General features: G+C 48.6%; 3 protein-coding genes and 2 long non-coding RNA genes across 17 annotated transcripts; 4 read left to right on the forward strand and 1 right to left on the reverse strand.

Moving 5' to 3' along the window:
- Positions 1-33,113: 33,113 nt before the first annotated feature.
- Ntsr2 (neurotensin receptor 2) lies at positions 33,114-41,274 on the forward strand. 2 transcript variants are annotated; one of them, XM_078029651.1, is made up of 4 exons: positions 33,114-33,807; positions 37,982-38,197; positions 39,875-39,965; positions 40,907-41,056. In XM_078029651.1, exons 1-4 carry the CDS (start codon positions 33,184-33,186, stop codon positions 40,942-40,944), a joined length of 969 nt encoding a protein of 322 aa, XP_077885777.1. In that variant the 5' UTR covers positions 33,114-33,183; the 3' UTR covers positions 40,945-41,056. The 2 variants fall into 2 exon arrangements, with proteins under 2 accessions (XP_077885777.1, XP_005327446.3); XM_005327389.4 differs by having other exon boundaries at positions 33,120-33,807; positions 37,982-38,255; positions 40,907-41,274.
- Positions 41,275-51,313: 10,039 nt separating this feature from the next.
- Greb1 (growth regulating estrogen receptor binding 1) lies at positions 51,314-173,258 on the reverse strand. Of its 12 annotated transcripts, none has more exons than XM_021727783.3 (33): positions 172,834-173,258; positions 114,688-114,847; positions 110,137-110,256; positions 108,044-108,220; positions 100,776-100,958; positions 99,352-99,495; positions 97,457-97,585; positions 94,162-94,275; positions 93,629-93,772; positions 91,357-91,542; positions 90,034-90,384; positions 88,824-88,952; positions 88,036-88,164; positions 87,003-87,200; positions 86,243-86,423; positions 84,704-84,899; positions 83,234-83,370; positions 75,842-76,181; positions 74,962-75,077; positions 73,761-73,960; positions 72,537-72,641; positions 70,673-71,298; positions 68,291-68,393; positions 66,408-66,566; positions 65,316-65,458; positions 61,985-62,146; positions 60,207-60,411; positions 59,658-59,832; positions 58,724-58,942; positions 57,801-57,936; positions 55,860-56,060; positions 55,012-55,150; positions 51,314-53,042 (listed from the first exon to the last, which is right to left on the reverse strand). In XM_021727783.3, exons 2-33 carry the CDS (start codon positions 114,842-114,844, stop codon positions 52,879-52,881), a joined length of 5,868 nt encoding a protein of 1,955 aa, XP_021583458.2. In that variant the 5' UTR covers positions 114,845-114,847; positions 172,834-173,258; the 3' UTR covers positions 51,314-52,878. The 12 variants fall into 12 exon arrangements, with proteins under 12 accessions (XP_021583458.2, XP_077885779.1, XP_077885780.1 ...); XM_078029653.1 differs by lacking the exon at positions 172,834-173,258 and adding an exon at positions 117,902-118,151 and having other exon boundaries at positions 114,688-114,844; XM_078029654.1 differs by lacking the exon at positions 172,834-173,258 and adding an exon at positions 117,902-118,151 and having other exon boundaries at positions 84,704-84,896.
- On the forward strand, positions 117,877-121,765 carry LOC120884993 (uncharacterized). Its single transcript, XR_005727471.2, has 2 exons — positions 117,877-118,872; positions 121,453-121,765. It is a non-coding gene; the product is annotated as an uncharacterized LOC120884993 (long non-coding RNA).
- Positions 132,275-133,570, forward strand: LOC144369623 (uncharacterized). Its single transcript, XR_013429414.1, has 2 exons — positions 132,275-132,484; positions 133,030-133,570. It is a non-coding gene; the product is annotated as an uncharacterized LOC144369623 (long non-coding RNA).
- A 17,696-nt stretch (positions 173,259-190,954) lies between the features above and the next one.
- On the forward strand, positions 190,955-209,168 carry E2f6 (E2F transcription factor 6). Its single transcript, XM_005327368.5, has 7 exons — positions 190,955-191,352; positions 196,827-196,881; positions 200,894-201,110; positions 202,199-202,354; positions 203,847-203,961; positions 206,445-206,592; positions 207,057-209,168. Exons 1-7 carry the CDS (start codon positions 190,957-190,959, stop codon positions 207,101-207,103), a joined length of 1,134 nt encoding a protein of 377 aa, XP_005327425.4. The 5' UTR covers positions 190,955-190,956; the 3' UTR covers positions 207,104-209,168.
- Positions 209,169-257,980: the final 48,812 nt, after the last annotated feature.

Genomic DNA, 257,980 nt, shown 5'->3' on the forward strand with positions numbered 1-257,980 from the left:
GCCTCTCCGTGCTCCACTACCTTACTGCGTACTGCCAACCTCAAGAGGGAGGACAGGCAGCCTCTCCCAACCACCATCCTGAACCCCTTCCTCACTAAGCAAATGGTGGCATCTGTGCCACTCAGTTAACTCACAGTGGGGCAGAAGGAACGGCGTCATAGCCAAACCTGGGGGTCAGCCGCCCTCACTGCCCCCGGGAGAGCAGACGTTTCAAGGGATTGGAGACTTCAAGGAAGGACCTCGTGACGGTTAGGAGGGGAAAGCTCAGAAAACATGGATACAAACAAAAGCAGATCTTGGAGCCACTGCGAGAAGTGACCGAGAGAGTCAGAGTCCGGGAAACTGAGACCAAGAGATGCAGAGAGCAATAGAGACAGAGAGACAGAGAGAGGGAGAAGCAGGCAGGGACGGGAGGACCGAGGCCAGGGGGGCCCTAACCTGCCACAGACTTCTCGTGCAGTCCCATTGCACCAAGTCCCGGGCACCTTCTCGGCTGGGCCCTGCCAACTAAGTCAGCGTTTGTTTGAGTGCCTTGCCAGCTTTACCACGGCCTCTCACTCTCTGCATTTTGATGTGCTGATACCCGGGCCCTGAACCTGGAAACACTGCTCCCAGGGCTGGTCCTTGTCCTCAAGCAAAACTGCCATGTGCAAACCAACCCACCCAGAGCCAGCCCCAAACATCTCCTCTCTGGGGACTCACACTGGTGGCATCCATGGGCCCTACTCAGCCCAGGCCAGGTATCTCACAGCCAGGGACAGCCCCTGTGCCCCAGCCTGCTGGCCTTACTCAGCCAAGCCTGTGGCCCCTGTCTTGGCCACGTTTCCCCCCACAAGCCACAGTAATGGCTGCTGTCCACCCATTTCCCTCCCTCTCTCTGCCTCCTGGCCAACCTCAGTGCTTCCCTGTGGGCCCTGCATGGCGTACCATGGCCCCTATTTCTAGGGCTTCACAGACTTTCTGCCTCATTATGGCCATTTCTACATCTGTGAATCTTACCACACCCCATGAAAGAAAATCCCTAGGACCTTAGGACCCTTGGCATCCTGAGGCCACAAGACCAGAAGCCAGAGCTCAGCACAGACAACCAAGATAGCATGACATGTTAAAAACCAGGGGATTGAACAAAACCGTTCCGGAAGTCTTGGCAGGGACAGTGGCCAAGCCAAACTCACACGCACCATGTGGAAAGAACTCTGCCCCAGATACGCCAGCAAGCAGTACCAGACTCTGGCATTAGAACAGGGGACACTCTCTGGTCTCTCCACAACACTGTGTGGAGTGCCAAACATTCAAAGGACAAAATGGCCTGACTGTGTGTGGTCAGCAGTTTCTCAGTGTCAACGTGAGGTGGACTCCACCTGAGGAGCTGCGTTCTCACAGAAGTCAAAGCCCCGCGCAGGGACAGCAGCTCTCCTGACTTGAGCAACGACGGTCAGGGTTGGGGAGCTCTGGCCTGTCTCTTCCCGACTCTGCTGTCTTTCCTCCCCTCAGGGACTCCATACCCCTCACAACCTGGCTGGCCCTTTTTGAGGTGTGGCCGGACCTGCAGGGCTTTCTAGAGGGCCAGACACCACGGGACCCTTAATTTGCACCTTATAGAGCTAAGGTGAGCAAGAAAGGGTCCCCTGGAAAGGTCTTCACGTGGATTGACTTTAACAAACACACCATTTTGCAGGTAAATGAGGGTTCAAAAGCACCTGAGGATCTGTTCTGAATTTACAATTGCTACACCTTTTCCCCAAGGCCCAGAGATGTTTAAAAGAGGTGGGAGGAAAAAAGGAAAAGAACTCTCCCTAACTCACCTCCCGAACTAAGGAGACCAACTAGGGAGGTGAGACGACTAACAGCCACTGGCACAGGGCTGGCCACTCAGAGTAGCAGCTGACACACTCACTGGCCCTCTTATGCTCCACGACAAACCTGTGCACAGCCTGACCTGCCCTAAATCCCCCAGATTCCAGCCGTGGGGCCAGGGACCCAGGTTCACTCTGTCTGGGACCCATGTCCCAAGAACGCGGGGCACTTCCCGGCACCGGAGGGAGGAAGGGGCTGAGTGGTCTCAGCGTGGCGCTCAGCAGCAGCCAGGGAAAAGCCCAGCGTTAACGACCTGACCCTCATCCATCCGCTCAAAAGCAGCGAGTTTCTCTCTGTGGAAACAGCAACCAGAACATGAAGAAATTGCTCTTTCGGGCAGCGCTAGGCCGCGTGATGCTGTTCTGACTGCTGCTCTGACATTTCTCAGAAGAGGCGGGTGCAGGGGAGCCAGTCACAGTGGCGGACCCTGGCAGGCAGCAGGAGTGGGGTGGGGAGGAGGTAAATAATGAACTTGGAGAAAGCCCCTTGACCTCAGTACATCCAGTCCCTTCTACAAAAGCAACCGGCTTCCTGAGATGGCAGCAGCGACGCTGTCAGGCCTGAGGCCGCCGGCAGCCAGCTGGTCCCCAGCCAGGGCAAGGCTGACTGACAGCAGGCAAAAGGCCACAGCCTGGCCAGGACCTGCCAGCTCAGGACCTGGGGACGGGCCACAGAGCCAGGCTGCCTGAGGCTTCAGATGTCACGACCCAGCAGGCAGGACCCGAGGGGAGGTGAGGCTCTGTGACCACCACGGTCTCCACCATCCTGTGGGCAAAGCCAGGTACCTGCTGGGGGCAGATGACACAGGGGCCTGTCCTCTCCTGTCCTCTCTGCAAAGCCACTTGTGAGCACATTTGTTTGATTGTGCTATGGCTGTTTCCCTGGCCTGGTGACATGGGGAGGGAGGGAGCTGTCACAGGAGGAAGGGACACCAGGAAGGGGTGTCCGAGAGTCTCCCTAGGCTGCTGCCCACACTAGAGAGGCCAACAGGCCAATTCAGTGCACTTCAGGTTTTCAGGGCTGCAAAACCAGCCGCCCAAGCACTTCTCCACTCAATCCTGCCTGTGAAGAGTGTCCTTTCCCTGTCCCAGACCAGGTCACTACCGACGGCAGCAAGCAAAGGACTGGCAGGTCAGCACAGGTCAGCAGACACGGAGCGCCCAGTGCTGGGAGCAGGGGCGACTTCCTAATGATGAGCAGGCCAAGTGCACTCCCTGACGTCAGTGCACCCACAGGGGAGGCCGGAGCCATGCCCACTCCTGGTTAAGCCCATGATGGGGGCCTGAGGGCTCTTTCCCACTCCCCGTGTCTTGGGCCACAGGCCACCAGGAGCTGCTGCTCCACCTTAGAGGCAGAAAGGCAAAGGATGCCCCCAACACAGGAGCTGGCAAGGCCTGGAGGGGTCTGGAATGTGAAGTTCTTTCCAGAAGCAGCCAGGAAGCTGGCTGTGGACACACGTGGACTCCAGTTTCAGGCTGCCTGCAGGAATGACAGCACCTCTGGAAACCAATGCAGAGAAGCCTGGAGCCCACAGGAAGCAGAGCCTCCTTCCCAAGCTGAGCTGCTGCGTGGCCACTGCCTCTTCTCACTAGATGCTGCTCCATGCATGGGCACTAATTCTTCTCTGAGCCAGAGGATGGGGACTCAGGGACAGAGCAGAGGTCCTTGAGAGAGCAGCAGAGTGCAGAGTACTGGAAAGGAAGAGGGCAGGCCAAAGGAATCTTCAAGGCCGAAAGGGGGAAGAGGTCTACATGGTGGGAAGGGGTCCCCTGCGTGGGCTCTCTCTCATCCAGCAAGGAGGTCCTTGGAACAGGGTAGAGGAGAGTGTAGCTGTGGAGTTTCTAATCAGGACCTCCAGAGACAAGCAGGAAGCAGGTCTGATTTTACTGTGCAGTTACCATGTATATATACTCAGGCAGTAGCTAAGCATTACAGGCAGCCACTAATGCAATTGCTGGCCAAATGTCCCTGCTGCGACCAATCCAGGAGTGGGCCATGGAGCAAGCGCAGGGACTGCAACACGTGGCCTCACGCCCAGGGTTGTGCCTTCGGGGTAAGAAGTTTGCCGCTCACATGCCTAGCACGGGGGAGTGGTTTGCCACTCAAGACACCCTTAACGTATGCCATGTATGTAGTACTCCATGCACTGTCCCCACAGTCCCCAAAGGTGTCAAAGCTCAGAGCAGCTGGGGCCCCATGCAGGGGAGCAGGAGGGAGCCCCATAGGCCACGGCTGGGCCAAAAGGTACTGTGATGGAAGTGTGGAGCTGGGCTTTGGCTCCTGCTCTGATGACAGCTGCAGGCCAGCCTGTGGATTCAGGAAGCCGCCTGCATCCCCGGCCCTGGGCAGGGCAGAAGCTCAGTGTCTGCTGAACATAATAGACCTGCAAGCTCCTTGCCAGCCAGTGGACCCCACCAGCTCTGCTGGAGACCCCATCCTGGCCCATCGTAGGCCCCAGAACAATCTTGCTCTAATTTAGGTCCAAATCCAGCAGTTTTTAAAAATATACCATAGGTCACATATACCTATAGCTTAGAGGAGAAGATACGTACACAGCCGTTCTCTTCTTAAAAATGTTCCTGTGGATGATAGACCACATTTACGATGGTGGTCCACGAAGATTCCACTGCCCATTGACATCACAGCCATCTTAGTTTGCACAAGTATGCTCTATGGTGTTCACAAACAACAGAATTGCTTAACAACACATTTCTCAGAACATACCCACACCAAAAAGCACCCCAGGGCTGTATATGTACATTGAACAGGAATTTCACATTACCCAGTATTTCACGAGCACCCAGGTCCCCAGCCTGCGCAGGAAACTGGGGATTCAGATATGAACTACATCCCATTCTTCCCTGCAGAGCTCATCTGGGAACCAGCAACCATCAGAGCCACGGGATGGCTGGGGCCACTGTAGACCTCAGAGCAAGGGGGAGGGGCTTAAGGCCAATAGACCAACTCACTCTTCACTCTCCTAGTGATTATTTCTCAGTTTGGACTCTCTTCTGAAAATGCCCCCACCTTCCTCCCATCTCCACTCTCTACCTCTACAGTGAGAAAAGTGAATCGAGCAGAAGAAAACGTCCGTGGATCTCCCTGACCTATCTGCGGGCCTCTCTGGGCCGCCTTGCCCTCTGTCCCTGCAGACAGTGCTTCTCTCGGAAGCCAGCCCCTCCCTTGGTGGGCTCCATGGCTGCACTCCAGCAACTCTCCTCTCTCAACCTTTTGCCAGCTTCTCGTCTCTCCTGGATCAAGCCCATCTATAGCAAAACACAGCCTAACCCTGTTCACTGCATGTTTCAAAACCTCCTGTCCCCAGCTCCCCTGTCACCTCTACCCCAATTCTGTTTCCCTTTCCAGCAAGTTCCATAGGGAGTTGTCCACACTTGTTTCCTCCAACTCATTCTTCTTGTTTCCAGTTCAGTCAGGCCTCTGCTCTCCCCAGCTCCCTGCTCCTCCATGTCCATGTGGCTCACTCCTCATTTCTCTTTTGGTCCATCAACAACATTCAGCACTACTCACCACTTGCTCTTGTTTGAAATGCTTTCTTCACCCGGTTTCCAGGTCCCCAAATTCTCTTGATCTTTCCTTTGACTCAGACGGTGGCTCTCGTTCTTAGCGCACCTCTGGGCTTCAGGGATCAGTCCCGTTTCCCCTTCTTGACCCACATGAACTCCCCGAGTGACCTCAGGCAGTCTCACAGCTCTGAATGCCGTCCTCGTGCTCCTGACTCCCGAGTGTGTCGAGTGTGTTTTGAGCCCAGGGTTTCTCCACACTCCAGGTTCGCCTGCCCAGCCGCTTACTCAACGCCTTCATTTCTGAGATCTAGTGGATATCTCAAACTTAGCAAGTCCAAACCTTCAATGACCCTGTGGCTCAGGAGTCTGCACACAAACCCCACCTCCTCATCTTGAGTGATGAGACTCTCCCTTCCAGGAGCTCAGACAAAAATCTTAAAGCATCCGTGAGTTTATCTCCTTCTCTTGCACCCAACATGCAATTCACGAGGAAACCCGGATCAATGGCGCTGTCTTGGGGACATAACCCGAGTCTCACTGCTCACTCCTCCACTGCTCTCAGCCTAGTCCTAGCTGCATTTCCAGCCCTTGTCTTGCCCCTGAAGCTACTTTGCACACCAAAGCCAGAGAGGTCAGAAAATATCATCACTCGGCTGCAACTCTGCAATGGCTCAAGGTAACATCTGGAGCCCTCACAATGGCCTGAAAGCCCTTGGTGCCCTGTTGGCAGGCCCTCACCCTGTGCCTCCAACTCCCCGTGCCTCATCTTGCTCTCTGCCCCAGCCACACTGGTCTCCTGGCTGCTCCTCTCATGCTCTACCTTGGGGACTTTGCACTAGTTATTCTTCCACCTGGAACAACTTTCCCTCAATGTCTCCACCCCCTCAAGATGTCATTGCTCAGAGGTCATTGTCTCAGTAAAGCCACCCCTGACCACTGTGGTCCTTGTAACCTGTTTCATTTTTTCCCATTGCCTTTTAAATTCTGGCATGTTACACAATTTACATATGTATCATATTTGTTGCAATTCATGAGGAGATCCCAGGTGGTCCTCTGAACTCAGCAGGACGTTATTTTTTATTTTGCTTTGTCATGGTCAGAGATCCATTCACAGTGTATCCCAAGTTCCCAGCTGAGGAAATGGCATTCATGGACTCTCAAACATTCCCGAGTAACTGAACTGTATGAATTGTAGCCTCATGTTTGCCTTGGACCTTGGATTCAAGGCGCTTATTTTATGGGCAGGAACATCAAATGAATAAACCCCAAGTTGTCCCTGATGACAGACTATCACTGAAACCCACAGGTGAGGAGGATTGGGCAGTGGCACCCGAAGCACTTCCAATAATATCTTTATTTCTTGGGAACTCAGGTGTTCATCTGATTATTCTCCATACCTTGATGGGTGTGAAAATTTTCATATATATTTTTAAAATTGTAGATATTCAAAAAGTTATCCATGCCTATTATGTGTTCAGTCCTGTGCTGGGTGTTGGAAAACAGTCAGGGAACACAGAAAAACCACGGCCCTGTCTTCTGAGGGTCTGGTAGTGCTCTGTAAGACCACACGGCAAGCTCCAAAAGACTGGAGATGGAGGGAAGATGGGCAGGGCTCACAGGCAAAGAGTGACAGTGCTCTGGTGCCTCAAGAAACTGCAGCAGCTCAGCGGGCCCAGAGATGGCCGTGAATAGAGGGATTGACAGCTTCACAAAGGTCGTGGAGCTGAGCTCAGCTCACGGGGAGCACTCTCTGAGAGGTATGCATAAATAACCAGCAGTTTGGGTCAAAGCATGGCCCAGTTACAGGAACTCTCAGGGAAGGTCATGTGACAGTAACCAAGTGTCTTGACCTCATTGCTTAACCTCACCTTGTTCTACACAACCTACAAACTCTTTTCTGTTTCAGGGTTCTATAAGTCTATGCCCAAATGGCTAATTCACCATGCTACGCAGTGGGTATGAAGAAATTGTAAAAACAAAGGACTTTGCCTCCAAGAACTCACAATCTAATATGGAAATCACACACTAGTTCCCCTAATAGACTTCCGAAGGAGGGATGGATAGAGTTGTAATCCCCTTGAAAGATGAGGAAACTGAGCCCCGGGGAAGTACCAAGAAGGAAACCATCCCTAGCCCAGGGAGCTCCCATCCTCGGATGGTTCAGATGTAGAAAGGCACTGTGCCAGGCGGCCTCTCCTCCCTCAATTTACCTGGGAGTCACTGGGGTCTTGTTAGGGTGCAGATTCTGATTCAGCAGATTTGGGGCAGGGTCCAGAGCCTGCACTGCTGGCTCCTATGGGGGGTCTGTGTGGATATACTGGCCTGAGGACCACACATGGAATAGAGCAGGGTTCTAGATTCTGGCCAGTGAGGTTGGTGACTGGACCATTGACAAGAGTGCTGTGATCACATGGATCATTCTAGAATCTCCACACTGGTGCTTCCCAAGCCTGGCTACATGTTCATTCCATAGGAATTGGATCTGGGACTCAAAGACCTGAACATAGAACAGAAAGCCAAGTTTTCCAGGTGATTCCAATGCCCAGATCTTCTGTAAAAGAACTGTTAATGGAGTCCTAGGGCAGAGACCCGACTCTGGGGGTCCCAAGGAATCAAGTCTATCCACTCATCCCCAAACCCAAATTGACAAAGTAAAGGTAAAAAGCAGGAAAGGAACTTTTTTTTTTTTTTTTTTTTTTTGGTACCAGGGATTTAACTCAGGGGACTCGGCCTCTGAGCCAATCCCCAGCCCTATGTGTATTTTATTTAGAGACAGAATCTCACTGAGTTGCTTAGCACCTCGCTTTTGCTGAGGCTGGCTTTGAACTCATATTCTTCCTGCCTCAGCCTCCCAAGCCACTGGGATTACATAGGCGTGTGCCACTATTCCCATCTAGGAAGGAACTTTGATCAACTTTGGTCATATTGGGAAGGCAAAGTGAGATCAAGAGTCTCAGCCCTGTCTTTCGGCACTGACATGAGGTTCAGCTTTAAATGGCAGAAGAACTGGGGCAAGGGGCGAGAGTCATGCATAAATAATTACCAGCCTTGGTCGAAGTGTGGCCCAGTTGGCCATCATCTCAGTTCTGGCTGTGCGGGGTGACTCAGGGAAGTCCTTATCACTTGAGGGGCCATCTCCACTTGCTGCTCAGGATGTTTATCTATCACACCTGTGTTCCTGGGAGGGGACAGTTAGGTCCCCATAAGACCAATCCTATTTAGGCGGGGAACAGTCTCATCCTGGGGCCATCTGCCTGCAAGACTCCGTGGCTTCTAGAAGGTGGGGGACAATGACTGGAGACTTCTAGGCTCCACTCTGGGGGTTGGGAACAGGTTGTTATAAAAGCTGACAGCTGAATTTTCTTGTAATTCTTGAAAATTCTGGGCAACAGCAAGGATACACGAAGAGTCCATGCTTTTAGCGAAAGCAGCTTCTACTTCTCCATTGTGGCCACCTCTGCTGACCTCGGAGGCCCTGAGGACCCAGCTCTCTGCCTTTCCTCTTATTTCTCTTACTCTCTAGCGCCACCTACTGTATCAAATAGGTCACCATGACCTAGAAGCTTCCTCCAATCCACAGGAACAAAAGTCAGAGAAAGCCTCCAGGGTATGATTTGAGGCTTACAGGCAAGATGGGGCCCTGTCCAGAGACTTTATCCCTAACTTCAGCTGGAGGGCGACAATATATTCCCAGTACCCCAGGTGCAATGCCAGAACCCTATTTATATCTGTATCATGGGATTCAGTCAAGGGTGGGATTTGAGTAAAGACTCTGAGGCAATCATCGCCCTTTTATCTGACTACTTTAATCAAAGGAAAACATCCACCTTAGAGCAACTTAAATGAGTTTTGTTCTACAGTTTCCTCTGTAACCCAAGCTGGGCAGCCACCCTCCTCACCTGCAGCCCTGTGTGGCTGGGAGGGCGGGCAGCAGAGGTGACACAGGAGCAGGGCACTTTCTAAGCTCCATGATTAGTTTGCTGAGCACTTGACAAACAGGACACCACCACGTCTAAACCCGGCCACTTACCAAAATCTGCTGAAGGATTCAGTAGCATTAGGTGTCATTCCTAGGCCCCACTCAAATCTGATGAGTACAATTCTCTACACAGGGAACCCAGAACCTTTGCAAAGCTCCCAGGTGACTAGTATTTGGGGACCACTCAGCTACCTTTTTTCCCCTCATAGAAGCTCATTTCAGACTCCACCCTGAAGGGTGGAGTGGCTCTCCAAAGCCACAAGGCCAGGAAGCACCAGAGCCAAAATAAGGAAATGGGACCAGACTTGGTAATGGTACTTCACAGCAAGTAAACAAATCAGAATCCCGGGTGCGGGGAGTAATCCAGGAGGCCTTTTGCTTTGACCGTGCCAGCGTTTCCTTGAGATAACCAGTATCAGGGTGTGGGCTTGATTCTGAGAGCCCCCCCCCCCCGTCAGTCATTGTTAATGTTGGAAAGCAAGGCACATTCGCTGTGTATAAGAAAGGGGCAACCACCAGCATTCGCAGGGAACAAGTCTGCTAAAGAGGGCGCTCTCCTTTTTCAAAGAATAGTCGAGAAGTGTCACATGCATACACACAATATGCTGTGGTTCCCGCCAGGCATTTGATGAAATCTTTCACGAGGCCGTAAAGAATAGTTTAGACAACCTAAGCTGGGTAATATGATGACAAGTGCAGCGAGTTAAACTGCCTTTCTTGAGGAAGTGGAAATCGGATTACATATAGACCTCCAGTGTCACACTGCTGGCTCTATTCTTGCTTCTTCTTAAGGATGTTATCAATGCTGGGTCATGGAAAGCAGGTTTGTGGCTTGCAGTCAAGATGGCGCTGTGAATTCACACTTCTATCACCCCAAACTCATAGTATACAGACAACACAGAAATGACCTAGTGAGGTTCAAACACATTATGTGGTTTTTGTGAACCAAAGACAGAGTAAACATGTGAAGAGTTGAATGGACAGGTGCCCCGGGCCAGTCGGCTCTGGTCCTGGGCAGGTGGTAGCCAGAGGTTAGTCCTTGCAGAACACCTGAGATGGGGCACAGGTGAAGCAATTCTGGCAAGGCTGGCAAAAAGAGACATAAACACTTCTGTCGTGGGAGGCCACTGCAGCCTTTCAAGTCAGAACCACGGCAAGGGCTGCCTTGCTCAGAGCCTGCATCGAAAATGTCCTCAGTATCACTATGAAACAGACACCCAGATCTGGACTGTGCCCTGGGAGCCTGGGAAGGGTGTGTCCCTCAATCACCCAGCCCTGATACGACAAAACAGAGGACAGGGGAGATGCTAAGGCTATTTATCACCATGCTCTAGCCATTTTGAATAACCAGTAGAGTATTGCTAACCCCAGTCATATTACTGTGCAATGGAACACCAGAATTTCTTTCTCCAAACTGTACCCATTGACTAACCTTCCTCTCTACCTATCCAGTCTCCAGTAATGCTATAAATATGTACAATTATTGTATGTCAATTAAAATTTTTTTAAATAGGGAGGGAAAAAACATCAAATTTAAAATTTCACTCAAAAGGAGCCCTGAAGCAAAACTCCTTGTACTTGGGAAGTCATCTAATTCTCAAAAGGACAGCAGACAAGATAAGTATGTGGAATATGGATTCACACTAGTCTTCTCAATGAACAACTTGACAATGACTTTTAAATAAGAATAGTTAGGATGCATATAGCTTAAAATAACTTCCATTGTGAAGAAAAATTATAAAACAGAAAGATAACCAAAATTAAACAAAAGCCAGTCACTAGGGAAAAGAACCAATTGGAAATCTTGGAAACGAAAAATATACTCCTTGAAATTAAAAGATAAATCAATATAGCACATAAAACCTATCAAGAAACAGTGAAATAGGGAATTAAATGAATTGAAACACAGCAAAGAAGAATTCAACCAGAATAGTATGTCAAAGAGATAAAGGAAGAAATTAAATAAAAAAAACAACTAGAAGACATGAAAGATCCAGAGAGCATTCAAAATTTGTGCCCAAGCCTTCCAGAGAAAGAATTATGTAAGCCAAAGAGCTTTAAAGAGATGCTCAGGAATCCTCCAGAATGGATAAAAGACATGAATGGTTCATACAAGTAAATTCAAAGCACTGGATAAATAAAAATAAATCCACATCTACTTACATTATAGTAAAATAGCAGAGCATACAAGGCAAAGGATAAAATTTTAATGTCTTCCAGAAAACTAATTATGTGTGTGTGTGTGTAAATAAATAAAACTGGCAACCTAAAATTTTATACTCAGCTGAACTACAATTCAAGAAAAAGAAAGTGCAAAAGACATTTTCTAATATACAAAGATAGTGCCCTATATCTCCTCCCTAAAGGAAGCTTCAAATGATGTTCCCAGCAAAAAGAACCATCAGCCAGTTGGAAGGTGTGGGGTGCAAGGAACAGCAGTGAATCACAGGCAATGTACACAAGGCATTGGGCATTTGAGTAAAATAGGCTTCTATTGAAAAATATCAACAAAGGTCTTTAGATTTCCTTTTAAACAAAAACTAAAACTCTGGACAGTAGTAACAAGATGGGAGCATATCCAAAGCTGCTGAATAGCTAAGGCCTAAGTCCTGTTCAGCAGAATAGAGATCATAAATAATTTTTACTGCATTAGACAATGTTTTAGGGGCATGTTTTTGAAGTTGAAGAGAACCACTGAAAGGAAAGAAATTCAATCTATCATCAGGGAAGCCACTGAGGAAAAAGAGAAGAGGGAAGGGAAATACACCTGATTCAACTCAACAGAAGGCAGGAAAGAAAAGCAAGCTGGTCGTATATTTAGAAACTGAGATGCAGAATGACAGGATCAAGATCAAAGGATTTTGACAGATCGAAAGCCAACAAGATGATATTTAAGACATGAAGCAAGGCTCAAAAAGTCGATTGTATAACTTCTAAGTGGGACAGCCTTCGCTTGCAGCAGTTATGTGAAGACACTAGAAAGCTTTCGTCTTAGGAAGTAGTAAGAGACGTCTGAGATCCACCTCGAGGACACTAGTGGCCACTGTCCTCTGCACAGGTCACACTAAACTTTTAACACTGGAAGAGTACAAGGGGGGTGGTACGAGAACCAGAAACCATGCCTCTGTGACAAAGAGCCGGTAGAAGGGGCTGGGCATGGTAAACCTGGAGAAGAAAAAATCACGAACGTTTTCTGCTTATCCGAGGAGAGCAGTCACACACGTACACACACGATATGTGCACACACACACACACACAAGACTGATTCTGGGAAGCACCAGGGAATCTAAATAGGATCAAGGCTGGATTGCAAAAACGACACATTCTGTTCCTAATGAGGCTAGGCCAGCTCTGGACAAGCTGCTCAACGTGCCGCTTGCATTTACTGCTCCTCTGTCTCTAACCAGATGCCGTTTGGGGCTGGGAAACCAAGACACACAGGCCCGGCTTTCGCCCTCAATCCAGTAGGGAAACCAAACACTGCACAGTCTCCCACACGATAGTGAAGGGCTAGGACAGATGGACGCAATTATAATAGGCAAGACAAAGGTGAATCCATGTGGTCTCCAAGGGTGAAAGAGAAGGTTCCCAAAGAAAAGTGGCATGGCACTGAAGGACACGTCAGAACTCACTGGACTCAGGTGGCAGGGACTCCTGGGAAAGAGGCGCCGGCATGAGGGATCTTTGGGTGAAAACTTGCGTGTGATGAGAATCATCTTTTCAGCCCTGACCCAATGGAGTTCGTAAGAAAACAGAGATGCCTCGGGCCCAACCCCAAACATTCTGCTCCTGTATTATTCGGAAGCTCTGTAAGCGATTCTGGTGTTCAGGACCAAGAGTGCTGGAAGATTGCCTCATGTCTGGAGAAGACAGACAGACCTTGGAGACCTTTGACAAGACGGCTTCTTCCAGGGTCAACACACTGGAAGCTCCCATATGCCATCAGGTCTTCTTTCACACAGAACGTTTCCAAAGGCGGGGTCCCTGGAGGAAAGCACCTCTCGTGCTACTTCTCTGACCCTCCCTACACCCATCACCCCCAAGAAGAGGCACTGAAGGCTGGGATGGGGGGGGGCTGGGGATGTGGCTCAAGCGGTAGCGCGCTCTCCTGCCATGCGTGCGGCCCGGGTTCAATCCTCAGCACCACATACCAACAAAGATGTTGTGTCCGCCGAAAACTAAAAAAAAAATATTTTAAAAAAAATTCTTTCTCTCTCTCTCTCTAAAAAAAAAAAAAAAAAGGCTGGGGTCGGCCAGAAAATGGCAATTACTTCAGTGAGATGGTACCCGCTGGAGAACCAGATCTTTAATCAATGCTGGGAGAACCACCTTCTGTGAAGGTTCAAGTTCAATCCTACAGAAGCTGTCCAAAGAGAAATAGGGACTCGGCATTTCCAGTGGAGAGAACAGGGAATTAGGGCTTCTCTGCTAGATGTGAGAGCTCAGCCCAGTTCATAACCCTCCCTAGGCTCCTCTGTGGGTAAACTGGGCAAATAATCCATCTGTGTGGTTCTTATGGGGACTCATAGGGCAAAATGTAGAAAATGGCAGGTAGAGCTATGTAGGCGCCTGGCACCTAGAGGGTATTTGGTAGACAAAAAGAATAAGCCTGGCCATTTATCATTTTGAAAGTACTTAGAACTATCAAAAAGTTGGGAATAACTCATGTGGAAAAGTACTGCTTCACAAGATGGCTGTTCAGACTCAACGTTCAGTGTAGGAGACTTACTGTTCCTTCTCTTTTTATCTGGTGACCTCTCTCACCCGCTGGACATTTCCAATTGGATAAAAACGAGAAACTTGATCCCATCTTGCTTCGCCATTAACTGCAAAGTGTCTATCAGAGGGCTATTAATAACTCAGATTCTGCCAGGTCAAATCAGGTGAAGACGCCAACTAGCCAAGTTTCTCTCTCCTTTTTTTTTTTTTAATTACTTTGATATTCAAATCACCTTACTTGTAGATAAAAAAGATTCTTAGATTCCCCCCCACTCCCGCCCGGACCCCAAAAAAATCACTTAAGAATTTTTGTTGCCTGGAAATGTTTTGTGTATTAAGTCGTTTTTTCATTTGTCCACACTCCCACCCCTTGCCTGGGGAGAGAGGACCGTGCCCTGCCTGGGCGCTGGTGTGACAGTGCCCTCTAGAAGGTATTTCTGGGGCAGGAGCTGGGGCTCCTAAGTTGTGTCCAAGAGCTGTGCTTCTTGGGGTTAAATGAGGACAGGCAGGGCCTGCAGAATCTGAACGGGAATGGAAACAGGGTCCTCCGGCAGGGCCAGCAGGAAGCCTTGGTCCTGCAACCTAAAGTCTGGAGACGGTCACTCCATGTTGCTCCCAAAAGAAGTCTGGCCTCTGACTACAGAATGTAGTGGGGGAGCCTCAGAGATTGCCTCCTCCAGGGCTTCCAGAGTGAGCAGATGGAGCCCGGGTGACTGGACAGAGGAGGGCGGGTGTTGGCATGGGGACAGCAGGGTTGATGTGGGGAATGAAAAGGGAGCTTTGTCAGGGGGCCCAGCTCACCACCCCTGAATCTGCAGGAGTCACCCCAACTTTCCTCTATGTACAGAGAGAGGATTGTGGATATTTCCCTTTATAAGGAGGCTCCATGTTGGGGGATGCAGGTGTTGAAGTCATGGTTGGACTTAGCTTCCTGGGCCACTGCTGGCCGACTGACCCCATTAAAAATAAAAAAGACATCTCCAGGTGCACAGATTTCAACAAGGTGCCCTTTCTTCTGGTGTGCAGCAGCCAGCCTCAGTCTCGGGGCCTAGCAGGCCTGGTGACTCAAGCACAATGGTCCCCTTGGCTGGCTCTCTCTGCCATCCACAAACAGCAGTCCTGCTGTGACCTCTTTCTATAAAGATGCCCATCAGAAGCCACTTACATGAAAAGGCCAGCCTCAACTGATGCCTCCCATGAATGACAGCAGCGTGGAGACCCTGAGTGGGCACCCCCGAGGCCGGAATTGCAGAGACTCGTGGAACCCGCGGTCGCCCTGTTGGGAAAGTGTCATTACCTAGATTCACAGCAGCCACACTAGAGCCACACCAGTGATGGCTCCAGCCCAGACCTCCAGCCGCCCCCCATTCTCTACCTTCCCTCCTACTATAGGATTCTGCCCGCTAAAGAGTCTGTCTCTCCCAATCTCCATGGCAAAGCCCCCTGGCTCTCTCTGCCATAGGAGGTATCATGTCTTTCTGCCCCTCCCTGCACCCCAGCGGCAGACCCCCGACCAGAATCCCAGTGCTCACATTCCCACAGTGCCCAACAGTGCCCTGCTTTCTTGTCATTCCCAACTTAAAAAGGTATTAGGTATTTATTCCACACTTTTGCATACTATTTGCTTATAGATTTTATCAAATCCAGAAAGAATTACAAGCAGCTTAAAAGAAAAAAAAAGCAATAGACTTGTTCAAAAATAGATTAAAAGACAAAAAAATGGAACTGGATTTTTGATGATGGGAGGGTATGGAGAGAACTATTCCTGGATAATTCTGCAACCGGGCACCAATTCAAACTCTGCCTCGGGCAGCTGCTGAAGAGGAAAGTCAAGAATGGGTTCTCTTACCTAATGAAGGACCCATGTCCACCCATGAGCTAGGTCCTTGGTCCAGCCACCAACACCATGAGGAATGTCTTCATGGATCCTCTCCCAGGGGTGACAGAAGAACAGCGTCTGACCCCTGGATATGAGTGTGGGGTGGGTGGTCTTCCTGGTGGGCAAGCCCTGCCCATAGTGTCTGGATCTTGGCCATCTACCCTTCCTGTGCCTTTAAACCAGGACAACAACCACAGAGCATCTGTCCCGTGGCCAACACACACTGGCCTCAGGTATTGCAGAACACCTCACCTGGGCCAAGTCCTCTGGTACCTTGTAGGCCTTCACCTTCCCAGCGTCTGTCTGTCCCAACCCTCCAGTCTTCTCCCATTTCACCCAGGGGCCTAACTGCAGAGTGACCTCTAGACTTCTCCTGGCCACCCACGCTCTGGCTCTTCCTCTCCAGGAGCATCCCACCACAGGGCAGGGCTTCCCAAAGTGACAGCCCAGCAGCTGTGGATGATTACAGGACAAGTGCCCAAAGCAGGGACCTCAGCACGTGCAGGCAGACCTGGGCGCTCACCTGCGGCTCCTTCCTTCGCCTGCTCCTGCACAGATGCCCTGCTCTGCTGAGACCCGCCACCAGTCCTGAACCCAGGAGAGGGCACAGGTTCCACAGGGGACTTGTTGGAGGCTGGAGGCTCCACCCCCAGCTGGGCTTCAGGGCCGCTGCCCAGCTGCTCTAATGATTGAGGCAAACCATGAGAGGAGAAAAGGGTTGGATAAGCAGAGGCCTGCGGAGGAAGCTGAGGAGCGAGATTAGGGAAACGTTTGGAAACACCAGACCACGAGTGTCCCAAATCTAAATGCAAAGTGGTATCTGAACGGGTGCCCTCCTCCCGGGGAAGGTAAGGAAGCTGAACTTCCAATCTTTGCTGCTATAGATGTGCCTAGAAAATGCAGCCCTGGGGGATTGAGACTCCCCCTCTGTAAAATGAGGGGCGGCACCAGATCCAGTGTTCTCAAACTCTGTATTTAGGGACCGTGGTTGTATTTCCAGCCAACATATATGAATTAATCAATACAAAGACAATCATCTAGTCATCTTGGGAGAGTGGGTGGTAACTGACATGAAACTGTCAACTTTAATCTTAAAAAGGAAGAAAGCAAGGAAAGAGACATCTACTGTGATAATCATTTTATAAAAGAAAGACACTTTAACCTCCCTGCAAATGGAACCAACGAACGTGCTCCTCCCAGGCACCCCCCAGGAGGTCTGAGGGGGCAGGGCCACATCAACACGTCTACCATCCGCATTGTCTTGTTTTGTCTCACTGTGGATCAGCAGAAACTTTGGCCGGCCCATCTCCCACCCCACAACCATCCAGCTCTGTGTCACTCTGGTTATTCCTGGGGAAGGGGAGAGGCAAAGAGATATTAGCCCCACTGGTCCTGTGCCCAGCATCTGCCTATGTCAGGATCATTCTTGGCAGTGACACAGTGGGGCTCCAGCTGCAGCAACCGCTGGGATCCAGGGCTCCACTCAGATCAGCATAAGCCGATGTGACGCCAGCCCAGAGCTCACAAACCACCATTCACGTGGAATTTCCAATTAATATATGCTTTTCCCACAGCTGCTTCTAACATATTTTTTAATGAGAAAATTTTCCTCAAATCTTAGAAAGCATTTTCCTAAGAGAATAATAATAATAATACTCAATCAAGCTCCCTTCATTTATCCTCAGCATAAGCTGGTCTAGCAGATCTCTTCAGTCCAATTTTAAAGATTTAGAATCCAGAGCTCAGAAAGGCAAAAGGCATCTTAGAAAAGGGTGGTAGCTTAGTTTATAGGTAGCAGAGTTGGGATCTGATCCAGAGACCCTGAGCTCCAAAGCCTGGGTTTTACCAGACCCACATCCCTCCCTGGGTACAATGGACTGAGGTTAGACACCAGCCCTACTGCAGGGGAGGAGAGGGGAGGTATGGCTTGGGGCAAATCTGGTCACCTTGACTGCATATCAGGAGTTCAGAAGGAGTCAAGGACAAAGCAGTGGAGACCTGTCACTTTGCAGATCAAAGCCATCTCAGCCTCTTCCCTCAGCACCCCCTCTTAGCCCCTCATTCCCCCGCTGGGGTTCGGCCCCAGGCCTACTGCTGCATAAGGCCAGCTTGCCAAGCCTCCTTTTGATGTCTCCATCTCTCAATGCCTGATCCTTTCACTTTAAGTAGGCCTGACCTGGATGTCATCTCAAGCTTTCCATCATACATTTTAAAATATCAGAACACAGAAGTCAACGTGATGTAATTTGTATGGTCTACATTATTTCATGTAGCGCTGAGTTTCCTGGAAGTGACTTCAATTCCAGACCAGGTGTTCTTTCTCGGACCCCGACAGGGCCTGGAGAGAGGCAGAGCCGATACCGACCAGTCTCAGTACCTTAGTGGGGAGCACCACAATGTATACAGTGCGTTGACTCCGTGAGCCATTTGAGACTCACAATCACAGGGAGGGAAATCGAGTCTCTCGGAGAGGACTTTAAACACGACCACTTTAGTGTGGCCAGAGAGGCAGGGGAAACCAGAAGGACCCCCAAGTAGCTGGGGAGGGGGACCCATTCCAGGCCTTCCAGAGCCGAAGGGGATGCTGTAAATAACCAACCAGGAAAACACACGTAAACCCCACCAACAGGCAAGACAGGACGTACATGCCAGCAACAAGGGTCTGCTGTGGGCCAGGCAGTCCGGTGGCTGCATGTTAGTGCTCCAGGGACATCACTGTGGGGATACCCTCTCTGCCCTCAGAGCTCACAGTTTAGGTTGGGGGCAGGTGGGGGGTGGGAGATAAAGAAGTTCTAGAGCATCCCAGGCCAAAATGGAGGAGCAGCAGCTGGGTCACCTAAAAGCAGCATCCAGGGGCTTGTCCCCTGCACTATGACTCTGTAAGGAAAACAAAATCTATGTACATCAGAAACATGTCAAACATGAAGGAAATTCAGGCAGGAATACAGGATCCTCAAGCCTCAGGCATTTGAACTGGGCCTGGAAGGAGGGAGAGGGTTGTGGGGAATTGAAGAGAGTAGATCCAAGACCTGGGTCCACGCAGCATGCAGAAGGTGACCTGTCAGTCACCAAGAAGGCCTGGCCTGGCTGCTCACCCACAGGGACCAACTGTGCTCCTACATGGCCAAGTTACGATGTTCATCTTAACTTCTTGTTACTAGTTTTACTAGTGATGTGACTTTTTATAAAACAGATGGTTTTCATGTGTGTAGTAGCGGAGTTCTACCTGGAGAGGGCGCTCAAGGCCACCACCTCACCTGGATGCTGTTCAAAGTGGGCCCTGGATGCTGGGAGGGGGAGCAGATAGGTCAAGAAGCTTAGCTGTTCCCACGAACCACCCCCCACCCCAGCCATTTCCCCACACGGTTCTTCTCTCTGGCCCTCCACTCTCCTCATACCTGCTCAGGTGTGGATGCTCTTAGGCAGCCCTGAGGCCGTGGCCTGAAGGGCCTTGGTGGGCAATCAACATGGGCACTTCAGGCCCTTCAGGCTTTGGACAGAGGAGGATCATTTCCCTGAGTATGTCTCCATGCCTGGCCACCATCAGAGACCATCAGATGTCCCTGGAGAAAGAAGCCCGAGAAAGCATCACCCAGCCTCTGTCTAGACTCTGCTCAGTGGAGCCAAAGAAGTCCAAACGGCAAACGTGCTCTGGTCGGTCTGGGCCCAGGAAGCCCACGGGGACTGGAGGTAGATCTGGGGTGCTGGACAGTCACCTCCCCAGGACTCAACTAAGGCAACAGGCTCAGCACCTCTGAGGAAGGCACAGCTCTGGGCCAGTATGTGGCCAGTTTTCGAGAGGCCTTGAGTGCCACACTAAATGTCTAGACAAAGACTAACTCAGTCCTCCTTCATCCTGGGTGACAGTGTCCAAGTGTGAATGGATGTGACGGTCCATCACCATGATATCTACAGCCCCACCTGTAACCACAGACCACCTTTGCTTAGGTTTAGCACTAGTTTTAATGGAGTACCTGTGAGGATCACACCGCCAACATGTAACCCTCCTTTTCCAGATGAAAACTGACACTCCATCATTCCAAAGCCTGCAAGCAGCTCAGCTGGGGGCCAGCCCAGGCCTCTGGCTCTGGCGTCTTGGCCTTCACTTGGTCTGTGACTGCTTGCTATCTTTCATAGGCTGGGCCCCTGGACAAGATAAGTGTCACTACACAAGTGCCAACTAAGGAAAAATAAAATCTTCAGCGGCTTGAGAACACACTTAACTTTAGCAGAACGCCCTGTACTCTTGTATCCAGCCTCTGCGCAAGTTCGTCCCACAGCCTAGAGGGCTCCATTCCCTTTTGCCCAGTTATTGAAATCCGATCCCTCCTCCATGGTCTGGCCCACATGCCAGCTTCTCAGAGGGGCCTCCTCTGGCCCTTCCGGGTGGATGGTTCCTGACCTGTGCTCTGGCTGGTCAGAGGCATCTCACCTACCCACCTCCTGCCTGATCTCCTCTTGGGGGACCAGGCTTACACACCTCCCCACCTCACTGGACTTGAAAAACATTCAGGGCCCAGAAATGCCTATGGCCCAGAGACCAAGCCCAGAGACCAAGCCCAGAGTCTCTGCAAATGGCTCCAGCCAAAGCTGCAGGTGGGTGGTGCCAACGTAGCAGGTGCCTCTGAGGGCTCACGTTGCTGCCAGCTGCCCTTTCCAGTCCCTCAGGGGCTGAGTCACTTTTATCCGGCCCAGAAGCCGGCCAGACACACCTGGGCTCCTGGCCAAAGCAGCTGCAGGTCCTGCCGTCCCACCCTGCTCGCCAGACCTCCTGCAGCCTCCCCAAAGCTCCCTGCTCGGCCATCACTCCATTTGGGCGTCTGCCTTAGTGTCCTGATTTGTGTCCCAGTTCCTCTGCTTTGCTGCCTGACCCTGGGCCTGGCCCTCTCTTGTCCTGCAAGGACTAGTCCCAAACCGAGAACCCTGCAGTGCAGGAAGGCCACTGATCTCACTGGAGCTGCCCATGAGCTCCCAGTCACCTTGCTTCAGCCCATCGCAGCATGTCAGATTCTTCCAGATGCTGATACACCCCACAAGCACACCCCACACCAGGGCTGCCACCCTCTCGGGAGCCTGTGCTCAGTAGAAGCAGGGCAAATCCTATGACCCCACCACCCACCAGGCCATGGAGGTGCAGACCCCTCCTGCACAGAAGTGGTCAGCAGAAGTATCCAGACCACAGTGGAGCAGCCAACGGCCCTGCTGAGATTCTACCTGGGGTCTTAGAGTTTCCTAAGTCAGTGAGCCTTATCTAGCACACAGGTGGGAGCAGATATGGAATAAAAGGGGACAAGAGGTGGGTTTCAAATCTTTTCTGTGGCTTAATTATAAACAGCCTTTAAGGAATGAAGCATGACCTCTGCTTACGAAGCTCCCAGGCTCCCTGTGCAGTGGAGAGACTCACACTTCTTCATCTTATTTACACCTCCCCTTATGTGCTAGATGTTCTATATGAATCAGGCTTTTATTATCATGAAAAATAACTAATAATCAAAAAGAAGGGAACTGATATTAAATCAGAGCTTCCTCAGGTTACAGAGCCTGTGGGGATGCCCAGGAGGAAAGACTGTGGCTGTGCAGCCGGCCTGGGTCCCCACCACATCTTCCACAATCTCCCCACCCACCTACTTGGCAGAGTGTGAGTCTAAGTGACACCAGGCAAGAACAACCGCTAAGAGACCTTCCGGGATGGGAACACGACAAGGCCACTCTATTCCTGACCAATGACAGAAAGTCTATTTAATGAGAGTGCGGAGGTCACTCATCAGCACAGCACTCCCAAAGGAGGTCCCACGCCTGTCTTCAGTGTGCAGAGGGAGGCCAGCCATGAGCCCGAGGTGACACTTCTGCAAACATCTGGTCCATGCAGGAGCAGAATCCAGGACCCTCACCTCCTCCAGCTCCCTCTCTGCATTTCAGCCTGAGCCTCCCCCCGAGTGACCCCCAGCAAGGCTTCCTGCCCCTGTGGGAAAGATGCTGCCCCGGGGGACAGAGCTGAGCAAAGTGTCAGGCAACAAATACTCCAGAGTGGCTGCAGCCAGGTTTTACTTCTGTAGGATGCAGAGCCCGGTGCTCACCGCTCCCCAACACACGGGGCCCTCCCTCCATGCTGGCCCAGCCTTTTGCAGCTGAGACCACAGCAGGGTGACATGGAGGCGTCCAGAATGCGGACCCAGGCCAGGGAGTTCCACACGTCCTCGCTGCGGCCAAACCCTCTGGCCTTTGGAGAACCAGCCAGGCCCTGAATTCCAGCCCAGGTTGTGCCCTCCGTCCTCATGCCACCCGGGGTTATCTGAACACCCTCGGGAGCCTGCTTCAGGGCTCTCTGTGAAAATAACTACCTTTGCACAAACTTCTCCCTTTCCTGGCATCTAGGACAAGGTCCAAACCAGGCTGTGCGAAACAGCGAGCCCGGGCACACACAGCACGCGTGCTATTGGCAAGGATAAGAGGGTGGAGTCGCCCCCAGGCCCACGCCTCCCCTCTCGGATGAGGTGGAAGCCCTCAGGACACCCAGGATCAGAGCAGCCACTGTGCATCTCCCACCCGAGAGAAGAGCACAGCCTTGAATTCTTGAATATGTGCTAACCCCAACCCATAACGCAGCCTCTGAACAGGAGCCCCACGGAGCAAGCCAGCATTCACGACATTTATCTAGAGAACAGGAGTGCAGGGCGTCCTGAACGAGACCCCTCTGGGAGCATGACCCCAGGGCCCCATCGGTACCCAGGAGCTGAGGGGGGACACGGGGCAGGAGAGCAGAGGCCTTATTGGCAGAAGGTTGCAGGGCCAGCCCTTACCCATGACCACGCTGAGTCCAGGGAGCTCTTGCCCTGTGGGGCCTCCCAGCTGGAGCTGCAGAGGGGCTCCTGGTCTGCCATGGCTGGGCCCCGAGTCAGGAGAGGAATGCCCTCAGCCACAGCAGCTCAGGAGCAGGGAGGCTGCCCGGGCGACACTGGAGCCACACTGGAGCCGCGGCAGACGGTGCTTCCCTTTACACCAGGTCGGAGCCCTGGCCAAGTCACAAGGCTCAGCGAAAGAGCAGAGTGTTAAATTGCAAATCCTCTCCCACCTGGGGACTGGCTGACAAACAACCCGGATGTACAGACTGCCGAGACACCCGCCTTTGTCCCCTCGGTGAGGGGAAACCAGAGGAGGGCCTCAGTCCCATCCAGCACAGGGCACCCGGGATTTGCCACGTCCCACCCAGGCGCTCTGGGGCCCATCCTCTCAGGAGCAAGACTCAGAAACTGAGGGACCTCCCAAGGTCACAGCTCTAAGACAGGATCAGGCTCAAATCCACATATTTTTCCCAGGGGGAAGGTGATGGGGAGGGGTGTGGGTGGCCCTCCACCCCACAGGCTGAGTGCGGGCAGCTGTGCTCTGCCCAGCTTTGCCACCAGAGCCTCACGGAGCCCTTCCTCTGTCCCTTGTCCTGCCTCAGCCTGTCTGGAGTCAGGAGAGCTGGGTTTGGCCACCGCCTCAAGCCCCACAGGGCCCTGGCGGAGCTCCCTTCCCCAGTGACCGCACGGCCTCCAGGGAGATCAGCCCTGCGTCACCCCTCGCTCTCCAGCTGCGACAGCCTCGACACGTGGGGAGCTGGCCTGGCCCTGGCGCTGCCTGACCAGGGGTGGCAGCACCCCTCTAAGGAGAAAACACAAGTGGAAAGGGCTGGTCTTGGGTCACAAAGCCAGAAAGTTGCAAAGCAGGCCAGGGGACTGCAGAGACAGGCGCCCCAAGCTCATCCCAGCCCGGATGCAGGCAGCCTGCGGGGCGTGGTGTAGTGGTAACTGACGCGACCTGGACGCCAAGTAAACTAGGCCACCGTCTTGAGAATTAGTGCTGGGGAAAGGGGGGGTTCCCTCCCCTTTCTAGAGAGCTCCTCTGGAAACTGGATTAGCACCGCCTGTTCCTCCTTTTCCATCCCTCCCTTCAGGATCTAACTACTTCCCTTTGAAGTGTGAACACCCCTCTGGAGGCTCCAGGCCCAAAGCTAGAGATTTATGGAAGGCCTTGTAATAGGAACCAGTTCTTCCCCTTATCACACTCCACTTCCCTCTTGAAACCTGTGCACAACTACGTATCGTTTAGACTAGCAAATTCATGACACTAGATAGCCTACAGTCGTGGTGGAAAACAGGGAAGGGCGCTCTGATCTCCTCCGGCCGCTGCTGTCGATAAAGCTTGGGGCGCTCCTCCTCTGCGCTGCCGCCTGCGGCTTCTCCACCAGCCTGTTCCCAACAGTGGGAGGGAGGCGCAGAGCAAGGATGGTTTCTGAGCGAGGCAGGGGGCAGAGGCCTCCACCAGGAAATGGCCAAGGGGAGAGGGCCTGCAGGCCACCGAGGGGAGGCACTTCAGAGTAGTGCCTCTGAGCTCACTGGCCTGAGACACGAGGCCCTGGGAGGAGCCAGGGCGGAGAGGGGAGCCTAGGTGTGGAGGGTGCGCCCAGGGCCGAGCTGGGCTCCCAACTTCCCGGACTTGTCCCCAGGTCTCTGCAGCCCTGAGGCCTCCTGGGGTCCCAGCAGCACCAGCCCAAGACCGCCCCCTTCCCAGAGGCCTTCTCTGCCTTCCTGGGCTCCTCCTCCTCGTTTCCTCCCCTGGAGGCCCTGACAAGACCAGGGGGACGTTGTGAGCAGGCAAGGGAAGATCAAGGGCCAGGGTCACCCTCCCTTCACCAGCCCGGGTCAGTGGCTCCCCCAGGTGCCATGTCTGGTAAGGGTGACGAGTACTCCACCGCAGGCCGCTGCCCTCTGAGTCACTGACCAGGACCCTGGCCACTGAATACTGATGCCCTGAGCCCCTCTGATCCCAGGAAGGACCCCAGAGTCGGCATCTCCCACCCCACGACCAGGACAAGCACCCACGGTCACTGTGTAAGGGAGAAGACACCCGCACTTTGGGACGTTTCTGCTGACCTGGGTCGCCACCACTCTTACTATTTTTAATTCTTCCTCTCAAGATATTTTAAGAACCTCCTGACCCACGAGCGATAAGATTGGGAGGAATTATACCTGGTGCGGCTCAGCGTTTGGCCCGAGTCCGACAGAAGCACAGGACGCGCACGGGCAGCAGTTGCTCTGAACAGCAGGCTGGAGCCACTGTACCCATCGGAAGCCACAGTCCCTGGGGAGCAGGAGAGGGTGACGGCGGGCTGCCACGGTCCTCAGAGCCCTTAGCCCAGGGCAGGGCCATTTCCCACTCCATTGGCAGCTGAAAGACAGGACATGGGGGTGACACAGGTCCCACAGATCTGCCGCCACAGGGCCCACACTGTCTTGGAGGGTGCACCAAGCAATGGGGAAGTGACCACTATGGGTTCCCATGGATGCTGGGGATCACCAGAAGCTCGGTGGGAGGTTACATCACACTGTCATCATGGGACCTGCTGGCCTCTCCTGCCACCCTCCTCAGAGGCCATTATGACTTAGGGCAACCTCTGTTCCTTAGCTGAGAGAACAGGGTAAAAATAGAATCCCTCCTTCATAAGGTTGAGGGGATACCGGAGGCCACAGGAGGACAGTCCTCCACACCGTGCCTGGCACTTACTAACCCCGAATCCTCACAGTCGCTTTGGGGTAGGCACTGATGGCACCATTTTGCAAGTACAGAAATGGAGCCTCTGTCCACACTGGCCCACACCCAAGGCCCAGGCCCCTAAGCCTTCCCTGACTCTCCACCCCATGAGGACTTCTTTCTTTGATCTTTGAGGGAAAGGGACAGAGGTCAGGGGCTGACCCCTCTGAGCTCCTCCTAGGTGCCTTACTTACCTGTCATCTCTAATTCTCACAACCTTCCTCCGGGATCGATGATACCATTTTCCAGATAAGGAAACTGAAGTTCAGGGAGGAAAGGGCAGAATTTAGGGGCATTGTCCTCGCCATCCGCTCCCTTTATTTGAGACGTAGAACATGCCAGGGAGGGTTCACTACCTGTCCACCAGAGGGAGCCCTCGGGACAGGTTCCCGGCCCTAATCATCTTTAGCAACGTTAAAAGGTAAAGCATAGCACAATAAATGTTTTGGATTGATTGAGCAGACAGCCATCCATGAAAGGAGCACAAGGGGACGACTTGTATAAGGTGGGTGCAGAAACGTCTCATGGGTTGCAGTTCTGTAGCTGCCCTTGTTGGCCTAGGTCACTAGAGGTCCCTAGGTGCATAGTCTAGTTAGCAGCTTCTGACTGGTGAAGTTGAAGTTTGGTTTTCTGTAATAGAAGCGATGACAAGGAACAGTCCAGGTTAGGATGTGCTCACATTTGTCACCAAGCAGGGTCGAGACACTGGTTTTGTCTGCTCAGAGAGCCATTGGACCGGGTCTCCGTTTCAATCCACTTTAACAGCACCAGTAATTCCCTGCACTACGAGTGTTACACACCATGAGGAAAAGTCACTTTTGGTTGTTGTGTTTTGTCTTGTTTTTAATTAAAAACTCTATTTTTCAGAGCAGTTTTAGATTCACAGGAAAATCGAGCAGAAATGGGTATGCCCTCAGGCCCTCCTGCTGGCCCCCTGCTCGACACCCCTACCACAGGGCGCCTTTGTCACCATCAGTGACCCTACATTACTGCGTCATCACCACCCGAGGTCCTCGGTTACTCCAGGGCTCGGGCTTGGTGTGGCACATTCTAAGATCTGACAAAGGCACAGTGGTGTGCACCCAGTGTCACAGAATCCCAAGGACCAGTTTTGCTGCCCAAAAGATCCTCTGTGCTTGCTTAGCCCTCTCTCCCTCCTAGTCCTTGGCCAGTCCTTTCATTGTCCCAGAGTTTCGTCTTTCCCGGAATGTCAGGGGTTGGTATCATGTGGGCTTTTCAGATTGGCTCCTTCCACTTAGTAAAAAGCGCTCAAGCTTCCTCCGTGTCCTCCCGTGGCTTGATGGCACATCACTTTCAGCATTGGACAATATCTCACTCTCCGGAGACACCACAGTGTGTCTGTCCATTCGCCTGCTGAAGGACATCTCGATTGCCTCTCAGCTCCTGCAGTATAAATAAAATTCCTATCATCAACCGTGTCCGTGTGTCCGTGTGGAGGTAAGTCTTCAGGTCATGTGGGTCAGTACCAAGGAGCCTAACTGCTGGATCCTATGGGGAAAGGATATGTCTAGTTTTGTGAGAAACTGCCAAATTGTCTTCCAAAGTAGTTGGACCACTTTTTTATTTTTTTCTATATTTTTTAATTTTCTATATATTTTTAAAATTTTCTATATATTTATATACTAGGTGCTGGAGGTCAGATCCAGGGCCCCATACGTGCTCTGCAAGCACTCTACCACGCAACTATGTCCTTACCCCCATTTTTGGTTTTTAACATCAGCGAATGAGACTTCCTCTTGCTCCACATCTTTAGCAGCATGTGGTGGAGTCAGTGTTAGCATATTAGCCATCCCGGTGCGCAGGCAGCGGAATCTCACTGCTACTTTAATTTGCATTTCCCTGATGACATCTGGTGTGGAACATCTTGTCATGTACTTACAGGCCACCTGTATATCTTTGGTGATGTGTCTGTTAAGGTTTGGGGCCTATTTTTTTTTTTATTGGTTGTTCAAAACATTACAACGCTCATGACATCTCATCTTTCATACATTTGATTCAAGTGAGTTCTAAACTCCCATTTTTACCCAAAATACAAATTGCAGAATCACATCAGTTACACATCCACGTTTTTACATAATGCCATATTAGAGACTGTTGTATTCTGCTGCCTTTCCTATCCCCTACTATCCCCCCTCCCCTCCCAACTTCCCTCTCTACCTCATCTGCTGTTGTTCAGTTCTCTCCCTTGTTTCCGCCCCACTTCCCCTCAAAACCTCTTATATGTGATTTTGTATAACATTGAGGGTTTCCTTCCATTTCCATGCAATTTCCCTTCTCTCTCCCTTTCCCTCCCACCACTCGTCTCTGTTTAATGTTAATCTTTTCCTCATGCTCTTCCTCCCTGCTCAGTTCTTAGTTGCTCTCCTTAAATCAAAGAAGACATTTGGCATTTGTTTTTTAAGGATTGGCTAGCTTTACTTAGCATAATCTGCTCTAGTGCCATCCATTTCCCTGCAAATTCCATGATTTTGTCATTTTTTAGTGCTGCGTAATACTCCATTGTGTATACGGGGCCTATTTTTAATATGTTGTTTGTCTTCAGACCATTGAGTTTTGTTTTGATTTTTTTTTTTTTTGGCACTGGGGATTGAACTCAGGGGCACTCAACAACTGAGCCACATCCCCAGCCCTATTTTGAATTTTATTTAGAGACAGGGTCTCACTGAGTTGCTTAGTACCTAACTGTTGCTGAGGCTGGCTTTGAACTCTCAATCCTCCTGCCTTGGCCTCCTGAGCCACTGGGATTACAGATGTGCACCACCACACCCAGCTCATACTACTTAGATTTGAGTGCGTTTATATACGTTGGGTGAGAGTCCTTTGTCATATATATCTTTTACAAATATTTTCATAACACACAACATGAAAATTGGGTCTTGGTTATCGATCCACTTTGATGATCTCTCAGTTTTAATTGTGAAATTAGACCACTTATGTTTAAAGTGATGATTGACATAATTGAATTAATAGCTACTATATTTGTTATTTTCTGATTTTGTGGTTCTAATTGGGAATTTTATAAGACTTGATTTTTCTCCTTAACATATCTTTCCTCCTCCTATTTCTTCTTGTTTTCTTTTTCTCCTTTCTTTCTTTCATTCTGTGTGTGTGTGTGTGTGTATGTGTGTGTGTGTGTGTGTGTGTGTGTGATTGCCTTCAAGTTTGCAAGATAAATTTATAACTAATCCAAGATCACTTTCTTTTTCTTTCTTTTTGACTGGGGATTGAACCCAGGGGCTCTTTACCACTGATCTCCTTCCCCAGCCCTTTTCATGTTTTATTTTGAGGCAGGGTCTCACTAAGTTGCTTTGGGCCTCCCTAAATTGCTGAGGCTGGCTCAAGCTTGCAATTCCCCTGCCTCAGCCTCCCGAATTGCTGGGATTGCAGTCATGCATCACTGCACCAGCTTTCCAAGACCACTTTCAAGGAACATCATGCCGCTTCTTGAGTAGCACAAGTACTTTATAATGACAAAATACTCCTCATTCTTCCTGCTATTCCTGCTACAATTGCTGCCATTCATTTATTTTACTTACAATGGTTTGACTTGTAAGTTTTTAATCATATGATGATTCAAAAACGATGTAAATTCAATAAGAAACATACTTCAAATTTTGAATTTCCACCCTTTCCCAGGCAGTGATATGTGGTATCACACCCTCATGATATGGCAGCAACAGGCCAGGGCTCCCAGTTAGCCCTGAATTTGTGGGAATGACCCACATGCTCTACAGTGGATGGTGTGGCTGAGCTATGATGTTTAGTAGGTTAGGTGGAGGAAAACTCGCAGTATTTTCAACTTACAACGGGTTCCTTGGGATGTAACCAACCACAGGGTGAGCAACATTTGTAGACATAAGTAATACAGTTAAATACATCTTTGCTATTATTATTTCCAACAAAACACTATTTGTTTGATCAAGTATAGTGAAGTTTTTCTTTTATTTCCACTTATTCATCCTCAGACTCTTCTTCCTGTAGTCCAGTTTCCGACTTACGTCATTTTCCTTATCACTAAAGAACTTCCTTAAACATTTCTTTCCAGGCAGGTCTGTGGACAAATTCCCTCAATTTTTATTTCCTTGAGAAAGTCTTTATTTCTACTCAACTTTTGAAGGATAATTTTTCAGAATCTAGTATTCTAGGTTGGTGTTTTCTTTTTCCTTTCAAAATACTAAATATTTCCCTCTATTCTCCCCTTGCTTGCATGGTTTCTGAAAAGAAGTCAAATATCTTTGCTCTCTGCAGATGAAGCGTTTTATTCCCCTCTGACTTCTTTCAATATTTTTCTTTACCTTCAATTTTCTGCAGTTTGGATATGATATGTGCAAGAGTTGCTTTTTGACATGTGTCTTATATTTTCTGAGCTTCCTGCATCTGCAGCTTGGTGTGTGTCATTAATGTGGGAAAATACCCAGTCAAACATTCCTCTCTCTCTTCTCCCTCTGGAATTCCCATGATGCAGTGTTATACATTTTGTGGTGGTCCCACATTTCTCAGATATCCTATTCTGAGTTTTCACCACCCCCCCCCCTGCCCGTTTTTTTTTTTCTCTTTGCTTTTCAGTTTGGGAAATTTCTGTTTTCATATTTTCAAGCTCAGAGATTCTTTCCTCAGCTGTGTTGAGTCTACTGATGAGCCCATGAAAGGCACTCTGCATTTCTGTTACAATGTGTTTGATCTCTGGCACTTTTTGGTTCTTAGAATTTCCTTCTCTCTGCTTTAATTGCCTCTCTGTTTTTTCTTGCTGACTACTTTTTCCAATAAAGCCCTTAGCATATTAATCATAGTTTTGTTTTTCTCATAAATTTCTGGTCTATAAATTCTAACATCTCTGCAATCTCTTATTCTAATACTTTTTTATTCTTTGCAAACTGTGGTTTTTGCCTTTTAATGTGACTTGTGATTTTTTGTTGAAAAGTGGACACAATGCACTAGGTAAAAGGAAGCAGGTTAGAGAGGACTTTGGCGATGTAGTGGGTGGCAGTCTGTGTCTCATGACAAGGTCTTGGCCTCTAGTGATGATGTGCCCCTTGACCATGAATTTAACACACATGAAATCTTTAAACATGATGAAAGTATAAATTTAATCCCAAAGTTCTCAAACTTTTAAATATGAGTTCTCAGTTTTAATTTTTAATACAATATTATAAGTATTGATAGGTGTAATCCACATAAATAAAAGTTCTTAGATTTCTCAATAATTTCTAAGAGTGTGAAGGGGTCCTAAAACCAAAAGTTTACGCCATTGGAAATTCAAACAGAAATTTTAAAAATATTTGTCAGTTAATTTAATTTTTTATTGGTTATTCAAAACATTATAAAACTCTTGACATATCATTTTTCATACATTCGATTCAAGAGGGTTATGAACTCCCATTTTTACCCCAAATACAGATTGCAGAATCACATCAATTACTCATCCACATTTTTACATAATGCCATATTAGTAGCTGTTGTATTCTGCTACCTTTCCTATCCTCTACTATCCCCCCTCCCCTCCCCTCCCCTCTTCTCTTTCTACCCCATCTGTTGTAATTTAATTCTTTCTCTTGTTTTTTTCCCTTCCCCCTCAAATTCTCTTATATGTAATTTTGTATATCAATGAGGGTCTCCTTCCATTTCCATGCAATTTCCCTTTTCTCTCCCTTTCCCTCCCACCTCATGTCCCTGTTTAAAGTTGATCTTTTCCTCCTGCTCTTCCTCCCTGCTCTGTTCTTAGTTGTTCTCATTATATCAAAGAAGACATTTGGGATTTGTTTTTTAGGGATTGGCTAGCTTCACTTAGCATAATCTGCTCTAATGCCATCCATTTCCCTGCAAATTCCATGATTTTGTCATTTTGTCAGTTAATTTATATTACTTGTCAATATAAAATTGCCATATTTACAAATAAAAATAGCAAGGAGGAATAATCCATTGCTTCACAATTTTGCAAATGTCTTTAATGTCTAGTCCAGTTTAAGATCCAGGTCCTCATTTCTGCTTCTGTATTCAATTTATGATGATATGCTGCTTTGGCTGATGTATATGAAGAAAATTCATCCTCACACAGACATGTAGTTGGAAAAGAGGAGAGTATTTTAATAACCTCCCAAAGAGTTGTGGGTATTTAATATTATACCACTTTGAATAGCAGCATTTTCCTAAACATTGTTACAATAGGGAAACTGAAAATATATCAGTGAATTTTCCATAACTGGTTATATTCAAACCCATTGATCAACTTTCCATTTTCAATGCATCTTTTATCCATGCATGATTTTGTAACATCTGCAGAATGCTGGTTCACGTAGGTATGAAGATCTCCCAAATGTTGATATATTCCTTTACATATTTTTTGAAAATCACATTGTTTTAATATTACCATGGTTATGAGAAGAGATGTTGAATACTGGAAAACATAAAACTCGTGGTGACACATACAATGGTCCAAAGTTCTGATTTCTGCTGGGCCGGAAGCTCAAGTATTACAAATTTACTTAGCAACATACTTGCTGTGATTTTCCCTGCCAGATTGACTGCACTCAGTCTTGAGAAAACATTTACCAAATTACCTAGCTCTAAATGACGAAAGTTTGTTGTCCATTTTTTCAAGTGAAAATCGTGCTCCGGGGAAAAATCATCAGTGCACCTTGTGACAAGAGAGCACAAGTTCTTCCAGTTGGGACAGCCATTGCCCATCGCACACAGCCCAAGTGCCCAGTGCGTTCTTCCTGGTGCACAAACAGAACATCAACAAGATGGGCACTCAAAGGTCAAGGCTTAATAAAAATTAATAACTTCTATTGCTTCATCAAGGACAAGAGCATCCTTATGGGAGCCCAGCTGATTTTTTAGATGGTAAGTCCTTGTGATAAAGAGCGTGGCGTCTGGTACAGTTCAAGGGGAGCACCTGCAGCCTTGCACCGTCACAGGTGGCAATCAGTGTGACCCCAGCACAGGGAATGGCCATGCTTGAGGGTCACTGAGAAAATAGTTTTCACTTTGCAGACCCTTGAGAAGGGGTTGTAGACCCCTAGAGAGCTGCGTACCACTTTGGGGGATAATCTAATTCCATTTCATTGTTTTGTGAGATGGGAAAATGAGGCACACCAAGATTATTTGTAAATCTTCAGTGAAGTGAAGCCTAAAATTCCTGAGCCCAGGGAGCTCTCCGGTTCTCTCCCCGCCGTGTGAGAACACAAGAGGAAGATGACAACTTGTTGAGCAGAAGAGAGTTCTCCTGGGACTCCAGCTGGCACCCGATCTCAGCCCCCCGGCCCCACAACAGAGAAATTAGTAAGATAATTAGGGTTCGTTTCTATACCCACAACCATTCTGACCAAATGCAATCACAGGAAATCAGCGGAAACTCGGGGGGAGGGGGGACAGCCCAAGGACACACAGCAGGAAGCGGTGGGGTCCCACCCGACTCATAAGTCTGCCCCCTTTCCAGCGGCGCGCGCTCTCCCAGGTTGAACAGAACTGAGAAGCTGGAGCTCACTGTCCCGCGTTGGCTCAGGAACTCCCTTCAGGGGCGTGTCCTCCCGGTTCTGAAGGTTCGCAGAGGGGAGGAGGCGCTGGCTCACCGGGCAGCTCGCCCAGGCTCCGGGCAGAGAGAGGGAGGGAGCGCAGGCCGCGGGAGCCGGATGGAGACCAGCAGCCCGCGGTCCCCGAGGTCCAGCCCCAGTCCGGGGCTCAGCCTGGACGCCCGGCTGGGCGTGGACACGCGCCTCTGGGCCAAGGTGCTGTTCACCGCGCTCTACTCGCTCATCTTCGCGCTGGGCACCGCGGGCAATGCGCTGTCCGTGCACGTGGTGCTGAAGTCGCGGGCCCGCCGCCCGGGGCGCCTGCGCTACCATGTGCTCAGCCTGGCGCTCTCCGCGCTGCTGCTGCTGCTGGTCAGCGTGCCCATGGAGCTCTACAACTTCGTGTGGTTCCACTACCCCTGGGTCTTCGGCGACCTGGGCTGCCGCGGCTACTACTTCGTGCGCGAGCTGTGCGCCTACGCCACGGTGCTCAGCGTGACCAGTCTGAGCGCCGAGCGCTGCCTGGCCGTGTGCCAGCCTCTGCGTGCCCGCCGCCTGCTGACGCCACGCCGCACCCGCCGCCTGCTTTCGCTGGTCTGGGCCGCCTCGCTGGGCTTCGCCCTGCCCATGGCCATCATCATGGGCCAGAAGCACGAGCTGGAGATGGCAGGCGGAGAGCCAGAGCCCTCCTCGCGCGTGTGCACGGTGCTGGTGAGCCGCGCCACGCTCCAGGTCTTCATCCAGGTAAGTGAGTGGGGTTGGGGGAAGAAACTGTCCCCGCCCCTCCCCTGGAGGGACAGAGGGTTTCAACACTATTTTACAAAATAGAGTTACCATCCGATTTTACAAAAGTCTTGGGGAGAGAGTTGGCCGAGACAAGCATTGAGAAAAGTACAAATTTGAACTCAAAATTAACTCCCAAAGCCTGCGTTCTTGCCAGTCTTACAAGAGAGGTGTGCAGACATTGCTGGGCCTAAGAATCTCCTGGGGAGCCTGTAAAAATGCAGATTTCCTGAGCACCGTGCTTCAGAAGATGCCCCTCACCACCATCACCATAACCACACCGCTCTGGAGCCAACCTCCCAGGAGGCGGGGTGGGGAAATCAGAAGGCTCTGGGGACTAACAAGGGCCTAACATTTCCTGGGTGCCCAGTGGAGCACATTCTTCCACTTCCTTGAACCCAGGACTTTCCTCTAGGAATAAAGCATCGATGGTTGATGACTGTTTCTTCCTTTATTTGTGGATTTCTTTTGAAAGGAATTTGGGGCAAGGATGATGGGGCAGGCCTGGGACCTGGGGACAGAGTCTGGTACTCATGGCTCCGGGAGTCCTTCCACCTCTTGCTGTCTTTGCAGCATCCCTGAATCAGAAAGGAAAAAAAAAAAAAAAAAGATATTCGTATGTCCATGAGTAGGATTCGGACATTCCGTCTGTCCCCCTGGCAAGGACAGGACCCCAGCCTACCCTTTGATAATTAAATATGATCAGGTGAACATACCCAGGATACAGCTTTGCATGCCCTGCCTCAGCCTCCTGGCCTGGCTTCCCTGCCTCTGAGGCTGTGACAGTGGACTGCCACTTTAGAGTGAATCTGTCCAGCAGGTGGGAGCCTTTTGAGGACCTGTTTGAATACAAGTACTGCAGAGCAGGCTGAGACACGCAGGGTCATGTCTACAAAGCCAAGAAGAAAGTAACCGAGGATTTTGAGCAACCAATTGCTCTTTCTCTTTGAAAAGTGTTTCTGTCTCGTGCTGATAGGGAAAGGATGGCTTCTGCATGAACTCTGGCTTGAACTCAGTGTCAGGAAGCTTCTAACCCAAGACAGCTCAGTTACCCTGGGGAGAGTGAAGTCTATTACATCAGCTTCTAGGTGACATTTGCCACCTAGGTGCTAATGGGCATTGCATAGGAATATAGAACCTGTAGATTTTTTAATTATGGGTGAAGGTGCCAAGCAAAGAAGAGTCCAGATTGCCAACATGGGCTTTACTTATTTTTCTTCATGTGTCTTTGGAACCTTTAGAACCAACAGTTGTGACATTCTGGTGCTGAAGTCCCAGAAGTACTTAGAACAAGGCATTGTCCCAAAGCTGCTGATACATGGACTTTAGGATGTGTGTTCGCAGAGCTACCAATGTCAGAATTAATATTTATTATCATCAAATCTAGTAATCTCCATCCCCACGAAAAGCTGGATGGAACATCCAGTTTAATGGGATTTTGTGCAGATATAATAAGGAGGCCAGAACATTCAACATTGTAAAGGATTTCAAAGGGAATTTATATACCAATCACAGCCTTGGCAAGAATATGGAAAGATGCTCAGTTAACAACCCAAAGAGAACACTCCACTCTCTTTAGAAGGCACTTACTCTAGCCTCTGTAAATATAATCGACTCAGAACTGACTGGGCAGTTCTCATTTTTAGAAAATTTGGGCAAGAGGTAAAAGGTCTAGATGAAAGGTCTAGGAAAGAAAAGAAAAAAAAAGCCAAAACCCCAGGAGCAGAGCAGTAATCTGACCCATGCAAATGCAGCCCTCCCACTGCATCAGGTGGACCAGCCATGACCTCACGCTTCAGCCATCCTGTCCATGTGCTGCTGGTCTCTGCTCTGGCCCAAGCACATCTTAGCAATCACAGAGGATGGCCGACACTCGTGTACCCCCAGCAGCCTCCACGTGGTTCCAAGCTGCCAGGGAACAGCCAGAGCACTGCTGCCCAGGCCTGACTGTGCAGCTCCCTGCTAGGCCAGCAAGGCATGGCAATGACCTGGACAACCAAGTGCCCAAATGCCCCAAATGCCAGGTCCTGCTTCTTGTTACAGACTAAAAACAGGCTGTCCCTGTTTTGGAGCTGGACTTTAAAAATGACATGGGCCTGCACAGTTTGGGTTGGAATGTTCTGCATACACAGCTCCCTGGACATGGGCCAAAGAGGTCACTGCAGCACAGCCATAAGATGCACTGGGAGCCACCTCTTGACCTTATACGACGCAAATTATCTCAAAGTAACACCATTGTTCGGCAACTAGCATGTAAAGACATACAGGATGCGTTAACACAAAATAACCAGATCCAAGTTAGGGTTATCTTGGCTCACTTTTTTTTCCAGTGTCTTATCAGTAGTTGATCTGTTGCCCATAAATGCGTGGGTTCCATCCCCTCCACCCTCCAAAAAAACTCATGGTTTTTGAAAGTACAAAAAGCTATACAGTTTTTCCAGAAAGATTTATGGGAATCATAATTTTCCCAATAATTAAGAACTAATTTATGAATACATTTTTACTTTCTCTTTGTGTGTTGACCAGTATAAAAGTGACAATTTGATAGCAATTAAATATGTTGCTGTTGATATAAATCCGTTCAGTTCCTCAGCAAAGTATAGGTTTATCCTTCCCTTGGGGTTGCTGATTTGTGAGCAAGATAAGAAAGCAGGGGTGGGAGCTCCTTAAAAAGGCACAGTGCCCAGTTCAGATAGTCTGCACTAACGTGAAATCTATTTAAAATTGGTATTAAAGTATCGTCAGATCTCTGAAGTCTTGCAAAGGGAAAGGAGTAAGAGAGCCTTAGAATTGAAGAGGGAAACCCTGAACACATACTATTGTGTTTCAATAATATATACTGAATAATAAACATACTATTGTGTTTCAACCAAAAAAAAGTTGTTTTTTTAAATAAACACTTAAAACACGGAGTATTATGTAATAAACTCATTTTTTTCCTAAGTACAAAAATAGTCAAATAATAAACCAAGGCCTGTGATGTGAAGCAGCAGCCACACCCTGCCTTGATGTCTATAGTCAGGAGGCAGGTGCTAACCCCCGCGGCTCCTGTTGCCCTCTGTTATGCTCCTAGAGGGCTCCCTTGCCTGATTTCCCGGCTGTGGATTGTTCCCACAGTCCTCTACCTGTGGACGTTGAGCAAGACGTGCTTCCCTCCCTACTCTCCACGCCCACACACTCACACGGCCCTGCCATCCCTCCAGGAGAAGCGTGTCCCTGCTGGATCTGTTGCGTTGGCTCTTGTGGCAATGTAAATATCCTCCACAGTGAGCCGCACTGTCTGCTGTCCTTGTATTTTCCTTCTGACGTGGCCTTGCTTCCTTGACCTTCCTACCGTAGTCTTTTTTATTCATTTGCTTAACTTTCTATGCATCTGTTTCTAATTCGTTTTCAAATTCTTTAACCAGAAGAGTAAGGGCCATTTCAATATGTTCAGACCCTTTAGGTGCCCTCTGAGGTTCATCTTTTATTCTTCTGTCCTCCTCCCGAGAGCCCTCTATCCTTCTGCTCCCTTCCTCCTGGCTCTCCAGGCTCCTGCACAAGAGGGTGCCTGGGAACTCCCTCCATTGCCCTTGGCTCCGCTAGCGGGTGCCCAAGTCTTTCTCCAGCTCCTCTCCTGCTCCTCCTCCTTCAACAGGGTCTCACTAAGTTGCCCAGGCTGACCTCAAAGTCATGGTCCTCCTGCCTCAGCCTCCTGAGTTGATAGGGTTACAAGTGTGGACCACTCTACCTGACTCCAGCTTTTCCTTAGGTGCACAGAAACCTCGGTGTGCGTCTCTTTCTGGACATTGTTCTGATACTCAGACAACCTTGCCGTCTAGAAGCTCAGATTGCTCAATTTGGGAGAAACTTTTTTGAATGTGGGATTTTTCCATATAATTTTCTCTCTTTGTTTTCTGTATCCTTTTCCTCTCTAGAATCCTCTTATTTAATGATGCTGGGCATCCTAAATGAATCCCCGGGGTCCTTATCTCTTCTCTCTTCATTCTCTCCATTGCCCACTCCCCGCTTTCTGAGCATCCCCCAGCCTCATCTTCTGGCCCTTCTGGCCCTGAATTCTACAGATGCAGATTCTGGGCTGGGCGCCCCCCGAAGCCCAGAGCTCCGCCTCCGTGACCTGGAATTGCCTCCACAGGTGAACGTGCTGGTGTCCTTCCTGCTCCCCTTGGCACTGACCACTTTCCTGAATGGGGTCACCGTGAGCCACCTGATGGCCCTCTACTCCCAGGTGCCATCAGCCTCTGCCCCAGGCAACTCCATCCCCAGCCGCCTGGAGCTACTGAGCGAGGAGGGCCTCCTGGGCTTCATCGCATGGAGGAAGACCCTGTCCCCTGGGAGCCACCCCAGCCTGGTGAGACACAAGGATGCCGGCCAGATCCGCAGCCTGCAGCACAGCGTCCGGGTTCTCAGTTAAGTCCTCTGTCACACTTCCCGAGGGAGAGAGGTCTGGGTGCCAGGGCTGCCTCCACCAGGTCCTGACCAGGTGACCTAGCAAGTCACTGTCCTTCCTAGACCTCCTTTTCCTGTGCCTCAGGGGGGCTGTACTCAGCAATAGACTTCCTGCAAAGACTCAGAGGGATGTTACACTCCCCCACCTTTTTTGTGTGTGTATGTGTGGTGCTGGGGATTAAACCCAGGGCCTTGCTAGGAAACTGCTCTACACGGAGCCATTCCCCCAACCCATCAGAGAGAGATTAAAGGAAGAAGTGGGAACTTTGTTCATGCAAGTCCTCATCTGCCCCAGGAGTCGCATACTCAAACAAGCAGAGACCTGGCCTCTGCTTGGAGGTTGAGCTGTGTGAATGAGTCCAAGGAGCAGCTAGAGTGAAAGAACACATGCTCGGAAGTGTGGACCCTCAGACTGCCTGGGTCCCCAAACTCAGCCCCCTTACCCTCCCCTTTCCCTCCTACAACACTCATCTCTTTGCTTGCGAGCTTGTTTTTAATGAGAATCTGGGACAATCTAGCATTGGAACTTTAAAAAGCACAGGAAAAGCAGGTCTCTTCAAGCACCTGCTACTCCCCAGGCACAAACGGAGGTGTGGAAGGACCGAGTGGGAGCTACATCTGTGCCCTCAGTGACATCGGGTCTTGTGCATGGACAGAGACCAGGAGCTGGGTGCGATGCATGTGATAAGTAGCAGAGTCAGCACTTGAAGGTGTCAGGCTCTGCTTTAAAGATGGTGGGCAGAGATCAAGAGTCACTGTCCAGGAGTGACAGGGGAGAGTCCATTTTGAGATCTGTTGCCCTGGCGGCTCTTTGGAGGATGGACACAACAGTGCTTCTCAAACGCTCCTGCACATAGGAGCGAGCCAGAGCGCCCAGGGCCAACCCAGACATTCCGACTCCAGGTCTGGAGTGGCCCAAGGTCCTGCAGTGCTACAGGCTTCTCATGGTGGCTGCTGGGCCCATGCTGGCCTAGAGAACGGGTTTTCCAGTGGAGCAGGGGAGAGGAGAAGAGGGAGGGGGTGGACCGTTAGGAAACAGTTGTCAGGATCCGATGAGAAGGACACAGAGCTCCTTAGGTGACAGCAACGGGGATGGAGAGAGATGGTGAGGAGAGCTCTCTAATCGGTGGGATTTAGGAGGAGATGGATAAGAGGACTTGCTGGCACGTGGCTCGCTGGGTGGATGGTGGGGCCATCTATCCCTCAGAACCCAGGGGGCCTTTCCACGGCTGGAAGGACATTTGAGTTCTGTGGTGAACATAGTTACCAACCAGGTGAGACTATGAGGCCCTGAGCTGGGAGTACCTTCTGAGAGCTGGGCGGGGGGCTCTGGAAGCATGTCATGTCCATGTCCAGGCCACGGCTGAAGTGGACATTCACCCAGAGAACTTGGTGGTACAAAGTTCAAGAACAGATTCAGATAGGAGTGTATCAGGTAATGGCCAAGTTCTCTCCCTGCCCTCTGACTCCAGGTACAAGTCACAGGGAAAGGCTGCTGTCTGGGTGTCTTCTTCCCGTGGAGACGGTGCACCTGAGAATGTGTTGGCTTTCTCCTGTTCTCTGTCCCCTTGCCCTGCAGGAGCCATCGTGGCGGTGTATGTGGTCTGCTGGATGCCATACCACGCCCGCAGGCTCATGTACTGCTACGTCTCTGACGAGGCGTGGACCGAGTAAGTGTGATGGGCAGCCCTGGCCACGGTGGGAGGGATGGCAGCCCTCCTCGTGCCTGGGCTTGCCGCTGCTCCCCACAGAGACCCTCTGTTTCTGGAAGGACCTTTGGATCTCTGGCCTGTGTTCCAGATGGTCCTGCCCACTCTGCACTCTTAGTCTCCCAACTGGGGGGAGAGTCACAGTATTTTCTAGAAACACTTCCGTCCCTGTGGGGCCATGTGAGTGAGAAGCCTTGTAGGTGGTAGTCATAGCTGTGGGCATCCTGACTCTAGGGTGGACAGAAGCCTGCAGGCCAGGGACAGGGATGAAGGTCATGTTCATATAAAGTCATAGGCAGCGGAGGACTCCAGATGTGGTTCCTTGAGCTAACAAAGGCTCCTGAGACAGAGACCAGGACATGCACACCCTTTTATGACCTAGTTGGAAGAGAGAAAATCCATTCTCGTCCTTTTAGAAACCACAATGCCCCTGATTATAAGTAGAGGCCAACAGTGGAAAGATCCCACATAGGCCCTGAGGACATAGCTGTGTCAACGGAGGCCTGCTTCCCGGAGCCCTCTGCACCCCTTCCACACACATGTGCTCACGCACGCAGTGGCCAAGCCCTTACTGCTGCAAAGAATTCCTGCAACAGGGAGCAGGCTGCTTCTCAGAGAGACTTTCAGCACTTAGTGACGCCACGTCTCTGACCAGATCCACTCCCTCGGGCCCCCAGCATCTCAGTGGCCTGGATACTCCCTGTCCTTCGCCAGGGTCATCCTCACCGTGTAGGTCAGGAACTCAGCCAGAGATGGCAAATTGTAGAGGCAAGGTGGAGTACCTCGGCCCAGGGCAGCTGGTGGGGACGGACCGCTGCTTCTTGGCAGCCAAAACACAGGCCTCCCTCCCTGGGCCCGGAGGAGACAGGCCCTCTAACCAGGCCCCTGGGCTTCTCTTCCAGCGCCCTCTATGACTTCTATCACTACTTCTACATGGTGACCAACACGCTCTTCTACATCAGCTCCGCGGTGACACCTGTCCTGTACAACGCCGTGTCCTCCTCCTTCAGGAAGCTCTTCCTGGAGTCCCTGAGTGCCCTGTGTCGCCAACACCGTCCCATGGAGCCATTGCCCCCGGAAGCCCCGGGGTCCCACCCCAGTGGGTACAGCTTCAGGTCTTGGGGATCCTCCCGATCCCCTGACCTGGATGAGATACAAGAATGAGCAGAGAGAGAGAATGGCTGAGTGCCCGTCACCTGCGTATCAGACGAGGCCCGTCATCACTGATCATCTCCACTGTGCAGCCAGAGGGACTCCACTGACCCCAGCTCCACCACTTACCAGCCATGAGCCTGCAGGCAAGTCACGTAACACCTCTTGGCCTCAGTTTCCCTTCCATATAACAAAGATAGAGCCCACCTCTTAGTGACAGCTACCGTCAATCAAAGAGCACAGCACCACCTGGGCATAACCACACTCAATAAAGTCTAGCCGGTGCCATTTTGTCTCGGTTGTTACGTTGTTACTGCTTTTCTGCTCTCCTGGAAGCTGTGGTGGCTTCCTGCTCATTGAGTTTGCGCTCAGATGTCCCAGGAGTTTTCCCAAGTGACAGACCAGCCGTGCTGGCTTAACAGTGACATCATATTAGCTGCACAAAGCTCCCCACCCTCTCCAGCTGGACACAGCAGTTCACACCAAGAGGAGCATGCTGTGGGCTCTGGAAAGCTGACCATCACTGGCTGCCCCCTAACTGGACTCAGGCCTGTGCTAGGCCTGATTTGTGGCAGCTGGACCACGGCTGTGTGGCTGATCGGGAACGGCCACGTGCTGCCTGCCTCAGAGCATGGGCCCAGTGTCCTGCCACCTGCACCATCTTGGACCAGAGGTAGATTTCAGATTTGGAATTCACACTAGGACACTCAACCTGCACCACAGCACCATTTATATGTGGGGAAAATGGGAACAGAGAGGTTCATAGGTTCTCCACAGACTCCTTGATAACTCAGGGCCTGGAACCCAGACTGGAGACTAGGGAGCTTCGGGCTCAGTCTCTGTAACTTGCTGCTTCCCAAGAGCTTGATGTCAAGAGATGCTCAAAGGTTACAGGGCCAACAGGGTGGAACTAAGGGAATCAGGACAAAGCATGCAACAAATCCTACTTGTTAGGCCACCATTAACAAATTGTTGGGTATAAATCTTATTTCATGACACAATCATAATGTGATCACCTTATTAACCAGAAGAGCCAACAGAAGACAAAATTATATTCTAACATTGTGTATGGGTCACACAGATGCAGAGAAGTCAGAGTGCAGCCCTTCCCAATGAACACGGTGGGTTTGCTAAGGAGGTGGGCAACCCCAGAATGGGCTGGGGACTCCTGTCTTTGTCCCACAGTCTGGGCACAGTCATGCTGGGCACTCAGAAACCTGGAGAGAAGGAAGCACTCCCTGTGAAGCGAGCTTCGTTTTGTTTTGCTTTGTTGACATAATCCCGTTTGTGTGATCTCTAGAGAACAAATTTCAAATAGAAATCGAGTTCCCCTGGCCATTGTCCAGGGCGGTGGCACTGAGCATGGTTGAAGGAGCCTAGAGACTGGGGTCGAGTAGGTCTGGGGAGCAGCCCTGCCTCTGCTCCTTGCTGACTGAGGGACTCAGCAAGACCCACCGGTCCCCTGTGGCCTCATTACCGCATCTAACCCCAGGGGTGACTATAATGTCACCTATGGCTTTTAAGAGTTAAATGACATCATAAATATAGACAGATGCTCAGTGCTGCACCCACCACCACCAGAAGAGCTCACCAAATAGCAGCTGTAAGAAATGTAGGCATTGGTAGTGACTGCCAGGGCCTGGGGCGTGGTGACAGGGACAGGGAGAAAGGTGGGGATGGTTGGGAACATGTGATAATGATTCTTATAGTGATACAAACCCACCAATGTCAAAATTCTACTACAGGTACACAACGTCTCTTTTATCATTTTTTAAGACTGTAGATAAATCTGTCATTATCTCAGAAACATTAAAAAAAAATGAATGAAATTTAAAAAAAATCACACACAGTCCTACCATACAGATAACATCTATTAAATCGGGGGCAGACGTCCTCTGAAAAAATGGTGGCATCGTCATTTTAAAGGGATGCTGCAGGTCCTAAATGCAGATTCGAATTCCACATTTCAAGACGCTGCGCTGCCCCTTTGCCCTGTGCGGGCTGGTTGGACGGCTTCCTCGCCTGACCAAGTTCAAGAGAGGCTACACAGGAGCCTATTTCCTCAGATTTCGCCTCAGGGCCACTGGGTCAGTCAGAACCCTGGGCAGCCAAGGGCAAACTGGAAAAGGAAGCCAGCATGCGGCACCGGATTCCTTTCTTGTGATTCTTGTGACAGCCATGACAGACCCACGTGGCCCAAACCTACAGGCCTCCATTCTCTCAGAATCCGGGAAGCTACAAACCTCAGATCAAGGTGTGGAACCTCCAGAGACCCCAGGGCAGGCCCACCTTGCTTCCTCCAGCTTCTGCTGGGCAAACCGGGGGGCTCCCTGGCTCTAGGTCCCCTAGTCCGTTCTTGGCCTCTGTCCCCACACGGCCGTCCGTGTGTCACTCTCAAGGAGGGGGTTCCTTCTCTCCGGGATGACTTCACCTTAATTCAGCTAATTACTCAGGGACATGGTTGTTTCCAAGTAAGTCGTGCCGAGTGCCAGGGTGAGGTCTCGTGCATCTTTAGAGGTCTAATTCAACTCCTAACACCACCCGAACCCCCTCTTCTTAGCAGGTGGAATTGCTAAGCCTGGGAAAGACCCTTTTATAGAGCAAGAACTAGCACAAGAGCGACTACAGGTCCCAGGCAAGAGAAACGAGTGTGTGCCAGGGTCCAGAAAGAAAGAAGGGAATCTGGGACAGCATATTCTGCGAATGACAAATGCAGTCACAGAATTCTGTGTTTTTCTCTGGACGTGAAGGGCTTTAAAAACCCACCATGGCCTTTCCAACTGCTCTGTTCATGAAAATGCTAATTCTCTGGAGCTGGGAAGTCTGCCCGAGCAAGGAGGCCGAGAGAGAAATGAAAGCGGTTACCCTGGCAGCACCTCGGTCCACGGTCCTCCCTCGAGGCTGCTGCAGAGCCCGAAGGCAGATCCAGGGGTTCAGGCCTCTGTATTTAAAACGACTTCTGAACTTCAATGCTGGCATTGCCCAGTCTCAGGATGGCACACAGTGGGGTATATTTGGCATATACCCACACCCAGCACCGCCCCAACAGGCAGCCCGACCAGCTGCCCCAGTGAGAAAGCTTTAGATGGACCCCTGTGTCCTGTGAGGACCTCAGGAGCCTCGTGCCTTCAGTGGAAGTGACCTGGCTGGTGGGAGGCAGCTGGATGGAACTACGATTATACCTGCAGGTACCATGCTGGGTTTTTCCTGTCAGTGAAGAGCTGGGTGGCCTTGGGCAGGTCACTTAACGTCTCTGAGTCCTGTTTTTTTCCTTCTGTAATGTGGTCCCAATGATCTCTAGAGTGTTGTGTAAATTCAGTAAAATAATGGTTAAGTAGGCATGTGCTGAGTGTCCGGCTCATGGTAGGAGCTCAGCGCGTTTGCCCCTCTGCAATGCTCAGTTTCTAGCTAACATGGTCTCTAGGGAGCTGGGTGACTGGCCAAGAAACTGAGGTGTGAGTCCAAATCTCCTGATTTCAATCTCCGCTGCTATAATCCCACCACAAGAACTCCAATACGCACATGATAAATGTCGCTTTTTGCAGCATGATTTCTCCTTCTTTATGTAGCATTTCTTAAGTTGCTAAAGGAATCCAGAGGATTTTTTTTCCCTTTGGTGGGCCACTTCAGACTACCAGCACATCAGAAAAGTGTCCCTGAGCCTGGATGGTGAGGAACAGAGGAGACAGCTCTGAGGCTGGCCTCGAGGGAACTATGCGACGGCACCCCTCACTCCACACGTCATGAAGACCCTTAAACTCAGACCTGCAGCTGCCCACTGGCACCTTGAGTTCAGGTGGAGCTGGGTTTAGCTGTTTGGTTTGGATCATTCTTCTTGGGTTTTGAAGACTTCCTAATTACTTAGATTTGAACCGGAGCTTTCTGGGGTTATGATGCACAGACTTGGGTGAGTGAAGGACTTGACTATTCTGGAAGGTTCTCACAGGTCTTGGAGTGCCCCCAAGGAAGACACAGGAGGGTTAATGGTTGTGCTTGGGCTGTTAGGGAAGGGAAGGGGTTTCCTGATCCACAGGACATCTGGCTAAGAGACCTTGACGCAGCTTTTAGAGATAGAGTGTCGGCGGGTGGACTGGGGCTGGGGCTGAGCAGTAGTGCATTTGCCTGGCATGTGGGAAGCACTGGTTTCAGTTCTCAGCACCACATATAAATAAATTAAATAAAGGTCCATTAACAACTAAAAAAAATAAATTTAAAAAAAAAAGAGTAGGGAAGAGCAAAGAATGGAAACAAAAGTCTGGGAATTTCCACTAATGACAGACCTGCTGAAAACCCTCAGTCAGTACTTAACTAAAGCTCTATTGACCAAAACAGCACCCATTCCAGCCCACAGGAAGTTGGGAGTTGCTTAATCTTCTCTGTCCAGAAGGGTAGATGGGGGCTTTCTAGGTGGTGAGTGTACCCCCAGTTTAGGGCTCTCGTCAGCGTCCTCTTCAACATGACCTTAGGAAGAAGCTGGTAAGAGCACATTGATCCGAACGTACAGGTTTGGATGGTGTCTAGGCGTGAGCCAAGGAACTGTGCCTACCAACTGACGCACTGTGTGGAGGAAAAACCACCAAATCATCGAAAAGCAAGGCCAAGGGCAAGCTTTGCCAGTTAGGAAAACCGACCTCAACTAGACTTTTCTTTGATTCATGAATTAAAGACTCAAACACACCGGGACCTACAGGGTGGAGGTGCTCTGCAGGCCAGGAACGGCAGTTTGCCCCCATAGATGAGCATTTCACAGCCCCACAGCTCACAGGAGTCGTGGCTCCCAGGCCTGGTGCACAGACAGCAGGAAGGACCCAGGAAGTCGTGATGCCCAGAGGCCCCGCAGGCGGGAGGAGGCCCTGACAGCATCAGTGTGGAATCTGTGGTTTCCCGACCCAGAGACGCTCTGCTGGAAGAGAGCGGGGAGCAGGAGTCCACAAGGCCTGACGGCAGCCATGCAAGATACGAAAGACCCAAAGCCAACGGGGTCGCAGGACTTCCAGAGACAGAAATCACGGGAGAAGGTGGGGGTTCCTCAAAAAACTTTTACAGTAACATATTAACTGCACATACCAACGGGGTTCAGAGTGATATTCCACCACGTGCACGGCCTTCTCTCGTTTCTTTGTGTTTGGCAACTGAACGCCTCTGTTCTTATCCACAAAATACGCAACATTTATATAAGTTAATGTGAACGAGGGTCATCCTGCTGTGCTGGGGGATGCTGGAGTCACCAGCTCAATCTTTGAAACAAAGAGGGGACATTAACAAATCTGTGTGTGTGTGTGTGTGTGTGTGTGTGTGTGTGTGAAAAAGAGAGAGAGTGAGTTGGGTACTGGGGAATTTCCTTCTTGAAATAAAATATACAAATCATACACAAGTCCTCTTTCATTGAAAAAGAGTAAAACCATCCCGAAGGGCAGAGAAGAAACTGTGCAGCCCCTCCCCGCCACTTCAGCACAGGGCCACTCTCTGGCTTTCCCCAACATAGCCATTGGCTACAGATTGGGGTACATGACCCCCATCTGCTTCTATGAATATAGAAAAATGCATATGTAAATTATGCATATGTTTTTTAATGCAGCTCAAACTCGGTATCTCTTCGTCTGATCAGTAACTCCGTGCCACTGTATTGAGAACTGTTAGGATTTTTCACTGTTGTGCCTGGAACACTCGGTTACAAAATCCAGCTTGCTGGGGATCTTGAGTGGTTCAGCCAACGTGCTTCCGTGTCACAGTAGAAACAGAGACGAATAAGAACCAAAAAAGGAAGGCAAAGCCTAGGGACCGGGGGAGACTTCCTAAACAGAAGGTTGTGAACTTGGAGGCAAACCAGATTGATACCCATGACTACGGAATGCTGCAGGCCAGTACAGACACACCACAGGAACTGGGGATCCTTAAGGAAGTCATGGAAAACCAGGAGGGTGAGGTCTTGGTTGTATGAGATCAGAAATGGTGAGGGAAGCCAAATCCAACTGCAAAGGGAACAAGATCCAGGAAACTCTGGTCACGCAACTGTCTACAAATATGTGCTGTAGCCAGAATGACTGGGGAACAACTGGGACAACTGTCTCCTTAAAATCCGGGCAGCTGTGGGGCTGGGGGTGAGGTTTGGCAGTAGAGTGCTGGCCTCACAGGTGTGAGGCCCTGGGTTCAATTCCCAGGACCACAAAAGCAAACAAAATAACAACAACAACAATAAAATTTGAGACTGCTGTGCCAAGTGGTTAACAGAAAATTGGGACAGGTCTGAGAGGGGAAGAGGTACCAAAGGAAATACTCCAGCCCTTAGCTGAATATCAGGTTCTGTGCAGGTGCAAATACAGGCATTATGTTCCAAGGAGGCCTCTCTGAGACTCTTAAGGGCAAACCAGACAAGACGAGGCAGCCGGAAAGGACATGGGTACATCAAATCCAGGCCTGGCTGAGATGCTGATCTGACAGAATGGCTCCTGGGCAGTTTATCTTGTGTAGGGAAATGAGTTAATGTTTCCAGGCATTTAGAAGAGGGAGTAGAACGTGTTATGTAAGCGGCAAGTGATAAATATGTTTTGTTAAGATGAACACATTTATTTGCATAGCAGATAAAATTGGCAAATTCCAAACTCCGTGACTTCATCCTCTTCACTGTGGCAAGTCCAAGAAGACCAACTATACGGAAGTCCACTAGAAAAACAAAGGTCTGGACACTCGGAACCTGCTGTATGCGTTCTTGACCTGCCCTGCGGATGTCAAGGAAAGAGATCAACCTAAGGAGCAGGTCAGAACCAGCTCTGAAATTTTCAGAAAAAAACAGGGGGAAATGAGAGAAGCACTGTGCTAGGCAGGGAAAGAAAAGCTGCCAGAGGCCAGAAGCGAGAAAGGAAGAGGAGAGGGTGTGGTGGGAACAGGGGAGCGGTGCAGGCCTTCGCCAGAGTGGAGAAGGACATGCCTCCTCCGCAGAAACATCATGGGGTAGGGGTGCTTCCCCAGGGGCGGGTTCCATAGGCCCCAAGCAAGGATGGGGTAGCTCGCTGCTTGCCCTGGGGTGTATGTGCCTGAGGAGAGCTGGTGAGCCACAGAGAGTAGGCCTGTGAATATCATGGCTTGGTGGGGCTGACTGGGCCGCCATCTTGCCAAGCCACTTTCTTACCTTCACCAGAAGGCTTCGTTGTCTCCAAATGTCATCATCTGAGATAGGCATCAGGCAGAGAAGTTTCCTTGGATGGGAAACAGAGCACCATTTTTACTCTGGATGGGAGAGCTGTTGGTTTGTATTTAAGTGCAGACATCATGGATTCCAGACCTCCGGCACCAAAGGGCTTCCTGGCACTGCCAAAACCAAAAAGATTTCCCCTTCCATCTCCTTGATTCCAATAAGACTTGGAGTCCTCTGTGGATTTGGGCAACATAAAATAACACATTCTAGAAACAAAATTTTGCCTATGAAAATACTTAAGGCAGTAGTTGCCTTGTTTTCTAAAATTTAGGAGTGGAAGTCCAGCGTTGCCATAATCACGTGGGTTCCTTAAGCCCATTGAATCTAAAACCAAGAAACATCAAAGAATTCCCATGTACTAACACACCTCAGAAGACTTGGAAGGATTCATGCCAGTGACTCACATGGGAGTAGAAAGCCATGTAATTGAACAAAACATGAATAGCAGCCTTGGACTTAAACCAAGTTTATTCTTTGAAAAGTTCCGTAAAATAATCCTTTGGCAAAGCCAACCAACGAGAAGAAAACTGAGAACAGAGATATAAAACTTTAAAAAAGGAGAAATAGAGATTGTAAGGAAAAATTAAGAATTATGATTAATTAAATTTATGCCAGAAACTATGAAAGTTTTTGTGGAATGATTTCCAACAATAAATTTTAAAACTTTACACAAAATCTGTAGAAACAAGTACTGTAAGATAAATTATATGTAATAGATAAAAACTATTCCTTAAAAAAAAAGCCCAGATTATTTTCAGGAATGTGGGGGTTTTGGTGGATGCATTTATTATTCTTATCTGATTTGGGGTTAGTGTTATTTCTGGCCTTAGAGAGATATAGATTTCCACATTTCCAATGCTCTGGAATAGTTTTCATTAAGTTAAAATATGTATTTTAACTTAATGAAAACTTGGTTTTCTAGTGGACTTCTGTATAGTTGGTCTTCTTGGACTTCCCACAGCAAAGAGGATGAAATCATGGAGTTTGGAATTTGCCAATTTTATCTGCTATGCAAATAAAATGTGTTCATTTATTTGTAACACAAAGCTTACCATTATTGGCATGTAGCGCATGCACAGTGTTGTTTCTCCATTGCTAATACCTAATTCCAGAACATTTCTGAGATCACTTGTAGAGCACAATCATCTCTCCTTGGAAGATTAGTTACTTTAGATTAAACGTGCCACTGGGCCGGGAAAACCTCATTTCTAACCAGCCTTATTTCTCTGTTTCTGAGACCCATGGACTAGACCCTACCCGGGACTGTGGAAGTAGCCCATCCTTCTCGCTGTCCCACTATTTCTGCTCTGTATGTCCCAGAGCAGTGCTGGCATGGCCACAGAGTTTTGTGGTCATCGTCATCTCCTTAGGTACCTTTTTAACTGGAACTTAAAAAAGCTCTTTGCTCATTTAATTTTCTAAAGTATTAAATTCTGTTCCCGTAGCGTCTTTAACCCAGTCTGTTGCTGAGTGAATTTGATCCACTTGCTTATTCTGATCACAGTACATCTGGATTGGCTACTGGACTGTCATTTCTTTCCCACCCAGCATCCCTGCTGTTTGCCCTCTTCCCGACCTGGGCCTGATTTTGTGGTTGTTGTTTTCCCTTTAATGTTCTAGATGTGAGATCCTGTTTCTTCCAGTGGCCCTCTTACATGTTTTGGACACACATATTTATACTTTTTCCACTCCCATGTCAATCACTGTCGCCCCAGTAAGTCAAGAATTTTAGCTCAGTTCAGATTTTCTCAGTTCCTCCATTGCTGGACATTCCCCCTCCAGCTGTCATGTTGGGCTGTAAGATACTCATTCAGTCACTCAGTGGGCATCCATTGAGCACCTACTGTGGGCCAGCATCTTCAAGGTTCTGAGTTTATAGCAGTGAATGTCTTACAAAATTCCTCCTTTCATAAGGGGAGAACAAAAACACCCCAAAACCTAAATGAGTAAAAAGGCATTCTGTTAATAGGTGCTCAGTCTGGGATGGCCTCACTGAGGAGATGTCCTTTGAGTGGGAAGGAGGGCAGAGTCCTGCAGAAGAAATACCAAAGCCTCAGAGGGCACTCACCAGGCAGGAGTCCGGGTGGTCCAGGGGGCTGACACACAGGGAGCGAGGGGAGGGCCAGGGTCCAGTGACCGTGGGCATTCCTTTTTGCTGCTATCTCAAGGACTCACCCAGCCCCACTGCCCAGCTCTGTTCTGCTTGGCTATTCCACCTGCCTCTGGCAGTGTGTAGTTCTGATTTCCAAGACCTATCATCGATGGTCACGTTTCTGGATACATTGCATTCTCACTTCGCATTTTAACTATACTTGCTTCCAAGGATTCTGTTTGTTTTATGGACTCTTCATAAAGGCTACCTCTTCCTCTCCCTATAAAGTGTTTCCTATACTTTTTCTGAGTCGTTGTGCTTGTTTCTGTTCAAGGGAGTTGTGGTTTGCTCCCCGTGGACCACAAACTGCCTCAGGTGATTCTGGGGGCCACGCCTGCAGCAAGGAGTGCCAGTGGCTCTCTCTGACCATCAGGCTCTCCCGCCCCTCCTGCTGAGGTTCCAAACCTGCTTCAACCCCGCCACAGCAGCAGCCCTGTGGGAGCCTGGCAGGAGGAGCCAAGAGGATTCCCCCAACTGCTCCCAGCAGCTTCCCCTGTTCCTTATCCCAGGACCTTGGGCCCCACCCACTTCTAGCCATTTTGAAGCCCAGAATGTCCCAAACCTCTTTCCTTTGTGAAAGGCTTCTCTGCCTATTTTGAGCTGGGATCCCTCTATATTTGTCTTTCTGCACATCCCGCTCACCTGCCTTTTCTCCTTTAGGGACTCCTCCCACTTCTATGGCTCTATTCTTATTTCCTTTGCAAAGCTGAATTCTGTCATGCCATGAGACTTCAAGCAGGAAACCCCGGAGATCACTGGTCACACTGCTTCCTCTCAAAATGATGCAGTTAATACTCACCAGACAAACAATAAGTGCACTGTAAGTTTTATTTATAAGACTGGAACAGACAAAAGTATTAGTTTGGGTTTTTGTTTTGCTCCAAGTTTAAATTAACTAATAAAATGGAGAGAATGACACAGGAGCTACTATTTACAAAAGGCAGGTTTAACTAAAGGTCAGTTTTTATTCCAAAATAGGAATAATTACATATACAAAGTGATCATTTTATAAACATTGATCTGAATATTTTAGACTGGTGGACTTTCTTCCATAGGGGAAAAAGAGATTGACACGAACTCTTTGGCATCATTTTTAAAAACAGTTTCTGCTCCAGTTGTGGACATGGAAGAATGCATTCTGATGATTAATTTTTTAATATCTTTAAACTTTTCCTTCAGCTGTGGACTACTTCAAAAGCAGTGTGGTATGGGGAAGAGTCCTGGACCGTGGAGTCCTGAGACCAATAGTTGGAATTGTGCTTCTAGTTCTGGCCAGCTGTTTGACCTTGGCGAGTCGCATCCCAACTTTCTGGCTTTCCCAAAGGGAAAGAATTCGGATAACCATGGAACAGCATCTGGCCTGTAGGTGGCGCTCTAGGATGCTGGTTTTAGCAGGCGCTGCGGCTGTGAAAGTGTCAACCTGGGGCACATGCTTGCTTTTCTGCCACCTCCTCTCTGGTCAGGGGAGACTCTCCCCCCAGGAGCCAAGCAGGAATGGGAGAAAACATGCTACCTAGGAGCTGCAAACTGGGCTTCTCTGAGTCCTAGTCCTAAGTCTAGTTCTTAACTATTTCATGCATTTCTTTGGATGTTTTCATTATTTTTCCAAGTAAGCAATGCTGTCCTTTCCTTTGTAAGGAAAATTTTAGGTCAACTTCTATAACTCTAATTTCCTCCTTAAAGCCATTTAGTTTTAAAGATAGCTTCTTTTTAATTTTGCACTTTCTAAAAGATAGGGTATTTACCCAATCCTATTTTAATAGAATAATATTTGCTCTGAAGTAAAATAATTCATTTTACCTTATTAAATTTGGTGCCTCTGGGCTAGCTCCTGAAAGAGTAAACTGGCAGGGAATTAAATAATTCTAATTCTCATTAAAATGATCCACTTCCTATTTTTTCTTGTCTCCAGTCTTTATGGATAAATGATCCTATAGAATATGGCTTTGGAGGAAGTTACGGGGACATCTACCTACTGCAGTCACACCCACTGCCTGAAATACTTGCACCTCACAAGGTCGTCCCAGGCTCTTCAGAGTGAAAGAAGTCAGGGCTGTCCACGGAAGCACGTGAGTGGCAGGAGAGAGAGCAAAACCTCCTTCTTCATAAAATGGACTTCACAGAACCAAGGCTGAGAGGTCTGACCCAGGCCACAGGGTCTTGGGTTTTCGGTCCTGCCCATCAGAGACTGGTCCTCATGGCCCCCAGTCACTGCCCAGCATGCAGCCACAGGCACAACATGTACCATGGTGGGAGGGCTGCACAGCAGAGAGTCTCTGGGGCTTGTTCGGCTCTAACACCTCATGGTCCCAGGATCTTTGGCCCCAACAGCAGGAGAGCTCTGCCCATCCACTCTCCAAAGCTCTGGGCAGCTCTCAGATGTGCCGTCCAGTCAGAAAAAAGAGCGGCCTGTCTTCTTTCGCATTGGCGGTCTGGAACTCATCCCGCAGCCGGAACTGCCACTCGTCTTCCAGCTCCAGGCGGACAACTGTCTGTCGGAGCGAGTTCCGGTCCTGACAGATCACACACAACGTGGCACCTGCGGGGCAATGGCAGGGTGTGAGGGGAGAGCTGGTGAGTTTCTGCAAAGGGGAGCTCCTGCCTGGATCCCACCTGCCTGGATCCCACCTGCCTGGATCCCACCTGCCTGGATCTCACTTGCCTGGATCCCACCTGCCTGGATCTCACTTGCCTGGATCCCACCTGCCTGGATCCCACCTGCCTGGGTTCCACCTGCCTGGATCCCACCTGCCTGGATCCCACCTGCCTGGGTTCCACCTGCCTGGGTCTCACCTGCCTGAGTTCCACCTGCCTGGATCCCACCTGCCTGGGTTCCACCTGCCTGGATCCCACCTGCCTGGATCCCACCTGCCTGGGTTCCACCTGCCTGGGTCTCACCTGCCTGGATCCCACCTGCCTGGGTTCCACCTGCCTGGATCCCACCTGCCTGGATCCCACCTGCCTGGGTTCCACCTGCCTGGATCCCACCTGCCTGGATCCCACCTGCCTGGGTCTCACCTGCCTGAGTTCCACCTGCCTGGATCCCACCTGCCTGGGTTCCACCTGCCTGGATCCCACCTGCCTGGATCCCACCTGCCTGGGTTCCACCTGCCTGGGTCTCACCTGCCTGAGTTCCACCTGCCTGAGTTCCACCTGCCTGGATCCCACCTGCCTGGGTTCCACCTGCCTGGATCCCACCTGCCTGGATCCCACCTGCCTGGGTTCCACCTGCCTGGGTCTCACCTGCCTGAGTTCCACCTGCCTGGATCCCACCTGCCTGGGTTCCACCTGCCTGGATCCCACCTGCCTGGGTTCCACCTGCCTGGATCCCACCTGCCTGGGTTCCACCTGCCTGGATCTCACCTGCCTGGGTTTCACCTGCCTGGATCTCACCTGTCTGGGTTCCACCTGCCTGGATCCCACCTGCCTGGATCCCACCTGCCTGGGTCCCACCTGCCTGGGTCCCACCTGCCTGGATCCCACTTGCCTAGGTCCTACCTGCCTGCATCCCACCTGCCTCCAGTCCATCTGCAATGACCAAATAGGAGGCTGCTGGGCAGGAAGTGCCCAACGCCCATGTGGGTCTCCTGTTCCTTTCCAAACAATGTATAACCACAGCAAGATGGTGCAACTAGGAGTTGGCAGGTTTGGTGGGAAGACAGAAAGGCAGAAGAAAAGGTGAAAAGCAGGGCACAGGAGGCGAAGGGAGCGAGAGAGACAGGAAGGAGAGAAGGGTCTGAGCCAAGTCAAGCACCCTCGGTGGCATCCCTGGGTGCACATGCGCCCACCTCACCGCTGATCCCTCAGTGCCCACTCATCCAGGCCCGGGGCAGCTTCACCTTTCCCAACACCCCCAGCCATGGAGCTTCTCCCTCCCCTCAGCTCCCAGAGGACAGCCACCTGATCAGGATCGGGTTTTGTTGGTATTCTTGCTCTTTCTTTCCAGCCTACATACCCATCCTCCCTTTAGAGGAAGCTCCTCCTGAGGGCGGAGGGTGGTGGGAACCGGGCACTAGTCCTAAGGTCTTGTACCCTGCTGCTGCTCAGTAAATGCCTGCCAGAGAGGAAGGATAGCCAAGGGTACAGCAAGGTCAACTGGGGATCTGAAGAGGACTGGAAATCATGTTGTAAGGGCACAGAGGGCAGGTGTTTGTCAGTCTCCACCACTCTAGCAGGAAAAGGAGAAAGAGGAAGAGGAGCCTGCAGGACACCCCCTGCAGGTGGAAGCCACTGGAGACCTGGTGCTGGTGTAAAGCACGTGTGTACAAAAAGAATACAGAAGGGAAAGAATATGGGCCCCTCACCCAGAGGCAAGGGGAGGGGTCTTGTCTCTGCTGGCCCCCGGTCCAATCCCAGCTCTAATGCTCTCCTGATGGTTGGGGTAGTCACTGTCCCTCCCCCAGCCTCAGTTTACCCATTGGAAAATAAGGACTAGGACAAGAGGTCCTGTCTTCGGTGACACCAGGTGACAACAGCCATTCAAGTTAATCCCAAGATAGGAGTATTACCTTTCAGAAAATGAAACTTTTTCAAAAAGCTAGCTGCCACAAAAGAGTCACAGAGGTACAGCAGCAGCCCACTGAACGTGAGGTCCGAGCAGCTGATGTTCAGAGAGTGGGGCCTGGAGCTCACGTAGCAGACAGAGATCTGCAAGAGAAGCAGTCCAAGAGAAACATCGCTTTCCACGAGCACTCCACATCGCTGCGCCAGGGACTGAGCTCTAACCAATTCCACCTGCTTGGACCAGCTGGCCATGGGAGGGAGGCAAGGAACAGATTCAGGGTATTTCCAAATCTATATGCTAAAACTCATTTCTAGGAGATTTATCCAGATTTGTCTATTCGTGAGTTCCTTTAAGAATCAGAAATGTCTTGACATCAGAATTAGGTTTGATTTCTAACATCTATGTGGGCAAACTAACCCCCACAATTCTGTCAGCTCTCAAGTGGGGTAAATACCTACGACCAAGCACTGAGTACAATTAGCCCTAAGTACCTGAGGTTGCATCGGTGTCTACAGAGTCAACAGACAACTGATGGAAAATACTTGGAGGAAAACTTTGTGTCTGTGCAGAACACATTCAGACTTCCTTCCTGGTTATTATGCCCTAAACTATGCAGTGTAACAACTAAGCACACAGCACTTACAATGCATTAGGTATGACAAGTCACCTAGAAGGGTACAAGAGGATATGCATAGGTTACATGCAATGTCACAGAAAGGACGTGAGTGTCTGCAGATCTTGGTACCCACGGGTTCCTGGAGCAAATCCCCATGGAAACCGAGGTGCCTGTGGTCATGGTTCAGAGTCCTGGATGCTAATCCACCTGCTCTAGGGGTTCCTCTCCCGAGTTACCTGAGACCCCAGGTTAAGGTAGCAGTCCACGGACAGCACGGGGTGGCTGTGGTTCTTCAGGGAGAGTGGGAAGAAGCGCTGGCTGTGGTGCTGGAGGAACTTCTCCAGTAGGAGCTGGGCCGGGGCCGCCAGGAACGTGTGCTTGCTGTCGGGGGCACAGATGTACTGGGCCGGCACGACCGCCGCGGAGCTATCAGACACCTGCGTGGGGAGGATGGACCTCAGGCACCCCTGTCCCCAGGAGAGACGCCCCCCCACCTGTATCCAGCCACAGGAAGCCCTGGGCCAAGGAAGGTTCTGTCCCTTAGGGCAGTGATGCGAATTGAGAGAACACACTTCAAGAGTAAAGTTCTGTTAAGAAAAATCAGGTTGTCACAAAGAAGACCTGTGAACACAGACCAACGAGGTCAGTAAGAACTGTAGCCATTGATCATTCTGTGCAGAATACTGGCTGTCTGGTCCAAAGAAAACGGGAGAACCCCTGGGCCTGGAGAACTCTTCCACGGCTCACAGATGCAAGCGTCTGGGAGTAGCAGGCTCGCCCTGACCCCAGGGTCCTCTCTGCACGCCAGCTCTCCCTCCTCGCTGCCTGGTCATCCCACCTGCCAGCCCTCACTCGGTCACCAGCGCGTTCTCCATTGCTGGTTCCTCCTCTTTCTCCTCTGCCTCAATGCAGGTGCTCTGTCCTCCAGGTCTCTCGGGGGCTCCCTACATGCCCCCCCCACCCCTGCTGCATGAGGTCCCCCTGCAACACACGCTTCACCTTTGTGATGCTTCTCACAAAAGCGCTTCACTGGAGGTTCGTCTAAGGTCTGCCTTAGCTGCGAGCTGCGCACTCTGAGAGGGGACTGAGGCTCGGTACATACTTAATTAAATGGGTGAAAATAACTACATGGTTTCACTCACATGAAAGATGATAAAACAATAGTGGCTTTCCTATATGTAATCTGTATGCAATTAAGTCTAGCAGAAAATAGAATTACGCTCAATATAGAAATAAAGATAAAAGATCTAAGAGTTTAAAAGTGACACTTGAGAAACCAAAGAAAAATTCATCTGAGAGGCATATCAGGCAGACTCACTGAGGTCAAAAACTCAATTCTCCATAAATCAAGCCTCAAATTTAACACAATTTCCAGTTTAGAAACCTCAATCACGGTAGCAGTTGGGGTTCAACTCCATGACTCCCAAGCTCTTCTGTAGGACAGGCTACCTTGAAGGTCCTGCTAGTTGGCAGGAGAACTCAGGATGGAGGGAGCCGCAGCCTCTGCCTGTGCAGTCGCTGGGCAGAGCTGGCGTCTGGATGCAGGCCTGGCCCAGCTCAGGGTAGGTCACCATGCAGAGGGTTAGTGCAGACCAGGAGCGACAGAGGCTGGGAAAGGCAACTGGCATCAGAACTGGCAGGCATCATCAGTGAGAGATTGGAGACAGACAGGAGGCGACCAACAGGAGTCAAAAGAACCCGCAGGCAGAGTGAGGCCAGCCTGCCTGGGTTCCTGAAGATGGAACTCTCTAGCCACCTAAATTACCAGGGCTTGACCAGGGAGGGCTCAGAGCAACTGTCATACGCCTGTCCCCCAGAGGCTGGCTTATGGACAAACAGCATGGCCATCAAGCTGGCATCTTGTGCCACACAAATGCTTCTGTACCATCCCAAGAGCCTGGAGAGGAGCGTGGTGCCATAGCTAACTCTGCAGGGGCAGGGGGAAGGCAGGGGCACATGCCAAAGGCTCGGCAGTTGTCTTGCATTTGACAGTGGCTTACAGGATGCTGGTTAGAGCTGGAGAGAAGAGCAACTTCCCGGGTGCCATCTTGTCATCTTTGCTGACACTGCCTGGTGGTGACCGAGGCAGGCCCCAACAGTCCCGCCCTCAGCCTTCACACTGTGGCAGCCCGGGGGGCAGACCTACACAGCCTGCTGGACACCGTGGCCACGCTCACCTTGGAGGTGATGTGGAAGGACCTGTGTCCACCCACCGCGATCTGCTTCTTCATCACGCTGAAGCGGTTGAACCTGCAGAGCAGGAGGCCGGCGCTGTGCACCCGCAGGTTGAAGTCCACATCGTCACACGTGAACCTGAGGAGGAGCAGATCCGATGGGGCACAGCTCACGTGGCCCCCAACACCTGGAGATCTGGAGCAGGACCCTGTCCTGGGGGCTATAGAGGTGCAGTGGCTTTCGTTCCTGCCTCGACCTTAATCTAGGAGGATACAAGGCCAGGCAGGCACCTCTCTGCACCAGCCGAGGCTTCAACCCGTGGGTGCCCTTGGGCTGAGTATCAGGAGGCACAGGAAAAGCTTCAGATGTGATTCCACGTAATTGTTGAAAATAAAACAACCACAAACCTCCCAGAGTCACAATGGTAGCCGCTTCCTGTAGCCAAGGGAATAGGCTCAGAGAGAGGTCACCTGCCTAAGACAAAGCTGCTAGGTAGCAGGTTCTAACAGGTGGGTCAGGCTGGCTCCTAAATGGACACGCCTAAGCAGGCCACGTTGGGCATGTGACCACTGTCTGGCATACAGAGACACTTGACACACACCTGCTGGTGAATTATTCTCAAGAGGTGACACTCCTGTGACTAGATGTAGAGAGACCTGGAAGATTATAGTTTCTTTTAACATTAATGATCCTAAAAAGCTATGCATTCAGAGAGAGAACCCAAACAAGGGGGAATGGCGTAACTCACTAAAGCATTCTGTGAATTGGTGCGGTGACTTTATGAAAATACACAAACTCATTCAGCACTAAACACCACAGACCCGCGCTCCGCTTCAGCTGGCCCTGCAGGGCAGAGGGGAGGGAGCGCCGGCCAGGCCTGCCTGAGGCTGCCCCTTGCTCAGGACTCCAGGGCTTGGGAGCTCACCGGTTCTGGTTGTACTGCACGTTCTGGGTCAGGTCCACGTTCAGGATGATGAAATCGTGCACATGGCAGCGGGAGAAAGGCTCCCGCACCTCGCCGCCCCTCGTCTTGCTGGCCCACTTGCGCATGCCCAGCAGGGCGTAGCGGGTGATGTTGGGGGAGGCCTCGATGTGCTGCATGATGTGCTTCAAGGAGACGTTCCTCTCTGACCAGGAAAACTCCCTGCTCAAGGGAGGGAGACGGTGACCCCGGCTGATAGGCCGGCAGCAACAAGGCCTCCCCCACAGACCAGCCAGAGGACGCTGGCCAACTGAGCAGGAGCTGCTGGACTGGCCGGTGAGGACGGAACCCAGCACGACCCCCAGGGATGCCAGACACCTGCCAACCACTGCCATTTACGATCACTGCTTTGTGCAAAATGCACGCGTATGCCATGTGCAGAATAAGCTGACAGACCGTTAATCCAGTCACACTCACTACTCTAGTCCAGATACTAACACACCTCAAAGACCAGGAAACCAGAACTCAGGAAGAGTTAGCCATTTGCCTAAAGTTGCCCAGCAAGTCCAGATAAAGCCAGGAGTTAGAGGTCAGGCTAGGGGGATGGGCAGGGCTGGAGGGCAGCAGGGCAGGGCCCTCTGGGGGCTGAAGGGAGTTGGCAAGATGGATACGGTCAGCTTGTGAAATTTCCTATGTACCTAATACACTTTCCTCTATGTGTCCCTATGAATGACTGGATCTGTGGTGTATGATTTCCTGTATTAAACCTTGACAGTGTTAAAACTTAAAAGCAAGCTTGGGCTTGGAATGTGGGCTCTGGCCTTGCCATGTGAGGGGACTTTGTGGTCCTCTCAGACAAGGGGATCCCCTGTCACAAGAGAGCATGCTCCTGCCTGGTGTCTACGGGTGGAGGGAGGAGGGCCCACAGGCCACTCACCTGCTCCGCTCCCCCGCACAGTCCACGTCCACCACGTTCCACATCACGCAGGAGTCGTCTGAGATCACAATGAAAGGCCAGATGTCCTGCGGCTTGATCCCAAGCTCCTCTTGCCGGTTCCGCTCCAACTCCAGGTTATGGTAGGACAGCTCCTTGATTAGGAAATGGGCAGCACCTGGAGTGACAAAATGGCCTGGCTCAGGGCTGTCATGGACTCACAGGCGCCCTGTGCAAACCCTACCCGAGACACGCCAGCCCCACACATCTACACACATCCCTCCTCCACCGCCCACCGCCCAGGGGAGGTGAGAGCCTGTCTCCAATTTGTATCCGCATCTGCCCTTCTTTTGTAACAACTGGGAAAATTACTAAGTCAACAATCAAACTTTTTTTTTTTAAAGAGAATATTCATAGGAAAGTCAAACAAATCAAAATAGCTTTAAGAACTGCAAAAGCAAAAGACTGGATGTAAACTCTTTCATCTCTAGAATATTCTCTCATCTCCATTCATGGAAAATTTACCAAGCGGCGTCTGTTAAAAACACCCACCCACTCCAGCGCTGTTGAAGATGCTCGGGAGCACAAGCATGATGTGGTTGGGCCAGTACTTCTTATAGATGGCCATTTCGTACTCCTTGACCACCAGCACGTGCAAGTGGCTGGCGCCATCCATCGCGTGGTAGAGATTAAAGAGTCCGTGTTCATGTCGGCCAGTGGTTGGAGTGAACGTCGGGCTTTTTATATATTCGTGACTCTGCAGATAGGTATAATGAGATAGAGTGCAAATGTGACTGACACCCTCCTTTGCAATGTGACTTCTCAACAGGGCCCCTGGGAAGATGGAGTTGATTTCCACACTCTTCGACTGCAAGTGCAGCTTGATTTTAGGACCTTCCCCTGGACTGGCCTGGGCCAGCCTCCTGGGGGATGAGAGAAAACATGGAGCAGAGACAGGCATCCCAACTGAGCCCACCCCAGACCAGCGGGCCTCCTACCAGCCACCAGTCCATCCAACAGCCAATACACACACACAGTGAGCACAACCAAGCCCAGAGTGACAGTTCAGCTGAACCTCACCTAAACTGCTGGAATCAGATGCTGAACACATCCTCGTCTGAGAATGGCTGGTTGTGTTACCCAAACTAACTGGCCCACATCAATGAGCCAAATTCAATCCCCTCTATGTCACCATCTAATGCTGTACTCTGAGCAGATATCACTTCTGTGTGGCCTCAACTCCACAGTGAGTGCAGGACATCCCCCAGTCGCCTGCCCACGATGCCCAGGTGTGCATACACTCCTGTTGGGATGTGTTTTCTGTAAATAACTGTGCTCTCTTCAACTTTTGTCCTTAATTTTGTCCTTGGGCTGAGCTAGGGCTTCTGCCACCTCTGAATTCCTCGGGGCATCTGTTACAAAGCTGCATATAGTTGGTGCTCACAGCCCATTGTGACCCAGAGGCTGGAAAAGAGACTGGAGTCGTGGATGAATTCTCCCTTGGGCTGTAAGACACCTGATCCCAAAGTTTTGACACTTTGCAATGTTTGCTTTGCTTGGTGGCAGGCTTGGCGGCTGTCTGGCACTGGAGAAGGAGAGCAGCCTCCTCCACAGGTACGTGTTGACGGGCGGGCAAAGAGCAGCCAGTCAATTCTGAGGCCATCGGGCTAGACCTGCCAAGCCAAGGGCCCTACAAGGAGCATGTCTGTTAAGGGGAACCATAGTTACAGGCCCAAGGGATCATTAAGAACAATCTCTTCCCAAGATAAAGACGTATTTGTTGGAGACGTGCCCTGAGTGCTTAGGATGAAATGCTATGATATGTACCAACTGGCACAGAGAGGGAGAGCAGAGAACAGACAGATAAAACCTGGCCAGCTCCAAGTTAGTTAGTATGGAAACTGGGTGATGGGCCGACGGAATCCGTTCTCCTGTTTTCTCTACGGGAGCCTGTTCAAACATCCCAAATGAGCATTGAAGAAAAGAGAGGAGGGAACGACACCTCACAGGCACCTGTCATCTCCCAGGTGCGACGTGTCTTACATTTGTTATTTCAGATAATTCTCACAACAAGCTTTCTCAAGAATCACCACCCAGCTTTGCAGGTGAGGAAACTGAGGCTCAGAGACACTAAGGGACGAGTGGTGAATCACACTACCAGTCAGTGGTCAAGAGGCTCCAAAGCCCACGCACTGCACCAGCCTCCTCCAGATTCAGGCGCCATGTTGCTTCTGCACTACGTGCCCTCACATCAGAGAGCTCGTCTAGGTCCCCAGCTTAGTGGTCGCCGGAAGCCACTTTGATGTGCCCATGGAACTCAGAGCCGGTACCTTGTCTGTGACGAGGGGAAGGCGCATGCTCTCCAGCTGGCCTCCGGGTTGGCTGAAGACAAAGTGGTGCTCCTTGGACTTGGGGATGATGAAGTGCAGCTGGATCTCCTCTCCTAGCATGGAGTAAGAGAAGGCAAAGGCGTGCAGGGTGGACTCATAGAGCTGAGGTGCGAGGGGAAAGGACAGAGCCTGTCATCAGAGTCGGGCTCACTTCCCACAGGAACCCAGGCCCAGCCTGGCCAGACGACACACAGGTCCCGGCCACCTCTGCCCCACGGTGCAAGAAACCCACAGGATGGCTCCAGCACAAAGGGTGGACACCAGGGCTGGCTCCTGGACAGGCACACCAGAGGCCACACAGCAGCCCTGTCCTGCCCTGATGGTGCTGAGCCCAGGCCTGCCACCTTTGGCACCAAATCCCTGAACTCTGGGATTGCCAATGACAGCATTCACACTCTGGATCTCGTTTTCAATTCTAAAATAGTTCCACTACAGGCACATGTAAGACCACATTCACCACATGGGCTTGTCCACTTCAGCCAGCATTCATCAGTGCCATTCTGTCCCCTTCTCATTGTAATGTTGACAATCTTAGGAGGCAGGTGTGTTGCCACGGACGTAGTGACATAGACACTGACATTCAGGGCTCATCCTGTTCCTGAGTCTAGCCTCACCCTCCTTACTTCCTCCAGCGCCCCCCCAAGCCATGCCCCACACCCCATATCCAGGCACGTGCTACTTTGTAGTACAACCCCCAGCCTGGCTTTGCCCTTGGCTGTCGCAGCCCTAGGAGACTGTCCTGTGGCCTCAGCTCTCCCAGCTGACACACTCCAGGGGCTGGAGAAGAAGGCAGTGGCCCAGGACACACCGCTCTGCACTCCTGCCAGGCTCTACTAGAGCCACACACAGAGCCAGTTGGGAACAAATATGAAGGAGCAAGAGATTATAACCAGGTGCACACCTGCAATACCAGCAACTTGGGAGGCTGATCCAGGATGATCACAAGTTTGAGGCCTGCTCAGCAACCTAGTGAGGCCCTAAGCAACTTAGTGAGACCCTCTTTCAAAATAAAAAATAGGAATGGCTGGGGAAACGGGGCTTAGTGATAAAATGCCTCTGTGTTCAATCCCCAGATAAAGAGGGGGGGAAAAGGAGAGAAAAAGAGATTCTGCCCAGGGCAGTGTGGTGGGTGGACAGATAAAGAATTATGTGAGTAAGTCAGTTTCATTCAAAGCACAGGGGAACGTCGGGTGGTGGAAGGAGGACCGAGGAGCAGAGGGACGGGGACATGGAAATGGACGCAGGAGATGGCATTGCCTCCGCACCGTTCACAGGGCTGGCTTCAAGCCCCCTCGCCACCCCACACCTGCTGCACTTGGACTGTGACCCCAGACCTGCACACCTGGCTGAACACAGGCCAGGAGTGGCCCAGCTAGCAGACAGAAGATGACTCTCCTTCCTCTCCTGTGCCCTGGGCTGCTACTAATACCGTCCGGGAGCAGGAGGAAGACTTTAAGTAACAGTTCCCTGTTGAAACTTATTGAAATTACTATTTTGGGATAAACCCCATGAGTCCTTTTCAGTGCTTTCAATTTCAAAATCAGGAAAACACATCACATATTTTTTTTTTCTTCTTTGAAAGAAAAATTTCATCTCTAAGAAACAAATGTTAGAAGAGTTTACCTGGAGCAAATGAAATTACGGATTATTTCAATCCTTTAAAAAAAATCGCTCCTACATACTTTCTGCTTTCATCTCAATACAAGTGCACACTTAAATACATGAGCATCAAAGCAGGGGGGTGAGCTTCACGGGCAGCTAGCTCAACACCAGGCAGACAGACGTAAAGCCACCGGCTGCTGTGTCCCTCTTCCTGGGGGCCGCCAAGGACATCAACTATCCCACTGGCCTTTGGAACCTGTCCCCTTACCCACTGGTTCCCACAGCTCTGGCCTTTTCCTTCCTACCCTCTTTCCCTCACTTGGGCCTGAAATGAAAAGAGACACTTCAGTATAGAAGGTAAATACGACCATCTGCTTACGTTCGCCTAGCCTCCCAGCCCGCTGCAGACCTCATGTGGCTAGTAAGAGTCCAGCCTAGACCCAGCCTCGCCCACGGGGGCCCTTCTTAGAGTTATTGCTGAAGACACCCACGTTCCTCTCCCAGTGCACGAGGCCATCTGTGGCCTGGTCTCTGCCCCAGGCTCCTGGCTCCTGTCCTAAGACCCCCCCCCCCAGTAATCTATCTCCAACAACACCCAACCAAGCTCACTTCTTGGCCCCCAGGGGCCCCTGGCACCCCTTTTTTGTACACACTATTCCTTCTCCTCATCAAGTTCCACTCGTGCTCCAAAATCCTCTCTCTGCTCCCCACGGGAAATAGAGGTTGCATCTACCTTACCTGAAGCACTCGGGACCAGAGGTGTTTCAGGTTTAGGAGTTTTTAGATTTGTGAATATTGGTACTGACTTTACCAGTTGAGCAGCCCTAATCTGAAATCCAAACACTCTGAAATCCATAGTTTTTTTTGAGCACTATGTCGATGCTCCAAAACGTTCAGATTTCAGGGCATTTCAGAGTTGGCATCTTCAGATCAGGAAGCTCAACCTGAACCTTCATTTACAAAACAAGGGCAGTGAGCTTTTGGTGAGAATTTAGTAGGAAACTGGAAAAGACAGTTTCCTAGCCAGTGCACTTGAATGGATGGTCAGTGTGGCTGGAACAGAAACCCCCAGTGACCAGCCAGGTAACCAGCCAGAGCCTGGGCCAGCAGCCTTGCCCGTTTGTGCATCCAGGACAAATGTCTTCTGCCTGTAAGAAGGCCAGGAAGGACTGACAGGTGAGGACCGCCCCGGCATGCTGCCTGGTGTGGGGCAGGCCTTCCATCCTGCGCAGCGCGCCCACGGCTCTCCCTGCCGGCACCAGGCTGTGTGAAATCCCTCACAGGCGTCTCTCCCTCAGGCTGTGAGCCCCATGGATGGGGACTGTCTGTCCATGTCTGTACCAGGGCCTGGGCCACAGTAAGCACTCAGTGAGTGACAATGGCACCAACTAACTTTTGGAATCTCTAGGACCCGAAGGCGAGGATGACACCCAGAGAGAGCATGACACTGCACTCGCAGCCTCGGGAGAGGGCTGTGGTCAGCCATCATTTCCCAGCCGAGGAAGGAATCGAGGGCAGGCACAGAGCAGGAAGCAGGGGCTTCTAGAACCTTCCTCTCCCACCTTGGGATGAAAATGTGAGAAAAATAGGGAACACAAGACTAAGCCGAGGAGACACCCCGGGAGCCACTGTGGGCCGACTGAGCCGAGGGCCGGCGCCCCTGGCCTACCTGGTAGCGGGGGTGGAAGCCCATGTACTGGTGGCACTGCTCACAGTGGTGGTACGTGTTGTAAGCCGCGTACTTGGACAGCCTCATCCGCGCCGTCTGACGCCGCACGTAAAGGTCCTCAGGCTTCCGGGAGATGCCCCTGTCTGCAGGAAATTCCCCCAGTGTTAAGGAGCAGCAGCAGGTGGAACGAATGGTCATCCCCGTGCGCTGAACCTGCACTGAGAGGTCCCTCACAATGAGCGGCAGTGACAGGGCTCTGCGAGGTCCATGAGCCCCGAGGTGACGCAGCCAAGCCAGGGACAACACAACACCTCAGTGGAGAGTCTAACAGGAGCTCAGACCATGTCTTAGCTGGTCCACAGGACGTTTTAAATCAATCACCAAACTATAGGCAAATGCTGGAATGCCATCGGTGCCAATGAACTACTTTTTTTTTTCCTTTTCCCAAATGAGGTGGCAGGATTCAGGTCTGAGCACTAAACCTTCATGAGAAACTGCTCTAAAGAGAGGACCCTTATCTATTCTGAGCTCAACGAAGGGAAGATGGCTGGCTGCAGCAGAGGCAGGTGTGCATTCTCTGGGGTGACCGTACCAGGCTCTCCTGGTCTACGCTCCCAGGCCCACTGGCCCAGGACGACCACGTTGACTGACACCGCCTTGACCCACTGTTGAAGTCACTGATGCCCAAGAAAGAGGGGGAAAGTGAGAGGCTGGGGCAGGAGGGGAAACACGTGCGCCCATTTGGCTGCGACAATGCCAAATTCATAAGTAGATGCCCACGGCTTTCATCCTCCTCCAACCAGCGCCTGCAGAGCACCCCGGCCATGACAAATCAGCAAGACAGCCCACTGCCATTTGGCACCCCCTAAGCCGTGAGTCTCCCTCTGTGAGCTCCGGGGTGATGAGCTCTGTGGTGGTGCCCTCATCCTACAGGTGGGTGGCCTTCTCCGTTCTGAATGGGGTTTTTGTGGGTCACTCACCACGACTCTTCACCTCTAACAAGAGGCGTGGCCCAGCTGCATTATGGTGACACAGAGGAGACAACACCCACCCACTCTAGAAGAAGCTGAAGCAAGAGATCCAAAGTCTGACCTTCACTCTTGATGCTCTGATGGTGGGCACAGATCAGACTGGCATCCTCATACTTGGGATCATGAATGATGTAGTCAAATGGCATCTTCTGGAACAGCTCCAGGTCCGGCCAGGGGTCACTGAGTTGGAGGTAATGCCAATCCGATTCTTCTCGGAGGCCTGCAGGATGGGTCAAAACACCATGTGCACGAAACTGGAGGGAAAAGGACTCACTTTGTGCATAAGAACGATGCTTGGAGCAGAAGTGTTATTAACGTTTGGGTCACTGGGGAACCTCTTCTACCTCAAGGGCTTCCAAAAGATCCGTTTGGGGGTGGATCTAATGAGGCACAAACATGCATTCAGATCTACCTGCATCCTGAGGAACAGCCAGCCGTGCACTCCTTCCGAGGAGACAGGCCTGCTCTCCGTCTCTCACACTGACTCCACCTCCTCCCAGAGTCCTGACCCAGCTGACCTGACCCTGCCCCACGCCTCTCCTGGCCTCATAGACTGTTCTGGCTCCCAGCACCATGGACTGTTGGGTTTCCTTTCTTGCTTCTACCTGTGTCAATCCCCCAGCCAACAGGGCTCAGCTCCTTCACCCCACCTCTAGAAAGTGCTTGAGCCACTGGTCGCCCTCTGATGCCAGCAACACTTGTGGCCCCAAGCACATTTGCACCTTCGCCAGCAGCATCTGTCACTGTGCCTGGCACAGTCTGTGGGACTCACTGTTTTGCTAGCTACAAGAAAAATGTCTAGTTGTCTAACTCAAACTAGGTGACACACTGACATTCTACATTACGTGATATGCATGGTACGCAGACGCTCATATACTTTGATTTCTGTGTGTGCGTATGCCCTGCGAGGTGCTACACGTGGGCAGAGAACACGCCATGAGAAGCCAGGGGAGGAGCTCCCTGTTATTTAACATTGCCGAGCCCTTCACACACGCACTTGACCTTCTCAGCACCCAGTGAAACGGGAATCATCTCTATTCCACAGAGAGAACAGAGGCAATGGAGAATATCTAGGAGAATGAGCTTTGAGGTTTGACGAAGTGGGTTCAAAATCCTGTCCTTATTATTGGTAGACCCAAGAAAGTGAGGGGACAGAAGCTCCACAGAAACACAGTCCCCAACCTTGGGGAAACTGCAGAAATTCCCCGTCCTTCACAGGAAGGCCATGTACTGGATGGGCTTCCTCCTTTCCACGTTTCCCCCAAGTCAAAATCAAGTGCTGTGGAGAGCATCCGTGGGCAGCCACTGTGGCCCCCGCCACAGACAGGGCCCTTGCACAAAGGTGCCAAATCGTCTCCCAGGCCAACGCCAGGGGCCAGAAGAGGGAGATGGGGACGTGCGTCCCAGCCAGCTCAGAAGGGCTGTGCAGGGACTCTTCCCTCACTCGGCCAGGCCTGCTCAGGAAGCAAGGAGAGCAAGGTCTCCCCACGCTCCATGTATCTTTGTTTTGCCCTGAGATGCTGACCTTTGCGTTCAGCTGCCTGACTCGGAAACCTCCCTGAGGGAGAAGGCTGTTTCCTGCAGGCCTCAGTCACATGCAGTCCAGTTCCTGCTCTGCCAGTCCCTACTGGACGCCCCAGCATCTCACTCGTGGGAAATGAGAGGACAGTATCTACCCCATGGTGTCGTTCATGGTGACTGATGTACCTAGCATGGTGCTTGGCACTGGAAGGAACCTGGGAGGCACCCGTTCCTTCAGCATTAGTGATTTTATCCCTACAAAGTTCTCCAAGGCACTGTTCTGATACCGAGAAGAATGAGTACCGAGAAAGGTAGAGAGTGCCCAAGAGCCCGTCAGGATGAGCCAAGTCATGACCCGAGAGCTCCATCCTGAAACTGGGACACAGTCACCAGGGACACTGACGTTCGTGACGGACAACTCACTGGTGTTGATCTCTTCTTCATCATAAACATCCACTTCTGTCAGCCGAATGAGCATCCTGGACAAAATGCTGAGAAACTGCAGGTAGGCGCCCGTCTTCCCGATCTGCAAAGACGCTGACGTCAGAGCCCACAGACAGGAAGCCTGTCCACGCCGGGCACCACCCGTCTCACTGAAAGGAGAGCCCCACGGACACCAGGCATTTGAGGGGCAATGTGGTGAGTAACCCAGCCCTTTTTATTTTTTTTATTTTGAGACAGGATCTCGCTAAATTACTGAGGCTGGCCTTGAACTTGCAATCCTCCTACTTCAGCCTCCCAAGCCTCTGGGATTACAGGTGTGTGCCACCTCACCTGGTAACCAGACCCATTTCTAAGGGAAAATGCTTCCAAAAAATAGGAACTGGTCATGTAAAACACAATGTCTTAAAAGAATCTTGCACAATTGCGAATTCCTGTTCCCAGGAGTGTAAGATATCACAATCTACTTCACAGAACATAAGTTGACATCTAATGTGTCCTAAACTCAGGAAAAGGAAACATGACATCTCTTTTCCTCCTTTTCATTTTTGCTAGAGCCCCCTGCTCCCTTGGCCCTGCACCCGACTAGGGCACTCGTTAGTAATCTTAGTACATTTTGGTTACAACTGATTAAAGAGCTGCCTGCAGGTTGGCCAAGGTCCCTCTGCATGCCCACCACACAATCACCCCAGGGTGTGCTCTCCTAGTACTGAACCCAAAGCCTGGCTCAGAGCAAGAACTCAGCAAGTGCCATTGAATGGAAATAACTAGCTTTAACAATGAAAATTCAACGTACCATTGGGGGGAGCTCCAGAGAAAATATTTGCAACACATATAACAGACAAAAGATGGAAGTGTGTAACATCTGCAGAGCCCCTACAATCAACAGGAAAAGGTCCAGCTGCCCAAAGGACCAACAAGCAAGAGTAACAAGCAAAAATCATGGCGAAGAAGCACCAATGACCAAGGGATATAAAAAAATGCATTCCACCTTTCAGAAAGCACTACCACCTACTACTTCTCACCTACCCGATGGCAAGAGTTCTAAAGATACACGACCCCCAGTGCATGTGGCTGTGGATAAGTGGAGAGTCTCCCTTTTAGGAAACATTTTCTTTTCTCCCATTTTTTTTTAAACTAGAGAAGTCATATATGGTCATTTTAAACAGTCAAAAAATGCAGATTGATAATAAAGTAGAATGTTACAAATCCCTCTCCAGGTAATGAGTTAGTAGCAGCCAGCCTCTCAGATATTTTTTAAAGCATTTTCATATATAGATTTGTTTGCTGATATTACACCATATATGTCATTCTGCAAATTGATTTTAATTTAAACATGTTGGAGAAATTTTAGTGATCTCTCTCAGATTTTTGCAATTGAATTCTATGATACAGTTGTCCCCAGATTTATTCCACCAAGACTCAGCCGGTGGGTTTGTTCCTAGCTTCATTCTCACCTTTGTAAACAATGCTAAAATGAGCATGCTGATACACACTTTGGTGGGTTTGTATTTCTTGGATGGTTCCTGAACATGATGTGCTAAGTCAGAAGGCTCCTGTGTGAGCTCAGCTTGTACTGTCAATGGCCGCACTACGCATGGCACGCTCGCTGTCTGCAAGTCAGGCCACATGCCAGGTATCCTACATCTGCTCTCCATTGGCTTCTCACATCTCTGTGAGACACCATTATACCTGTCATTCTCAAATGCGGACGTTGAGGCACAGCGGAGATTAAAATTTGCCTTCCTGTCTGGAGACATTTGAAGAGAATGTGGCTCCAGGCAGTCCAGCCCCGGATCCACCTCCCATGAGCTCATCCTGGTCTAAGCCCTCTCCCTCCGATACCCACCATGCTGGACAGGCCTGCCTGGGAGCTTTCTGCAGCTCCCACAGGTTAAACCGCCTGCGGGGGATGTCGTGAGCTGGACACGAGGGCTGAGAAAAGGATCAAAGCCCCAGATACTTATTAAACCACCTCCATTCACTGTTCACCACAGTCTCCCTGTGCAGAACCAGGCAGTTTCCAGTAGCTGGGTGACGTGGAGACTGCACAGTGGTCCTGAGGGCCAGGTGTGATAGGGTGGGAGGTAACCCTAGTCTGAGATGGCGAGAAGCACCCACAGTGACGTCCCCTCTGGCCCCACAACACACAGTGGAGGAGATGGAAGTCAGACATGGAAGTAGCCTAGCTGTGGTGGGTGAGTCCTGCTCCACTCACTGCCCACGCCAGGCCATCACAGACGAGTCCCCCAGGGGAGCAACAAAAATGGAAAAGAGAATATGGTCAGCCTGACCTTTGGCTTCTGACCACAAGGACCACCAGACTTCAGGGCCAGGCAAGAGGACAGAGGGCTCAGCACACACCTGAGGGGGTCCGCTGAGCAGCAGCCTGCGAGGGTGGAAGCTGTCCACGCGGCCTTCGGCCCTGTTGCCATAATCCATGTGGCTGGGCCGGGGGACCGTCCACTGCCGATAGTAGAGGGACTGCTCTGTGGACGTCATGGTCTTGCTGAGCAGGGGACGGAAGGAGCTGGTCCACATGACTGAGGGGGCGGGCAGGAGGGAGGCGGCCTTGGGCAGCCCGCTGCTGTCGGTGGACACGAGCACGTCGTACACCAGCTTGGGCAGGAAGACGGTGGGCGGCTGCCGACAGGCCTTGGTCACGGAGCACTGTGAGGCCTGCAGGACGAGCGTGCCAGTGGCCGGTGCCGTGGACATGGAGGTGGAGCCCAAGGAGGGCAGCTGGGAAGAAGCTGTGACCGACACCTGCAGGCCCCTCTGGCTGGTCCTGAGGCCGCAGTCTGGCGGTGGGGGGTGTCCAGGGCCCTGCCTGCTGATGCCCATCGGTGGACCCTGACTTGTTCGGAGCCACAGCTTCTCCCCCGCGGCCCTGGCCTCCTCTGCGGGGCCACAGGGCGGGGGTGATCTGGCCTGATCTCCCTGCGGGGGCCCAGAGACCTGAGCTGAGGTCTCGCTGCAGAGTGCTGAGCCTGGGGAGAGACGAACCTGGTCAGCACCCTCCCAGGGACGAACTTGTGCCACACCCACTGGCCCTCCTGCTTCTCCACAGGCCTCCTGTGCTGCCTTGGGCAAAAGGACGGCAGTGGCTGCAGCATTTGGCTTTCAGGACCAACCTGCGAATCAGAGCCTCCTTCGGGCAGAGTGCCCGGCTGAAGCCCAGGAGGCTGCGTCCAGGCCCCATGGAAGGAGACGGCAGCCCACCCTGCTCGGTGACTGTGGGCTGCCTGAAGCAAAGGAAGAAACCAAAAGATGCTCCCCAGCCAAATCTCCTGCTGGGCTCTGAGTTCTTCCCAGCCCCAGACCACTCACTGGTTCCTCAGAACCCTCAGACCTCAGCCAGGCCCCATTACCCGAGGCTGCTGCCGCTGGACCCCTGCCTGCACCCAGACTGCACACCCACACCCTGAGCCCCTCAGCCCAGAGAGACCTCCACGCTGGGAACGCTCTCTCCTCCACGGGTCAGCTGCTCTCAAACTGTGGTGAACACAACTCGCCCTAAGTCACTACCATCTAGGACACAGTTAATTACGTCCTTGTGCACATACCCATGTCATGTCATGTGGGTGACTATCTGCTTAGGAAGTAAAGGGTTAAAATACTGCCGTGTAACCTGGTTTTGAGGAAAGACGAATTTATTGAGGGCAGAGTCCACATCGAATTTGTCTTTCAACATTCAAATTCAGATTATATTGGAAGCCCCGGTTTGATAAATGCTTTTGGTGGGTCCATAGGTCCTGGCTGCTCCTGGAGGCCAAGGGATCCCCCAGGCAGAGTCCCCATGAGGCTCTTAATCCTGTTCCCTCCTCCCTGCGCCGTCTGGGTTGTGAGCTCTCCTTGCTGGCTGCTGTTTCTCCCGAGAAGTGTCCGGAATCTGCTTCGCTGGACGAGAATCCCTCACCTCAGCTCACACTCCTGGACAGGGACTGCCCAGGTCAACAGATGCATAGAGGCCACCCCAGGACACGTCCTCACAAGTCCAGGACTCAGGCCACAGTCACAGGAGCAGCTGGACCTTGCAGTTAGGAGACTTCAAGGTCTCAGATCCCAGGTTCACTCCATTCTCCCCTGAAGAGCTCACTCTCCCCTGACGGCCTCCCCTTCCCAGTTCTGATTGGAGCAAGGTGTCAGCCAATGGCCCTTGATGTTTCCTCCCATTCTCTGAAATCAAAGACTGCCCATCATGCCCAGAACCCACATGGAGACTTACTGGACGCTTTGGAGGACAGGGAGGAGGACGCCGAGTCGTGAGAGGAGGACCGCTCCCTCTTCACAGGGCTCCTCTTCTCCGAGGTGGAGCCTGCTTCAAAACACACTGAGAATGCACGGAATCACCCTCCTTCCCTCGCCCAGCACCTCACAGCGAACAGGATGCAAGCACGTGTCTCCCCATTCCTTCTCTCACTCCTCCATTTATCTGCCATTTTCCAATCACCCCCTCCATCTCTCTCTCTCTCTCTCTCTCTCTCTCTCTCTCTCTCTCTCTCTCTCTCCCAGCCACACACACACACACACACACACACACATACACACACACACACTCTCTCTCTTGGCTAGACTCAGCTCAAGGTGGAGTTCAGAGTCACTCGGGACCCACCAGGGAGCATGTTCACGCCACAGGCAACAGGGAACTGGGAGCACATAAGACCAGGTCACGATCATGTTTAATTTTTATTTTTTTTATTTCTGGGTTCCGGGGATTGAACTGAGGGGCACTTGACCACTCAGCCACATCCCCAGCCCTATTTTTGTATTTATTTAGAGACAGGGTCTCACAGAGTTGCTTAGCACCTCACTTTTGTTGAGGCTGGCTTTGAACTATGATCCTCCTGCCCCAGCCTCCCGAGCAACTGGGATTACAGGTGTGTGCCATCGTGCCTGGCAGGATCATGTTTTGAAAGATGGTTACAGCAACAGGGAAGGCTGACAGGCAGGCCTCTGTCCCCATTTTACGGTTCCCCGTCACACAGTCAGCAGGCAGAATACAATGGGGACTCTACATCCATCTTTCCCTTCTGCTACTCTGCACAAATCTTTTGTATCTTCTGTATCTTTAATATTATTGGCTTATGTTTTCCTGCCACACTGTTGAGTATGGCCAAGTGTGTCCTTTGAAAAATAAGCCTTCATATCTTAAGTCTGCAAATGAAACTGGCCTGTTTTCATATGTTTTGATAATGGTCAGCAGAAAGTGGAGCTGATTCATACAGAGGGAATAAACAAGTAGATCTCATTCCTCCACCAAGCTGAATCAAGCATGAACTTGAACCCTAAGAACAGCAGTTTTTCCTCCTATTCTTGAAGAACTCCAGAGTGTGGAAGCACCTCTAGGGACTTCCATCTTCCCATACCACCACAACGGGGGGAGAGCCAAATCCCAACTTGATGAGGGCCCTGCATCCTGGAGACAGCCGTGCACACCTTCTGCCCTCACCTTCTGTCCCCAGCTCCTCGTCCTCATTGTCTGTGCTGCTCAGCTTCTCCCCATCACTCTCCAGGGCCTCGTTCTTGGCTCCCTTTTCCAAGGGAATCTCATTGCTCACAAAATAGGCAGCCAGGCCCAGCTCCTGCTCCAAGGCTGTTCTCACCAAGCAGGAGGAGTTTATGAGACGCAGGTCACAGTACCTCAGGGACCTAGGAGAATGGGAGGTGTTCACTGAGTGTCTTCTGACATAAGGTGCTGCTCCTGGTGACAAAAGGCAGCAAGATCGGGACCCTGCCTGCCTTCCTCACCAGACCCCAGGACTCATGCACCTGGGAAGGCCCAGGGAAAGTGCGACTTGAGTCTTATCAACAAAGAGGAGTTCAGAGCAAGTCTCTGGGGCCCTTGCTTAGTACTTTGCCCTGCAAGTTATGGAATCAAAAGAGCACTTTCAGGTCGGACAAATGGGGCTTGAACCTCAGCCCTGCCACTTTTCAGTGATGGAAACTTCAACCAGCTTTGCAATTCCTCCGAGGCTCTGGTTTTTATTTTCATCTGAAAGATGGGAATGAACATGAACCACCCATAAGAGCATTGTCCTGAAGAGTAAATGTATTAAGTGGGCGTTTAACCACCTGATCCACATTTAACACAGGCCAGCAGGTCTGCTGGGTATTGAGGACCCGGTTGGTCTTACAGGAGACCCAGGGACCCCCTGTCCTGAGTGTGTAGCTGTGGTGGCCTAGAGGCCCCTAGGAGTTGCCAAGTGGACACAGCTACAGAGACAGTCCTTCTTTTTGTCAAAACGACTGTCTCTTCCCAAGCAGCATCACTGTCCCTTCCCTCCCTACACCAGGAGTGACCTGCTGGCACAGCAGTGGAGCCCTAACCCCCGAGATAATGCCACATTATGCCATGTGGAACTGTCCTCCCTAATAGTGACCCCCAACTGAGCTCAGGAGGCACTAAACCCTGACTCCATCTACAGCCCCCCAGAGCCGAGTAACAGCCTCCCACCAGCCCCATGGTGCCCTTCAGGAATTAGAAGCTCTCCACACCTCAGACCCGCCACACTGCCATCTGCTGGAAACCTGTGTAAATGCACAATGGAAATGACCAGGAGTGTGAATGGTTCCACCTGGAAGGTGGGCAGTGGGAGCCTCGCCAAGCTCCTCCCCGGCTACAGGCCCAGGCTGTGAGCCCCAGCATTCACCTTGGCAAGGACTCCCCATGCGGGTCCATCCCGCTAAAGATCAGGATGCACGGCAGGCCCTCCAACTCCAAGTAGGTCTGAGGCCTCCACTCTGCGTCCTCGATTTTCTGCCACATCTGCAGATATTGAAAAGAAGGCCATGAGCCACTACTTTCCAACTGGCCCAGGTCCAGGGGAAACCTGAGATCCTCCCACTGATTTATGATGTCCTCTGATAAAAAGGGAAGTTCTTTTTACTGCAAATAAGCACTCTGAGCTAACTGTATCTTCAGTCGGGTGTGCATATTCTACCCCAGAAGCACCTGTAGACCGACTGATCCCGGGAGCAGACGCGTATCCTCGTGGCTTCTGACTCCTGTGTTCCCTCCTAGAGTTCATATTCCCACCCATCTGTTCCTTCAAGTCTCTCCCTGACCCTTTTGCCCACCCTGTCATGGAGGGTCAGTGAGGGCCCACCAAGGACAGGCACTGTGCTGGGCTTTGGTGACTGAGACAGGCAGGGAGGACACTGGCCCTGCCCTCCTGCCTGGGGAGGAGCTGGCTGATGGGATGAGACCTGGCCCCAGGTACTGGGGAGGGTGGCTTCCTAAAAAGGGAAGGGACACACGCTCAGTTCTGTGGCAACAAGCTCAGCAGGGCAGGCGCACCCTCGGGGAGAAAGAAAAGTGGGCTGCAACCCTGAGGGCTGAGATGGCAGGCCTGGTGTTGGGGACACCCAGGAATGCCCCCAGGGGAAGGTAGGGGGGCAGAGGAGGTGGCGGAGGTCTTGGGAGGCTACACTGGCCATGCCGGAGGGCCTGCTCCCACCCCCTCCGGAATCCCAGCCCCTGCGGCCCCCTGGCAGCCCTCCTGCTCTCCTGGCCCCAAGCGCCACGCCCACCTTGAGCTGCTTCACGAAGTGCTTCCCCACGGTGATGCCCGAGCTGGGGTTGCCCAGGATGATCTCGAAGTGCTCCTCCAGGGCCAGCCGCGCCCGCACGTGGGCCAGCCGCTCGTAGGCCACGGCCGCCAGGGGCGAGCAGGGCACCCGCAGCAGGACCATGAGCCCGTGGCCGCAGGGGCACTGCTTGGGGGCGTTGAGGAGGTTCTGCGTGATCTCCAGCGTCTCCACCGACGTGTGGTTCTTCATCTGCGGGAGGCCGCGCACCGCCATCATGGCGGCGGCGTAGTGCTGCACGAGAACAAAGGTCCTGATCACCGCGCTGTGCAGGCGGGGGAACCTGCGGGAACACAGAGAGACCAGGCCCGTGACCCCAGGCCCGCCGCCGGCGGCCAGGTCAGGCCCGCGCACGAGGGCAGGCTCTGGAGCACAGGCTGTACCTTCCAGCTGGGCTTGGGCTGCCGCTGTTCGAGTTTTCCCGCACTTGGCTCTTTGTAAATGCAGCTGCCACAACCCCCAGATTTGGGGACAGTCCCAAGGCACCACTGTGCTCATGTCCATTACAGGGAGGTCTCAGAAAGGTGAATAAACCTGATTTAACTCGATGGGTGAATGACATATCAGAGCACCTGTAGTCAAACCAACAAGCCCAGCTTTTGCCTTGGACACCTGGTTACCCCCCACACACACACACACATACACACACACACACACACACACACACACACACACACACACGGAGGTGGTAGCTGCTGCAGTGACCACCTGCTCTACTAGGGTCAGAAACAGACCCCAGGGTATAACCAGAAAAACCCAGGTCACTACAGATCACTGTTTCCCAACAGAAATAAATAAATTGAAGTCCAGTCTATACTTGATGCTCTTGAGGGTTTTCTAGCTGGAGTACGTCCCCAGGGCCATACCATGGAGGGCCACCCTGTGTGTTTTTCCAGGGCAGCCAGCTCGTCTTCCACAGCATCTCCAAGCCATCACCTGCTCCTTCTCCCTGCCCGGCCTCCTCCTCTCCTTCCTGCCAGCCTTAGCTCCTCAGGGAAGGGCTGGCCTGGCAAGCCACTCCCACTGTGGTCTCAGGGAAGGGCATCTGGCCCTCGGACTGTCACATGAAAGAGACATGGTGGCCCAGGGACTATTCTGCCCTGCCCTGGTACCCTCGCCCAACAATACCCAGAAATAAAGCAAGCAGTGTGGAAAATGGTTCTGCTCCACGGACAAGCAGCGTCTCCCACTTCTGGCCAAGACAGAGCAACCAGGGTCAGACTCATCCTCCCACCTGGAACACGTATGAAAACAACAGTGTTTCAAGACCCAGGGCATCGGCCAGTGAGCTCTAAGCCATGTGAGATAAATGAGGTGGGCTCAAGAAGGAGAGGCCCGGGCAAGGCTCAGTCTCCCCAGGTTAGAGGCCAGGTATTAGAACCTCAGGAAACCAAGGCAGCCAGAGATCACAATGCAAAGGACCAGGAGACCAAGAGTTACAAAAAGAATATGGAATTCCAGACGTGTGCAGAGGACCCCTAGATCTTAAATGAGTAGGAATCAGTGCAAACATGTAAGGAAACTACCCGAGGTAAGAAAAGAGTTTCTTTGGATGCTAACAACTTACCAATGCCTCAAGCCCACACAGGGCTAGGACTGGTTCCTGTAGTCACTACCAATAGGAAGTGGGGAACTTTGTAGAGGATATGCAAAGGTTTTTTGCTTCTTAGGAGGGGACTAAATACTAGATAAGTATCATGCTGCTGCAGCCTAGCAAAGCTTACGATCAAGACCTGAAAGGATTATTAAACTGTTTCCAAATAACTGAAAACTCAAGAGTAACAGGAATGAAACATCAACACCCAACAAGTTTAAGTTCATAATGTCTGGCATCTTCTCAAAAGTTACCAGATATGGGCTGGGGCTGTAACTCAGTGGCAGAGCACTTGCCTAGGATATGTGAGGCACTGGGTTTTATTCTCAGGACCACATAAAAATAAAACAAAGAAAATAAAGGCATGCTGGGTATCTACAACTACAAAAAAATTAATTACCAGATATACAAATAAGCAGGAAAATATAACCCATAGTAAAAACACATGGCAGGGGTCAATCCATAGAAATGACTCACAAGTGATGCAGAGACGGCAGAGCAGACAACAACAATAAAACAAATAGTGTAACTAAATCACTTATGTTTAAAAAATATTCAATATGTTAAGTGGAGATACAAAAAAAAAAAAACACAAATCCAATTCTTGAAATGGAAACCATGTGTCTGAGACAGAAGATAACGTGGAGCTGGATTTTCATGGAAGCCACTATCTTGTCGATAACCTTGTCCTGCCAGCCACAATCAGTTGGCTCAGGGAACATGACCCAGGACGAGGCCTGGTTTTTCCTTGATATTTTTCAAAATAAGAAAACAAATCAGTTCTCTCTGGAAGCTGGAGATTGGGGTTCAGTGGTGACCAGGGGTGATATATTTAGCGCATGGAAGAGGCTGGTATTCAAGACACACCACAAAGCCACAGACAAGGCAACGTGTTCTTGAGACTGTCTGCACGCCTCACTTCACCTGTTCCTGAAAGTAGGTGCAGCCCTGCTGTTCTACGGTTTCTTTGAACTTTCCTTTTATTTCATGAGTCAAGACATCTACGGTTTCTTCGAACTTATTCCATGAGTCAAGGCATCACCCTTTTTCCCCAAGAGAGCTCAAACTGGGGACTTGTTACTTGTACCCTCGAGTCCTGACCCACAAACAAACACAGCAATACATCAGCTCATCAATGCACTTGCTGCCTGAAATTGTCTTTTTTTTCTCTTAGGAATCTGGTCCTAAAATACTCCGCCTTTGTAAAAAGTAAAAATAACTGCATAGGGTCAACATCAGATTAGACAATGTAGAAAAAATTAATAAACTTTAAAATGTGGCAATAAAAACTAAAACGAAACAGAAAGGCCTTAGCAAGCCACGGGACAGTTCTGAGCATCCTGGGAAGCAGGGGAACTTTTGGAAAAAATAAGGCTGAAATTTTTTCGTATTAGATGAAAACTCAGTCGACTCAAGTCAAAAAGCATGAAGACTATGCAAAGACATCTTAATCAAGTTGCTTAAAACCAGAGATAAGAATTTAAGTTTCTTTAGAGAAGCTGGGGGTGGGGCAGGGGAAGCATTCTTTAGAGAGAAGCTTGAAGGCGAGGAAAAGGCAGATGGCTGGTTTTCAACAACACGTCAGAAGACAAGGAAGCCACATCCCTGACGCCCCAAAAAGCAAAACAAAAAGAAAATCCAAACCAGAATGTTATCTTTCAAAAGCGAGGCAAAACACGGGCTGGGGCGGAGCTCTGTGGTGCAGCTCATGCTCGAAGTACGCAAAGATGGGTTTAATCCCCAGCAAAGCAAAATGAAATTGTTTCAGACACACAAAATGTGAAAAAATTCATCAGCAACAGACCTGCCCCACGAGAAACGCTAAAAGAAGTCCTCTAAAGAGAAGGAACGTGATACCAGATGGAAACCAAGTCTACACACAGGGAGGAAGAACTCTAGCAAGAGCATATGAGAAAATATAAAAGAGGGTTTTGTCACATTTTAATAGCTTTAAAAGATGATGGACTGACTAAAGCAAAAAAAAAAATTGTAAGGTTTATAACATTTATAACAAAAAGTAGAAAACTTGGAGGCGAGGAATGGAAATGCCTGGTACAGTTTTAATCATCTTACATTATACACATCACTTGAAAATAGACTACAACAAGTTGAAGATATATATTGTAATGATAAAGCAACCACTAAAAATCACAACACAGAGTTGAAACAGAGAGAGAGAAAATGAGAGATTATGAAAAACAGATGGTACAAGATGCAAGATGGTAGATTAAAACTGACCGATAATCATGTTAAATATGAATGGACTATCTCAACTAAAGGGTAGAGATTGTCAGACTGGATAAATAGAAAGACACTATAATAAACTGACTATACGGAACCAACTTCAAATACAAAGAAAGATACAAGGGGGATTAAAGTTAAAGGACAGGATGTAATAATCTATGCTAACACTAATTAAAAGAAAGCCAGAGTAACTCTATTAGTTTTAGAGTAGATTTTGAAGCAAAGAATATTTGGATTATTTCATAGTCATGAGGGGGTCAATTCACCCAGAGACACCAAAGTGTCACAAATGGAAGATAAATGCCATTAGTCACTGGAGAAATTAAAATTAAAACCACAATGAATTACCATTTCATACCAACTAGAATGGCTAACACTAAATAAAAAGATGGACCATACACATGCTAGAAAAATGTGAAGCTCTGGAACTCCCACACACATGGCTGGTGGGAATGTCAAATGAATCACTTTGGAAAGTAATTGAACAGCTGGTTAAAAAATAAAATAAAATAAAATAAAGTCAGATGCTGCATGCCCGTAATCCAAGTTAGTCAGAGGCTGAGGCAGGAGGACCACAAGTTCAAGGCCAGTCTGAGCAACTATCAAGAACCTGCCTCAAAACATTAAAAAAAAAAAAAAAAAAATCTAGGGATGTAACTCAGTAGTTGAGTGCCCCTGGGTTCAATCCAAAAATAAATAAAATTAAATTAAACAAAATACAGGAAATAGTTAAACATATACCTACCACATAACACAGTCATTCTACTACTAAGTATTTACCCAAGAGAAATGAACGCATACGTCTAAACAAAACCTTGCACATGTTTCTAGAATCTTCGTGTGGAATAAATAGCCAAAACTGAGAAATAAAGTAAATGCTTATTAGCCAGCGAGTAAGTGAACTATGTACAACCATTCAGCAGCCTTGGACTCTGGATACCAGCAACAACACGGCCCGGGGTAGGAAAAGCCAGACCCACAGAGCACCTGCCTTACAACTCCCTTTTCATACAACTCCAGGAAGTGCACACTTGTGTCAGGCACAGCAGGCAGGACGGAGGAACTGCAAGGGGCAGGGGGAATGGTGAGGTTTTCCCCATGTGTACAAAGGTCAAAACCCACTGAATGACTTAAGCAGGTGTGGTTCCCTGGATGTCAGCTATTCCCTAGTGAAGCTGTGATTTGGAACAAGACAAGCACATGGGACACGGCCACCTGTCAGGCACAGCCACGGGGCCAGCCTGGCTCATTCTTGAGCCTCCATGGTCGGCCCTAACAGGGTGCTACACAGACAACACTAGGAAAAACCTGCTAGATGTCTCCATATTTTACTTTTAAGTCACAGAGGTCTGTGTCCCATCTCTAGTCCTTCCCACAAGCAGGTTTCCCAGCCTCGTGCAGGTGTCTGGGACACAGCTAACAGCCTGGACAGGCACGTGGTGGCAAGAACGGTGATCTCTGGGTCTCATCTTCATCTCCTTTTATTGGCCAATTTCAGGAGAGTTTTCCAGACAGAAGATTCCTAGGCAGGGTAGCTTGGCCCAGGGGAAGAATCCCAGACCTGCCTTGAGTCTGGGTTGCCACACACAGGCCACGTGAACTTGGGCCAAACATGCTCCCTCTCTGGGCTTCCGTTCCCACAATTGTAAAGTGAGGTGGTTGAGCTAAAGGATTCCTAGGAGTTCCTGAGAATGCACACCCCCCAACATTCCAGGGGTTGGAATTCTCTCCTTACTCCCTGAAACAGAAATGCAAACTCTGAGCGGCACATGTGCTTCTAGGTTAGCAAAGGGGAAGCGAGAAGAGGGGCAGAACCGAGACTCAGACCCAGACACAGAAGCCCAAGCTGTCCACATGCACCTGCTACTGAACCTGTTAAACCCTCGTAAGAAGCCATTAGGAAAGAAGGTTCACTCTACAGGTCAGGACACAGAGGTTCAGCAGGTTCAGTGACCTGCTCAAGGTTAAAACTAATGAAGGGCAGAGCCCAGATATGTGGATACAGTGCAGCGTCTGGCTTTTTACTAGCTGTGAGACCTTGGTCAGTGTGGCTTAGTGATGATGTGGTTTTGGAGTCAAGTGACCAGGGTCTGGGTCCAGTTTCACTATAAATTGCCCACGTGACCCTGGACAAGTGACCTAACCTGCCTGAATCTCAGTTTCATCTACAATATGGTGATAATAGCTCCTGTGCTGCCGAGAGGATTGTTGTGGGTAACAAACATGGGATTCTGAACCCGAGGTCTACCGCACACTGTACACTCGGCTCAGGCCTGCTGCAGGAGAGGCAGAGCAGGCAGAGGCCAGTCCCCACACCTGCTGTAAGCTCTCAATGGGCTTCTTCACCCAGTGAGCTTATGAGAGCTCAGAGGCCAGCCCGTGAGCAGGAAAGCCGCCTCATCCATCTCCATTAGCATCACAGAACTGAAGGTAGCAAAGAGGTTTAGTTCCTCTAAGGGTGTTCTGGGGAACACTGATCCCAAGAGGTTCCGGACTTGCCAGCCTCTGGAGACCAAGGGCATGCGTGGGCAGGCAGCTCTGAGGACTCATATGGGAAGAAATCCTATTGTTAACCATAACGTTTCTCTAACACGTGTGGCCACAGAACCCCTCCTGGCTTAAAAGCTGTTAGCATCCAGCCAAAGAAGTGTACCTAGGAACACAGCTGGAGAAACATGTCTAGCTCGATCCCTAAGCCAGGCAGACACACGGGCGCAGGGAGAAGCAGAGCCACTCATTTTGTTCTGAATTAGTCCAGAAAACAGCCGGCTCATGAGGCGTAGGCTCTGTGGACATCATCAGGCAGCCCAGAGAGCACAAGGGGTAGACTCTGTGACGTCATCAGGCAGTCAGAGAACACAGGTGGCTCGCGAGGCGTAGACCCTGAGATGTTGGGTCTACGTAGACCCTGCCTCTGCCCTCGGTCTCCTCATCTGTAAAAAGAGGTCTCTTGTGACCGGGTTACCGGGGCTGACTGTAGAGCCAGGCTCACTCTGGGTTCTCCCTTGCCTCTGCCACTTGCTAGACCTTTGGCCTGAAAAAGTTATGGCACCTGAGCTTCAGTTTCTTTGTGAAATGGGGATCGTAACAGCAGCTGGCTCAGGGAGGGGGTGAGGACCAAACAGGATGAAGAGCACAAGGGACCGGTCACTAGATGATGCTTGTTGAAATACAGACCAAAGGCAGCTGTGAGGCCACCTCCAAGCCTTCTGGTACTTCGCCTCCCACTCTCCTGCCACCATTGATGGACACACAGGCCCACATTCCAGGATATATATGCCCGTTCTTACCTCTAACATTTTCTACAGTCTGACCAAGACCTCACTGACCCAACATGATTCAAACACAGAAGAAATAAACCAGGGTCCCTCTAACAGAGGACCAGAGTCACCAGGGAGGGAGGGACACGCACGCCCTTCCTGGAACTCCCTGGCTGGCCGTGCACACGTCACAGTAAGCCAGAAGCACTTCTCGGGACTTTGAAGAGAGACACGTACCTTTTTCCTAAAGCAGTGACCATGGCCTCAAAGGAGCTATCATATCTGAGCAAGGGAAGGCTGTGTCCCGAAAGGGTGGATTCAATGAACTCCGACAGCCCGAAGTACTTCTTGTTTTCATGGTACAAGTCCACTCCCTAAAACAGACACGAGCGTCCGTCACTCAAAGGCTACGCTTGCAGGGAAGAGCAAGAATCACAGGCCAGGCTTGTGGACAACCGGGACTGGCACCTGGAACTAGACTGTGCTGGCTGCTGTCCCCAGGGGTCACCTTGGAAACATCACCCTGCAACCCTTCTTCAGGGATGGTACACCCCCATCTACCGCGTTTCCCATTCCTTTGGCCCCATAATCTTCAGCAGGGAGAAAACTCAATCTTTCTTTTTCTTTTTTTAAACATGTAAATTTCTTTGTTAAAATTTTTTTTCCACAATTTTAATTTGGTTTTAGGAACAGATGAATCAACTCTTTTGTATTCTTTTGCCATTAAGATCAGGAGGGGGGAAAAAACACATTCATCTAGCCAATCTTACATTGACAAAAAATTCCTCCCAAACCAGCATCAGAACTTCTCAAACTTCAGAGCGGAACACAGCTGAGAAGGCTGTTTGAAACACGAAGGTGTGAGTTCTATCCTCAAATAGGGTGGCTCAGGGCCAGGGCCAGGGGTCCAGCAGCTGGGTCCACCACGGTCTCAGGCAAGTGGCAAACCCCTGCCTCATCCTCCCCGAGGGTCCATCAGAAACCTTCTCAGCACCTGCACTTGCATGTGCTCAAAGGCAGAAGCAGGTAGGGTCCATGGCAAGGGCCATGTCAACAGTGGCTGTGACCTCACTGGGGGGCAGCCCACAGGTCTAAGGTGCGCATCAGCATTCAAGTACTCTGATGAGTGAAGAACCCTGAAGAAATCCAGAATTCTAGGATGACGTAGTCCTTGTGTAAATAGCTAGAATCCAACCACCCAGAATCCTCAAGCTACCAGAACTGGTTTGGTCTTCCACTCTGATGGGAAATGGCAGGTGATAAGCAAAGGTTAGATAGAGGGTGTGTGCTCAGTGTGAGGAAGGAGATTTGGAGCGTGGCTGCCTAGGAACTGGAGATAGGAAAAACAGGAACATCTCCAAGGCTGCAAGCTAGGCACAGAGGCGCTCTGTATGGAGCCCAAATCCCCAGAGCCCCCAAGCCTTGATTTCCAACATCTTTATCCCATGCCATGAAAGCAAGTGTTCAAAAGGCTGCTCACAGCGATGAGGGGACAAAGTGCCAAGCACTGTACTATGTTACTAAGATGGGCGCAAAGTGACAGACTTGAGGAAGTTTTCCAAAAAATACCAAGAAGGCTTTAAAACTAACCCTTGGTTGAGGATCCACAGAGCTGGAGCCCACTCATCCCTCCAATGACACCAGTCCAGACTTTGGCTAAACGCGACCTCTCCACCCTCAAGCATCCCGAGGTCCAGCAGCACTCACGTTACTGTAGGAGACGGGCCAGTGGATCTCGTTGTAGGGGCTGATGAGGGTGTGCTGTGTCTGCAGCGCGTAAGGGAAAGAGGTCACATGAAGGGTCACGATGTTGGGGGCTTCCTTCACCTCCCTGCAGTTGAGTAGTCGGTCCACCAGGCCCACAGGCGGGTCACTTTGAGAATAGAGGTTATGAACAGCGCTACTGAGGGGGGAAGGAGAAAGACAGCATTACGCCTGCAGCTTTGCAAGTCTATCAGGACAAAGCAGTTACACATTGACAACCAGCCCCTAACTGTGCCTGAAGCTGAAGCTTACGGCTCTGCCCACGACCAGAAAAAGAAAAAATGCTTGGGCTTCAGACACCCGTCAGGAACTCCCTACCACTCCTTCCTTGAGGAAAGCTGGATGGGTGGGGTGACTGTAGAGGATTCTCACAGGATACATAATGCGGCTACCTTGGAACAGCGACTCGTACCCAGGAGTGCCCACTGTCCACCTTTGGCCCAACTTGGCTGTGTACCATCTCCTTCAGGAGGCGATGGCGATGCAGGTGAGGAAGGGGCTCAGGGGCCACATGAGCCTCCTGAAGTCCTACTGAGTGTCAATGGCCCACGGAGGGGAGAAAACGGCAAATGCAGAGCACCACGGGGACAGGAATGGGGAGCTTTGGGGCCAGGGCTCTGAGAGACAGGCCCAGCTTGGCTTTGCAGTGAGGAATGGCCTCAGGGTCCTCCTCTGTAAATCCAGGGGAGACAGAAAGATCAGAGCTTCACTTTTTGGGTGGCAGGAAGCCACTCTTGAGAAATCTCCCCCCAAATGAAGATTTACAGATAGCTTTTCCTATCATTTCAGAATAATCAGATTCACCAAACCCACATCCGCTGATGGATTATAAACCTTTGACCTATGTGATCCTCCATGCCGGGGCCAACCTAGCTCTGTGGCCCTCACCCACCTCAGCATAATACCTACCTGCAGAACCCCCAGGCCAAGGCCCCGGAAATGACCTTTCCCGGTGAACAACCAGCAGAGCCTGCCACTTCTGGCTGACCTACCTGAAATTCACCTGGGTTGACATTCATTCTAATTGAGTAAAATTGCCCTCAGGAAGGGCGGGCACCAGCCATGATCCATGGTCCTGGAGCTGCAGGGCCTCCATCGCAGAGGGGTGGGGCTGGGGCTTCTCCTGTGAGGACCCCTTCCCCAACATGCACCAGTGCGGCTGCTTGTTGCCAGCGGGTCATGGAGAAAATGTGACAGGCTGCCATTCAGGGGCCCTGACTGCCAGCCAGCTCTGCCACTAACCCCTGCCCCAGCCCCAACCCTGAGCCAACGTTTCCCTTTCCAGCCCTCAGCTCCCACAGTGGTAGATTTCAGAGGCTGCGTTAGGTGATCCCCAAGACAACACCTGGCTCTAAGCCTCTAGAAAGCACCATGGCACCTGCCTACAATACCAAGCCCCAGCAGACCGCTTCCCCCGGCCCCAAGTGTCATCCATATTTGGAAGGAAGAACGTGTCAACTGCCAATGACCATTGGGTCTGACCTCACAAGATCCCAGTGGGCATGATCGTGGATTAGCACAAAGAGCGTATGCGGGTTCTGGAAGGAGTTTTGCAGAAAGGCCTTAAATCTCGTCTGCGCCTCTGCATCTAGCTTCAGAACGTACTGCTCCACCCGCTGCTTGGTCATGGGCTCCTTTTCCAGGCCAAGCTCCAGTAAAACACCTGCAACACAGCAAACACGTCGGCAGCTCCAACACTGCCGGCTCGTTCCTGCAGATAACAGATGACCATCTCCTACACGGCAGGCCCCAGCTGCAGGGGTGTGGACTGCAGGACAGCTGAGCAGAGGGCCCTCCTGAAACTGCTCTGCATGGGCGAGGGAGGGGGCCTGGCTGTGCGCATGGCAGCCACCCGGGGCACAGCCAAGCGGGCTCCATGAAACCAGGTAAGACCAAAGAGGAGGCAGAAGTGCCACATCCAGCAAAGCCACTTCTCAGTCGGAATGCACAGATGTTACCTCATGCCACTAAGAGTGACTGCATGGAATTGAGACATCAGGGAAAATGTTAAAAGTCATTGGCTCAAGGGACACAGAGAAGGTTCAGGTCCTGGTTCTACCTTGAACAGATTCTAAACTCTTGGGCAGGTCACATTGCTGAGCATGGGTTTCATGATGTGTACAACTGGGGCAATAATAGTTGCTCATCTTTTTAATAGCAAAGGACGCTGTTCACACCCAAACTGGGTTTACGGAGAGAAGAGCTCCTCCACCAGGCCTCGTGTCCCCCAAAGACCCCCTACCTGAATGCCAGACGTGGAACAGGGTCTGCTGGTAGGTCACTTCCGAGGGCGGAATGCAAATTAGAAAGTCCACCTTCTCGAAGGAGCCCAAGTCCAGGTTCTGGGTGCTGGAGTCCGCAATCGAGCACACGTGGGAGAGGAGCTTCTGGGCCACTGCCAGCTGGAAGGGCCGGACGCCACGCGGCTCCAGGTGGCAACCTGCAGCCAGAGCCCCAGGCGCCAGGTGAGCCCAGAGCAGACGGCTACTGCCGGCCCTCGGCTACAGAGACAAGGAGTGAGCCAAGCCCCGCCCAGGGGGGAGGGGAAATCACATCTGCCCAGGGCCACTCTCAGCTGTGCGCCAGGGAATCACCAACGCATCTCTCTTCCTTAACCATGCCAGCATGAGCCAAGAGCCCAGGAAACAAAGAAGTGACGACTCTGCTGGAGGAGGGGACGAGGGCAGCACCCGGGAGGTGACAGTGTAGCTGGACTTTGGAAGAAGTCTGCAAGCTCCCCAGGAAGGAAGGAAACCTCACAGCTCCTCAGAACTCGATGTAGATTAAAAATCCCAACAATGCATTGATGGGAAGGAAAGTGGCCCAGAGCAAGGTACGACCTCAGGAGCGGTCCCAGATGAGGTTGCAGGAGGAAAGAAGGTGTTGTCTTTAAAGACCAAAGTTCAATCAGGCACTGGTCAACTCTGACTCTAAGGAGATGCCCCACCTTCCATCAGCACCTGGGTGTCACCTCCTCAAAGCTCCCAGAGCCCTGTGAGTGCAGCTTCACCAGGGCAGACCCAACCCCAGCTTCCTCCATCACCACTACATACCTGTGCCTCCCCATCACTCACTGTGTCACCTGTCCCCTCCCCATCACTCACTGTGTCACCTGTGCCTCCCCATCCCCTCCCCCATCACTCACTGTGTCACCTGTCCCCTCCCCATCACTCAATGTGTCACCTGTGCCTCCCCATCCCCTCCCCCATCACTCACTGTGTCACCTGTCCTCTCCCCATGACTCACTGTGTCACCTGTGCCCCCCCATCACTCACTTGTGCACACAGGTGTCCCACTGACGTCCAGGGCTGCTGCTTGAGTGACAGAGGAGGCAGGGAGCGAGGAAGAAACATGGCCTTGATTTTCCTGATGGAATTTGTCCAGTAGAATGTCCATGTCCCCCTCTGCCGGAGACAGAACAAACAGAAGTGGGCCTCCCCTCTCGTGGATCTCAGGAAGCACCCCGGGACCAGCTGCCGTATGCCTGGTGCCTTCCTGAGGCCCAGGTAATGGGAACAGAGACATGGCCGTCCTATCAAGGAGTCCACAGCCCATTGAGGACACAGGTATGCTCACCATGTCCACTGTGCCATGACAAGGCAGGTGCAGGCAGAGTGAGAGGGAGCCCTAAAGGTTAGAGAGGCAGGGTCCCAAGGCCCCCCTGAAGAGGGGAGGGTGTGAAGCTCCCTAGAGGGACAGGGGAACCAGGCGGGGTGGGGGGGCAGGTGCTAGCAGCACCAGACACACAGGAAGAGCTTTCCAGGGAGAGGCCTCGGGCAGTTTGGGACTTGGAGTGGCCGAGGTGGGGGGAAGGAGCACTAAGACAGTAAGCACTTTCCCAGCCCCTGGAGAACCCTACAGCCCCAGCAGGAAGAAAGAGCCAGAAACCATAGCCCCAGTGGGCAAAGGAAAGGAAGGTCAGCACCAGTGCACAGACGGGGACCACAGCGCACCGTGCTCAGCCTCGGGAGGCCACAGGGACGACGCGGGCACACATCACCCCCCCTCCACATTTACTCCTGACTCTTCAATGAAACCTTCTGCACCAGCCTCTCAAGCCTACCTGGGCAGAGGGTGCTAAAAAAGGCCCCCAAGGAGTCCACCTTCCCCGTCACCAGCTCGTAGTGGACTTCCCTCTGGTACTCCGCTGGGCTGAGGAGGCTCTCAGAAAGAATCCGGGCTTGGTATTTTCCTGGAAAACAAACCGCAGCTTCTACTGCCTCTGTTTGGAACCTTTAAGGAGAGGGTCCTGCCTTGGTGTCTCTCCCCCACCCCAAGTCCAGCACCACACCTGGCAAAAAGCAGGTGCTCCTGTAGGTTAAATGAATGGATGGCATACACCACCCTGTCCCAGTGTACCGGGATAATAGGAGGGACCCAAAAGGCTGAGGTCGCTTAGAGAAAACTCTGGAATGCCACCATCTCCTTCATCCAGCTGCATCACCTTGGACTGGTCACCTACCCTTCCAGACCCATAGACCTCATCTGTACCAGGTGACTGACAGCAGCCTCAGTCTCACAGGCTTGCCGCCAGGTGACACAAGAAAAGGGAGGTGAACACACACAGAGGCTCCAGGTTTATTACTGAATGGCTGCTTAAATCCAGGTGAAGAATTAGTAAAAAATGAGTTTAGGATCAAAGAATGTTAACGGCAACTGAGACACTACATAGGAACAACGTGCATTTTTTAGGCATATAGAGATACAAAAATTCGGGTTGAAAATACTCGACATCTGGGAACCTAGGAACCAAAGGTTCCTGAATTTGGTGTCAGGTTCCCAACCAGGACCTTACTCCAGGAGGGCACTTGGGTCCCCAGCCCCTGGAGTGATAGCCGTGCACAGCAGGTTTTCAGAGAGTATGTTTATACTTAGTTAGCAAGTTGGCTCATTAACCCCCAGAAATACTCAAAGGCCATTGTTCTTATCCCCATTTGATGAAGACACTCAGGACCAGAATCTTGGTGTGAGTGGTCAGCCAGAGTGCTGGGCACTTAGTGGAACCAGATTTGCAACCAGATCTATTTGGACCCCAAAGTTGGCCCTAATCTCTCCAGGGAAGAAACAGGACCTGCTAACCACCATCTAGAGCAGGAATGGAATTTTAGCGAAGCCCATCTTCTGGGCCTTGAGCCGGGGCACGAGACTGCCTTCCAAAATGATACCTGGCAGACTGCAGGGTCCCCAAGGCAAAAGGGAAGGACCCACCAAGGACAGGGCCTGGGAAATCAAGGTGGCTGGTTTTCCCACCAGCCAAGAGGTGGCCAGCTCACCAGTGACAGCAATACAGGAGTCGATGGCCGCATTCCGGCAGGCACAGATGATGACCACGTAGTTGGTCTTGGCGAGTTTGCCCTCAATGAGCAGGCGGAACATCTCGGAGAGGCCCTCGGCCAGGGAGTAGGCGCACTCAATGACGTGCACACTGTCGTTGCAGGAGCTGGCGGCCAGGCCAGCCAACCAGGGCAGCTGCGCAGAGGTCACTGGTGTTGCGGTGCTTGGCGCAGGTGGGTAGGGCTGGGAAGGCACCTGCTGGTACTGCCGGATCTCAGTCAGGTGTGACTCACGCCAGGAGCGGAGGAAGATCTGCTCCAAGTCCTCCATTAAAGGCACCTGGTCTGCCGCTGAGGAAAGAGGTGGAGGACATCAGTGGGTGTGCGAGGTGTAGGGCACGGACAGCCTGACACCAGTGTGGGACATCTTAGAATAACACAACTGAGGCTGTCACTGTGATTAGTGGCTACAACAGCTGAGAACACAGGAGGGTGTGAAGCCTGCCTCCTGCCTAGAACCACACCTGTCCTCCTCCTCTCATGACCCTCACCTGTGCTCCTGCCTACCATGGCCCTCACCTATGCTGCCCCCCACCTATGACCCCCACCTGTCCTCCTCCTCCCATGACCCTCACCTGTGCTCCTCCTCCCATGACCCTCACCTGTCCTCCTCCTCCCATGACCCTCACCTGTGCTCCTCCTCCCATGACCCTCACCTGTCCTCCTCCTCCCATGACCCTCACCTGTGCTCCTCCTCCCATGACCCTCACCTGTCCTCCTCCTCCCATGACCCTCACCTGTCCTCCTCCTCTCATGATCCTCACCTGTCCTCCTCCTCCACAGCCGGCACCTGTGCTCCCTCCTCCCATGACCTTTACCTGTCCTCCTCCTCCCATGGCCCGCACCTGTGCTCCCCCCACCTATGGCCCTCACCTGTCCTCCTCCTCCCATGACCCTCACCTGTCCTCCTCTTCCCATAGCCCTCACCTGTGCTCCCACTGGCCTATGGTCCTCCCCTGTCCTCCTCCTACCACGGCCCCCACCTGTGCTCCCTCCACCGCTCTTCACAGGAGGCTCCTTCTCGGGGTCCAGGTCTACCCTCAGGCCCTTCTTGGTGATTCTGAATTGCCCCAGGACACACACGCCTGCCTTCCCCGATTCCCACTGCTTCCTTCTCTCTCCCACTAGATGGGAACACCCCTAGGGCCGCGTGTCTTATCTCCTGCTGCCTCTGTGCCTAGAACAGCAGGTGAATGGCTGAGACCCACAGCTCCCCCCTAGCAGTCGCCCCTGAGTGGTGAGTCGATGGCAGAGGGCGCTCACCCAGCTGGACGAGGTAGTAGACAGTGAGCAGAAGCTGCATCTCCTCCGAGATGGGCTGGATGCTAGAGGCTCCGCACTGTTCGTACGCCCTGGAGATGGACTGGGAATTCTGGTAGCAGGTGTACAACAGGGGGCTGACCACCACATCGCTCAGGTTCCCGCAGAGGTAAGGGAAGTTCCCGTGGCCTAGGAAAGAGACAGCAGCCACCTGGCAACCAGCCTCACGCGAGCTATGGCTCCACTCACGCGCGGTCACCGAGCGAGGTGGACTGGGGAGCTGCCCCGGGTCTCCCAAGTGCCCCTTTCCATCCCGCTCTGCCCTCCTGGAACCTAGGACGACAGTCATGACCTCCGATGACCAACCACTCGCCTGTTCACTTAGTCCAAGCACAGAGAGGAGCAGCTCCCCCAGAGCCAGCAGCAGTGACCACGACGTCACTCCTCAGCAGTGACCTTGGGGCACCTCACGTGCTGCCCTGCTGGGTCTCTGGTGGGTGCTGCTTTCCCGTCCTTGCCTTCCTGGCACCCAGGGCCTCTCTGGCCAGCTGAGTTAGGAGAACATGTCACTGTCCCGGGAAACTGACAGCCCTTGACCAAGGCTTCGGCTAACGTCATTCTGATGTCAACTCTCAGGGGCAGAACTGCCCAGCAGGGTCCAAGCCCCTCTTCACCATCACGGGTGTCGTGACCCTGTGTGTGCAGCTCACCTCTCTAAGCCTGGGTCTCCCCATCTATAAAGTGGGGTGGAGACATGGGTGCTCGTGGGGTGGAACCAAACGTAAATGGGTGTGGTCTTGACAGTTATTGAATCCCACCGGGTCCTAGTCACAGGTCTTGTGCCAGGCTCCAGAGTCACACGTCACGTCCCTGAGCAACGCGTGCCAAGCCCCACCAGGTTTCTGTTTCAGAATCTGGGCCTGGTTCTCAGGGGGTGGACCTCCAATGCACAGCTCTGATGAGCCCCTGGGTGGTGCTGGGTCACTGGACAGGGGACATAGGTGGGTCACCATGCTCACCTGGTGGCTTATTAGAGACCAGGTAAAGAGCTACCATAAAAGGATGTGACATTTGTCCCAAAAGAGGCTCAGAAGAGCTGCCGTGGGAGCCCGCTGGGCCTTGAAGCTGGTGGAGTCAGGAGTCCAGGAGCAAGCGCTTCCCAGGGAGGGCCGCAGCTTACACAGAGGCGGTGGAGGGAAGAGCGTAGGAGAGGAAAAAGAGGCCGCACTCCGAGACCCTTAAGTGTCACAGGGATCCCCTCTCTGGGGCTGCTGGCTCAGGTGGGGGAAGCTCTGCCCACACCTCTGAGCCCCCAGCCTCACCTAGCACCGTGTTCTCAGCGCCAACTGCACACACACATCAGCCGACGCCGGCCAGTGAGCCAGCGGGGCCCGGGGAAGCACCCTGACCACAGGCCCTGCCTCCTGCCCAGTCCTCAGCCCAGATTTGCACCCCACTTCCTCCATTTCATGTCCTTTTTTTGTTCTTGGTTTTGGGGTGGTTTTTTTGGAGGGGTGGATATTTCTTTGTTTTAGGGGAAAAAAAAAAAAGAAGAAGAGCCTTTTGTTAGTAAACCAAATGTACCCAAGGCCCTGCATGCGCGCGCACGTGTGTGTATGTGTGTGTGTGTGTGTGTGTGTGTGCGCGCGCATGCTCAACTACATGCAGCACACTGCCCTTGGGGCACCATCAGCAAATGAGACCCCCTAAATCCTCACACAGTTTCCCATTTCAAGGTCTTGGACTTCACTGGAAAGGGGTTTCCTTGAGGAAGTCAAAAATCTACTTCCTGCAGTACACGCCAGCCTCGGTGTGAAACAGATCAGATCTGTACAGTGGTGCCCAGGGCTGTCCTTGCCCAGTCAGAGTCAGTTGCGTACTCAAAAAAAAAAAAAAAAAAACAATGGCTCTGGGGGGCGGGACCAGCCACAGACCAGCGCTCCCTGAAGCAAGGGACACATCTGTCCCTCTCCCGGTCCCTGGTACTCGGCACCATGGGGCCTCCGGGGAGCTGAGCTGGGGAAGGACACAGGAACAAGCGGCCATAGGGCTGTCCTGGGTGAGACCCTGGGCTTGGGCCGGCTGTGGAAAGCCGCCGAGCTCTGGAATCCCTGGCATGGGATCGGGGAGCCTGGGAGCTGGCTGCTTCCTTCCTTCATGGCCCTGTTAGGCTTGTCTCTGGAGGACACGTGTGGAATCAGGTCACACTTTTGCCTGACTCTGGTGGCTTCTTCCAGCCTCCCACCTCCACAGCTGGGTGCGCGGCTGTACTTGCCTTTAAATATCACCGGCTTGGCCTTGCATATCTTCAGCAAGTTGTCAGGGACCGACACTGGTTCTCCAGAGGCCACCACGGGAAAGGAGACTGAGGCTGGTCCCACCAAGCCAGCCTGAGGCACACAGGACACACCTGCACCCTCTAGGAATACGCCAAGAGGGTAAGGAAGATGCATCAGATGAGGTGGCATACCCAACCAGCCCCACGTCAGGCCGGCGAACAAAACTGCCCACTGACCCATACCCACATCAGCACCACCCTCCCCCTCCAAATGACCCGGTCCCCTCCTCTTCCACATCCAGTGAGTGGCACAGAAGCCACCTTTCACACCTCCCTGGGATCAGGGACTGCTCTCCAGGACCCTGGGTCTGGTTAAACGGCTGACACATGAGTAAGAAATCCTTTGCCGTGCCAACATGTGTCTCCCGGGAACCTGCTCCCCAAGGCCACACAGTGGGCACGTACACACCACAGGAGCAACACCACCATGGGTGCCCAAGAGCTGGGCTTTGGCAAGGCAGGTCACCTACCATACTTAGCTCTGTTCCCGCTACTCTGAGAGTAGCCGCCATCTGTAGCTGATGGAGATTCTGGAGACCACCCTTTGTGGCGTTTTTTTGGGGGCCCGGAGTTTGGCAAGATACCTAGACAATATTCAGAGCATGGATTAGGCTGTCACCAGAAATGAGCCTCAATACAACTGTCTTCTGATTTGGAGAACATTTGTTTAGTGTTTTGGTGGAGGAACTTTGGAGAAAGACAATCACAGTTTTAAAATAGATTCTAAGTATCTAGGGAAGCATCTAGGTGAAAGGCAACATTCTTTCATTTTTTATAAATGTTCCACACTAAAGTTGCGCATGTGTTTAAGCTTTATCTCTGACCTCAACTCTTTCATCATTAAAACAGGATAATAAAACCTACTCTGAAAAGTGATTCAATCAGGACTAAAGAGAATATAGGCAATGTTCTTTGTATACCTAGAAGAAGATTGGGGCTCAATAAATGGCAGCCACCACCATCCTCATCATTATATATAACAGATTATATATAATCCGTTATATAGATTGCAACATATTTTTGAAGAGTTGGATGTTTGTAGACCAGCAACCAACTGCAGCATTCAATGCACCACCGCACTATCACCACTCGAGGGCAGTATTGATCCACCGATGACCAATACCTACCCAACCCCCCACCCCAGGCAGGGAGCCTAGAAAACTAATTTCAGATGGGAAAAAATCCAGGAGGGAAGCTGGACCCACTGCAGCTCATGAGTCATTCCTGCCCACTCCAGGTAACAGCATGTTCATGACTCAAGCTATGTATGTGAAGGATTCAAAATATCCAGATTGGGTTGCCAGAGTTTCTTGAACAATCTGACAAAATGTCCCCTACATTCAGAGCTCCTTGTCTCAATCAGTCCTAAACACCCATTAAACTCACCTGAGAGCTTTGCAAACTCTCTTTCCCCCAGTTCAGGACAGGGAGCCCAGGCATCCTGACCAGGAACTCCCCGCAGAGTCTAACCTGCAGCCAGGGTGGAGATGAGCCACCTGGGAGCCTGATTCTCAGTTTCACCTGAGAAGGAGTCACACTGGCCCCGCGAGGTTCCTTAGAACTGCCCCTCCCGAGCCTCTCTGTGGGTTACAGCAGTGGAAGTGACAGTAAGAGAGGGCCCCTGGGCCGCCTCCCAGGTACTCTGAAGCCCACTGTAATTTGAGAATGACTGCTTCAGAGTCTCTTGGGAGTAACCCCAAAATATTTCTACCTCTTCTTTAGACTGATCAAAACATAATAAAACAAACTGAGTAAAAAGTTAAAAGCAGCGCTGGGGCCGGGGCTCAGTGGTAGAGCGCTTGCCGAGCGTGTGTAGGGCACTGGGTTCCATCCCCAGCACCACATTCAAATACTAACTGAATAAAATAAAGGTAATGTGTCCATCTACAACTAAAAATAAAAGTTTAAAACATGAAGTACTTTGCTTACAAAGAGCTTTAAGACCAGTGGGCTCCTTCATCACCCCGCCTAAGGCAGGGCCGCCATCGTCATTCCCACCTCCCCACATCCATCCTAGACACAGTGAAAGGGCTCCCACCCACCTAGTGGCCAGGTCCTCAGCGCTGCCCAAGGGGCCTGGACTGAGCCCTGGAGTGGAAGACCTGAGAACTCCCCCACCTTGGGAAGCTTAGCCCTAAATGACTCCAAGCTGACTCTAAGCCCATAAGCCCTTTCAAAACATCACCCGGAGTGACCACTGCTACGGCATGGGCCAACTATTTCTTACACCATCTCTGAAGAAAGGGCCCTTATCTGGCATCTGAGGGAGGCAACTCTTACTGCAAGACGCTCCTTGCAGGACATTGGGCACCCGCCCAGCCCATCTCTGGAAATGGCGTAGGATAATCACTCAGCTCTTAGGAACCTCTGGTCCTGGAGAGCCACTGGCCCACATCCACAGCTGACTGGGGGAGGGTAGGCCTGCAGCCCCAGAAGGGAGCCTCCTGCAGGGAGGACGGAGGAGAGGCAGCAGCCAAGTGCAGGGTGTGGGCAGGAGGGCTGCCATCGCGGGAAATGGGGTCAACAGTCTGGCTGTGGACAGGTTCCAGAAGGGCTTAGGCCCATAGGGATTTGGGGATCTACGTTTCCCACACCCCTCCATGGAGTACGGCCCTGGAAAGTTCCTCATTCTAGCCAAGAAGGCAACTCTCCCGGCTGGCTTCCCAAAGCCAAGGGCACAGGGTGCCAGGCACAGGGAGGCCCTGGTCCCCCTGTGTGGGGTGGAGGATGGGCACCCACAGATCTCAGCTGCAGGACGGAGCCACCTCCGGGGCCTTGGCCACCCTGAATTCAGCACCCAGAGGAGAACAGTCCCAGGATGAGGGCGGGAGCCAGGCGGAGGCTCCTCCTGCGTTTCAGGCTCTGGAACAGATGCCCTGGTCAGGACAGGAGCCCCAGACTCAACTCAGAAAATACATCTGTGCCCTCAGGGAAGGCGAGGAAATCCACAAGATCACATCAGGGGTGTCCTCCCCGCCACAGTGGCCATGGATTCCAGCCCAGGCCTGCCTCTCTGGACCTCGGTCTCCTCCTCAGTCAGGGTGGGGCTGGAGGCTTCCTAAGGCCTTTCCACCTGGATGCCTGAGATCCTCACCTGCCCTTAGCTGTGTGCATGAAGGAGGAAGGACAGAGGGGACGGGCTTGTGAGGTGGTGGCTCTGGATAAGCACTTGAGGAGAGCACGGGCCCCAAGACCCTCCTCCGGGCTGCTCGGCCCTTGGCTGCCTCCTCTCGCCCACCTCCACCTCAGCCTCCTTCCTCCAGCGCCATCTGCTCAGCTGTCACCTCCTCCACTCTGGGTGGTGGCAGTGACAGCCTCTGTGACACACTGGCATGGATGGCAGCCGGTACCCCAGGGAGCTGCAGGCGTGTGAGGGGTCACAGCAGCTCCCCCAGCTGACCCTCCTGGGGTCCCCATCTTCTGACGAGCAGGCCACAGAGCTGGGTTTAAATTCAGATCCAGAACCTCTGTCAACACCACTGCCCCCATTTCTCCAAAATTCCACAGCCCTCGATGTGTGGTCCAAGAGAGGGGTCGGTCACTGTCGCCATGAGGGTCTCACTGCTCCTCGGCACACCCGACGTCCCCCATGTGTGACTCTCACACAGCTCCAGGGCCCGGCACAGACCCCGGATACAGGAGGCACCGCCAACCTGGCCTGATGCTCCTCCAAGCAACACGGGACTCCGGGAGGCTCAGCAGCCTCAGCTGTGAGTCTCCTTTGTCCCCGCTGTCCTGGACCCTGGAGCCCGGGACGAGCACTACCTAGGGCCGAGGGCCGAGGCGCGGCTGACAGGCTGCTCTTCGCCAGCTGCTGGTGCTTGGGGGAATCTTTGCCGTTGAAGACAGCTGGGCCCGAGGCTGAGGTCAGCGAGGGGTGGTCGGGGGCTGGTCCTGGAGCAGAGAAAGGAGGGAGAAGGGTCAGTCCCCAGGATGTGCTGTGGGCCACACAAGCAGGAAATGGTTTTCTTCCACTTTTGTGAACTGCCTTGGTACCGGCCAGCCCCACCAGGAGGTCAGAATTTTAATTGTTATCCTTCATTCCTTTTTATTTTGCGCGTGGGTGGTGCGGGGGAGGGAGCCCAGGCCTCGCTCCTGCAGGGGAGCTCCACACCCAGCGCATCCCTAGCCCTAGGGGTGGGGATTCCTGACAGGGCGAGCCTGCCTCGTGGACAGGACAGGAGCACCTGCACACACGCAGGCACACTCCTGCTGGTGAGAAGCGGACACCGGCCAGGTGAAAGGAGACCAAGGGAACATGAGTGGCCAGTGGCCCCCAGACTCCAGGGCCTCTCCTGACAGCTCCGCCTCCTTCCACCTTCCTTTCCTCCCCTGGAGAAAGGTGGCTGGGTTTGCAGCCTCCCGGGTCTGATCTGCTGTGGGTCCTGGGCTCCCCATGTCTTGGGACAGTTCTGGGGACCACCATGGGTTCAGGCCTCCCGCGCCTGCCTGACTGCACTGTCGAGTTGAACAAGTCTCCAGAACGCTCTGGAAGGCTCTGGAGCCAGGAGCAGCGCTGAGTCTTTCCTGTGGGCACAGCTGCCAGCCAGGGGCTAACAGCAGGGTTCTGAAGCCAGGCGGCCTGGAGCTGAACTCAGGCTGTCCCTCACCGGCTGGGAGACCTGGGCCACTTACTCAACCTGCCCTACTCCAAGGTGCTCTCCATGAGCCAGGGTGGTGACAGCAGCAGCCCACGGCACTCCCTGCAGAGGACCTGAGTGAGTGGCTGTGAAGCAGGTGGAAGAGAGCCTGGCACGAAGCGGGCACTGGGCATGCCCACTCTCACTGTGACCTCAGTTCTCCTAATCACCCTGCAAACTAGACAGGAAGGGTGTCCCCAACATTACAGATGAGGAAACAGAGGACCCAAGGGCTTCAGTGAGCTACTGCAAGTCATTCAGCAGAAGGAGGCAGGCTAGAAGGTGTGCCCAGGTGCTCAGATGCAGAAACACTCCTCAGTCCAGGTACAGAGGGGTTGGGCACACGGGCACAGGGGGGCAGCAAGGCCCTCAGCAGCTGCCCTGTGGACTAGGCCCAGTGCCTCAGCAGAAGGGCACTTCCCTGCCCAGGAAGACAACCAGTGACCTTCCAGCGCCCTTGAGAAGGCGGGTCTCTGGATAACAGCCATCCTGTTTCGAAGGTCTGTGGAGGGTGGCCAAGGGCCAAACACAGGAAATAGAAATGGCTGCTGTCGAGTCTCAGCTGCCTCCGCCTGTGAGGTCCCAGGCAAGTGCCCAGGAGCCTCGGTTTCCCAGTCACTGAGCTGCTCACGGGGCGCTTGCCAGGGTTGGATGAGACGCACGCAGATTGGAGCGCAACCAGCACACGGTGAGTGGCAGCCACCTGGGCTCCTCTGCCCCTCCCAGAGAGGCAGCTCCGCCGCTGACTTGGTACCTGTCATGTGCTGAGTCCTGGGCTGCGCGCATCGTGCATCGGGGGTGCAGAGGGACCTGACCCCACCACCGAGGGATCACATTACACATCAAAGGGCAGAAATTACAGACTACCAATCAAAATGACACATGACACGGTGGGGGGGAGACCCCATGGGAGCCCACCCTCCATTTATTTTGCAGATGGTGGACTCCACAGTGAACAGGCTCGAGGAGACACTCGAGGCCTGGGGTCTTGGCACCTGGGGCACTCCTCCACCGCCTCACCTGCCTGTTGGGCTCCCATCAGGACGCCGGGGTTCGTCCCAGGAACGGACTCGCTGGGGAAGGCAGCCAGAGGCCCCGAGCTGTCCAGCGGCGGGAAGAGAGAGCTGGAGCAAGTCCCAGCGGAGCTCTGCCGGCTTCTGAACTCTGGGAACAAGAAGCCCGCGTGAAACCAGCCCGCTCTTTCCCAACAGTTAGGAAGCCATTTCCTAGACTGGAATGTGTCAACCAGGAGAGTGGGATGTGCAGACATCCATAAGAGATGCCACAGCACGAGGCTGGCCTTCGCTTCAGTGCAGAGCTGGGGTGAGAGGGTGTGGCAGAGGACGGTCCTCCACCATGGTCCACCCCAAGGGACGACTCGGACAGTCAGGAGTGGGCGCAACAGCACACAGGTGGGACAGGCAGAGAAGTCAACCGTCCCATCTGATCCCTGCCCAAAGGCCCAAGAGGAACCATTACTCAAAGGTAGAGGAGTGATCAGGGAGTCCCTCCGTTTCCCAGCCGTCCCCTGCTGGAAGGGCTACTCCCAGCAACAAATGTAACGTGTATCACGTCGCAGCAAGCAGCCAGAGACGGTGGGCTGGGCTCACAAAGAGGAGATGGGCTTCGTCCACAGGGCCAGGAAGCTGCCTGGCACATGGTAGGAGCTCAAGAAATAGTCATCAAATAAATTAAGAAGACGGGAAGAGAGAGTGGGGGGGGAGGGGCGCCCAGAGATGCCCACTCGAAAAGCCTCTTCCTGCTGCTCGCAGAACCTGCCAGGGAGACTGCAGAAGACCAGAAGCAAGGAACCAGTGAGGGACAAAAGGACAGCTCTCCTGACCGTCCCAGGACACACCTGTCCACCCAGGGCAGGCCTCAGCACACCCAGCCCCTCTGCTCTCCCCCTCAAAGCTGACTGGACACTAGGGGTGCAGGGGAGGCCAAGAGGGCCACAGTGGAGCCCTCTCATGAAGCTTCAGGAAGCTGGGCCATCGGGTCCTGGGGTCCAGCAACAATAGCTGGTCTTTGGGGTGTATCGGGGTGGCGCTGATCAAGCCAAGCTTGCTCTCGATTGGGGTTCCCCAGCCTCAGCATCCTGTCCTAAGCACCGCAGGAGGTCCAGCAGCACCCTGGTCACTCCCCGCCCCGGGAGCCAGGAGCACCTCCAGTCACAATCAGAAATGTCTGCAGGTGCTGTCAAACATCACCTGGGACCAAAATCACCCCGGTGGAGAGCCACTGCCCCAGACACTTGCCACAGAGAGCACAGAACAGAGTGGCCCTTTGTCACTTGTAAATGTCCCTTTGCACTTAGTCTGTCACTACAGTAGACACCTGCGGTGCAAAGGTGTCACCCGATGGCAGCCCTTCACACCGACAGGCACCGTGGCCCAGTGGGGACTCCCAGCACCCAGCACCCCCTCCAGAGCCAAACTCCTCACCTGAGCCCTTCCAGCAGATCAAAGGTCCCTTGGTCAGCGTCCCCTGGGCATTGCGGACCAGGTAGTACTTCAGGTGCTTCTGCTTCTTGGGCTGGGTGGTCAGCTTCAGGTTTATGTGATTGGAGAAGTCCGTGAAGTAGCAGAAGCCCTTCTTTCCACAGCCCACGCAGTTCCCAGAGAAACCTGGGGGGGGGGGAATGAGCCGTGAGCCTCCCACTTACCTCTAATATACTCTTCAAATGACACCTGGTTCATCAAAACCAGAATATTCACATCTGTACCACCAGCCAGAGAATGCCAAGAGGCAAAGGCCGACCATGTCAGACCAGCCCAGGGGCCAAGGCGGCCATGACTCAAATGGAAGGGTGAGAAGACCTAGCCCGGGAGTGGGGACATGGGCCTGGCAAGCTTGGAAGAGTGTGTGTGTGTGTGTGTGTGTGTGTGTGTGTGTGTGTTTTAGTTACGGGGGCACTCTACAACTGAGCTACATCTCCAGTTCTTTGTTTTTATTTTGAGACAGGGTCTCAGTAAGTTGCCAGGCTGGCCTCAAACTTGCAAGCCTCCTGCCCCAGCCTCCCAAGTCACTGGCAATGTAGACATGAGCCACCATGCCTCGCTGAAGGGCATATATGAAACCTATCTGTGGAGCAAACTCTGAAGAAGAAGAACAGTCCCACTCAACTGGAGTGAGTACCAGCTTCACTCCCTTGGCACTGGCCAGGTACAGAATCTCCAAGCAATTAGCCAACTGAGCCTGGATACAGTGGAGACCTCCTGGGTCCTAGCACCCATCCTGGACTGGAGCTGAGCCAACGAGTTGCCGAAAAGAATCAGAGAGCCCCACAATGCACAGGGGGGACCCTGGGATTCCCGCCATCAAATGAAGGCACTCCACAGGAAGGTGGCCATCTGTGGGGTCAGCATCCTCCTGCCTGGCTGGACAGGCCTTTCCGGGAGGTGACGGAGATTCCCTTGGGCTCTGACACTCTGGTCAGGCCTCTGGGCAGTGTGATGACGGGAACCTCCTCATGTGAATGGTGAGTGTCCAGGGCGCGAGTGTGAAAAGACCTTCACGAACTCTGAAGGCTCCTGGAACTGCATTCATGAAAGTGCTGGTCAGTGGGAGGCTCCTCTCTGACCTGTTCCTCCTTGAACTACCACAGGGCCTGGCTCTGCCCACTGAGACGTCTGGTTTCTATGAGGCCAAGGTCCTCCGCTAGGGGAGACCCTGAAGCGGAGGCAGGTTTGTTCTGTCCTGTTATCTGGCTGACACGTCTACAAAGGTCACAGAACATCTTAGACAGCAGATGCGTGTGTCTCTGCACGGCTCTGCCCTTAGTCTCCCTGGGCCTTGGGCTAGGTCCCAGTGCTCCCAGGGAGTGAAGGTTAAAACAACTCCACAGCCAATAAGACATTCCCATCAGAGTCTGGTCTGCCTGTTCTAAGTTAATGTAAAGTTCCCCAAAAGGCCTTAGGCATGAGGACAAATTTCTCAGCCTGGCCACAGGCCAGCTCCAGGCAACCCACCCTCCACCATCCCATCCCCCAGCACCAGCACAAACAGACAAGGCACCAGGACATTGAACCACTGTATTCCATATTTACTTGTTTTTTATGGGACAGGGAACTGATGTGCAGAGAGCCACTCCTCTTCAGCACACAGGACGCTCAGGTGAAGTGACCCCCGTGGCCAGTCAGTACAGAAAGCAAACCCCACGCAAAACTGGAGAACCCAAGAGCTGGAGGTTCCTGCTGGGGGCCGACCTCCAGATAGAGGGACTGTTCCTGCCAAGTTCTGCACCCCAGGGGGCTCTGCAAACAGATCTCCTGGTACTCCCCAGCCGCACCGCACCGTGGGGTCCTCCTGTGTCTGTCTAACAGGCACATCCCAAAGCCAGCAGGCGTAGGACAGGACACAGAACGCAGTGCTGCTCCCGGGCCTCTGCTCCCTCTCTCACAGTGGACCTTGCACAAATTGGAAGTCGGAGGGGCCTGGGTTCAATTTTTGACTTGAGGCCTGTGGCTCTGGGCAAGTTAATGATCATCTCTGAGATTTAATTTCCTCATCTGAATGCTACACGACAACGGTTCACCCCGCTGCACTAAGCCCTTTACATTATACACCTTCTCTTCAGACCCTCAGGAAGCCCCCTACACTGCAGTTCATGGCAGTGTCTCCACTTCATAGATGAGGGACTCAAGGCTCAGAGAGGAGCCCACAGGTACAGACAGGAAGTGCTGGGCCGGGACTACCACTCTGCTAAGCCACCTCCCCCAAGAATTCATGTGGAAAGAGCACTTCAAGTGTCAAGTGCAAGCTCGGGCGTCCGGGCGTTTAGAGGTCTAGAGGTCTAGAAGTCCCAGAGCTCTCTCTAGGACTAAGCTGTATTAGGCAGGAGAGCGCAGCTGGGCTCAGGAGACCCCCTGGAAGCACATGAGATAAGGGGGATGTGGCTTGGTCTCTCTGGCTTTAAGGCTAGTACTAATAGCTCAGGACTTCCGTCCAGAACCAGCTATCCACAGGTGGCTTCCTTTGAACTTGGTGGGAGGTCTCCAAGCTCACAGCTTATGGCCCACTGACACCTGCCATTTCCTTCTTGAATCAGCCTCAGGAGGCCTCCAGGACAGCCACCACGTGAGTCATGAGTGACAGACACAGCCCCCCAGGAGTGCTGCCTCACCTGTGCTTTCCTGGCAGTGTGGGTGCTCAGAACGGCCTTGACCTTGGCAGTTACTGCAGGGTGGATGGCCACTGGGCCAGCTCATCCAGCCTCCGTGAAATGATACATACATGGCAGATCTTTTTGATTACAGAAATGTCAGGAGCACTCATTGGAAGAAAATTACTTGGACTTAAACCAGGTGCTCTGGGGAAAACACAGATTAACACTCATGGCCCCTGAGTGTCAGGAGGAAGAGACAGACACAACTGAAGGACTCCTGACCAGGGCAGTGACAACAGCAGCTCCTCCCACCTGGGCCAGCCTGTCCTCCAGCAGCGGTCAGGTAGAGCCCGCGTCACCGTCCCTACTTGAGCTGGAGAAGCTGAGGCTCCAGGAGAGAAAGCATGTCCCTGCTAATCTAACACTTGTTTTTCTAGCATGATGGGCTGTGGGGAGGAAGAGGAAAGGGCCCTGAGAGATTCAGGAGGGACTCCAGGAGGACATGCTGGCCAGCAGGATCTGAACTGGACCTCAACAGGGCTCCTGCGCTGCTTCCAAGGAATGAACGGTTCCAGGTGGCACACACTCTGCCCGGAAAGCTCAACGGCCACCCTCCAGGTCCCTGAAAATGAACAGGACAAATCCAGCACTGTCCTGGTCCCCGCAACAGGTGGAGTGGAGAAGCAGCACCCAGCACCTGTCTGCACTGTAATCAGCAGCTCCTCAGATTTACCTAAGTCCCCACCAGGGTGGTGAGTGGAGAAGACAACTGGCCAAAAAAAAAAGATGCTTCCTTTCAGGAGGTGGGATTCGGGCAATTTGTCCTTTTTAGTTTTTAATTTTTGGATTTCCACCATCTCTACCACCATCCTGTTTGTGGAGGTAAAGATGGCTTAACAAGTGAGGGGAAAAATTGCCCAGAGCTCGTGCCTTGATTATGTTGACCAAATCCCAACCAAGTGGAGCAACGCCCCTTGGCCAGGAAAGCACACGCAACCAGTCGGATTCCAGATGAGACAGGAGCCCAGCTGGGATGGAGGGGGACAAAACCCAGAGGCCCCAGAGGAGCCACTACAGCTATCTCAGATCCTCAACAGCTCCAGACTCGGCCCCCTGCCTAGCTTTCTCTTTTGATCAAAATCATGTATGTGGATGAGAGCCAAGAGGACAGCAAATGCAAAAATTAAAACCTAGCGACCGCCTTATTTTACACCTCCATTGTTTCTTAAAAGTATAAACCAAAAGGCGAACACAAGGAAGAAGGACCTGTAGATTAAGATTGAAGAAACCAATCAACCATATGCTTTAAGAGAACCTTGTTTGGGTCTTAATTTAAAAAAAAATTTAAAAAAAGGTGTAAGATTAAATTAGAACACACCAGGTATTTGTCAATATTAAAGAATGCTGTTAAATGTTTTGATATGCCTTGGGTTCAAACCCTAGCACCACACACACACACAAAAAAAAAATTATATGATAGTGGCACTGAATCTCTAACAAAACCCCTGTCTTTTAGAGATAGATAACACACTGAATTATTTACAGATGAAATGATACAATGTCTGGGATTTACTTTAAAGTCACCCTGGAGGGAGGAGGAGGCAGAGTTGTGAATCACACAGCACGGGTCACTGTTGCAGGGAAAGGGCACATTTTGCTGACCCACTCCTCTCTCCACTGCTGCAATTTGAACAGACTTCCTTCAAATCACCGTTTCCAAGCAGAACCCAACTAAAACCCCCAGCTCCAGCTCCAGCCTCTACCCGTGAGCCACGCTCTGGGCACGGGGAGCTCTAGCCGTCTCTCCAGTATGCCAAGTTCTTCATAACATGGTTCCCTCTGACCCAGATAGCCTGCATCCCCTAGGATGTGAGCGCTAGGACCAGATGGAGGGATTCAAGTTCAGGATCTGCCAGTTACAGCCTGGGTGACCCTAAGCCTGTCAGTCAACCTGTCTGAGCCTTCGCTGCTTCATATTAACCCTAGATTTGAAGGAGCCACCTCACTTGTTATGTTAACCTACTTGGAACAGTTTCTAACCAGGATAAATCCTGGATAAACACTAGCTGCAATTAGCATTTAGCTGCTATTATTCTCTAAAAGCAAAATGCCGTTCATTTCTCAGGACCCAGCTCAAACCCAACCTCCTCTGAAACACGTTTCCCATCACCAGCTTATGTATGACCTTCAACACCCCCATGACCTTCAACAGTACTACAGCCCTCTATGAGACCCCACACAAAGACAGGCTCTAAGACCTGGTGACCTGTTCGTTTGTCCTGGACCTCGGAGCTGGTTCTCCATTTGCCTGAGTCTCCCCCAACTCTGGGAGTTCAGAAGAGAAGGGCGGGGTCCCACGTGGCCCTAGGCAGAGGAGAAAGGCCAGCCCTGAATCTGAGGTTAAAAATTCAATAAATACTTGCTTAATTACTTACCTATTAACTGAACAAAGAATTCATTTCCTTCTGTGTATGAAATGAAGATTCTAGCAAGACACGTTTTCTTCTCTTACCTCTAAGCTATCGGCTAATTTAGGTGAATGACTAGAAAAAACCTGGAAGACACCCTGGATTTTACCTTTCAGCATTCAGATAAAATCCTCGGTGGACTCAAAGTCACTAAAGCAAGACACTCCTGACACAATAGCTTCCTCTAGATGTCCCACCGCGGCCTCCGTTTTATAGGTCACTAAAAAGCACTGAACCAGCCCTGAGGGCTTGGGGACCCCCTCCCCTTGCAGCCTTGGGGTTAACTGCAGGAACCTAACAGTAGGAAGTGTGCAAGCTGAGAGCCCTGCGGTTTCCAAAGAGGGAAAGCGTGGGTTATTACCACCAGCCTTGCGACCCTCCTGCGTGGCTTTTTGCAGGCAATTAACAAAGATCCACTTCCTGGGCACTCGCCCACCCCTGGAGGAGCCAGGAGACCCCGCCTCCGGCTCCAGAGGCAGAACCTCCTGGGTTTACTACCCTGGCAATCCTCTCAAGCACAAAGAGGTGGAATGCAGACAGATCCCCAGCCGCAAGCACATCAAACGCCAAGGTGGGGTGGGGCGCCATCTCCCCGGCACGTGTGCACCCCGCCACCTCGGGAAGCCAATTCAGCCCGAGTTCAATCAGCTTCTTGGGTAGAGCGACTTTCCTGAGGTTATTCCTGGTGTAAAGAACTGCTAAGGATGGCCGGCTGAAACTTGAGCTCTCTTGTCACTACCACCGTCCCCAGGTGGTGCTGCCTCCTGAGTGCTGCCCAGGTGATCCCTGCTTCTCCCTCTCCATCCTTCACTCCTCGCACAGCTCCCCACACAGCAGGCTCAGTAAACACCTCAGAAACACGGTGACCTCCCCAGCCATTGGGGCCACATCAAACGTAAAACCAGAGGTTTCAAAGGCTGATACGTGTGGGAAACAAGGGAGAAGTTGTGAGGCCCATAAGTTCCACGCTCAAACTCACTTCTACCATGAAGACCGCTCTGCGGCTCCACCTGAAGATAGGTCCTCACCAAGCCTTCCACGCTCCGCTCTCCTCCAAGGGAGACTCCGGCCAGGTGAAGGGCCAGACCCAAGGACGCGGGGCAAGGACGCGGGGCAAAGGCCCTCTAGGAACACATGTGAAAACCCCCCACCCTCTCGTGGACAAGGACACAAGGCCCAGAGGCCACCTGTGGTCAGACTCAGGACTAGAACCCAGATCTCTAGGTCTCAGCCCAAACCTCGGATCAGGGAGGAAGCAGAGGGGACCTGGCACACAGCGAGAGCACAGTGACATCCATGGACAAGCAGAAGCCAGGTGTGGGGAGGCCTCGCCTCAGCTCCACACTGAGGTCAGACAGGAGCTCAGCGGGCCAGGGAGTATCCCAAAGATTGAAGCCCCAGACGACAGCTGCCCCACCAAGCCTGGGCGAGGGGCAGGTAAGGGCCGGACCTGGAGCCAGGAAAGCGTGAGTTTGGGGCTGGCTTTGTCTCCTTTCCCCACGTGCCCTGGGCAAGTGAGTGAACGGGGCCAGGTTCTACAAAACTGGGACAATAAAGGCCACTTCCAAGGCTGAGGACCGATGGAGGGACAGCAGCTAATCAAGACACCTGCCTCCTGAAGGCAAGAACCTGAGCTCCGCTTCGGTCTCCCAACTCCTGTCGGCTGGTTTCTGAAAGTGTCAAGGACAGGGTCGTGACCACTGCTGACAAGGGGCACTGGAAGGACAAACATGTGATAAACTCGATACTAAATGGTGGCCCTAAAGACAGTGGAATGAATCGGACCTAACTCTCCCGGGTTCATATAAGAATACATACAACCCCAGAAGGGGAGGTTAGATTCCGTGTATGGACGCGACGTCAAAATACATTCTACTGTCACGTATGACTAAAAAGAACAAATAGAAAAAATAAAATTTTTTTAATGGTGGCCTTCCCATAGGGAGGTTGTCACATTTTTAAGTAAATCCTACTTTTATCCCGGCCACAAAGAAATCACCTCCCAAAAAGCATCATCAGAGTCATCTGACATCCAAGACAGTCCCCCACCACCACGGCGGCCACCAGCCAAGGCCTTCTTGGTCCCTGACCCACCCCACACCGCCAGAGCCACACACAGGCGCAGAGAGGAACTCACCAAGCAGAGCGTTGTGGCCGTTGTCGTCCGGCAAGAACCGCTTGTCAACCGCACACACCAGGAGATGGTCCGGCAGGCTGGGGGACTTGGCCCCCACCAGCAGGAAGCCTGCGGGGACGTCGACGGGCTCGCTGGACATGGAGACGAGGCGCAGGTCCTTCCCGGCCTGGCAGAACCCTGGGAGGGTGGATGAGCTCACACACTGCCCAGGACACCCCAGAACCAGGAGCAAAGCCGGGGTCCCCGCGGGTCTTCTCAGGAACGGCCCTCCCCTCTAGGCTAGAATTCCCAATTCATCAGCTCTGAGGACAACACGATGACCGTGCCTATTCCTGACGCTGGTGGAATTCACTGTCTATCAGATGTCACCATGTAATGCAGGTGAAGCTCAACAGGAAGAAATTCAAGCAAATAAGGACAAAGTAAGACGGAGACGAGACGAAGTCATAAGCAGTTGAGAGCAATGGACAGTCTTGCCTGCTGCCCTTGACGGGGTGAGGGGTGGCCAGGCCTGGGAGGAAGTGGGATCTGGGCTCCCCAGCTCCTGTTGGAGGGAACCCCGAGCCTGGACACAGAGAGGGCTCAGGGCCATGGAGAGACTGTCCTCTGTCTCTTTGGAACCTTTGTTTCAGAACCTTAAAGTCTATTTCCTATTCAAAACTGAATCTCCAAAACTAGGTGAACCAAAAATAAAGAAGAGGAAGCAGCTGGGGTTGATCTGGCCCTGGCCCTCCAGGGCCTTGCTCTGGATAGGGACCCCGGCCAACCTCCTGCTGCCATCACCACCCCCGACAGGAGGACCCAGAGCCTGCGGCCTTCCCACAGACCATGCAGCAGTTCAAAGGGCTCCGGGCTTCCCGCCAAGGTGGTCTCCTGCTGGAGAGGAGCAGGCTGTGCCCAAGCCGGGGAGCTTCCCTCCTCCACGCGGAAGGTGGCCATGGTGGCACAGGACTCAGTGAGTTGACTCTGTGAAGACCTCTCCTGTGACCCCTGGAGGGCCCATCACCCTCTCCTGTCACCCAGAGGACAATGTCCTAACTCATGGACAGCCACCATCCTGACCTCTCCTCTCCCAGAGTCGCTCTGCAGAGGGAGACCAGGCCTGCCCCTGCTGGCGGTGACCTTGCTCCGGGTCAAGTCCAGGCTCCCAGTGGGCTACATGGGGCCGCCACAACCAGGTCTGATCACTTCTCCAAGCCCAACCCCACCACCCCTCAGGCTAAATGGTCGGCACTTCCTGTAAGCTCTGCACACTCTGTTTCATTTCACCCTATCTCCTGGCTAACTCCTACTAATCTTCCGAAGCCCAGATAAAGGACTGCCTCCTCCAGGGAGCCCCCCAAGACTCGCTACCTGCATTCAGAACCTTTCCTCTGCCCCCACGCAGGGCAGCTTGCCCCCAATGCAGCATCAGCTCAGTGGTGCTGATCGGCAGCGAGCTCTTAGATCTTATGTCTGAATTCCCACAGCAAGGGCTCAATAATAGTTCATTTGCCGATTAAGTAATCACTGACTCCCCTTTGCTGACACAGTGACAGTAGAGATGAATGCAGTCACAGAGAAGTTGTCCAACAGTGAGTGGCAGAGCCAGAAGAGGGTAGCAAGCCTGTCCGAATGCAGAGTGTAAGCCTTTACCCCGGGCCTAGATGCCACCCCACCCAGCATCTCCTGGCCTCAGATCTGCAGCAGCAAGATGGGAATACCCCTGCTGATTTCACCTTAGGAATTCCTAGGGTAACATTTGTCTACTTATTCAACAGTGACGTCCTCACAGACATGGAAAATGATTCCTACTAAACAGTTCTGAGTTAAGTATGCTGGACACGCAGGCCTGAGCAGGCAATGTATTCTAGTCTTTGAAAAAACAACTCAGAAATATGGATTACTGAGATCCCAGCCATTCTCCAGGTGGAGGCTGTCTGGAGAGGCTGGGCTGAGGGGCTGTGAGCCGACTCACTGTCCTGCAGCCCGGGCTGACCAGGCACGGCTCACAGGGGCACAGGGTAGCCAAAGAGACTCCTGTGGCCTGGTACAGCCCAGCTCCAGGCTCTGGGCAGTGGACAGGGTGCTGTCCAGGGGAGGCAGAGCCTTACCATCCGTGGTGCAGCAGCCTTCAGGTGCGGGGGGCAGCTGGTAGGGATTGGGGGGACCGTTGGGGTCTGGTCCTCCTTCCCCCTCTTCCTCTTCTTCCTCATTGTCCACGTGGCTGCCACCTGCACATGGGAAAGAAGGGCCAAGTTGTGTGAGGCAGCTGCTTCCTGCGGGGCCTTTCATCGCCCCGGAGCCTCGGGATCACATCACTACAGGACCTGGGGGACTAATCCGAGGAGTGCCACGTGTCACCTACTGCACTCAACAATCCTGGTGGCCTCAGAACTCACCAGTCCTTACTAACACTCAGAGCCGGGCCAGGTGAGCCTTCACCAGAAGGAAAAGCCAAGCTTCTAGGGACGGGAAACCCCACCCACGGTCAGGCTGCAGACACAAGGCTCGGATCCTGGCCTGGGGCTTAAAGTTCAGGTTCACTCCTCTTCCACCTGACACAGCTGCACACGTCTGCACACGTGCTTGGCTTTCATATGAAAGCAATTGCTTGGTGAGGACTGAGCCCAGAGGCTATACATGGTAAGCATTCCAAAAACACTTGTGTGGGAGGAACTGTGAAGGAACATGCAGACCTTCTTACAAGTGAGGAAACTGAGGCTCGGGGCATCCGATGATCAGCCCACTGCTGTTTAACAGCTAAGCAGCACAGCCCGAGTGTTCCCATGGTGTCTGATACCTAAGCTAGTGTTCTTGCTGCTAAACCGCACTGCTTATTTAGACTCTGGAAACATAAGTAGTGTGAGCTCCCTTAACCTGGCATGAAGGGGCAGCTTATTTATCACCACGGGATGAATGCTCATGTACCGCGTGAGAAATGCAAACACACCCAAACTTGTCACATGCCTATGCAGGAAAAGAGGCATTCCAGAACATTCTAGAACAAGACCAGGCATGCGGTGGCTTTAGGAGACTCTACTCTTTACATGAAATAGTATTTCAGGGGGAATGCAGCAGAGCCCAGAACTGGTGATGGAAATGTCACCACTGCCTGGCAGAGCTCACTCCCCTCTGCACTACAGACGCCCAGAGAAAAGCCTGGCGCAGACGCAGACTCAGGAAAGGGCTGCCGCTCCCCGAGCATGTTGTCGCTCCTCACCAGCCAACTAACTGTTAAGCCTTTGAAGTTTACCCTTCCAACTTCTTTTCATTGAAACATTTTGGGTAAAAAACTCTCTCAGCATGCCTATTTTTCAATGCCATGAATAGACAGCAGACAGATTTCTTCATGGAAGAGGGTCATTATGAACCTTTAAATATTCCAAACTAGGATACGGTTTCTTCTCCTTTTGTTTCTCTGACTCTCTTTTATGCTATTTCTTTGTGACCATGTCTCCCCTTACTTGGCTCTAGACCCTCTATCCATCCAGCGGTTTTAGGCTAATAAATGAAATCATGTGTAGAAAGCAATTAGACTGGGAACCTATGAACTTGAGTCTCAGTACTTGGGTTGCTGTGGCCTGTGTGGCCACAGGACAGTTACTTAACCTCTCTACGCATCAGATCCTGCATCTTTAAAATGAGGTGGTTACCAGATGAAACTTAGGGATACTTTGAGTTGTGGTGGCCTACAGAACGGCACAGAAGGGTCCAGACATGATTTGGCCACAACAGAGTCTGGGAATATAACCTCACAGTGGCACCAAGAGGCAGAGGCAGCCAAACGTTTTATGCAGATGAAAGTTGTGACTTGGGAAGGTCTCAGTAGCAAATGCAGCAAGAATTCCTGGTGCCTGGGTCCTTCCCGGCCCAGAGACACAGGTGGAGGGGGTCTGTACAAGGGGTAGCCCTGGAAGAGCAAGAGATGCAGATAGAGATCCAGACCCAGGCTCAGGCCCTGCATGGACCTGGTGGCACAGGATCGGCCTGCGATGTGACGCTGTCTCTGAGCCAGCTCTCCAGCGACTTGGAGCTGGCAGAGCCCCCTGACCATCAGAGTGGAAGTGGAGGAAGATCCTGGGGGCCTTAATCCAGCTCCCCTGAAACAACATCGAGGGCGCCGCCCGCCCGCCCGCAGGAATGGCTGCTAGGCTGAGAGCAAGAATTCAGACTCAGGAAGAATGAGAGGAGGGTCTTAAGAGGGTCAAAGAAACAGCTCCAAATCCCGTCAGTGAGAAAGCAGGATTATAGGTCAAAGGTCTCTCCCTCAGACATTCCAGGGCCTTTGATGGGACCCTCTGGCAGCCACAGGGTGAGGAGCCACCGGCTCAGCAGACTAACTAAACCTGACATGTTTACTGAAGGCTCCTGGCAGGATGAGCTCTAAAGTGGTTTCAGACAAAACCAACAGGGTTGAGGGCTTAGGATGGCGATAATAAAACACAGGGACCCAAGTGCCCCATGGCGCCCGGACTCCACGGAGCAGGCGGCTAATTCTCTGGAATGTCTGCACTCAATTCCGTTCTTCCTGGGAGAAGAAACCCCACGGCATTTCACGTGGGAGGGACTGCGGGGCTCACCTGCATCCCGTTTAACTTATAAATACTTATCCCATAGTGCCTGGTGGTGTCTCTTTTGCTAGTGTTTCTTTATAAAAAGTAGATAATGTCTAAAAAGGGTTTTCCCCTAGACAGAGGTGGTGGGTAGGAACCCTAATTCGAAGTAATAAGGCCCCTGCTAAATCGCCCTCACAAACAGATAAATGTCAGCCGATCCCAGGGGTGTTTAGAACACCAGCACCCGGGTCATAAAAATCATCTCTAATGCTATTGTCTGAGGAAGGCCAGCAATAAGATAAGCGACCCTGACGGAGAGACAGACAGACAAAACAAGACAAGGCGTGTGGCCCCGTCCCCCGTTGGTGCCAAGGTTGACCTTGCAGAAGCTAAATGACATTCAGCTGAAGAGTCTCCCCCACCGCCAACCCCTCATCGACTCCTGCACTGGAAGAACAACAAGCAAGGCTCTGCTTCTGACAGGGGAGAGCACAGGGAGGTGGGGGGGTGCATGCCAACGTGGAGGCTGAGCCCCAATCTCCAAGTGAGCCTCAAGGCTGTCCCTGGGGGCTGGGGCTCAGTGACAGAGACTTGCCCAGCCTGTGCAAGGCCCTGGGGTCCATGCCCAGCACTGCAAGGAGAAGGAGAAGCTGTCCCTGAAAAGTGCCACATGCTGAACAGAAACAGAGGGTCTGGAGACGGAGAAATCCCTGAACAACAGCCGGCAGGGACCCCCAAGGGCTGTCCCCTTTTCATTTCAGAGCTGGGGCACTCCTTCTAAATGTCCGGTGAACCCATCCTCCTTCTTCCCAGGTCATGGGACTCAATACTTCAGGAGGCAAATGCATTCTAGATCCAAATGCACCGATTAGGATCGCTATTGCTATTACTAATTTAACATCAGCAACAAAGCTTTGCACTACTACAGGTGGTTAAGGATGAGCGCGGGATACGTATTCACAAAGGTCTTTGGGCTGGCCAAAAACAAGGCGTGTAGGATGGTCTCTAGAGACTTCTCCACGACATCAGAGTAAGAGTTCAGGACATGCCAGATGAATGTGATTCTGCGTGAATAACAAAGATCTTATGGTTTTTGTAATTCATAGTTTGGAACTGTGAGTCCAAGGTTTTCCCTAGCCCCAGATCCAGCTCTTTGAGGTCCTTAGCCATGCCATTTTAGGTCCTCAGCTGTGCCATTTGCAAGGTTAATTTACTGAGCACGTTTCACACAGTGACCCGAGAGGCAGCTATGTGATGTCACCCAAGGCCTGCAATAGGCCCCTCAAGGTGAGCACCTGACGTCTCCTTCTTTAGTGCAACCTCCACAGCGACTGTCCCCATGCCCACCCGTCTCTCTCTCACCCAACACAAACTCACACTCACACACCAAGTCCCACCCAGCACAAGCCCTGGCACACTGCAGGCTTTCTGCTTCAGTCAGTTGATTCACTGCTGCTTTCATCCACGGCCCCCCCACCGCCCCCCCACCCCCGCCTAGGAGGCGTCTCACGCTGGGGTTGCTGCGGGGTTGCTGCTCACGTGAAAATGTGCCACTACAGAAACACAACCATTTTGTTTCCCGGATAGCTAAGCAAACCCTAGAGTCACCCAGGCCTAAAGATATGTATTTATTTATTCTTGGCACATAATAAATTTGTAAGGGTCTCTTCTTGGCTTTTGAAAGTTTGTAGAGGGCTCTTGAGCCTGCAGTAACAAGGAGAAACTATCTGGATTGTTTGGCAAAGACACAACACGAAGAGAAAAAAAAAAAAACATACATGTAGCAGAGGGCCACTGCATGCTAAAATTCCCTGCTTATCAAAGCAGAACTGTCAAACCCTCCAATAAGGGAATAAGCGCACCATTTCAGAACCGTCCAGCACAGCCCTCTCCCTTTCCCCTATCAATCCAATCAACCATTTCATTCCTGCAACTTTATAGCTGAAGCGTATCTCAGCGTTAGCCCAGCAAGAACTCGTGTGCGACTCTCTTCAGCTCTTTGCTGCTAGACTCTCCACGTACACGGGGCACAAGAGGGGCTCCACGTTCTGTCGCTAATACTAATGCACAACAGAAACTCAGCAGAGAAGAAGGCGCGTCTCCTACCTTCCAGGGAGGAGAGCTGCTGCTCGGCCTCCAGGTAGAGCTGGGAGAAGACGGGCCGGGGCACCAGGTTGTTGGAGCGCAGGGAGGCCTCGATGGAGTTGTGCAGGACCTCCTCGAACCGCGTGGCCTTCAGCTGCCCGGCGTAGGAGTTCCCCATCTTCTAAAGAGAGGAAGGAGTCTTCGGGTTAGAACGGCATTTCGGTTTCAGTGAGAAAGGCCGACTCTACACGAAGCCCAGGGTAGGTGGCCAGGCCCTGTGGCCTCTGCTCAGCAGAGACCCGAGAGGGCGGCTCTCCCAGGTCATCCACTGCCGGCAATTACAGGAAGCTATAAAGTAATGGCTTTCTCTAATTTAGCACTCCCGGAGCCTGGCACCCTAGACTACTCCCCCAGAAACTGCCCCTAGCCATCCCCACCTTTCCCAGAGACCAGACCCTGCCCTTAGCAGACCCAGGACAAACAGTGTTTCATTTTCCATGACCTGACCAAGAATGGCCCTTGGGCACTTTGCATAGGTGACCCCATCCCCACATCCTAGGGTGACAGGAGCCAGTCCCCACCTTCTCCAGAAGTGGGTTGGACGAAGCTCCATCATCACTGTTTTTAGTAAAAGCCTAATTATTCATGCTCCTCCTTTAAAAATGTTTTTTTGAGTTTATTAGATGTTTCCATGCTACAAGTCGTACAGAATCACACCTGGAAACCTAGAAGACCTCCAAAGAGGGTAAGAAAATCACGGCTGTTTCCATCCCCCAAGATGACCGCTCTGATTTTTTTTCTGTAGCAGCTTAAATGAGATAAAATTCACCTACCAAAGTACACACTCAGTGGTCTTCAGTAAATTCTCCGTGTCACACAAGTACAATTTTAGAATATTTTATCACCTGACAAAGAAACCCCGCTGTCACTCCCCAGCCCCTCCAGCCCCACACAACAATCACGTTCTGGACAAAATGGCATTGTGCAGGTGAGGCTCTTGACTGGCTTCTTGCACTGAGGACAGCGCTTCCAAGACGGTCTGCGATGCGCAAGAGTGAGACCGCACTCCCTGAGCGTCTCTGTTGTTGGCTTTTGATTTTGCTTTGGGTTTTTTGTAGCACTGAACGGAACCTGGGGCCAGGAACAGGCAAGGCCAGGGCTCCACCACAAAGCCCTGCTCCCAGCCCCTCCACTGCCAGGTTTCAGGGCATCGTCACCGAACCTGAGGGGGGAGGGGATGGGTCCCGTTCAGAGTGACAACCATGCTGTGCTCGTATTGATTATTATCACTCCACCTCTGAAAAATGCTTTTGAAACAACCTTAAGGCTGTGTGACATTCCGCTGAGCAAGACTGCTGAGGTGTGCTCAGACGTTTCATACAGACTATTAAATTTCTGCTTTTAATCCTCCCTAAGAACGGCCATTTAAATGACGATACCTTCCTCATGCCATTTATTGTCTATTTCATTAAATTTAAGCTTTCATCATCTCTATTCCCCTGGGTTCCGGTTTTTGTACTTTTTGCAAGCTTTTTAGAGCATTTCTTTGTCATGTCCTTACTTTCCATCTATCCCTCAGCAAGGGAGACCCTGCTGCACCTTCTGCCACACCTGGTCTCCAGGCCCCGCTCCTGCGACAGCACGTGCGTGCGGTTGGTACAAAGGGTTCTTTTCATTTCTCCCCAGCTTGTGATCTCCTTTTTGGTCCCCTCCCTCTTTGATCCAGTAGTTATCTGACAATGAGTGGGTTTTTTTGTTGGTTTGTTTGGTTTGTTTGGTTTTGGTACCAGGGATTGAACCCAGGGTCGCTTAACCACTGAGCCACAATAGAGTCTTGCTAAGTTGCAGAGGCTGGCTTTGAACTTGTGATCCTCCTGCCCTAGCCTCCCAAGTGTGGGACTACAGGTGTGTGGACACCCGGCTTTGAGTATTTAATTTTTAAATAATGAAGACTTTGGTGGGGGGCTCAGTCTGATATAATTTTTTCTCTTTTTATTAAGTTATAATCAAGACTAACTTGATTATAGTAACTACACTTTTAAAACTCATTAACAGGGTCCTTTTTGAAACTGATACCTAATGGAGCTTTACAAATAGATTACAGACATTTGAAAAAAATTTATTAATGCTCTTCACGGGACAAAGGAAGATATGTGAGATCATTCAGTTCTTCTACATCCGTGTGTATTTCCTATCCGCTGTACTCTTCATTTTTAAAGTAGCTTTTGACTTGCCAAACAGTGCAGGGTGCCTGGGCTACTGCAGTGTGGGTCAGGGGAGGCCTGTGCCAGCTAGGGGGCTGCTTCCAGCCAGGCAAAGTCTCACGCGTCTCATCAACTCAAGAAGAAACAATAAATAAATTCTCCTTCTCCTCGTGCCAACAGGGAGCAGAGCTGTTTCAAGATGTCACCCAGGGTGCCCCAAGGAGCTCTGGCAACCCCTATCCCCACCCCCACCCCGTGGGGGAAGGGAACTGGAGTGGTCACCGTCATTTTCTCTGTATTGTAAGGAATTCAGCCTCTTTTCTCCCAACTAACAGCCAACGGAAACCATTAACCACTTCCTGCTTGTGGCAATAATTCCTGCCCCAGGGCCCCTCAGCCAGCTCTGCTTACAGCAGGGAAATGAGCTGTTGGGAGGATTGCTCCAGGAATTAGCCCAACAAAGAGAAAGTGCTCCTGAGCCTGGAGGAGGTCAGCGCTGTGACCAGAGGCCCCGTCAGAAGCAGCTGCAGCTGTCTGCCAGTTTCCTTGATCTATCACCTACTTCCAGACACTCTGAGGGGCTCCCAGCCACATGGGGGGACACATGCAGGATGCTCAATTCAATTAATATCACAACAGTCTCCTGCTCTGAAGCATCCTTGTCGGAAGAGTGTCAGGCACACGGGCTCCTCCTGGGATCCTTGCCAAGGAGCCTGGAATCCAGGCCCCGGCTGAAAGCGCATGGTCAGGGCTGCAGACCTACCTGCCAAGGCCCTGAAGGCTCGCCTGACAGAGATGGCCACCCAGAGCCCAGAGGAGTCCACTAGAGCACACCAGTGCCCGAGGCAGATGATAGGTAGGAAAGGGGAGGAGAGCCAAGCCAGGGCCCGGGAGGGGACCCTGGGAGCCATCTAGCGAGGGTGGATCCAGCCCTGCAAGCACAGGCCTGGAGGAATCTTACTGGAAGAAAGGAGGAGGGAGGGAGGGTGGGGATGCACAAGCCAAAGGACAACAGCAGAGGACACTTTCACCTTCAGAAAGATGGAAGTCCCTCCTGCAGCCTTCTACAAACAGTGTGGCCATAGTGCCCCAAGTGGCACCGGGGCAGAAGAGGTGCACGCTGCTCCCCGCGGACCTTACGACCACAGAGTCTCCCTGGTGCGCTCAAGGGGAGGAGCACGGAGGGTGGCATTGACTGCTGGGCCCTGGCTGTCATTCCCGACACACCAAGCAGAGCAGGAGCCTCCCACACCCACGGCCAGTGCCTGACTCACAGACAGGACCCGACCACAAGGCCAGCCTGCTCGGCGAGGAAGGGCGGGGCCGGGAAGGCCAGGAGGGCGGAGGTAGAAGCACACCAGACCCTCGGCCTGCCAGGATCCGCACTGGCCCCACAGGGAGCTGAAGGCCCAGACAGAGAAGAGCCTGGTTCAGAGCCAACCCTGAACCCCTGAAGACAGCGCCTGTGAGAGGCCTCCCCGGCCAATCTCCCCCGTGCCCAGGTCCCACCACTCGACCTGGCCCTCTGTGAGCTGCCCTAGGACTTCTTCTACCCTTGACACCTGTCCCCAGGACCTGCATTCCAAGGCAGAACCTGCTCCTCCCAGTCCAGGTACAGGGCCACCTTCAATCGCAGGATCAGAGCCCTGCCCAGCCCAGCAGAGACCACAGCACGGCACAGCCTCACCCAACGCCCAGAAGCCTGGCCCAGGCCATGTGCTTTTCTCCCCGGGCCTCAGTGTTCTTGGCTACAGAATGGGCCCTTAGAGGACAGGCGGGTTGTCACGGAGACTGGACAGTGTGTGGAAGTGCCCGGCACAGCACCGGGCAGTCCACGTGTGACATGGACTTCTGGCTGAGTTCAATCATTCACTGGAAAAAATAAGAATCTCAGATCATAAGTGACAAGGGACAAAAGTGCCAGGTGCATACATGCTACCACTGAGCGGGGCAAGAAGTCAGCAAGACCTCAGGCCACCAGAGGAGCTGGTACTTGGAGCAGGTGAGTAAGGACAACGAGGATATTTTAGGGAAAATTCTGAGGCTTGCAGGTGAGAAAGGGACCAGACAGCCCAAAGGCATGAAGCTCCAAGGGAACAGACACACTCTAAGAAGTGAGGCCACCTGAGCAGCAGAAGTGGCTGACAAGATGGCACAGGGACAGGGTCATGAAAACACACCCCAGGGGGAAAATCAGGCATTGCTTTTAACAGGCAACACAGAGCCCTGAGCTGCGGAGCCAGCGATGGCAGCGATGACCATCCTGCTGTTGGCAGTCCACCCGACAGAGGTGTTTGGAGTAAAGCGGTTGCTTGATTTTAAGAGCGCGGCATGAAGGGAGGCTGAGATAGGAGGATCACAAGTTCAAAGCCAGCTTCAGCAACTTAGTGAAGCCCTAAGCAACTCAGTGAGACCCTGTCTCTAAATAAAATACAAAAAAAGGGCTCAGTGGGTAAGCAACCCTGGGTTCAATGCCCGGTTACTCCCCCAACAACAACAACAAAAAGATGTAGGAAAGTTACTTGGATCTCCCTGCGTGGGAAGCAGCTGGTTGGCTGAGGGGCCTCCCAGGAGTGTCCAGATGAGGGTCTTTTTCACCAAATCAACCTTGTCGGCCCTGTGTCAGCTCAAATCCCAGGAGCATGCTTCACCCCCACAGGCCCTCTGGACCCCATTAGCACCTGCAGACTCAACCAGATGGGGCAGGCTGGCCCAGGTGGATTCAAGTCACAAAGGTGACCCGGATGGCTGGGACATCCAGCCCAAGTCATCCTCTCCCCATGGTGCCTATAAACCAAACTGCAAATCAGATCTTTAGGTTGCCTTGGAGCCTGAAGGAAGATGGAGAGTGATCCGAGGTGGGGACAGACACAGGTGTTCTCTCCGCACTCCCTCCCAATCTGCCCGGAAAGGACAGTGCAGGGAAACACAGCAGTAAACACACTGAGACAAAGAGGCCAGAGAGAAGATCATTGCAGTGAACGTGCCAGCGGAATCTAGAGGGTGCAAAGCAGAGAGGCGAGGCGAGACTTTGAGAGTAAGAACTAAAGCCCAGGGGTCCTGAGAGGTCCCTCAGCCAGACCCTAGCTGGGGCAGTCTCAGGAAGTCAGGGCCACAGGGGAAAGGTGGGGCTGGAGAGGAGAGAGCCCTGCCCTCCCCCAACTCCGCCTGGTCCCTGCAGAAACCTGGAGGTCTTCCCAGGACAAACTAAACCAAAGAGAATCTGGACAAAGCTGACGAGATACAGGACAGGAATGGACTCCGAGTCCACACCCTGAATGAAAGAGTGCCTTCCTCCTGTTCCTGTTCCCCAAAACTCGGGCTTCTGGACAGGCAGACACTGGACACTGGAATCCCCCCTCCACGTAGGCTGGAGCTCTAGGAAGGACGTCCCCCAGCAGAAAGCCCGTTAACCCGGGTTCTGTGACGTGTCCCCCCACAGCAAAATGAGCTTTTCAGCTTCTCTTAGACTATAGAAACGGATCATTGATAGGTTCATAGAGATTTAAACAACAAGAAGAGGCAATTAGCAACTGCAGGAAAAAGAAGACCTTGTGTAAGAACTGAAAATTTAGTTCAGTACAGCGTCAGCTCTGCTGAGTGCTGATTCATCAGAAGGTCAGGGAAGGGGAAGGGGTGTGTGTATGTTTAAGCATGTGTGAGGTTGAGTGTGAGCAGGTGGGTTTATGTGTGTGTGTGTCTATTGGTGTGTTAACATTCGGGTGCACCTTGGTATTGGGTATGTCATTCAATGGTACAAACTTTTGCGGGGACACTTTATCACTGAGCCACATGCCCAGCCCTTTTTTCATTTTATTTTTAATTTTGAGGCAGGGTCTCGATAAGTTACTGAGGGTGGTCTCTTTTTTTTTCTTTTTATTATTATTATATTTTTTATTTGTTCTACTTAGTTGTACATGTCAGCAGAATGCATTTCAGTTCATTGCTGAGGCTGGCCTTGACCTTGCGATCCTCCTGCCTTACCTCCCAAGTCCCTGGGATGACAGGCATGAGCCACGGTGCACCTGGCTGATGGTACAATCTTGGCACAGGAAGAAAGACATGTAAGAAACCTAATTCCCATCTTGCTTCCCCCCCGAGAAGCATTCATACACATCAAAACTCGATGGCCCCTATTTTGTCCTGCTGCCTCTTTGTTATGCTGGGAGCCAAGAAAACCCTGCAATTATTCCAAGAAGGTTCTACCATATTCCCAGAACCACATGACAGAGCCTCTAAGGTCCCCATTACAGAGCTTAAGTATTACAGCTTCCTATCCAAAGTGAGCACAGATGAGCATCAAAACTTCTATTCATGTCGCTCTTATCTATTCACTGCCGTTATTTTTCAGTATATGCTGTATACTGTAAATAATATACCATGTGTGGCATGCATACAATTTATATATCAACAAATATGCTATACTTGTGTATCTTTTACATATATGTACATTTAGAGAGAGAAAGGCCCTAGATTGAATAGAAAAACAAGACGACCAATACTTAAATGTTTCTTATCTATTAAGTGCCATGACATTTTCTCCCAGCAGCCTTATGACCAAAGTATCATCTTCATTTTACAGATGAAGAGATAAAGTCTGGGACTTGAAGTCGGCTCATTGACACCAGGGCTTGACAAACTCTTCCCAGAAACCAAAGACAAGGAAGCATTGTTCAGCTGACTCCTTGATGCCAGTGTCACCCTGATGTCAAAACCAGACCTTTCAGCACCTCTGCAGATGTAGGTGCCTCTCATTGGCTGTCATGGCCCACGATCCTGGTGCTGCCATTTACAACCCAAATCTTTGGGGGTGTAGCTCAGACGGAGCGCTGGCCTACATGTGTGGGGCTCAGGTTTGATCCCCAGAACTGTATGTAAATAAATAAATAACAGCACTATTGTTCTTGTGTCTTTATTATTTTCTTCAGTAACAGAAACCTGAGGACATTTGAAGTAATCATCCAGATCATGGTTAGCATTCATCAGGACCGCTTTGTGCTGAGACCTTTCTTGTTACATTTGTCATTTTAGGTCATCTCTATCTCAGGTGGAGCTCTCATTTTACACAGGAGAAAGCACTCTGGGTGACATGAAGGGGCTGGCCCAAGTTATTTGCTCATCAACAGTAGAGTCCTGCCCCCAGAACTTCCTTTACCTTTGGACAATTTCAGGACATCCAAAGAGGAAGTGTGGGAGTCTTTGCTTCCAATGAAGCTGGTGATTTCAGAAAGGTGGTGGTGTGGGGTTTTTTTTTTTAATGATGTTTCCTTTTCTAACCATGTTTAAACTTTTGGTAAGTAAAAGGATCACCTCAGGTTATTTCTTAATGAGTTTTGCCAAAGCAGGGCTGCAACAAAATAAACCTCAGTACATGCAAAGCCACATTTAAAAGCACATCTCTAGCCAGGGACGAAACCCTGAGCATCCTAGAACTGCCACCTGCCGCAGCTGCAGAGGCCAGAGGAGCAAGCCAGCAGCCAGCAGCCAGCAGCCAGCAGCCAGGCCGTCTCCACCTGGCACGGCTGGGGCACCTGCACTATCGCTGGGCGGGGCTGTCGCTGGGGATGAGCCCAAGGGACTCAGGCAGACAGTCTCATCTTCTCTTGAATGGATTTTATTTCCTTTTCTTTGTTTTTAAAGAGTAGAATAGCAAAGGTTTGCCCAAGAAACAGAAAAATCCATTTGTCCAAAAGGGCTCCCCGGCACTGACTGGGAGCCGGAAGAGTCACGTGTGCCCAGCTCAAATCTGGGCCCTGATGGCTCTCCACTCCTGTCTCCTCTCCCTTTCCAGGGCCCCCTCTGCCCCCAGCAGCATGGAGCTCCGGAAGGCGCTAGAACTCACTTCCTGAGACCAGCTGGGCTCGGGGTGCTCAGGGGCTCCTGGCTTGTGGATTTGCTCATGAACAATCAAATCATATCCTCCCTGTATCTCTCTCCCTGGGTCAGGCCTGGCCCCTCCCAGCCCCAGTGCCACTCAGCTCACAGGTGATCATTAATACCCCTCCCAAGGTCCAGGAGCACGCGTGGTCGACTCAGCCCCATGCACAGGGCCAGTGAGGTCTGTGATGTGCTGGAGACACATTGCTCTGCAGTTCTGTCCCAACGTCCAGTTAGATCAAACCAGAAGGGCTCACTGAGAGGGTCTAGTCCCATACGCATAAGATAATAAATTTAGTATCGCTGGACTTAACCAACTTCAAAAATCTTTTCACTTGGGCTGTGCAAAGTGGTCATTGTCTGTCTGCTATGAGGATGAAAGCATATCTTTGAAATAAAATCTCCGAAAGTTGGATCCATGGATATTTCTCTCAAAGTGTGTGACTTTGGGCAAGTTACCTAACCCCTCTGAACCTGTATTTCCCCCTCTGTGAAATGAGGATAAAAAGAACTACTTTGGGATGAAATGAATAAACAATTTAGGGCAATTAAATATAGTAGATGTTAATAAGTTCCAGAATCCTCTTTGAAATTGGAATTAACTGCTCATAATGCTTTTTTTTTTTTTTCCAGTGTTGAAGGTCAAACCTGGGGGCTGATGCTGGCTAAGGAAGAGCTCTACCACTGAGCTACACCCCAAGCCCTCGTAATTACTAATTTTTAGATGCTGATCACAGACTTCATATACGTCTTAACCTGGACTTGATTTGATTAATCTTCATGCTGTGCTCCAGGGGAAATAATGAACTTCGGCTTCTGTGGGAGAACGCAATTGAAAGCTGCCTCTCCAAGTACCTCACTCACCCCCTCCTCCCTCCCTAAGCAAACCCGAGGCTCCTTGACCGCAGGACTAGCCTCACCGCCGCTTCATATCCCATGGACAGGAACTCCAGGCCCCAGAATATAATGTCACTTGGGAGAGGAGGCGTGTGAGTAGGTGACGGCGAGTCCAGGTGTCCTCCTGTCCAGAAGCTCCCAGATCCAGACCCCAGAGCCCCAGGTGAACTGAGCACACTCTGTGGCTGTGACTTAGCAGGAGTCACCCCTGCCCCAGCCAGACACCTGTTAGCTGACAACCCCCGCATCACCTGGGGTCTCCTCGCTGCTCTGTCAGAGGGGAGCTTTCCTGGGGCACGGAATACAGACACGGCTGCTCCTCTGGGCCAGAATCCATGGCTCCCTCTCCTCCTCCCCCTGTCCCCAGAACTTCCTTTACACTTCCCCGTGACCTGGGTTTGAGGTCTGTCTACCAGCTCCCCTGGGGACCAGCTGCAGGACACAGCAGCAGAGTGCCCCCATCCCTGGGCCGAGGACAGCTTCCCAGGTTCCCGCTCAGGCTCCTAGGACACCGAGGCTGGCCATGAGGACATCAGGGCCAAGTTCAGGTGGCGGGATCAGCCCAAGCCACACAGGCAACGCCTGGCCCCGCTACACCTGCTCTTCAGAGAAGCAGAGAACCTTCTTATGGGATCAGGGTTGTTGTTGTTGTTGTTGTTTTTAATATTTTTAGTTGTAGATGGACACAACACCTTTATCTTATTTATTTATTTTTATGTGGCGCTGAGGATTGAACCCACTGCCTCCCACGTACTAGGCAAGTGCTCTACCACTAAGCTACAGCCCCAGCCCAATGGGATCAGGGTTTTGCCCTAAAGTCCAATACTTACACCACAGCAGTTGGGCAGGTGGCAGCTGTGGGGGGGTGGGCACAGCAAGGAGGCTCCCAGGAAGGCCTCAAGGAAGAGCTCTGAGGAAAGGGCGGCCCAGAGAGAAGGGGCCCTGGGCACGCAGGCGGAACCAGGGCAACACCCCACTGTGTGGCTTTGGAGCCTGGGGCGGGGGGAGCACACGCAGGGGGCCTGCCAGTTCAGAGGACGCCCCTAGAACCAGCCCCTGGAGCCACAGGACGACTTGGGCTTGGGGGGACGGTACAGGAGAGATTGCTCAGGCACCCCAGGGAGACTCAAGGACACCAAGACTGCCCCTGTGGGGACAGAGGACCCGGTGGACCGGGTGGCTTCCAGCTTTGGAGACAGGGGGAAGTTGGTGGTGCTCTCCAGTGGAGGGGAGGCGGTGGCCAGGCCTTCCCAGTGAGTCCTCCCATGCCCACCCGCCTCTGCCCTCGCAGGGGCTGCTGAGCCTCTGACAAAACCCCATGGGCAGGCCCTGCCCACTGTCACCTCACCCTCCCTTTGGAGTCAGGCCCTCAGGGGAGACACCCGTCCAGGCTTCCTGCCTGCTGGCCTCGTCCCCTTGCTCCCCACCTGGCTGTCCCTGCTCTGACTCCTGCCACCACACACCTCACACCCTCCCACCTCCATCTCCCAAGGGAGGCGGCCTCCCCCAGAACCCCGCCCCTCCGGGCCTTCCAGGGCAGTGTGTTGTGGGGGCAGACACTTCCCTGACCAGCAAGAGGGACAGCCCACACGCCAGCCACCACTGAGCCCTGCTCCTTCTTCCATCCTCCCTAAGACAAGAAGGGTAACGTTTCTGAGGGATCCAAAGTTTTGAAAATCAGAAACTCACACAGCACAGGGCTGGGGTTATGGCTCAGCAGTAGTGCACTCTCCTAGCGCGTGCAAGGCCCTGGGTTCGATCCTCAGCACCACATAAACATAAACAGGTAAAATAAAGGTATTTTATCCAACTACAACTAAAAAATAAAATGAAAATTTAAAAACATAGCACAGCCCTCCCAGGGCTCTGTCTCGTCCAGCACACTGCAGGCCCCTGGCTGGAGGGACAGCCTGGCGGGCGGCACCCCAGCAGCAGCCAGCCCAAATATATGACATGGCAATCAATGCCTTAAGCCTGGGAATGGCATCCTATAAACTCTTTGACTTCCCCCTGGCAGGAAACAGGGCATTCTGATGTCGATTGCTCTGCTTTCCCCTGAAGGAACTCATAAACCCCGTGGGAGCTGTTTAGGGAAGAAAGGTGGGGGAGGGTGACCCGGCTGCAGCTGCGCCCACGCACCCTTCCCTGCCCTGCGCAGGCAGCTGTGCACGGAATGTCAGTGAGTCTTCACAGAAGTCTTCTGGTGCTCTGGACCAGAACTACAAAGCCAGTCGCAGCGAGAACCGAAAGGGACCAAAGGGTGCAGAGTAAAGTCAGGGAGGAAGAAACTCCGGAAAGACCTGGCTCCAGGACCAGCGGAACAGCAGGTGGGACCTCCTCAGTCCATCCTGTATCATTTCACCTGCTGTGGCCTTGTGTCCACCTTCTGCAAAACCAATTATCTGCAGCCTCCTTCGAGACCATTTCAATCAGTGGAAAGGGCACAGATTCACTAAACAGAATTGCTTCTTTATATTGTCCCCTGCACCTTATCCAAAGCTAATGCTCGGAGGTTACTTTGCTCAACACAGACCAGTGCTGTCCTCACAAGTAAACTGGCCAACAGAACCCCTCCAAACGGGCAGCCAGTGCTCACTCCCAAGTCAAACAAACACACCACACCTTACAGAAAGCTGGTCATTTCAGGCAGCCAAGAGCAGGCGCAGCCCTGCGAAGGCCGAGAGTGGGGAGGCCCCCGCCTCCGGGGCGGCACCTTTGATCTGCAGAGAAGACGTGTGGGGTGTGCCTGGTGCCCTGCTGCAGGGCTGAGGAGCCCAGTAGGTCGGCCTGACACCATGGCTCCAGGGTCTACAAGGACACAAAAGAAAAAAAGAAACAATCCCCCTCCCCCCGCAAAAAAAAAAAAAAAACAAGAAAGAAAGAAAAAGAAATCGCAGAACTGCTCCAACTGGACCTCCATCTGCCCAGGCTCCTGCTGGGTCAGATGGCCAATGCCACAAGCCTACGTCTCAGGAGTGGAGTGTTCTCTGGGTCAGGGTGCACCCCGTGCAGGCACACAGCAATCTGTCTAAGCACTGGCAGTTCAACTGATGGTTTTTCAAAACGTGAAAGTTTTTGTACTCGAGTACAAAACCGCACACTCTTACTTAAAGAACAAGGGGTGACAAGAAACCTGCCGCTGCGCTCAGGAGGCGGGCAGCCAGCAGCTGGGTTGGCCTCCTGGGGCCACAGGCACTCAACTCTGCCCCTGCAGATACCACAACACGGAGACCCTCAGGACAACAGGGACCTCCTCGGTGAGAGTCACTGGGGGCATGTTTTAAACTTGCCTCATTTAAATTGTGTCTGGCACTGTGGAAATCCTGGAGGAAACACCTGCTCTATCCAGAGCTTTCTATACACTCCTGTTGCTGTGGGTGGACTCCCGCAAATCCCGGAATCCTGATGAAATCCTGACCCAAGGGAAAGAAAAGGAATCATGAAAGCCAACTCTATCTGTGGTATATATCTCTATTTGGGGTTTTTGTCTTCTTGCTAGGGTCTCTTATTTCTCTGCAAACGTGACTTTCAATGTCATCTACCTTTGGTAACAAGGTCTAAAGAGCTGGGTCGTTCTTGCTGGTGCCCCAGTTGACAGAGTGCCCGGCTGTTTCTGGGTGAAGTTCTCAGAAATACAAGGCACTTCGGGGTACACCTGATCCGGGGCTGACAGTGTCTTCCCAAGAAGGTTGATGGGGACCCCACCCAGCCCCTACTTTCACAGCAAGGGCAGGACAGCGCCCCCTGGTGTTTCTACAGGATCCCTGATGCCCTCTGCACTCCCCCACCAAACAAGAGCATGCCAAGTGGGTCAGGTCAGAGGAGGAAGGAGGGGCCAGGGAGGACATCTTGCACCCGAAGCCCCTGTGCCTTCTGCCACACAGAGCCCTGCTGGTCATGGAGGGACCCTGGGAGGTACAGAAATGCCCAAGAAGAAGGAATACCTGACACAGTCTGCACTGTCTACATACACAAGAGTTGTGTGCATGGAGGGTTTGTGAATGATGCAGATGTTCCTAGTCTAGAACGTTCCACAAGGAAAAGACTTAACAGTTATGGCTGCAATTGTATAATATGTCCTGTATTTTAAATTGTCACATATATACATACATATATAATAACACATTAGGGCATACACTATCATGTATGAATTGTAACAGAGTTTGAGCAGAAGGATTTTTAGGAGAATGGGCTCTGGACCCAGGTTTGAGTTTGAATGCTGACTTATCAGACGTTCAGTCTTAAGCAAGATACTTAATCTTTATGTGAGATTTCCCCGATCTGAAAAACAGGATAAAAATACCTGCTTCTCAGGGTCACTGTAAGGATTCAATGAATGATCGTGCATAGCATGTTAGAACTGTGCCCAGCACATATAGACTTACTACACACAACAGGCTCACAGTGACAATCATCCTTGTCAAGCTTTCAGCCTGTAAATAAGTAAATAAAACGTTAAAAGGGACTGGCAGGAAACGCCTGCAGCCATTGTCTCTAATTGAACAAATTCAAGGTCCTTTTATGCTTCCTTCACCTTTGCTATAATTTGCTAATGTTTTAAGTTGAATAAGTTGTCATCACTGTGAAAAGAAAGTCAGCAAAAAGGATCAGCCTTCCTTGGATGCACTGCAGAGGCTGTGCACTGTGTTTCCCGCACCCAGGCCCTGAGGAGGAGGGACCCCCTGGGCCAGTGCCAGCTCTGTCCAGGTGCTGTGGAGGCGACGCTCCTAATTAAAATCTGCAATTCCTTGTTCAATGGCCATAAATCTCCTTGCCGCAAGACCCTTTCTTCTACTCCATATCAAATGCTACTCTGCCCCTGGAGAAGCCCTATTCACACGCTGCTGACGCCCACAGGTACGGTCTCCAGCCATAGCCACGGTCTCCAGCCACAGCCAACACCAGTGTCTGAGACTGGCACGTTTCCTTTTTTGTTTTTTTATTTCTGACCACAAAGGCCAGAAGTGACACCATTCAAAAAAGCAGAAAAGCCTCGGCTTATCCAACAAAAAGTCCCAGAGACCATGCTAACCTCCATTAACAAATAAATATGTTTGGGCTTCCATCAAACTTGTCCCTGAGAGGTTTCCAGGACCCTGTGGGGTTCGACGCTTCACTGGCACACACTGCAAAGGCAGACAGATGCTGACCACTGACCAACACTTCCCGCTCTTCCCACGCTGTATTCCGTCTACTTAGGAAACCGTACTCTTCATTCACAGTACGAACTCCTACTCATCCTCCAAGACCCAGTTCAGGGTCCAGCATGGCTTCTACTGTGTGGTGGTCCCAGCATCCCCAAATTGAACTGAGCATTTCTTGGTCTCCATACTGTTCCCATGCAGGCTCTCACAGTGGGATCTCCCAAGAGCAGAGAACGTGAATGTGCACACCCCATCCCAGCCACAGTCCCAGGAGATCTGAAGTACTTAATCACAGCGGTTTTGTTTGGTTGGTTACCTTTGTTTTCATTTTAGCAGAGCTGGGTATCAAACCTAGGCCCAAGTGCATGCCAGATGGGCACTCTATCACCGAGCCCCATCCCCACCCTGATAAGAGTGAATTTGCAAGGCGGAGCTTGCCTTTTACAGCAAAAGAGAAAAAGCAAAGCCTGTGCGGTGGCGCACCTGTCATCCCAGCAGCTCGGAGGCTGAGGCAGGAAGACTGCCAGCTCACAGCCAGCCTCCGCAACTTAGCGAGGCCCTAAGCAATGGAGCTACAGCCTGTCCCAAAATGTAATAATTAAAAAGGACTGGGGATGTGTGAGGATATGGCTCAGTGGTAAAACACCTGGGTCCAATCCCCAATACCAAAAAAGAAAGGGAAAGAAAAGGGCTCAGAGCAACCTGAGGAGCCAACACGGGCACCACACACATCCAAACTTGGGCAGAACTTCCAAACCCTCAGAGCTAGTGGGCACAACCGGGAAGCTGGGAGGATAAAACCAGTAGTGAGCGGAGCTAACCGGATCATTCTGTGGCAACCCAAGAGCCCCCGTTTCCTCCTCTGGTTAAAGCTTTCCCTCAGCCCCTTCCCTTAATTTACTGGATTCCAGAAAATCAGAGCTAGAGGTCGCAGGGGACTCATTCAACTCGTAGGGTCAACAAATGCACTGCGTAGTGTCAGTTACCAAGGGCCACCTCCCTCTGGAAATGCGGTCTGACTGGGGGACTAACCGAAGGACCGTGGTGTGAACTCCTGGCCCACATGTACCTGACCCTCCTGAAACCTCCTGTGAAAGATGGTAAAGTTAATAAAAAAAAAAAAAGGTTGTAAAGGGAGGAGGTGTCTTAAGCCACAGCAACCAAGAACAGTGAAGGGAGGGCACCAGCAAAGGAGCGGCTCGGGTTTAATGAACTTCCAGAAGCCACATGAGAGAGGGAGGGGACCTGTGGCTGAAGGAGTGACGGGCGCAGCAGCAAGGTCCGCGCCAAGGGGAAGCAGCCGCAGCAGGACTAAAACAGGAAGTCTCAGGAACACCACTGACCCGGCCCAGGGCCCTCCACCTCCACCTGGGGCCACTCATCTCCATAGCAACCAGTCCCTGGGTGGGAACCAGGCTGGCTTTCAGAAGCCTCTGGAACACCGGTGGAGTCTGTCGTAAGCACCACGCTCCACCTGTGGACCCAAGCACCATCCGACCCTGTCTGCCTCGTTTCTAAGCGCACCCGACAACCCAAGGGTGACAACATCCAGAAGAACTGAAGAAGAGACTCCGAGCAGTCGGAGGGGGACGGGGTGCATAAAGAAGGAAACTCTAATCACTGTCCTCAGAGGGACCGGGCCACACTCCACTGCCCGCCCAGCCACTCACCGGGGGCTTTGGGAAATCCCAGAGGAGGAGCCCTTGGTAGAGAGCCGGCTCCTCTGGGTCACTGTGGAGGGACCTGTGGCTAGGCTGGGGACACGAAAGCCACCCACTTTCCACATGCAGTCAGTCCAGCTCCTAGACGCTCTATGACATCGGGCACCTGAACATGAGGTTCTGCTACAAGACTTGCTTTGATTTATGACTGAACAAATTGAACACCTCCCAAGCTTCCGGGTGCTTGGGAGTGCATGCCTCGGCAAGACGACCAAGGTGACTGCAGCAGAGGGGACCGGCTGAGCCCCACTAACCCCCACCGCACCCAGCCCCGTCACCACAGCCTCGTGTGGACGTAGGCACCTCTCACCATCTCCACATGTGCAAAGCCGTGCTGCCCCGATGAGGATTTTATCTCCTTTAAGATATGTCCCTAATGAAGTTTCTCAGTGCTGTGTCCCCAGCCCCTCATCCCCCTAAACCCCGTGGTTCTCAGAGCAGGACCTGCACCGTGCAGTGATTTCGGGGAGCACGTGTCAAGATGCAGCAGAACCAACTGTATTCCTTTGATCATCTAAAAATGTTCAGGAGTTCTGATCCTGGGGAGAAAACAAAAAGCCCGGCTCATGGACTCTGGTTTGGAAATATCCCCACCCCATCCCTGCCCCCCGCCAACTGCACCCCATCCTTCCTAATCGTGTGTCTGGGCACCCTGACGTTTCGTCTCCTGCTTGACTCTCTCCCTGCACTGACTCAGCTGGACCCCTCTGGGGAAGGACCAATTGTTGTGTTTTGTTGCTATAAAAAATTCTGCATATCACTTAGAGATTTTTCTCCTAATGGAAAATCCATTCTTGATGATTGTTTATGGGAAAAAAGTAGCAAAGTCTGGGGGACGCTGTGGAGATGGCCGTGCCTGGGTCCTATCACTGTTCACTGAGACTGGGTCCAGCCCCGGATTCTCTGAGCTCCAGCTTCCTCGGTCCTAAGTGGAGTTAGCAATGGCAACTTCAGAGGGGCTGTGTGGGGATTAAATAAGGTAAGGTAGTACCTAGTGGTGACTGGCACTTAATAAGTGAGGGTCCCCCCCATTTATCATTTTCCTTTTTGAGAACTAGGCTCTCTTACATGGTCATAGACATATTCCCTCATCTGTCTTATTTGAAATATCCTCCCCTCCCCATCTCTTGAATTCATAGCTTAAACACTGAAGGAAAAAAAAAAAGAGATAATTGAAAAGCCCAAAACTTCTTAGGACCAACTCTTCCGGTTCATATTGGCTAGTCTCTCCTTTGGTCTTTCTCTTCTATTAACTTAGAGGTGTCACTCATTCCTTCCTTCAGTCATTCATTCAACAAACATTTGTGGGTGCCTGGGATACAGCGGGGATAGATGCATCTTCACTTTCCAGAGCCTTGGTTTTCTCAGCAAGAGGAGGATTAAAATCTTTGTCACAGGTTGTTGAAAGGCTTTAAAAGCAACAGGACCATAAAGAATGTGTCACCATCGTAGGTGCTCAACAAAGAACAACGAAGAAGCCACAGCCTGCCACAGCAGGTCTGAAACCCTGTTACACAGGACTCCCTCTCTGCCCCCTGATGCACCTACAGCTCATCCTTAGAGGCATAAGACCTTTCCTCCTCCACAGCCAAACAGGCCTGGGCCAGGGTCCCGCAGCTGCAGAACAAGGAGGCTGATCATGACTGCGCAGGGGAAGAGTCACGGCTCGGCAGGTGTGACTCACCACCGTCAGCTGTGGTCCTCAGGAGAACTGCCGTTGGTTCTGGGTCAAAGTGACCCAGTTACACACTTTGTTTCACTGCTGTAGTTCATGCTGAATTTTAAAACAAAAACTAAAGGCTTAAGAAAAGATTGCCACTTGATAGCTTTGGCTCCAAGGACACTTTGAACCCTGCCCTTGGGAAGCCCCTGCCCTTTCACTTACCTGGACACAGCTGAACACAAACGCAGCTTCCTGCACATTCAACCCTGTCCCGAGAACCAGGGCACTGAGGGTACCCAGCACCCAGCACAGGTAAGTCCCCCAAGAGTGTCTACTCAGTGCTCCCAAAGGCAGGTTAACTTTCAAGCAGTAAGAAAAAAAGAGAATTAAGGACCCCAAACATCTGATCTTTCCTAATGCTCCAAAAAAATTTTTAACATTTCCCACCTTATTCTTGCTAGTGGTGACTCTTTGGCAAAGACAGTTTCTACACATTTAGTATGACATGTTCAAATGACAAATGTATGAAACAATAGAAAGCAGAGAAACAGGGCTGGAGATGTAGCTTGGTGGTAGAGCATTTGCCCAGCTGCACGAGCCATGGGTCGGCCCAGCACCATGAAGCAGAGAGAGTGAGACATGTACATATTAAGGAAAAAAAACAGAGAAAAATTTCACTCTCATCCTTAGCACCTAATCTAATTATATTTTTTTAAAAAAATACATAGAAAAAGACTTGAAGGAAACACATTAAAACGTTAATGATGGCTGTTTTATGAATAGAAAAATTTTTTTTCTTTCTAATCTTCTATATTTTCTATTTTTTTTTTAACCAAAGAATCACATTCAATTTTTAGAAACTGCTTTGGGGAAAATCATGACCATGACACTCTCTCAGGCTTGAGTCAGCTTCGAGGCAGAACAACGGGAAAGACGGGGAGGACTGGCGCTGGCGTTAGACACCTCGGCCGCTCCCCCGCAGGCAAGACCCTCACCTCTGTGCAGCTGCTGACCAGGCCAGCGCGCTCTCACCAGCCAGCAGCGCCAGCTCAGACTCACCCCGACTCTTCAGTGACAGCGCCGCAGGGGAACTGGGAACCTTCTGGGGCTCAAGCGTCCCCAGGGGCGGAACACTGCTGCACGAGCTGTCCCGCAGGTCAGGGCCTCCTGGCTGCAAGGACGTGAAGAAGCAGCTGGACACACCTGCCCACCTGGGTGACGGCACAGAGGGGCCAGTGGCCCTGCACACAGATTCTTGACCCAGCCTGGGGCCTCCTTCCTCCAGCCACTTCCCCGCGGAGGCCCACCCTCACTTCAACCCTTCTTCTAAAAACCTGGTGTACTGTCATGTACGACCACAGACTGGGACCCCGTGTTTGAATAAATAAGACATACCCTGTGTTTGCATAAATATGTCAAAAGATGCTCTACTGTCATGTCCAACTAAAAACAACAAATAATTAAACAAATAACCTGGTGTATTAAATCTGAGTAGATACAAGGGGATTTGGTAAACTATTTGTGTTACAAAGACTCCCCCCATGATGAATGCCGTGGTCCCCACCTGCAGCTTAGAACAAGCTCATCCTCGTGGTCTTTGAAAGCCCCTTCTACCCCACTGTCCCCTTGGGTGAAGGTATATTTAGCTCCATGTGTCCACTTGTCCTTGCTTTTCTTTTAACAACATTTTCAATTTAAATGTTACTTAATTTTTTTTTTAGTTGTAGTTGGACACAATACCTTAATTTTATTTATTTATTTTTATGTGGTGCTGAGGACGGAAACTAGGGTCTCCCTCGTTCCAGGCAAGCGCCTAGAACCCAGCCCAATGTTACTTAATCTTAACCTAAAGTTTAACATTGATTGAACTGAATTTTGTTTCCTATCTGGCAAAGATCAACTTTAGCATGTCCAGGAATCCCTTGGGAGTCTTATTAAAATGCAGATTCTGGTTCAGTAGGTCTGGGCTGAGCTAGAAATGTTGCATCTCTAACAAGCTACATTTTTTAAAAAATTATTTATTTATTTGTTCTAATTAGTTATACATGACAGCAGAATGCATTTTTCAGTTCATAGTACACAAATGGAGCACAATTTTCCATTTCTCTGGTTGTACACAAAGTCAAGTCACACCACTCGTTATCTTCATACATACACCTAGGGCAATGATGCCATCTCATTCATTCCACCATCTTTCTTACCCTATGCCCCATCCCTTCCCATCCCTCCCCTTTGCACTATCCAAAGTTTCTTCATTCCTCCCATGCTTCCCCCATCCCCATTATAGATTTGCATCCACTTATCAGAGAAAACATTCGGCCTTTGGTTTTTGGGAATTGGCTACCTTCACTTAGCATGATATTCTCCAACTCCATCCATTTACCTGCAAATGCCATTATTTTATTCTTTTAATGCTGAGCAATATTTCATTGTGTATATATGCCACATTTTCTTTATCCACTCATCTTTATCCATGCATCTAGGTTGGTACCACAATTTAGCTATTATGAAATTGTGCTGCTATAAACATTGATGTGGCTGCCTCACTGTAGTATGCTGATTTTTAAGTCCTTTGGGTATCAACCAAGGAGTTGGATTAACTGGATCAAATGGTGGTTCATTCCAAGTTTTCTAAGAAATCTCCATACTGCTTTCCAGACTGATTTCACCAATTTGCAGTCCCACCAGCAATGTATGAGTGTGCCTTTTCCCTCACATCCTCACCAACACTTATTGTTGTTTGTATTCTTTTTATATATATATTTATTTTTTAGGGTTTTTTTTTTAGGTGCACACAATATCTTTAATTTTTATGTGGTGTTGAGGATCGAACCCAGCGCCCCACGCATGCCAGGTGAGTGCTCCATCGCTTGAGCCACATCCCTGGCCCTGTTGTTTTATTCTTAATAGCTGCCATTCTGACTGGAGTGAAATGAAATCTTAGTTTTGATTTGCATTTCCCTAATTGCTAGAGATATCTAACAAGCTAATTTAACCTAATTCTAGGTTAAGTTTTAACCTAAGCAGCATATTATTGAGTCCTAGATTCCTACACTGTGTGTGAGTGAACCCACGCTGGGGAATATTTTATGTCTGGCTTAGCTGCTCAGCGCGTGCTCCTGAGTGCATCCAAGATATCGCCTCTATCTGAATGTCCCTCGCTTCCCCTGCTGTGGAGTATGGTGGGGTGTAAGTGGACTGCACCCCACGTTATTTTTCCAATGGATAGTTGATGGCCATTTGAGCTTTTTCTAGCATTTGTGTGTGAGTTACTACAAAGAACACTCATATAAACATCATCATCAGATTCCTGTTTCAAACACAGGTCACAAAGCTGCCACACAGCTCTGGATGCCAGGCACATTTAGATTACTTAAGTGGCATCTTCAGGAGCAAAGGGCTGGACCAACTTATGCTCCCAGCGCCAATGGCATCTAGCGGTGTGAGATGGCGTCTCATTATAGTTCTGAGTCGCTCTCAAGTTGAGCATCTTTCCATGCTTATTCATTATCTGTTCCTCTTAAATCCCTTTTCAATTCCTGAACTAGCCCTTTAGTTCATCTCACCAAGCCAAAAAGGAAACTTCTGTGGATGTTCACATCTCACTTTGTCCTCTATTTAGCCTTCTCCTTTCATAAGCTCTCTTCTTTAGGAGCTGAGAGGTGTCCTCCATATTCACAGGTAGAACAGATTTGTCAAAAGCATTATTTTTTTACTTTTAATAATTTCCTTTCATTATTCTCAAAAGAGGCAGATTCTGTGAATCCTGGTAAATGGGAATTTTCAAAGTTATTGTCAGCAAAAAATATATAAAGTAGGAAAAATAAAAATAATTAATTTTCTATTTTCTGAAGGTAATAACTATACTGCAATAGAATTCTACACTTCTAGGAACCAAAGTCACATTTAATGATGCTGAGAATTGACATAGCCATTTGAAAACAATCACCAGGTACTAATTCTTCATTCAATTACTGAATAACTAACACACACACACACACACACACACACACACACACACACACACAGGTTATTCTTTTAGAATATCTATAGGTAGCCAAAAAATGAAATCTGACATGCATACATCATTTCATTAGCACATTGGTTAGTATTAGGGATTTCTCCCAGGACATACAGAGCAGGTTACACCTAATGCTTATGGTCAGGAGTGCAAAGAGCTTTCTAAAGTATTCTACCGCCATGAGTTTTATTGACTGCAGGGGACTCAAAAAACCATCATCTGGTCCAAATAGAGGGAAATGATTCTATCATTTTAAAGACAAGGAATAGAACATTTGATCCAAGCAAATAACTCTGCTGCTTTGTGCCGGGATATTGGACTTCCCAGTACCTTGCCTCTCGTGACAGATTTGATGGGATTTCTACAGCGTTCGCGTGTGTGAAACTGGAGTAGATGCACAGGGACAGAAAAGTCTCCATCCCTGAAGGTTCATCATGCTCCAGAACAGGGACCGCTGGAGTCTGTGATCTGTCCCCCACACAGCACCAAACACGCAGACTCAGGACCTTTTCCCCACGTGGCCAGGGGGACCGAGTGTCCGACCTGACCTCTGGTGCACTGTTTCCCTGAGCTGCTGTCTTAGTTGACAGAGTTTTACGACCAGAGAACGACTGATTCTGAGATTTTGTGTGTTCACCCCACAGTTTTTTGACTGTAGATCAAAAAGGAGATAAGCCTCCACTCAAGTCACAGGGAAGGGAATTAAGGGATGGAGGGATATTGGTGTCCCTGAAACAGCTGGGGACTCTGTCCGCAGAAGCATTCAAGTGGCAGACCTCAGGATCAGGAGGCAGCTGCCATTTCCATCACAGCATCCATCACGCCAACAACTCGGCTCAGGGTCTGTCTTCCCACGAGACCAGGAACTCCACGAGGCAAAGTCCACACAAGCTTGCTCACTGCAGAACCTCCGGAACCCAGCCAGGGTGGCTGCCTCGGCTAATACTTCCCAAGTGAATGCATGCATACAGTCCTGCATTCAGAGGGGCGGCCACCAGAAGAGGTGGCCCAGGAGACATGCCATCTCTCCAGTCCACCGGGTGCCCAAGTTCTACCCCGACATCACGTTTCATCACAAGGTACTCTCCATCCCGTTAGCTGGGTCCCTCGTGGAGCCATCCTCCCGGAGTTACACTGTCAGGTCACAACCTTGGCTTTTTTCCAAAACCATTATGCAAAACAGCCATACAGAACGGGCTTTGGCATTTGCTGGCGAATTAAGCCCTTCATGTCATTTATATGAGGTTACACCACAGAAATTACTTTGAGAATTTCATGCCGGGAGAGAAAGTCCTTTTCCCTGAAGAAGTGGAGTGCCTCTTCCTTTCTAATAGGACAATTAGCTCTTAGCACTTCCTCCTTTTGTTTTGACCACCACATTGTGATAAATGCACATTTTAAAAAAAGCAACTATTAATTCAGGAAAAACAAAAACTGCTCAGGAGAACAGAAAATTAGTGTAGTTCATTCACTACGTGGCTCAGCTGCCATAAGGATGTGTGCACTGAACTGAGCTTCAAAACCACGAAGAGCTATAGCATCTGTGGGTGGAAGGAAGATGGGGGGAGGGGGTGGCAGGTGTAAAAGAATAAATCCTCTTCTTCCATATTAAGAAGTTAACACATACTATGTAAAATTGAAAAATCAAGAAGTAGACACTGTTATTTAGGAATATCAAGATAACTTCCAAATGAATGCATTTAGAAGACTGAACGTTGCTGACTCTCGAGAACCAGAAAAGGAGCGAGTGGCAGATGGTGGCTGAGGAGGGCGACGGAGTGCATCATACCTGACATCTCATGGACTCTTCTCCAAAAGTTTTGTTTTACTTAGGAAAAGACTGAGGCTCGTGGGTCTCAAGTGAGCAAGATCTGGTGGCCAGTCGGCAGCTAAACTGGACACGGATGCAGGCCCCCAAATCCAAGGGGCTCCCTCTATCCGCTCACATTACGGGGAGCAGGGAGACGAGGAAGGGGGCTGCAGCCCGGCTCTGGGGAGGTGCCAAATGATGTGAAGAGAGAAACCAGAACCAGAGGAGGGAAGGAGGACACGCGGGCCACTCGCAGAGCAGGGTTATACTGCAACTGATGCACAGGAACTCGGGCCTTGGAAGATCCTTTTTTTTTTTTTTTTTTTTTTTATTTTTCAGTTCTCGGCAGACACAACATCTTTGTTGGTATGTGGTGCTGAGGATCGAACCCGGGCCGCACGCATGCCAGGCGAGCGCGCTACCACTTGAGCCACATCCCCAGCCCTTTGGAAGATCCTTGTCCCATGAGAACAAGCTACAGTGGCATTGATAAAAATGGGCCTTTGATTAAACCCTGCCGAAGGGCTCATGTCCAGGCAGAGCAGGAAAGGCCTGCGGAGGTGTCAGCCACCCCGAGGACAGAGTCACAGGACAAAGCTGCATCAGGAGATAAGCCTCCCTTCATAGGGAAGGGAATTATGGGATGGAGGGATATTGGTGGCCCTAAAACCCTTTATAACCAAGGGTCAGTCAGGGACCTCGGAGCATCTGAACAAAATGAGGCTGATGCCCATATCAAGTCAAGATGGAAGGGGAAGAAGCAGAAAGACGGAGTTGGGGTGAGGAAAACCTGGGTGAGTGGGTCAGAATGGCACCTATGTGGGTCTGATTGCTGGAGCCCCATGTCAGGCCACATCCCACAGGCTGGACTGTCCCTGAGTGGGCAGCCCTGTGCTGGAGAGCCGTGGCTGCTCCTCATCTCCAGAGGCAGAGGGTCTGTACCCGTGCAGCCTCCTGCATATGGCCAAATAAAGCCCAAGGAAACCCCCAGAGCAGGGCACCCCACAGGGGAACCCCTGGAGCATGCCACCCCATAGGGGTAATCCCATAGTGTGGTCACTCCGTAAGTAAGCAGGCACAAGGCCAAGGATGTGCCCTGGAACCTGGCATGGAAATACACACAGTGAACCAGTTAAAATTGATAACGCCATGTTGGGGTGAGTCAGGGAAGCACCCAAATGAAAACAGCCATGTTTGCTGCATGTACTGAACCCTAACCCAGGGGCTTGGCCATGTGGCTCTGGGCTTCCATGTACCAAGAAATCTTCAGTGACTTCCAGGACCACGGCTCCTTCTGCCATTTTGAAGGTAAAGACTGCAGTCTGCATTCCAGACCAGAAGGGAGAAAGGCAGAGGGTAGAAAGAGCAAGGCCCTTCCCCAGAAGGCCCCTCCAGAAGTTTCTGTTGAGAACACACTGGCCAGAACTTAGCCTTATGGCCACCCCAGCTCCAAAGGACCCAGGAAGCCGAGGTTTCAGCTGGGCCGTGTGCCATCCTAACACAATCAGGGTTCTGTCAGGAGGATGGAGGGGTGGACAGAGCTATCTCCCCAGGCAGCTGACCAGCGGCATCTGTTCAGTCCGTGACGAGAAGACTTTGGAAAGCACAGCATGAACAGCAAAGATAAGACTAAAACAGACCAAGGCCAAATCCGCCCCAGACAAGGAGGTCATGCTGACCTGGAGGGAAGAGGCTGTTCAGGCAGGACCTGGTACTAGGAGGCAAATGCACAGACATCAAAGTGCATTGCACGAGCCTGCAGAGGTAGCTCTTCCACCCAGTAAGCACGGCAGACTGTCCTTAGGTGACACTTGTGCATGATTTCACACATCTCCCCTTCTTGATCTTGTATACTCTAAAAGACAAAGAGGGCAGGAAGCATGAGAGCCAGAGGGATTGGGTCACCCCCAAGGCCTCCCTAGTAGGGGGCAGGGTTCTTGGCTAAGCCTGTCTGAGCACCAAGAGAAGCTTTGCCTAGGTATGTAGGCAGGGATCCCACTCACTCCCAGCAGATGCCATTCTGTGCTGGGCACTTTGAACCAATCTAGATGGGCCAGACAGTGATAACTGCCAGAGACAGCCCCACAACCATGAGCTACACAGGCTGCTGAGCCCAGCCAGCAGGGGGCAAAGCAATAACCAAGCTGGGCCGGGCTGAGGGGTGATCCTTCCCGTGGGTCTGGGATAGCAATATCCTGAAGCAGGAAGGGACACTGATCAGAGACCCTGAGAGCCCCAAGGGCCTCTGTCTCTCTGGTTTCAGTTTCAATCACAACATCGGGACTTCTGTTGGGGACACCAGACATCTATCCAAAATATACCTTGGAGCCTCAGGTGGTGAGGTAAGGACTCAAGTCAGCTCAGGATGCTCACTTACTGTGTCCGAGGAAAGACACACATTACTGAAGCCCACATTTCCCATCATCCTGAGGCTAATAGCAATTAGTTTCCAAAATAAAAGCGCCATTAAAACCACAAATGCCCAGAATAAGATTTTTTCTTTTTCCTGTTTGGGAGATGTCAGACAAGGTGTAGAGGCATTTTGTGAATCCAGCCAAGATGTGCTGAAGGAAAAAAAAAAACAAAAACAAAAAAAAAACTTTTGCTTCATGCATAGAGAGGACAAGAAGAAAGAAGCGAACGTCGGGGCTCTTCCTATCTTAAACAGACACCCCCTGTATGCTACAGCCCTGTCACCTGATCACAATGACACTGCTGCAGGAGAGAGATCACCCTGACTCCACACAGCTAGCAAGCTCCCCAGAAACAGTACCCCAGGTCCGCCTGCGTCTTCCTGCGACCATCCAAAGTGCTGTGTTGTCAGACCAGATGTGTCTGTGGACCTGAACTTGCCCAGGCAGGAGCTGGGCCACCGTTGGCGATATGTAAGGACCACATGTTTGATGACTGGCCCTTCAAAGCCAAAAGCTCCAGGAGGGCAGGGACATGTGCCCTAGGCTCTTGCTTTGAGTCCAATGCAGAGTCCCACACAAAACCAGTGCAGTCAGCCCTCTGCCCATGGGCTCTACATTCATGGATTCAATAACCTCAGATGGAAAACATTCAAAAAAAATTTATATCTCTACTGAACGCATACAATCTTTTCTCCTATTCATTATTCCCTGAATGATATAGCATACAATTATTGACATTATATCAGGTCTCTTAAGTAATCTAGAGATGACTGATTTAACGTGCCCAAGAGATACCACGCCATTTTCTTTGTATAAGGGACTTGAGAATCCACAGATCTGAGCATCCTCGGGGGTCCTGGAACCAATCCCCCAAGACACCAAGGGACAACAGTTGTGAGGGACTCAGCAAAGTTTGGATTTCAAGAGCTTCTTCCAAATACGGTGGCTTAAAAACACCCGCATCATGGAACCTCAAGTAAGAATCAATATTAGCATATAAAATTCTAACATATACAATTCTAATCATGCAAATACCATGTACAAATGGACTGATCCTTCCAACTGAGATCTGGCAAAGCTATGTGGATCTCCCTGATCTCTACTCCTGCTCCCCCCCCCCAACCTCAGGCACAAATTAGACACGTGCTGCATACAACTTCATATTGTATATATAAAGGGTTAAGATTAGTAATAACTGGAGAGGGAAAACCAGAGATCCAAATTTGCAGACTATGTCAGAAAGGTCACCTCAGGGCAGCTGAGGGAATGTTGCCTGAGACAGCGAAGTGTTCTGTACCAAGAGGACCAGCATCAGTACCCACACAAGCCTGTGGCCACAGCTACAGCAGGTGACAACCAGCATGGCACTCTGCCACCCACAGCACAGGATGCCAACAGGAAACGGTGCACGTTGTGCACATGTTATAAGATTTTCAAGCAAATATCCAAGTAGATTTATTTATGTGTCAACATTAACTGTGAACATGAATAAGTCCCTTGATGACAAAGTGGAGGCTTTTGTAGCTGATTTTTTAGCCTCAGTATTTGAAAGAGAAACCCGACCGTGCCTAAGCGGCATGAGATGAATAGAAGTGAAAAGTTGAGTTTGTAGCAAGAGAACTTTGCAAAATAGGCTAAGTTTGCAAAGACAGATGTCTGCACAGAACATGAATTTTTTTAAATTTATTTTATTTATGAATTGTTTTATCCTTTAAAACCATAGAGACTTACATATTCTTATTTTTTTCCCTTGAATACTGATCCATTCTGCCATAAAAATAGAGACCAGCACAAATTCATCTGTTCCTTGGTAAGTGTCATCTCTGCTCTGCCCAGCACTCAGCTCAGCTGCTAAGTGGACCTTGCAGAGGACAGAAGTGCACACTGAGGAATGCTAAAGTCACACTGCCAGCACCTGAGACCCACAGCGCCACCTGTGGACAGTGTGACCTGGAAAAGCTCACTTCACCTCTCCGCACCTCAGTTTTCTCACCTGAGAAGACCATAACAGGCCCTTCCCTTGGCAAGTCGGGTAATGGCTCCCAAGGATGACCGCACCCTGATCCCTGGCAACGCCATATGGGGGTGGTAAATCTGTGCTGCAGGAATGATCGAGGCTGCAGACGTTGACACTGGGAGGTGATCCTGGGTCATTGGCACCCCGTCTAAACACATGAGTCCTTAAAGGGGGGACCTTTCCCAGCTGTAGTCACAGAAGGAGGAAGAGAAGGAGAACAGGGAGAGGGGAGGCTCGAAGTAGGAGAAGAACTTGACCCACCATGCTGACCCTGAAGATGGAGGAAGGGGAGCAGGGGCCAAGGTCGTGGGCAGCCTGAGAAGCGGCAGCGGCTCTCAGCAGACAGCCCACGCCCCGGCCTGTAACTGCTGCCAGCCCCGGTGCTCAGACAAACTGCGTCATGTCTGACACCCTGAGCCAGGCTCCTGGACTCCAGTGAGAAGCCCCAGAGAGGAGCCGAGAGGCTTCCCACCAAACAGGAAGGGGAGCACAGTCGCTACGGGGCCCCCAGATTCACCTTTGAATGGGCGTGACTATGTCCTCCTACTCGGAAAGCCACCGTGAAGTACATGAGGACCTTCTCTAGCATGAAGCCAGGGAGAGAGAGAGCCTGGCATCGGGAACTTTCTGTGGCTCTCCACGGCCATAGACTGCCCAGTGCACGTGACATTTCCCTCCACTCTGCTAGGAACTAGGTTCCTCAGAGTAGCTCCAGAGACGGGCGTAGCCTGACAGGAGCTGAACAGCTTTTAACCTGTTTTGGAGAAGAACATTCTACAGAATCTCGCTGATGTTTCCCTATATGAATGAGGCAGGCGCAGGCTCCACCTCGTCTAGAAGTTCCATCCGCCTGATGAGCTTGCCCCTCCTGCCCCTGCTTTTGAAACTACTTTCTGTGTTCTGTGGGGGATTTTGCCATTTTATTTCTCTTAGCTTTCATTTCTCAGCCAGCCCAGTCCGCGGAGGGGAACCCCATTCCCACCGCTAGCGCGGGACACGGGTGGGACTCCTGTACTACAATTTTTTTAATGTGTTCACTTTCAGCATTCAGTGATTGAGAAGCCAGGAATTCCCACCAGATAGGATCCTCATGCTCCTCCTGACCTTGGCTTCAGGAAGAGGCCCCTCTCAGCAGGTGGTCTGCTGATAAAAGACAGCAATCGCCTGTAATTCAATATGTGGGTGCCCCTTTGTGACGGTGGCTCCTCGCTTCCCTTGCTCTTGAAGAAGCACTAAATCCCCTCACCAGACAAAAAACAAAAAAAAACAAGTCCTTGGAAAATCTTCTGTCTTGTGAAATTATTAGCACCTTTTAAGTGCTCCTTTGTTTCACTATTCACTGTTTCGTGTAAGGAGAAGAATTACATGTGCACATCTAAAAAAAAAGAAGATCTGGAGTCTGGGCTGGAGTTAGACTAAAACATAAAACGAGATGAGCCTCTGGACGATGCTTGGAGCCAGGACCACAGCCGCAGGAAGCCACCTGGTACTAGGCAATTACCAAAATATTGACTGCAAACGTCAATGACGGAGGGAGCTTCCTGGCTACTTGGTCACACCTTTTTTTATAGATAAAGAAATTGAGGCTATTCACACCGGCAAGAGGTGATAGTAGACTCCAACGTTTGATTGATTGCAGACTTAAGCATCCTGGCTCTGCCGTCATACACAGAAATAATCCACAAATGGAAATGTCAAGGAACATTCATTTGAAATAGCAGATTTTCCAAATGCCTGAAAGGTCCTAATAAAATGTTATGACAGATTGTTTAACGGAGTTTGTAGGCAGCCATGACCTTTCAGGGAGTTTTCAAAGTGAGAAGCAAGTGGAAAAGTATTTACAAATATAATAAATAAGTTTTGGAAAATGTTACTCACCCACTGAACAAAGTTAGTTAGAACCCACGCCAGACAAAAATTGCTAATGCACAGACTTTAGTTAATAGGAAAATTTCTTGGGGAAAGAACAGACCCACTTTGCCGGTGGACTCACAAATGTGCTGTAACTCACCCGGAGGCCAGAGTGGAGGCTCCATGCTATCCCACCAGCACACAGAGCCTTTGACAAGCATGGGGTCCGCAGCAGGGCACAGTGACCTGCCAGGAGTGGCAGAGAGCTCAAGAGCCACCGAGCATGGCCACTGGTCTTTTTCAGGGCTCTGGCCAGTTACGCAGCTCATCTCCTCTCTCCCTCACTGCCCCGAGAAGAGCTGTGACAGGGAGTGCTCTAGAGGTGCCACTCATGAGGTAGGTGAGCACGGGAACCCAGGTTTGTCTGAGTCCCCGCTCAAGCCCAGCACAGAGGGAAATTGTCAAAAGAACACGACAAGCGAGCAGTTTCAAAAGTGAGGTGTCAGAGCAAAGTGACTACGGGCAACAGGATAGGGGGCCGGAGCAGACAGGAAGCTACGGAACAGGCAGGGACAGGAGACGGAGAAAAAATCACACACGGTACACTCTGAGGGTGCAGGCTGGAGAGGCCCTGTGTCTGTCCCGCGTACTACACGTCTGTAAGGTAGCCTGTGATAAGTGAGGGACACCCCAAGCCTCTGGTGGCCATGGGGCAAAGTCCCAACAGTGCCACCTTCCTCCTAGAACATCTGCACCCAGGAAAAGGAGCATTTGATGAGTCTGATCTATGGAGACAGGCAGCTCCAAATCCAAGCTGAAGGCCTGCTGCCCTCCGACGGTCAGTCGCCACGTTCCCAACCCCCTTGGACTCACGATGCTAAATGCCATGCAAGTCATTTGGGGAGGCCCTAGGGCCAGCTGGGGAGGCAGGACCAAGGCCTCGGATCTGAACTAATGTATGTCACAAAATGCCCAACTGTGTCCACACTTCTGGTAAAATGCAGAGCGATCAGGACCCAGGGCACATGGCAACCACCTCGGGGAAGACAGAGCCAGCCCACCAGGCTCCCAGGAGGTCACCCACTTCTCTGCTTTGCCCGAGCTCTTGCCCCACCCCAGGGACACCCTCCTTCCACATGGCTGCCTCCGTCCGCCTCACACATCTTCTAGCCAGGAGACAACTCAACGGGTTCAGTGGTGCTCCCCAAAGTCTTCACCCGAAGGACCTCGGCATGAACCTCACATGCAGCAGGGTCACTGCAAGTCATTAGTTAAATGAGGCCAGAGTGGAGTGGTGGGGCCCAACCCAATGATCGCTATCCATACAGAGAGGGGAAACTAGACACTCAGGGAGGACACCATGGAAAGAAGGGCCCAGTGCTGCCAGGAACAAGGCCTGGAGAGTGCTCCTCCCTAGAGCCTGCAGAGGGACCCAGCCCTGCAGACCCCTCGGAACCTCCAGCCTCTGAACCTGAGGGGATCGATGTCTGTTGGTGAAGCTGCCCAGGTGGCGGTGTCCTGCCACACCTGTCGTCACTGGGAGGACTGTCCAGAGGCTGCCAACACGGACTTCCCTGCCCACGAGCCCGTTCAGAACAGAACATCTGCATCCTGCAGAGGAGGGAGGAGGAACTGGGTGAACAGAGCAAAAGGAGTCCCTGGGCTGCCCAGTGATGACACGGGACAAAGTCCCTCAGTCCCTGTGTTACGAACCCAGGGCAGACTTCCAGTCGGGCGTGGTCACCTCAGCCCCCTGCGGCCAGCCCCACTCAGCTGCAGTTCTGAGTGACAAACATAAGGCAAAATGAAAACGGGACCTCTGCTGAGCACCCAGAGTCATCTCGAGCCAGCAAGCCTCCGAGAACATAGGCGGGTCCCCTCCGTTTCCATGGAGCCCGACAAAAGGCCCTGGCACCCAGCAACGTCCAGCAAACTCTGTTCACAGAGAGTAGGGCCACAGCCGTGCAGGGGGCACCCACGGAGATGCCATCTGAGGAGTCGGGATGGCCCAGCTAACACCTGTCAAGACACCCTCTGGACCACACTGTGCAGTCTGGGAAAGGGACCTGGACATGGCACTTGAAGTAGTCACTGCATTCTGGCTACGTTTCAAGGAGACAACATCAGTGCATGTGGGGGATGAGACCTACAGGACACAGTAGGACAACGGACCAGTGGGATTTATGGGAAGAAACCCCAGTGAGAGTCAGAGGAGTTTGGAGGCTGAGCCCCAGCTTGTGACACTTCCTCTAGAAGGGTCCCTAACCTCCAACTGTAGGCGTGTCCTTATGAGGTTCCTCCCACCATCCTGGCTCACACACCTCCTATCTAAGAACTCGCTCCGAATGACTCAATCTCTCTTCACCTCAGCCCATTTCTCTTTAAGGAGAGGCCCCTTACCAGCAGTGAGGAGGTGGTCACACAGGGCAGCCTGAACAGCAGGTGCCTAGGTCAGGGCACAGGGGACCAGAGAGCAGCTGGCAGGAGCAGGACCTGGAGTGGGGCCAAGGACAGGCTGGGCCGGGGGGGACGAGCAAGGAGAAGGCAAGCCAGACATTGGAGGGGGCACCCCAGGGCTGACCTGCCCCGTCCCCACAGCCTGGCTCATCCAGGGCACCCGGGCACTGCCCACCTTCAGGACACATCCTCAGGGAGAGATGCCAGAAACAAGCAGCGTCCTAGCCCAAGGGCTGCACGTCAAGGAGCGTGGACGGACCAACAGGCCACGTAGAACCAACCCTCAGCTCCCTTCCTACTGTTTCCAGGAGGGCAGGCCCCTGGGCTCACGCACCCCTGCCCAGGAGGAGAGAGGTCTGTCTCATGGGGAAGGGCAGCCAGGCCTCTGCTCCCACAGGGCGGACTCAGCACGGGGACTTTGCCGGCTTCTTCCCTAGTGTGAGGTGGCTTCCCAGGGACTTCCCTAGACCAACTGCTTCCTGGGGGCAGGGAGCTCTAGGCCTCACACCTCGCACAGGCGCACAGCATGATAGAGGTGAGGTCCCGGCCTCCATCAGCTGAACTGGGGGAGGGGAAGGAGAGTGACCTATTGGTTCCCAAGTCCTCACGGGAAACCACAGCAGGGCTTGAGGCCCCTGAGTGCCACGGCCAGACTGTGCTCTCGAAAGCACATGGAGGGAACGTGGAGCCCTGGAAGGAGCCTGTGGCCACAGCCCTGATGGGGAGAAATGGGAGGGAAGAGTCAGCCTCCACCACAGAACCACACGCACCGAGGGTCAGCAGGGAAATCACCCGGTGGCAAGGGCAAGGACAGAGCGCTCTCAAGTTTCAGCGGGTGCTATCAAAAAATTGAGGAGAAGCTAGAATAGGAAGAGGTGGAGTTCACTCTGAACGTGGTGCTCTGGCAGACACCCAGCGGACAGCCATGTCCAACTCTGAAGACCAGGTGCCAGGCGCGGGTGGTGGTTGCTCCCGTTGCTCACGTGCCCCCACCGTGCCCTGCAACACTGGTCATCCTCACGTTTCCCCCTTGCGTGCCCGGATTCAGTTTGCAAAGCCACTTTGAAAACAAGACACTGAGCTCTGATGAGGTTTTCTCCGGCTGTGTTCTGAAGCAGGCCGACGTGCTGTCTTACGTGACTAAATCTGTCTGCCTAAATCTGCGCCCACACGGGCCTCTCAGACACAAAGCCTGGAGAAGGTGAAAGAATGTACTCTACCCCCACCCCAGGAGTCTGAATGTTTCACAAAACCCTAGCGGGCCGGATCAAGAATAATGTCAGAGGACTTAGCCTTTGCTCTCAGAGAAATGGGCTGTCACCTCCTGTCCCCAGAGGAGGGGCTGGTGAGTGATCACTGGCCCCAGAACATCTGCTCCGTCCTTTTAGGCAGCATTTCTCCTGGGAGACTCAGGAGGGGATGGAGATGTGGCCACCTTGAAGCCAGCAGGTCAGCACCCCCTGCCCTCCACTGGGCACTCGGGCCCCCACGAGAAGCCTCACATCTCACAGGGCTTCCAGCAGAGGAAGGGCCAGATGGTGCTGGGAAAGCCTCCGATTCGAAGGAGCAGCTGAGGCGAGAGGCTGCCTCCTTCGCATCTCTATCATTTAAGACTCTTGGAGAGCCTCGGGCTGGGAGATAACAATGTCTTTGTTCTTTCATTCCATGTACAATATTTTCTTCTCATTACACAAAGACTCTGAAAACATGGTCTGTGATGGATTCAATCACTGTTACCTCAGCACTGGTCATAATTCCTGGCACACGGTCCAGAGGACATCTAGTGAAGGACTACATTAGGGAGCTGGCGCAGGGATGGCTAGATGATAGATGGTGGATGGTAGATGAGCAGTGGGTGCACGGATAGGTGGGTGGATGGATAGATGGATGGATGAATATCTGGGTATATGGATAGGTGGGTGGAGGGATAAGTGGGTGGAGGGATAGGTGGATAGGTGGATGGATAGGCAGGTGGATGGATAGGTGGGTGGAGGGATAGGTGGGTGCATAAATAGGTGGGCATATGTATAGGTGGATGGATAGGTGGATGGATGGATAGGTGGATAGGTAGATGGATAGGCAGGTGGATGGATAGGTGGATGGATGGATAGGTGGGTGGATAGATAGGTAAGTAAATAGGTAGGTGGATAAATACGTGGGCATATGGATAGGTGGATAGGTGGATGGATAGGCAGGTGGATGGATAGGTGGGTGGATGGATAGGTGGATGGGTGGATTAATAGGTGGGTGGACGGTCTGTGGAGGGACAGATTCAACAGATAGCTTTTAAGTGCCTGATGTGTGCCAAGCACAGTGCCAGCCACTGGGGATAGAATAGATGGCACCTGTCACAACTTAGAGGCACTCACAACTCAGTGTGAAAAACGCCATGACTAACTCAGTGCAAGGTGAGTGGTGGAAGCAGAGGAGGGAGCAAAGGATGCAGCACAGAGAGGCTGTGCAAGGGCCCCTCCGTCACCAGAGTCAGCTTGTGCCTCCCTCATCCTTCAGTGGTACTCTTCTGGCCTTGTCTGAAATCTCCAAAGAGTTCGTTCCAGTTCTTTTCCTTATCGAACACACCCTCCGCAACGTCCCTCCCCTTTTTCTTAACAAACATTGCTCTGGGTCACTTGTCTCTCAAAGAAAGCAGTTAAAGAGCAAAACCTTTGAGGGAGGACCCCACACACTGACATATGGCAACAGAAATACAACACGGCATGACAGTGGTGTTAGCAAACCGGGTTAGTTCGTGGAAGGGTGTACACACTGGAGTCACAGTCTCCCAACTGGTGAACTCCAGGTTCAGCAATGTCATCACTAACTTGGGAAAACAATTTCTCTGACACTCAGAGTTCCCAAGTACCAAATGGGCACCATGGCTGGTTCCCCTGATTCAAGGCCATTGTTCAAAGGATTCAGTGAAAACCGTACGTGGGTCCACAAACCAGCACAGTCTGGCACAGGCAGGTGGCCCTACTGTGTGTCCCTGGGACTTGGACCCGCCATGCATCCCCCCTTGCCTTTCACCAGCAGAGCCAACCCTATTCCACCTGACCCAGGTGCCCAGTCAATAACCCTCCTCCCTCCCCGTCCCCATCCTTCCCACTGGTGGGGGAAGCTCCTGTTCTGTGGGAGTAGGAGATCCATCCGCCCCGTCCAGGCCGTGAGCTCCGAGGGCAGGGGCCAGAGCTCGCTCAGCTCTATAGCCCCTAAGCCACAGAATGTCACTAGGAAATTGTGGGCTGAATGAACCACAAATTGAGCTGATGTCACCAATATGGCTCGAGCCCACGAGAGGACAGCTGGAACCCCAGCCAGGAGGCCCAATCAATATGTCGGTATCAGGACCCAGACAGACCTGGGAAGGCCCTGCACAAACCCTGGAGATTAAATAAATGTAAATTACTGCAAGGAGGCCACTGTTGTGTTGTTGTTTAAGCAAAACTGGAAACTATCAATGACCTGGAGTGATCAGAAGATGGCATGCTCCTATTAGTTTAAGTTCCTGGGAACCTAGAATAATCCTCCAACTCAGGGTTTCAGAAGTTCAGGGGAAAAGGAGAAAATTCTGTCAGCTAGGGAGACCAGGAAAGGCTTCCTGAGGAAAATGGCCGTGAAGAATGATGAAGAAGGCCCTGTGACCCTGGCCCTGGGCTGGCAACTCAGAGCCGTTCCTGTGGCCAAGACCTTGAATGCCCATCCTGGACAAATGGACAGCAGTGACCTGAGCCGAGACCTTCTTTCCTGAGGTCCCGTCCTGCAGTTCAGTTCCAGGATGACAGAAGTCCTTGCTCTTCCGGTTCCAGGACCAGGTGACAGATGCCACCCACTCCCTCAGGAAGATGAGCTGTGAGTCCTAATGGCCCCCCCAGAACCACTGAAAAGAACTCTCTGGGGCTGTCTGGACACATTCTGCCTTCTTGTGAGGTCTTGTTTATGAATACAAGCAGGAAAAGGATTAGACCAGGTGGAACCTACAGTCTTCAAGCTTCCCACTGCAGCCTGGGAAGAGAGAGAGGCTCCACCTTCACCAAGTTCCCCAGGCCCAGGCAGGAGCGGGCTGTCGGCTCCCCGCAGTGCATCCCTGCTGCTCCAGCAGCTGCCGGACAGAAGGTCATTTTGACCTGATTACTTTTGCCTGTAAATCTTAAATGATAATTGCTTACGTAAAACATAAAATGTGTTAAGTGCATAGAATGTCTCCTGAGTCTCATTCTCTTTCTAAGAGGGCTCTGCAGACCGCCACAGAGTCACTGAGCACCTACCATGTGCCAGGCACAAGCTCCATGTTGCAGGAGCTTCCATCTGCCTTGTGAGACCCCCTTGTGAGCTGGGCAGCTGGTTCCCACGACAGCTGAGAGGCAGACATCCCAGCCCTGGTCACGTGCTCCAAGGACTGCGCCTTCTGTCCAGGCGGGTAGTCCTCGTTCTCCACCCTGAATGTCCAAATTCATTTTTTCCCCAAGTTTTAGAAATACGCAAGACGCCCCTTGCACCTGTATAACCAGGGCACTCGACACACACCGTAGGCACTAAGTCCATACTTGTTGCATAAATTAATCTCTATTGATGAAGAGGGGTTCTTAATGTCTTCAATTTGCTACTTCAGCCCCATAAGGATTACCATTTCTTTCTTTGAGTTTTATTAAATTAAATGATGTTCTCAGGAAACAAACCCATCAGTCCCCCCACACCAGGGACCGGTAGTAGTTTGAAGACCTCCGAGGAGGAAAGGAGATGGCTAACAGGCCTTCAGTGTGGCTGGACTGTTGGCCTGTGTCATAGTAGTTAAAAAGCAGGGTGTGGTCAGCCACCTTTGGCAGAAAAAAAAGTGGGGAGGACAAATATAAAACACTTGCTTCTCTCTCATTCTGATTCACAGAATTTTAGTACTTCTGTCTCTTAAAAACTTTTAAATGGAAATCAAAGAATGTGAAGACAGCTTTGCTAGAGGTGGTTAAACTAAACACTAAACACTACTAAACTGTTCTCGTTAAGATGGCTAATTTTATGATGCGTAAATGTCACCTCAACTTTAGGGAAAGAATGTCTTGCAGCACTGTTTCCAAAGAGAACGCCGCTGCTTCACGCCTTGGAAACCCCACAGGCTGCAGGCTGGAAGTCACCTGGCAACAGACAGCAAGTGCCACTGAGCCATGACTTTTTCAAGAACACAAACAGCGAAGTCACAGGCCAGAAGAAGGGCATCCCCCCTAATGACAACAGCCATGTCTGAGGAGGTCCTGACTAAGGGCAGGCGCTAGGTGACGCCTCTGAGGCGTATCTTCAGTCCCCACAACCACCCCACCAGGCAGGACTCCAGTTTCCACCCGAGAATGGACGTCTCTGAAACTCAGTGCTCAGGTGCTGGGTGTCGGGTTTGGGCCAGGTGTGGGCCATAGGTAATTAGGAAGGTCCCATTCTGAGGCCCTTGAGTGGGGGCTGGTAAGCCCCTAGGTGAGGAGCACGGAAAACTGGGAGCTGCTCACCTGGGCAGACCCTTCACTGCCCCTCCCACCTGGGTCACCTTCAGATTTCACTTCTGTTGTGTCCTGGAGGTGGTCACGCTCCCCAAGATGGAGTTCCTGTGGCCCTCTCCACTCCACCCCGTGTGCTCTGAATCCAGCCCGGCTTGCCCAGATCCACACTCCTCCCTGTCTCCACGACCTCCCCAAGGCCTTTCCCACACCTGGAATGCCAGCTCCTGCCTGTTCCCCTTCCCTCACTGACTCTCGGAAACACAGAGCCGAGTGCCCCTCTCTTGCCCCAGTCCTGCCTTTACGAGTTGCAGAGTTTTGGGGAAATTTAACTTTTCTACATCTCTGCTCTCCAGTTCTAAAATAAAGATGACTCTGTGACTCCAAGGAAAATGTTTTCTGGAAAATGGACAGAGTGACCTCCTGATGCCGCTTCATCAATGCCTGGCTCCCCAGAGCCATTCCCCAGGGAAAATCTTTCTTCCCAAAAAAAACTGCTGGGCAAAGGCAAGCCCCACACCCCAAGCCTGAGCTCTGGCCAAGGCTGAACATCAGCCAGAGATGGATAGTTGAGTCCTAAAAAGAACAATTTGATTGAGCAAACTGAATGCTGAAAGTCTACACATTCATAATCATACTAAAAAAATTAAAAGCAGAAATTAACACTCATTAACTAGCTTCAGAGGGTGCTACAGAACCTACTCATTATTCTGGTGGATTAAAGGAGAAGACCCAAGCACTACCTTTGCCTTTCTGTATTTTAGGGTAACCAAATAGTTGACTATGGAAAATCCCCTCTAAAAGAATTCCAGCAATAAATCAAGAAGGAATTACAAATTAGGATATCATCAGTTTGCAATCCTCATGAAATCAGGGACATTGACAATGTCTATTAATTGTGGTTCAATCCAATGGTGAAAGATTGGGGGAGACATTTTTAAATGGATGGGCTGATCGTACCTGAACCCCCTGGCCAGTCCTGACACCTCACGGGGAGACAGCAGACGTGGTGCACCCAGCTGTGATGCCATGCAAGGCGCAGGCACCATCATGCCGGCATCTCCTGACCAAACATCAAACCTGGATCTGATCAGCTCTCTCTACCAAACCACCAGTTCCACTGTGCAGGGGCAAAGGTACACGATAAACAACAACCCAGTGATATAACCGGTAAAATCCAGAGCAGGGAATTCCAAGGGAACAACAATCTGGTGTTTCCAACAGACAGACAACAGGAAAAATGTGTATAAATCAAAAGAGGCTAAAGAGACTCCTCAGAGAAATGTGTTGCTTGGGTCTAGAAGGATCCTGACTCTAACCATCAAACCAAGTGCAAAAACACATTAATGGAAAGTCGGAGAAACCAAACCACTGTCTTAGTCCATTGAGGCTACAGTCTTAGACCAGGTAATTTAAAAACAGCAGAAACTGACTGCTCACATTCTGGAGGCTGGCAAGTCCAAGACCAAGGTGCCAGCCAATTCTGGGTCTGACAAGGGCTCAGTCTCTGTTTCAAACATGGTGCCTTCTTGCAGGAAGGTCAAGGAAACGCCCTCGGGTCTCTTATAAGGACACCAATCCCACTCACGACCTAATCAGTTCCTAAAGCCCATCTACCAATGCCATCGCAGCAGGTATTACGTTCAACAGGAGCTTGGAAGGACACCAACATTCAGACTTCCGCAGACTCTAACTGGATGACTGGGATAGAAAGGAATTCCTAGGGCAGTGGTAGAGCGCTTGCCCAGCAATGTGCAAGGCCCTGGGTTCCATCCCCAGCAAATAACCAACAAATAAATATAAGGGATTACCATTACTTTTTTATTTAGGTGTGACAATGGCATTATGGTGAATTTTTTTAAAAAAATAGAATGCTTTTAGAGATACACAAAAATATTTTTGGATGAAACTACACACCTGGGGTTTGCTTTAAAATAATCCAGCAGAGAAAAGAAAAATGGGGCATATAGACCAAACAGAATCGTTCACATGGTACTAATTTTTTAACCTGGGAAATTCACATATGGGTGTTTATTAAAATACTGTGTTCCTTTGCATGTTTAAATTTTTTCCATAATAAAAGATTAAAATGAGGGGAAAAAAATGAATGTGAATTGGCCCCTGGAACTTTTGGATTTGGGGGGGAAAGGCAATGTCTGGGAAATCCATGGAAAACAGTTTGGATTTGCCTTTAAGGTGGAGATTCTTCTGCATTCAGAGGACCACCTCAGGGCCCTTGTTGGGTGGGCAAGGGTCACAGCGAAGATCCTATTCTGATAAGTAATGATTTGAAGGGGATGGATCTAGAGTAAAAAATCATCTTCAACATGGTTGGATCCAAGGCTGGGGCTGTAGCTCAGTGGCAGAGCACTTGCCTGACACGTACGAGGCAGAGGGTTCAATCCTTAGCGCCATATAAAAATAAATAAATAAATAAGATACAGTCATTCTGTCCGTCTACAACTAAAAACACTAAATAAATTAATTAATTAAAACAACATGGCTGGAGCCAAATCTCTATAGTTTATATTGTCTTTAAAAGAATGTTTTGTTTTCTTTTATTCTAAAGTTGGGTTTAGACTACACTGTCCTGGAGAATGACTGTGGCTCTTGGAAGGATTGTGTGTGTTCTTACTCAAGCAGCTGCACAGAGAGGGGAGCGGCAACCCCAGGTGCAAGGACCAGCAGGTCACCAGGGCAGGCCGCCCCCCTTGTGCCCAAGTGCCCAGAAATGCTGCTGACCTTTGGTAAACCAAGACTGGGAACATGCCAGCACCAAGCTCGTGGTCCCAGATATATGGTCAGGGAGGAATGGCTGAAGGGGAGGCCAAACCCCAGTCTGAAGAAAATCAAAATTCCAGCTGCCAAGACCCCTGGAGAGGAGGCTCCCCATCAAGGATTGGTTCAGGGGATTGCAGCCTCAGCCGGGAAGGCAGGGAAGAGGTTGTGGTCTACCCTCCACCATCTCAGAAGACAGCAGAGGTCTACCAGGGGAATGGCTGGACTCTCTCTAGGGGCCTCTGAAAACCATCCTATCCCATACATGGTTTTATGTGTTCTGGGCTATAATTGTGTCCTGAGATAATTTATTTAATACATTATTATAAAGCACAGTCTAGGAGAGCTTAATGGAAAGATAGAAGGGAAGGTCCAGAATCTTCAAAAAAAAAAAAATGGTCTTCTCCCCACCCACTCCGAGGTCCGTGTGGTGACAGCAGCAACAGGTAGAGAACAAGGTCTGTGGTCTCAGGGACCCAGCACAGAGCAGGTCACAGAGGGCCAGACTCAGCTGGGCCACAGCTGACCCAGGGCACTCCGATCCCCACAGGAGGAAGTGCTCTGAAAAGTGCAGGCCACCTGGAGAGGGGGGACCTTGTGCCAGATAACCCCTGGATTCATTAGGATGACATCCTCTTCACAGCACTGCACCAGCCAGGGGGGTCTTTGAAGTGGTGAGACTCGGTATGTGTGTTCACTGCTGGTGCTCCATACCAGACAGGGGCGGCAGACCCAGAGCCTAGACCAGAGCAGGTGGACACCACAGGACGGCTTCTGTTCCGACTGTAATTGCTGTTATCATCCCTGTGACTTGTCATGAGGAAATGCCAATGCTTATCGCAAAACCCACTCTGCAAAACTGGCATACAGGGAAGGAGAATATCCTTTGAAAACTCCCAGGTTAAATGAGTTTTTAATTACTACATAATTTTTGTATCAAAACCAACATATTCTTTCATTGATTCATATAAAACGTGAAAAGTAACATAAATTCTTTGTATTTAAAATGATGCTTTTGTGGGTAAATCTGATCCTGAAAGTTCTAGAAGCACAGCTTACATCCACCCAGCGCATGGCCACGCAGCTGCAGTACCTGAGGGTGAAGGGAGGGAAGAGGCTCCACGTGCACAGGTAGAAACAGGACAGGACGAGGGTCCTGAGCCCCAGACTCCAGGCTCTGTGTTCTCGTGCCTGTCACTTCTCCTCCCCAGGCTGCATCAGTGCGTCCAGAAACAGCCAATGCAGTCCTCGTGGTGAGGTTCTCTGGGTTCGAAACCTGCGTACGGAGTGCTCAGCACACTGCCTGGCGTCTCTCCAGCTGTGCCTGTCACATGTGCCCTGTGATAACACTATTTGTCTCCCAAATGTCATTGCATGGATAACAAGCTTCAAAGAGAACAGAGAGATGGACAAAGCTCTGCAAATATAGAAGAAGGTTTTCAGGAGGCCTAAGGCTGTGGGGATTCCATATAAGGGGGTGTGGGTGAGCAGGAAGAGGGAAGTCACCCCACTAATAGTTCTTGGTCACTCAGATTTTCATAGGCTACAAATGTTGTATTAGAAGAAAGTATGATGGAAATGCCAATTGGGATTCTCACCTTAAAAACTCACCAGGGACTCCCAGTCTCGGTGGACAGCACCACATACCAACAAAGATGTTGTGTCCACCGAGAACTAAAAAATAATAAATATTTAAAAAAAAAAAAAAAACTCACCAGGGACTCCCAGTCTCGGTGGACGAGTCTCAGCTGGAGGTACTCGGGGGCTGCTTGACTGAAGCACTCCAACCCCCAGCCCTGTCCCTGCAGAACCATAATAACTCACTCCACCTGTCTGTGCCCTGCATCTCCAGCGAGAGCTCACCAGTGCTGACCTCCACTATGACACATCAGCAATCACTTTATCTAGTCTTTTACAGCCTTTTCTTGCATGCATCTTATATAGTCCACATCTATTTAAAAATTAATTAGCATTTTATTTCCTGGGGGTTTGTGGTTTCTGTACTTTTCAGGGTTGCACAGTTTTTCTGTAGACAGTGAACCTTCCTGTGTGTGATCATTTTCTCATCATTGGCTGTCCTTGTCACCCAACGTCCCCACTGTAATTTATGACACTGGACTGAGCTTTGCTAGGTTTGCCTCTTCTTAAAAAATTTAAATGTAGATCTAGTCTTGATTTTGGTGACTTTGGTTCCTCTTTTGTCCTTGACAAATCATTAGCAGAAGCGGGGAAAAACACAGAATTGGTTGAAAGTATCCTATTGGCAGTGAAAGAAAATGTTATTCTTCTGATTTGCTAACCTGGGGTTTCATTTCATTTCTTTTTCTTGTTTTGTGTAACCAGAGAGCCTCAGCTGTTGAGAGAGAAGTATGTTTCCTAAATGAAAAGGGAGAGACCTTTTTATTGAAAAATCTACCACCTGCCAAGCACTTCATAAATTTTACATTATTTGTGGGTCAGAAAAACCCGCAGGGGCAGGTATGATTCCTCTCTTACATATGGGGAAACTGAGGCTCCGTTTGCTCAGTTTCCTGACTGGCAGAAGTCAGTGGCAGAGCTGCTCCCTGTTTTCCCAACATTTTAAACAGCTGTAATACAGTTCTGACATAATAATGAAAGCCGCTGGGATTGCAGGTGTGCACCACCACACCCAACTAAACTATGCCATTTATTTGGGGGAAATCTTAAGTCCTCAAAGCAATAGATAGGCATTTATGTGGTAAATGTGTAAAAACTGGTATCAGTCCCAGATCCGTGGTGGAGCCTGGACTATACAATTACACCTGAGTTGAAATCCCACCACTGCATTTAGCAGGAGGTACTGCGGCATGGTGATCAGCAGGAGGTACTGTGGCATGGTGAGCAACAGCACCAGGTCTGGAGCCTCTGTAACCAGGTAGGATTCTCGTTTCTGCCGTTTAAATGAACTTACTTATCCTTTCTTAGCCTCACTGTACATTATGGATAATCATATATTTACATTGTAAGATTTCTGTGACAACATATGAATTAAAGCATCTGATATGCTTAAAACAATGCCCTTAATATAGCAAGATACAAACAGATATAGTCACATACACACACACCTGTATGTACACGTATGTGCATACACCTGTGTGCAGTTGTGTGCATGTGTGTATATGTGGGTGTGGGGGGTGCATACCTATATAAGGGGAGCTGTTGGAAGAGGTTTTAAGTATAGGAAAAGCATGATCAAATCTGGGTTGGGAGAGTAACATCGTTACCCTGAGCCTCAGTTTCATCTCTGCAAAGTGTGTAGAGCATCCACCTTGTAGGGCAGTCAGTTGTTGCTGTGAGTCAACAAGGCAACATAAAGTGCTGTGTCTGGCACAGGAAAGAAAGCTATCCACAGCCAGAAATCAGAAACAACCAATGTCCGTCGACCGATGGAGAGAGAAACAAAATGTGATGCAGCTTTGCAATGGTATGTTATTCTGCCATAAAAATGAATAAAGTTCTGCTACTCACTGCAACACAGATGAACCTTGAAAACACAAAAGTGAAAAAAAGCCAGGCACAAATATATAAAATGTCTAGAATATGCACAACCCACAGGAACAGCAAGCAGATAACTGACAGCTAAGGAAAGAGCCAAGAGACCGCCTGCTAACGGGCATGGGGTTCATGGGGTTCATGGGGTGCTGGGGATGCTTGGAGTTAGACGGTGATGACAGATGCAGAACTTTATAAATAGGCTAAAAACCACCAGCGTGTACACTTCAGAGAATTTATGTTGTGTGAAGCGCCTCACAATTTAAAATGCTTTGAAGAAGTGCTGTGGCCCTGTGTACGCAGGAGAGACTGGGCCGGAGGACGGCAAGCTCCAGGCCAGCCTGGGCAGCACAGCAAGACCCTGTCTCAAAATAAAGGAAGAAAGGATGAGGGGAATATTATGGAAACGTCATAAAGTCTGGATACAAACATCCTGTGAACAGGAAGGTAACCTTGCTCTGCTAATCCTAAGGAAAACAGAGGTGTGCAGTCTCACCAGTAACCAAAGTTCAAACTACCACTGCACGTCTGGAGAGTGGCGGACTCGAAGCAATGGAACAGTCTCCACATGGGCAGCAGAGAGGAGGAAGGAGCGTCTTCCACCACTAATGAGCCTGGAAATCACACAAACCACAGCCCGCAATCCGACCCCTGAAAACTCCCTGCTTGGACACAAAGAGAAATGAGGGGACGCTCGGAGCAATGTTTGCCATAACATGACAAAACAGGGAGCCAGCAAAATGTCAATCATTCGGGGAAAGGATACCACAGGAAACCAGAGACCCACTAGAACAAACTTCACCTGTCAACAATGTGAATATGAACTATGCCATTTATTTATTTGTTTATTCATTTATTCATGCATTCGTTCATTTTTGGTACCAGGGACTGAATCCAGAGCTTAACCACTGAGTCAAGCCCTCAGCCTTTTTTTTTTTTTTTTTTTTTTTTTTTGAGACAGGATCTTGCTAAGCTACCTAGGACCTTGCTAAATTGCTGAGGCTGACTCTGATTCTCCTGCCTCAGCCTCCCAAACCGCTGGGATTGCAGGTGTGCAGCACCATACCCGACTCAACTATGCCATCTGTCAGGGGGAAATCTTAAGTCCTCAAAGCAATAGACAGGCATTTACATGGTAAATGTGTAAAAACTGGAGCAGAAAGAAGACGTGGCACACCTGACAGGACCCCTCTGGACAAAGGGACTTCACCTTTATCAGGAACGTTTCTTTCTATTTCTGTGTAAGGCCCTGTGTCACACACTGTCTTCTCGTTTCAGTGCTGTCCAAGCTGGGGAACTGAAATGAGAACACAGTGTCCACCAGCCCTACACAACACGGACACTGGCCCCTCCACCCTGCAGAAGTCTTCCTCTAGCAGTCACCTCCACTGGAGCCTCCTTCTTGTCCCTTCTTTCCAGATGAGCAGTGACTCTGGCCCCTCTGGAAGTGGACAGCCCAGCGGCACCAGCAGCCGGAGAGACGTCAGCTCCCATCCCGGTTCCAGCTCTTCTCCTGCAGGGCTCCCATTTCGCCACAGTGAATCAGACATAACGAAACTTACCTGATGGGCTCTTTACGATAAGTAAACTACATACCCATGCAACCTGTGACATCACTACATAAAATGCTACAGACAAAATTACACATCAATCAGATGCAGACCCAACGTGCCGGGTACATGTCTGGTACCACATTTCTAATAATTACTTTCATCACAGTTATGGTAATTATCTTTATTCAGATAACCTACTACGGGAGCAAATCTATAAACTGAGGAAGGCCTCCAGCTGGACTAGTTCTAGAAACTTCAGAAGAAATTCAGATTCTAATAAGAGTCGTTTCAACACAAACATTAATAAAAAGAAAATGCTTGATTAGGGCTTGATTCCTAAAAATAAGCAAAACCTAGCGAGACCCTAGCAAGAAACTGGCACTTCCTGTGTGTTTAAAGTTGAACACATTTCAAGATCTACAAGGTACAAGACAAAAGAGAACTCAAACGCATCTGCCTCTCTGCTGGGCTCCGCGGTAACCACCCACTCAGGGTCAGGGAGGCCATCTGCCTCCTCTTGGTCACTGCTTGCTCCTCTGCACCCCCTACCACCGCTGCTACAATTTACTTAAAGAGCTCATGACATAAATGAATAAATACAAAGTCAATAAGGAACACAGCTAAATCAGACAATGTCCTTTCATAGGAAAAAAATCAAACATGCTCATTGGCCAATTCGGGGAGGCTACCAGACTCACGCGGGTCCCCCGAGGTGCCCAGATGATGCAGCCTGATTCCTGCTTTCAAGGCCTGGGCAAGCGGTGGGGTGCGTGTGTGAATAAACACACGAGGCTGATGCAGTGTGGCCGGCGCTGGACAGTTGTCACTGCCTGATCTAAGACCCTGAGATGAGACCCTGGCCTTCTTCATGTGGAGGTCACGTCACACATAAAAATGAGGAGTGAAGCGGATTGCATGAACTGCCTTAAACTTCCTTTTATCTCATGCTAACTTTGACATCAAACAGCCATTTGCCAATCATCTCTCCACTTTCTTCTCTCCTCTGCTGTCCTCTTACTCTGATTTTCTTCCCCAAAAGGGCTGCGTAGGTACAAATCTTACCATTTCTTGCTATAAAGATGGAAGACATCCATTACTTACGCATTAAAACTGACTAAAGCTGACGTTGCAGGTGTGGCTCAATGGTAGAGCGCTTGCCTAGCATGTGCCAAGGCCCTGGGTTCCATCTCCAGTACCAAAAAAAATTTTTTTTTAAACAACAGTTGAATAATTCTCAGTGGTTTAGCTTTTCCAGTCCCTGTAACCATTTCTCCCAATGAAACAACAACCTCACTTAAATCATACTTTGGAACAGTTCCTATAAGCAAAACTGGTAATTTTATCTGTAATATTTTAGTTGCCCCAATAAGAATACTTGCCTAACAGGAAAAGGCAACAATACCATTTCAATTCTTTTAAGTGATATCTGCAGATTTCAAAACTTGTGTAATGTGTACAGTGTAAGGACATACATAAGGGTTCCTCACGAACATACAGGGGAATTGTTTACATAGTAAATATCTTTTCTATAGACTGCTTATTATATGTGGTCCATTAAATAAATAGGAAGGCCCCTCCCCCCCCCCAAAAAAATGCACCAACAACCATTAGCTCCAGGTGATGGAGTTTTTTGTTTTTATATTTTCCATTTTATAAGCTTTCTGTAATTAACACATGTAATTTTTGAAATATGAAGAAAAATGCTTTTTGATCTTTGAATCAGACAAGGGAATGAAACTTTCCTCAGAACAAAACAGAGAGACTGATGCAAATGCCTAATGCAAATATTATTGATCAGCCCCTGCCTGGAATTCACAGCATGGTGTCCGCCAGCTCTCCTGCCCCAGCTCCACAGGGAGACAGGCAGGGCAAAGGACAGGGCCAGAGAGCAGTGTGTGGACGTGTCTTTGATGTCCTCGCCCTCATCCTGCACAGCCCACCAGTGGGAACAAAAGCTCATTCTCCCGGTGCTGGCCGCAGTGGCCTCTGGGCTCCCCACCTTCTGAGACTCTTGCTTCCCAGCCTGACCTCTGCACCCGCACACAAAGGCCTCATTCGCTGCCTGGTCAGCAGTGTCAAAAATTCTCTCCAGATTCAGCCAGTGAGAGAAAAAAAAAAGTTTTGTTTTGTTTCGTTTTTTATCCAAACCAGCTTTGTGTTTCCATGACCCAACTGGAGTGAGGATGGAGTTTTGCAATGAAATGAACAAAAAAAAAGACAATCTTCCCCCCACCATCAGGAGCAAGAATTTTGCATCCGTAGGGATTGCTCCGGGCCTGGGGATAACGGATCAATTCTGCTTAATGTTTTAACTTTTTCTCCTGTAATAGAATGTTTAAAAATATTAACAATGATTTAAAGATATGGAAGCCCACACTTGTAAAGTCTCACTGACGGGTTTTTAAACAGCTGCCTCCTGAAGCCACACTGGGGTGGGGAAGGCCCCAGAGGAGCCAATGGCTAAAATTAGCCAGCAGTTCAGGACAGTCTGTAGCTGACAGAGCCACAAGGTCAGCTTCACCCTGCAGGTCACTGTGCCCAAGACGGACACAGGGCACCCAGTGTCATTACCCCTCCTGGGAGGCAGACTGCCAGGTGTGCCAGCAGCAGAACTCCACAGGAACTCTGGCCCCAGTCACAACCCCAGTTTCACCACGTCCTCACTCAAATCCCCACCCAGGCGCCAGCCCGTCCTGGCCCACAGTGTCCCTAAGCTGAGCAGTCCCTCTGGGTCTCTTAAAGCCTGGAATTAGCTATATGAATATCTCAAATGTATCATGCAAACTTTAAAGCACTTGTTGTGCCCACCCCTTTTTTTTTTTTTTTTTTTTTTTGGTACCAGGGATTGAACCCAGGGACCCTCTTCCACTGAGCCATACTCCTAGCCCTTTTTTTTTAAGATTTTTATTTAGAGATAGGATCTCACTGAATTGCTTAGGGCTTCAGTTGCTGAGGCTGGCTCTGAACTCTCGATCCTCCTGCTTCAGCCTCCCAAGCTGCTGGGATTACCAGGCATCACTGCACCTGGCATCAGTTCTTGAAATCTAAAAATCAACCAGTGTAAAAGCAATTCAGGAGGACGGAGAGCCTGTTCAACAGCTGTGCTACAACAACTGGGTATCCACAGGCAAAGGAATACACCTTGACCTACACCTTGACACCTTACACAAAAATTAACTCATAACGGATCAGAGACTTACACACAAAACAAAATGATGAAATGTTTTTTAAAAATAGCAATATTTTCAATATGTAGGACTAGTCAAAAATGTTTAAAATTTGACATCAAAAACACAATCCAGAAAAAGTTGACAAACTAGATTTCACTAAAATTCAAAATCTTTGTCCTGTAAAAAAAACCTTGTTAAGGATGAAATGCAAATTATAAAATGCAAGAAATGCTTGGAAACCACAAATCCAACAGAGAAATAGCATTTAAACTTTTTTAAACAATCCAACTAGAAAATGGGCAAAAGACATGAAGAGTCATTTTACCAAACAGGATAAAGATATGGCACATAAACCATGAAAAGATGTGCAGCATCATTAATCAAAAGGAAAATACAAGTTAAAAACCACAAAAAGATGTCTGCATACATGTCAGAGTGACTGAAACAAAAAAAAAATAACGGCAATACCAAATGTTGTCAAAGATGCAGAGAAACGACCCTCATACTCTGCTGAGGGAATGTAAGACAGTACATCACTCTGGAAAACCATTTCACAGTTTCTTATAAAATTATACAATGATGTATACCTGTAATCCCAGAGGCTCAGGAGTCTGAGGCAGGAGGATCACAAGTTCAAGGCCAGCCTCAGCAACTTAGTGAGATCCTGCCTCAAAATACAAAGCAAAAAAGGATTGGTGCTATATCTCAGTGGTAAAGTGCTCCTGGGTTCAATCTCCAGTACAAAAAATAAATTAATTAATTAAATTAAATAAAACATAAAATCACCAGACATTCTTGACTATTTATCCTAATTTCATAATTTTTAAGAAATTAAAACTTATACTTACACAAAAACCTATACACAGGTGTTCATACAAGCTTTATCATAATAGCCCCAAATTGGGAAAACTCAGATTGTCCTTCAACAGGCCAATGATTAAATAGAGTGGTACATTTGCTCCGTGAAATACTACTCAGCAATGCAAAGGAATGAACTATTGACATTCAAACAACTTTAAAGGATTTCCAGGAAATTGTAATGGGTGGGGGGACAATCTCAAAGGGTCACATACTCTTTAGTTTCATTTATACACAGTTTTTAATTTACAAAATTACAGAACTAGAGAACGGATCAATGGGGGGGGGCAAGGATGGGGAAGAGAGGTAACTGTGGCTACAGAAGAGACTGTTGAGATGGAACCATCTGTATCTTGACTGGATCAAGGTTTGTTACTATATGATGGTTTCGCAAGAGGTTACCTTCAGAGAAGCTGAGCAGAGGGTCCACAAGATCTCCGTATTATTTCTTATAACTGCACATGAATCTACAACTGTCTCAAAATTAAAATTTTAATACAAATTAGGAAATAAGTAACATAGGTCAGCATTTAAAAAACAAAATATTCCGCTTGCCGGCCGCCTGCCCTAACACAGCGCTACCTGGACAGCAGCGCATCCTCCAGACCTCGCTCACCGACTTCTTCAGAGCAGGGGACGGGGTGGGAGACCGCTGCTCCTCGCCTTTGTCTCCCTGTGAGCGCCCCCTGGGAACTGGCGAGCTCTCCCCAACATTAATGGAGATCAGACACACGTCCAGGGCCGGGTCTGAGCCTCCTTTCTCTCCTGCAAATGACCCCAGAGAAGCACAAACCCGAGGCTTCAGATCCTAGCCAGGCATTTGCCATCCATGGCCATCAAATCCTTGACAGAAGACCTGGCCGGCCACCCCCGCCCCAGCCCAGGGGCCACTGCAGCCCCCAGAGCTGAGCCCAGCAGCTGACCTAGAGTGAGACCAGGAGGCTGGGAGTTACTGGGCGGAAGAGACAGGTTGGACGGGTGGACTCCTCAGAGAAGTCCCAGCGGCTCCTCCACAGAGTGAGGGGCAGAAGGACAGGGAAGGGTACAGAGGTGAGGAAGGACGGCGTCACAATCGGACACAGAACTGTGAGAGCCGCCAGGCCACGTGCCTCTCAGACCCTGGTTTTCATCCCCAGGAGCATCCCAGGGCTGTGGTGGAAATCACCTGAGTAGTACCCAGAGCCTCGCAGCCTCATGAGGGTGCCCATGATGCTCTGTCCTCCTGTCCCCTCTCGCCCACATCCCACAGGGCTGAAAATCCTGCTGCATCCTGTCCTGACCAGCTGCACCCCAGGCTAAGAGCTCAGACTCCAGGCCTGAACAGCCTGGGTCCAAATTCTGGTCCCACCACTTCCTGAGTGTGGCCTTGGACAAGCTACTTAACCCTCCCGGCCTGTCTTCCCCTCTGCAAAACGTGGGTGATTAAAACACTGCCCAGTTGCTGTGAGGACCAAGTGAGTTTCATGTGAGGTGCTTGAAACAGTACATGACTCCAACTTTTTTTTTCCTTACTGAGGATTGAACACCGGGGCTTTACCACTTAGTTAATTCCCAGTGCTTTTTATTTTTTATTCTGAGAAAGGGTCTCACTAGGTTGTTGAGGGCTTCTCTAAGTTGTTGAGGGTCATACACATTTTTTAATGTGTGTTTTGGGGAATAGTTTGGTTAGAAAAAAATTAGAATATTTTGAGGGACCATTTTTCAAAAATCTTTATGGAAAAAATACTTGTTTTGTATGATAAAAGTATTAAGTTAAATCATATGAAGTTGCCAATATGCTACCATTTTGACCTAAAAACATGGCGAGTCCACATGGTTCCACCGTAGCTAGTAAATCTCAAAGCCTGCTTACACACCTGTAAAATATGTGTCCCCAGTCTTTGCATTCTAAGGCTGTGAAATTTGTTAAATAGCAATTTAACAAATGACAGCAGCCAGTTGTGCAAAACCACTGACCAGATTCCCCGCTGGATGCTCAAAGCACTTGCTTCTCAGGAACATCTCCAAGGAAAGAGAAGTGGAGAGAAGCAGATGACATTACAGGCCCAGTTCTTCATGCAGATCAGCCATGTCAGGTCAGGGAGCAGGGAGACAGATCCTCTCCCCCAAGGTCCCAGAATGACCCAGAGCAACCACCATGGCCCCCGAGCAGGAGATGTGGAAGAAGGTGAAAGCCCTTCGAAGGCCAGGCCTCAAGGACAGTTCCTGGGGGACAAGGACAATGAAGATAACAGTAGCAAGTGTGGAACTCTTTCTCTGCATGAGGCAAGGTCCACACACCTGATGGGTAGCACACTGGACTCTTCAACCACCCATGACACTCGTCCCTACTGACCCTGTGGTGTAGACAAAGAAACGGACAAGAGGAAATCAAGGAGCTTCCCGAGGGTCTTCCGGTTCAGACGTGACCCTGGCTCTGCATGACTCCAGGGACAAGCTCTCCGCTACATGCCCATTAGCTTGGCCACTCAGGTCACCTCCCATTTAAAAAGAAGTACGAGGATCATCGCTGAAAGGCAGGAACAGGGCAGGGGTGAAGCTCAGTGGTAGAGAGCTGGCCTGGCACCTAGGAGGCCTGGGTTCAATACCCAGTGCAGACATACAGACAGACAAGAGCAACTAAGAAAACCAGATGTCAGTAGGCTTCAGGAATGAACTCCATTTCTAGACCAAAGTTCCCCTCACTGACTCCTTGCCAGGGCAGCTGCGGAGCCACGCCCACCCCAGGGTTTCTCAACCGTCAACAGGCACAAACCTCGCAGGTGAGCAGTTGAGAACTCAGCTTCCCAGGCCGCTCCATCAGAGTCTCATTTAGGGAGCCCGAGGATTTCCATTTCTAACCATCTCCCAGGCAGGCAGTCCTGCACAGATGGCCCACAGACCACCTTCGAAGATCCACTGTCTTACAACGTCAAACTCCCGGGAGTAGAGATTGTAAGACCAATTGATACTATTCAAATAAAATGTTTATGAAGCTAAATTACAATTTGACAACACATCCAAACTCAACAGCAGGGAGTGCACTGAACGGCCCACGTTCAGAAGTGCCTTGCCATGCCTATCCACCTCTCCGGTCACAACCTTTACCAATACGCAACGCATACCTGCAGGTCAGTAACTCATCAGGGATGCAGCTGAAGTGTCCCGCAGGGGCTCGTGCCAAAGGCCTGGTCACCCGCCTGCAGCGCTACTGGGACGTGGTGGAAAACCGAGAAGGTGCCGCCTGGTGGAAGGAAGCCAGGTCTTTTCGGGGCATATCCCTGAAGGAGATATTGGAACCCAGGACCCTCCCTCCTTCCCTCTCTCTGCTTCCAGCCAGCATGAGCTGAACAGCTTCCTTCTCCATATACTCCCACTGCCATGATGTCCCCTGTCACCACAGGCCCCAGTTGAACCAACCAACCATGACCTGAAACCAGGAGTTCAAATAAACCTTTCCTCCCTGGAGGGTGATTTTCTGAGGTCTTTGCCACAGCAACGGAAAGCTCACCCGTACACCACGCACCGCTCTGGGCTGCAGCAGTGATGTGAACATACCCAGTTCCTGTGCCAGGCAGAAAAAGGCACCAACAACCCGTGTGTCACCTGCATGTGCTCGATCTTACCAACTTCAGGAAGAATAGGTGGCAATCTTGCAAACCAGTCCTCGGTGACCTCCAAAACCGAGAGTGCTCACCTCAGGGGCTGTCAGAGTCAGTCTTGGGGCATCTTAGACAATGTTGTGTCAAAATTCATAAGCTGAAGCCCCGCCCCCAGGGTGACTATACTTGGAGTTAAGTCCTATAAGGAAAAAATGTAGGCAAAATGGCACCTGAACCAGAAGAAAGCTGCTAAGATCCTGCAGTCTCGCTCCCAGGAACTGAAGGGGAGGTCACTGGGATGCCTCCTGGCCTGGGTGCGTGTCCAGAACTCCTCTCGTGGACAGCATACTTGAGACAACTATGAGAAGTTATCATTGTCAGTGTTCGATGACTAAGTGGAGGTTTGGGAAGCTGAATTCACTTTCCCTCAAACAGCAAGAAGCAAACTCCACGTTTAGCTCTGAGCTCACTCTGAGCCTCCAGGTGGTAGGTAATTTTTTTTCCTTGACAGTTCCAACATTTTCTCTGCTGTTCAGCCCTAACAAGCCACTTGGAGTCTGCTCCTCATCTACAGAATGGGAACAACAATATCACTTTGCTGGGCTGAAAGGAGAGGGTGGCCCAGCACACTTTCACGTGGCAGATGCTCAGAGGTGCTGGTGGCGCTGAGGATAACTGAGCTGATCTTCAGGTGCAGGGCCTAGAACAGGAGTCAGTTATGAAGCAAGGAATTTCTCTCCCTGCAGGAGTGCCTTTCATTTCTTCTCAGGGTCAACACGTCTAAGTACATAATATTTTTATTTGACAAATATAAAAGCAAATGGTCTCTCGGCCTGAGAGCAAAACCCTTCATTGTTCTCTCTTATGTTTCTACCAGTATTAAGCTTGGCTGTTTTATCCAGATTTTCATAAGTTCCCTAAGGAACAAAAGCTCATCGTGCATCAAATATTTGCTGAGCACCTACTAGGGCCTGCATGGTGCTGGGTGCTGGGATGTGATGGCAGACAAGAGGCCTGATCCTTCATGGTACTTCTTGTGAAGTAGGGGAGATAAGGCATTAAACCAATAAATGTCATCACAAATGTGGTGTGTCACACAAAGTGCTTCTCCATCTTTTTAATTTGAATGAAAATTGCCTACATATGCCCCATTTCAGAAAGATTATATTGAATAATCTCTTTCCCAAATCATTATGTGTCAAGAACACGTTAACCGTCAATCAGAACTCATGATTAACAAAAGTCACTGTCAAAGACATTCCCGATTAACTAAAGTCCCCTGTCAAAGGGGAGAATTCTAACATCAGATTGACATACAAAACTGGATGGCAGGTAAATATACAATTTTCAGGTTTTGTCTCTGCTTTTATTTTCATAAGAGCTTATACACACCTCGGCTACCTTCACTGACTCATGGTTTTCAAACTTGATCCTCATCAGAGACACCTGGGTGTGTCTACTGACCAAACCCAAAGTTTCTGAGTAGGGCTGGGTGTGGGCCTGAGAATCTGCATTTTGTGTAAGTTCCCTGGCAAGGCTGCTGCTGCGGGGCCAAAATCTACTATTTGTTTGGTGTTAATGGGATTGAACTCAGAGTCTCACACATGCTAGGTAAGCATCTAACACTGAGCCACATCCCCAGCCCCCAAGTACGACAAGTTGAGAAGCATCACAGTAGACTAAGAGGCAGAATCTATGCTTCAACAAACTTACAGTTAGAGGGAAGCTCACAGATGGCATAGGCCAACTTCCCCAAGGGACAGATGAAAACCTGAGTCTGTAGTGGAGCAGCAGCTCTTTCAAGGATAAAGTGAAAAAGTCAGGCAGGGTCCTAAGTGCAGGGCATGGGCCTCTGTATGACACAGTCTCCTGCCAACCCACCTGCTGAGCCCCCAAAGACACTCCCTTCTCACGGGATTCTGAGGTGACAGTGATCACAATCCCCAGAGATATGTCATGATATAATGTCTTGGACTTTCTTCAGAGTAATCCAGCAGGTGGGTGGTGTGGGAAGACAGGAGATGGAGGAAAGAAGATTGACCAAATGTGGTCAATCATTGAACTGGGTAATGATACTAATCCTTCCACTCCTGTATGTGTTGGAAATTCCCCATCCTGAAAAGTCCCAGAATCGGCTGGACTAAGATTTGAATTGCACACTTCTAGGAGAACTTGGGTTTCCTATGCAGGCCCTGAAATAGGCTCCTCTCCCTCACAAAAGCAGACTGTGCACATCTGCAGCATGCTGAGCCCTGGCAAGGCACCAGAAGAATTCAGACAAAATTAGGACACAAATTTATGTCCCCAAGAACCACAATTTGGTGGGGTAAATAAAATACAAATTACTGTGTTTCAAGGATGAATAAGAAATGATTAAAAGCAAGCAAAGATCCACAGAGTGAAGAAAGGGGTACCCCCCCCTCTGCTTTATGTCCCCTCCTGCCCCTTCCTACGGGCAGTCAGGTTTTAGAAATGTGCATTCCCATAGGTCAGTGACACTTTATCAAAATGGAAACAACATCAAAAGCACAGATAAGAAAAGCCCACCAATCTGCCATAAAAATAGTTAAATTATAATTGATCCACACAACAGAATATGAAATCATTGTCTTAAATGACAATAAAGAAGAAATAATATGACTGGCAATATTCATAATGTAATTATTACATGGAAAAAAACAGAAAGTGACAAACTATATTTCCTACAATATACAACCTTGACCAACTTTTACAAGCATAGAGAATTTTATTTTTATAGCAGGAAAAAAATATGCCAAAGAGTTCACAGTAATTATATATGGATCTCTGGGGGTTTGGAACTCTTCTGTATATTCTGAAATTTTATGTCACAAATATATGTTGCTTCTACCATAGCCTTCTCCTGACATTTTTTCAGTGTAATTATCTTTAAAGTACTATAATTTAGCTATGTATCTAGAAACTGACCTAAAAGCCAAGAATACCCATTAAGCATTGAATGAGCTGAGAGGATTAACTATCTGGAGTCTTTATGAAGGGATTAGAGGTGCACAGACCTTGGGAATAGACTGCCCAGGGTTCCAAGAGCTACTCTCTCGGTTATTCCTAATAATCAGCTGCCCCCACAAAACCCCAAAAGGTTTCCTTCCCAAGTCTGTAACATCAGGCCAGAGGGGAAACAAGAGACCATTAAGCAAGCGCCCTGTCGTGAAGGACCACACCCCAGCCTTTGCTATAAATGTCCTGATCTCTCTGATTTTGATTACCACGTCTAGGTATGGAGCTCCGGCCACGAGGAGGCGGGGGATCTGACTTATCTCTTTACATCACACTCTATCTTCTTCCCATTTGGATTTTCTAACATTTTATTAGCTCTACTTTGATACTGCCTCAAAAGAATCTGGACTCTTTAAATAATTCAAAGTTGAAGCCCCAAACTAGACCACAATGTTCATAAAAAGGGAGTTTTCTAATGTCAAAGAAAATGGCAGTCCTAGAACAGCCACATACAATGCCTCAGGAGCTCAGTGAATTGCTCACTAAATGAAAGAAAGAGATATTGATTTTGTATTAAGCATAGAAGCCTTTAAACAAGCTCCATGAGATTATAAACTCCCACTTTAAAAAACAGCAAGACAAAAATACCAATATTTTTAAGGTATATCTTCAGATTACCTGCCCAGTAAAAGATTTCAGGTACTGGTGATGAATGTGAAACACTTTAAGCCACGTAAGCAACCTGCAATACAAGCAAGGAGAAGCAGGGAGGCAGTTTCAACCCATGCTCACCTTTTGCTCCATAAAGAGTGCTTGTCCCAGAATGAAGAACAGAACACCTCATTCGTGCACTGCTGTTGGGGACTGACTGAGAATGTCACAGATCACACTGAAAACTTTAAAAGAACCAGACAGATTTCAGCCTGAGAAAAGACTCCCAGAAACATCTCCTCACCTTTGTTTCACGTGGTTGCTTCACATTTTAAATCTAGTTCTGTTTCCTCAAAACAAACTTTTCTGAGGACTCAGAAAAAGTGCTTCGGAAACAATGGATCGGTTATAAACAAAGTCAGCAAAACTGCCCAGAAACTGAAGAAACCCTAAGAAAACAGTTGCGGGTGGGATCTAACCAACCTTTAAAACTCTTAGCAACTTTTTTTTTTTCAGTGCTGCAAACTAGACCCCAGTGAACCCAACATTTATATAAGATGGAGCTCAGAATCCGCTTGCCTAACACCCCCCAATAAATGAGAAATTAAAGTGCTCTCAGTGAGAATCCGAGTGTTTATTCAAGTTAAATTTACACATTTATTGTTTTAAAGCGATAATAAAAACGCTTTCAAGGCCTGAAGTAACACTGACCTCTATAATAAAGGCTGATTAAAGAAAAGCTTCAGTATATAAAGTAGGTGTTTCCTCTTTTCTCATGGTCCTCATGACCAAGGATCAAAAGAGCGATGACAGCAAAATGGTCTGGCTTCCTTCCGAGTGAATGGCGGGTCTTCTGGCCTCCCCCACCCCTCCGCCACTGCCGACGCCCTGGCGGCCACACACACACACACACACACACACACACACACACACACACACACCCCTCTTCTTGGACTTCAGGGTAGCAGCCTTTGTTCCCAAGTCCCCAAATGGGATCCAGTTACGAAGCCCCTCTTCCCTGAACCAGTCTCTCCAAGTCTCTCTTCAAAGCCTGTCCCAGGGCTGCTCCTCTTCCCATCTTCTCCCGTGTCCCCAGTGCTGCGGGAGGTGTGGCTGCCACCTCGGCTCCAAACCGCCTCTCTAAATTACAGAGAGTCGGACGCACCACACACTCCCGAAACAGTCATCACCAGTACCACCACTGTCATGTTTAAAAGCACCCACCTACAGAGCGCTCGCCATGCGCCTAGCGGGTCGCCAGCGCTTTGCGCGCGCCAAGTCGATGTGCCTGTCCCCTCTCTGCGTGTCTTCTCTCGGTTCGTTCCCCCCACCACCACTTCTCTCCAGCACCCCGGTCCCCACACTCGCTCGAGGCTGAGCCACCTCCTTCCCCGGGGCAGGGATGGAAAGTGTCCCGCGCCAGCCGCGCGTCCCAGACCCGCCGGAGCTGCTTGGTGGGGCCAGCGGAGTTCGAGCCCGGAGCCCACACGCCCCGCGCCACCGAGCCCTGGCCGCTCCCGGCGGCCGATCTTACCTCGGGTCCTTTGTCCTCCGGCCGCCGGACCCCGCCGCCCAGCGCCCGCCGCCGTCGAAGAGCCAGCCCAGCCTGCAGGCTGCGCTCCCAGCCGCCTCGCCCGGCCCGGCCCGAGTGCGAGGCGCTCGGCAAAGCCCGGATCTCTGGAGCCCCAGCCGGCGCGAAGGACTCGACCCCTGACCCCCGCCGCCCCCTGCAATCCACTTCTCCGGGTCTTCCGGGCGGCCGCTCAGGAGGCCGGCCAGTGGGCTCCGCCGCCTCTGGACCCCGGCCGGGACCAGGTTGGGGATGAGGGCGGCTCTGGGCGCCAAGCGTCGGGCCAGAGGCGGGTGACACCAGCAGCAGCGGGGCCCCTGTCTGCGCCCCAATTTTAGCCTCCCGGGTCCTAGTCCCCGCCAAGGACGCAGTTCCCCCTCTGCAGTGTCCGGGTGCCCGCGCCCCAGGGAAGGCCACTGCGCAGGACCGCCGCCGCCCTCTCGCTCCTCGGCAGATGCCTGGGTCCCGTGCCCGCGCCCCCCTGGATAAGTCCAGAAAGAAAGGCCGCCCACACCTGGGGCGCCGGCCAGTATCCTTCCCTCTCCGCCCTCAGAGAGGGACTCCTCCCAGCCTCGACCCGTCCTGTGCCCAGGTGCACGCACCCCGCCATCCCCGCGCGGCCACGCTGGACGCCCCCTCCCCCCCGACTGAGCACCGGAGGGGTCTGGATGGAAGTTGGAAGAAACCTCGGAGGATAGAGGTCATTTTGTCGCTTGGAACGCAGGCGCCCGGAGGGGACGCAGCGGGTCTAAGAGGCAGCGGGGCGGAATCCAGGAGACCCCAGTACCTTACTCAGGCTGTCCCGGCAGAGTCCTGAAACCTCAGCGCCCGCGGGTCCCTTAGGTGCAGTTCTGGACTGACGGCGGGACCCCCTGCGGCCCCTGCCCTCCCCTACCTACCGCCGACCCGCTCGACCAACACGGTTTGCAGGGGCGAGTGGAGGGGCAGCGCCTGAGTCCCCAACCAGTCGAGAGCGGTCAGCAGCCCACGGTAAGGCTGTCGGAGGCCCGCAGACTAAAAAGAAGATTCTTGAACTATGGGCACCTGTGGGTGGAATCTGAACAACTTTTCCTGGTGCCAGTGTCGGTCAAAAGGGTGAGTGAAGAAGGAAGGAAAAAGCAAACCTCAAATGCTGTGTTGTAGTGCCGCCGCACGCCTGTGATCCCAGTGGCTTGGGAAGCTGAGACAGGAGAATCTCAAAGCCAGCCTCCTCAGCAAAGGCGAGTTGCTAAGCAACTCAGATCAAATACAAAACAGAGCTGGGGATGTAGCTCAGTGGTCGAGTACCCCTGAGTTCAACCCCCCGGTACCATAGATAGATAGATAGATAGATAGATAGATAGATAGATAGATAGATAGATCTATCGATAGATGGATGGATGTATTGTGTTCATCTACAATGAAAAAAATAAATATATAAAAAGTATATTAAAAATCATTGCGCTGCAGACCTCGCTGGTGGCCACTGCAGAGGTGGCCCACAACAATGAGGAAAGTCGAGTAAAACTCAGGACAAACGGAACTTCTTTTTCTTTCTTTTTTAAAGCAAAAGACTGACGTCGGTGTTTTCAGGAACCTGCCAGCAGCAGAAGGGAATCTGGAGACCCCCCCTGTACCTTCCAGCCACTCACTCTGAGGACCCCAGAGGGCTTGGACCAGTGTAAGGGCCAACTTCCTTGAAAGCTGAGGAGAAAGTCACAGTAGGACCCTGAGTGGTTAAAGGAGGAAAGGGGTGAGAACACAGGGCCCAGCAGAGGCCAGAACGTGTCTCCAGAAGGAATCTCTGGGGGTCTCTGTACTCTGATGGCAGCACCATCATTTTCCTTTTCTCCTTTTCTCCTTATGAAATATTTTGAACACACCAAACTAGGGAGGGTAACATCATGAGCCATGAGCCCAAGAAACTGCCAATGCCAACATCCTGCCGTACTGGATGGAGGTGTTTATGTAAGAAAATCAGTATGGCAGTACAGCTAAAGCCGGTGACAGCCCTCCCACCCGTTTTTCCCTCCCCATTCCAGCCCTAGGACTCTTCCAAAGTAGCCCATCCGTGCTTTTATGCTTTCAGTTTGTATGCATGTATTCATAACCTACAGAGCACTTTTACTAGCTTTACAACTTTCTCTGTTATCACTCTTGCTCATTATCTAACCTGGTTGTTTTGTTTCATTCCGCCCTGGGTCAGGTTTGTAAGATCCGTCTGATCGTACACACAGATCTAGTTTATTCATTATACAGCTCAATAGTATTCCATTACATGAAAATGACACAATTTACAATGACTGAAAATGTCTTCCGTTGATGGCCATTTGTTTTGATCAAGATTATATAACAAGAACAGCAGTTAAAACTCTTGAAATTGCATTTGTTTCCATTGAAATCACTCTGGTAAAAACATATACAGAGTAACTATGTTGCGTTAACATTAATCAAAACATTTGCTTTGTGGTTGGGGTTAGTTATTAGCACACTTGCTAAGCCAATTATCGTTGCAGGAAATGGCCTTACATCTTTCCCCTTTGTGGACAGCTTATTTCTTTTTAAGCAAATAAAATCATATAGAACAGGGGTCAGCCAACTTTCCATAAAGGTCAAGAAGTAAATATTTTAGACTTTGCCAGTTAAGAAGCAAAATTGAGGTTAAGTTGTTATAAAACTATTTTTAAAATGTAACCTTTTAAAAATGTAAAAAGGATGGGGTATAGCTCAGTGGTAGAGCACTTGCCTACCACGTGTGTGAGACCCTGGCTTTGATCCCCAAGACCGCCAAAAAAAAAAAAAAAAAAAAGAAAGAAAGAAAAAGAAGAAAAAAGAAAGAGCCTCCCTAGTTAGGCTTATGGGTTGTAAAACAAAACCAAACCAAACAAGCAGCTGAGCAGATTTGCCCAACCCCACTATAGAAGAAAGACATTCCAAAAGTTACTTCCTTTCATTAAAAAGGCACTCACTTTCAATAAATACAAAAACACTTTGGCTCAACAGAATGAAAGTGAATACAATGTTCTAATTAGGAAACATTTCTTATAGAGATGTCCTTTATATCTTAACTATTTATTACAAAAACTTTGCGGGGGGAGATTTAATCCAATTTTAGACTTTTGGAGAAAGATTTAATCTTATTTTTGAAGATCTACAATGAATTTTAGAAATGGATAAACTCCTGCCATTTAAGAAATAATCAGAAAAAAATTAGATTCAATGGAAAAGGTGTTATTTTCTAGTTTAATGAATCATTTCCCTGTTCCTAGTTTACTAAATAGCAGCACACAAATATAAATGATTTAGTTTCTTTTTCCTGGAGGTGAACCTGACCCACTTATTTTATGTCTTTATTGAACTTGGACCAAAATTTGAAAAAGTAATTTCAAGATAGATTCTTAAATGAGTTGAATCAACTTGATTCAAAATGTTATTGATAAGAATGGGGCCAAATTATAAAGCCCTGGTAGCCAACCTAAATCTTACAAAGGAGATGTCAATCTCCAAGCCCATTCAGTAAATGGAATTCTTCTCCAAGAGACTGTGGGGTCAGCAAGGAAATTAGACATGGCTTCTGGGCACCTTGTCTCTGCCTAACATTATCCTCAAGAGATGCACACATTCTCTCTCCCTCCCTCCTCCCCTCCCCCACACACACTCCTCTGTCTCACACCTGTTCACGTGCCTTTTCCCCTTACATGTCTGTCCACGTGTTACAGTGACTCCCTTCACACACATTCAATGCACACGATACATATGCTCACATATGTATGTAAACGCCTCTGCTTTATGGCTTTGCACGAAGCTCTTTTTCTCATATATCCATGCTTCTCAAATTTTTCTTTCTCCTTGCACCTATATTTCTGATTTTGTGCACCCAACTCTTCTCATACCTTCTCATTTCTACCGTACACACATGTCCACACCTCTCCACCAGATGCAAACTCATGCTGTGACACATTTGTGTATCTGCGCACCTCAGAACACATGCATAAAGATCTCCAGGCTCCTTCCTCTCCTGCCTTCCCTGGCAGCTCCTTCTCATTGTGGCACTCACCACAGCGGCCGGAAGTGCACATGGAGGCTTCTAAAGCTGTCATCCAGTTCCACGCTTCGGTGTTTAATGGGGCCGTTGTGCCACGGTGAAGCAAGGAATTGGATGAAGTCTTTAGAACCCCTTTGTGTGCTTCGGGCAGTTTGGAATCGTGTGGTTTTCCTGCCATTTGTTTCCATGTAAAAGCAGGCTTCTAAATGGGTTGAAAATACTTAAAGTTTATTCTCTCAGAATAAAATATCTAGAAACTACATATAACCCAGTTGATGTTAACTAGTACTTCCTTTGAGGCAAATGTGTCTTTCAAAATAGAGAAATGCTTAAACCTATATTAAATTGGCCTAAAATGTGAATGGGTAGATAGATGTATTAGTTTGCTAGGGATGCCATGGAAAAGTACCACAAGCTGGGTGGCTTAAACAACAGAATTGTATTGTTTCACACTCTGGAGGAGAGACAGAAAGAAGCCCCAAATCAATGTGTGATCAGGTTTGGTTTCTTCGAATGGCGGTGAAAATCCATTCCGAGCTCCCTCGCTGGCTTGTAGGCGGCTGTCTTCCTGTCTTCTCTTGTCTTCCCTCTAAGCACACCATTCTCCAAATTTCCTTTTCTGTAAGGCCCCCAGACACATTGGATGAGGCCCACCCTAATGGTCTATTTTTAATTTGATTATCCTTGTAAATACCCTGTCTCCAAATAAAATCACATTCTAAGGCACTGGTTAGGAGTTGTGGGAAAGTGTAACCAAGAACAGGGTTCTGCTCGGTTCTGCATGTGGCGATTCAGGCCAGAAATACTAAATTCCACCTGGATCAATAATAAGTCTGAGACCTGGATGGGACGTGGCAGCTCTTCATTTAAGCTCAAATCCAGCTGGACCCCCACCACTCCTACTCACAAGGCTCTTGGCCACACAAACCAAGAGATGCTATTCCATGGACTACCAAAGGTGAAACTGCTCCACCTGGTGGAGAGTCAGAGAACTTAATGCAATTTGAATTCTCTATAGTTCGCAAGTGAGGGCGGACCAGCTGGTAACAGCACTAGTAGTCTTCTTGGGTAACACAATATTAGATGGATAACACAAGGGAGGGAGTCAGAGGGGAGAAATGAATTTGGTGCAAACAATATAGTTCATAGAGGTATGAACATTCAAATAGGACCCATATTTTTATAGAATTCATGTAGAATACCAAGTAGTAATTCAACGCTGTTGGGACTTTTCTTAAAAATCTGGTTGGTATGTTGGTGCACACTAGCAATTCAGAACTGGGCTTCCAGATCAAAGAAGGTGAAAGCTTACCAGAGTTCAAATGAGAAGATACTTTGCTACAATAATGTGTACAGAAACAACACCTCTGCAGACACACAGTGTCATCTGAGGACCACTTTCCTAACTATAACAACAGTTTCAGAAAAGAATTGGATAGACTGGAGAAATGCAGAAGGTGTAGACAGGACACTATGGGTGACTGTACATCACTCTTAACCTCCTCATTATCTTTCTCAAAAAAAAAATCTATTGAAGTTTATTCCTCTAGAAATGTAATAGTATATAATGTACGTGAAATATATTACCTACATTATAAAATACCTAGCTGTTGACATATAACCTAAAATCATATATGTCTGTATATATGTGTACATATATATGCATATGTGTATATGTATATATGTTTAAATATATATATATATCACCAATATGTTAGACTTTTGACCAAAATGATTGGAAACCTCTGATAGCATCAGCCAATAAAAAAATTACTATTCTGGCAGTTGGTAGCCTTTCAATGTGTAGCTTCCTTCTGTCCAAAAAATAAATAAATAAAACAGCTTTTGTTGGGGGAACTGCATTAACATGGAGTGAACAATACTGTTTTAAAGGCTAAATGAAAATGCATTTGCTTTATCATGTTTTTACATCATTACCTCTTGCTAGACAGAAGGTAAACTGAAAGATAACTTAAGAATATCTTTTATTATTTATTTATTTATTCTACAGTAGAATGCATTTTTTAAAACTTCCTCTTTTAAAAAAAAAATCTGTCTTTTGTTTATTTATTTATTTTTATGTTGTGCTGAGGATCAAACCCAGTGCCTCACAGTGCAAGGCAAGCACTCTGCCTCTGAGCCATAACCCCAGCCCAGTAGAATGCATTTTGACATATTGTACACAAATGGAGCACAACTTCTCATTCCTCTGGCCATGCTTGGTGCTGAGTCACTCCAGTGGTGTAATTAGACATGTATACAGGGTAATAATGTCTGTCTCCTTCTACCGTCCTTCCCATCCCCACAACTCGACCCCTCCCCTGACTCCCCTCTACACAAACCAAAGTTCCTTCATTCTTCCCTATCCCCCCACCCCACTATGGATCAGTATTCGCTTATCAGAGGAAAACATTCAGCTTTTGGTTTGGGGGGATTGGCTTATTTCACTTAGCAAGATATACTCTAGTTCCATCCATTTTTCTGCAAATGCCATAATTTCATTCTTCCTTAAGGCTGAGTAATATTCCATTGTGTATATGGACCACATTTTCTTTATCCATTCCTCTGTTGAAGGGCATCTAAGTTGGTTCCATAGTTTAACTATTGTGAATTGAGCTGCTATAAACACTGATGTGGCTGTGTCACTGTAGTATGCTGATTTTAAGTCCTTTGGGTGTAAACCATGGAGTAGGCTAGCCAGGTCAAATGGTGGATCCATTCCAAATTTTCTGAAGTATTTCCGTACTACTTTCCATTATGGTTACACCAATTTGCAGTCCTACCAACAATTGAGAATAGCTTTCAAAATCACCATTGCACACACCTCTGACCCAGTCATTCACTCCTGGCCATTTATTTTTTTAGATATTTCACATTTATGAAAAATATCTGAGGTCAGGGGCATAGCTCAGTGGTAGAATGCTTGTCTAGCATGCATGAGGCCCTGGGTTCAATCCCTAGCAACATGAAAAAATAAAATATTTTTTAAAATCTGCATAAGGGTTCTACACTTATTTTTGTTGATGGTGGCAGAAAATTAGAAATAATTTAAGTGTCCATCCTTAGGGAACAACAAAGGTGATCTGCAGTGCGTATGCTCAGCGCAATGCTACATAAACATAAAAAAGTAGGAATGAGCTTCATTGCACTGTTGAGGAACAATCTACAAAATATTTTGTAGGGCAAGAAAGAGTGTTGGTGTACAAAAGGGTGAAAGGATAACACCAATGAACATTTGGGTACAAAACACCTCTTGAAGAAAATACATAAGAGACCAGTGAGCGACAGCCTCCAAAGACAGAGTTTTGCTGCTGAAAGACAGGAATGGGAGGGACATCTTTACTGTTATTCTCTTTACCTTTTGAATTTTGAGCAGTGTAAATGCACCTCTCAAAAAAATTACAGCTTGGCATGGTTTTGCACACCAGTAATCCCAGCAATTCAAGAGGCAGATGCAGGAGGACCACAAGTTCAAAGTCAGCCTCAGCAATTTTGTGAGACGCAACTTAGCAAGACTCTATCAAAATAAAAAATTAAAAAGAGACTAAATATGTGGCCCAGTGGTTAAGAGCCCCTGGGTTCAATCTCCAGTACCAAAACAAAAATTTAGAAGTTTTTTTGATTGCTTAATTTGACCAAAATTTCTTGATGGTCTGATATTCTAAACTTTTTGTATTATAAGACTGAAACTGATATGTTAGGATTATTCTCTAATATTGGGTAATTTTCTTTTAGGAGAAGGCTCTATTTTTTTCATTATATAAATGATATATAATTACCTTAAATAAAACCCAAGAAGGACTGGGGATGTGGCTCAAGCGGTAGCTCGCTCGCCTGGCATGCGTGCAACCCGGGTTCGATCCTTAGCACCACATACAAACAAAAATGTTGTGCCCGCTGAAAACTAAAAAATAAATATTAAAAAAATTCTCTCTCTCTCTCTCTCTCTCTCTCTCTCTCTCTCTCACACACACACACACACACACTCTATCTAAAAAAAAAACAAAAACAAAAACAGAAGATTGCAAATTTGCTGAATTTATTTCCTCTTTCAACACAATGAAATAAAGTGAATTTTTTTTTGGTGAGGGGGGATGCTGGGAGTAGAACCCAGGGCCTCACACATGCTAGGCAAGCACTATCACTGAGCAACAGCCCCCCACTAATGTATTTATATAGCGTACTTATATATAGAAAATGCAAAAGAAAAATTCATATGAATCATCTGAATTAATACCAGTGAAACTTCACTTTGGTAAAATTCTAAATAAATTATATTTGAATCTTGCAAATTTACACAAGATAAATATTGCAAAAATATTATAACTGGAGTGTAAATTTTCCTGAAAAGGGTTCCTTATTAATTTCATTTCTAAGAATGCACAATGCCAACTATCTATCACCTTTTCTCCAAAATAAAACTAATTTAAACTAAAACCATATTTAAGACATACTAAGAAAATTAATGTTATTCAGCATAAAACTCAAGGAGGAAAAATTGAAGCTGTTGAATTTACCAATAACTTGATGATACTGAATCAAAACGAGACCCATTGTAAGATTTGCTGAATATGTTTAAGATAAAATATTAACTTTGTATTTTGTATTGTCTCGTTTTGCTTTGGATTTAACATCACAAAGTCGGCATAGTTAAGATTTGGGTTTCATATTTTCCAATGCTGTCTGGTATTTATAATGTTAACATACCTAGTGACAGTGAAGCATCTTTAGTATCATTGGTCCAGGCTGCAGGGCTCCTCAGACTGCCTGAGGCTGGGGTACTAGCCTCATCTGGGGGTGTATGGAAGGCTGCCCAGAGGGGAAATGTCTCAAATGAGGATGAGTTTGCTAAAGGAAGCAGTGGAGGGATGATGTTCTAGGCAGAGAAAATGTGTAAGAAGCCTCAGTGGTGAGGAAGGACTTTTGGGGAGTAAATGAATATTTGTGTGATAGGACCAGAGAGAGCAATGCAGCAAGTGGCCCATGGTAAATAAGGTGGCCAGGGGCTCCCAGACACAGCTCCTGCCCACCAGCAGCAGGCAGCAAGATGGGGGACAGCCTGGCAGGCAAGTGACAAGCTCACGGGGCGGGGGTAGGGGGGTGGGGGCTGTTTAACATGGAGCATAATTCAAAGTACGCTGACAGATTCCAAGCAGAGTGAAGAGGTCAGATCTGTCCTTCAGAAAGATTCCTTTGGCAATATGAGGTCAACAGTTGAGAAAAGAGAGATACGAAAGGCAATTGTTTGACAGTGAAGTGTGGAGCCAAAGTAGGTGGAAAGACCAAAGACAGGGAGATGAATTAGGAGGCAGCTCTGATAGTCCAGGGGCACTGATGCTAGGCACCAGGGTTGGGCGGGCAGTAGGACCCGGGAAGGAAGGGGCCTTTTGCAGAAGGAGCTGAGGAATCTGTGTGCCTGCCACACCCTCCCTCCCTTTGCTGCTTTCTCATTGGCGTTCACTGAGGCGGACACCATAGCTCTTCTTTCCCACAGTCCTTTGTCCACAAACTCAAGGAGATTTGCCCTTGTGGGTGCATTTGACTCAAGGTTCCCTCTTTGTTTCCTTTCCAAAGCAGGAGGCAGATAGATACTGTTGCCAAGTATGGAGACTGAATCCATTGTCTGGACCAATGAAAACTTCCGAGAGCTAGCATCTTCCCAGGAGCACTCCCTAAAGCCTGTCCAGATCCCAGCAAAACCTTGAACAAAGAGTTCACTGCCCCTCTGAGTGTTCCATTTGATGCTATTTGATGATTTTAATCACTGGAGGAGGGAGCTCTGAGACTCGACCAGAACATAAAGTTCAAATAGCCACTGAAGGTGGACTTTCCACCAGAGACTTAACATCTGTTATCTCTAATGCAATGGAATTGCAGGGATGTCACCCCTGCAACTTACAAATATAGACACTTAAGGTCCTCAAGGTTAAGTCACTTATCAGTGGGGGTGATCGAGGGCTGATGGAGCAGGGGTCCTGGCCAGCTGGTCTGTCTTTACCTTGCCGCTGTCCTCTTTGGGCATCCTTGACTCAGCAACACTCTCCTCCTGCTAAGGGAGTGTGTTCTAACACCTTCCACTCAACTTCCCCAAACTGGATTCATTTGGAAGGTAAAGGCCAACATAATTCAGCGGCTCCTTTATATCATAGGTAAGTCTCTTAATTAAGTTCGCTCTCAGTTTCCCCTGTAAAATGAGAGTGTTCTACTAAACAAGGCCCAAGGCAGCCTTCTGCTCTAAGGTTCTAAGACCCAGACTATTACATATGAAAAGGAAAGGGACAGTCCTAGTGCCGCCATTTCTCCTTAGCCATCCTTAACTAACGCCTGTCCTTCCTCTGACGCTCAGGAGGACCCTGAGAGGCAGCCTTGGCTGTGCAGAGGGAGACCACACAACCTTGCCACTTTCCCAAGCCAGTGTCCTACGCTCGCTGCCACACACCCACCTGCCTTTCATATTTAGGACCTCTGTGTCTCCCAAACCCCCACTTGGCTCTTCTCCCCCTGGATGACGTCAACTCCTGCTTCACAGAGCAAAACCTCTCCTGGCTCCCTGCCAAAATATCTCACACCCCCTTTCCTCCTGTCATTTTGGAGGTGAAGTCCTTCCTCTGGTCTCCTCTTTCCTCCTCTATCTGTGCTCTGTGTCTCATTCGTGTCACCTTCTCAGGCTCAGCAATCCATCAATCACCTGCCTTTTCTCTTGTATCTCAACCTTTTCCTTCCTAGGAGCTCTTTCTCATCCGCTATTGAAAGTCAAGGCTCTTCCATCTTTAAAACAAAACCCCCCCCAAAAAAAGGCAGAAAGAAGGAAAGGAGGGAGAGAGAAAAGGAAGGAGGAAGGAAGAAGAGAGAGAGAGAAGGAATGAGAAGAGGAGAGAGAGAAAGGGAATTGGGAAGAAAAGAAAAGGAAGAGAAGGGAAGGAAAAAAACAGTCTTCCCTTTCATCTTCTAAGGCAGCCACAAATCTCCAGCCACGGATCTCCAGCCACGGTGTGTCCCTTAGCTCTTCCTCTTAGCAAGCTTTGTCGTTCTTCAGTGTGAAACCAAAGCAAAACATGCTCATTGTAAACAATTATAAATGGCATCTGCCAGTCCTCTAAATCTGGGTGCCCTCTTGGTTCAGCCTCCTGTCTCACCCAGTTCTATGCTCTTGTTCCCTGAATGTGATGTTCCTGGACTTCATGTCCCCATTTTCTACCTTCCCACGGAGCCTATCAACTCCCACTCTCCGTTCCTTCATCTTGGCCTCTGTCTCTTGAGCCTCCCTTTCTCTCCATTTTCTTTCTCTTTTTAAGTTTTAATATATTTATAAAAATCATATTATGATTACAGTGGATTATTCAGAGAACAGAAGCACAAAGAAGAATATCAAAATCAGTAATAATTATGCTATCAATGAATAACCACTGATGACATTTTGCATTGTATGTCCTTGATTACATTTTTTTAATTCTCATTAAATATTTATTAATGGAGTATAATAGTCAGTTTAGAAACGTTCCTATCAGGTCAGTTACATTATAGGAATATACCATCATATACATTATGCACTGTTATTTTTCTTACAACATCTAAAATATGCAGATTTTTTCCTTTTAAAATTTTTTTTATTTGTTCTTTTTAGATATATAAGACAGTAGAAAGTATTTATATATATATGTATATATATATGTATATATATGTGTATATATATATATATACACACACACACACACACACACACATATATATATGTTTGTTTGTTTAGTTGTTGATAGACCTTTATTTATTTATATGTGGTGCTAAGAATCGATCCCAGTGCCTCACACATGCTAGGCAAGCACTCTACCACTGAGCCACAACCCCAGCCCCAGAATGTATTTTGATATTATACTTACTTGGAATACAACTTCCCCTTCTTGTACATGATGTGGAGTTACACTGTGTATTCATATATGAACACAGGAAGGTTAGATCATATTTTCTTTAGTATTCTAGGATTCTTTCCCCCCGATATTACAAAATGAGTATATTTTGGAGACATTAACTGATTTTCAAACTATCATTTTTTTCTGTTTCACTGCCGCCTCGTAGTTGTACACAATGGTGCAATTCATTGTTACACGTTCGTATATGCCCACAGCACAACAATACAATTTGGCCAATACCACTCTCCAGTATTTCCCCTTTCCCTGGCCCCCTCCCTCCCCTGGTCCCTTCCTCTGCTGAGCTGCCCTCCCTGCCCTTCTTTTCCCTTCTCCGCCCTAGCTTCTCTCTCCACTGTTACTGCCCCCGACCCAGGTCAGGCCATTAGCAGCCAACCCTGAAGTTCCCTTGGCAGCATCCCAGCCGTTCTCGCCCCCAGCCTGACTCCCCTCCTGTAGTCTCTGGCTGTCCCACCAGCCGTGTTTAACAACCAGACACTGTGCAGAACAGTGTCGATGCAGGAGTGAGCATGCACAGGAGAGAGGCAACACCGCCTAAAAGGGCATCACAAAGGTGCCATGGTTCAATGTGTCCCTCAGAATTCACATGTTGGAAACTTAATGCTTGTGTGACAGCAGAGGGAGGTGGGACTAACGGGGGCCTTGAGGTGAGAACACAGCAAGTGTGATGATGCAGCAACAAGGCCCTTGCCAGATGACAGTACACTGACCTGGGACTTCCCAGGTCAACTATGACCAATTATGAGACAATTAATGTTTATCATTATAACAATCCAGTCTCTGGTGTTGTGTTATAGCAGCATGTCAGTCCATTCTGTTGCTAATAACACACTACTGGAGATCGGCTAAGTTATAAGGAAAAAAAGGTTTACTTCCACTCACAGCTTTGATCCAAGGTAGAGGGGCTGCAACTGGTAATGGGCTTCTTGCTGGCAGAGTCCTGAGGCAGTGCAGGGCACCTCATGGCAGGAATGAAGGACTCAGCCAAAGCTTTCATTTATACCCGACCCACTGTCAGGATATCCTATTAGCCCCCTGATCACATGAGCTAGCCAATCTATTCATAAGGGCAGAGCCCAAACTGCCTTATAGATATCACACCTGTTTCCACTTTCTAGTACCTCAAAATCGGAATTGTATTTCAATAAGAATTTGAGAGGAAGAAGCTGTACTCAAACACAGCTTTCCACCCTACCCTGGCAGAGCTCACATCTTCATATTCAGACTATAATCATTCCACCTAAATAGTCCCAAAGTTGTAACTCATTCCAACATTAATTCAAAAGTCCAAATCCCAAAATCTCAATCTGAGACTCATCACAAACTCATTCCAGCTGTAACCTGTAAGGTCAAACCAAACTATCAACTTCATAAACAATGGAGGGATGGAAACCTGGCATGCACTCTATTCCCATGTGAAGAAACAGGCAAGTATAAAGGAGTAATTTGCACAAAGCAAGTCCAAAGCCCAGCAGGCCAGATGTCAAATCTGAAGCCCCAGGTCTAGGCCCCAGGTCTGGCATCCTGAGCACTGAGGGGGTGGGGCTGGTTCCCCAAGGTCTCAGGCAGCCCAGTCTCTGTGGCCTCCCTGGGCTCACTTCACAGGTCAGCTCTCCCAGTTTGGAGTCTCGGGACACTGCCGCAGTCTGGCTGGGCACAAAATCACGAGCCACCACACACCTTATAGATTCAAACAGCAACTCTTTATTCCCGAACTCACACGGGCCCTCTACAAACACATTCTCGGGAAAATTCATGTTCTGGGCAAAATCCACATACTCCACCAGGCTCTAATCAGCAGGATATGCCCTATTCCCAGCACGGTACACCTTAAACCTGGAACCGCCCTAAACCCAAGGAGCCGGATACTCCCTAAAACCTGATCCGCCCTAATCCAGTAGGATCCTCCTTAAACTCGGATCCACCCTGGTCCTTGAGCAGGGTCACCTTTCTCAAGCATACATGCAATGTCAAGTCCATTTCCACGAGTCCTTCCTCTAAGCAACATGGGGTACGCTGGCAAGGAAATTTCGATGTGTCATTCCTACTTGGCAATGGCTCTCAGCAGGGCACCACCCTCCCAGGCTGAGGTTGCACCATGGCTACTCTAGAGTTCTGGATCCCAGGGCAGCCCTTATCCCAGGATTCCTCTAGGTATATGGCAGCTCTGCTCCTGAGGCAGGCCTCTGTGGGGTCTCCCAGGCTCTTCTTTGAAGTCTTCTGAAGCTGCCACGACCCCATAACTCTGCATTCTGCACACCTGAAGAACCAGCACATGCCATACCACCCATGTCTGCCACTTGCACCCTTCACAGCAGCAGCACAAGCTGCATCAGGGTGCAGTTGAGCCCTGGTGAGAGCAGCTGTGGAGCACTGTGCTGACCTGGGGGAGCAGTGGCCTGAGGTGGCCCTGGTCAGGGAGCACACAAAGAACACTCTGGGTTATTTCCGAAAACCATCTGCCACCCTAGGCCCTTGGGCCTGTGAGGCCTTGAAGTTTCTCAAGATGCCCTCTGGCTTTCTTCCCACTGTCCTGAGTTCCTGGACCCCTTTTATTCATGATAATGTCTTTAGCAAGTGGTTGCTGAGCTGCACCCTTGGTTTTCTCTCCTGAACACTTTCTCCTTTTTTGCTCTTTACACAAGTAAGCTGTGAATTTTCCAAATCTTTCCACCCTACTTCCCTCTGCCCCTGAATTGCACTGGAAGTAGCCAAAACCAACAATGCAATAGCCTGAACGCTTTGCTGCCAAAGACCTTCACTCTTAAGTCCAGCCTTCCAGAAAGCCCTAGCTCACAGACACAGTGCAGCCAAGTTCTTTGCTACTGTGTAAACAGGATGGTCTCTTCTCCAATTTCCAACAAAATATTACTCATTTCCACCTTAGACCTCATCAGATGATCACTGCTATCCACATTTCTACCAGAATTCTGTTGGAACTACTTAGCCAATCTCTGAGTTCCAAAACTTTCTCTAACCTTTTTATTTCCTTCTGAACCCTCAACAGAATCACCCTAAATGTTCCATTCATGGCAGTTAATTTCAAAACTATACCGGTTTCTACCCATTACCTAGCTCCAAAGCTATTTCCACATTTTCAGGTATTCATTACTACCAACAGCCCTACTTCTTGGTACCAATGTTGTCTTATTCCTTTTTCTGTTACTATAACTGAATATCTGAGAGTGGGTAATTAATAAAAAAAATAATAAATTTATTTCTTACAATTCTTTTTTTTATATTTATTTTTAGTTGTAGTTGGACACAATACCTTTATTTTATTTATTTTTATGTGGTGCTGAGGACTGAACCAAGGGCCTTGCACATGCTAGGCAAGTGCTCTACTGCTGAGCCACAACCCCAGCCCCTACTTCTTACAATTCTGAGGCTAGGAAGCCCAGGAACCACAGTGCCAGCATCTGGTTGGTGTCTGGTAAGGGCTTCTTGCAGGGGTATCACATGGCAGGCACAGCAAGCCTTCTAACTTTCTTATCTCTTCCTGTTCTTATGAAGCCACAAATGCAATTATGAGGATCCCACCCTCATGACTCTATCATAAGTACCTCCTGGAGCACCCAATTCCAAATACCATTAACATCTGTTAGGGATTAGGTTTTAACAGCATACTCAGAGAAGACAAAGATAAGTGTGAACACTGGCATTTGTTCTAAACCCTCAAACACCAAATGCTGCATTAGAAGTTTAACATGGCTTTGATTTAGCCAAGAATCAATTTGGAGGTTTTAAGAACTTGGAGACAGGTTAAGGATTAGTTTCCTCATCTAGAAAATAAGGGACTGGGCGAGTGCCTTGTAGAATACAACCAAACCCTCAGAGTTTCTAGTTCATGGATCAGGTAGGGCTGTTCTCAAAAGCTCCCAGGCGATGGTGAAGCCGAGGCCCACAGGCCACACTTACTGGTAAGGAGGTATGTCCAGGCTGCTACAAAGGTACACCATAGGTTAGATGACTCACATACAAGAGAAATTCATTTTTCCCTGTCCTGGAGGCTGGGAAGCCCAAGGTCAAGTGCTGGCAGATGTGGTGTCTGTGAAGGCCCACTTCACTTTCTGGTTCATACACAGCTGTCTTCTAGCTACAGCTTCATATGGTGGCTTGTGGAAGGACACCATCCTGTTCCAGGGGAGTCTTCTCTTGTGACCTAACCACCCCCCAAAGGCCTCACTCCCCTGCCTTCACACGGGGATTTGGTTTCAACAGGTGACAATTAGTCATGGCGGATAAGACAAAGGATTTGGTGGCTGGAGTCCTGTGTTTGAGTCCCCTCAGGACCTTAACACAGCATCTAACCTCTCTGAGCCTCTGTACCTTCATCTATATCCTGGAAACATCCAACCCCACAGGGAGATGTGTGTAAAAAGCACCTATAATCCATACCAAATTCAGTTGTTTTTCCTTCCTCCTGTATGCAGCCGCAGTGTTAGATATATCTGAATTTAGTAAATACATTTTCTGGTTGTCCACCACGCTGGGAACCTCTGGAACACTAACCTCTGTTGAATCCAGTTCTCTCCTCAGCACCTAACCTACCGTCAGATGCTCAAAATGTGTGAACAATTGTCTTGGGTACAGTCATGCCACAGGTGTAGCGTGTGCAGGCTGAACCATTGGCGTGGCACTCCCTGTTGTGCTCAGTCTCTCTCCTTAGTCTAGAGAAACTGCCACCACCTCCTGACTGACATTCCACCTTAACTTGCCCAACCCCACTTCTAGCTGTAAAAATATAGTCGAAAACTCTTCTTGGTGATCCGAATAGCCAATTAAAATACTCATTTCTGGAATCAAATTCTGCCCCTCCCCACTCTCCAGCTGGGACACTGAGTAATTTCTGCAATTTCACTGATCTTCGTTTTCCTGATCTGGAAATTGGGCAGAACAGTACCTAGTCTCCAGTTTTGATATGAAATTTACATGAGAAAAATGTATGCAGAATGCCAGGCATTAAAACACAATGCCGTCTCCAGAACTTACTGCTCTTGGGGACTCCAGTTGGTAAAGGCTCTCCTAACTCTTCTGGGTAACTCTCCACTCTGCAACAAAACGCAATGTTATAGTGAGATGGTATCTAGTAATTCCTTTAGCAAACACAGAGCCAAGTGCCAGGCTCTGTGCTAGACGCTCATAAAAATTAGAGAAGACCTCTAACCTCGGTAAGTTTACAGTCTAGTAAAGCCAACTTCCTGAGGAAGCCTTGTCACTGGCTTCGCTTCTTGGCTGGCAATTAGAAGCCCCTAGTTTGGCGATAGGAACTTTGGTGACTCCCTGCAAACCTTGAACTTCCATGCATTGCCCCCCACCACATACACACACAGGGGATGGAACCCAGAGTCTCAAACATGCAGGCAAGCACTCTACCACTGACGACATCCACCATCCATGTTTTATTTACTTTGAACCAGAGTCTCACTACCTTGCCCAAGTCGGCCTCAAGACTTGTAATCCTCCTGCCCAGCTCCCCTGTAGCTGGGATTGCAGTGCAGATGTGGGCCACTGGAACCTGCTGTATTACCTTTTTATGCAAAAGTGCTAGTCCCTGTTTAAGTGATCTACTCATTCAGTCATTTAATCTTTGCCACCTTGAGGTAAGTACTGTCATTATTCCAGTTTACAGATGAGAAAACTGAGACAGAGATTAATAACTGGTTCAGTCTTCTAATTTTAAGAAGAGGGAGCCAGAAGACAGTTTATGAATTCAGCTTAAAATGCTCTGTTTATTCGAATCAGCATCTCCCGAGTCTAACCCAATACCTGACACATGCGCTATCAATAATTGCTTCTTCAAATAAAAAGGAGTGAAGGGAGCACTGAATCCCAGGACGGTGGGTAACCAACATTCACCGACCGCCCGCGCCAGTCAGCTCAGGAGATGTGTGAATGTCATCAGGAATCAGATGACCTTCCTGAACGCTCCGAACCCGGGTACTGACATCGAGAATGGCGGAGAGATTGCGCTCTTCCCCGCCTCCTCCTTTCTCTCGCCCGCTCCTGGTCCCGGAATCCCCGCTCCACTTCTTCTTTTTCCCTCGCCATCCTCTTCGCGGATTCCGCACTCCGGGTTTCCCGGCTGCCGGCGCGCGGCGCGGACCAGTGCGTGGGAGCGCCCGGAGAGCGGCGGGCATGCGCAGACGGGGCGGCGCACTGCGCATGCGGGAAGATGGCGGGACCGGCGTCCTGACCGCGGCGGGTCACCCTCGTCCCCTCGCGGAGGCGGCGGCGGCGAGAGCTCACGGGCTCCTGGGGCCGCGGCGGGCGGGGCGGCCGAGCCAGGCGGCGCCCTCCAGGAGGCCGCGAGCCTGCTCCGTGCCCGGCACCGAGAAGCCGGCGCGTCGGGGGTACCGCTCGATCCTGCCGCAGAAGGCGGGAGAGCTCGCAGGCGCGAGGGGCGCGGGGCGCCCGCTCGGCAGCATGAGTCAGCAGCGACCGGCGAGGAGACTGCCGAGCCTTCTCGTGGACCCGGCGGAGGAGACGGTGCGCCGCCGCTGCCGCGACCCCATCAACGTGGAGAGCCTGCTGGTAAGCTGGGACGGCGACGCCTGGCCGGCCACGGCCTTCGGCCCTCGGCCGGGGCGCCGTCACGTGACGCGCGGCTTCCCGCCTGCTCCCTGCACCTGCGCGCGACGCCCGGGCTGCCGCGGGGAGACGGCGCCGCCTGGGTCGGCCCGGCCCGCGGGGCCCCGCTGCAGCCCGACGTCTGTTCTCTGCTCCCGCTCATTTTCCCACTGGCCGCAGCCATCCTGAACCTTGCCCGAGGCTCTCGTTCGCCACCCCGCGGTTTCCCTTCGCGTGCGCGATCTGTCCGTTTTGACGGAGGCATGACAGGAAGACTGAGTCGTGTGCTTGCTCTAGACCGATGCCCTGTGCTTCGCGGTTGTCGGAGCCCCCTGATGAATCCATCCTTTCCCGTTTCTTTCCCTATTTTCGACTAATTGGCTGGATTCTCCCCAGAATTGGCAATAACTAAACATTTACCAAAGTCATGGTGTGCAATCCCCGTGCCAAGTAAGGGGTGAGCATCATCTCAGTTCCGCACAAGAGCCCTAAGAGGCGGTTACTGCTGTTTACAGTTGTCGGAACAGACTTGAGGATGTTAGATGACTTGCCTGTGTCTAGACAGTAAGTGGAGAAAACTTTCTGAACCTCAGCATGCCTGACTCGAGATAATAAATCTTTGACGACTTAAACTACGCCCTAAATCCATCTCCCTGCCTCCTCCCATTTACAGTATCGCTTCCCCTTCTCAGACTTCTGGAAAAAGTTGTTTGTGTCCACTTGTTCACCTCTCATTGCCACCATCCCACTTCTGGGGAATTCTGCCCTAAGCAGAAGTCAGGCTGGCCTAAGCAGGTTCTCCAGCAGCAGTTCAGTTCTGGTGGCTCATTTTCACTCCTGGCTTTCTGTAGTTTGACCTGATTGGCCACTCACTCTTGCTGGAAACTCCTTTGATATCACATGCTGTGTGCTCCACCTGCTTATCTGATCTCTTGTCCTGTCCACCTCCCCCCCTTCGTGTCCTGTTGCTGTTGTTCAGGATTACTTTTCTACATACCCCTCACTTTCTTCATGTGGGAGATCATTCATTACTCTTGTGATGTCTGATACCATCTGTATTTGTAGTCTTAATCTTTGAAAATTTGGTAAAAGCTCTAAATTCTCACTCTGGGTAAACCACTTAACTTCATGTAGAAGATACACACATCCCTTGAAGTCTTATTCACTCTAGTCGTTTCAGTCACATCATAACAACTCTCAAATCTGTAAACCCAGCTCAAAGCTTTCCTGCTGTCTTCTAGGCATTCCTATTTAAACTTCTACGTCCTAAACGGAATTCATTTATCTTCTTGCCAAAGCAAGCTGCAACTTCCATGACCTATTTTAATAAATGGTGTCACCCCACCACATTGCCCAAGCTAGTATTCTAGGTATCATCTTTGCCTTTTTCCTTATCCAAACTGACCCCCCAGTCGAACTAATTAATCATCAGTACATGCCATCTCTGTCATTGTCCATCTTTCAGACTATTGCAGTGTCTTCCTGACCAGCCATTTTCCTGCTTCCAGTCTTGCCCTCACTTTCCATGTGTGCTCCACGTATAACTAATGATTTTTTTAAAAAGTCTGTTTCTGATCTTGGCTTTTGGCTAAAGGACTCTGTTGTGGTTCCCTAGTGCTCTCAGGATAGAGTAGAAACTTCTTAACAAGCTCACCCTTACCTTTTCTTAACTGTTTATAGTTGCTAAGTTTTCCATATTCTTCTGCTCCCCTGGTCATCACATTTGTTTTCTTCTGGTCTGGGTCGAACTGCCTACATACGTGTAGGCCATACAGCCTATTCTGCCTTTCAAAACAAAACTTTTTTAAACACGCATTTTCCTGTGTGTGTAAAAAGTGCTATGGTGTTTCAGGTATAGATTTATAGGTTACTTGTCTGAAGAATCTTCCCTGAACTCAGGACGGATAGACACTCATTTGTGTTCTCATAGCACTCTGTGCTTATTTGCTCCAGCCTTTGCTGAGTGTAGTGACTGTTTTTTTTATTGTTGTACATTGTTTGGTACCTGTGTAAAAAGATTCTGCAGACAGTTCTGAATAAAGTAGGTACTTTAAAGCTGTTCAAAAATGAGTTGTGTATCTTGTTGAGTGTTTGTTGCCTAGATAAGCAGCTTGAAAATTGTCTGGAATTTTGAGCAGAGAGAAACTAGTATTGATTAGAGATGAAGTTATCTTGCATTATTGAAAAATAAGGAAAATCTGAATGGGTGAGGAGAATACTGTCACCTCAGAGAAAGGTATATTTCCAAAGAGCTCTTGTATATTGCTCACCAAACAGGGAGTTGGTACAGAGAGGCATCTTTACAGAAATTTTTGATCAAGTTGGAGGCAGTGCTTTGAATGTTAGTCCCTAAAATTTACCTTTTTTTTTTTTTCTCTCCCACCTTTAAAGATATTTATAAGGTCACTTCAAACTGCAGCCACAAATAATAGGGACAAGCATGGCATGCTCTCCTTTGAGGTCTCAAATTTGAAAGTGTAGATCCGTACGTGGGGGATTTGAAGCAGTAGTGAAATAATTTGGAACTTGTCAAAGTATGCCTATTTGCCTGTCAGGAGCTGTAGGTTCCTAGGGAAGTGTGTGCTGTTGAGGCTGTCCTTTGTGATGTCCAGTTTGAAGGCTTCTGCTTTCTCTGGATATGTTGCAACTAAGATACAGACAGGCCGTCTATAAAGGATATCTAGTTCCGGGGTGGACAGAGTTGGGATTCTGCCAAAACAAAGAGTGTTTTTATATTGGGGGGCGGGGAATGAATGAACATGCTTAGAACGTGTTTCCCTGCATTGTAACTAGTATGTAATGGAACTGCATTTACAGAATGTGGGGAAAGGAAAGCCTTTTTTCTTATGTTGTTATACCTAATTGAGGGTATTGTCCCTGTCCCAGCCTATGGATGAAGGGTAAAGAGCAGAAAAGATTCCCTTCTAGAATATGGGGAGAGCAGACAATAGGCAGTCTGTTTGGAAACCAGTGTATGCAGGGCTTGGCATACACTCTGCTTTAAGAACAGAACCTCTGCTGGGAATGGTGGCACAAGACTATAATCCCAGCGAGTCAGGAGGCTGAGGCAGGAGGATCAAAGCCAGCCTCAGCGACTTGGCAAGGCTCCAAGCAACTTAATGAGACTGTCTCAAAATTACAGAGGGACTGAGAATGTGGCTAAATGGGTAAGCACCCTTGGATTCAATCCCTGCTACCAAAAAAAAAAAAAAAAAAAAAACCAAAACCATAACCTATGCAACAAAGCACCTATGAGCGCATGTGTAGCAGTTTATGATGTTTGTTTACATGAGTTTCACATCATTGTGGTAAGGATGGGTTTTTTCATTCAAGAATCTTGTCCTAATAGCTAGCCCTTATCTCATACTCTGTGAAGAGAGGGGTTAAATGTAAAAACAGCATTGACAGTTTGTCATACTTGTCTGTTTTTTTACTATCCTTGGGCTGCTCCAGTGTTCTGCTGTTGTATGCTGTGTTTGCAAGTCACTGTCATTAGCGCTGCTGAAGAGAGGTTGGCAGACATAGTCCCTGCCCCCAGGACAGGCATTCCCAGCAGCAGTGATCATACCCCTGCAGGCCTAGTGCTCCTGTCAGATCTAAACTAGTTTTACAGAGGAACTCTTATCTAAACAGAATTCCTCTCTGTTAAGGTCACTTGTTCCCTGATGTTATTGTCTGTTGTAAATGATAAGGAAATCATCATGCCAAAGATTTGCAGCACTGATGTAAACAGCTTCTTAGCTGCTCACCTGTTTTAGTCAGTTTTTTTCATCACTGTGACCAAAAGATAGACAAGAGTGATTGGAAAAGGAATAATTTGTTTTGGGTTCGAGGTCTCAGTCCATAGACGCCCAACTTCATTGCTCTGGGCTGAAGGTGAGGCAGAGAACATGATGGTTGAAGAGTGTGGTAGAGGCTAAGAAGTGGCTAAGAACATCACCCCAGGAAGCAGGGAGAGCTCTGCTCAACAAGTACAAAACAAACTCCATAGGCACACCTTCAGAGACCCACACCCTACCTGCCTATAGTTACCACCCAGTTAATCCCTATCTGGGGATTAAGGCACTATTAGGTTACATCTCAACCCAATCATTCACCTCTAAACCTTCTTGCATTGTCTCACACAAGAGCTTTGGGGAATTACCTCATATCTAAACCATCACATTACCTGACCTCATTCCTCCCCAACCCCAGTCCTTTTGCCATATTTCTATCCTACTTGTATCATGTTTTTAAACTGTGAATTTGATTATATCACAGTCTTGTTCATAAATCTTTGGTGATTCTCCACTGCATGTGACATGAGTCCAGGCTCCTTAGCATGATCTTTATATGGTGCTTGTCAGCTTCAAAACCAAGTCACTTTCACATGGTCACACAGGTGGGTTCTTAAAAAGCGCTATGCAGTTTGTATTCTCACATCTTTATTTAATTTCCTGTACTAGGAATCCTATTTTTTTCCCCTCCCATAGTTTATTATTGAGACAAAATCTGGCTTACCCATCAAAATTCAGTGGCAGGCCACTTTCCCTGTGAACTCATCTTTGACTTCTCTGACTGGCTGCATTCACGATACTCCTGTTGATTCTCCCCTTAGAGCACCTGTGGGAATCACTACCTTAGTTGTGCTTTATAGAACAATTTTTTCACTAAGACAAGAACTGATGATAGCCTGTCTGGAAACACAACATCTTGATAATGCTTTCTAAGACAAGGCCGTTGTGGGTTTCTATTCACATGGTTTTATTGTAAGATTTTATTTTATTTGGGAGGGGGCAGTTTCTAAATGTGTTGCAGATGTATATGCAAACTTTGATAATCTCTAAGCAACTGGCAAATGGTGAGAGCCTTGATAAGGTGCTACTAATTTCCTACTTGTTTCAGGAATTGAAAAGAAAATTTTATTTCTGTGAAACCAAGGTTCCTAGTGTGCATTTTTTTCCATTATTAGAAGTGCTGCCACTCTTAGGTTAATTATAATGGTAATGCATGGCTGACTCTTCAGAGTTTGTGAGCAAATTTTTTTGGGACCATCCACTTAAATAGCAGGGGGTGAGCATTTGTGGTTGAGACTATCTTCTACCTCTGCTGAGCTTTCCAGAGTTGCCGACAGTCTTAATGATCATTGTATTCTTTTTAATCCTTATACTTGCAGTCAATACATTAGCATGTATTCAGTAATAAATTCTTATGTACATATTTTCATCCTCTCCCTTCCTTTCTTTCCTACTTCCATAGGGAGCTCATGTAGTCTGAGAAACCTAAATCTGTGAACATTGTCAGACATGATTATAAGTAGAATAGCTATATTTTGGACATACTAGTTTTCTCACACCCAAATTAATTACCTCAAGGTGAGAGTGGGGAGGCTTTGTATTATACAGTAAAATGCTGTTTTTAAATTGCTAAATTAAATTTTTATATCTTCTTTTTTTCAGCCATCGAAAATAAGGATTAATTTAGAAGATAACGTACAATATGTGTCCATGAGAAGTAAGTTGATTCCTGAATAGATTTTACATTCTGTAGTTGAATTTAATATAGTAAAAATGATTTATTTTAAATGTACATGAGGCTGTGAGAACCAAAATAATAAACAAAATGTACTATTGGAACACTGAAATGTGATTTTGAATTTTTAGTAAAATGTCCTGAAAGTTGTGAACTGAATGATGTGCATAAAGGCCAGTTCATTTCCCATTGCTTTAGATATGTCATTTTAAAAGAACAGTCAAAAATAATACACATAACTCACAGGTGGGATCTGAACCCATCAGACTTATGGAGATGGTAGAATGGTGTTTACCCAGAGCTGAGGAAGGTATGAGGTTGATGGGAAGGAGACACCTTGATTGATGGTTCAGTTAGAGGAGAGCAATGGTTTCTAGTGTTCGCTTACACACAGGGTGACTATAGTTAATGTGTGTTTCAAAATGGCTGAAAGACAGAATTTAAAATGGTCTTATCACAAAGAAATGATAAATATTTGAGGTGATAGAGATGCTAATTAGCCTGATTTGAATGTTCAGCAGTTTGTGCATGTATCAAAGTATCACCTTGTATCTCATCAATAGATAAATAACTGTTTATTTAGATTTAAAATAAAATAAATTGAGTGTGGTGGCACCTACCCTTAATCCATCTACTCAGGAGGTTGAGGCAGAAAGATCGCAAGTTCAAAGCCACCCAGGGCAATTTTACTGAGACCCTGTCTCAAATAAAATTTAAAAACTGACTGGGGATATAGCTTAGTGGTAGAGTATTTGCTTAGTATGTCTGAGGCCCTGGGTTCAGTCACCAGGACTGCAGAAAATGAACTGAAAAATCTACATTTGAGGATATTTTCCTCAGATTCCTCAGTGAGGTATATTATTTATCTCCTAAAAAATTTAAGACATTTAGCAGTACACATGAAGACAGTCTCTTGCTTGGAATTCCATTGACTCCGGCTAAACCTCTGCATAGGTTTGTGGTATCAGGTGCCCTAGTTCCCTATTCTTTGGGACATCTTTGTGATAAATTGTCCCACCCCTGATTTCCTCTTAATTTGATCCCTAATGGGGTCTTAGAGCATAGATGCCTAAATATAAATCTTATAACTATATCCATCCTAATTTTCTTTAACCCCTGCTGCAGTATTCATGTCTCTGGGTTTAGTCAGCTTTACCTTTGAGGTGTTTTTCGTCTTTTTCATACCACTATCTTAAAATGCCATTTCACATTTATTGACCTCATACAACACCTGGTATTTATATTAAGCTCTTCGCATGAATTATCACAACACTTCAAAATACAGGTATCAACTATTATTTGTTTATTTTGGTACTGGGGATTGAGCCAGAGTCACTTTACTACTGAGCAACATTCCTTGCTCTTTATTTTCCATTTTGAGACTAAGTTGCTTAGAGTCTCCCTAAGTTGCTGAGGTTGACCTTGAATTTGTGATCCTCCTGCCTCAGCCTCAGTTGCTGGGATTATAGGCATGCACCACTGTGCCTGGCTATAGTCCATATTTTGTAAAGTGAAAAAATGGAGGTCCAGAAAGATTGCTGAAAGTCAAGATTCAGTTCCACACTTGTGGCTTAAGAGCCTAATTCAGCCTACCCCTTCCCTCTGCAACCAGTATGATTTTTCTAATGCAGAAATGGGATTATGATATCTTTCAGTCTGAGTTCTTCAGTGGTGCTGTATGGCCTGTAGAGAAACCCTAACTACTCACATATTTGATTTTATTTATTTGTATCACATCTATAGGACACCTGCTGTCTTTCAAAATGACAAGGTAGTAGAGAAAGGAGTTGATAAAAAGACAAGGTCTTCAAGTTGCCCCTTGCTTAAGGCTGCAGCCTCATCCCCAGTACCCTGCTGACCTCATCTATCCCTGGGGCTGCACTGCTTGCAAGTTCCATGACTGCTCCTTGTTTTCCAGTGCTGCTTTGTCCTTAGACCTGGTGTCTTCTCTGCCTCCCTCAACAGTAGGGACATCTCCTCATCTTTCTGTGCTGTTCCCAGCATGCTCCTATCAGGTGTCTCCATTTTCTACTCCAGTAAAGGTTGTATTTCATGTTCTCAAATGACTTTGCACACCTGTCTGAGCACTTAGCTCAGGGTTATAATAGACCTCCTTGTTAGACTCTGAGATGCCCTGAAGATCTTTTTATTCGCATTTATATCCCTGTGGCAACTTTCATGGTGTAGGTGTTGAGTTAGATTTGTTCTTTATTATGTGGTTAATATCCTAGGAATGTGCTTATCCTGGATTTATGAGACTCAATTTTTGTTAATAGTGTAATTAAATATATGGTTTTTAAAGTTAGAATTTCTCATTTATAATCTGATTTGTCATGAAATTGCTCCTTTTGTCTACTTTCAGTTTAAAAAACTGTTAAATTCCTGATTTATTCCTGTTTAATCTTAAGTCTAGGAATTGAGTGTCATAGGGAAAATGTTAATATTATAAAATATGTGCTTTTGTTCTTAGAACAACTACCAGTGATCTTGTAAAAATGGAACAAGACTCTGGAGTGGTTCTAAGAAAGAGTTCTGGTTGTGGGGAGGTTGGGTAGCTCTTTATTTTTTTAGTTTGAGACAGGATCTTGCTAAGTTGATGAGGCTAGCTTTGAACTTGTGATCCTCTTGCTTCTGCCTACAAAGCTGCTGGGATTATAGGCATGTGCTACTGCACCTGGCATGAGAACTTTTTTGTAGTATCAAATTAGAAAAGATAGATGATAATATTCAGGCACATGAAATAAAGCCCTGATATGCTACATAATGATACAGCCTACAAGCTGTAGAGCAGTTTAGTAGCACAAATCAAAATTCCTTAAAAATACTCTTAACTCAGCAGTTCTACATCTTGGAATTTGTCTACAGGAAAGAATTAAGGGTGCATACAATAATTTTTATAACAAAGTGGTCTGAGTTGCCAGTGTGAGGATCCCCTCAGCAGATACTTCATGTGGTCAAATATGCAGCTGTTAGGAATAGTGGATACACTTGTCAGAATGTGCACAGCATTAAAAGGGCATGTTATGCGATGGTGCCTTGCTGTTTCTGCTTGTAAAAACTATATCTACATATTGACATGCAAATATGTTGGGGTTTGTTGCATGAAGTCCACAAATTGTCACAGTAGATGAGTAAAATTAAAGAGATTTGTTTCCCTTCATGTGTTTATTAATATAGAATAATAAATATTTTTTAAGAGAGAATTTTTTAATATTTTTTAGTTTTCGGTGGACACACATCTCTGTTTTATTTTTATGTGGTGCTGAGGATCGAACCCAGCACCCCGCGCATGCCAGACGAGCACGTTACCGCTTGAACCACAATCCTAGCCCAGTAATGAATATTTTAAAAAACAAATGTACCTCTTTTCCTCAAAAATGTATCATAATTGTCCTAATAGAAAACTAGTTGGGACTTTCAAATACTTCATCAGACATGGTTATCCTATGGCATGAATAGAAACATCAAAACATAGTAATAATAAAAGCCAGGTCTTTGTCTTTGTTCTCTAAAGTATACTTAAAGACCAAAAGAGAAAATTAATGTTCAACATCAATTTTAATCCTGTTTCAGAAATGTTTGGACTTCTAAAAATAAATATATTCAAGGGAAACTGGTTGCATATCTCAAATACTCCTTTATGGAAACCAAAAGCCTTTGTTGAGAACTGGGATAGACTTATGAATTTTTTGTCCAACTCAAGAAATTGATTTCATAGAAATTAGCTATGATTTGGTCAGTGTGTATAAATTTCTATGTCTGCATTCTTTTTTTTTAAGTATTTATTTTTTAATTATAGTTGGACACAATACCTTTATTTATTTTTATGTGGTGCTGAGAATCGAACCCAGGGCGCACGCATGCTAGGCGAATGCTCTACCGCTGAGCCACAACCCTGGCCCCCTAAGGATCTACTTTCTGATCAGGAGGAAATGAATGTTTAAATGATTTGAGAAATGTTACTTGAAATTTTATGAATGTGTTTGTTTCCCAGAAGCTCTAAAAGTGAAGAGACCTCGTTTTGATGTATCACTAGTTTACTTAACTCGAAAATTTATGGATCTCGTCAGATCTGCCCCTGGGGGCATTCTCGACTTAAACAAGGTTGCAACAAAACTGGGAGTTCGAAAACGAAGGGTCTATGACATTACCAATGTCTTAGATGGAATTGACCTCGTTGAGAAAAAATCTAAGAACCATATTCGATGGATGTGAGTTGGTCAAAAATGTTTCGTTGCCTTTCCCCCCCCCCTTGTTAAGTAATGATCCCGTACTTGAACCAAGTGAGGTATTAGCAATGGTTGGTGATATAAACAAAGTAGCATGATTCTTGGTTTTCAAGATCATAAAATGGCTTATGTAGGTTTTTTTTTTCCTGCTGTTTTTAAGTATTTCCTTAGTTCTGCTGATGTCAGGGGGAAATATAATCTGTTAAGGTTGAAAACTGATTGTCACAAAGCAGTCTGATAGACACCTACAGGCTTCCCAGGAGTTGTCATTTAGTAGTGTGGGGGGAGGGGCAGGAATCAGATTCTTAGTCCCCCAGATAATTAGGATGCAAATCAACTGTGAATCAATATTCCATAACACATTGGCCTGAATGTAAAAAGAAAGAAAGAAAGAAATTGGAATTAATGTCGAAAAGACAATTGCTATAGACTAGACATGATTTAAAAAGATCCCATGGAGAGTCTGGCCTTGGGATTAAGGCATACATGAGGCATGTGTATGTGTATGCACATGTGCATAAGAAAAAAACCGTTAAACTAGGGCAGGTATTTTGGATCGAGATGAAAGGGTTCTAGCCTGTAAATTATAAATGCCTTCAGGCAAATGAAAAATGCAAAAACCATAAAATGACTCTTAAGTAATTAAATGTTAGAAGAGGTTATTTTTCAATAACAATACAGATTGAATTCCAATGTGAATGTGTTTGCTTCAGAGGTTCATGTCGGATTATATTCTGAAACACTGATTAGAATTAGATTTGAACAACTAGCAAGCAGAGGATAAAGGTGACAGCCTTTTCCCCTATTTTTGTTCCTTATCATGAAGATTAATGGGGGAGAAAGTGCATATCAAATGTTGTTCAGCTATACCATACTGTAGTAACCACTAGTAATAAAAGATCTCTTAAGAATAATGAATATATTCAGGTAGAACATGCACACTAGGAAAAATATAGACCCATAGAATTTTAGCAGAGAAACTATCATGTATCCGATACTCCTTGTTTTTCACATGTGCAATTGCAATTATATGTTATTAATGGTGACTTTTTTTCTTCTTCCCTTTTAAGAGGATCTGATCTTAACAATTTGGGAGCAGTACCCCAACAAAAGAAGCTGCAAGAGGAACTTTCAGACTTATCAGCAATGGAAGATGCTTTGGATGAGTTAATTAAGGATTGTGCTCAACAGTTATTTGAGTTAACAGATGATAAAGAAAATGAAAGATATCCTTTAAGTATATGTCTTTTTAAAATTTCTGCTTCCAGAAGAGATTAAGTGGTAGAGTCATTTGGGGGATTTAGGTGTTGAATTAGACTTCTAAAAGTTAATGCCAAGCAAAGCAGAGCACCCCTGTAACCCCAGCTACTTAGGAGGTTGAGGCATGAGGATCGTGAGTTTGAGACCAGCCTGGGCAACAGTTACTGAACATAGTGAGACTCATCTCCCAAAAAGAAAAAAAGTTTTAGTATAATTTGGTGCTATCACCTCAGTTTTACACAAGCAATAAATACATTTGTTGCTTTGGGCATCTTTGTATGGTGTTTCTTAGGTTAAATTCTGCATGGTATATACAGGGACAAATCCAGGTTGAAATTTCCACTTAAAATAACAAGTTCATTCTTATTTTTGTGGACTCTATACTACATAGTAAAATATTTGTTACTTTTCACAAAAATCTTGTTTTCCTTAATTTGTGAAGTAAAGTTTATTCTGGAACGAAAGGAATTTCCATTCCCATCCACACTAGCCTGCTACTGCTGGATATCTGCCCTCCTCTGAAGCTCAATATTGGGACTGAGGAGAGGCTTGGTTTTGGTGCTGACCTTCTCTGGGTCCCCTGGACCTTCATGCCTGTTCCCTTGGGGTGCCTTTTGTGGGGGTGTCAATGACTCTGACTTGCCCTATGCTTCCAGCTTGCTTAACACTTCCCTTGGCAGGCACAGCTTCTATTCCCATGGTACCGTTACTAGAAGGAAGACAAAGCATGCTCACATCACTGCAGCCAGCCACAAAGTACACAGGAAGGAAGGATGCTGGGGTAACCAAAAATATTTCTTAAGTAGTAAAAATTTTTACATTTTATAGATTATTTTTCTTTCATGTTAGGGGATTCTTCTCCAGATCCAGAATGTTTTTTCCCAAAGTTCCCTGAATGGGGAACGGGTGTGAATTTGAATATAGTAGTCTTCCCGTATTCATGGTCTTGCTTTCTGTGGTTTCAGTTACCTGCAGTCAACTGTGGTCCATATATGTTAAATGGAAAATTCCAGAAATAATTCATATGTTTTAAACTACTTTTATGACAGTGTATTGTTTTAATTATTTTATTATTATTAATCTACCTGTTATAAAAAAAAACTTCATCATAGGTATATATGTATAAAAAAAGTACAGTATATTTAGGGTACTGTACTGTCTGTGGTTTTAGGCACCCACTAGGGTCTCAGAATATATCCCCCTCCTATAAAGGAGAATCTCTGCACCTTTGTGAATTGTGTTTATGTTACAAACTCAGACTTAATTAATATTCTTCTCTAGAAGTTGTCATCGTGACATTTCCAAGTATGAAATAATTTTTTTCCTGCTTGCCTTAGATATTGGTTTGCATCTCATAAGAACTAAAGATGTTTTAACACTTTCTTTCTTTTATTACAAGAGCTAAATTATCTACCCAGTATACAGCACTCTGCTTAGAGACCCTTGACTGATTTTTACACTAGCGTATGTAACGTATCAAGATATTCATAGCATTCAAGCCTTCCACGAACAGATTGTTATTGCTGTTAAAGCTCCAGAAGAAACCAGATTGGATGTTCCAGCTCCCAAAGAAGTAGGTAGCCCTTCCTTTTACCAAATATTTAAGGAAAGAGGTGGGATAACTGCTAGGCCTGTGATTTATTATAGTCACAATAACTTACTGTGCATTATGTATAGTTAACTCTATATCCAGTACTATTCAAGGCACTTCAGACATTTTAACTTGTTTTGACTAACACACCTATAAAGTAGTTGTTGTGACTTAAAAATGAGCCAGAGCAGGGGCTGGGGTTGTGGCTCAGCGATAGAGCGCTCACCTAGCACGGGCAAGGTCCTGGGCTTGATCCTCAGCACCACATAAAAATAAATCAGTCTGAAGATAACCCAGTAAATGACAGAACTAGATTAAAATGCAAGAAGTTTGGCTTCAAAGTTCATTCTTAACTATGGTGCTATAATGCTGTTGGAGGAGCCACCAAGAATTGGCCTTAGTCTTGGTGTTCCAAAAGTGAGATTGGGTCACAGCCAAGGCTTCAGGGAATTAACTTACTAACAAAACTCATACAAGACTAATTATGAACAAACTAGAAAACTAAGTTATAAATTTAAAATCTCGGTATAAATAGAAATATCAGCCACCAGCTGCTTAGCTCATTCTTTCCCTTTCAGGAAAGTTTATACTGAAAGATAATTGTCATCAGAAGGCTGCTTGGTAAGGATGGAGTCAGAACCAAGGAAGATGGTCATTCTTGGAACAGACCATCAAGTCCAGACAGCCTGATAGACCGGTGCATGTGCACGTAGCAAATCCTCATCGTTGCCTTAGCAAGGAATATTCGCATTGTCCTCTTCTCCTTTTATCCCCAGCAGCACCCTGTCAAAGTGGGACCACATGTTACCTGACAGTGTATTCTAAATTCATTAGCAAGCAGCTTGATTTTGTTAGTCACAGCCAGATTATGACTTGTTGGTGAGGTTTTCTAGTTGTCTTATTTGGATTTAGATATATGCCAAGTATCTAGGTATATTCAGTATCAATTGTTTCACAGATGTTGAAACTTTTTTTTCTTAAATAAATAACCAGTAATCCTTTGCTATATCTTACCTTGGGGCATGATAATCCATTCTGCTAGAAGTGATGTAGTTGGATTTTTACCCAAGGTCTGAATTGCTTCAGACTATAATTGCTAAGCCTTTTAATCATACCCAAACTTTCTCTGAAGACCCGTGTAGAAGTCTGCTCGTAGGCCTTCTTGTGGGCCATGCTCAGTAGGTGAGAGCCTGCTGGTTTCAGTGTAGTCTTAAATCCACAAATATCTGGGGCGGGGTGGGGTGGGGTGGGGTTCTATGGAATTGGGTCTTATAAATAATTTTCTCAGGACACAGTCACCTGGCCATTTGTTTAGATATTGCTTCTAGATACTTTTACACTACAATGGCAAAGTTGAGTAGTTGTTAAGGAACAGTGTGGCCTACAAAGCCAGAATCATTTACTGTGTCTCACCCTCTGTAAGAGAAATTTGCTTGCCCCCAATTTAATGAGTGATTCCTCAGCTGGCTGCCAGTTCAGAGCAATATCTTGAGTTGTTCCATTGTTAAGAAATATCTACAGAGTTTAGAATACTACAGAGTTTACCACTCAAACCAGACCTAAACTAGCACTTCAGCACTGAGCACAGATGTTCTCTAGCCCACCTTTCTGGTACCCAGAAGCCACAGCAAGGTTGACATATGAGGTGTTAAGACCCTCTGAGATACTACATCTCCCCCAAATTTACTTGTCTGAGATCACAGCAGGTGGAACAGGTAGGGCAGCAATTTGCATTGTCCAGCCTGGCCTTCCCTAAGAAAGGGGAGAAAATGGACTTCATTCAGAGTCAGACCAACTCCCAGTTAAAAAGACAAGGAACCATAAGTAGAACTGCTCCTTACAACTTTAGCTTGATTCTCAATAGAAGAACCAGTTTCCTGATTTCTTGTGGGAAAAGTATTATAATAGTTCCTGCTAAGCCGGAAGCCAAAGGATATTGAAAAATCCTAGGTAATAATACTCCATTGTGTGCAATTCTTTGTGTGTTTGAGGTTTTAAATTGCCTGAGGTGTATTTTAACTTTTTTTTTCTTTTGGTTATTTCAACTGAAGGACAACCCTTCCTGCTATCTCAGTACCTCTTGATTGGCCTGGAAATCCAAATACACCCTTATCATAGGGGATCCTAGAGTATTCCATGGTTCTTAGTCATCAAAACACTGATTTTTGACTCTGAAGTTCAGCCTTATTAAAGGATCAACCCCTGGTGTAGAAAAAGATAGGCTCTTGAGAAACAAAGTATCCACTTGACAGCTCTACCATTACTGCATGATCAAGTAGCTATTGTAACTGAGTTTGCCAATGGTCTAATGAGACTACAGCTGAGAACATGATTTTTTTTAAAGATAGGGTAGAAGGAAAGCTACAAGAACTTGAGTTTTTTGGAAGGTTTGCAGTCTAGGACGTGAAAAACTGTGTTAATGGCTGCTCTTGTTCGTCTTGATGTTTTTGTGTGTTCTTTGCCAGGACTCTATCACTGTACACATAAGGAGCACCAGAGGACCCATTGATGTGTATTTATGTGAAGTGGAGCAAAACCATTCAAATGGCAAAACATCTGACAGGGTAGGAACCTCTTCATCTAAAAGCAAACATCCAGAACACCCTGAGAAAGGTAAGCATATCAATTTTGCAATTAAAGAAAGTAAAGATTTTATGTATATAATATGTGTATTATATATAGCTTGAGGATTATTTTTTATCTTCTATCCACAAAAACATGAGTTTAAAAATAATTGCAAGGTCATTGTTACTGTAGTTAAGAATATTCCTTCATAGTTAAGTTCCACATAGTTTTAATAGTAGTGGAAATAACATTATAGTCAGTCCATGGGGGCACCAGCTGGCTGTGGCCTCTGAGTAGGGAGGACTTTCTGCATTCTCTGACAGTGCTTCCTGCTATAGATATGAATTGTTGTTTACTCTTGAGGCTGAAAACATTAGTCTTCTGCTGTTGATGTGAGAGATTGGTGCTTGTGTACAGTTCTTCTTTTCTAGCAGTGGAATTGCAGGCTCTGTTGGCCACCCGCTTTTTAAGAAAGATAGCACTTAGAATTTCTCTTATCTGTTCTTTTTCAGGAGAAAATCTTCAGCAAGGTGAAGACGTGCTTGAAGTGAACAACTGATAGCATTTGAGAATTAATGGGTTGAAATTTTTTTACCTTTTCTTTTTGGAACATCCTGTGTGGATGAATTATGCATCAATTTGAATTTCAGAGCAATAAGTCATCCAGGAAGTGCTCTCATTCTCAGTCAGTAGCAGCATTAAGGCCACTAGTGTCTTCAAGTAGCTCCCTACTTAGATAACTGGGTAATTATGGTTTCTGCATTCAAAAAGAACTTTTTTTATAATTGTTCACTGCATTTCGTCAGTGAAATAGACATCTTGCCTCCTGAAATAACTTCTTCACAAAGAGTATCACGAAAACAGACGGTCAGGCCTGGCACAGACAGTTCTTCGTGGACTCTGCCTTCCTTAAAGGATTATGTTGTATATCACAAAAATAATTGCCTTACACTGGTTCACGTTTGCAGTTGAGTGTTGTACATTGGCCAGGTGTACGCACGGATCTAAATGTGGTGTTTTTGTATATATCTGTATAATGTTTAGATTACTTATGAAATATATCTAAATGACACTTTTTGCTCTTGTACAGCCAAAATAATGTATATATGAAAATTGACAGACAAATGCTCTAATTTCCTTGGAACCTATATAACTTATTAGAATCCTCTGGATGAGGGTTAGAGGAGAGTTTTTCCAAACTTCTACATGTAGAAGTCTCACAAATGTGCTATATGTTTAAGTTCATAATACTAATTGAAGTAATTTAATGTGGATCCCAGTGCTAAAATTGGAGTCGGATGCTTCTTGATGTTGAGCTGCCTACAGAGTTATTGTGTCCCAGCAGATTGGTGGCATGCCCCAAATCCTTGGGGGTTAGTACAGAAATGCCATCAGGCCTAATTCACTGAGACATGAATTCAATCATGGTGAAATTGGAAACTGTTAAGCTTTTTGCAAGAGATTTTGTAATATGTGTCTGTGTGCAGCCTTTCTCCTCAGTCAGAGGGGTTTTACTTACCATGAGTTGTATCCTCCCCTCTCTCCAGCTCTAGTCCCACCTTTCCAAGACCTAGCTATTTCTACCTCAGTGGGTAAGTCATTTACCACTCTGTGCCTCAGTTTACTCAGTAGTTTACCATTAGACTGTGACTCCTTGAGGGACTTTGTCATAATCATTATTATTTCCCAGCACCTTGCACCATGCCTGGCCCATGGGAAGTGCTCAGTGAATGTCTGACGGATTAGTGAGTGCATGATTGCAGAATGAGGTGGATGAAACCTGGCTTGTCTGTCGCACAGGATTCTGTGAGCATCTGAAGCCTCTTTTGCTTTCAAGGAAAAAATTGAAGCAACTTGAAATTAAGACTGTGTATAAAAAGATTTACAATAGGGATCCAAAATCAAAATATTACAAAATAGTGGATTCACATACTCTGAGCTCAGCAGCTTTGCCAGTCCTGACCTCTGCTGGACACCAGCTCCTCCCCCCACAGTCCCTGCTTTTTAATTTCTATATGCTTGGGGACTACTAGCCTTGAGGCATCTTCTCCCTCTGACTTAGACAAAAAGTTGTCTTTTGAAATCAGCCAAAGAAAAGCTACAGGGGGCACTGGTCACTGGACTAGTTGGTAGTATGGCTTGACAAGATAGGGAACACAGGAGGAATAGCAAGGGTGGGATAAAAATTTCAAAAAAGTTGTGAACATGGAAGTGAGAAATCAGGCAGGAGGTTGTATATGTGTAGGTCAGGTGCTCTTGGAAAGATATGAGCTCTGTGTAGTAGATTGGGCAGATACTAGTTGACATGTGATCTTGTAAATCTGAGAGTAGAAGAGGTCATCTAAGGAGAATGTAAAGAGGAGAGGCCCAGAAACAGCTGTGTTTAAGGGGAATACAGAAGGAAGAGCCTTTCCTGAGAAGAAATAACAGGGAAATAAAACTAAAGGAGATAGTGTCCCAAAACCAAGGAAGCATTGCCAAAGGTGAGCAGCAATTCCTGACTTGTGAAATGTGATGAATGTTCTGCCTTATACATTGTTCTGAGGGTAAAATGAAATCATGTCAGCAAAAGTCTTATGTAAATTGTAAATGTGTTACATAAATGAAGTAGCTCCGCCACTCCATCTTCAGGTGTTCAGTGTCTTCTTTTTAGAACTGACAAATGTCTGAGGGCTAATTTCGTAGCCCTTCTTCATCTACCACACCTTCCCTGCTGACTTTGATGGGTATGGCTAGTGACTTGAGCAGCCCTCCTCTTTTAAGAGCTCCGAAGGGGTCAGAAGTCCTGGCATCAGGAGGTGCACACACAGGCTCACTAGGGCTGGACATGAGGACCTAGAGCAGTGGCCAGCCTCTCAGCCCAACACTTTATCCTTGTTTTGAGGGACTTTCTTAATCGTTGGCTTTATTTCCAGTGAAGCTAACTGCACCCAGCCAGTCATCTGCATCATCTCTAACTGGTGTTTATGAAAAATTGAAGCTATAGAGAAGGTGATTTTCTGCACACAGGGATATGTAACAAAAGAGCATCCAGGGGAGAGGTGCACCCAGGTCTCCACGTGGAAGGACTTGGAGTGGACTAATACTCTTCGCCTCTTCCGCCCCCTCAGCCACCTCTGCAGAAGAAAAAGGGGGTGGCTTCTCTAGTCATGAGTTTGGAAAAGGGAGCTGAACAGTAAAGGCCCACTTCCTTCTGGGTTTCCTCTCTTTGGAACTTCCTGCTATGGAAATACACATTTTACATCCGGGGGTGTCCTGCAGTTGCTTAGTTAGGTCAGTTTGCCCAGATGGGCATTGGGCAAAGTGTGCGGACATTTTTTACTCAATTGGAAGATGCATGCTACTGGCATGTAGGGACAGAAGATGGGGAGCCAGTAAAGAGTGCACAAGACAAACCCAGGTGAAGAATCACTCAGTGCAATGTCTAGAGTTCAAGTTGAGCAACCCATTACCCCAGTGTAGGCAAGAGAGCTGTCCCATTCAGGAGTGAAGGGTTACGCCCAGTAGCCAACAGACCTAAAAGCACATCCCCATTCACTTTTATTAGTAATGGGAGGTTCTAATTTCTATCACAGATGGTTCTGCCTGCCAGCTGATTCTGAGCATGAAAGGTGGGAGGAGTGTTACATGTTGGGAAAAGCCATTATAGACCTCATGTTGGGGCCCCATGTTGGCAAGGATAGAATTCACCTGTAAGTAACAAAACCCTCCAATGACTGCTTCAAAGAAGCTTTCTGACATTTAGGAAGTTCGGAGGTAGTCCAGGCTAGGTATTCCTCCCCAAGGAGTTGGGAGCAAGGCTTTTACCAGGTAGATGATCATGCTTGGCTCCTGTTCCCGAGGTCACCTTGAATTCCAAGGGAGCCTCTGGAGCCCAGCCATTCTGTCTACATAGTAACCAGCAAGAAGGATGAAGAAAAAAGAATGGGATACATCTTAGTTAAGGACACTCCTACAAATTGCAACTCACTTAAACCTGACAAATTGACCACCATAGCCACAGTTACTTGGGAATGTGATCTTTTGGGGTCAGGATCAGCCATGTGCTGTCCAAAAGACCAGTAGTTGTGACTCCAAAGACAGAAGATGTGTGCGGAGTGCAGGACAAGTGCTTATCAAGACCCAGCTCCTCTCCCCTTCTGAGCACCAGAAGGCTGAACCTGATCATGAGGCCAGCTTTAATCAGCTGGCTCTGGGGAAGTGGCAGCAGTTACAAGACTGCAGTCTGCCACTGCTCCTCCTGTACAGCAACCAAGAAAGCCACAGTTCCCAGTGCAGTCACAAGGCTCTGGAGTGTTGGCTTGGATCCCCAAGAGACTGCCAATCTTGACACCATGGAGTGTCAAGTCGTTAAGATTTATGGTATTGATTTTTTATTGCTTTGTGGCCTAGCCTATCTTACTATGTTCATGGACAACTGACAGTTTTCTGCCACAGGCCTCACAAAGCTGAGTTTTAAATACCTCCTAGATACTTGGAACTTGTTAGTTGTTTACAATCAACAAAGTTGAAATACCAGTCATTCCATAAAAAGTGACTCAATCCATTTGTTCTCCGCCAGTAGGATGGAAGTTAACAGGTTTGTGTAAGCATTGCCATCTAGTGGAGAATTAACACTTAGTTAAATTATTTGCTTTTAAATAAGCAGATACTGCTAGAGAATACCATTAATTTTAAAGACATTTTCAAATCCCATTCTTGTTGATAAAGTGAATTCACAGTAAAATTTTACATGTTAAAACCTAAATGAAGCAACTTGGCAAGAAGTGTTACTGTTCAGAAATCAGATCGTTATCCTGGCTACATAAAGTTTTCCATTCTTGCCAGAATCTAGTAAGCAGAAATCTTGATTGTCTCAACACCCTCCAGAACATCACATTGGTCCACAGCACCGGATCAGTTGAGCAGGAAGTCCTCAAATACCTTAAATATCTTGTTAAATATCTTAGTAAGATGTGTGGACCACAAGGTGGTAGATAAGCCTGCTCCTGATACCCACTGCTGTAATCAGTCAAGGTCCCATAGGAAAACCATGGTAGGAGTAACACAGAGGCAAGTTAGTACAAGAAATGGATTACTCAGGTGTTAACATTCACAAATTCAGGATGCAGCCACCACTCCTAGGAAAATGCAGGGACACCATAACCTAGGAACTCAGAACACCAGTTCTCTATATGGTTGTCACTTAGACCCCAGAAGGAGATGCCATGTAAGTGCTTAGACTTGTGCTAGGGAAGAAGACCCCCACCAAATGGTTGATGCTCAAATCTCTGATGGGAGTCTGACACAACTAGTGTGCCAGTCAACAAAAGGATCATAGCCACCTAGTACTGGTACTTCAAAGGACACAGTGTGATTGGTATTGGGGTTGCCAAAAGAACCTGGAGCCATCACTATCAACGGTTGCTATAGGGTTACTGAGAGGAAGAGCCCCTTGCGTCCTGCCCTTCATTACCAGCCTGCATCGTATTCTGCCAGCTAGCAGGGAATGTATTTTGCAGAGCTCAGCCCGGGGTCACAGTGGAAAGCAAGAGGGTAAGCTAGGATCTGAGAGCTTATTCTTCCTACCTGTAGTACGCTCATGCATACCCAGCATCTCCTCCTACCCAGAAGGCCCATGGTATAGTAATCCCAGCTCCATCTCTGGCTTACTATGGCATTAGACACATCTTATGAATAGAAATTATTAATTTGTAATCATAAAATTTCTTTGAAGTTCTCATATTCTAAGATCCTAGGTTGATATCAGATATCTGAGTCCAAGATGATCCTAAGTCCAAATTGACAACTGAATATGAATTGTTTCTAAGAGATGTGTGTTCCAGTGGTATATTCTGTCACATGATCTAGAACTGTATAAATACACACCAGCCTCACTGGGAGCACTGCCCTCTTCCTCATCTGCCTAATCTCATTCTCCTTTATTGTAACTAAGAATTTGCTGTAGCGATTTTTGGCTCCTTCATCCCCAAGATCACCATATTGTCTTTGCGTTTCTTGTGGACACTCAGGCTGAGGGGAAAGCACTTTCTTCTCTGCTCATAGCCTTGAAACTAAAATGAGAGGAATTAAAATAGCCTCCAAGTTGGGCTGTGGCTGTGGCTCAGTCCTTGCCCAGCATGCACAAGGCCTCAGGTTTAATCCCCAGCAAAACAACCTTCGGAAACCTGACTGTGGCATCTTAAAGTGGCAGCATCAACACTTTACACTGTCCCAAAAGTTCTGTGCCAAGAACACAAGCCCACTGGTCTTAAAGCCGAACATGTCTGGACACAAAACCAGGATGCTAAAACCAGGATGCCCATGATGAAGCAGCTAAAGGCTGGGAAATATGCCCCCAAGCGTTTCTGTGACTTTTTTCATGACTTTTCAGTCATGAAACACAACATCTATGATACTGTGTAGGTGGAAGGAAAAGAAAACCAACCACCCCACATCCGATTAGTAACTGGCTCACTTCATACTTGTCTTCTAGAATTCTAGGTGTCCCCAAAGGCATTTGGAACATGAGATGACTAAAGGGAGACCTAGAGAACACAGCAAAACTGACGGGACCTTGTGGGAGGGGATGCTCTTCAAGCACAGTCCAAGGGTGCCAAAGGGACTCAGATGCCAGGAGTGCTTCTCGAACTTGACTGTGACCTATAGACATTCTAGAAGGTTTCCAGTGCACACACAAATCTGTCTTGAACCCCGGCCTGGCTGTCCTGTAGAGCACTCTTTTTATTTATTACATTTCCATGAGGCCCTGGGTTCAGTCCCTGCACTGCAAAAAAGACAAACAAAACAGAACAACCACCTCTTTGTGATTCAGCTCGTCTGTGCTATTGCATTACCAGCAACAGGAAATGGACTAAGACAACAAGGTCGCTACGAACTTTCATTATGGCATCCTCCCAAAGGGCTCCTACATTGTAACTAATATTTGCTAATTATTTTTAATTATTTAAAATATTTAATCGGAAACGTTTTGGTATCCAAGAGTAATTATAGAGATTTTAATCAGAAATTAAGCTACCAAAATAGCAAAGCTGATTTGTTTAAGCACAGTTATCAAAACATGGACAGGTATGGAATGCACTCAGATGAGACTCAACCCTTAGCTCGCCTTTGACTACATCAGGATCGGTTGATAACACTGAGTGGGAGTTTTGAGTACTCAGATCTTGACACCACATGGCCACCAAACTGACACGATTTTTTTAAAAAATCTCTAATTTTCCCTAAAAAAAAACAAAAAGGAAATTTTATGATCACTATGTACTGGATGGAAAGAGTATAAATTAAGGCCTTGAGAAATAAAACTTTGCCTGTTTTCCTGAGTGAAACAAACATGGTTAATCATCTCTTTTATCTGTAGTGAGAGCTTACTGATCTTTCCCCCAGGATTGTGTCACAATCCACATAAAGAACACAAAAGGTCAAGTAGTGTTTCTATGAGAAGAGACAGAAAAAGTGCACAGAGCTTAAAGACCCTGTGTCTTCTTAATGGAAAACTTATCTCTAAGACACTTTGATCAAAGTAAATATAAAGGGATTTAACATGATTATAAAGAAAATACACTTTTGAGGCTGGGGTCATGGCTCATTGGTAGAGCGCTTGCCTAGAACATGCGAGGCACTGGGTTCGATCCTCAGTACCACATAAAAATAAATAAATAAAGGTATTGTGTCCAACTAAAACTAAAATATATATATTTTTAAACAAAATACACTTTTGTATGTTATTGCTTTATTTTAATTATAAGAGTTTATAAAAATAGTTGTTGCACAAACTTTAAAAAATGCAGAAAAGAAAAAGAATCATATTTCTTCCTAGTTTTATTTGTGTCCGTATACTTTTATATAAAGAGTTGAACCAGGCAAAAATATTTTATAAAATACAAACTGTTGAACTTAATGTTTAAAATAGAAAAAAAAATCACTCTTATTATACTCTTAAAGAAAATGTTTTAAAAATTTCATTGAACATTTTAAAAATACGTCACAATGTGTTAATTGATATCAATATCTCATTCTTTTTTTTAGAGAGAGAGAATTTTTCAATATTTTTTTATTTTTTAGTTCTCAGCAGACACAACATCTTTATTTTATTTTTATGTGGTGCTAAGGATCGAACCCAGCACCCCGCGCATGCCAGGTGAGCGCGCTACCGCTTGAGAACATCCCCAGACCCAATATCTCATTCTTCCAACATAAATTGTTGCAGATAGACTCCGTTATATGGGACAATCTATCCTAAGATTTTGTAAAATCCATGGATTAAACCTTAGCTCTGGAAGAAATAAAAATACTTGGAACAGATATGAGAAAATAGGGTTGGTAGTTGATTAGAAGAAGGCACAGGGGGTGTAGGAAACAGTGGTGAAATGTTCTATATTCTGTGTGATTAGTGGTCTATGAATGTGTGAAATCTCCAGAACTCATTGAACTGCATGTTTATGGTCTGTGTTATTTATTTATTTATTAATACCGACTTTTTAGAAAACCTTAGCCCTATGTCTTAGTCTGTTTGCCATGCTATCACAGAATAGCTGAGACTAGATAAGTTATAAAGCACAGAGATATATTTCTTGCCATTCTGGATGCTGGAAAGTTCAAGGACAAGGCCTTCCTGTGTCATTCCATGGTGAAAGCAGAAGGGGAAGGGGAAAAGGGGAAGGGAAGAGTTATTCTTTTATCCAGAACTCATTCCCACTATAATGGCATTAACCCATTCATGAGGACAGAGACTTCATGACATAATCTTAAAGGTTTCACCTCTCAACATGTTGGGGATTAAGTTACCAGCTCATGAACTCTGGGGAACACATTCAGACCATAACACCTTATTACTATTACAATCACTCCAAAGAGTCAACACTTGGGTGTGGGATTAACGAAACACGTACATAATCTGTATGCTGAAAATTGCCAAATTCTAAGGAAAGAAGGTAAGTGTAACTAGAGGGTTCTATTATGTTCACAGATTTGAAAACTCTGTTGTTGTCTCCAAGTCAATCTGTCAGTTTAAAACAATTCCTTTTAAAATCCCAACAATGTTATTATTATTTTTTGGTAGCTATTTGCAAATTTATTCTAAAATTTATAAATAAAGCCTACCATTCAGCAACCAAGATGGTGCTGTATTGGTGGAGACATAGAGATCAGTGGAAAGGAAGTGAGAACCAGGAAATACACTCATATTAAGTATGCTCAACTGAGGTTTTTGTTGTTTTTGTGTTTTGCGTACTGGGGACCCAACTCAGGGCCTCACACGTGCTAGGCAAGTGCTGTATCAGTGAGCCACATCCCCTTCAACTTATTTTTTAGGAAAGAGCAGCAACTGTTTAGTGGAGAAAGAATAGCCTTTTCTACAAATGGCACTATGGCACTGGAACAATTGGATATTTTTGTAGGTAATTTTTTTTTTTTTTTGGTAGGCAAAAAACAAAACAAAAAACCCTCCTCCTAAACCTCTCACCTAACCCAAAAATCTGAATCATGGACTTACGTGTAAAGCATGAAAGCATAAAAATTTTAGAAAAACTTCAGTCTAGAGACAAGAAAAATTCTTGGACTTCCAACTCCATGCACAATCCATAAAAGGAAAAATGGAACACATTGGACTTCATCAAAAGTAAAGACTTAGCAAAAACTATGCAAAAAAGATGCAAAGTTGAAGGCAGACTGGAAAAATATTTGCAAGCCACATATTCAACAAAGAAAGTGTCTTGACTATATAAACACTCAACAGATGGGGGAAAATTGTGGGAAGTGGCACACACCTGTAATTCCAGCAGCTCAAGAGGCTGAGGCAGGAGGATCACAAGTTCAAAGCCAGCCTTAACAACTTAGAGAGACCCTGTCTTAAAAAATAAAAAGGGTGGAGGATGTGGCTCAGTGTTTAAGCACCCTGGGTTCAATCCCCAGTACCAAAAAAAAAAAAAAAGAAAAGAAAAAGAAAAAATTCCAACTGGAAAATATGAAGAAGGCATGAGCAGATATTTCACTAAAGAAGATATACAAAGAGCAAACAAGCACAAGAAAAGATATTCACCATTAATATTACAAATGCATGTTAAGTTCACAATCGTTTTAATCATTCCATGCCTCTTGGAATGACTAAAATTTTTAAAAGTGCTAACACTGAATGCTTGATGCTTGGAAGGACATAAGAAAGCTGGACCAATCAGTCATTGCTGGTGGGTGTGTAAAATGATACAGGCACTCTGGACAGGAGTTTGCAGTTTCCTATAAAACTAAACATACAAATATACCAGATGACCCAGCCATCACTCTTCAGCCTCTGTCCCAGAGAAGGGGAAACGTAGGCATAACCAAAACCCTGCACAAGATGCTCATCGCAACTATATTTGTAATGGTCAAAACCTGGAAGCAACAAGCTGTCTTTCAAAGGATGAACAGCTAGGCACACTGTGGCACATCCACACCCTGAGAAGCCACTCAGCAATAAAAAAGAACAAACAATCAATATGGGTGACTTGGATGGACCTCCAGGGAGTGCACTGAGAGAGGGGACATGGCCATCCCAAAGGTCACATACTGTAGGACTCTATTTTTTTAAAAAAAAAACATTTATTTTTTTAGTTGTAGTTGGACACAGTACCTTATTTATTTGTATGTGATGCTGAGGATCGAACCCAGGGCCTCACTCTACCGCTGAGCCACAACTCAGCCCTGTGTGGCCCTGTTTGCATGACACTCTTGAAAGAACAAAACGACAGAAGTGGAGACCAGATGTGTGGGGATGTAGGCAGGGCAAGTGGGCAGGTATTGCTTTCCACAACGGAGCGGCACCGAGTGCTTTGTGGTGATGGAGACGTCCTGTGTCTCCACTGCGTGAGTGTCAGTACCCCGGCTGTGATGCTGCTGTATCCTTTCCCAAGAGCTCACCACTGTGGAAACTGGGCAAGGGCCCTCGGGCTCTGCGTACCGCACCTCACATGGCCGGTGAGTCTGCAAGCCTATCACAGTGGAAAGTTGATCTGAACAAATTTGAAGTTTTTCCACGTGAGTCTCCCACTCGCATCTCAGATCTCCTGCCAACCCACTGTTCCTCTTCTCTTCACAGGAACTTACTGAATGACTACTTATAAATGGACCATTTCTGTTCACTGAGTGCTCTGAGTAACTGTTCTTTCTCACTTCTTTCTGTCTAAATACGGTTTGGTTTGTTTTGTTGGTGGCGTCATTTGCAGAGTAAAAGCGTAAAATAGCAGAGAAAAAAAGTGGAGAAGTCTCTTCCAAAGAAGAAAAAAGAAAATAACCAGTAAATATTGCAAATGTATACATATATAAATATTCTGAACACCAAGCTGCTCTTTGCCTCCCCATGACCTCTCCTGTCACATATGACCACCGTGGAGTGCCACGGAGATGACATTGCCATGGGACATTTTAGCAGTTCAGGGGCGGCCTCCGTCATCTGATATTGCTTGTCTTTCCTGGCCGTGGCCCCCCACTGTTCTTCAGACTTGTGGACCTTATTATTACAACGTGGTAACAGAAAATGACGAAGACGTGACAATGAGAGGCTGATTAATAAATCTTCCAGTGCTCTTTCTAAATGACTGAGCTCCTGCAGCTGAACTCTGGCCACGTGCAAGAAGCGGGTAAAAGCAGATGAACTGGCAGAAGACCATCAGGGAGTAGGGACTTCAGCCCTGGAGACCAGCTGGGGCAGGCATTTGCAGCGTTTGGAATGAGGCCTTGGACTGATGCCCTGTTTTGATAGACACCATGTACTCTATTTCTTAAATAACTGTGGATTGACTCAGGTAGTAATGTTAGAAAAAGACAAATGTATTACTGGTGGAAAAAATCACATATCAGAAGAAATATTAAAGTTGTTACTTCAAGTCTTTTTAAATGTGTTTCCATCGAAGATATGGTTCCATCTAATCAATCAAAATCTGATGAATAAGAATAAATACCGTGACTCTGACTTGCTGTTTAGAACAAGGCAAGTGATGGCCTGGTCCTCCTTGCCTTTCGGAAGAAGCTGAATGTCATGTCTAGGACTTGGCAGAATTCTTCAGATCCTCTAATGATAGCACCAGTAAAAAATGTCATCATGTTCCAATGCAGTTATCTGTAGACAGGCTCTCATTTTATATTTAACTTGGAAAATGTTTATAACTGTTCAAAAAATATGTTTACAGAAATTTAGAATCATCCTTCTCAGTTGTACACCTGGATTCCGTTGGATGCAAAAATGAAAATTAGGGCTGGGCTGGAGCTCAGTGGGAGAGCATTTGCCTTGCATGCACAAAGTCCTGGGTTCCATCCCCAACACTGCAAAAAAACAGAAAAAAAAAAAGAGAGAGAAAGTCTCAAGAGGAAAATTAGGTTGAGGTCAACATTATATCATGTTTGGCCAGGGATTTTTTTTTCTTTTTTTTAGTAATTTCAAGCTATCCCTGGATTGGTTGTATTTTCATGAATCTTCTTACATTATGTTACTGTTATAATTATCTTCTACTCATATTAAGATAATAAGGATGGCCACTTTTACTGAGCCCTCCTCCAGGCAACCACTGGTGTAGGAGGTGTAGGTTCACCATCGTGCTGCCTCATCAGATGCATACCATTAGCCCCACTGTGGAAGCCAAGCGCTGAAGCTCTGGAAGGTGAGTGACATGCCTGCCAGGTCACCACAGCAGGGAAAGACAGCCAGGTTTGGACCCCAGACCAGACAGTAGAATTCATGAGCCCACACACCCTTTAAAAACCAAAGTGACCTCTTGTCAGGTGGGTGATCTGAGGTTCTGGAATTCTTCCAGTTCATGTTGTGGCCACTGAAGTTCGTGATTCTTAGACAACTCTTTAGAAGTTGGGCCAAACATTACCTATCCAATTTTGTTGACCATGTTACCCAGGCTCCTGTCACCTACCACTGACCACTGCTGTCCTCCTTTGGCCAGCATGTGTGGGTGTGTAAACGTGCAGAGTGAGAAGAGGAGGTGACAAGATGTCTGATCCAGTCCTGGGACTGGTTCTGTAGGTCACTGAGGGCTATCTGGTCTTGTTGGTGAACCCCTGGAACTGTATTTGGAATAATTTATATTAAATGTCCCATAAGACAGGTATTCTGGAGTAACTCTTTGGATATTGACTTCAGAAATCCGGAATAATCATATTGGTACTCAGCTAGGGAATTTGATTGGAGGAATTTTAATTAGAGTCACCAAAAATAATCTTTCAGCAAGTTTAGAAGGTCATCAGTAATACTCAAAATATGGCATTTTTACTTATTTACACAGTGTATCAAATAGGATTTCCAACATTCTTTTTAAACAAAGAGCTAAGGAATTGGGGCAGAGGGTAAATAAGGGTAGACGGCTACCATGAAGCCGAGGAGGGTGAGTCCAGAATGCATATTGTACAGTGTGCGTCATTAGTTACACCGCCTTTTAAAAATAAGCTCGCACAGCCACTTTCCTAAAAATGTGGCATCTTGATCACCAATCTCCATCTCTTTTTCAGCTCTGGAACTTGTTGTCTTTTTCATGCTGTGTCCTTTCTGCTCTGCACTGGGAAATATTCCACTTGATTCTGTCCTTTCACATCTTGTTTTGTTTTCCCAACAGGCAACCTTCCGTGGCATCTGAGACAATGAAAAATCACTGGCGCTTTTTTAAACAGATGATCGAGAGGAGCATTTGGGGACTCGGTTGCCAAGTTAGCTGGAGCCTCTTCTGTGGGCAGGCTCATGTTTCCAATTCGGGACGCGGAGCCATCAGCTGCACCACATTCTCACATCCGCTTGACGTCAGTGCTGAGCCCTGTGGTATCTTTAGAAGCTCCCTGTGCACACAGGACAGCGAGGGGTGAGCTGTCCCCCTGGAAAACACTCACCTGCCATCTGTTTTCGAAGCCAGAACTTGGCACTGGTACCAAGATCTTTCTTCTAGAAACTGCCACCACCACCCAGCCACACAGTGGACAGATCTGAAAAGGGGAACTGACTTTGCCACTGGTTTCCCCTTTCCTGTGAAAATCATGCAGAAACCTTTCCTAAAACCGTGACTCATGAAGTGAAAACATTGTGTGCATTCATTCCATCAGCATCTCAAATAAATGAGTTGAATTTGATAAAAAAAAAAAAAATGAAATACAAATGCCTTTATATGGAACAGCAACATCTTTTAGATAAAACATGCTGTGCATTATTTTCCCTTCCTGCCAGTATAAAAATAAAAAGAAAGACTCACATATATTAGGCAGAATTATGGGAGGAAGGCGGACCTACATTCAAAAATCAATTCGTGTTGAACTTTTCATTTTACCTTCGATGACTTTTTTTAGATACATTTTATTTTTTAAAGCAGTTATAGGTTTACAGAAAAATGACACAGAGGGTACAGATTTTCTATAGACCTCCCCCTTCTTGCATATAGTTTCCCCCCTTATTTACAGGTTGCATTGATGTGGTACCATCTGTTACAATTGATGAACCAATATTAATACATTATTGCTGATTTAATGATAGTGTGTGCATTAGGATTCACTTTCCATTGCACATTTCCATGGGTTTTAACAAGTGCACGATGTCTTGTATCCACTGTTTACAGTGACATACAGAATAGTTTCACACGATGAAAGTCCTCTATGCTCTGCCTATTCATCTCAATTTCCCTTCCCCTCCTCGGAGCCCCTCACAGTCACTGACACTTTCACTGTCTCTATAGTTTTGCTCTTTCCAGAACGATGTACAGTTGGGATCATATCGTAGGTTGCTTTTCAGACTGGCTTCTTGAATTAGCACTATATATTTAAAGCTCTTCTAAGTCTTTTCATGGCCTGATAATGCATCTGTTTTTATTGCTGAATAATATTCCACCACAAGCACACATCACAACTTGCATGGGAGCTGTGTGCTTACGCAGCTGGGAGCTGAAGAAGCCGCACACTGCCAGGACCTTCCAGCTAGCACCCTGGCATCGGTGTGCTTTTTCCTATGCACCATCTCTCCCGTCCTCCACTGACAAATCTTATTACTGCACCAACTTAAAAGGCCCAGATCCATTTTCACAAAGCAAGCAAAAAGGATAATTATGAGACTGGCAGGCCATAAATCAATAATCTGCAACGGCTATCTAACCTACTGTGGTAGGGACTTTCTCAGAACAAAGGAAAGACAGCATGGGACTATCAGAATCCATGTGCACATTCCACATCTCTGTTGTAACGGCCGTTGCAACTCTATACTAAAGAAATAGAGTGCCCAATCAGAACGTGTATTGCCTTATATGGGAGACAAAGAGTTTGCAAGTAAAGAGGAACTAATGAAAGGTATATACAGAAGGCAAGGCCTCCGCCTCCTGAGTCCAGGGCTCAGCCTTTGGGTCCAAATCCTCTGGGCCAGTGCTGGCACTAATAAGTGCTGCTTCCTGTCTCTCTGTGTGAGAATCCCACAACAGGACCACAGATAGTAAGACTCAAAGGAGAGCATCCGGACAAACTGAAAGCTAATCACTTGTGAAAAGCATCCAAACTTACTCTGAACCAAACCACTTGTTCTGCAGGACCAATCAGTCTCATAGGCTCTCCTCCAACCTGAGATGCCACAGCATCGGAGGGACTTGCTACAGTGCAGATCCCTCCAGCTGAAATGGTCACGCTGAATTAGCATGGGGGAAGGCAGACGGGAATCTGTATGTTAAACCTCTCTCCACGGATAACATTCCCAAGCCCCTTGAGGGAAGAAGCTTCTTTATTCATTGTTGTATCCTTGGCTCTTCCTCTCTCGGGATGCTGCTACAGATAGGCTGGTTCCCAGGTTGGATGGCTGCTTAGTTGGTTGAAATATCTGATGGATAGCCAACCAGTCATAACTGGCCATGAGCGGTATCTCCAGCCCTATTTAATGATATTGGCTGATGAGCTGTCCCTTCACCATTGTTGGTGAAACCCAACGATGATACATACTCAGTAGGATGGCAAATAGTATCCTCCAGAGGTGACTATAGCAATATTTCCCACCCACATGTTCCACCACAATATGACCTTGACTTTACCACCCTCCCATCAAGTGAAAAGGTCTATGCCCCTATCCTTAAATGCAGGCATGCTTGAGTTTTGCTTGTAGCTGATGGAATATGCCAAAGTGAGGATCTCTGAGGTTAATTTTAAAGACTATGTGAGGACTGCAGGTGTGGCTCTGTGGTAGAGTGTTTGTCTAGTGTGAGCGAGGCCCTGGGTTCCAGCCCCAGCACCAGAAAAAAGTTTAGGGAGTGGGAGAGGAGAGAAATAGCTTTTTCCCTGTTCTCTGGGACTTTTGCTTTTGCAGCCCTGGATCTCCATGTAAGAAGTCCAACTAACCAGAAGCCTCCATACTGTGAGGACGCCTAGGCTGTGTGGGAAGACCCCATGCGGGTTCCCCAATAGACAGACCTAGCTGAGGTTCAACCAGACAGCCATGTCAACCACCAGACACATTACGCTGTCTTTGGGGATTTCATCCCCAGCTGTTGAGTTACTCTCAGCGCCAGGTCTTCCCCACTGAGGCTCCAGAATCATCCCACTGCCTTGTCCAAATTCCTGACCATGCAATCTGTGTGAGCAGTAAAATGGGTGTCTCAAGATGCTTGGTTTGGGGAAAGTTTGTTAAGCAGCAGTAGTAACCGCAACAAATCGTCAGGCAGTTCTGGATGGGAATCACCAGGCTATCGACTCCACAACTCAGCTACGCTGAAATGTACAAACTTACATTTGAATCTCTCCCTACCATTGGTATTTCTGGAAACTTCCTTCCCTTCTGCCAAAAATGGTCACTGTAGGAAAGAGAACCCAATACTCACGAACTTCCTACATGTCAAATGGTTCTATTTGAAAGTTTGGAAGCAGTCCACAGGCCTCAGTGCATTAGCACTGTCAGGGAGGCTTAATAAAGCAACAAGAAGACTTACACCGAGGACAATTTAAATTACATTTCAACATAAAAATGAAGGCAGAATATAATCAGTTGTATCCTAACAGTTTCCAGGAATTGGCCAACTAATCTTTAGCGAGCCTCACAGTTTGCAAGGTCAAACGGAATCTGAGAAAAAGGAAATACGGAGGGATCTGTAAAACCTAGGTTCAAAAACAGATTCATCCATATGACGCCTGTGTGGTCCTGAGCAAGTGATTAACCTCTCTGAGCTTCTGAAATAGGTCTGATAGCATACCTAGCCCACGTGGCTGCCGGGCTGCCCAAAGGAGCGGCTGAGAGATGCCAAAGCATTTTGTAAAGCCACAGACAAAACTGAGCACAAGCAGTCATCACAGCTGTGCATTAAAAATTGCTTTTGAAAAGTGAGAGACGAGACCTAATGAACTGAAAATGCACCCCCACAATTTAGGGTAGTGTCAAAAAAAAAAGAGGTACAACCAGAAGCAAAACCAAGTCTGCCATGGACATTTTCTTTCTTGGTTGCAATATCCCTGGCAGGCACCCGTGTCCATATGTACCTGCTGTGCCGGGAGAGGAACAGGATAGTGACCACACACCACTTCCCTGTCCTTCCCAGCCGAGGCTGCTCCTTTCTGAGCAAGTTCATCTTGTGCTGCTGCAGTGTTTCTTCCCTGGCACCCCACTTTCAAAACAAGCTACAGATGCTTTGCAAAGACTCATTTCCAATTCAGATGCTGGCATAAGCCGCCACACTTCTTTGGGTTTTCCATCTCTTGGTTTTACATCCAAACTGTGGCAGACCTAGGCCACTTGGGTTGCTCAGTGAATTGAAATGCTGATGTTCTCTGTTCTTCATGTGCGGCTGAAAGGGCCCCCGAGTCCAGCCTGCCCATCATTTTACAGAAGAGAGGACCAACACCCAGGAGAGGAATAGGCACACAACTAGACGTCACAACGTATCACAGCATGGAGCTCCTCTTTCCATAAATAGTTCCCCCTGGTTATTCCTGCACCAAGCATGTGTTCCAGACTCACAGCTGCCTGCTTGACATCTCCAGATGGATGACTAAGAAGTTTCTGAAACTCAACTTGTCCATGCAGAACTCTCATCCCACTCATTCCTCTCCCATCCACCCGATCTCAGTCCACTGCCCAGTTGCCCAGCCCAAAGCCCAGGAGTTACACTTGATTTCTTTCTTCCCCTCACTTCCTGCATCTCATTCACTAGGGCGTCCTATGAAATCCATCTCCTATTACAATCTCCTAACTCTATACCAGTCACACTGGCCCAAGCTCATTTCTGCCCTGGGGCCTAGGCACATGCTGTTTTGTCTCCTGAAATACTCTTTACCAAATCCATCTTGGGGTGGATTGTTATCTCACTTCATTTAGATTTCTTTTTTTAAAATTTTTTTTTGTAGTTGTAGATGAACAGCACATCTTTATTTTATTTGCTTATTTTTTTTGTATGTGGTGTTAAGGATCGAACCCAGTGCTCATGTGTGCTAGGTAAGCACTCTGCCACTGAGCCACAGCCCCAGGCCCTTCATTTAGATTTCTGAGACTACCTCAACCACTCTATCAGAAGGAGGATGGCCCTCCCCAACTCATGCCAATCCTTCATCTTGCTCTATTTTGATAGCATAATGCATATGTAAAATTGTATGATACATTTGTTCATGTACTGTACTTGTATATTATGTGTCAGTATCACTGGTATTTAAGCTCCATGAGAATGAGATCTAGCCTGTGTCAGTCTCTTGCTTTATCCATGGTGCTTAAAACACATATCACAATGTCTATTATGATATTTATTGATTGGAGGAATGAACAAGTGAGGAATGAATCAGAAAAGTAGCATATAAAATTTGGAACAAACCAGAACTTCTGAAGAAACAACTTTTAGACTTATTGCCTGTAATGTTTCTCAGCACATGGCTCATGGATAAGCAATTTTGCTCATGATAGATGTTCCAAAGGGCCACAGTGCTTACAAAGGAGGTAAAGAACAGAATGTCTTGGTTTTTGTTTGTTTGTTTGTTTTTTATGTGTATATGTGGTGCTGGGGATTGAACCCAGGGACTTGGGCAAGCAAGGCAAGCACTCTACCAATTGAGCTATATCCCCAACCCCAGAATATCTTATAAATGCATGTAGAGCAGGGAATGCGCTGGCGGGTGCTAGAGTCCTGACGGCTCTCTGTTTTCCTGTGCCATTGTTCATAAATCCATAGGCCGAGGCCTTGGTGCATTCTCAGGACCAGAAGAAAGATGAGCCAATTCTAAGTAGTTGAAACATTCCATCTGTGACACGCAGCCTAGAGTCTCCAGAATCCATGTTCATTGGACCTCCAAGAATTTCCTGGCAGGGAGGAATCAGCCCTGCAGGGGGAGCTGATGGCAAATGTCCATTCTGGTGTTCAGAAATTCAGCTGTTCCTTCAAGTGGAACGCATTAAAGAGGTTGTTGAAATTTATAAACATCCAAGATGTTTTCTTACTCCTTCCAGAAAAAAGAAATTTCTTAAGAAATTCAAAGATTCTTAAGACTCAAAGTCTCAAGTAATCAAATTGGGTTCATATAGGCAGAGTTTCACCTCAACTCTGGTACCGCTTCTCTTTACCACCATGTCCTTAGGCATGGCCAAGGTGGCAGCTGTAAACAATTAAAAATGACCAAGAAACACTGGAAATTCTGCCTGGAGAAACACCACAAGCCAACTCTCCTCTTCACAGGAAAACTGTGGATTGGTTAGAACCCCAGAATTTTGCTTCACACAAAGTTCACAGCACACAACGTGATTTTCCCATTTAGAGACCTACAAATGCCAAATAAAATGGAAATTACAGATACTTTTTATGTACAACACTAAAGCGAGCTCAGAATCAACTCTTCAGCCTTGCTCTAATTTCACAGTAGGCACTTCATCAAGGTCTCCTTGAGCTCCCTTCCTGAGCGTGGCAAGGGCCCTATCACTCCCACTCCAACCTCCAAGGCCATCTTTGAAAATGACTCCTCTCCCCACTCCCCACTACACTCCCACCCTGACAAGGATCTGCACTCAGGAGGAAAAGGGGGACAGCTCCTCTCAGCCTGCTGTTCTGTGATGGTGGAAAGGACGCTGTCCCCTGCACCACAGGGAAGCTCAAGAGGGATGGGCTCACAGCGCCCTCCAAGAGGCAAAGCTCCAGTCTTCCTTGTGTGGATTCCGCATTTCCTTTTCAAGCCTGTAAATTCCCTGACTTCCTCCTCAAGGTCTTATACCCGAAACAGTCCATAGAGAAATGCATTATTAACCGTAGCTCCCCGCACAACATATGCGTCTGGTAGGTCCTCAGAGTCACCAAGCTGTGACTGCCTGGGATGGCGCTAAACTGTGATGACTCTGGGCCTTTAACTTGCCTCAAACAGCAGGAAGTTCATGCCGTCCCTTGACCCACCTCTTCAAGTTCCATATTTACTTGATACTCCCTTACGTGATGAGCGGCTCATCCTGCAACATCAAAACTTAAAGATGAATTCTCAGAGCCATCCCCAGGCGGAGATGTTGTCTGTTGACAGCTGTCAGGTGGCCATGGCTGCCCGTGGGCGGGTGTGTTCCCAAGATGGACTCACTCACCTGGGCTCCCCTTCAGTTCAGTCATTTCCACTGGTGCCATCCAGCTTCATAGAATCTGACTTAAAGGTGGCTCCCTAACTGACATCTCAAATGTCTAAGGTCACACTGTGCTGCAGCATTGGGACAGACTGCCTCTCACACACCAATCAAACTGAATGCAACAGAAACTGCCAAACCACATGGGGTTATCCTAAGATATTTCTAAGCCAGGCCAATGAAGTCAGTCCTTGACTAAAAGCGGAACTTCTCCTCAGGCTGCAGAACAACCACGTGTGAAAATCTCCTGATTCTCAAGAAAATTGGCTTAATCCCAGTAATTCAACTCGGGGAGGGGATGAAACTAGTTTAACCCAATGGGAAATGAGGATATGTAACCCCAACATGCTGGTTGGTTTTGAAGGTGCTCAGGAGTTCAAGGTCATTCAGAGCAGGGAAGGTCCATGTCAGCTGAGCATGTGCATACATGTATATCCTGTGAATGGCAGAGGGGATTCCAAGGAATCTTCAGAGTCTGGATATGAAGAATGTTTAAATAACACTTTTACTTATATGCTGAAAAAGAAAGCAGTGCAGAATTAACTATAGTCAGCCCTTATCCATGAGTTCTGCATTGGTGGATTTGACCAATCTCCATTTGAAAATATTAAGGAAAAATCCCCACTACTGCGCACGTAGATTTTTTTCTTGTCATTATTACTTAAACAATATTGTATAATAACTATTTTCTTATATTTCCATTGTTTTAGGTATCATAATTAACCTAGAAATTTCACAGTCTTTTCCTTTAGAGCCTTGCAGAGCACTAACCCGACTATTGGCTCCTTTTCCAGCCACAAACCGTTTCTGAGGATATTTGTCTTCAAGTTGTTTTAAGGTCATCTTTTTATGGGCTACAACCCAGACGTCACCACCTTTTCCACCTTCTCCACCTAAACGAGGATAACCCATTCCACCATTTCCTCCTTTGGCGAAAAGTCTTAGGTTATCGATAAAATTTCTATACTTTCTGAACAACGTGCAATAATGACAGTAGAATGCATTTATGCACTTTGATATACATAGATGGGATACAATTTCTCATTTTTCTGAGTGTACATGTTGCAGAATCACATTGGTCATGTAGTCACATATACACATACAGTAATAATGTCTGTTTCATTCTACTATCTTTCCTATCCTCACATCCCCTCTCCTCCCCTCCCATCACTTCCCTCTACCTAATCTAAGGTAATGCTACTCTTCTGTAGTCTCCCCACCCCACGCCTTATTGTGAATTAGCATCTGCATATTAGAGAAAACATTCGGCCTTTGGTTTTGTGGGATTGGCTTATTTTGCTTACCATGATATTCTCCAACTCCAACCATTTACTGGCAAAAGCCATAATTTTACTCTTCTTTAAAACTGGGTATATTTCATTGAGTATCTATACGATGTTTTCTTTATCCGTTCATCTATTGAGGGACACCTCGGTTGGTTCCATAGTCTAGCTATTATGAATTGAGTTGCTATAAACATTGATGTGGCTGTATCACTATAGTAGTTGATTTTAAGTCCTTTTGATATAAATCAAGGAGTGGGACAGCTGGGTCAAATGATAGTTCCATTCCCAGCTTTTTGAGGAATCTCCATACTGCTTTCCATAGTGGTTGCACCAATTTGCAGTCCCACCAGCAATGTGTGAGTGTGCCTTTTTCCCCACATCCTCATCAACGTTTATTGTTGCCTGTATTCTTGATGATTGCCATTCTGACAGGAGTGAGATGAAATCTTAGAGTAGTTTTGATTTGCATTTCTCTAATTGCTAAAGGTACTGAACATTTTTCATTTATTTGTTGATCAATTGTATTTCTTCTTCTGTAACCTGTCTGTTCAGTTCCTTAGCCCATTTATTGATTGGGTTATTTGTTTTTTTGGTGTTAAGTTTTTGAGTTTTTTTATATATCCTAGAGATGAATGCTTTATTGGAGGTGCATGTGGTAAAGCTTTTCTCCCAATCTGTAGGCTCTCTCATTTCTTTATTAAATGTTTCCTTTTTTGAGAAAAAGCTTTTTAATTGAATCCATTCCATTTATTAATTCTTGATTTACTTCTTGTACTTTAGGAGTCTTGTTAAGGAAGTCATATCCCAGGTCGAGGTAGTGAAGATTTGTACCTATTTTTTCTATTAGGTGCAGGGTCTCTGTTCTAGTGCCTAAGTCTTTGATTCACTTTGAGTTGGCTTTTGTGCAGGGTGAGAGATAGAGGTTTAATTTCATTTTGCTACATATGGATTTCCAGTTTTGCTAGCACCATTTGTTGAATAGGCTATCTTTTTTCTCTCTCTCTCTCTCTCTCTTTTTTTAGAGAGAGAGAGAGGGAGAGAGAGAGAGAGAGAATTCTTTAATATTCATTTTCTAGTTTTTGGTGGACACAACATCTTTATTTGTATGTGGTGCTGAGGATCGAACCCCGGCCGCACGCATGCCAGGTGAGCGCGCTACCGCTTGAGCCACATCCCCAGCCCCTAGGCTATCTTTTTTCCAGTGAATATTTTTGTCACCTTTGTCTAGTATGACAAAATCATATTTATGAGAGTTTGTCTCTGTGTCCTCTATTCTGTACCATTGGTCTCCAAGTCTATTTTGGTGCCAATACCATGTGGTTTTTATTATTAAGCCCTGTAGTATAGTTTAAAGTCTGGTATTATGATGCCTCTTGCTTCACTTTCCTTGCTAAGGATTGCTTTAGCTATTCTGGGTCTCTTATTTTTCCAAATAAATTTCATGATTGCTTTTTCTATTTCTATGAAGAATGTCATTGGGATTTTAATAGGAATTGCATTAAATCTGTATAACACTTTTGGTAGTATGGCCATTTTGACAATATTAATTCTGCTTATCCCAGGAGCATGGAGATCTTTCCATCTTCTGAGGATTTCTTTAATTTCTTTCTTTAGTGTGCTGTAGTTTTCATTGCAGAGATCTTTCACTTCTTTTGTTAGACTGATTCCCAGTTATTTTACTTTTTTAGGCTATTGTGAATGGAGTAGTTTTCCTAATTTCTCTTTCAGTGGATTCATCACTGATGTATAGGAATGTGTTTGGTTTATGGGTGTTGATTTTACATCCTGCTACTTTGCTGAATTCATTTATTAGTTCTAGAAGTTGGAATATTTTGAATCTTCTAGGTATAGAATCATGTCATCAGCAAATAGAGACAGTTTGAGTTCTTCTTTACCTATCTGTATCCCTTTAATTTCTTTCTTCTGTCTAATTGCTCTGGCTAGAGTTTCAAGGATGATGTTGAATAGAAGTGCTAAAAAAAAAAAGACATCCTTCTCTTGTTCCAGTTTTTAGCGGGAATGCTTTCAATTTTCCTCTATAGCCTTGGGTTTAGCAAAAATAGGTTTTACAATGTTGAGGTATGTTCCTACTATCCCTAGTGTTTTGAACATGAAAGTGTGCTGTATTTATCAAATGCGTTCTCTGCATCTATTGAGATGATCATATGATTTTTGTTTTTAATTCTGTTAATATGATGAATTACGTTTATTGATTTCCATATGTTGGACCAACCCTGCATCCCTGGGATGAACCCCACTTGATCGTGGTGCACTATCTTTTTAATGTTTTTGTATATGATTTGCCAGAATTTTATTGAGAATTTTTGCATCTATGTTCATCAGGGATATTGGTCTGAAGTCTTATTTCCTTGATGTGTCTTTGTCTGGTTTTGGTATCGGGTGATATTAGCCTTATAGAATGAGTTTGGAAAGTTTCCCTCTTTTCTATTTCACGGAACACTCTGAGGAGTATTGGTGTTAATTTTTCTGTGAAAGTCTTGTAGAACTCAGCTGAGAATTCACCTGCTCCTGGGATTTTCTTAGTTGGTAGGCTTTTGATGGCACTTTCTATTTCATTTTTACTTAAAACTGATCTATTTAAATCATGTATGACTTCCTCATTCAGTTTGGGTAGGTCTTATATCTCTAGAAATGTGTCAATGTCTTTGATATTTTCTATTTTATTAGAGTATAAATTTTCAGAATAGGTTCTAGTTATTTTCTGTATTTCAGACGTGTCCGTTGTGATATTTCCTTCTTTATCTTGTATTTTAGTAATTTGAGTTTTCTCTCTTTTTCTCTTCATTAACGTGGCCAGGGGTTTATCTATTTTATTATTTTATTATTTTTTTTTTAAAAAACAACTTTTTGTTTTGTCAATGTTTTTCAATTTTGTATTCAATTTCATTAATTTCAGCTCTGATTTTAATTATTTCCTGTCTTCTACTGCTTTTGGTTTTGATTTCTTCTTCTTTTTCTAGGGCTTTGAGATATAGTGTTAGGTCATTTATTTGTTGACTTTTTATTCTTTTAATGAATGCACTCAATGCAATGAACTTTCCTCTAGTACTGCCTTCATAGTGTCCCACAGATTTTAATGTGTTGTATCAGTTTTCTCATTTATCTCTAAGAATTTTTAAAATTTCATCCTTGATTTCTTCTACTATCCATTCAAGGTTCAATTGTGTATTATTCAGTCTCCATTTATTACAGTAGCTTCTATTTTTTATTTTATCATTGATTTCTAATTTCATTCCATGGTTGTCTGACAGAACACAGGGTATTATCTCTGTTTGTTTGTAATTACTAAGAGTTGCTTTGTGGCATAAAATATGGTCTATTTTGGAGAAGGAGCCATGTGCTGCTGAGAAGAAAATATATTTGCTTGTGGATGGATGAAATATTCTATACACATCTGTTAAATCTAAATTCTGGACTGTATTATTTAGTTCTATAATTTCCTTATTTAGTTTTTTTTTTTTTTTTGGAAGATCGGTCCAGTAGTGAGAGAGATGTGTTAAAGCCACTCAGAATTATTGTATTGTAGTCTATTTGACTCTTGAAATTGAGAAGGGTTTGTTTGATGTACATAGATGAGCCATTGTTTGGGGATAAATATTTATAATTGTTATGTCCTGCTTATATATACTTCCCTTAAGATATAAAATGTCCTTCTTTGTCTCTTCCGATTAACTTTGAAGTTTACTGTATCTGAAATGAGCATGGAAACCCCTGCTCTTTTACACAATCCAAATGAGTGATAATTTTTTCCCCATCCTTTCACTTTTAGCCTGAGGATGTCTTTGCCCATGAGGTGAGTCTCTTAAAGACAGCATATTGTTGGGTCTTGCTTTTTAATCCAATCTGCCAGTCTATGTCTTTTGATCAATGAATTTAGGCCATTAACTTTCAATGTTATTATTGAGATATGATTAGTATTCCTTGTCATTTTGATTTATTTCTGGTTTTTTGATTTGTCATAGTTTCTCATTTGGTCAAATATCCCTTTAGTGTAGATTCTTCCTTTGCTGGTTTTCATTTTTTTTCCCCCACTTCATCCTCATGAATTATTTTGTTGAAAATGCTCTGTAGTATTGTGATAGTAGGAGCAAATGTGACTCCATTTTGTTTTATGACTTCATCCTGTAAAACAACCATGCCAGGTAGAAGAGTCATGACTGGAGCAAGATGTTCTTTTCCTTTTGCTGTAGAAACCTTTAAGAACACGGAACTACCTAATGGGGTATTGTTTCTGTAACTAGGGTAACGGGGCTCTGTTTCTGTAACTGGGGTGACTGGGCTAACTGTGATTGGTTAGGCTTCCCTCCGCTTGACTGCACTGTCCTGCTTCTGTAACCTGGCTTGCTTGCATTGGCTAGACCCCCCAAACATCCCTTTTGCGGTTTTCAGGCTTATAAGGAGTGCCCTTGCAATTGTTCGGGGCCCATCAGGGGAAAAGCTTTATGTTCTGGTCAGCCGCCACCAGTGTGCTTCAATAAAGGCTTGATTTGATTATACGTGAGTGGTCGGGAAGTCAGTTTATGAAACCCTGGGACAAAGCTTTAACTATAACAGTACAGGCTTTTTTAGTTGTGAATTCTTTTTTGTTTATCATGGAATGTTTTAATTTCATCTTCAAATCTGAAACTTAATTTTGCTGGATATAAAATTCTTGGTTGGCCTCTGTTTCCTTTCAGAGCTTGAAACATATTATTCTAGGACTTCCTAGCTTTGAGGGTCTGGGCTGAGAAATCAGTTGAGATCCGAATATGTAATTACAAAAAATCCTATATGTAATTTGATTTTTTTCTCTCACAGCCTTTAGGATTTTATCTTTATTCTCTGTGTTAGTTATTCTCATTATAATGTGTCTTGGTGTGGGCCAGCTGTAATTTTGTACTTTTGGGGTCCTGTAAGCCTCTTGTATTGACTTTCCATTTCCATTCTTTTTTTTTTTAATTTTTTTTTGTAATATTTATTTTTTAGTTTTTGGCAGACACAACACCTTTGTTTGTATGTGGTGCTGAGGATCGAACCCGGGCGGCACACATGCCAGGCGAGCGTGCTACCGCTTGAGCCACATCCCCAGCCCCTCCATTTCCATTCTTTAGGCTTGGGAAATTTTCTGCTATTATGTCATTGAAAAGATTGTTCATTCCTTTGGTTTGTGTCTCTGCTTCTTCATCTACTCCAACCAATAACTCTTAAATTTGATCTTTTCTTGTTCATGGTTTCTTACCATCTTCTTCACATGTTCAACTTTACTTTCAAGGTTATATATTTTGTCTTCATTGTCTGAGGTTCTGGTCTAATCTACTGGTAATGCTTTCTATTAAATTTATAATTTGGTTTATGGATTCCTTCATTTTGAGAATTTCTGCTTTTTTTTCACAATCTCTAACTCTTTTTTAAAAAAAATTAGTTGTAGATGGATACAATATCTTTATTTTTATTTATTTTTTTTTTACATGGTGCTGAGGATTGAACTCAGGGCACATGCATGTGAGGCAAGCACTCTACCACTGAGCTACAATCCAAGCCCAATCTCTAACTCTTTATTGAAGTGATCTTTCACTTCCTGTATTTTTTCTTTGATTTCACTCCTTATCTATCCTTTACTTCTTTAATCAGTTTAACTATAAACAATCTGAACTTCTTCTTGGACATTTTTTCTGCTGTGTTATCAATGGCTTCTGTTTTTGAAGCATCTTGGTTTGTTTGGGGCACTTTATTCCCTTGTTTTTTCATGTTGTTAGTGTGTTTTCCCATCTAAAAGTATGGTTTTAAAGCAGGACAAATCCTACTCTGTAGACCTGTGGTGTTCCTGAAGGTTTCCAGCGCTTTGCCTTTACTGATGAGACTAATATCAACAGCATACAGTGTATAGCCTTAAACCTAATAGCTCCCACTAAGGTGTCTACTCCTTTTTCACACTGAACCAAAATGATGAGTTCAATAGCTACCTATAGTATAAGCAGGATATTTGTTAAAACGATTTATATTTTCAAATTGTGGATGAGAGAACAGAGTAGTATAGTTATGCAATATTTCCGAGGGAGGAAGAGAGAAGGGAGAAATTAAAATTCACAGGAAGAGTGGAAGAGGAGCCAAAAGAGATTGGCTATTGGTTGGATGTCTCTGACATCTCAGGATCACCAAACTCAGATCAGCCCTCGAAAACCCAGTCTCTGTGCCACTGATTTGGGCTTCAGATGCCTCAGAATCAGCCACACTACAGTCCCAAGATCTCAATGCTGCTCCTACTTGCAGAGAGATCACCAGGGATACCCTCATGCAAAGAAGCAACCCCGAGATGCAGCAGCAAGACAAGGGTCACCAGCACTCTCAGCAGAAGACCCCGGCTCCTCCAAACCCACAGGCACCCCAACACTGGACCTGCAGGTCCCAGCTGGAGTCCCCAGACAGAGGTGCCTGTGGTGGTAAATGTGCTGGCATCCAGGCCCCAGGCCCTGGCTGGTGTCCCAAAATGAGTGCAGCCATGTGCCACCAAAAACGGAGTGTCCCCTGAAGCAGTCCTCTAGGCTGTGGTAGCAGCGAGGGGCGGTGGTTGTTGGCAGAGGGTCACAGTAGCAGAGGCTGCAGCGGCAGACACAACTGCAGCTGCGGGGGCAGTGTCCCCAGGCGATCTCCGGGGGTCAGCAGCAGTGTTGGCCCCAGTTGCATCCAGGGCAGCGGCTTCTTCTGTGACAGGAGCACCCAGAAAGAAGGCCTCCAGGCCACCTCAGGCTGGCAGCCACAGAACCAGGGGCAGCCATGGTGGCAGTGGGGCAGATGGCAGGTGATGGACAGGTGACTTCCGGTTCAGCAACTGGCCACCGCGGAGGCAGCAACAGGAATGTGCCTCGGAGGTAACCGAGGCTGTGCCCAGAGAAGAGACCTCCTGCTCGCTAGTGGCTTCTGAGGCAGCCCAGAAAGAAGACCTCCAGGCCACCTCAGGCTGGCAGCAGAGGAACCAGAGGCACCGAGGGCGGTGGCGGTCCTCCCCCTCCTCCTCGTGACATTTTCCCCACTTAAGAACCTTACGGGTGAGAGACCAAGGGGAGAGGCTAAGCTTGAACGAGATTTGGACCCAGTTCTTCTTCCCCAGAGATGAGTTATTCTCATGAGTAAGAGCCGCGGTGAGCTGGGCAAGCCCACCAAGCCCCCGCGCAGCCCGCAGGAGCCAGGGCGCCAGGGTTCTAACTGGCAAAAGTCACGGAGCCCCAGTTGGCGTTAGGGTCGGTCAGGGTAGTAGTTTAAGAGCGCCCCCTCACATTGATGTCACCCAGACCCTCAGAATATAATCATGTTTGAAAACAGTGTCTTTGCAGCTGCAATTAGTTAAATATCTTGAGCTGAAACTGCCCTGGATTCAGGGAGGGCATGAAGCTCAGTTACTGGTGTCCATGGAAGAGGAGCCCGGGAGAAGAAGGCCAGGTGAAGGCAGAGGCAGAGGGGAGTTAGGTGCCTTAAGTCAAGGATTGCACCCAGCAGAAGCTGGACAGACACCCCTAGCACCTTCAGAGGAAGCATGGGCCTGTTGACACCTTGACTGCGGGCATCTGGCTTCCATAACTGGGAGGGAACTGAGTTTTTATTTTTAGCCAGTCACTTGGTGCTAATGTATTATGATAGCCCTAGGAAGCCAATGCATTGTTCTTGCTTTTCACCTGCACATTCTGACTTTGCTATAAAGCTTGGCCCACAATCCCCTGAACAGCAAATGCCAATGCAAAGAACGAGCTCCTGACACTTGGGAGGAGACCTGAAGATGAGGGCAATGACCTTCATCACACCACACAAACACAACATGCAAGTTAAAATTCCCAGAGCTATCCACCCTGCTCTGACCTCGCCCAATCTTTCCCGAGTCAGCTTAGTTTGCCCTCTTCCATCTCTCCGGTCCCCATGCAGCGCAGTCTCAAGTTCAAGGTTGTGTGTCACCTCCTCCAGGAAGCACACCTGAATCCATTCTGGTCACCAAGGATGCTTGTGATGGCAAGTTGGAAAACACCCAACTCAAGCTGACTGGAACAATGAGGAGGGGTTACCTGACTGGAAAACCAAGAGAAAGACGGTGAGGTCAGGAAGAGGTTCGGGGACTGGTTACTTCTGTCTCTTCAGTCACTTTCTGCAGTGGAAGGTTGACTCAGCAGGAGCAAGACGGCTCTCAGCGGCTCCTGGGGCTTTTCCCTTCACTTCCACACCGAGACCCAAAGTCTTCCTGTCAGCATCCACCCCCACCCCCACCCCACACCCACACCCCCACACCTCCACACCCCCACCCACACCCCCACACCCCCACCTCCACACACCCCCACCCCCACAAACCCACACCCACACACCCAAACCCCCACCCCCACCCCCACCCCCCCACACCTCCACACACCCAAACCCCCACCCCCACCCCCACACACCCCCACACCCACACCCACACACCCACCCCACACCCACACCCACACCCCCACACCCCCACAAACCCACACCTCCACACCCCCACCTCCACACACCCCCACCCCCACAAACCCACACCCACACACCCAAACCCCCACCCCCACCCCCACACCCCCACACCTCCACACACCCAAACCCCCACCCCCACCCCCACACACCCCCACACCCACCCCCACACACCCAATCCACACACCACACTCACACCCCCACACACCCACTCCCCCCACACCCCCACCTCCACACACCCCCACCCCCACGCACCCACACCCACACACACCCACACCCACACACCCACATCCCCACACACCCCACACCCCTATACACCCACACCCCCACCTCCACACCCACACACCCCACACCCCCACACACCCCACACCCACACACCCACACCCACACACACCCCTACCCCCACCCCCCATCTTGATCTTCACTCTGATTGGTCTAGCTTGGAGGGCGTGGCCATTCTTGAACTAATCACTGTGTCCAGGGGAGATGGAGTGCACTGATTAACCCAGTTAGGTCACGTGTCCAATCCCGGAAGCTTGGAGGGAGAATCTGCTTTCCTGGGACCTCATCTGCAAATGCAATCTTGGGATTGTTGCAAAGGGCGGAAGGAGAAGCTGCCAGAGACAGAATCAAATGTCTGTCCCATCCACTCCCTCCTCTGTGTTCCAGTTCCACTGACACGCTGATTATCTTTGTCTTGTATTAGTATCTGTACCTTCCTCAGAAAATTGCTGGTTCCCTGGGGCCAGAGACAGTCTTGCACATATTCAGATCCCAAGTGGGCCTTTCACATGGCTGGTGCTTAGTCAAGTTTTGCTGAAGTGAACTACATTTTAAAAAGGAAATAAGACAAAGTTGTTTTCATAGTTTCAAATTCCCAAAGGATCCTATTACTCCTCCCCCTCCTCCATTGATTAATCCCTTCTCCAGTAAGTAAGGCTAATCACAGGCGGCACAAAGGCTCTCACGTGCTGTAACCTGATACATTCAGAACATTTTAGTCATTTTAAAGCTAAGCCCAATGTCCCCTGCATTTTTTCTGTGTGAATGTGTTCATGATTATAAATAGAATGGAAAACCACTAAGACTGTGAACTCAGTTGGCAGGGGCCCTGGATTCCGACCCCCAAATAGAGCCTGCTGACAATTTGCCACAAGCAGTTTTTTTTTTTTTAATTCCACCCAGTTCATCATTTCATACATCCTGTGCATGCATCCTGAATACTTCTTTGACAGTACATTTTTCCACTTTTTTTTTTTTTTGGCCCAATGTGTGGCTTTTTCTTTAAAAAGAGATGAGAATCTCAGGCACAAATAAATACATACCCTGGTGCTTGGCTATCGGACAATTTTCTATAGGCAAATCTGTCTCATGTCTGTGGGATTGGTTTAAATTTGGAAGCCTCCGGAAAGCCCTAGTCTCGGGCTCTCTTTTTCCCATAGCTTAAGCCAATGGTAGGAGCCCCGAAGAGACATGTCAGGGAGTGGGACAGACACCACTTTCCATTAAATAGTGCCAGCAGAAAGGAGAGTTCAGCGAGGGGATTCTCAAGACAGATGGTGCTCTGGGAGGCCTTCATTCTTGACCTGTCTGGGGACCACCACAGGACAGAGCCAGGCAGTTCCAGAACTTTCCCAGTGTTCTCACACAGTTGTTCCACCTACTTTTCTCCTTTTCTCTCCTTTAAACCCCAACTGGCTTCCAAACCCAGGCTCAGTGTTGGGTCTGACATGTCTGATTATACTTGATGCAGGCATTTCCCATAGTTGGCCCGTGTCAAAAATGTCCCTGCAGATTCAACCGCAGACTTTCCCGTAGGTATCAGGAATGAATGGGGAGTTAGGTTCTCAGGCTCGGTCACAGAAGCTCCCGTGGCCCAGATGTGCTAGTGAGGTCCAGGGAGAGGCTTGGGGTCAGCTTTTGAAAGGGAACAGACCTGACTGGCCTCGTCCTGTAGCTCTTCAGCTTGCCCTTCCCTCTTCTGCTTCAGACGCCTGGGTGGGTGGATGCCTGGAGTGAACCTGGAGAGTAGAGCCCCAAGTGTTGAGTAGCTGTGACAGTGCAGGACTGCCAGCCTCTACTCTCCCTCACCACTAGAAAAAGTGGGAAAAGAAAAGGAGGATGCTCTTGGGACAGCCCGCCACAGGTGGCTTTCTGCTCGTGCCGCAGAACGTAGTCCTAAATTGATTCATGGCAGTTTTCTCTCCAGTTCCAGAGGTTTTGACTCCCAACTTTAAACAACTGGGGACCCTGGGTGTCTTGATCACACAGAGGCCACTGATTGGCTTTGTCACTCCTGCTCTCCCTCCCTGGTCAGGGCTGGTGGTGGGATGGGCAGGGAAGAAGGGACTATGGCAATGCACCATGGATTAAGAGGGTGGCGGGATGAAGCAGGGGTGGCTCTCCAGGGACATGCTTCTGTTTTGAATTGGGCACAGAAAATGAGCACGGTCGCCACCTGGACTGCTGCCCTTTCCTGGCTCTATGGCTACCCCAGCTTCCTTGGTCGCACCATTAGCAAGCCCTTTCCTGCCAGGAGCTTGGAGCAACCTGAGTCCACACCAGTTGCACTGGACTAGCCCCACCCGCCTGCCACTCAGGAGGAAGGGAGCCTGGTACTCCCTGGGTTCAGCCAGGGACACAGCCTGGTTTCCAGCAGGCCTCAGCGAGTAGCAGACCCAACCCAAAAGCTGCAAGGGCAGGGCTGGTCTGATCTGCAGGACTGCAGTACAGCCTACAGCTCATGGTGGCATTTGTCAACATGTAGTGATAGCAGCCCTGAGAATGGTGTGTTGTATCTGATCACAGAGTTTCATCTTTCAGCAGCATTGGACTTTCCATCAAAGGACCATGGCTTTACCAAGAAGCAAAGCCCCAGTCACTGCCACAGGGCTGAAGAGAAAAGACAGGGATCAGAGGAAATTTATGGACAGTAACGGTCTCATTACTGTTGTCATGTTTAATAATTCCAATAATAGAGTCACTATAGAGCATGTTTCTTAAAGTTTTTTCACCAATATTGGCTCATTTAATTATTGCAATATTGGGCTGGGGATGTGGCTCAAGCGGTAGCGCGCTCGCCTGGCATGCGTGTGGCCCGGGTTCGATCCTCAGCACCACATACCAACAAAGATGTTGTGTCCGCCGAGAACTAAAAAATAAATATTAAAAAATTTTTTCTCTCTCTCTCTCTTCTCTCTCACTCTCTCTTTAAAAAAAATAATTATTGCAATATTACTCTGAAGTAGGAAGGTCTTGGGGAGTGTAATCCTACTTAATAGATGAAGAAACATAGGCTCAGAAAGGACTGCTGATTCATAGGATCACACAGAAAACCAGACATGATTCTCAAACTAAAGTACCATTAGTAAATGCTGTGTCACACAGTGTTCCCAGGCAACAATGGCACCTAGGAAGCCAGGATCCCTGGGAGTTGATGAAGCGACCAGTTGTAGATGTGCAGACGGTTAAAGGAATCCAAAAAGGGATGGGAAGCATCTGCCAGCAAGAACAGGAAAGCCCCTGCCACCAGAGGCCTGAGGGAGCCAAGAGGGGGCGAGGACTGGAACCCCAGTCGGGGCTCTGCCTGGCAGAGAGGGCCACCAGGCAGGAACTGGAGAGCTGTGCCATTGCCAAACCCAGGCATGAATCGCCCTTCCCTCCCCTCCTCCTTCCATTTCCTGTTGGTACCTCCCATTGGCCAAACCCAACTGGAAGCCAGAGGGCAAATCCGCTCATTGCCTCTGAGCCTGAGGTCAGCTTCCCACAGCCGGAGCTGGTGGAGGAGCTGGAAGGATCCAGCCATGCCCCGCTGTGTTCTCCGGTGGCAGAGACTGTTCTGGGGGCTTCCGCGCTCGTTTCCTGTGGGATTGCGTCATCCTGTGTAGTGGATAGGAAATCTCAGATGGCCAACTCAGGCCCCCAAGAAAAGAAGCTTTAGTATTTTTAGGTTTTTTAGTTGTTTCTTTTTTTTTTTCTTTTTTTGCTTTCTACATGTAGCCTCCAGTTCAACGGGTGGCAGAAACCGTCTCAGTCCATACCTAGTTTTGTCAGTCAGTTCAGGATCCCAAGGGGCTTCCTGTGCATCCACGTGGCTTCCACAGTGCCGAGTCAGCAGTTCCTTCCCTCTGAACCTCCTCCCTGGCATCTCTCAGGGCCCCTTGTTCCTGTCTAGTTTATTATCATTGGATCAATTCATGAGGGCCTGACCCCTTGAAAGATCTGTCTTCTTTCAGTCCTCCAGGGAACTTGGGAAACATGGCTATGGTGATGACGGTCGTGACGGTAGTGGTGACATAAAGGTGATGATGGTGGTGATAGAGGCGATGCTGCTGATGTGGTGGTGCTGATGGTGCTGGTGGTGGTGATGGGAGAGTGGTGAGGGTGTGGATGGCAGTGGTGAAAGTGGTAGTGGCTAAGGGGATGAAGGTGGTCGGGTGGTGGTGGTGAAGGGGATGATGATGGTGATGGTGCTGGTGGTAGTGAAGGTAGTAGTGCTGATAGAAACTTGGTTCTGGGGGTGCTGGTGGTGATGGTGAAGGTGGTAGTTACGGTGAAAGTGCTGGTGGGGATGGCAAATGTGGTGGTAGTAGTGAAGCTAGTAACGGGAATAGAAAGGTGGTTATGGTGCAGGTGGCGATGATGATGGTGATGATGGTGCACTCGCATGCTTCTCTCACTTCTGTGGCCGCCCAATGGGAGGAAAGAGGAGGAAGATTCCGAACTTGATTTTCAAATGGGTTGGCTCCGTACGCAGAGGCAAGCTGGAAGTGGAAGGGCAGCTGCCTTACAGTAACACTCAGGGCTGGACTGCTGAAGACAGCATTGAGGAAAATCCTCCCAGTGGTGGACATTCAAGTGCATCTGGTCATGAACTTTGTTTGAAAAAAAATTGCCAAAGATGAGAAAAATAATCATAGCAGTGGCAAATGGCCTGGCAGGTCTGGCAGGCCAGGAAACAGAATCATCAGAGGCAAGGAGGGCTGGGGGACAGGCATGTTTGTAGAGTGTATGAAAATGAATAAAGATTTTTGCATATATGTCCATTACCAGGAAGCATTGCTCATGAGAAGGGCACAAAACAACCAAATAAAATTGCTCAGCCCTTGGGTGCCATGAGCCTGTGAGCTGGCCCAGTGGTCACACGAGCAGGACGTGTCTGTGGGCCACACAGTCGCAGAGGCTGGAGACATGTGGACAACATGGCTCCCACTGACCACGCCCAGCTCGCCATGGTGGACTGTGGCTGTCACAGAGGTGCACTGCTCAGATGTTCCTTCAAGAAAGAACCTGCTGATCAGCTGCAAAGAATTCATCAGCAGATGGCTTCCAGCTGAAGACCTGCATGATCCCCTGCGGTGCTTCCCCGCAGCCTGCGAGTGACGGGGCCACTCAGGCATTTCTGCCCAAGCAGGACCCCCTCCAAGGGCTGTCTTAGCTCTGGAACTGCCTTTTGGGTTGACCACCACTTCATAGGATCTACCTGACCATGTTGGGCATCCCACACCCACTTCTGCTCCCTCCCTTCTGCCTTGGCAGGTCTCAGATCAGCTTTTTGGTCTGAAGGCGTCCCCTGACCAATCCCAATTCATCCTCTTTATCTTTGACAAACATGTGACTCCCCAGTGGGCCTCTGGCATCTCTGCCTCCATTTCAGAAGACTTGAAATAATACACTGGGCCCACCTGACCTGGGAGTCCTTGACAGTGACATTGATGGTACAGCAGGGACTTCCAGGGCCTCTGCCCAGATATCTTCCTGAAGCCTAGCTTGCACTCAGGTGCTCAAACCCATAGGCCTGGGGGGAGGCCAGAATGGCTGTTTGCACGGGAACAGTACATCTTGGACATGGGCCTGGAGAACACTCCTCATAGGTCCAAAGACAAGGCCTCTTTTGCAGGAGAAGGAGATAGCAGCAAGCCAGGGTGAGGAGCCAGCCTTTCCCACATGACACATCCTAGTGGGGAATTCTGAGAATTCTAAATTTGAATCTGGCCTTTCAAATTGTTAGGGTAGGAGGCTGTAACATTATATAACAGTTTTTTTCTCTTGATTGATAACTTTCAAGTGTTTATTTTAAAAGTAAGGGGCATGGACCTTCATTTTTTGAACTTGTCCTGGGCTACGCCACTGGTAGGTGACTCTAGAGATTCATCTTATCTGGGTTAGTGGGATATGGTGGCATGTTTCAAAATCATTTCTGCTAAGTTACTGCTAACCATCCCAGAGGAGGAATGGCTTCTAGGAATCTTTCTAAGGCCTTCTGTGCCCACTCACCAGGCATCATGACAGAAAGTGCAGGACGAAATGTCACACTGTGAAATGGATGTGTTCTGGCTGCAACAGTGGAGATGCAGAGGCAAAGCAAGTAAAAATGAGTTCATGGAAAATTCTTCCAATCAGATGGAATTGCAATTGCAAGCAGAGAATTTGTTTCTCATTGACACACGGTCAAAAACTATCAGAGCTAGAGGTACAGCTTACTGGTTTGATCCCCTGCACTGAAAAACAGGAAAAAAAAAACCCCACAAAACTACTGATAATGAAAAACATATTTTGATCAACCATATTAAAAAGAGATTGAATTAACTTTATAATCTTTATAGAAAATTTTTCCACAGGAATGAAATTGATCAAATTATGTTGCGCACGTGTACAGATATATAACAAAAAAATTCCACTATTATGTATAATTATAATGCACTAATAAAAAATTTTAAATGCCTAGAATAACAAAAAATGCTTTCACAACATCATCATCATATAAAGAAGCTATCAAAGTAAACGTCCAAAAATACGTAGGAAAAAACTATTATAGAAGCATAATACAGCTAGTTAACAAAATGTAGTATGTTGTTTTTCTATGTTTGTAACATTTGTCCTTTTCCTGTTTAGTTACAATTTGTTGCAATACCTCCTAATTAAATATTCCCTTGTATATTGAACATTGTATTTGTAAACTTATACTCTTCTTTTTTTAAAAGGGCCCTCTAAAATGATCAAGCTTCAAGCCCCACAAAACCCGAATTCATTCCTGAATGAATATTAATGAATATCCTGTCTTCACATCTGCAGGTGGAGGGGATGCTCCTGTTTCGTAAAAAAGAAAAGCAAAGACCCAGTCATGAGGCTGCTCCCTCGTTCTGACTCTGGCTGCTTTTTCGTAGATTCTGGCCTAGTCAAGCTCCCTGCTCTTAGTCTGTGTGCAGATCCTTCTACCCGCCACCCCCAGCCCCAAGAGGGAGACTTGGGAGAAGAGACCTCTGGCAGTAGGCCTCTGCCAAGAGGGGTCTGTAAGGTCCAGCTCCACAGCAGCCCACAGCGGGGAGATGGGGTGGCCCTGCAGCAACTAGGTGCCCAAACAGCCAGCTTTTGCAGGATAAAACAGGGAAGACCTCGTGCCTGGGCTTCCTGAAGAGTCCAGCCCTGCACAGAAAGAGTTATGCTGTGCTGAGCCACGGCCCCACCCAGGTCAGCATGGCCACAGAGAGCACCTGATTATCAATCTTTGGCCATGAACCCAGGGACACTCCCTTTGCTAGTCAGGGCCATTAACAATCACAAAAGCATTGCCTCTTGGAGCAGAAAGAACCTAAATATCACTGAATGCAGAGATTCTTGTCTACTACTTTGATAAAACAAAGAATCAGTGAAGACAAGATAGTTACTTTTTCCAAAACTGGCCTCCGATGTAACTCAGGAATAGAGTGCTTGCCTAGCATGTGTGAGGCCCTGGTCTGTAATGTCCAGCAGGGGGTGGGGTGGGGGGAGATAATGACTTTTTCCAAAACTAAATGGATACAATTTAAATATTGCCATCTTGGCTGGGATTGTGGGGTATTTTTTGTTGTTGTTGTTTTGTATTACACTTTTTTTTGTTGATAAAATATTTTTTTTGCAAAATGTTGGTGATAATGCTAATATTTATATTAAGTAAACACAATAAAGAATTTATTGGGTGTTACCATGTTCTGGCATCATGCTAAATGCTTTGCACAGTGTCTAATTTAATCACCACAAGAACTGTGAGAAAGAAAAAATAGACACTCCTATGAACCCAGTTTGACTTCTGAAGACGGTGACTCAGGGAGTTGGAGGAGGGAGGTCCTGTCCCACCGCAGCCCTGGGAGCCAGGACCTGAGCCCGGCACACTCTTAACCATTGCAGCGTCTGTGATTAAATGTGCTTTTAGAGTTCCCTTTCCTTATCTCTCAAAATGAATGTCTGGCCACACTTGTATTTCCTCCGTGAACTTGACTGGCCTACAAGGGTGGAGGCCTGGAAGCCACTGATGCAGCCCATACATGTCACTGGATGGTTGCCCGGGAGACACGCTTGAGTCTCCAATGTCATCCAGCAAGTTGGAAGCAAAGTTAGACAAAGGGAAAACTTTCAGCACCTGTGAGACGCAGGCATGTGGGGATTTCCTTTGGTTTGGACAATGGCTGACTCAAGGAAAGGCAGCCTCTAGGAGTAAATTTAAAAAAAAAAAAAAAACAGTTCTTCTGACCTTCCCCCCCCCCCCCCCCCCCCCCACATCCTGGTTTTGACAATGCACTTCTGTGCAGCCCCAGGAAGGCCTCCACCTTCCCCCAGGAGTGGGAATTTCCAGGCCCAAGGCTACTGGGTGCTGCCTCTGGGCCACACAGGAGTCCGGAGGCTCATGCTCACCCCTCTTGGGCTCCTCCACCTCCCACTCAAGGAACTTCTCCCGGAGGGGCTGTCTCCATGGTGAAGGTGAGAGAAAGGGAGAGGATATATGGTTTCCATGACGACTGCAAAGGAGAGAATGTTCCCTTGGAGACTGTGGGAAGGTAGAGGCAGCTGGGCTCAGAGAATCAGCTCCCTCTGCACAGATCACACCCTGAGCTTCTGGATCAGGACCTCACATGGCAGTAATGACAAGGGCTTACACATGGTTGACACTCTCCTGGCCAATAAAACAGTGCTGTATTTGGGTTCTGGTTCTGGGCAGATTCAGTTTGGGGCACATTATTTGACCATTTGGGCTCTGAGCTCATCTGCAAAATGGGCCTAATAATAGGGTCAGCCGATTTGGATGGTAAGGAAAGTAAATGAGAAGGGCTGCGCTTGTGTTGGTCAGTGTGAACGGTTGTTATTATATGGTAGTTGTATCTATTAGACAGTAACCGCCATTGTTATCCCAATGCAAAGAGGGGGGCAGGTGGGATTTCATAAGAGCATTTTAGAGGTAAGGAAGCTGAAGGTCAGGGACAGAAGTGAGTCTTCCTGAGTCCTCCATTGTCAAGAGCTGGTGCTCAAGCTAGATCAAGTCCACGCAAGCATCTAGATGGCTCTCAGAACAACTATTAAACACAAGAAGGGTCAAGTGAATCAGTTTAGTGAAGTCTTCCATCCCATAAATTGCTGGGAATCATTTGGGACTGAAGTGTGAACTGCTGGATGACAGACAGATGTTTCCCTGTGTCAGCGATGGCTTGAACGTCATGCAGCCTCTCATGGCTTCCTTAATCATGCGATTTATGAATGATTACGGTGTCACTTGTGTCACCTATTCATGGTTTAGAAGGTGAGACATCATTCTGGAAAAACTACCTGATTTAAGACTAAGCTGATACTTGGAATCAAATTCTAAATTCCACTACAGACTAGCAGTGTGATGCTGGATGAGTTAATTAACCTCCTTGAACAACGATGTTCCGATCTATAAAATACTATCCCTCAACAGACTTGTGAGCCTTAGAGATAATGCACCAAACACCTTGTAGGAGAAGCCATTCAACAGCTGGCTACCTGCCTTATCATTGTTCTAGTTAGTCCCCGCAGAGCTGGATGGCAAAGGCAGGACTGTGCCTCACAGGTTCTGGACCAAGGTGAACCCAGGGAAGTTTTGCTGATGCCAGCATAAGCTCTTGGTTGCCTCCTGCTCAGTGCAGGGAAGCGCTGGGGCGTGATGATTCTGGCTGACAGCAGAGCCGGGGCTCTCCAGGTCAGATAGCAAGGTGAGCTGCAGGCTGAAATCTCCAAGGCTGGCTGGGAGCACACATCCTGGGGCTGTTGATCAAATTCACGGGGTTGTGTTCCTGGCAGCAGGTTTGGACTATGGGATCCCCACCACCCAGGCTTAATAGCATCAGAAGTTAATATCCCTTCAAGACCATCAGTAAATGAGTATCTCCCAGGAATTTGGGATTGGATCCAAGAACAAGTTCAGTTAGTGTCTTGAAGTGGTTAAAATGGAAAGGAGAATTGGCCACTTGCCACCATAAGGTACTTAATCTGGGGAAAGCCACTCACCAAAACACATGCAGAATCCAGGGACAGAGATCCCAGATCAAGTGCCTGATCCCTTCAGAGTCTAAGTGATGCACTCCCTTCAGCAGAGAGGCAGAGGAGGAAGGCAGGCAAGCACAGTGCCACCTGCATTGGGTTAACCAAGGTAGATGCTGCTGCTCAGCAAAAAGGATCGTCAGGACCTCTTCTCATCTCCTCAGCACAAGGACCTCTCCTAAGGCAGGCTGACATCAGTTTTCTGCTTTTACTTACTGTCTTTCTCTGATGCCGATAAGCTCACTCCCCTCAGGGCTCAGGAGCAACCTGGAAAGCCAAAGAGGAAGTGCAGCTACGACCTGCCACCTTAGGTCCAAATCAAGAACCAAATTAGTTCCTGTGAAGCAGGGAGCAGTGTCCCTCCACGCTGGAAGCCCTCGGGTGACAGTCACCTAATCTATGAGAAAGTCTTTAGGGTCTTGGGATTGCCCTAGAAAACCATTCGGCCATCCCTACTAGCCACCTGGGGTGTGATTCAGAAGCCACGGAGGGAATGGCAGAAACCCACAGGCCCCAGGAGGCCCAGGGTGCAAGGCCACCCTGCCAGTCTCTGAAGGACTGTCTGGAGGAAGGAGGGGCAGGTGAGATTTCATGCAGGTGGTTCACAGCAGGATGTTTGTCAAGGAGTGTGGTGGAGCCTCCCCTGGGAGGAAGGGAGTGGCACTGGGTGGAGGGAGCCACAGAAGGTGCACAGAGGCTGGGAGGGCTTTCCCGGTGGTGCATGTGTGTGTTCCCACTGGGGAAGGCTGCCCTGAACCCCCATGGCCTTGGACGAGCCAGCTCTCTGCAACTGAAGCAAGCCCTGTAGAGGCTGACAGTTTGCCAGCAGCTAGATAAGCAAGTCCATTAACCAAGGCACAGGTAGGTGGCCCAACAAGGAGTCCACCAGGGATCATCCCCTGGCAGAAGGCAAAGCAGAAAGCAGTCAGAGGAGGCTCCAGGAAGCCAGATGCTAGTGCAGCAGTCAACAGTGACCCTCAGCTGCTCATGCTGTTGCTAAAATAATTGACTGGGACCCGGACATGGGGCTCACTGGCTATTATCCCAGAGAATTTTGAGGCTGAAGCAAGAGGATAGCAAGTTTGAGGTTAGCCTCCGCATTTTATTTAAGATCCTGTCTCAAAATCAAAACTAACAAGGGCTGGGGATGTAGCTCCGAGATAAAGCACCCCTGGGCTTAATCCCTGTACTAACTAAATAAAATAAACCAAGAGATGGTGAAGCTGAGTTGGCTCCTATCCCTTGGTTTCCCTGTGGAAGCAAACTGACTCCCAACTCAATGCAAACAGTGAAACGAAACTTAAGCTTCACCCATCAGAAAACTCCAACTGGCCTCCAAGTAGAGACATTCCACTTTAACCAACCAAACTTTCTTATTTTTATTTTTTGTCTTGCTTCTGTGAACACCTTATAAAAGTCTCTCCCTCACCACCTTGGCAGAGCCCTGACCCACCTACATCCTGGTACAGCCTGATTTGTGGATTGCTGAAGGTTCACATAAACTCTTTTTAGCATTTTAATGTGCCCGAGTTTGTTTTTTAACACTTGGAAACCAGCTTAAGGAGCACCTATGGATTCCAGCCCTTGGCCCAGCATGTGATGAAGGCTGTTTCCGTCCTCAGAGTGGAAGGCCTCGCAGTTCAAACACAGAAGCAGTTTTCTGCTCACCACTATGTGAGTTTCACAGAGCGAAACTGCACTGAGAAATTTAAATTTCAACAAAACTGTCACCAAAATTGCCTAGGTAACACTAAAAAAAAAATAAAAAAGAATCCTTGTCTAGTAATCAAAAAACCTGGACTCCAGGCTCCCCAGGCTCTGTGATCTTGATAATGTCTCCAAGCCTCTCTGAGTCAAATCCGAAAGTGAAATTCATAATACCTACCTAACAGGGTGGATGAGAAATTAAAAAGCAAACACATATGGCTGGCACAGTCCATGACAAAGGACGAGAAGCAGAGAATGTCAGCCGCCATCTGGCTTTCTTCCTCTGATAACCACTCAGTCACTGTGGATATTGTAAAAGGTATTGTTCCAACCAGAAGGGCCATAAACTGTTTTTTTATGGCCTAATGAAGGCCAGATGCCCAGCAGAGAACCAGTGTGCAATCCTGAAACCTTCAGGACACCTTGGTGGCTCAGTGTCTGACATTCCCACTGCCCTTGGTCTAGGGAAAACCTAACTACGTGACTACGTGGGCTTTGGTTCAAATCTTGCCAAGGTCTGAGTGACCTTGCCAGCCAGCATGCTTGTGAATCCACCATACGCATGCATAGATAGACACACAGACACACATGCACACACGGGATAGCCCAGTCTTACAACAGTCAGCTCAGTGGATAACTATCTGCAACACAGACTCAGATTAAAAAAAAAAAAAAAAGTCTCATCTTGGGGAAGAGCTGCAGTCAGGCATGGCTCAGATAATTAAGAGAATTGAAGTCATCTTTGCCACCCAAGTTTGCTGAAAGTGGGAGGCAAGCAGAATATATTTTTATTCCTGGTAACCTAAAAATACTGTTATAAACAGAACAGTTGAAAGATTCCAAACAACAGCCTTATTTTACAGCTGAGAAAATGAAATCCCAGAGAGGGTCAGTGACTTGTCAAAGACACACAGGCCATCTGTGGCTGGTTGAAGACACAACTCAGGCCCTCCCTCGGAGTCTCAGTCCACGGCATTGTTTTGTGCTTTCTGTCAATCGTGGGCTGGAGGAACAGGGTGTGATGGGCAGTGCTCCCAGCAGAGCCACCCAGTCTACAGGCACCTGTCGTAACTCACCATCCTACGCCATTTCTGGCTTTGCAAGCAGTGAAGACAGACGGGGATGGAGGACCACACGCAGAGTGGAGGTGACACTGGCTTGCTAAGGCTACTACAACAGAGAACCACAACTTGGATGACTTAGTGACAGGAATGAATTTCCTTGCACTTCCGGAGGCTGGAATCTGAAGGCTTCCTTGGTGTTATCAAGTGGCTTTGCCAAGGGTGGAGGGCAGGGTCTGTTCAGGCCCCTCTCCTTGGCTTGCAGAGGAGGTCTTCATCTTCCTGGGATGTACTCCTGGTGTGTGTCTGCGTCCAAAATTCACCCTTTTATTAGGACACCAGGCACACTGGCCAAGGAGCCCCTCTACTCGGGATGACCTCATCTTCACTAATTACATTCCCAGCAACCCTGCTTCCAAATAAGGTGACATTCTGAGCTCTGGGGGTTAGGACTGCAGCGTACGAATTTAGGAGCCAGTGGGGACACAATTCAACCTGTAACAGAGGCCCCCTCCTTTGTGAATTCATCCTGAGAGACAAATAGACCCACAGGCTGGTGAGCACAGGCATGGGCCCGTGTGTGCTTAGCAAGTCCTCGCCTGACCCTGTGGGAGAAAAGGCCAGAATAGCCAGTTAACAGCCCCGATGGCCCAGCACGCTGTTCCATCCGAGGTAGAAAGTGTGACATGGAATTGTGCGTGAGAATATTTGTTGCAGTGTTGTTTATAATACAGAAAAAAAAAAAAAAAAAAGAAAGAAAAGAAAATCTGACTACAGCAGAATGAGCACATAGGAGGTCGTAAGGAGCTGAACTGTGGTCCCTAAATCCTACCCCCAGTACCTCAGCAATGACTATCTTTAGAGATGGGGCCTTTAAAGAGATAATCAAGTTAAAATGAGGTCATAACGGGGGGACTAACCCAATAAGCGTAGTGTCCTTATAAACAGACGAGATGTGGTCCCACACAAGCTCAGTGGGAAGGGTCTGTGTAGACACAGGGAGAAGACAGCCCTGGGCAAGGTGAGGAGGGAGAAGCCAGACCTGCCGACACTGATCTTACCTGCGAGCCTCCAGATCCATTTGAAACCACGCCTCTGTGGCCTAAGCCCCTCAGCCTGCTGTCCTGTGTTCTTGTGGCCCTAACAATCCAAAGCAATGGTCTAAGTGGGAAAACCTGCATAGAGAAGTTCAACATCAAATTCAAGGCAGTGGTTACCTCCATCAGGAAGGAGATGGGGTGTGAGAAGGAAGGGGTCCTCAGAAGGTTCAGAGTAAGCTTGTGATATTTTATTTGGGGAAGGGTGGGCGTGCTGGGAATGGAACCCAGTACCTCCTGCTGGCTAGGCGTGCGCTACCACTGACTTACGCTCTCAGACCCCTGTAATATTTCCTTTTTAAGCAAAGCAGTGGGCATCTGGATGTTATACTCTTTTCTCTATTTTTTATTGCAAACACACAGGAATAGCCATGAGTGTAACCACTGTCGGAGTGACCCCTCCTTCCAAGGCAGCCCAGCCTAGAGAGGCTCTGACTATCATTCACTGTGTGACCTTGGACTAGTCACTTCTCTCCTTTGGCCTCAGTTTTTCTAACTGTAAAATAAAAAGAAAAAAGTAATTCAGTGTTTCCCAAAGTGTGTTCCACAGAACACTGATTTCCTGAGATTTTTTAATATATATTCCACACCAAAAAAAAAAAAAAAATGTTACCTGGTCAGTGAATTTTAGAAGTATTGAATCGCCAAAGCAATCATCGCATTTCCCAACCGTGGAAATGTCCAAGACTTTTAATGAATAGCCAACAGGGGCTTTGATGTGGGTAAGACCAAGTCTTCCCTTCAAGGAACGGTGTCAGCTTCTGTTCACTCATAGAAGAACCCTTGTCCCCAGTGGTGTGGAAGGAACATGAGTGATTTTCTGCATGGGTTACTTTGTGCAAGTGAAAATATTTGAAAAGTTAAAATGACAAGACTAAACCCAATAGAGACTGATTTGGGGCTTCTCACCTTTAGACCATAAGAGGCACCTCTCACATCAGCACACTGGGGACCAAGCCTCCGACGCATGAATTTTAGGGGATCCAACACATCCAGACCATAGAAAATACATTTTATCCAAGTGCATTTCTCAGAATAGCACTTCTATATAAGATCTGCAGAAAAAGGCCCCGGAGGTAAATACCTATGGGGGACATGGCAGCCCTGTCCCTCTGTTGGAAATGTACGCCCATGTTACAATACCAAAGGCTCCAAGAAGCCCTGGAACAAGAGAAGAATAACAGTTGAACCTAGCACTTTTCAAACCTATGTGCAAGTGTGTATACCTGTGTGTGTATGCATGTGCCCTGGTGTATGTGTGTGTGTGTGTGTATGCGTGTGTGTGTGTGTGTGTGTGTGTGTATGCGTGTGTGTGTGTGTGTGTGTGTGTGTGTGTGTGTGTGTGTGTGTGTTCTCAAAATATCAGCCATCCTCAGGCCACTAATAGAGATCCTGGATCCTACAGTAAAGCTCCTCGGAGATGACACTGAGGTCCCAAGACACAGGTGAAGCAATGTTCTCATCAGATTCTTCCTGTACTTGTCCCAAGAGTGCAGGGACATCAAAGGTAGGAATGCCAGTCCTGAGTTAGGCTGTTCCCTGAGGCCTCTGCCGTTTTAGAAATACCTTTCTAGGATCACATGTTTGAACAGTGAGCATCTGTGGGGTTTTTGTAACACTGTGGAGGAAGCCACCGGCCACTCCAAAACCCAGTGTCTCTTTCACGGGGACACTCAGAGGAAGTTTTGGCAGGAGCTCCATTCCAGGAAGATGCCTAGATCCTGAGAATCAATCTGTATGCATTCTTTTGTCAGAAGAAGAAAACTACGGAACCCAATATGTTCCTCCCTTGGTTCTAGTTGCCGGGATGTGGAGACCCACACTTGGGATCCCTTTCAGTGAAAGTCAGAGCCAGAAGACCCCTGACCCTACATGCAACTCCTGCATTCACATGGTGACCAAGGCCCTCCCTATGAGCTGGGCTTTCTCAGGTGACCCTACTTCCTTGACATCGGTCCCACCCAGTTTATTTCCACGTGTCTGATTTGGCATAGCTGATCTTTGGAAGCTTCTAGAAATCCTGCGAGGAGTGCTTCCACTCACAGTGACTTGGACTGGTCCTGCCCTACCTCAGAGCTGCAGGGCAGGAGGTCTTCCGGAGAGTCTCAGCGAAGGTGAGTTCTTCTGCATACTCAGGAGAGAGCTCAGGGACTCTGAGGGAGCAGGCCCCTGAATGGAGGCAGGTGGCCGTTCCTTTGAGTCACCATGTATTTGACCCAGGAAGACACAAGACCGACAAGCAAGCTACGTATTCACCAGTGTGGTCCTGGGCTTCCGTGTTATATCACTCCTGAAGCTTGTGAGCCACCGTCTGGCCTCTAACCCATGACCCAAAGGCCAGTGTCATGGGTAGGATCAGGATGTAAAAATAGTTTTTTGATCTGAAACATAGTAAGAAGAATAAAGAGGATGTAGTGAGTTTTTAAAAAACCAAACTCATGCACCTTTTTGTTTTTTAAAAACTTCCTATATTTTATGAAATGGTGATACTGGAAATTGTTTTATTGTTCTTTCAAGGCAAAATAAAATGTTCTCAACCCCACATCAGAGCCCTCAATTTAAAAAAGGAAAAGCTTGATGATGTGTGAAATCCAGAAGTGTGTGAGTCCTTGTTCTAATGGCCCTGACCAGGCCAGCCAGTCCGATGAGTTGGGTGGGAAGACAGGACCCCACACTCCTGTGGAAACCAGCAGTGACCCAGGTCTTTGCCCCAGGCCCCCGCAGTGCCCTTTCCTGCTAGGCCTGCCTCTCCTCCACTGCGTGCTGCCCTCTGGCCATGCTGGTCCACTCACTCCAGGCTGGCCCCTCCTCCCGGCCAGCTGGTAGAGCTCTTCCAGCCCCCAGGGTGGCTCTCCCCTCTTCTCCCTGAGTCGCAGCTTCGTGACAGCTTCTGATAGACAAGGTGGCTGATTGTCCACGTTTGCACCTGGGCTGTCAGTGAAGGAGCTCCGCAGCCTCTGGAGAACCTGGCAACCAGCTTTACTCACACAAAACCTCTCCAAAGCTTCTGATAGAAGTCAGCCCCCTCTCTCCAGCCCACAGCGTTTTGAACTCACAGCCTGTCCACATCTGTTAGGGCCACTTGTGTCCTGTGGAGACCTGGGCCCTTGGGGGCAGGGACCGTGTCTTACTCATCTTTACATTCCCCACGGCCTCCTGCAGCCTCTTGGGCAGAGCATTTAGCCAAGGAGGGTGGGTAGAGGCCATGAACCCAGCTCAGGAAGCAAGCCCCAGCAGGACCGGGGTGGCAGGTCCCTATCACTGCACTTTCCTCCCAGAGCTCAGTCACAAGGCAGGGGCGCTGTGGGCCAGAGGACCCAGGCTGAGAGAGTGGGTAAGAAGCCTGGGGCTGTGCCTGGGCACTGCGGCTAATAACAATGACCTAGCACTTATTAAAGGCCCGGTCAAGCCCACGCCTCATTTAGTCTTCACCCCAAAATGGTTAGAAGACCAAGGACTCAGAAGGAAACAGCTTGTCCTGGTTGCACACGTTTTACAAGCAGCACTGCAGGCCCCATCCGACTCTACAGCCTGCCCTCCCGACTCCTCCCGAGAAAGAGCCAGCCTGGGGCCGAGCAGTGTCTGCCCAGAGCCCACAGGCTAGGGCCCACAGGCTAGGGCCCACGGGTCTGCCTGAGACTTCTCCCTTATTAGGGGACTGAAAAGAACATTCTCGGAAGGTGCAGTGGCCACTTGGGGCCAAGGGGCCATTTGTCACAGCAGACAACGTTTCCACGTGCCGCTACAACAAACACAGCTATTTCAGACTCTGCGAGGCTTGAAAACACCAGGGGAGGGCGGCGGTTAGTACAGCCGGGGTGTATTTTTGTGAATCGGAGAGTGTCAGCCACAGATATATTACCAAGAGTTCAGAGGATGTTGGAAAGAGAAATATTTGTGCTCTATCACCAGATCCAGAAACTCCGGCAGAGTTTTTAATCTCTGATGGATTGTGTCTGTTTAACAGGCAAAATAATAACAAAAATGAGGGGGGTGGGGAGCAATTTCAACACATGACACATCAAACACCCACCCCCGAGGCGACACCCGAGCCAGGGTAAGGCCTTGCTGGGTGGCTTCGAAGGCTGAGCACAGTTTAATGGGTCATAAATGTTTGTAACCTGGCAGCAGAGGAGGGGAACATACAGTTCTCCAGGGAGGTCAGTGGCGAGGCTCCTAATCAGGAAACAAATTTAGCTTTCAACAGGCCAAGGTTTCATACCTTACCAAATGTTCTCATGTCCTTAAATGTTCTTTTTCTAATAATTCTAAGTGTGAGCAACAGTCATGTGTTCAACGAATATCACTGAGCCTTGGCAGAGGGACCAGGGGACTAGAAACCAGCCTGGGAGGTCAGAGAAAACAATAGCTGCATCAGGTGGGTCTGAGAGGCTGGGAATTCCCCGGATGTCAGGAGAGCTACTGGGCTCTGGGATCTCAGTGAGGAGACCATTTTTGAAAAGGGGTTCTTTAAAAATGAATGACCCACAAGATCCAGCACGCTACAGTTAGCACTGTAAAGAAACGCAAGATTTACGTGCTTCTCCCCGAAATGATCCAGTTGCCCAAGGAAGATGTAGCAGTTCTGACCAAGGCAAGGCAGGGAGTGGGGAGGGAGCCAGATGTGGTTCAGAGACACTAAAAACAGCTGAAGGATTGCCTTTGACCCTGACCCCAGCTTTGATGTCTCACTCATTCCTTTGCAAATCAGTTTCAACCCATGGTGCCCTCTGAGCTTTGGAAGAGCCCAGGGAAGAGAGACCCTGAGATTCAGAACAAAGGAAGGGCTTTCTGTACAGAAGCCAGAGGTCAATGAGATAAAACAGAACCCAATTTTACTGAAGTTTGTTGTTTCTCAACTTCAATTTCTGTTCCATTGTTTTAAAATAACAGCTTCATGGAGAGAGAATGCGCATAGCATAAAATGTACCCTTTCAAGGGTACAATTCAGTGGTTTTTATTAGTCACCGATTGTATGACCATCATGACTGTCTAATTCCAGAATATTTTCATTAACCTAAAAAGAAATCCCATACCTGTTAGCACTCACTCCCTGCCACAACCCTTCCTGGGCCATCTTTTTGAAGGAAACAGCTGATCCCGGAGCAGGTTAGAATGAGGAGGTCTTCCTGTTGTTTAAAGAGGTCAGCGGGAGCCCAGAAGGGTTGAGAACTTTGGCTAGCTAGAGTCATTTCAGGAGCTGGTGGCAGGGGTGAGATCTTCAGCTCAGAGCTGCAGGGATTTGTTGTCTTTGTTTTTGTTTTTTGGTACTGGGAATTGAATCCTGGGGCACTTAACCGCCGAGCCACAACCCAGCCAGGGTCTCACTGAGTCGCTTAGAGCCTCGCTAAATTGCTGAGGCTGGCTTTGAACTTGCGATCCTTCTGCCTCAGCCTCTCGAGCCGCTGGATTTCAGGCGTGCACTACCTTGCCTTCCCATGCATAAACTGATGGTCCAGAGGGTACCTGGGACCTCTTAGAAACTGCCTGTGCTGAGGACATCTCTCCTACAGACACACCGGACATCAGTGGCCTCTCTGGCCTTCTCCAACAATGGCGTTGGTGGGGACATCCTGGTTGGTCTCGATAACTATTCCTGTCTCTGAATATCAGGGAGAGGGGCTGGAACAGAGGCCCTTTCCCTTGCAGAAGATTCCTGAGTTACTCTACTGATGGCTCCCCTTCCCAGAGCTCTGCAGACCCTTGGAGTCAGGGCTGGCTTTGCCCTCTCAAAGCTTGCCTGCGTTCACTAAGTATACAAGACCACTCAGGATCTGGCCCACAGTGGTCTTTTGTCATTGGCTCTCTAGATAGCAGCTGGCAGATTTTTCCAAATTCTAATATGGTATTGAGTTACATAAATTAAAATCCTAAGAGAACATTCTGTTATAAACAGATAGCAGTATTTCAGGGACCAAAGGGCCTCAAGAGTGACTGAAACTAGAAACCGGAAGCTGTCAAGACCGTCTCTCTGGGGTTTGGGGGGTCACCGTGTGCTCCACACACAGGCTTCCATTGCTTCTGTTCCATCCACAGGCTCAGCTGCCCAGGCCTGGCTTGACCCGCCTCCTGGTTCCAGTGCCCAGCACAAGCTGAGAAGCAAGTCATGAATCAAAATTCAGTAGAGTATCTGATTGGCAGCTTGGTTCTTTGGTTCATCTCTGGTCCCATTCACCAAAGCTGGGGTAAGACAAGGTCACACTGCAAGAGCAAGGCAGTGGGTGGGCTGGTTCTCAAAGTAAAGAGATGCCTTAAGCAAACTGTTGTGTTGGAAATATTGCTGTGTTTAAAATGCGGCTAGAAGCACCCACCCCTGTGTTTCAGTGAGTTGAGACCCAGTTGCGTACTCAGCCCTCCATCGCCCCTTAGGGGCTGTTTACCTAGTGGCCGTCTCCCGAAGGGGCCTGATGCTGGGAAGGAGAGGTGAGCTCTGCAGGCTGCTGTGCCCAGGACAGCTCTGCCTGCCTGAGCCAACTGCACGGGGAGGTGCCAACTCCACGTCCACAACTTGGAGGGGCGCCAGGCAATTCACTGGTTGTCTCTGAAACACTAACAGTCGTAAATACTCAGCTATGAGATGCGCTGGCCTCGGCCCAGGCCAACATAAGTAGGCCTCTTCACTTCCTGCCTTGCGCTAAGGAGACAGCAGAGCAGAGAGGGGAGGAAGGACATTCCAGAAATGCCACAGGGACTCGGGAGCCTGCCTGTGTCCGCTGGAGGAAGAGAGAGGCTGGGGGCTCCACCACCAGCCTGGGGGGGGCGGGGAGGACCTGTCCACACTCTGGGAGGGAGCCCCAGGGTGAGGGCAGGGCCAGGTCCTCTCACCCAGGCCAGTTTTCTTTCCACTACGTCACGTCTTCTCCAATTTACAACCGTGGAATGTGGCCACAGTGTGTCATCCTGAGTAAATTCCAGAGAAGTTGGACTGGCCAAAGATCCGCGGGGAAAGGGTCTGGTGTT

Source organism: Ictidomys tridecemlineatus, chromosome 12 (assembly GCF_052094955.1).
Source record: "Ictidomys tridecemlineatus isolate mIctTri1 chromosome 12, mIctTri1.hap1, whole genome shotgun sequence".
NCBI lineage: Eukaryota > Metazoa > Chordata > Mammalia > Rodentia > Sciuridae > Ictidomys > Ictidomys tridecemlineatus.

Bases quoted from the DNA above. Each gene is read 5' to 3' on its own strand.
- Greb1 (XM_021727783.3), bottom strand. From the start codon at position 114,844: ATGGGGAACTCCTACGCCGGGCAGCTGAAGGCCACGCGGTTCGAGGAG. The intron at 97,586-99,351 runs GTGAGGCGGTGG...TCTCTGCTCCAG, and splicing joins GATGGGAGCCCAACAGGCAG to GACCAGCCCCCGACCACCCC. The intron at 72,642-73,760 runs GTGAGGGCAGAA...GTGCATTCTCAG, and splicing joins CGAGGAGCTGGGGACAGAAG to TGTGTTTTGAAGCAGGCTCC.
- E2f6 (XM_005327368.5), top strand. From the start codon at position 190,957: ATGCGCAGACGGGGCGGCGCACTGCGCATGCGGGAAGATGGCGGGACC. The intron at 191,353-196,826 runs GTAAGCTGGGAC...TCTTTTTTTCAG, and splicing joins TCAACGTGGAGAGCCTGCTG to CCATCGAAAATAAGGATTAA. The intron at 201,111-202,198 runs GTGAGTTGGTCA...TTCCCTTTTAAG, and splicing joins AAGAACCATATTCGATGGAT to AGGATCTGATCTTAACAATT.
- Ntsr2 (XM_005327389.4), top strand. From the start codon at position 33,184: ATGGAGACCAGCAGCCCGCGGTCCCCGAGGTCCAGCCCCAGTCCGGGG. The intron at 33,808-37,981 runs GTAAGTGAGTGG...TTGCCTCCACAG, and splicing joins CGCTCCAGGTCTTCATCCAG to GTGAACGTGCTGGTGTCCTT. The intron at 38,256-39,874 runs GTTAAGTCCTCT...CTTGCCCTGCAG, and splicing joins GCACAGCGTCCGGGTTCTCA to GAGCCATCGTGGCGGTGTAT.